At 41.2% G+C, this 288,358-nt stretch overlaps 1 protein-coding gene across 4 annotated transcripts; it reads right to left on the minus strand.

The window, feature by feature from the left end:
- Window positions 1-62,876: 62,876 nt before the first annotated feature.
- SSBP2 (single stranded DNA binding protein 2) lies at window positions 62,877-228,185 on the minus strand. Of its 4 annotated transcripts, none has more exons than XM_054986654.1 (17): window positions 228,082-228,185; window positions 180,249-180,321; window positions 178,012-178,073; window positions 174,038-174,122; window positions 113,693-113,782; window positions 97,055-97,114; window positions 96,384-96,450; window positions 95,411-95,481; window positions 84,839-84,906; window positions 79,911-79,959; window positions 79,437-79,472; window positions 76,588-76,642; window positions 74,784-74,854; window positions 74,079-74,157; window positions 73,294-73,322; window positions 71,503-71,601; window positions 62,877-63,918 (listed from the first exon to the last, which is right to left on the minus strand). In XM_054986654.1, the coding sequence occupies exons 1-17, from the start codon at window positions 228,138-228,140 to the stop codon at window positions 63,889-63,891; spliced, it is 1,083 nt and encodes a 360-aa protein (XP_054842629.1). In that variant the 5' UTR covers window positions 228,141-228,185; the 3' UTR covers window positions 62,877-63,888. The 4 variants fall into 4 exon arrangements, with proteins under 4 accessions (XP_054842629.1, XP_054842628.1, XP_054842631.1 ...); XM_054986653.1 differs by having other exon boundaries at window positions 84,839-84,930; XM_054986656.1 differs by lacking the exon at window positions 113,693-113,782.
- Window positions 228,186-288,358: the final 60,173 nt, after the last annotated feature.

Genomic DNA, 288,358 nt, shown 5'->3' on the forward strand with positions numbered 1-288,358 from the left:
AGTCCCAGAGCCCTTCTGGCCCACCCAGGGCCTGTCATTCCACTCAGGGGCCTGTCATTCCAGTCCCTGAGCCCTTCTGTCACACCCAGGGGCCGTCATTCCAGCATGGGGCCTGTCATTCCAGTCCCAGAGCCCTTCTAGCCCACCCAGGGCCCGTCATTCCAGTCAGGGACCTGTCATTCCAGTGCCAGAGCCCTTCTGGCACACCCAGGGGTCGTCATTCCAGCATGGGGCCTGTCATTCCTGTCCCAGAGCCCTTCTGGCAAAGCCAGGGCCCGTCATTCCAGTCAGGGGCCCGTCATTCCAGTCCCAGAGCCGTTCTGGCACACCCAGGGTCCGTCATTCCAGTCAGGGGCCCGTCATTCCAGTCCCCGAGCCCTTCTGGCACACCCAGGGACCGTCATTCCAGTCAGGGGCCTGTCATTCCAGTCCCAGAGCCCTTCTGGCACACCCAGGGGCCGTTATTCCAGTCAGGGGCCTGTCATTTCAGTCCCCGAGCCCTTTTGGCACACCCAGGGCCCATCATTCCTGTCAGGGGCCTGCCATTCCAGTCCCTGAGTCCTTCTGTCACTCCCAGGGGCCGTCATTCCAGCATAGAGCCTGTCATTCCAGTCCCAGAGCCCTTCTGGCACACCCAGGGATCGTCATTCCAGCATGGGGCCTGTCATTCCAGTCCCAGAGCCCTTCTGGCACACCCAGGGGCCGTCATTCCAGTCAGGGGCCTGTCATTCCAGGCGCAGCTGCGACCCCCGGGGGCCCCCGGCCCGCCAGAGGCGGGGCGGGGGGCGTCGGGGGGAGCGGTGCAGCCGCAACCCCCGGGGGCCCCCGGCTGTCTTCGTCTTCGTCTTCGTCTTCGTCTTCGTCTTCGTCTTCGTCTTCGTCTTCGTCTTCGTCTTCGTCTTCGTCTTCGTCTTCGTCTTCGTCTTCGTCTTCGTCTTCGTCTTCGTCTTCGTCTTCGTCTTCGTCTGCCTGGGCCTGGGCCTGGGCCTGGGCCTGGGCCTGGGCCTGGGCCTGGGCCTGGGGAATTTTATTTTTGGCAACCTCTTGTACATGCAAAACTTTTTTGGTACAAAGTTGTAATGTTATAAAATGGTAAAAATTTCATCAAATTGTAATTTTACTAACAATCCAACTCAAATAAGTTTATAGACAATTCAAACAGTATTGCTTTTATAATCATATTAGGCATAAATATTAAACATAACTTGTAAACATTAAGTAAAAAATATTAAACACTCAGTAGAGATGGGTTGAAGGTTTTATCTTAAATCCTGAGCAGCTTGAAACCTTCAAGTGAGAACTGAAAACATGTTTCTCTGTTTTAGAGAAACTGCTTTTCAGTACAAAATAAACGGGATGTATGTTTTTGTTGCACTCTCCCAACCAGGAGACAGACTCCTCCTAAGAGTTTAATGGCTTCTTTCATTAACAAACGCTAGTCGTTTTCATTACGTGAGGTATCAAAATATAAATGTTTATTTAAATAAAACATAGAAAAATAGAACAGATGAACGCAACAAGAATTAAGTTTCCTAACATTTCTTAATGAAATCTAACTCAGTCAGATTAACGATGAAATGCATTCAAGTTACCGTAGCACATATTACAAGGGTAAATTTCCTGCCTAGATATTCATGAGATTTCTTTTGGCCAAAACCCTGATCTGCTATTTGGATTACCATTTTTATATATTATCTTATGCAGAAATCTAAGATCTTTTCATATGATAACAAAGATAAATATCAAACCAATCATAATTTAATTCTTTTTTACTATTTCCAATCTTGTGACATTTTACCTAGCCAAAAGTACCACTATGCCCAGCTGTAAGATAAGAGATATGGATAGTAAAAGTGACAAGAAAAGTTACATGACCAGATCATCCTTGGTCTCTGCTAACAATTACAGAACATGTATCTGATACTGTTCACTATTTTTAATTGGCTGTCAAAGATAAAGAAGCACCAGTTATACACCATACTAGAAAAAGAAGTACAGTGATGTTCATACAGTGTTATTTAGAATGCATACGTTTCACTAAGTATGTGTTCTAAACCATAATCAGCAGTCTACTGGTTTGAATCCCACTACTGACATGAGTTCAGTAGGTGGCCTCTCAGCCCCAGCTCCATTGTGGCGATAAGAATAACACTAACTTGTTCACTGCTCTGGGTGAGGCACTAATATGTGTAGAAGAGCGGTATATAAGCACGGTTATTATTATTATTTATATTTCCATGACACCATCCCTTGACCTGTGAAATTAAGTATTTTGATAAATATGAAAGTGATACCAAATATAAATGCATTGCATAATGTGTGAGTGTACATATACAAACTTTAAAAATTGTATTGGATAATACCGCAAAGCATGATTACTGAGAAAGCTGCTTTCACTGCTTTCAGTGTGGAGAGCTGCTTGTAGATCAAACCAACCTGACGAGCTGTCTTCATGCAGAGTGCGCTTGATTCTCTTGGCTTTCAATTCTGCTTTCGTTCAACATGGGTAAATCGATGTGTCAGCAGTAAACATTTGTATCACTCCTCTCTGAATGACCTTTTAAATTTTACTGCCTATCGTGTCAAAGCGATTAAAATTAACAATACAGTTACTAAGCTGCTAAGATCAATTAATGGCTCTTAGGCTTTATCTATTGATCTAGTGACATCTTCAAAACCCACTGGTAACAGACTATACATACTTCTCTTCTATCCACAATATATACACAAGGATTGATTACATATTCTTATCTTCTAAATTACATATTTAAATGACATATTCTTATCTCCTAAATTAATTAGTCAAACTCTTACATCAAGGATTGGTGACAAGTTGTGGACAGACTATGCTTCGACAGAACGTACACTGAGAATAAATGACATCAAACAAATTGGAAACTAAATAAATCACTTTTATTTAACAAATAAATTTCTTCTGAAGTCTCTTTAGAAATTAAACAATAGAAACAAACTATGTGGCATTCCTCAAATCCACCTGTAGGATGCTATGGAAGTGGTACTTAGAGGGAAATTAATCTCCGTTGCCTCCTGTCATGAAGAGCAAAAAGAAAACATTAGAAATGAAATTATATCTAGAATAAAAAAACTAGAAGATGAACACAAAAAAAGCCACCCAATCTATAAACTTGCTTGCATGAAAATTAGAGGAAAAAAACTCCTCACATTCTATACAAGCTATTAAAGGCACCCAGGAAAAACTCAAACTAATTCTGTAAAATTAGCCGATGTATTTGCTGAATACTACCAAACCATTTGTACATCAGACAATCCTGACACTAATCATATTTTAAATTATTTATCATCACAGGAAATTTGGAAAAAAACCTCACAAGAACATAAACAATATCTGGACCAACCAGTCACAACAGAAGATGTTACAGTCACTATCAAATCCTTGAAAAAAATAACAAAGCTTCAGACAGGGATGGATTCCCTGTCAAATTTTTACAAAAAAATACATTCACCTACTTTCTACTCCACTAACTGCCACGTGCAACTCTGTTATGTTAGGAGGTAGCATCCCTCTATCTTGGTCAGAGGCTGAAATAGTAGTTACTCCAAAAAAGGACAACCATATTACAAATACTAAATCTTCTCAACCAATACCCTTCCTGAATGAAGACCAAAAGATCTTTACAAGCATATTTGCCAAAACATTGTCTAAATTTAAATAACCAACTACATTCACCTTGACCAGACAATACACGTAACACTTTAACTATAATTAATTTCTGTGAAGCATACAAAACCCCTGCATTACTTCTGGCCTTTGATATAGAGAAGGCATTTGGTTAAGTAGAAATACCATATCTAAAACTTTTACTTCAAAAAATGGGTTTTGGCGACCAATTCTAAAATGCCATTAATGCTCTTTATCTTTCTCCAAAAGCTGCAGTTAGGACTAACAATGTACATTCAATAGATATCCATATAGCAAGGGGAACTAGACAAGGCTGTCCCCTTTCCCCATTTCTGTTTGCCATAACTATAGCAACTATATAACTAACTATATATAACTATATATAACTATAACTAACTATATATAGACAGGGCCGGTGCTACCATTAGACCAACTAGGCAGCCGCCTTGGGCACAGACCTCAAGAGGGGCATAGTTTTATACAGATTACTTTCTTGAAAAAAATGCAACTGAGAAAACCTATTGAGCCAGATGGATGTCCTTTGGGCCAGGGACCACCAGGAGTTGCTTGTATGCAGAGCTCAACACCCTGCAGGGGACGTAATGGAAGAGGCGGTCCGGCAGGTATGGAGGTCCCAGTCCATGAAGGGCTTTAAATACCAAGGTTAACACCTTGAACCGGATCTGGAACTCCACTGGAAGCCAGTGCAGCTGGCACAGCACATGATGAACGTGCGCTTGGATGGGCGTTCCGGTAAGGATGCGTGCCGCTGCATTCTGGATCAGCTGTAACTTCCGGGTCAGACCCAAGGGCAGTCCAGGATAGAGTGAGTTGCAATAGTCTAGCCTGGAGGTGACCGTTGCATGGATTACTGTGGCCAGGTCCTAAGGTGAAAGATAGGGCGCCAGTTGCCTGCCCTGTCGAAGATGAAAAAAGGCAGACCTGGCAACAGTCATGACCTGGGCCTCCATTGAAAGTGTAGCATCCAAGGTCACACCCAGACTCCTCACCATCAGGGAAGGTTTCAATTGTACCCCATCAACAGCTGGGAGCCGGTTCCCAGCTCGATTGCCCCATGATCCAGACACAGAACCTCTGTCTTCAGGGGATTCAATTTCAGGTGACTCTGATGTAACCATACCGTCACAGCCTCAAGACCCTTGACCAAGGAATCCAAAGCAAGATCAGACTGGCCATCTGTAATGATTCCAAGTAAATGTGTGCATGTATCTTTAAATGCTTGGTGAGATAGGTGAAGAGTGGGGGGTGAAGGAGATGGATGAGTGAGTGATATGAGTCAGGCTATGGCATTCCATACTTGATAGTCTGTTTCACTCCCTTCTGCAAGAAGACGAGGTCTTTTGATTTCAAAAGGTTTATTGTGAAAGACAGCATTCAAGCCCAGACGTGCATATTCCAGGATTAGAGATCCTGGCCGAGCAAAGCATTGCTAGGAATGAATCATAGAGCAAAGGTTGTTACATTTCACACTCCCGGAGCCCAGCCTCCCCCCCCCCCAAGTTCATACAGCAAAACTTCTCAGAGGTGCGCTGAGCTGGCCAAGGTTGAAACAGCAGATAAGACAGGATCCTTTCCCATGGAATCGGCTCCTTGCTGGTGTTGCCTGGAGGGAAAGAAGTCTAAACACTACACGATTAAATATGGCGTTACTTAGGTTAAAACAGTTTCTGACAATATGATTGGTTGAGGACTGAGAGGGTGGGTGGAGTGAATGCAGTTTGAGACGGAGAGTAGAGAGAAAATTTTTAGTCAGAAGAAAGCAGGCTAGCTGTGTGCTGCCTGAATATGTTGAAGTGTTTATCAGAGAAATATAACCTGTGTGGAACCTGAACTGAGCATGTTTGTGAAAGGACACTCAGTCAGGGAAAGAGAGGCCAGCTGTGTGAATGAGAGTAAATGAAGTAACTTTAAGAACCGAGAACTACGTTTATGAAACCAATACGCTTCTCGAATAAATAAAAGCTTATTTTTGTTTTGCTATATCCCAGTATAGCTGTCATTGCTATATCCCATTCTTATCTTCAGGGCCACATAGAACCACGAAGGAGCCTGACGCTTAGAAACGTTACCAAAGGGAAAATTTAAATAAAATATCTTGGAATAAAATATTCCGGGTGGCAGCAGACTACCCAGAGGGTTAAGGGATAGATTAAAAGAAAAATATACCCTAAAGAAAGTAAAGGTAATAACACCATCCATCAGCAGATAGAGCTGAGTGTCATCCGCATACCAGTGACAACCTAGCCCAAAGCTGCGGGCTAACAGGGCAAGGGGGCACATATAGATGTTAAATAGCATCGGGGAAAGAATCGCCCCCTGAGGGATGCCACATACCAAAGAATGGTAAGCAGACATCTGTTCCCTGAGTGCCACTCTCTGTCCTAGATTGTGAAGGAAGGAGTTCAGCCACTGCAGGGCTGTTCCACGAATCCCCACATTGGCAAGGCAATGGGTCAGAAGATTATGATTGACCATGTCAAATGCTGCTGTAAGATCTAAAAGTATCAGCAGTGCCGACCCACTCCGGTCCAGGTGTTGCCGCAGATCATCTGTGAGGGCAACCAGAGCCGTCTCTGTACCATGGCCAGGCCTGAAGCTGAACTGGAATGGATCCAGGATAGAGGCATCACCCAGGTATACCTGCAGCTGTTCCGCTACTGCCCTCTCAATTACCTTACCCAGGAACAGAATATTCGAAACTGGGCGATAATTGGCTGGATCAGCAGGATCCAGTGATGGTTTCTTTAAGAAGGACCGCACCACTGCCTCTTTCAGTGAGTCTGTAAAAAACCCAGAACTCAGAGAAAGATTAATGATGTCAGCTAACGGTGCCCAAATCCCATCACCACCACTTTTCACCAGTCATGATGGGCATGGGTCCAGTGAGCTCGTGGTAGGTTTCACAGCATGAAGGACCCTGCCCACCTCCTCCTGGGAGAGTGGCCTGAATTGATCTAATATCAACCCTGAGGACGACCAAGGGGCCTCCAGTACACATACTGCATCAACTGTGGTGGACAGATCCCAGCGGAGTGACAAGATATTATTCGCAAAATAGTCTCCAAAAGCCTCACAGCTTATTACCGAATTTACATTTTTATTTGTCCCATGTGTGAGGGACGTTAAAGACCAAATCACTCTGGAAAGTTGTGCTGGGCAAGAACTAGTGGACGCAGTGGAAGCTGCATAGTAGTCTCTCTTTGCAGCTTTCAGTGCCATCTCATAGGCCTTCATAAACGTCCTATAAGATGTTCTTGTCATTTCATCATGGAGTCACCGCCACACTCGCTCTAGCCGTCTCAGCTCCCATTTGATTTGTCGTAGCTCATCAGTATACCAAGGAGCTACTCTAGTTCGGGGGCGGAGAGAGCGATGGGGAGCGATCTCATCAATAGCTTCAGAGAAATGGACATTCCAGTCCTCTATCAGCTCATCCAATGAGCCACCAGGGGGCATCAGATCCTGCAGAGCGTTCTGCAATTCAATTGGATCCATTTGACTCCACGGGTGAGCATAAATCAGCTCATCGCCCAAGCAGGAGGGGGTCATGGTGCCCAGACAAGCCCTCAGGATGAGGTGGTCTGACCATGGCACTGCTATAGCTTCATCCAGATCCACCTGTATCCTGAACCCAAAGATCAAATCCTGTGTGTGTCCTGCTCGATGTGTGGGCATTGATACAAACTGGGAGAGTCCTAATGCTGCCATGGAGGCTATCATGTCCATGGCCTGTGAGGAGGTAGCATCATCAGCATGGACACTGATGTCCCCTAAGACCAGAAGCCTGGGATACTCCAAGGCCCAGCCAGCCACCGCCTCTAACAGGCCAGGCACAGCATCTGCTGGTGCGCTGGGCAATTGGTACACCAGACAGATGGCTATACTCTCCTCGGCACCCCACACCAGGCCCACACAATCAATGCCAGCAATCTTTGGCAAAGGGAGCAGCCTGATGGAGAAAGACTCGAATGAGCACCACTACCTCAACAAGACATTTCCCAATATGTAAAACAAATATGAGAAACCTGTACCATAAATGTGTTGGAATATATGTGTGTTGCAAGGTCTGAGATTCACTCATTATGGGGTTATTGTGTTTACCTACCATGCTATTGTTTAGATTGACCTGGAAGGGGAACCTGGCTCAAAGCCAATAATCTGCAAGCCCAGAAAACTTGAGCGTTTGTAAACTGTTATTGGTCAACAGGTCAGGTGATTTTCTTTCAGGGTCAAGAAGACAGAGGGAGAAGAAGATTCTCCATTCAGTTATCCCAGCTCTTTGTTTGTAACCAGTAGTGAGAATGTAGCTCCAGGCATTTGTTATTTTGTAGGCAATCCTGTTAACCTTTTTTCCTTTAGAAGTAAATGATTTTAAAAGCTAAACTCGTGTGCTGACTCTCTATTGATTCAAGATCCATTGCACCTCTGAAGAAAAGCTATTTTTTAACCTTTTTCCCCAACAAAGTGGACCAGTTGAAGTAATTATTAAGGTGAAAAAGACGCTAGCAATTCGTGTATATTGTTCTTTGAATAACAGCAGTATGGTATGGCTTTGGATAGGCAATATGAAATCATTAACTCTCAAAAAAGGCAAACCTTATGAGTTATATCATCCTGCTTTCAGATAACACTGCCAGTCATTGCTGCATCTCAAAATAGTCTAGGAGACTCAAAATTATCTCAGAAGTCTCAGTCAACTTGAGAGGAACAATCCTTACTGAAACTACTCCTTTTTAGCTCTTCAGAGAGCCAGCTAAAAAGAAGAAAGCAAACAAACTAAGTAACTGCAGACAAAAGTATCTCCTTTTCAAGTACAACATAATTCTCTCTCTCATTGTCTCACAGCAAACATGAGAAGGGGGTGGGAGTAGAAGACAGTCTGTTGTGCCAGCCAGGAAAAAGGTGGGGAAATAGCTTCCAATGTAGCTGAAGGAAATACCAATTGTTTAATTACTAATAGATTGCAAATGCTGAGTGCCATTAATACTGAATGATTATAATGAAAAATAAACTTTGTTCTCACATTTTACAGTAGCCTGCATTCAAAGTGAAAGAGGAAGCTATGTAGACATGCTTATCTAAAATAGCCTGCATTCAAAGTAAAAGCGGAAGCAATGTAGACATGTTTATCTAAAATGTCAGTTCAAGTGCCTCGCTGTTAGATGGGAAAACAGATACATTCTAGCTAAAATGAGCTTAGCTTACCTGACACCAACACCATGTGATGTGTCTATATGCTGTATGTATAAAATGAGGAACTGTGAATGAATCGGGAGCTCAGTTCTTTGTGGCACTAGTCATGCTGAGCTCTGCCGGCAATAAACATCATTCCTTCCTGAAGATTCTGTCTAGTCTCAATTCTTGGGAACACTGAACCCTGCTACATTTTTGGGGGCTCGTTCTTCCGGGATTGAGGGGACCCTTGGGGTACCCCCTTGACCCCCAGTCCGTGGCTGCTGGTTCTAGACTGGTAGTGGACCTGTGGGCGCCCCCTGAGTTTTTCAGGAGCAGGCCCTGCCTTCCTCGGGTGTCAGCGGTGCGCCACTGGGGCGTCAACGACCCGGTGATGGAATCAGGAACGAGTGATCCAGGAAAGTCCCGGGACATGTGAGCATGGAGTAATTGGGGTTACCGTTCCACTTTGGAGCGAAGAGGGGCTTGATCACCCCCTAGCACAGCCCAAGTAAGTGAGTCAGAGGGACTCAACTGAACCCGCTGGTGCTTGTAGGAACTGGGATGGAAACTTGTCATGTGAATGACATGAATGGAACGCCTAGGGCGATTGGTGTGTGAATCTCCAAGATGCATTTCCTGGCTGGGCGATTTCGTCAGGTCGTCAAAGACGAGAAGCGAGTGCGTAGGGCCTCGTGAGAAGCAGACCCCTTACTGCTTTCTCACTGTTATTAATCCCTAGACTGTCTTGTCTTGTCTGGGCTCTGTGTTGATAATGGGTGGTTCATGCTCATCCCCAGAAACAACCCCCTTGAAATTGATGTTGAAACATTTCCAGGAGGTGTATGGAGGATGGGTCCAGTCAGGGGAGAATCCAACCCCTGAGCTGTTGGAAATTTTCTGGCCTACATTTGATTTAGGCTGGCCAAAGGAAGGGACTTTTGATGAAACAACTGCCCTAAATGTTTATCACTTTACTCTTAAGTAACATGATGATCAGATTATATATGCACAGTCATGGTTTGATACTTGTTTGAATCCCCCTCCCTGGGTTAAGAACTGGCCGGGGTACCGGGCTAGGAAGAAGGAGGTGCAGTTTATGGCCCTAGGGAAAGGAAGGAGGATGAATCCATAGTCAAGAAGGCGACCACCAAAGGGAGGCATCTACCCGGTGGTGCCAGTAAAGCGAGATACTGCCTGCCCCACTGCCCCTCTAGAAGCTAGGCTCCAGCCGAAGTCTAAGCCTGTTCAACAAACCCAAGAGGTGCCCCCACCACCATATGCTCCCTCACTGCCTAGAGGAGGAGAGAGAGTGGAAGGGCCTGTAGAAGAGAAAGTAAGGGGAGCTGGGGGTGGACCAAGAAACCCCTCCAATGCTACCCCTGCCAAAACCAGATCTTAGACACGGAAAGAAAATGCAGAGGCAGAAGATGAGTATAAAGATATCCCAGAGCTAGAAAAAAGAAGGGGAAGAGAGCAATGTCTATCCCTTGAAGAAAACTAAAGCCTGTCCCTTAAGAGAGACAGTGGACCCTCGCTCAGGGACCTCGCATTTAATATATATACCCTTTCCAACTACTGATCTGTACAATTGGAAGACTCACACACCTCCATTCTCAGATCAGCCAGAACCGGTGACTACTTTGTTTCAGTCCATAATTAATAGCCATAAACCAACTTGGCAGGACTGTAACCAGCTCCTAATCACGTTCTTCAAAACAGAGGAACACAAACGTATTATACAAGGAGCTAGGAAATACCTAGCAAAGCTAGTGAAAGAAGGGGAGAATGCAGAAACAAAAGGTGAAAGAGGCATTTCCTATGGCAGATCCGAACTGGGATGCCAATGAAGAGGGAGGCATGGCTAAACTAACCGGGTACCAGCAGGCCCTGATGCAAGGGATAAAGGCTGCAGGAAAAAGGGCAACCGATATGAGAAAAATACAAGAGTGTCAACAAGGACCAAATGAGCCTCCTGGTGCTTTCCTAGAAAGGGTCTACCAGACCTACCGTCAATACACTCCCTATGACCCAGAAGCAGAAGAAAATAGGAGAATGGTTTTGAACACTTTTGTCACCCAAGCAGCAGGGGACATTAGAAGGAAAATACAGAAGCAAGAAGGGTTCCTGGGAATGAATATAGAGCAGCTGCTTGAAATTGCCCATAAAGTTTTTTCTAATCATGAACAGGAAGCACAAAGAGAGACAGATAGAAAAATGAAAAAGAAGGCAGAATTGCTGGCTGTAGCACTGGCTCAGCAGCCCCAACAGGGACAGTACCCCCCTGGAAGGGGACGTATGGGGGGCACCCTGAGAGAGAGGAGGCAGGCAGCCCCTAGATTTTGAAACATGTGCGTGGTGTTTTAAAAGAGGGCATTAGAAAGATGAGTGCTAAAAAAAGGCTACAGAGTATCAGGGGATGTGGAAGAGGACGAGATGATAGAAGAAGGAAAAGATGGGACCCCCAGAGCCGAGGGGAAGTCCGAGATGGAATGTATAAAAGATGAGGACCAGCCATGGAAGCAGCATTGAGAGAGGACAAATATGGATGGCAAATAGACTCTGAATGGGACAAAGAATGGGAGGCATAAGCCAGACTGAGCACCTTCAATCTTGGCCCCCAGGAGCCCATGGTTGAAATTTGCATGAGGAGCCAAAATATTTCTTTCTTAGTGGACACTAGAGCTGAACGTTCAGTAGTAACTCAGCCAGTAGTCCCCGTGACAGATAAAACAATCATTGTAAGGGGATTTGTTATGAGGCTACCCAGAAGTTGCTAAAGGTGCTATACAAAGCTGGCTACAAAGTGTCACAGAAGAAAGCACAGTTCTGTCAGCCCCAAGTAAAATATTTGGGATTTGATATATCAGAAGGAATCAGGTCCCTGGGCCATGAATGTAAAGAAGCAGTCTGCTCCATTCCAGAGCCCTCCTCCAGGAGGCGAGTGCGAGAATTTCTGGGGTCTGCAGGGTATTGCCAAATTTGGATTCCCAACTTTGCATAAACAGCAAAGCCCCTTTATGAAGTTACAAAGGAGGGAGAACGGCATCCTTTTTCTGTGGGGAAAAGAGCAGAAGCAAGCATTCCAGACTCTTAAAGGACAGTTGCTGGAAGCCCCTGCCCTGGGTCTGCCAGACCTTATGAAGCCTTTTTGCTCTTCTGTGCATAAGAGGAATGGCACAGCAGCTGGAGTATTAACCCAGCATCTGGGAAATTAGGAAAGGCCAGTAGCATACCTGTCTAAGCAGTTGGATGCTGTAGCAAAAGGCTGGCCAGCCTGTCTCCGTGCTGTAGCAGCCACAGCAGAGCTAGTCAAAGATTCGCATAAGCTGACTTTGGGACAGAAGGTCTATGTTAAAGTCCCACATTCTGTGCTCGCCCTGATGGACTACAGGGAAGAGATTCGTTCACAAATGTATGCATGACCACGTATCAGGGATTGCTGAAAACCCACAAGTGAAGCTAACTGTAATTAGTGCTCTCAACTCAGCATCCTTACTGCCAGTAGATGAGGAGAGCCCAACCCTTGATTGTCTCCAAACCATCGATGAAGTTTACTCTAGCCGAAAGGACCTGACTGATGTCCCCATGCCAAACCCAGACATTATTTTACTGACGGCAGCAGCTTTGTCGAAAATGGGGTTAGAAACGCAAGGTATGCAGTAGTAACTTGGACAAAGAATATAAAAGCTAAACCCTTGTCACCCAATACCACTGCTCAGAAAGCTGAACTTACTGCTTTAGCCAGAGCTCTTCAGTTAGCAGAAGGATTAAAAGGTTAACAGTTGGACAGATTCTAAATATGCATTTCTTACTCTGCATGCTCATGGAGTTTTATACAAAGAGAAAGGTCTCATCACTGCTTCATGAAAACGAATTAGAAATGGACCTGAGATTTTGCAATTGCTCCAAGGCTTTAAAAAGTAACTGTCATGCATTGCAGTGGCCAGAGAAGAATTTTTGCAGCCATCCCATTTTCAATGTCCTTTTCCAAGTCCAGATATCTGATTGGACTCCAAAGTATTCCCATGAGGAGGAGGACTAGGCTAGTCCTCAGAATACCCAGAGATGTGATGGCTGGCTTCAGTTTCCAGATAGAAGACTCTTTGGGCCAGAATCAATTGCTCATGCAGTAGTAAAAGCTGCCCATGAAGCCACTCATTATGGAAAGTCAGCACTAGCAGAGTTACTAAACAAGGACTTGTACATTGCTAAACTACATGGACTGTGTGCAGCTGTTTCCAGAAGCTGTGTCATGTGTGCCAGAAACAACCCCCGTCAAGGACCAGGTCCACCTCCTGGGTTCCAACCCCCGGGGTCTCTGCCATTTCAGTCACTAGTTGTAGATTTTACTGAATTGCCACGGTACCAAGTATTCCGATACTTGTTAGTGTTTGTTAACTCATATTCTGGGTGAGTAGAAGCGTTTCCTTGTAAAACTGAAAAGGCCAGAGAGGTAGTTCGATGTCTCTTAAAGGAAATTGTAGGACGGTGGGGTCTGCCAGCAGTTATTTTAAGTGAAAATGTCCCCATTTGAGTTAATGTTTGGTAGGCCACCTCCTATTTTACAAGGTGTTACAGGAAACCCTTGTCAGTTGGGAGATCTGAGACTCAGGGAACAAGTTGTGGCCCTGGGCAAGACTTTGCAGAAAATTCAAAAGTATGTAGGAGAACAATAGCCTTTGCCAGTGTTTAATCTAGTCCATAAGTTTCAGCCAGGAGCTGAGATTTGGGTAAAGGACTGGCAAGTAATTCTGCTAGGACCTAAATAGAAGGGCCCATACACTGTCCTGTTAGGAACTCCTACTGCTGTGAAGGTAAAAGGCATTGCAGTTTGGGTTCATTGGACTAATATTAAACCTGCTGCCACGCCTTGAGTTTCAGAGATCTGTCCAGACGATCCCCTCTGTTTCTGACTGAAGAAGCTACCCTCTGGATCTCAGCCTACCGGAAAAGGCTAAGATTCACAGGCAACAGTTCCAGGGCCTGGTACCTGAGCACTCCAGGAGGCTGTTCAGGTTCAAGGCTGAAGACGCTCTGGTCTAGCCACTCCTGGGCTGGCTAGTCTACCCACAGCTGAAGCTTCGATCATCGGTGGACTACAGTAACAGTTGATGTTTTTTTGCGTTTTCTCCTATACCTTTACCGGCTGTGCATTTTTCCTGTTTTGTTCTCCTTATCTGTTGTTTTTATAAGATCAGGACAGGCATCCAAGAGGTAGTTTGTCCTAACTGTGGTCAACAACATTGTAGTAATGTACCCTGCCCCCAGTGTTTCTTAGATACTCCTCCTACTCTCCCACTCCAGGGAGTGGTGCTACTCACCCACCGCTCTGATATTATATCTAGATTAAGCTTTGCTTGACTATATTATAAGTGCTTTGCTAAAAAGCCTGGTCCAGGGAAAATGTGCTAGACTCAGGCTGCAATTTAAAGTTAAGTTTTAAGAAGAGCTTCATGTCATACTCTGCCTTCATTATTATATCGGGGTGTGTGTTTGGGGTCTGGCTAACCCTTCTTTTCAGCTGCCTACTCAGGTGTATTTTGGGCAGACGACCATAAATAGAGACTTGTCCAGTCTGTAAGTGCCAACACTATGCTATTACGATGTGCCCCAATTGTAGGCTGTCTTCTCCTCCTCCTTATACTCCTTCCAACACAGATGACACTCCCACAGAGAGGATGGAGGTGTAACCATTGTTTTGGCTTGAAAGGGTATATCCGAACTTTTCATGCCGTAACCACCCCTGTTAGTACAAAGTGTTATCACAGACATCTTGCAAAAGTTTGTTATCATGAAGGGAAAATGTATGCAATGGTCCAAAATATAGGGTGGTCCTGGTCTGGTACGGTGCAAGGTTGCCCACCCATACCATGGTTATGCATCCCAGCTGCGTGGGGGAAGGATCGTGTGGCCTACGCCCCCAGAGCAACTCAGCCACCAGAAACTGAGGCCACAACTAAGGCCCCGATTGTGGTATACTCCTCCTTGTATCAGGAGGTTGCCTCAGATGTTCCAGTCCCCGCCCCTGGTAGAAATCTCTTTTTGACTCTTGCTGAACAAATAGCCGCCTCTTTAAATGTCTCAGATTGTTGGGTGTGTGGGAGACCCCTTATGAGTGAGCAATGGCCCTGGGTGGCAATGGAAGTGACCCCTGAAATATTAACCCAGTGAAACCATACAGTTCAGGCCCCCCAGCATATAATAGAGTATTATGGCCCAGCCACCTGGGCACAGGATGGGTCTTGGGGCTGCCACACCCTATTTACATACTGAACTGCCTAATCCGTCTTCAGGCTGTCCTTGAGATTATTACTAATCAAACAGCTGCAGCTCTTGAACTCTTGGCCCGGCAGCAGACCCAAATGAGAGCACCTATCTACCAAAATAGATTGGCTCTAGACTACCTGCTAGCTGAGGAAGGAGGAGTATGTAGAAAGTTTAATCTCTCGGACTGTTGTTTATCAATTGATGACAGTGGGCAAGCAGTTACAAACATAGCTTCCAATATACGCAAGCTAGCCCATGTCCCTGTGCAGACGTAGAAATCTGCTTGGGACATTACCTGGTGGGACTCCTTCTTAGGAGGAGGTTGGTGGAAGAAAGCTTTGCTTCTGATGGGGTGTGCTCTAGCCGGTATTATATTCCTCCCTTGTTGTATTCCCTGTGTTATTCACCTCATACAATCTACAGTTTCAGGCATGACAATGATGGCCACACCGGTGGCGCCTCCACCCAGGGGAGCCCCACCCCTGACTCAGCTATATACTGTTACCTCTGTATCTCCTGAACGGGATTATTCAATTAAGATGCGGGCTCTGAGGTTCCCGTCAGAGGATGAAAAGAAGGAGGGGGAGTATGTAGGGCTAAAGGCATAAATTGTACAGACAAAGTTTTGGGTCAGCCTCTTTGCTGCGCTAATCAGAGGCTGAAAGGGGGGAAATATAGCTGAAGGAAATACCAATTGTTTAATTACTAATAGATTGCAAATGCTGAGTGTCATTAATACTGAATGATTATAAAGAAAACTAAACTTTGTTCTCACATTTTACAGTAGCTTGCATTCAAAGTGAAAGAGGAAGCTATGTAGACATGTTTATCTAAAATGTCAGTTGAAGTGCCTCGCTGTTACATGGGAAAACAGATACATTCTAGCTAAAATGAGCTTAGCTTACCTGACACCAACACCATGTGATGTGTCTATATGCTGTATGTATAAAATGAGGAACTGTGAATGAATCGGGAGCTCAGTTCTTTGTGGCACTAGTCACGCTGAGCTCTGCCGGCAATAAACATCATTCCTTCCTGAAGATTCTGTCTAGTCTCAATTCTTGGGAACACTGAACCCTGCTACACCAATGCTACAAAAAGAAACTTTTCAGCAACTTGAGGAAGCCAAGCAAGAAGTGAGAAGGAAAACAAAAGGGAAAAGGTGGGAAACTGCCTCCAGAGCTAAGAAAAAACCCACTTCATAGAGCAAACTGTATCCCAGCAACACCAAGAGAAGAGGCAGAGTGGAAAACACTAAAATCTTCACAGCTATTCTGCTGTGTCTGGAAAGAAATGGGCAGAAAGTCAGCTTCATGGCTGCAATAAAAGGGAGGAAAGTAGGGAAATTCTGCTGTAGCAACGCGCAGAGCATACTTGCTGCAGAGGAACAAGTGCAGGGAAAAATACCTCTGCACTAGAACCTACAACTATATAGTCAAGTTTTTAAGGTTTCCTCAAAATCTGAAAATCCTTTAAAGAGTTATGATGACCTCATCCAATCCTTAAGGCCACTTTTGGTAGGTGCTCGAGAGGGAAAACTGGTCAAGACCAATTTGTCATCTAAACCTGGGTTTGATCAGAGCTGTATTTGTGCTAAAAATGCTTTAATCTATGCCTATAAGTTAGCACTGAGAGCTGATGAAAAGACCAGACAAGATGCATATCGTTCTCTTTCATTTTTTAAAAAGAAATATAAATCACTGGTTGCCCGCTGTAAGAAAGAACATACCAGAAAACTGTGGGCCAATATAATTGAAGCAGCTACGAGCAAAAACTCAGTGGTGTTCTGGAAACTAGTGTCAAACCGCGCCTCCACAGCCGCCTCCCCCTTGGCTTCCTCTATCCCCCCCAGATAAATGGACTTCTTTTTTCCAAAAAATGTATGATGATCCTATTCAACCCCCTCCTGCCCTAACAATAGAAAATCTGGCCAAATGCCCCCCAGTTCATGCCGAAGAGGTAAAAGCTTATATTAGCCAGTTAAAGAATGCAAAAGCCCCTGGGCTTGATGGAATATCTCCAGAATTACGAAAAACAAATAAGGACTGGTGGGAAACTTTCCTAGCCTCCCTATTTACTTATATTGATGAAACCGGCTACATCCCCAATGATTGGGGAATGGCTATAGTAGTCCCCTTCCATAAGAAGGGAAAGAAGGAGGATCCATCCAGTTATAGACCAATCAGCTTACTAAGCATTGTGAGCAAGTTGTCTACAAAACATCTGCTGAAGAAATCTTTAGACTGGCTAGAACAGGAGGAAATAATTGCTGATGAGCAAGCTGGGTTTAGAGCTGGCAGGTCAACAATAGATCACTGCCTAGTAATGCAACACCTTGTAGAGAAATACGCTACAGAAAACCAAGCATCACTTTACCAGGCATTTGTTGATTTAAAAGCAGCTTTTGACACAGTCTCTAGAAATAGACTTTGGAGGAAACTGCAGGCCTCCTCTATTGATAGGCGACTGCTGTCCCTTTTGGGGGCTATGCACAAGCAAACTGCCTTGAGTAAGGTGCAGCCAAATTGGGCATTTGACTGACCCCATTCAAACTTACAGGCAGGTGTGCCTTCTAGCCCCCTTTCTGTTTATCTTCTACATCAACAATTTGGTAAACCTTTTGAATGCCCCTGGATTGCATCCTCCCAAATTAGCAAATAGGCACATTCACGTACTGCTCTATGCAGACGATGCTGTATTACTTTCTAGGACCCCCATAGTGCTGAAACGAGCCCTAAAAAAATTCTCCCAATTCTGTGATACTGAACACCTTCTAACTAATTACCAAAAAACTAAGATCCTGGCTTTTGGTAAAAATCCAAAGACCAGACGATGGGAGCTTCAGCGGCATCAGTTAGAACAACTTACCAGCTTCAAATATTTGGGTGTAGTTTTGCAAGCCTCAGGTACCAAAACAACACATAGCAGCTTCATTGCTGATGTGGGAGAAAAAACAGCACACGGTATACTGAAATTCTATCAACCACAAGGGGGGCAGTATGTACCGGCTGCGCTCAGATTGTTTAAAGCCAAACCATTGGCCCAATTAGTATACGGATCATTCTTGGGGCTGCCATCCTCCTCTTTCTCTCAACTTGAGAGAGTGCACTCCAAATTCATTAGAGCTCTATTACAAGTGCCCAAATGCATGCCTAACTCATGGGTTAGACTGGAAACAGGAATGTTTAGGGTAGAGGCCAGAATCACCATCCTTTCAATTTTCAAATGGCTGTCAGGGTGTCTAAACCCGCAACGTCTGCTCCCTCTGTTATTCCAAGACAAATTTCAATCTAATTGGCAAAAGGCGACTCTGAAATCCCTGGGAAAATTGGGTCTTTCCCCTCAAAGTTTGCTAGTCATGGGGTTAGACTGAGAAAAATCACTCATTAAGCAGAGAGTGACAGACATTGAAAGACAAACATTTTCTTAGAGCACCGGGTTTTATTTCTTCAGATACTACTAAATATATTGCCGCTCCTGCAGCCTATTTTTACTTTCTTGAATCCAGTAACTCCAGAAGGGCATTTGCTTTAGCTAGAAGTTCAACTCTCCCCTCTGCCGTTCTGGAAGGAAAGTTTAAAGCTGTCCATTACTCTCTTAGGCTTTGCTCCTATCCCCTAAGAGAAACTGACTCAATGGAGCACATCTTCTTCAACTGCCCAAGTCATAGTAAAATTAGAGCGGAAACCATTAGTCTATTAGTAGAAAGATTCCCTGGAAGTTCAAATAAAATCAAACTTGATTATCTTTTGTCTGATCAGAATCACCAGACACCATGTCAAGTAGCAAGATTCTGTGCCCAGGTCTACAAGCAACGTAAATCACATAAGGCAGCTTAAACAACTAATTTATGATGATCTTATTTTTTTACTCTTATATTTATTCATCATTCTTCCCCAGTATCCAGTCTCAACTGTTTTTAAACTGATTTGCAAATGGTTTTATATGTACTGGTTGCAGACTGTAATAATAAACTTGACTTGACTACCTCTGCACTAAGAACAGCAGAAATACCTGAACCTACTTCATGGGGTGAAATATCCTAGCTACCACCAGAAGAAGCTGAGAAATGGAGAAAAGCGGAGGGTGTGGTGTCGGTGTTGAAGAGAATGATAACACATTGAAAGAGCTCCATCTCTCCCATGCCTGAAATTTAAAATTTATGATGAAAGGGTAAAGTAAAAGTATTTACCCTTCCAACGTAAAAATACGCTAAGAGATCCGAAAGGCAGATTCATATTTATTAAAGGCACTATAGAAAACCAAACTTACACATTTGGCTCAATTTATGCCCCAAAACAAGACAGCCTAATGAAATTCTAAAACAAAGTTCATTAGAATACACATGTATCACTTAGTATAATTTGCTCTAAACCATATTTTCATGACAAACCCACAGAAACAGCAGCAACATAGGATTAAAAATATCGTGCTCACTAGGTTGGAGGCAAGTTCTGACGACAACAGGGCCAACAACAAAGATTCTCAGGTCAAACTCCATGGTCAAGTAACAGATTCCAAAATCAAAGACTGTGACCCACCAAGGCTCAGGCAGCCAGAGCCTAAGAGCTCACCAACAGCCAAGTCGAGAATGCCACAATTCTGACTAGCTAATCCCATGCTAGCTGCAGCCTTATAAAGGGAGTTTCTCCTACAGGTGAGGCTGGGTTCATTAAGCTTCTTTCTCCAAGCTGGCTCATCTCTGCTACTCAGGAGGAGTAGATCAGATCCTGAACTGGCTCTCCTGACATTTCCTCAGCAGGGGGAAGGCCGTGGGCTGCCAGGCATGCGCTCCTGTGCTTGGCCCATGACTCTGCCCTTACCCTCAGCCTTCGCTGCTCCTGGGGTTCTTTGGGAGACAGTGGCAGTTCTGGCAGCAGGCAGGTCCATGCTAAGGCTGCCTGGCTTGATGACTCTGTGGTTGTCAACCCTCCTGGAGATCCCCACAAATTACAACTGATCTCCAAATGCCACTGTCTCCCGAAGAACCCCAGGAGCAGCGAAGGCTGAGGGTAAGGGCTGTTTTTTCTCCCACATCAGCAATGAAGCTGCTATGTGTCGTTTTGGTACCTGAGGCTTGCAGAACTACACCCAAATATTTGAAGCTGCCCCTGAAGCTCCCATCGTCTGATCTTTGGATTTTTACCGAAAGCCAGGATCTTAGTTTTTTGGTAATTAGTTAGAAGGTGTTCAGTATCACAGAATTGGGAGAATTTTTTTAGGGCTCGTTTCAGCCCTATGGGGGTCCTAGAAAGTAATACAGCATCATCTGCATTTGGGAGGGTGCAATCCAGGGGCATTCAAAAGGTTTACCAAATTGTTGATGTAGAAGATAAACAGAAAGGGGGCTAGAAGGCACACCTGCCTGTAAGTTTGAATGGGGTCAGTCAAATGCCCAATTTGGCTGCACCTTACTCAGGGCAGTTTGCTTGTGCATAGCCCCCAAAAGGGACAACAGTCGCCTATCAATAGAGGAGGCCTGCAGTTTCCTCCAAAGTCTATTTCTAGAGACTGTGTCAAAAGCTGCTTTTAAATCAAACCAAAAGTGGCCTTAAGGATTGGACGAGGTCATCATAACTCTTTAAAGGATTTTCAGATTTTGAGGAAACCTTAAAAGCTTGGCTATATAGTTGTAGGTTCTAGTGCAGAGGTATTTTTCCCTGCACTTGTTCCTCTGCAGCAAGTATGCTATGCTCATTGCTACAGCAGAATTTCCCTACTTTCCTCCCTTTTATTGCAGCCATGAAGCTGACTTTCTGCCCTTTTCTTTCCAGACACAGCAGAATAGCTGTGAAGATTTTAGTGTTTTCCACTCTGCCTCTTCTCTTGGTGTTGCTGCGATACAGTTTGCTCTAAGAAGTGGGTTTTTTCCTTAGCTCTGGAGGCAGTTTCCCACCTTTTCCCTTTTGTTTTCCTTCTCACTTCTTGCTTGGCTTCCTCAAGTTGCTGAAAAGTTTCTTTTTGTAGCATTGGAAGCTATTTCCCCACCTTTTTCCTGGCTGGCACAACAGAGTGTCTTCTACTCCCACCCCCTTCTCATGTTTGCTGTGAGACAATGAGAGAGAGAATTGTGTTGTACTTGAAAAGGAGATACTTTTGTCTGCAGATACTTAATTTGTTTGCTTTCTTCTTTTTAGCTGGCTCTCTGGAGAGCTAAAAAGGAGTACTTTCACTAAGGATTGTTCCTCTCAAGTTGACTGAGACTTCTGAGATAACTTTGAGTAATTGAGAGGGCGGTAGCAGAACAGCTGCAGGTATACCTGGGTGATGCCTCTATCCTGGATCCATTCCAGTCCAGCTTCAGGCCTGGCCATGGTACAGAGACGGCTCTGGTTGCCCTCACAGATGATCTGCGGCGACACCTGGACCGGAGTGGGTCGGCACTGCTGATACTTTTAGATCTTACAGCAGCATTTGACATGGTCAATCATAATCTTCTGACCCATTGCCTTGCCGATGTGGGGATTCGTGGAACAGCCCTGCAATGGCTGAACTCCTTCCTTCACAATCTAGGACAGAGGGTGGCACTCAGGGAACAGATGTCTGCTTACCATTCTTTGGTATGTGGCATCCCTCAGGGGGCGATTCTTTCCCCGATGCTATTTAACGTCTATATGTGCCCCCTTGCCCCGTTAGCCCACAGCTTTGGGCTAGGTTGTCACTGGTATGCGGATGACACTCAGCTCTATCTGCTGATGAATGGTGTTATGACCTTTACTTTCTTTAGCGTAGATTTTTCTTTTAATCTATCCCTTAACCCTCTGGGTAGTCTGCTGCCACCCGGAATATTTTATTCCAAGATATTTTATTTAAATTTTCCCTTTGGTAACGTTCCTAAGCGTCAGGCTCCTTCGTGGTTCTATGTGGCCCTGAAGATAGGAATGGGATATAGCAATGACAGCTACACTGGGATATAGCAAAACAAAAATAAGCTTTTATTTATTCGAGAAGCGTATTGGTTTCATAAACGTAGTTCTCGGTTCTTAAAGTTACTTCATTTACTCTCATTCACACAGCTGGCCTCTCTTTCCCTGACTGAGTGTCCTTTCACAAACATGCTCAGTTCAGGTTCCACACAGGTTATATTTCTCTGATAAACACTTCAACATATTCAGGCAGCACACAGCTAGCCTGCTTTCTTCTGACTAAAAATTTTCTCTCTACTCTCCGTCTCAAACTGCATTCACTCCACCCACCCTCTCAGTCCTCAACCAATCATATTGTCAGAAACTGTTTTAACCTAAGTAACGCCATATTTAATCGTGTAGTGTTTAGACTTCTTTCCCTCCAGGCAACACCAGCAAGGAGCCGATTCCATGGGAAAGGATCCTGTCTTATCTGCTGTTTCGACCTTGGCCAGCTCAGCGCACCTCTGAGAAGTTTTGCTGTATGAACTTGGGGGGGGGGGAGGCTGGGCTCCGGGAGTGTGAAATGTAACAACCTTTGCTCTATGATTCATTCCTAGCAATGCTTTGCTCGGCCAGGATCTCTAATCCTGGAATATGCACATCTGGGCTTGAATGCTGTCTTTCACAATAAACCTTTTGAAATCAAAAGACCTCGTCTTCTTGCAGAAGGGAGTGAAACAGACTATCAAGTATGGAATGCCATAGCCTGACTCATATCACTCACTCATCCATCTCCTTCACCCCCCACTCTTCACCTATCTCACCAAGCATTTAAAGATACATGCACACATTTACTTGGAATCATTACAGATGGCCAGTCTGATCTTGCTTTGGATTCCTTGGTCAAGGGTCTTAAGGCTGTGACGGTATGGTTATATCAGAGTCGCCTGAAATTGAATCCCCTGAAGACAGAGGTTCTGTGTCTGGATCATGGGGCAATCGAGCTGGGAACCGGCTCCCAGCTGTTGATGGGGTACAATTGAAACCTTCCCTGATGGTGAGGAGTCTGGGTGTGACCTTGGATGCTACACTTTCAATGGAGGCCCAGGTCATGACTGTTGCCAGGTCTGCCTTTTTTCATCTTCGACAGGGCAGGCAACTGGCGCCCTATCTTTCACCTTAGGACCTGGCCACAGTAATCCATGCAACGGTCACCTCCAGGCTAGACTACTGCAACTCACTCTATCCTGGACTGCCCTTGGGTCTGACCCGGAAGTTACAGCTGATCCAGAATGCAGCGGCACGCATCCTTACCGGAACGCCCATCCAAGCGCACATTCATCATGTGCTGTGCCAGCTGCACTGGCTTCCAGTGGAGTTCCAGATCTGGTTCAAGGTGTTAACCTTGGTATTTAAAGCCCTTCATGGACTGGGACCTCCATACCTGCCGGACCGCCTCTTCCATTACATCCCCTGCAGGGTGTTGCGCTCTGCAGACAAGCAACTCCTGGTGGTCCCTGGCCCAAAGGACATCCATCTGGCCTCAACCAGGGCGAGGGCTTTTTCTGCCCTGGCCCTGGCCTGGTGGAATGCTCTCCCGATGGAGATCTGGGCCCTGTGGGACCTGTTACAGTTTTGCAGGGCTTGTAAAACGGAGATGTTCTGCTGGGCCTTTGGCTGAGTGCCAGCGAGTGTCCTTCTTCTTCCATCTAAGACAACCATTTCTTCCGGAGCTGCCCTCAGCCATCTGCCATGCCTGTATACGGACTCCCAATATTTGTTTAAATAGCCTGCTCCTGGACCATTTTAATTATTTTGTATAAAAAATTATTGATTTTATGTTTCTGTGATTTTAATGTATTTTTTAATGTTATTAGCCACCCTTAGCCCATCTGTGGGGAGGGCAGGGTATACATCAAATAAATAAATAAAAAAAAAGTTACGGTGAGCTTTTGAGCTGCTTGATGTCTGTGGACAGGACCATTTAGGGGGTGCTCAATAGGTTTTCTCAGTTGCATTTTTTCAAGAAAGTAATCTGTTTAAAACTATGCCCCTCTTGAGGTCTGTGCCCAAGGCGGCTGCCTAGTTGGTCTAATGGTAGCATTGGCCCTGTCTATAGTTATGGCAAACAGAAATGGGGAAAGGGGACAGCCTTGTCTAGTTCCCCTTGCTATATGGATATCTATTGAATGTACATTGTTAGTCCTAACTGTAGCTTTTGGAGAAAGATAAAGAGCATTAATGGCATTTTAGAATTGGTCGCCAAAACCCATTTTTTGAAGTAAAAGTTTTAGATATGGTATTTCCACTTAATCAAATGCCTTCTCTATATCAAAGGCCAGAAGTAATGCAGGGGCTTTGTATGCTTCACAGAAATTAATTATAGTTAAAGTGTTACGTGTATTGTCTGGTCAAGGTGAATGTAGTTGGTTATTTAAATTTAGACAATGTTTTGGCAAATATGCTTGTAAAGATCTTTTGGTCTTCATTCAGGAAGGGTATTGGTTGAGAAGATTTAGTATTTGTAATATGGTTGTCCTTTTTTGGAGTAACTACTATTTCAGCCTCTGACCAAGATAGAGGGATGCTACCTCCTAACATAACAGAGTTGCACGTGGCAGTTAGTGGAGTTGAAAGTAGGTGAATGTATTTTTTTGTAAAAATTTGGCAGGGAATCCATCCCTGTCTGAAGCTTTGTTATTTTTTTCAAGGATTTGATAGTGACTGTAACATCTTCTGTTGTGACTGGTTGGTCCAGATATTGTTTATGTTCTTGTGAGGTTTTTTTCCAAATTTCCTGTGATGATAAATAATTTAAAATATGATTAGTGTCAGGATTGTCTGATGTACAAATGGTTTGGTAGTATTCAGCAAATACATCGGCTAATTTTACAGAATTAGTTTGAGTTTTTCCTGGGTGCCTTTAATAGCTTGTATAGAATGTGAGGAGTTTTTTTCCTCTAATTTTCATGCAAGCAAGTTTATAGATTGGGTGGCCTTTTTTGTGTATATATTGTGGATAGAAGAGAAGTATGTATAGTCTGTTACCAGTGGGTTTTGAAGATGTCACTAGATCAATAGATAAAACCTAAGAGCCATTAATTGATCTTAGCAGCTTAGTAACTGTATTGTCAATTTTAATTGCTTTGACACGATAGGCAGTAAAATTTAAAAGGTCATTCAGAGAGGAGTGATACAAATGTTTACTGCTGACACATCGATTTACCCATGTTGAACGAAAGCAGAATTGAAAGCCAAGAGAATCAAGCGCACTCTGCATGAAGACAGCTCATCAGGTTGTTTTGATCTACAAGCAGCTCTCCACACTGAAAGCAGTGAAAGCAGCTTTCTCAGTAATCATGCTTTGCGGTATTATCCAATACAATTTTTAAAGTTTGTATATATACACTCACACGTTATGCAATGCATTTATATTTGGTATCACTTTCATATTTATCAAAATACTTAATTTCACAGGTCAAGGGATGGTGTCATGGAAATATAAATAATAATAATAACCGTGCTTATATACCGCTCTTCTACACATATTAGTGCCTCACCCAGAGCAGTGAACAAGTTAGTGTTATTCTTATCCCCACAATGGAGCTGGGGCTGAGAGGAGTGGCTGACCCAAGGCCACCTACTGAACTCATGTCAGTAGTGGGATTCAAACCAGTAGACTGCTGATTATGGTTTACAACACGTACTTAGTGAAACGTATGCATTCTAAATAACACTGTATGAACATCACTGTACTTCTTTTTCTAGTATGGTGTATAACTGGTGCTTCTTTATCTTTGACAGCCAATTAAAAATAGTGAACAGTATCAGATACATGTTCTGTAATTGTTAGCAGAGACCAAGGATGATCTGGTCATGTAACTTTTCTTGTCACTTTTACTATCCATATCTCTTATCTTACAGCTGGGCATAGTGGTACTTTTGGCTAGGTAAAATGTCACATGATTGGAAATAGTAAAAAAGAATTAAATTATGATTGGTTTGATATTTATCTTTGTTATCATATGAAAAGATCTTAGATTTCTGCATAAGATAATATATAAAAATGGTAATCCAAATAGCAGATCAGGGTTTTGGCCAAAAGAAATCTCATGAAGATCTAGGCAGGAAACTTACCCTTGTAATATGTGCTACGGTAACTTGAATGCATTTCATCGTTAATCTGACTGAGTTAGATTTCATTAAGAAATGTTAGGAAACTTAATTCTTGTTGCGTTCATCTGTTCTATTTTTCTATGTTTTATTTAAATAAACATTTATATTTTGATACCTCACGTAATGAAAACGACTAGCGTTTGTTAATGAAAGAAGCCATTAAACTCTTAGGAGGAGTCTGTCTCCTGGTTGGGAGAGTGCAACAAAAACATACATCCCGTTTATTTTGTACTGAAAAGCAGTTTCTCTAAAACAGAGAAACATGTTTTTAGTTCTCACTTGAAGGTTTCAAGCTGCTCAGGATTTAAGATAAAACCTTCAACCCATCTCTACCGAGTGTTTAATACTTTTTACTTAATGTTTACAAGTTATGTTTAATATTTATGCCTAATATGATTATAAAAGCAATACTGTTTGAATTGTCTATAAACTTATTTGAGTTGGATTGTTAGTAAAATTACAATTTTATGAAATTTTTACCATTTTATAACATTACAACTTTGTACCAAAAAAGTTTTGCATGTAGAAGAGGTTGCCAAAAATAAAATTGCCCATGCCCATGCCCATGCCCATGCCCATGCCCATGCCCAGGACGAGGACGAGGACGAGGACAGCCGGGCCCCCGGGGGTCTCGGCTGCACCGCTCCCCCTGACGCCCCCCGCCCCACCTCCGCCATCAGTTATCAAACTCAGTTCAAAGTCTTGACTGTGAGATGGCCTTGGCCTGGCATATCGGTAGGACAACCTCTTCCTCTATGTTCCACCACAGCAGCTTTGCTCACCTGATCAGGGCTGTCTTCAGATACCGTCGAGGAGGGAGGGAGAAAGCTGCCATTTGTCTACTGAATGTAAAGCCTTTGTCCTTCACATATGTGAGAAGCTGTTCTCTTCCACATATGTGACAGGGGGAGGTAAACCCCCCCCCCACCAATTCTTGCCTTTTGAGTGCTGACATCTACAATGGATGCCCTGGCTCCATTTTTTGGGGTTCACCAACCCACACTTTACAAACCAGTGGGTGAAGAAGACATCATTTGTGCATGTTATCTACCTACCTCTTTGTGGCTGCATGGCAAACAGATGTTTGGGATATAAACTTCCCTGTGTCCCAAATACCTGGTTCCAAGTCACAGCGTTAGCAAATATGAATGCTGTGCTGTCACAGGATGGCATTGTCAACGATATCAAAAGGCACTAAGAAGTACAGGAAAACAAACAAGGATGCAGTTTCCAAATAAGAGGATCAGTGTAGGGCATTCATCAGGGCAACAAATGATCTTAGTCTGCCATGATGAGGGCAACAATCAGACTGAAATGGATCATCTTTATCACGTGGCAACGGGGGTGGACAGGGTTGCCAAAGAAGCCATGGAAAATGGTTCTTCACCATTGGTCCCATCCCTCTTCCATCAACACTGCCTCATCTGGAGGAGATCCAACAGATAATGGGCTAATATGCAAGTACAAGCCAGCAGCAGGAGGCAGCACCACAGTGAAGCCAAGGACTATTGCTGCCTGTCTCCCTCGGCTCGTCTTTGCCTCACTTGCCTCATCATTGGTCATCTGTGGCTGGTGTCTCTGATCAAGAAGGATCACTGATGGGGCAACTGAGGCAAAGGCAAGCCAAGTGAGGAGGATAGGCAGCATCTGCAGCACCAGGCTTTTCTGCACCACTAGACCACTGGCTGATTCTTGCCTAGCCAGCCTTATTGGCCCTCCTGGCTGCCTGGGCACTGACGTGTGTGTGTGTTGTGTGCAGAAAAGTGGTACCCCAGACCACCATCCCATAGGAAATTTTCTCCTAGAGGCCATAATGGCAAAGCTGATCTTGCTTAGAAGCCCTTTATCTGTTACATTCTAGAGTATGATATTTGCTGCTTCACCATCCTCAGCCTCCCCAGTCTTACAGTTGCTGACTCCTGCTTGTGCCAGAAGATTTAGGGGTAATATCAGAGGATGGTGTGGTTTAGGAAGGAAAGGAACCTCAGTGGCATATAATGTCATAGAGTCCTCCCTCCAAAGCAGCTATTCCAGGGGAGTTGATCGCTCTTATCTGGAGATCAGCTGTAATTCCAGGAGAACTCCAGGCTTTATCTGGAGGTTGCAACCTTACCCAGTCTCCTTCTCTTCAAATCAGCTCTGCTGTTCCCTCCTGTATGCTTGAACCGTCTCTCCAAGCACCTGCTGACACTTTAGTCAAAACCCTCTTCAGATACCAATACTTCATGGAGCTTTCCAACCAAGCTGTCACGAATTTTTGCATCACTGATTTTGTTCACATTAATCCACTGTTCACTGTACAAACACACACACCCTTCGCATCATTTTTGCACTCACCTTCATTTTGACCCTCTAACTGAATTGGTCTATGGGAAGCAATCCTTAAAGTGGATTCCTTTTTTTGGTTTATTATATATATTAATCGGACATCTCTTAATTTTTTTTTCAAATAAATAAACAAATAAATAACTGAAAAAATAGGACATATTTTTTGATTGTTACTTGGAGCATCCAGCCAGGTATCTCCTCTTTGCCTGAGGCTAAGTCCCAGGCTACCAACAGATAATTGTTGGGGTGGAGGGAAGCGAAAAACATGGTCTGGGTGTGCTTTCAGTCCCAAGTCTGCAGAAAACTGCAGTCTATTTTGTGCTGTTCCGTGAGCATATTGGCATAGAAAGGGTTAATTGAAGGGTGCCAGTCCAGAGTTTTCATTTCTAAAATATTGTTCTGGAGTGTCTCTAACACATCCCACTGTTTTTTGTAGCACTGGGTTTCTTTAGTGCCCGTTCCGGCCTGTTTTGTGCTGTTCCGGGAGCTTTTTGGCACGGAAAGGGTTAATTGAAGGGTGCCAGTCCAGAGTTTCATTTCTAAAATATTGCTCTGGAGTGTCTCTAACACATCCCACTGTTTTTTGTGGCACTGGCAATTCTTTAGTGCCCGTTCCGGGCTGTTTTGTGCTGTTCCGGGAGCTTTTTGGCATGGAATGGGTTAATTAAAGGGTGCCAGTCCAGAGTTTTCATTTCTAAAATATTGTTCTGGAGTGTCTCTAACACATCCCCCTCTTTTTTGTGGCACTGGCCTTTCTTTAGTGCCCGTTCCGGGCTGTTTTGTGCTATTCCGGGACCTTTTTGGCATGGAACAGGTTAATAAAACCGGGCAGTCCAGAGTTTTCATTTCTAAAATATTGTTCTGGAGTGTCTCTAACACATCCCACTGTTTTTTGTGGCACTGGCATTTCGTTAGTGCCCATTCCGGGCTGTTTTGTGCTGTTCCAGGAGCTTTTTGGCATGGAAAGGGTTTATTGAAGGGTGCCAGTCCAGAGTTTTCATTTCTAAAATATTGTTCTGGAGTGTCTCTAACACATCCCACTGTTTTTTGTGGCACTGGCATTTCTTTAGTGCCCGTTCCGGGCTGTTTTGTGCTGTTCCGGGAGCTTTTTGGCATGGAACGGGTTAATAAAAGCGGGGCAGTCCAGAGTTTTCATTTCTAAAATATTGTTCTGGAGTGTCTCTAACACATCCCCCTCTTTTTTGTGGCACTGGCATTTCTTTACTGCCCGTTCCGGGCTGTTTTGTGCTGTTCCGGGAGCTTTTTGGCATGGAAAGGGTTAATAATAGCGGGGCAGTCCGGAGTTTTCATTTCTAAAATATTGTTCTGGAGTGTCTCTAACACATCCCACTGTTTTTTTGTGGCACTGGTGTTTCTTTAGTGCCCGTTCCGTGCTGTTTTGTGCTGTTCCGGGAGCTTTTTGGCATGGAACGGGTTAATAAAAGCGGGGCAGTCCAGAGTTTTAATTTCTCATAGAATCATAGAATCATAGAATCATAGAGTTGGAAGGGGCCATACAGACCATCTAGTCCAACCCCCTGCCCAGTGCAGGATCAGCCTAAAGCATCTCTGAAAAGTATTCATCCAGCCTCTTCTTGAAAACTACCAGTGAGGGGGAGCTCACCACCTCCCTAGGCAGCTGATTCCACTTTTGAACTACTCTGACGGTGAAAAAGTTTTCCTAATATCCAGTCGGTAACTTTGTAGTTTTAGCCCATTGCTTCGCGTCCTACCCTCTGCTGCCAACTGGAACAGCTCCCTGCCCTCCTCCAAATGACAGCCTTTCAAATATTTAAAGAGAGCAATCATGTCCCCCCTCAACCTCCTTTTCTCCAAACTAAACATTCCCAAGGCCCTCAGCCTTTCCTCGTAGGGCTCAGTCTCCAGACCCCTGATCATCCTCGTCGCTCTCCTCTGCACCCCCTCGATTTTGTCCACATCTTTTTTGAAGTGAGGCCTCCAGAACTGCACACAGTACTCCAGGTGCGGCCTGACCAAGGCAGTATAGAGAGGGGCTATGACCTCCTGCGATTTCGATGCTATGGCCCCTTTGATACAACCCAGGATTGAATTAGCCTTTTTTGCCACCGCACCACACTGACTGCTCATATTCAGTTTACAGTCCACTCTTACCCCAAGATCCCTTTCACATATACTATTGCCCAGAAGTGTATCCCCCATCCAGTATTTGTGCTTCTCATTTTTGTGGCCCAGATGTAATACTGTGCACTTGTCTTTGTTGAATTGCATCCTATTCACAGCTGCCCACTTCTCCAGAGTATTCAGGTCTTGTTGAATTTTAATTCTTCTTGGGTGTTTGCTACCACTCCCACTTTGGTGTCATCAGCAAATTTAATGAGCAGCCCTTCCACTCCTTCATCCAGATCATTGATAAAAATATTGAAAAGTACTGGGTCCAAAACCGAGCCCTGCGGCACCCCACTGGACACCTCCCTCCAATCTGATGAAACGCCGTTGACCACCGCTCTTTGAGTGCGGTCCTCCAACCAGTTCCCTATCCACCGAACTGTCCTATAGTCTACTCCACAGTCGTCCAGTTTGCCCATCAGAATGTCATGGGGGACCTTATCAAAAGCTTTACTGAAATCCAGATAAATCACGTCAACAGAGTTCCCCCAATCCAGCAAGCTGGTCACTCGATCAAAGAAGGAAACCAGGTTGGTCTGGCAGGATCTGTTAGGAACAAAACCATGCTGACTTCCCCGGATCACTGAGCGGTCCTTCAGATGCTTACAGATTGATCCCTTTAAAATCTGTTCTAATATCTTCCCAGCAACAGAAGTCAGACTGACTGGCCTGTAGTTTCCTGGGTCATCCTTCCTCACTTTCTTAAAGATTGGGATAACATTCGCTCTTCTCCAATCTTGTGGCACATCCCCAGTCCTCCAGGACGCCTTGAAGATGATGGACAGGCCTTGAAGATGATGTTCTGGAGTGTCTCTAACACATCCCACTGTTTTTTGTAGCACTGACGTTTCTTTAGTGCCCGTTCCGGCCTGTTTTGTGCTGTTCCGGGAGCTTTTTGGCACGGAAAGGGTTAATTGAAGGGTGCCAGTCCAGAGTTTTCATTTCTAAAATATTGCTCTGGAGTGTCTCTAACACATCCCACTGTTTTTTGTGGCACTGGCAATTCTTTAGTGCCCGTTCCGGGCTGTTTTGTGCTGTTCCGGGAGCTTTTTGGCATGGAATGGGTTAATTAAAGGGTGCCAGTCCAGAGTTTTCATTTCTAAAATATTGTTCTGGAGTGTCTCTAACACATCCCCCTCTTTTTTGTGGCACTGGCCTTTCTTTAGTGCCCGTTCCGGGCTGTTTTGTGCTGTTCCGGGAACTTTTTGGCATGGAACGGGTTAATAAAACCGGGCAGTCCAGAGTTTTCATTTCTAAAATATTGTTCTGGAGTGTCTCTAACACATCCCACTGTTTTTTGTGGCACTGGCATTTCGTTAGTGCCCATTCCGGGCTGTTTTGTGCTGTTCCAGGAGCTTTTTGGCATGGAAAGGGTTTATTGAAGGGTGCCAGTCCAGAGTTTTCATTTCTAAAATATTGTTCTGGAGTGTCTCTAACACATCCCACTGTTTTTTGTGGCACTGGCCTTTCTTTAGTGCCCATTCCGGGCTGTTTTGTGCTGTTCCGGGAGCTTTTTGGCATGGAAAGGGTTAATAAAAGCGGGGCAGTCCGGAGTTTTCATTTCTAAAATATTGTTCTGGAGTGTCTCTAACACATCCCACTGTTTTTTGTGGCACTGGCATTTCTTTAGTGCCCGTTCCGGGCTGTTTTGTGCTGTTCCGGGAGCTTTTTGGCATGGAATGGGTTAATTAAAGGGTGCCAGTCCAGAGTTTTCATTTCTAAAATATTGCTCTGGAGTGTCTCTAACACATCCCCCTCTTTTTTGTGGCACTGGCATTTCTTTTGTGCCCGTTCCGGCCTGTTCCGTTTCGTTCCGGCTTTTACCCTGTCCCGCCCACTTCGAAGCTCTTGCTGCCTGCGCTGCCCCAGGCCAAGAACGCACGTCGCTCCAAATTTACGCGCAGATTCTCCCCGTGTTGAACTCCGAGCGGGCACTGCGTGACTGCGAAGGGGGCGCAGCACAGGGCGGAAGAGGAAATGCCTGCCCCGCCTGCCCTGCCCTTTCTAGAGCCTGTTGGTTTTTTCCCCCCACAACGGGCTTTGTTGCTAGTCCTACTTTCTAATTCCCTTAGCGGGTTTCCGATGCACCAGTAAGTGCACCAGGCAGGCCGCTTCTGGAAGGTGCCGCTGGATGCCGCAGGTTTCGCAGCCCGTTCGGAGGGCGGTGGCACTCTTAGCCCTTCCCGCGGTGGCACAGGAAGGGCAGCAAGGGCGGCATGTCAGAAAGCCTCAGGGGAGCCGTGGCAGGAGAGAAGCCTGCTGCCCTCTGACCCCTGCCAGAACCGCGCCGCGCTGCTTTCGGCAGGGACAGGACGAGGGCAAAGCACCCGCTGCCATGTCAGCCCTGCCGGAGCCGGGCACGCCACTCTGCAAAGACCCGGGGCCTTGCATGGCAGCGGTGCTCCTCTTGCGGCGTCTTGACCCGGGTTCGAGGAGTGCAGTGCACACGGTTCCTGGGGCCTCGCAGGGCAGCAGTTCTCCACTCTCCTTGGGCCCGGGGAAAGGCGGCGTGAGCGGAGTGCCACCGCCCTGCAAGGCCTCTGGAGCCACGGCACTCCGCTCTCCGATCCAAACCCCCATTGCCTCCCTCCCTGCCTTTCCTTTCCACACCCCACCTGCCTCTGACCCCTCCCGAATACCCCATTGCCTCCCTACCTGCCTTTCCCCTCCACACCTCACCTGGCTCTCAGCCCTCCCCAAAACCCCATTGCCTCCCTACGTGCCTTTCCCCTCCACACCTCACCTGGCTCTCAGCCCTCCCCAAAACCCCATTGCCTCCCTAACTGCCATTACTCTCCCCACCCCCACCTGCCTCTGACCCCTTCCCAAACACCCATTGCCTCCCTACCTGCCTTTCCTCTCCACACCCCAACTGACTCTCAGACCTCCCCAAAACCTCCTTGCCTCCAAACCTGTCATTCCTCTCCACACCCCTCCTGCCTCTCAGCCCTCCCAAAACCTCCATTGCCTCCGTACCTGCCATCCCTCCCCAGACCCCTCCTGCTTCTCACCTCTCCCCAGACCCACCTTGCCCCCCACCTGCCAGCCCTTTCTAACCACAACTTCCCACCAGCCCTCCGTAGCCCCAGCTTTCTAGAGCCCATTGTATTTATTTGCACAACGGGCTCTGTTTCTAGTATAAAATAACAAAACTTCACCCCCTACCCACCACCCATTGAAAAGGCAATATAATGTTGATAACAAAAACTATTGAACTCAAATTAATAAGAAAGCAATTTTCATACCAAATGCTAAATCAAAAAACATGATATATGTACAGCCTCTGAGAGACCCTGTGGAAAGTGAACTCATTTGGGCCTGTTGAACAAAAGTGCAAAATCAAGGGCCTGTCTTTATTGGGAGCAAGAGAAAATGTCCCCCCCCCCAAACCTCAATACTGCTGGGTAGCACAAACTGCTAGTGACATATTAAACTGGGGTTTTTTTTAAGTTTGGATTGTTTCCCCCCCTTCCCCACTTATACGGCTTGCAAGGAAATGGGGAAAAAAACAATTTCTTGACTCTGGAATGCTTTCCATTTTGTTGCCCAGTTGTTTCTTACTGGAATTAGTTCCTTTATGAGGAGTAGGGGCTGAATGAGTTAACTTTTTTGTGCAGATTTTGATAGGTCAGTGGAGGTAATGTTGAGTTTATACAGTAAAGCTTGTCCTGATACGATAGAGTACCATACGGCAAATATTTTCAAGTTTAAAGAAATAGCATTAGCAAGGAGCCAAGACATAATTTATCACACCCACGGGCTGTTATTCCAGTCAGGGGCCTGTTATTCCAGTCCCAGAGCCCTTCTGGCACTCCCACGGTCCGTCATTCCAGCATAGAGCCTGTCATTCCAGTCCCAGAGCCCTTCTGTCACACCCAGGGCCCTTCATTCCAGTCAGGGACCTGTCATTCCAGTCCCAGAGCCCTTCTGGCCCACCCAGGGGCCGTCATTCCAATCAGGGGCCTGTCATTCCAGTCCCTGAGCCCTTCTGGCACACCCAGGGGCCTGTCATTCCAGTCCCCGAGCCCTTCTGGCACACCCAGGGGCCGTCATTCCAGCATGGGGCCTGTCAATCCACTCCCCGAGCCCTTCTGGCACACCCAGGGGCCGTCATTCCAGCATGGGGCCTGTCAATCCACTCCCCGAGCCCTTCTGGCACACCCAGGCGCCGTCATTCCAGTCAGGGGCCTGTCATTCCAGTCCCTGAGCCCTTCTGGCACACCGAGGGCGCGTCATTCCAGTCAGGGGCCTGTCATTCCAGTCCCAGAGCCCTTCTGGCACACCCAGGGCCCTTCATTCCAGTCAGGGGCCTGTCATTCCAGTCCCAGAGCCCTTCTCTCACACCCAGGGCCCTTCATTCCAGTCAGGGGCCTCTCATTCCAGTCCCAGAGCCCTTCTGGCACACCCAGGGCCCTTCATTCCAGTCAGGGGCCTGTCATTCAAGTCCCAGAGCCCTTCTGGCACACCCAGGGGCCATCATTCCAGCATGGGGCCTGTCAATCCAGTCCCCAAGCCCTTCTGTCACACCCAGGTGTCGTCATTCCAGTCTGGGGCCTGTCATTCTAGTCCCAGAGCCCTTCTGGCACACCGAGGGCCCGTCATTCCAGTCAGGGGCCTGTCATTCCAGTCCCCGAGCCCTTCTGGCACACCCAGGGCCCGTCATTCCAGTCAGGGGCCTGTCAATCCAGTCCCCGAGCCCTTCTGGCACACCCAGGGGCCGTCATTCCAGTCAGGGGCCTGTCATTCCAGTCCCCGAGCCCTTCTGTCACACCCAGGGGCCGTCATTCCAGTCAGGGGCCTGTCAATCCAGTCTCACCGCCCTTCTGGCACACCCAGGGCCCGTCATTCCAGTCAGGGGCCTGTCATTCCAGTCCCCGAGCCCTTCTGTCACACCCAGGGCCCGTCATTCCAGTCAGGGGCCTGTCATTCCAGTCTCAGCGCCCTTCTCACACACCCACGGGCCTTTATTCCAGCCAGGGGCCTGTCATTCCAGTCCCCGAGCCCTTCTGGCACTCCCAGGGCCTGTCATTCCAGTCAGGGGCCTGTCATTCCAGTCCCCGAGCCTTTCTGTCACACCCAGGGCCCGTCATTCCAGTCAGGGGCCTGTCATTCTAGTCTCAGCACCCTTCTCACACACCCAGGGGCCTTTATTCCAGTCAGGGGCCTGTCATTCCCGTCCCTGAGCCCTTCTGGCATACCCAGGGCCTGTCATTCCAGTCAGGAGCCTGTCATTCCAGTCTCAGCGCCCTTCTGGCACACCCAGGGGCCTTTATTCCAGTCAGGGGCCTGTCATTCCAGTCCCAGAGCCCTTCTGGCACACCCAGGGGTCGTCATTCCAGCATGGGGCCTGTCAATCCAGTCCCCAAGCCCTTCTGTCACACCCAGGGACCATCATTCCAGTCAGGGGCCTGTCATTCCAGTCCCAGAGCCCTTCTAGCACCCCCAGAGGCCGTCATTCCAGCATGGGGCCTGTCATTCCAGTCCCCGAGCCCTTCTGTCACACCCAGGAGCCGTCATTCCAGTCAGGGGCCTGTCATTCCAGTCCCAGATCCCTTCTGGCACCCCCAGGGTCCGTCATTCCAGCATAGAGCCTGTCATTCCAGTCCCAGAGCCCATCTGTCACACCCAGGGGTCGTCATTCCAGTCAGGGGCCTGTCATTCCAGTCCCAGAGCCCTTCTGGCCCACCCAGGGGCCGTCATTCCAGTCAGGGGCCTGTCATTTCAGTCCCCGAGCCCTTCTGGCACACCCAGGGCCCGTCATTCCTGTCAGGGGCCTGTCATTCCAGTCCCTGAGCCCTTCTGTCACACCCAGGGGCCGTCATTCCAGCACAGAGCCTGTCGTTCCAGTCCCAGAGCCCTTCTGGCACACCCAGGGGTCGTCATTCCAGCATGGGGCCTGTCATTCCAGTCCCAGAGCCCTTCTGGCACACCCAGGGCCCGTCATTCCAGTCAGGGGCCTGTCATTCCAGTCCCCGAGCCCTTCTGGCACACCCAGGGGCCGTCATTCCAGTTTGGGGCCTGTCATTCCAGTCCCAGAGCCCTTCTGGCACACCCAGGGGCCGTTATTCCAGTCAGGGGCCTGTCATTCCAGTCCCAGAGCCCTTCTGGCACACCCAGGGGCCGTCATTCCAGCATGGGGCCTGTCAATCCAATCCCAGAACAGGTTATCTGAGCCCAGACACTTTCCGTCAAAATTCCATTCCACGTTTTCTTTGCACCTCTTTTTTTTGCTCTAATGTGTTTCAATGGAGCCCATGCAAGTCAATGGGCATTCCAGTTTCCCATTATTTCCTATGGGCATTCAAGCCTCTCCCATTATTTCCAATGGGCAATCCTGTCATTCATTTTAGTACAACCCCTCTGGACTGCCCCACTTTTATTAACCCATTCCATGCCAAAAAGCTCCCGGAACAGCACAAAACAGCCCGGAACGGGCACTAAAGAAACGCCAGTGCCACAAAAAACAGTGGGATGTGTTAGAGACACTCCAGAACAATATTTTAGAAATGAAAACTCTGGACTGCCCCGCTTTTATTAACCCGTTCCATGCCAAAAAGCTCCCGGAACAGCACAAAACAGCCCGGAATGGGCACTAAAGAAAGGCCAGTGCCACAAAAAACAGTGGGATGTGTTAGAGACACTCCAGAACAATATTTTAGAAATGAAAACTCTGGACTGCCCCGCTTTTATTAACCCGTTCCATGCCAAAAAGCTCCCGGAACAGCACAAAACAGCCCGGAACGGGCACTAAAGAAACACCAGTGCCACAAAAAACAGTGGGATGTGTTAGAGACACTCCAGAACAATATTTTAGAAATGAAAACTCTGGACTTGCACCCTTTAATTAACCTATTCCATGCCAAAAAGCTCCCGGAACAGCACAAAACAGCCCAGAACGGGCACTAAAGAAATGCCAGTGCCACAAAAAACAATGGGATGTGTTAGAGACACTCGAGAACAATATTTTAGAAATGAAAACTCTGTACTGGCAGCCTTCAATTAACCCTTTCTATGCCAATATGCTCACGGAACAGCACAAAACAGACTGCAGTTTTCTGCAGACTCGGGACTGAAAGCACACCCAGACCATGTTTTTCGCTTCCCTCCACCCCAACAATTATCTGTTGGTAGCCTGGGACTTAGCCTCAGGCGAAGAGGAGTTACCTGGCTGGATGCTCCAAGTAACAATCAAAAAATATGTCCTATTTTTTCAGTTATTTATTTGTTTATTTATTTGAAAAAAAATTAAGAGATGTCCGATTAATATATATAGTAAACCAAAAAAAGGAATCCACTTTAAGGATTGCTTCCCATAGACCAATTCAGTTAGAGGGTCAAAATGAAGGTGAGTGCAAAAATGATGCGAAGGGTGTGTGTGTTTGTACAGTGAACATTGAATTAATGTGAACAAAATCAGTGATGCAAAACTTCGTGACAGCTTGGTTGGAAAGCTGCATGAAGTATTGGTATCTGAAGAGGGTTTTGACTAAAGTTTCAGCAGGTGTTTGGAGAGACGGTTCAAGCATACAGGAGGGAACAGCAGAGCTGATTTGAAGAGAAGGAGACTGGGTAAGGTTGCAACCTCCAGATAAAGCCTGGAGTTCTCCTGGAATTACAGCTGATCTCCAGATAAGAGAGATCAACTCCCCTGGAATAGCTGCTTTGGAGGGAGGACTCTATGACATTATATGCCACCGAGGTTCCTTTCCTTCCTAAACCACACCATCCTCTGATATTATCCCTAAATCTTCTGGCACAAGCAGGAGTCAGCAACTGTAAGACTCGGGAGGCTGAGGATGGTGAAGCAGCAAATATCATACTCTAGAATGTAACAGATAAAGGGCTTCTAAGCAAGATCAGGTTTGCCATTATGGGCTCTAGGAGAAAATTTCCTATGGGATGGTGGTCTGGGGTACCACTTGTCTGCACACAACACACACACACGTCAGTGCCCAGGCAGCCAGGAGGGCCAATAAGGCTGGCTAGGCAAGAATCAGCCAGTGGTCTAGTGGTGCAGACTGCTGCCTATCCTCCTCACTTGGCTTGCCTTTGCCTCAGTTGCCCCATCAGTGATCCCTCTTGATCAGAGACACCAGCCACAGATGACCAATGATGAGGCGGGGCGGGGGGCGTCGGGGGGAGCGGCGCAGCCGCGACCCGCGGGGGCCCGGCTGTCTTTGTCTTTGTCTTTGTCTTTGTCTTTGTCTTTGAGGAGGGCAGGGTATACATCAAATAAATAAATAAATAAATAAATAAAAAAGTTACGGTGAGCTTTTGAGCTGCTAGATGTCTGTGGACAGGACCATTTAGGGGGTGCTCAATAGGTTTTCTCAGTTGCATTTTTTTCAAGAAAGTAATCTGTTTAAAACTATGCCCCTCTTGAGGTCTGTGCCCAAGGCGGCTGCCTAGTTGGTCTAATGGTAGCATTGGCCCTGTCTATAGTTATGGCAAACAGAAATGGGGAAAGGGGACAGCCTTGTCTAGTTCCCCTTGCTATATGGATATCTATTTAATGTACATTGTTAGTCCTAACTGTAGCTTTCGGAGAAAGATAAAGAGCATTAATGGCATTTTAGAATTGGTCGCCAAAACCCATTTTTTGAATTAAAAGTTTTAGATATGGTATTTCCACTTAATCAAATGCCTTCTCTATATCAAAGGCCAGAAGTAATGCAGGGGTTTTGTATGCTTCACAGAAATTAATTATAGTTAAAGTGTTACGTGTATTGTCTGGTCAAGGTGAATGTAGTTGGTTATTTAAATTTAGACAATGTTTTGGCAAATATGCTTGTAAAGATCTTTTGGTCTTGATTCAATAAGGGTATTGGTTGAGAAGATTTAGTATTTGTAATATGGTTGTCCTTTTTTGGAGTAACTACTATTTCAGCCTCTGACCAAGATAGAGGGATGCTACCTCCTAACATAACAGAGTTGCATGTGGCAGTTAGTGGAGTTGAAAGTAGGTGAATGTATTTTTTTGTAAAAATTTGGCAGGGAATCCATCCCTGTCTGAAGCTTTGTTATTTTTTTCAAGGATTTGATAGTGACTGTAACATCTTCTGTTGTGACTGGTTGGTCCAGATATTGTTTATGTTCTTGTGAGTTTTTTTTTCCAAATTTCCTGTGATGATAAATAATTTAAAATATGATTAGTGTCAGGATTGTCTGATGTACAAATGGTTTGGTAGTATTCAGCAAATACATCGGCTAATTTTACAGAATTAGTTTGAGTTTTTCCTGGGTGCCTTTAATAGCTTGTATAGAATGTGAGGAGGTTTTTTCCTCTAATTTTCATGCAAGCAAGTTTATAGATTGGGTGGCCTTTTTTGTGTTCATCTTCTAGTTTTTTTATTCTAGATATAATTTCATTTCTAATGTTTTCTTTTTGCTCTTCATGACAGGAGGCAACGGAGATTAATTTCCCTCTAAGTACCACTTCCATAGCATCCTACAGGTGGATTTGAGGAATGCCACATAGTTTGTTTCTATTGTTTAATTTCTAAAGAGACTTCAGAAGAAATTTATTTGTTAAATAAAAGTGATTTATTTAGTTTCCAATTTGTTTGATGTCATTTATTCTCAGTGTACATTCTGTCGAAGCATAGTCTGTCCACAACTTGTCACCAATCCTTGATGTAAGAGTTTGACTAATTAATTTAGGAGATAAGAATATGTCATTTAAATATGTAATTTAGAAGATAAGAATATGTAATCAATCCTTGTGTATATATTGTGGATAGAAGAGAAGTATGTATAGTCTGTTACCAGTGGGTTTTGAAGATGTCACTAGATCAATAGATAAAGCCTAAGAGCCATTAATTGATCTTAGCAGCTTAGTAACTGTATTGCTAATTTTAATTGCTTTGACACGATAGGCAGTAAAATTTAAAAGGTCATTCAGAGAGGAGTGATACAAATGTTTACTGCTGACACATTGATTTACCCATGCTGAACGAAAGCAGAATTGAAAGCCAAGAGAATCAAGTGTACTCTGCATGAAGACAGCTCGTCAGGTTGTTTTGATCTACAAGCAGCTCTCCACACTGAAAGCAGTGAAAGCAGCTTTCTCAGTAATCATGCTTTGCGGTATTATCCAATACAATTTTTAAAGTTTGTATATGTACACTCACACATTATGCAATGCATTTATATTTTGTATCACTTTCATATTTATCAAAATACTTAATTTCACAGGTCAAGGGATGGTGTCATGGAAATATAAATAATAATAATAACTGTGCTTATATACCGCTCTTCTACACATATTAGTGCCTCACCCAGAGCAGTGAACAAGTTAGTGTTATTCTTATCCCCACAATGGAACTGGGGCTGAGAGGAGTGGCTGACCCAAGGCCACCTACTGAGCTCATGTCAGTAGTGGGATTCAAACCAGTAGACTGCTGATTATGGTTTAGAACACATACTTCGTGAAACATATGCATTCTAAATAACGCTGTATGAACATCACTGTAGTTCTTTTTCTAGTATGGTGTATAACTGGTGCTTTATCTTTGACAGCCAATTAAAAATAGTGAACAGTATCAGATACATGTTCTGTAATTGTTAGCAGAGACCAAGGATGATCTGGTCATGTAACTTTTCTTGTCATTTTTACTATCCATATCTCTTATCTTGCAGCTGGGCATAGTGGTACTTTTGGCTAGGTAGAATGTCACATGATTGGAAATAGTAAAAAAGAATTAAATTATGATTGGTTTGATATTCATCTTTGTTATCATATGAAAAGATCTTAGATTTCTGCATAAGATAATATATAAAAATGGTAATCCAAATAGCAGATCAGGGTTTTGGCCAAAAGAAATCTCATGAAGATCTAGGCAGGAAACTTACCCTTGTAATATGTGCTACGGTAACTTGAATGCATTTCATCGTTAATCTGACTGAGTTAGATCTCATTAAGAAATGTTAGGAAACTTAATTCTTGTTGCGTTCATCTGTTCTATTTTTCTATGTTTTATTTAAATAAACATTTATATTTTGATACCTCATGTAATGAAAACGACTAGTGTTTGATAATGAAAGAAGCCATTAAACTCTTAGGAGGAGTCTGTCTCCTGGTTGGGAGAGTGCAACAAAAACATACATCCCGTTTATTTTGTACTGAAAAGCAGTTTCTCTAAAACAGAGAAACGTGTTTTCAGTTCTCACTTGAAGGTTTCAAGCTGCTCAGGATTTAAGATAAAACCTTCAACCCATCTCTACCGAGTATTTAATACTTTTTACTTAATGTTTACAAGTTATGTTTAATATTTATGCCTATTATGATTATAGAAGCAATACTGTTTGAATTATCTATAAACATATTTGAGTTGGATTGTTAGTAAAATTACAATTTTATGAAATTTTACCATTTTATAACATTACAACTTTGTACCAAAAAAGTTTTGCATGTAGAAGAGGTTGCCAAAAATAAAATCCCCCACCCCACCCCACCCCACCCCCACCGGCGAAGGCGAAGGCGAAGACGAAGACGAAGACGAAGACAAAGACGAAGACGAAGACGAAGACGAAGACAGCCGGGCCCCCGGGGGTTGTGGCTGCGCCGCTCCCCCCGACGCCCCCCGCCCCGCCATTTTTCAAGCATGTGTGTGTCTCCTCTTTAGACTTTCCTCTTACATTATAGCTTTCAGATTCTGTCTGCTCTGCCTCCTTACTTTTATCCTCCTTATCTCTTGAGACATCATCTTAACCAGCTTTCCATTCTTCAGTCTTTCTGCTTACCCAAAGAGCTTTTCCTGTCTTGACAAGCAATAAGCATCGGTGCCAGACACTTTTCCCTTTAAAGCATGTTACACAAAGTTCATTTACTAGATAATCCAGTAGCTTGCTACACATATCCTAGAGGAGAAAATATCTACCAATAATTATGCTGAATTCAACTCTGAGCTTATTTCTAGTCTCAGTTGCGTTAACAGTGAATATTTTCTCTGATTTATCATTGTGGGCTGATTCTTTGGTGACATGGTAGCACAGTAACCAGTCCCTAGAAGGTTGTCTCATACAGCTTTAGTAACAACTGTATAATGATGTGTGTGTCTAAACTGCACATTGGGTATATTTTCCCCTAGCCTTACTTTTTGAGTTGCAATATTCGTAGAATAGGAGTGTCAAACTAAATAGGGTACTTGATATTTTAGGAGTTAAATATGTTCAAATTCTTCTGTAATCACTAAATTAGTATCCAAATTAACAGAGTCAAACTTAAATTTCATTGAGAATGTTCTTCTTATAATTCTTCCTTTATGGTAAAGGTTCACCTAAGCTGAGTTTGACCCAGCTGACCAGAGTTTCTGCCCATTGCATATCTGTTGTTTACTTTAAGATTAGGAGCTGCAAAGCTTTTGGCATCTCAGAGAAATGTAAAGTCTAAATCTGCTCACGTATAAGCCTTGTTGAATTCCCTGGAGCAGTATGTGCTCAGCTTCAATAATGAGATCTCTTTTAGGCAGCAATAGAGGGATTTTGGAATTAAAAAGAAACAGAAAAAACACAGCCCATCTAGTTACTATTGCAGAGGGGGAAGGCTGCTATTTTAAGGACTCACCTTCTCTGCAGTGACTAGTTTCTAGGAAGGAGGATGTGTAGTTGCATTGTGTAGGAAATACAGGTTCTATTTCAAGGTTGCAGGGATGGCTTGAAAATCTAAGCCTTATCCTTTTTATATAGTTATACACAGTATAGAATATGAGGGGGCAATGGAGACAACAAGAATGAGTTAAAATGTTTAGATACATATGTGTCATAATGAACCATTGCTATGAAGATCTGTGTTTGGATAACCTTGAAGTTATACATGTGTAATACACACAGCTTCCTCCTTTGCAGATTTGCATGTTCAGTTCTAGAGTACAGAGCTACAATGAAAACCATTTGCCAATGGCTAGACAATTGGGTCCAGATCTTCTGGACCTTCAAAACATGAGAGCCAGTATACAAGGTTTGGTTCCTAGGTTTGTTTCTCTGTAAGGTAGGTTAAGTGGTTGCCTGTAAGCAATGAAACATGTCCACTGAAGTCCTGTGTAAGAACTGCCATTATCCAGGATGGGTTACAGGTCACTGATGATGCAATGGACTGGTCTGAGCTGGGAATTGTGGGCAACAACCAGTAATAGTAAGTAATTTCTGGGTACCAGCCTGGCTCACTTCACAGTGCTGGTTAATTCTTTTGAGATCGTTTGAAATATACCCTTAAACATTTCACAGATAAAATAGGACCATACTTGTCATACTCCTGTTTTCTTAACAGGGGTCACTGCTGAAGGCCCAGACCCACCTGCCGTATGTTGTATCTGTTTCCTGTGCTATAGGGAGGAAGATCGAAAGCATCTCAGACAGATGTAAATTATAGAAGGTGGGCTTTGGGTTTTCTGGCCCTGTTACAGATATAGCTTGGTCAGAGGAGCAACGTTGAGGCACGAGTCAAAGGGCTCTTGGCCTTTAATTCTCAGCCTATGATGTGGCCTGTGAGGTGTCCTAGTGGATGTACTTTGCTATATTTTTTTGTTTAAATTTATTTGTTTAAATTGTACTTTTTTTAGTGTTGTATACCTCTTTGAGTCCTCTTTGGAGAGAAAAGCAGGATAGAAATATATCTAAACATTTGAAAATAGAATGTCCTGCACTGACTTAATAGCTAAAAGAATATTTGTTCTCCTGATTAAAAATGTGTTCGAAAATTGTCGTGTAAGGCCACCTTGAGTAGGTCTCTGAAGAGACAGCATATAAATAAATAAATAAATAAATAAATAAATAAATAAATAAATAAATAAATAAATTATACTCACATCAGTTCAAAATATACCTCAACAATTGCAGTGCAATGGCAGGCCATGCGTTGTATGGTGACTTACATTTCATGCACATGCATTTTATAAGCATGAAGTCTAGAGACAACATTCCAAGAATTAATTCCTAGTGAACAATATTAATCATGGGTAGGTTATCTCCCCTCCCCATTACACATGCTGAAAACTGGTACATGAGACCATTTTACATGGAACACAGGGCTGGTTTTCTCTCTAAGGTGCTGAGAGGTTGGCAGTTCTCCTGGAGTTCAGCTTCTGTCCAGCTCAAAGCAAAACCCTGTCTAATTATCTAATGGACCGGGCAGGGAAGAGGAGCTTCTCAAAACACTCATCAAGTTTAGGGTTTTAAAGCACAAACTGAGTACTGAGACCTAACTAGAATTACTACAGAATTGGTAACCGTTATCTTTTGATGCTGGTTGTCTCCCACAAATAGGCAACCTGCCTCTATTCTTTGGCACTATATAATCTGAGTGCCAGCACTGAATGGCATTGGGTGGCACAAAGGATAAGTCACAGTCAGTAGTCGCACCATTACTGAATTCCTTTCCTAGAAGAAAGAATTATTGTAATTTTTAGGTGGCCAGTTAAGACAATATTGATCTAAGTGATTATTTGGGGGTAAAGGTAAGTTTTATTCCAAACTTAAGTGATGTTTTACAGAATCTGCTGCTGTTATGGGTTTGTAATTATGATTTATTTTTATTCATTGTATGGAATTGGTTGGATTTAACGGTGATTTCTGTCCATTTGCCCTGCAGACATCGCGTGCTATCCTGATCATCAGAAGCAGATTGGGTTGGAGTAGTGGTGGAACAGAAGGCTGCAGGTGTAGAGACATGGGAAAGATCCACTCGATGAGCAGGACTTTGCTTACTACTTTATGAAACACTATTAATGTTTCCAGAAATGTTTTCAGTGTTGGATGAGGTTTAAGTTCCAATCTCCATGTTTCAGTAACCAAGCCAACAACTGGTTCCTTACTAGTTTCCTCAATATTGATTTGAAGCTCAGTGTTCAGAACATTTGCAGAAAGAAAGGCTCATGGAAGGGAAAGTTCAAATATACTTGTCAGGTCACTAACAGTGCAATCCTAAACAGAGTTAGAAACTCATCATCAAGAAGTATCATAAATGTGGCTTTCATGTCACTTCTCATTGAAGAATTCTTATGAAAGCAATCTGTGTTCACATCTTGACTACCTTGTAGATAACCTTCAGTAAAATATGATTGTATATATTCACTAAATCTTAAGTAAGACTGATGAGAGAAAAGTGCATCTGCTAGAAGTTTTGTGCCTAGTCAGCATGTACCCTTCCTTTTTTTTAAAAAAAATTTATTAGGTGAGAATATTAATACATACAACTTTCAAATAACATCTCAATATCATTTTCCCCCACCCTTTCCCTCCCCCCTTTTTCAGGACTTCCAACAGCTTTCCAACCCTATATCTAAATCTATTCCTAATCAATCCCCTTTTTCTATAACTCATTATATCATGTTTACATTCTGACTTGTTAAGCTAAGCTCTATCTGTTAGCTTCAGATCTATTATTATTAACTTAAAATCTGTTATCTATTACTATCTGTTAACTTCAGATATATTTAAATTTAAGCTAACAATTAAATAAAATATCTACTTTATTAATTTTACCAATATCTATTAACTCCAAATCCACTTAAATTTAAGCTAACAATTAGCTAATACTTCGCTCCATATGGTAAAGATTCCATCTCTTCCAATAAAAAAAAACCCCATTCTAATAATTTTCGAATTGCCATAATTCCCCTTTCACGTCCCACTTCTTTTCTAAATATGTTTTCAGTCTTCCCCAATCAGTAAAGAATTCTGCCAGATTCCGATCTCTCAGCTTTCTTGTCATTTTGTCCATTTCTGCCATGTACAGCAATTTATATATCCAGTCTTCAATAGATGGTATTTCTTGCACCTTCCATTTCTGCGCATATAAAAGTCTTGCTGCCGTCGTCATGTAGAATAGTAATGCTCTGTATTGCACAGGAACATCTTCCATAGTTAAATTCAGTAGCAATAACTCTGGGTTCTTCTTTATTTGGGTCTGCAAAATCTCATTTATTACTTCTAAAATATCTCCCCAGTACTGTCTAGCTACTTCACACGTCCACCACATATGATACAATGATCCTTCATGCTGTTTACATTTCCAGCATTTATCTGACATATTTGCACTTCCAAGCGCAATTTTCTTAGGCGTTAAATACCATCTATAAATCATCTTATAGACATTCTCTTTAATACTGGTACAAGTTGAAATCTTCAATGTAGTTTTCCATAAATGTTCCCATGACTCCATTGTTATTTCTTTGTGACAGTTAATTGCCCACTTTACCATCTGTACTTTGACTGTCTCATCCTCTGTATACCACTTCAAAAGTATTTTATAAATTTTAGATATCTTCTTTTTACTTTCTTGTAGTATAATCTCTTCCAACTCTGAGTTTTTCCATTTGATTCCTCCTTTTGAACAATCCGAGTTGTAAAAGTCTCTAATCTGTCTATATTGGAACCATCCATAACAGGAGGATAACTCTTCCTCCGTTTTGATTCTTATCATTTTTTGTTCCATAATCAATATCTCTTTATATGGTAAACATTGTTCTTCATTATAGATAGCTCTCGGATCGATCACTTCAAACGGTACCACCCAAGAGGGGATACCTTCACCCAGATATTTTTTATATTTTTTCCAGACCGTGAAGAGGCTCCTTCTAATATAATGGTGCAAAAACATAGAGTCAGCTTTTATTTTATCCTGCCAAAAATAGGCATGCCATCCAAACAACTTCTTATAACCTTCCAATGTTAAGTGTTTGCGGTCTTTCAGTGACATCCACTCTTTTAGCCAAACCAAACATATTGCTTCATGATATAATCTAATATTCGGCAACTGCAGTCCACCTCTTTCTTTAGCGTCACACAGAACTTTCATTTTTACTCGAGGTTTCTTGCCTGCCCACACAAAGTCAGAGATCTTCCTCTGCCATTTTTCAAATTGTTTGGTATCTCTAATAATTGGAATTGTTTGTAATAGGAACATAATCCGTGGTAACACATTCATCTTAACTGCCGCTATTCTTCCCAGCCATGACAGATTTAATTAATTCCATTTAATCAAGTCTCTATCAATCTGTTGTCATAGCTTTTCATAGTTGTTCTTAAATAAATCAATATTTTTCGCAGTTAGCTCAATTCCAAGATATTTAACTTTATGTGTTACTTCACAATCAATAAGTTCCATTAACTCTTGTTACTTTTGTTTAGTCATATTCTTGCATAGTATCTTTGATTTCTTCTTATTAACATAAAACCCAGCATGTACCCTTCCTAACCTTCTTTCACCCTTTCTCACAAAGAAGCTTGCCTGTATCCTATGAGCATCAGTCTGTGCCCATCTTCCACACCTGCTTTCATACTTGTCTGTTAGCCACTTCCTAAATCCTCAGTAATCTGAACTCTTAATTAGGGTTGTTAACTCCAAGTCGAGAAATTCCTGGAGATTTGGGGATGGAGCTTAGACAGAGCAGGTTTTGGGGAAGGCCCTTGGTATGATATAATGCCATAGAATCTATACTCCAAGCCCCCTGCAGCTGGAGCCAGGCAGCCGAAGCTGATGCTGTTGGGGTGATTCTGTTATTTGAACCCAGGGTGGGAAACAGAGAACAGGCGGTGTTTGATCCTGCTGTAATCTCTCTCGAGTCTGGGAGCCTGCCTGACCTTGAGAAATCCATGAATCACACGGCCTGTTTTCCTGCTTGCAGAGTTAGAGGATTGTTAAGAGAAGGGGAGGGAACGGAGTAGCCTTGGGGAACCTATTTCTGCTTGGTACTTGTCTGTAGTCGCCAGTCCTAGCAAGGATGACGTAAGTGTATGATACTGGCATCTTATCAATAAAGAACTTTTACTCATGAAATGAAGTCTCTTGAGAGGTGCCTGGCATCCTTACAGATTGACCAGCCATTTTCTCCAGGGGGATCTGATCTCTGTAGTCTGGAGATCAGTTGTAATTCTGAGTGATTTCCAGGCCCCACTGAGAAGTTGGCAACCCTCCTTAATTCCACTGCAGTACTCTATCTTTCCAGCTCTGAGGTCCTATGTGAGTGCTATCTATCTCAAACCTACTTCCCCTTCCAACTGTATTGATATTAAATGTTACATGACCTCATTCCTGCAGCAGCTCTTGAATATTCTGTGATTATGTCAATAATTCAGACATGGCCAAGGGTGTGGGGAGGCAAGAAGAATCTTTCTTGACAATAGCCAGATAAAAGCTTCGGATGCAAAAGTTTATCCAAGAAATATACTATCTTCCAACTGGTGAATGTTAGGATTCCCCAACTAATAGAAAACATGTGTTTTGAGACACATGCAAAAATAGTTTTAGAATTTTAGCTTGTAATACATAGCTATAGTTGAAGAAATCTCAAAAGATTTGCTGTGATGTAAGTAAGTATCATTTGTCAGTGACTATTCACACATAGACCCAATGCTATTGTAGGTCAGTATAATTCTTGCTGCTATCAAGGTTTCTCTCATGTAGAAGCCATTTTTTTAAAAAAAATTCTGAACAAATATTTACCTTGTTTTGTTCAAAATTCTTAATTATTCTAGGACATTGACCAAAATCTCGTGTAATATTGCACTCTGCTCTGGGTATTTGTTTTTCCTTCCACACACCAAATACAGATGTATAGCAGGTTAAAAATCCATCTGAATTAAATCAAGTGGTAACCTTTTATTATGCCATCCTACCCATTTTTTTTTCAAATGGTGCAAACTACAGCATTTTTTTTCAAATGGTGCAAATTACAGCAAAAATGTTGTGTTTCTCTGATGGTCATTCTAGCTATAACATTGCAAAACCTTTTCCTTTCAGTTTACAAATTAGTATTGAAAATGCATGTGTCTGCTGCTCAAAGGAAAAAGGTTTAACATCTCACTGAAGTTGTCCAAGTCCTTGCATGAAGCTTTTTGGGTTCTAGACATGGTATAGTAAAAATAGTGAAAAAATTCAGTGACAAATGAATGGGGTTATCCAGAATAGCTTCTTGGCTGTGATAAGGACATAGCTTTGAAAAGTACAACTTATTTTTGTAAAATGAAACTTTATTCTAAAATGTATCCAAAATTGCAAGACACAACACCATTAAAACAGATAAATACATATTTATGTACAGAGAGCATCAAAACACAAAACAATTGTTAATATAATTTTATACCATTTTAATGAGTTTCCATCAACAAAATCTTACAATTTAAAGAAGACTTTTCAGTTTCAAAACAGTTTTAAAATCATATGTATAAATTATGTCTACTACAACTCCAATACAGGTAAAGGAAAATACAAAAATAACCAATACTGAAATTCAAATACAAAACCCCAAATAATGTTGCACAGGTATATATGTACACTTGATGAATTCATGCAGTTACACAGTGCAACAAATTAACTGCTTATTTTAAACCTGTCACAAAATGGAACAATCATATCTGCAAGCAGAAGAAAATATATTTTTGTAATAAATCATAGTGCATTTCGAAGTTAAACTTTATAAAATGATTGCTGAGTGATTTATTTCTAAACTTCCCCAGTTTGTTCTGACATTCCACTTAATCCCAAATTATACGTTCACTAAATAAAAATTTAGAGACAATTTGAAAAGATTTGATGCCAAAACATTTCTGCTTATTTAACTACACAGTGTTGAGTTTTGATATCAAATCTATTTGCAAGGTATTTTATCACTTTCTTGTTTTCAAAGAAAATGCTTTATGCTATATTCAATAAAAAAAAGTCTTTAGGGGACAGTAGGCGGAATTTAAAGAGATACCTCGCTTCAAAAACGACCCCAGACGTTACGGTTGTTATGTGCATGTGTGAGCTCAAGCACCATATACACAGGCTGTACATGGAGAACCATTTTTACACCTAGAGCTACCAACCCAACTGCCTTGATTGCACAAACACAAGTTATCTCAAAGAAATTTATGGCTTGAATGACATTTTTAGACAACTAGGCGGACAGGTGCAAAGTAAGTTATTTGCTTGTTTGGTTGCTTTGCACAAAGTACATATCACTTGGTAGAAAGTTAATAATCAAGGAACTGTGCAGTGAAAATATTAAACATACTCTAAATGGCCAACCAATCTTTCATTTAAAAAGTAATATTTATTATGATTTTTCCACCTGCTGTCATCTTTCAATGTTGCTGCTCTCTGGTTAACCACAATCCACATGTGATTCTATCCAAGTAGGTTCCACTGGGATTCATGCGTCATCAAATGCAAGATGAAACTTTGATAAGATACATTTACACAGTCTGACATTTCTATTTGGAAATCTGTTGAAGTACCAAGCACAGTTGGTGTTTTCATTTAATGTCAATGAAACATTACACGCATTTTCAGCAATGAAAGACAAGTACTTAAAAGTATGGCAAGGAAGTATGCAAAATAGTTTATCACTGGTGAAATAGAGAAACAGAAACGTGAAAAAACATTTATCTCTGAACAGCATTTCATATTCTGTACATGAGGTCAGTTGAACAAAGAGTACTGGAAAACAAGTAGGCCAAATTTTGTTGGGAATTCATAATCTTATGGCACTTTTGAGACAAAAATGGTATCCATGATGGGTGCAGAATGAGATTTCAGGTATATCCACATGAAAGAAATAATTTCAGATAAATAAGGGGCCAGGAAACTGATTTAAAAATGAACTTTGGACTGCTAACAAATACATTAAGAATTATAGGGAAATGAGTTCAATACATATCATAAATTAAATTGTAAATTATTCTGGTTATGCTTATACTTTGTGTCCCAATCTGCCTTATACCAGACATGAAAAACATATTGGTATGGCAATAATTAACTATTCAAATAAATGGATGACAAATAGGATATTTGTATACTTTTACACCACTTAGCACATTGCTATTTTTTTAGTGTTAAGTGAATCATTTGGTACATATTTAATTTATGTGTTTTTTCTAAGAGATGGTACCTTAAAACTCATCTACCAAAATATTAAGGTTCTGATGTTACTAAAAGAGATTTATCAGGATAGTAAGTATTCTACATTGCAATTCACCATTCCCAGAGAAAGCCCTAATATCTACAAATACCAAGAAGATCAAGGGAAGTTATATTTACTTATGGAAGTTATAAACTAAATTTAGTATAGTAGATTTAGTGATAAATCTAGTGTGTATATGTAAAGTGACTTCAAGTCATCACTGACTTATGGCAACCCCATAAGGTTTTCAAGGCATCAAGCAGAGGTGGTTTTTTATTGCCTGCCTCTGTGTAGTGACCCTGGACTTCCCTGGTGATCTTCCGTACAAGTACTAACCAGGGCCAACCCTACTTAGCTTCCAACATCTGATGAGATCAGGCTAGCCTGGGCCATCCAGATCAGGGCATACACACGAGTATAGGACTGAAAATATTCATTCATTTGCTTTTTCTTGGGAATAATGTTCCCAGTATGTCTGCAGTGCTGTTACATCAGTGCTGTACCTTTTGATTTTGCTGGGGTGATGCCAGAACCTCCTGACTCTTGTGAGAAAAGTTGCCACTGAATTTCTGCAGGTCTGGACTTCTAATATTACCCTGGTGTAGGGCAATTGTTCTGCATGTGAGTGCCAGTTCAAGTATATAGTTAAGAAGCTTTGCTGTTGCAGATTGAAGGTTAGGGATGGATTAGAATGGGATGGCTTGGGTAGCAACAACAGCCCAGCAGCAATAATCGCACATGATAATGGTGCAGTTCTTATGATATAACTAAAATGAAGATGGTAAGATGATCAGTGCAGCTCTGTTATCGCCCTTGCTTCATTTGCTGGTATTTTAGCATTTTTGTTCTCCAAAATTACTTTAAAGGTTATTGTTCAAAATTGCTCTTAATAGTATTATACTTCCTTTAAAAAAAAGCAACGCTCTCAAATAAGGGATATAAATCGTTTTATAGAACTCTACTGCATATAAATGTTTTCAGAGTATTGAACTATGATGCCAATGTAGAATCTAACTGGAAGTCCACTCAAGTCATAAGAGTAAATTCCAAGTTATATCAAGATGTAAATGCCACATAGTATGATGGGATAATTGTAGGTAATATTTAAGAAGTGGATCTGACTAGCAAGGATCTGAAACATATAATCAGTAAATAGACAACTATACTAGACTGTTGTTTGCTTATCATTACTAATATGTAAAATATTTAAATGTACAATAGTATTTTTTCAATAGGTCCACCCCATCAAAACCTCATTTTAATGAGGTCACATTGGTGGTACAACTTATTTAGGATCGCATACACTGAGAACGGCTGGATTAAATGATGACTATTGTGTTTGCACAGTTACCTGCGCAACTGTGCAAACACAATAGTCATCTAGTACATGGTAAGTGAACACAAAGGGTTCTGGTAGCGATGTTTGAGTATCACATCATAGGAATCCATTTGGGCTGGGGTACCAAAGGAGCATTGTGGCTTTCTCTCTTCAGCAAGCATGCCAAACTCTGTTGGATCAAGGATGCTGCTAAATTTGAAAGTGAATATGGAAGCACCATGATATACCTGCCCTTTAACTCCCTGAAACCTTACAAAGGCTGAATCCCACTTGAAGTGAAGAACAGCATCGGGCTGAGCATAAGCAGTCTTGTACAGCTGCTTTATTTTGGGTCTCAGCAGATTGCTTTGCTTCTGAAATTCCTCAAGAGGCTACTCTTAGTGATATTTATCAAGAATCTGGAGGAGAGGATGAGGTATGATTATATAGAACCCAGTTTTGGAGTGGTCTTGCACTAAACACAGGTGGATATTTAAGAGACTTACAGTGCAATCTTATGATGAAGTTACTCCAGTCTAAGTCCATTAAACTAACTTTCATTAAGTAACAAATGAGTAACTTTCCATAGGATTGCACTGTTAGTTTTGGATGTTTTGTATTCTGAATTGTGCTAGGGAGAAATGAAGTGTTCCCTTGTACCTTCTTCCAGTCCTATAAAACTAGGCTTTTGGGAAATGTACCATGTTTGTAATATTTTATAGAAACGTTTATGGTAATATTTTCTGCTACAACATTGATTTTTTTAATGTTTCATTTGAAATTATATTTAAATCACATACATAAGGCTGCAGAGAAGCCACAAGGAAAATTTGCTAGATTGATTTCCAAATTTCACCATACAAATCTATGAACAGGTGTTCCTCTCTTCTATATTTTAATTAACAGTTAATTTTCCTCTAGATGCATACATACCCAAAATAAAACAACTTAAAAGTATCTTAAAATGCATTTTGCCTGTTAAAATCTGCAAGCTCTTTCAGGATAAATGGTCTGGGTTGTTACATATATATTACACTGGAATCTGTTTGTTGCTAATGATTGTGTATCAGTTATATGAAATAACTGTAAGAAACACTAGGCGTGCTTAACAAGTGTTTAACCATACAGAAACAGTAACTGATGATGACCAAACAAGTACTACAAATATAATACATATGGCTATACAATCAAAAACAAGTCTTGTTTTGAATCAAGAATTGACAGTAGTAAGATGTGGCAAAGGTTTCTCACACCTACAATAATTTACAGCATATCCATAGTTATGGATGTTTATGATGTCAGGAACAAAAGAAACAAATACATTTTCTACATAAAATACCTTGTGCAAATGTTAACAGTTTGACAATAGTTTACTGATGCACTAGACAACTGAAAAGATATAAACCATCAGGTGCTAATCTCTCTCTTTTTCACAAAAGAAAAAAAAAATTCAAGGTAGAAAATAATAAACACTTTTGTCTTAATATTAGGCTCTCTAAAAAGCAGATGCCACAATTATTTTCAAGGGGATATATCATCATGAGAAATAAGCTAAGTACATTTTCATCATTCCATAAACGGTCCCTTTTTTTAAAAAGCTGGTAAAGAACCCCTCTTTTCTAAAATGAAGAGTTTATTGAATTAAAGCCTGGAATGAAATTTCATCCTTTGTGGTTTATATGATTTTTAAGGCCATATTCTGGTTCTGAGTCCTAATCTCTTTCTAAACATATTAGCATATAATAAAAATGGAAGTTAATTTTTATGACTAGTGTTTGGAAATATTTAATTTTAAATTTTAAAAATAAACTATATGAATGTTTGGATTTCTGCAAATATCTTAATTTTAATGCATTTTCATTATATCTTTCCTCCCCAGTCCATAGATGTGTACACCCACTGTTCCCCTGCTGATTGATAAAGGGCTCTACAAGCCCAGATCCTGGGTGACACCTACTCTACTAACTATGGGAGGATTCTGTATCATAACCTGTTGTGCTTATGACAGCTCTCACACAACTTATTTTTGGATGTGGATCACATCTGTGGCAGGATCAGGAACATACAAAAGATTTTCTAGTTTAAGCACACAATGTATAGCATTTACATAGAAAGACCTCTAAGACGTGGCACCTGTGTTCACTGGTTGCATGACTTTATATTAGCAACTTGTTGAGTTTTGTTTCATCTGAACTAGCTTTTCTATTGACAAGAGTTCACTTTTTACATAATTCCTAAGAACAGTTTAACTTCTAGATACTGTAATTTTCTATTACCCTCTTCGATGCTCCGAACAGCAGTTTCGGGCTAATGCTTACTTGAACAAATGTAGTTTGTAAGTTGGTAAGTACTCTAATCTTCCAACTGACCTTTGCACTGTGCAAGATGAAATCCCAGCAGGAGGGTGAATTATAACTACAGTTAGAACTTTATTCATAAATAGGAACAGTGGGTTAGAGTCAAAGTTTAGCTCCAGCAAAGCTTCTACTGATGGAAAGCATCTCTTCTGATGGAAGAATTCTCCACTGTTTGTGAAAATAACTTTAGAAAACAACTTAATAGCTTTATGAATTCTGTACCAACTGCCTACAGTCTTGATGTATACTTTTTCATGTATAATAAGGAGGATATAACTTCAGTGAGAGAAAAGAGGAAAATAGGGCTTAAACCGCTAAACCACACATTTATGAAACTAATATGTAAATTTTATATTGTGATATCAAACGAGGATTCTGTATACATGTATAAGCTTCATACCTTTTCCCAAGTGTGTCTTGCAGCAAACCTTGATGATATATATTCTCTCTTATATACTGATAAGACTAACATGAGAATTTAAAGATGCATGTATATTCCTTACAAGTAGCTGTGAGAAACAGCAGTCTAACAATAGAAATAGCAGATATTTGCCATGTGGAAGTGTAAAGCTATCTTTACTGTACCAGTTGAAAGGTGTTTTTTTTAAGCATCCAAATAGTGTTCCACAATGTTTTAGTTCCACTTAGCATGAGAAGGAGAACTTGCAATGGAAACAACATATTATTTGTTCCATTTCAGAAAGTTGGGCTGCTTATGCACTCCAGTGCAAGAGTTGGAGACATATACAGCTGCCAGAGAATTAAAAACAACAACCCTATAACACCACAGTTCACAAAATAGTACAGGAATTAGGAAGCAAGAAAAAAACTGCTTAGTAGTTGATCAACTCTCCCGTTATCTTCCTTTCACAACAGAAACTAATGTATTATCTAGGCTATGGGTCCCCAAACTTTTTGAGCATGTGGTCACCTTTCGAATTTTCAGTGGGAAAGGTGAGCATCATACTAAAATGGCTTCTGCAGGAGGTGGAACCAGGCCCCAAGTGGCTGACTCAGGAGGCAGAGGCAAACATAACTTCCTGCCTCACTTTTCAAAAGAAACTCACAAGGGGAATAAAATAAAATGAATGAAACCCTGGGGGAGGGGGAAGCAAGGGAGAAAGAAAAGGAAGAATAAAATGAAGTGTAAAGGGTTAATGTAATCATATTCCAGGGTACTTTCCAGTTCTCATTATCCTTCAGTGGCCCTTTCATTTGAATGAGAGCAGCCAATAACAAGCCCTGCCTTACAATGGCCCTGCCCACTTTCTGAAAAGCTCTGCAGGTACTACATTGGACAATCCTGGTAAGAATAACGTTTTCCGCAAGTATGAAATATTGTGCTTTGAATGCTGGGTATTGCTGCAATAAGGTAAGTTATGTAGAATTAAGTATATACTGCAAATGAGAGAACTGCACAACATTGAATGAGGTGTCTGGCTAAGAATATTAAAAAAGATAAAACTAATTCAAGCACAGAGTGATATTAGTGGGGTTTCGCCAGTTACAAGTTCAGCATGATAGCCAGGTTAATATTTTGGCAAACAAAAAGGAGTCTTGTGAATATGCGGGGGGCGGGGGGGCTGGCTGGCAGAGAAAGGCTGAAAAGAAGAGATGCTTGAAGGTCATGATGAACTAACAGGTGGAGAGAAGCAGATTAACTAGAAAGAAATAGAAGTATTAAGAAAGGTGTAGGGGGTCAAAGGAACAATATGCAGTATAATAGGAAAAGTTGAGACTATGGGAAAGTCTGAAGAGGCTGTGAACCACTCTCAGCCAACAGATGAAGGATTTTTCAACAAACACAGTATTAATGCTGTTGCAATATACAGTTAATGACCACTGCTACTGATGGCTTCAAAAAGAGATTAGAGACTTTCATGGAGGATCAAAATGAAATTTCCTTATTCAGAGGAAGTATGGCTCTGGATTCTTGTTGCTTGGAATGAAACAACAGGACTGGAATATTACTTCTAAAAGCCCTGTATGTTGGGCATGAAGAAACCCTTTGTCTGATTCAGCAGGTTTCTTGTTCTTAATGGAAAAGAATGTTTTGAAGAAAAATGCTCACAGGCTGTATTAGTAGGATATGTATGTGAGGAGAGGTGGTGGTAGGGTAAAATTTCTGGCGTAACTCACTGCTTCATTATCTCCTGGTGCCTATCACCATTAGAGAAAATGATACTGATATTTGATAGAAGCATAATTCAAAATAAAACTACTGTAATTCCCACACATTTGAAAATATGAGGGGTTAGCGCATTGACCCCTCTAGCTCAGTACTGTCTCGCATAGCTAGCAGTCAATCTCCAGAGTCTCAAGCAAGGAAAGGCCTTTTCCAGTAACTGCTATATGCTATTCTCTTTTATCTGGAGAAATCAGGTACTGAACCTGAGTTTTTGTAGAGCATTTTTTGCCATTAAGCCCTGTTAATAAGTTACAGTAAACACATTCTACACATCTGTGTAGTGTTTACTTGATTTTTCTTTATATGTGTGCCGACTTAGTAATTCTCATGTTACATTTAACTCATGTACAGCTCAATGTGTGATTGAAACTCCATTTTTGGGGGGGGGGCTTACATTTTTGCAGGCTCACTGGTATCCTGATAACTTTTTATATGAGCAATCAACAGTTATTTCAGTGTTATATAATGATTACTCTAATTAGATCATGCATTGATTTCCCTACAGTACTGTAACTATTTATCTATTTCAGTCATTTATACACTTTTCTCCGCATTGGGGACTCAATGGCTTTCATTGTTCTTGTCTCCTCCATTTTATCCTCACACTATGGTTTATTTGTGTAAAATAGTGATTAAAAATACTTCAATGTGTGATGTTAGAGTAGAAAATGCAGTGTTTTACCAAATAATAAAAGTATTTTTTGTTGAAATGATTAATAAAAATTAAAAATGCAGAATTACTGTTTTCCTCTACTGGTTAATTGTTACCAGTAGGAAAATGAAATGGCTATTCAGGTTGTTTGGTATATGGATATCTAGAGGGAACTTCCCTTGCAAATTATTATATAAATTAAGGGGCATTTCCCTCTGTATGAAACAGTTTGTGAAGGGGTCCCCAATGTGGTGCCCATAGGTACCATGGAACCCACTGACAACCTTCCTGGTGCCCAAGTGTTTTTAGAAAGTGGGCAGGGCCAGGTGGGGTTCTTGTCCAGTAGGGCACTGGAAAACTGATCAGCAATGCAGATTTTTTAAAAAGTTGCTTCAACATGAGCTGCCACCACAGCTCGAGTATCTTCACTGTGTGACAGAGAGCCAGCTGTTTGTATGCAAGAAAATATGTTTAAACAATGTTCCTTTTAAGAGGCTTCCTGTCTGAGCTTCTGCCTGAAATATTGAAGTTACTATTATAGTTATGCATGACTGACATTCTATTGGATTGGCTCTGCCTCTTGCGACAGCCAATTTGTTGTTGTGCTCACCACTCTGTCAGAATTCCAAAGGTGCCCACAGGCTCAGAAAACACTGGCTTAGTGTTACCCAGTAGATGTATGTATCATTATTAACCAGAGTCTGTGTGCCTACCATGATGGCTGCATCACTCCCCAGTGTATTTCATATGCAAAGGGACAGCTGGGGGAGGGACAAATGCTCAAGTGGTCCTTTGGATCCCACCTTAAATATATGTTACTAAATTAGGAAGATGTGCTTATAAGAAATTTCAATTTTTGTGACTATTAGATTTTAGGTCAAAATTTTTGAAAGGTATGGAGCAAAACTCATTTTTTTTTAAAAAAAACCCATGGAGGCGCTATTGATCTGATCTGTGAATTTTTCGCAAGAAAAACATTTTCTATATTTCTCTTCTTCAAAAAAAATGTGGGCAGGAAATAAATGGTTTCATGTTAGAAAACAAAATTTGCACTTTGGTAAAATGGTGTTATTAAATAAGATATACATCTTTATACATAGTTACGGCAAATTCTCCCATTTATATGAGGGAGGTTTCCTTGCATATTTTCCATGTAAATTATAAAAGAAATTTAGGTAAGTTGTGAAGATGTTAACTGGTTTTAGGATATATGATTACATACTTAAGGTATGTTAACAGATGTTTTAAGTAGTAGAACAGAAAAACAGTTTGGGACAGTATGAAGCAGAAAAAAGCCAAATGCTTTCCCAATAGTTAGTTATACATCAAAGCATACAAATGTTTCTGCATGGTTTAAAAAAACAAGTTGAAGACAAAGTATTAATAATATGCTACAAGCTCTTATATGACTTCACAACTATGACTGAGTTTCCCCAAGTGACGTAAGTAGAACTCATGCATTGACAACACAAGTAGCTCAAATTCTGAACATATTCTTAGAATGGATAATTAATTCTCCCAGCCATACTGTTCCAGTGAGCAAGGAAAGGCTCCAATAGCTACAAGGAGTTCCATGTCAGCCAGCCTTGCCAAAGTTCTTCAAGGTCAGGAAAAGTTCATGTGCAGCCAGCCTGATAGCATTCTCCCAAATTGAACAAAATGGGATAGCTTCTGCTTGCACAGACCTCCACATGTACATCAGAAAAGCAAGAGAACTTAGCATCATCACAGCAAACACTAAAATTGTTATTGTGAAACATTCATAACTTTGGAAACTGAATATATTTATGCTCAGAAAAGTTATTTGATATTAAGAAGAGCCCCTTTTCATTTAGATCTTCATTTTTGTCCCAAATTTGAGCATGTTCAAAGAAAATTCACATATTTATGTATACTCTAAATTCCAAACAGGCTAGATTAATAGATGCTGAAGTTGCATTACAACTTTACATGAATTCAGTCTTGATAACCTATCTTGGTTGTATTTAATTCTTAAACATTGCCTGCCAAAGCCTCCAAAATTACAACTGGGCGTTTCTTTTAAAACAGTAATCAGAAACAAGTTTATAATACTTCATATTAAAGGACAAAGGGGGAAAATCAGTGCAATGTTTATTAGCAAAAATTTGTGATGCCAAGGCAAAGGGAGAAAATGATATGTACAAGTTAATAACTGGTCCCTCGAATTTACCACCTAATTTCATAGCCTCACTAGATATTAGTACATTTTAATGGCTTTTGAATTTTTTGATGCACAGATCCTTGACTGTTGTTTATTGATATGAAACTAGTAGCGCCTAAAGGTTCAACTGATGATAACAGGATGAGTTAGGCCAAAATTTACAGGCTTCCAAATAAAGATTTGGCAACCATGAGAGAGACAATTTCTTGAAGGAACTAGCTTATGCTTTATCCTTATACAGAAGTCTCTGAAGCTTGTGATCGAGGCACAAAATTTGGCAAGTCCTAGCCGAAAGAAAGCTGTAAATTCTAAATACATTACATTTATGAACACAAAAATAATTTAAAAGTGAAATGAGAACACAGACCATCCTCACTCTAATTTATAAACTAAGTTTTAAAGTACTTTCCATCAGTTTATAAGGTACCCAACATAGAAACATTCACTCACTTCTGTTGTTCTGTCTGGATTGGCCATTAAGCTCGACTTGTTCTGCTAGCTTCACAAGGGACCACCAGATTAACCTGGCTCTGTGTGGTGCAGGAGTAACCCACCACCAGCCCCTTGCAAGCCAGGGAGCACCTGGTTGCAGAAGGTGGTACACGACTGCTCTTCCTCCCCCTCTGTTGGGGTGGGTCTTTTTCAGGGCTATTTTTGCCTCCTAATCTGGACCTTTGCTTCAGGCATTTAACTTTAAAACGCTGCATAAATTTACATTCCAGATTAGAAAATCAACCCATAAACACTGACCACTGCATCAAAGACTACGCTAGCTCAATACTATATATAATGATGTGCCAGAGATGTCCAGAGAGTTGCATGCATGAAACTATGCAACAGCAGAGTTGCTTATTTGCATGATTTCCCCTAGAAAGATTTCCAGAAGAAATGTACCATTATGATCCAGTATCTCGCTTTTAAAAATCCATGTGACTGATTGTTCTTGTGTTAATAGGTTTTCATATGTAGGCCTCTGCTGGAATCATTCCCTCAACATTCCAGTGAAAGGAAATCGTTACATCCTAATTTCTCTAGTATATACCCCTCTCTCTTTCTGAAGGAAAAAAAATCCTTGGCATTAAGGCTAGTACATGACTGTAAAATATTAGAGTTGCCGTCCTCCAGGTGGTGTCTGGAGATCTCCTGGAATTACAAGTGATTTCCAGGCCATAGAGATCAGTCTCCTGAAGAAAACAGCTACCTTAGAATATGAACTGTATGGCATTATAACTCTGCTGATGTCCCTTGCCTCCCCAAACCCTGCTGTCTCCAGGCTCCACTCCCAAAATCTCCAGGAATTTCCCAACCTGGAGATGGCAACCTTATAAAATATACAGTACACATGGTTGTGTAGAGCACTAGAAGGAAATCAGTGCTTGGAAATCCATCTCCTATTTTTATTTTTCCACTATTTCTGGCCTCTAAATTTCTTGCCTTTAAAAAAACCCCTTAAATATACAATTGATAGGTAGCAGTGTTTTTACATGTTATGCGCACAGTGTGTATACCTCTCTCTCTAAGTCTAGATTCTGTTATATTGGCAAAACATGGTTTGCAGCTATATCACCGAGCCCAGAGAATCCTTGGGCTCCTGTACTTCCTTCTCTTCCCCCTCCCCATGTCCAAGTAATTACATATTTCCTGTTTCACAGGAAACTTGTTTGCTATTACGTTCAAACTCAGCCTAATTGACTTATGAACAGAAACTGTGCATTTAATGACAGAAGAGGAAGAATTTTGTACAGAGATAGTTTCTCACATGCATAAATGTTATTTCTCGTTTCCGTTTTGACAGTCTGCAAAGTTGTACGCACACATGCCTATGCATCTCAACTTGTTTAACTCTTCTTTACAAGGCTAACTTGGTATAAAATAGTAATGCCTGCATTTAAATCTTTGCAGGAAAAGGTTTTTTCACTTCAACAATTTAGAGAGCTTCCTTTCTTTTCTAAAGTTAGTGTGGGGGAGGGGGAGGTGACCACCATCAAGCACTGCTTCTTTTACAACATTCTTTCTGCTGGAGGTGCACTGGATAGATTGCAAGTTTCCCAATGACCTCAAGGGTATACCAATCTTATAAGGCAACAATTCAAGGTATGTGCCAGAAGCAATGGATAAAAGAGGTACAGATAAAGGAAGTTAAAATTTCATGGACTGGGAAATACAAGAAAATAAAATTCTGTTTCCAGAACACAGTACAAAACTGGAAGGGGGGGGGGCACTACTTTCCACACATCATTATTTGTGAACAAAGCACTTTCACACTTTTCCCTCCTGTTTAGCATACTTAAATAATTCTATCATTTTGGGCTACAAGAAATGCAATACTGGAAGAAGTTTACCTCTAGTATCTCTTAAAAAATCACATAAACAATATAATTCCAATAATGTGTGAGGCTGTTGTAATGAATTCTGATGTACTTAATAATAACTGGAAGTAATGCAGGGAGGTGGGAATTGTGAGTGGATGAAGATGTTGCCAGTGAGTAGGGCTGGAGGAAAAGTACTTTCTATCCCTTCCTTCTCTTGGTACACTGAAGATGATGGGCCTTTAACTAGCTCAGATCATAGAGTTATCGGCATTAGGCCAGGGAGCGACACTGGCGCACTGTTACAAAAAAGTGCGCCTCAACAATAAAATAGCATTTTATTAATTACTACACCTATGGAAGATCATATTAAATAGTTTTTATTCCGCAAAGACAGAAAGATAAAACCTGCCACTTTTATTGCTGGATGCTAGAGCAATCAAACCAGAGTCCAACACAGTAATGCTATATTTGATCTGCATAGATCAAGAAGCTGAAATTTAACTCAGACTTCCCTTGAAAACAAATATTGAAGGATTTTCAGTCCAATCCTCAACATATTTAAGCTGGCAGTAAATTTGGTCAATGTGAACAAAGCTTACTGACATGAAGGTATGTTCAGGAACACAGTATCAGACTTCCAAGAGACCAGCATAAGAATCCCTCCAATGCCCTTGGTTTTTTAAAGAAGGCAAAGGGACAAGTTTTACTCGTTCAATAAAACTAATGCGTTTCTTCTTTTTTTCTTGAAATAGTGTGGTTTGCAATGCGCATAGCTACCAGTATCAAACACAAATTTATGAGAGCCCTCTTATAAGCAGTTTTATTCCTATCCATGATGAAAGACATTGACAAAAAAACAGAACTTATCTGAGATCTTAAAAAAATAACTTACAAAAGCAGTGATATACACAGCACAAAACAGTTCAGATGGGGAGAGGGAAACAGTTCTTTTAATAGTTAAAATGTAAACGTGAAAAAAGATGGAATAAAAGTCCCTATCTCTTATTTCTACTTAAGATGTCATGTGATAATATTTTACAACGTCCTGCAGGTCTATATATGTATGTGCGCATATCTATTTCTCTTTAACACACACATACATACATCTATCCCTACATATACATACACAGATAACTGTTTGCAGTTCAGTCTTGGGCAGCTCTGATATGCCACTTATTATAGTTGCTGAAACCAGATCGGGACCCACTTTCTTCACAAAACTGGAAAGATGATTAGGAAAAAAATGGCAGGTCCAACTGTGGCTGAGATCTTTTCTGTCAAACTGTACACAGGGATGAGTAATTTTTCTTCTTTAGTAGCTCTCTGGAGAGGGCCAACTCAGTGCAGCCTTCACGAAGAGACTTGGTAATGGATCACACACTCATTGTCATGCTGGGGGAGTACTGAAAAATAGGAATCCACATTTTAGCAGCAGCTCCTTCACTTCTTTTGATCCCAATCACAATTTCATGGGATATTTGTGTATCTCAGTCTTAAGGAATACACATTTCTCTTACCTACTATAATTTCATATGGCATGTAAACAGACGTTAATTATGCAACTGTGCTACTAAGAAATAGGAACAAAATGCAAACAAGCACTAACTGTCTGGGGGGATTCCTCCCTTAAATAGTGATCTACTTTTTGGTTAATGTGAGAAGATCCCTTTGCTGTGACTGAGGACTAAATGAGATGTTTCCAGTTTTCCTTCAAAGTAGTTGGAGTGGAGGAACTGTGGCCATTATGCTTCACTGCATTAGCCTTATTAGCCCTTCATGACATTTCCACTTCTAAAACTGCCCTTCTCTGAACATATTTTTTGTCCAATGGGGAAAGCACTTTAACAGAAACAACAGGAGATCTAATTATGAACCTCCCATCTCATTCAGGTTCATCAGGAGGGCAGCGATGGGAATTGATGCAATCTGCTAAGCATGAATTTGATTGAAAAACTTCGATTGAAAAACTTAGCTCTTCCTAACTTCCTTGTGTACATTGTTTTGTATGATTCCTTTATGGCACCAATCTAGAATATTTTAGGAATTTGGCTTTATCCCACAAAAAGTGCTTAAAGTTTAATTTTGTTACTTCACTGTAAAGGATAAATATAATTTGGGAACAGAATTATTTACTTTTACCAGTAAAGAATACCAGCCATAATTATGCTGCTAAATGAGTTAATAAGAATCATTAATTAATAAATGAAATACTATGTCAAACCCTGTCCTCAGTTTTAAACAGAACTTCTAGCTGAAATGACTATTCTAAATTAGCAGCATTGATTTCAGTACCTGATGCTACATTAAAAGAAACTGAGGATTCCCTCACTCAATTTGTAGCTAGCTATCAGACAACAAGAAAACCCCTAAAGTTGGCCAAATGAGAAACCAGTGAGCAGTAGTATCAGACACCTCATACAATTGAGAAGAACTTTTATTACATTTTTTATGAAGCATTCCACATTATGGTAAATTGTAAGTACGAGTTACACAGCACTAGACTTGTTTATCAGGCCACATGATCAATGGTTTTACAGAAGTTGAAAGAGTATCTTGTTCCAATAAATGTTGCTGTTTGGTTTGAATTAGAACGTTTCCGGATTCAAGCCAAACAGCAAAGTTTAATATCAGTGGGTCAAGTCTGTAGTATTACATAGAAATTTAGTAATACAGCATCAATTACCATCATATTTTGAAGCAGTATTTAAAAACTCTCCCCCCCCCGACCTTTCTTTGAGTATCATGTTTATTTGTAAAAGAACACTAGAGGGCATCTTTGCTTATCATGATCTATACCTTACGAGCAGGAAAAATATTCTAAGAAAGTGATTTTCATGTTTTCATTTCACTGAATAGTTTTCATCAGCCCCACTGATTTTGAATCATAAGCTTTTTGGTAAACTTTCTGCAGACTGTCAGGATACATTTAACAGACCTAATATCAATGTTTGCTCCATATCAGTTTAAGGCTGAGATTTTCACATTTCATTTCTTCATAAGAGTTGACTAAAACATTATTAGAAGACATGGAGCCAAATGTGTATGCAGGTGAAAAAATGTTTTTTTTTCAGATTTTTTTTAAAGGATAAAGGTGTTTAGGAAGCACTGTACAAGAATCAGTCATTTCTACTGGTGCAATGATTAGGAGGCAAAATGTTACCTATTTCCTCATTCTTTAACTATCCATACTAGTGCTCTCAGTTCCTTGCAGATGTCTACAATATAATGCCATCCAAAGGATATTGGTAGGATGTCAAATGCATGATTATTTAGAATAATTTGTTTTAAAAAGTGATGATGGCATATGCATTTTCTTTTCTTTTTTTTGGATTGAGGGAATGCTGTCAATGTAGTTTATCTGGATTTCAGTAAAGCTTCTGACAATATTCCTCATGATGTTCTGATGGGTAAACTCATGGACTGTGGGCTGGACTCTAGGATGGTTAGATGGATAGGAAACTGGCAGGATAACTGCACCCAACAAATATTTATCAATGGCATCATGTATGATTGGAAGTAGGTGCCCAGTGGAGTGCCACCGGGCTTGGTTCTGGGCCCAGTGCTTTTCAATGTTTTTATAAATGATCTGCATGAGGGTATGAAGGGATTACTCATTAAATTTGCAGATGAAACCAAACTGGGAGGAGTAGCACACATTCTTGAAGACAGGGATAGAATTCAACGAGATCTGAACACACTGGGAAAGTGGGCAGATTTGAATAAGATCCAATTTAACATGGGTAAGTGCTCGGTTCTCCACCTGGGTAACAAAAATGCAAGACATGCATACTGGATGAGGGATACACTTCTGGGTAGCAGTGTGTGTGAACAAGATCTTGGGATATGGGTGGATGGGAAACTAAATATGAACAATCAGTGTGATGCAGCAGCAAGGAAGGCAAATGCAATGTTGAGGTGTATCAACAAAGGCATAACATCCAAATCACAGGATGTTATTGTCCCACGATATATTGCATTGGTCAGACTCCACCTGGAGTACTTTGTGCAGTTCTGGAGGTGTCACTTCAAAAAGGATGTGGACAAATTGTGCAGATGACAGAAACCAGGATGATCAAGGGCCTGGAGACCAGGCCCTATGAGGAAAGACTGAGGGACCTGGGAATGATCAGTTTGGAGAAAAGGAGGCTGAGGGGAGACATGAGTGCTGTCAACTTAAGAGGAGGGAAGGGGGCTGTTCCTGTTGGCAACAGAAGATAGGACTCGAAACTATGGGTTTAAACTAGAGCAGGGAAGGTTCTGGCTGGACATTAGGAAAAACTTCTTCACATTAAGAGTAATTCAACAATGGAATCAGCTGCTTTGGCATGATGTTGTACATGAAATACAAACTTTACATCACAATTGTCATGGGCACTTTTTAGTTTAGTTGCTAAAACCTCATGTACAGGATGGCAGTGACAGATATTCTTGTCTACGGCATGTAAATCTTTATCATTTCATACAGTATATAAGGAGCCTTAAAAAAATTCTCAACCATCAAAAAACCAATTTCCAGTGAATTTGCTGCCTTCTGCCCCTTTCCAATCAATGAATTGTTTGGGTACAATCATATATTCTATGGAACCATGTCATTTATGCAAACAGCAGGAACAGCACTGTCAAATGAAGTCTTAACAGATGTTTTTAGACTTTGTAGTAAGTTTAGCTGTATTTAATAAACCAACTGTTGAAAGTCAATCATGTAGCTCTTTGTACTAAAGCCACACTGTCTAAGATGGTTATGCTGTTTTCTTGAAAATGATGAATAAATCTTTACTTTTAAAGTCAAGAAAGTTGACTTGATGGGATTTGCCAGAGTATATAACATTTTCAAGAGAGTCTGAAAACGTTCCCAGAAAGTAGATGACTCTCAAATAGGTCTCCTACTAGGGACTATTTGAAGTTTTTACAAAAAAGTTTTCTGGACACAGTGCAAAACAGTATGTTTGCAGAAAATAAAGCTTGTGTTTGGGTTTGATGCTGCCAATTTTGAGGTTATATAAGGAATGACGGTTTTCTGAGAAACAGAATGCAATTCAGTTATCCAAGAAACTGATTCTACAAGATTAGTGCAATTTAACTTCTCCATCCAGTAGGCAGTAAGTAACTTGTAACCTTATTTGATCATTCAGCCCCATGGGACTGTCCTGAGATTTAATTGGAAGGACCATTCATATTTTCAATAATAAATAAAATATGTATATTGACCTTTTCATCTTTTTATTTAGCGTATTCTGAAGGGATTTAATTTGCATGCATTTGAAGTTGGGCCCCCAGTGTCCCCTCTAACCTGTTGTAACAAGATCCACTGATTAATAGTACAAGTGTTATTCTAGTCAAGCTACATGTTATTTGTGTGTCTGTGTTGCAGATGTGTTCAATTGCTTCATCATGTGCTACTGAACAGATTTTATACCTTTAAGTTTTGACTGCCTACTGTTTCCAGTAACTGAGTTGTATATAGTAAATCTAAGTTTCATACTGGTGGGTTCATCATTTCGAAATCAGTATGATGGAAAGCAGGTTCTAGATTTACCAGTCTTAAGACAAGAACCATGGCATCATGAAATGGATAGTTGAAAGAGGCATACCACAGTCAGTTTTCATCTCAAAGGAAGAGCACTATAAAGTGTATGTGGTTTGATAGATTCTTATATTATGTTATCATTATCTGAATCCCAGACCAGGAAAGGGTTAAATTTTTATTATGATTTCAGATACTTGGTTTGCCCCTTTGTTGTAATTTTAGGAAACAATATTAGAAGCTGCATGACTATTCACTTCACTGATAACACGCAATTTAATCAAAGAATTATTTATTTATTTAAAACATTTCTATCTTGCCTTATCTCCTTGGACTCAATCATGAAATGTGTACTTCTAACCTAAGAAGACTTACACCCTTCGAAGTCTGTTGCCGTCAGTGGACTTAGAAGTATGTAACTCTTCTTAGGATAGCACTGTTAGCCACTCTGGATCTGTTTCCAAGCACAGCTAAAGGTGACATGCAGGTCAGAAATTAAAGATACAGTAACAAAAGGATAGTGAATACTTTTTGAGTCGAATTGTAGTGTTTTAGTGTGGGTTATTTGGTCAAAGAACGAGACCATTTTTGCTCAAGTTACATTTCTTCTTTCTCAGAGATTTTCGTCTAAATTCCCCGACTTCTGTGATGATGATGAAGCCTCAGTTACTGAAAGACATGGGTAGCAGTTTTTTAAAAATAGTTGCTCTGAAGACTAGTTTGAAAACATGTCCCATCCAGCACTGTGCAGAAGCTATCATTGGTACATTTTTACCAAAGTAGATGCAAGTTTAAAATTTGTTACATCCAGATCTCCCTCAATTTAATATCTCTGAAATTCAGAATAATACTGTTATGCCCTTTCAATTACAAGCAGTTGTTGGTGTATGATCCTACATCCATTTATCCGCTAGTTTTTATTTTGCTGGAAATTAAAATAAATATCCAGTGAGATATTAAGGCAGTGAAATCTTATGAAGAGTTGGGCTTAGACTGGAGTAACTCTGCATAGGACTCCACTACTGTACATACCCTTTTAAATGTATTAAGCTTGGGAATCCTGTTCCTTTGTAATAGTACCATTAATCCAAATGCTATTTTGCCATGGGAACATTTATCATTATTTTAAAATATCATTGCAAATACACATCCACTTAGTCCCCATCTATTATGTATAAAGTTCAAATGGGATGCACCAATATCTATAAGAAACTATCAGCACTAATAAGCAAAGAAAAAGGGAGCTGGTAATGCTTTGCTCCAGAAATATCTGACTAAACATATGACTGATTCTTGCAAAGTACTTGATAGCACACTGAGTGAAAAAAATAATTGGTTTATAATGTAGATTAAATGGGTCAAAACTCTAAGCTGCACAAACAATCCATAAGCAGAACCTGAAATGCAGTTTTCACATGCTATTCACATTTATTGCAAGATACTTTCACTAATTGTTTTATTATATTGTGCATATCTGACTGGCAGAGTGCAAATATCTGTTCCATTAAGAACATCATTACAAAAAACTTGCTGAAAAATTTGCAAAAGACTTACAGCACAAGGACAATAGGGCTACGGACTACCTAAATTTACTGAGAATATTATTTATTATTGTAGTGCATTTCTATGTTTCTTCTTCAAGGAACCTGCCTTAGGAGGCTTGCAAAATAAAACATAATAAAAATGTAAAACCCATAAAAGTTGTTAATTAAAACCAAGCGTTAAAAACCCAGCCAGAATGTAAAGACTCAAAACATTATGCATCTTAAAATGGATTTTAAATGATTTTCAGCCTGAAAAGCAGACTATTAAAGTGGTATTAAAAACCAGCCCCTAGGTTTGGTCACCTAGATGGTGGAACAAAACACAATACCCGGTGTTCACAATAATTAGTGTAAAAGTCAACAGTGGCGTGTTATTTTCACGTAAATAGCTGGCATTTTAAAGTGTCTTTGTAATCACTCTCTGGATTCTCTAGATTCAAATACATACTCATATTTTAAAGAGACTTCTATTTGTTGAAAGGAACACATGTAAACACAACATAACCTAGTTAAATATTAGCATACTGCTATGAATGAATGATTTATCATTTATTATCAAAGACCAGCACAAAAACAGATACAATGCCAGAATTTACCATACTAGCATGATGTGCATGGTTGGGCAAAAAGCAGGGTGGGCATGAGGCTGAGCCACAGGAAGAGTTCAGTATCATGTTTCCCTTTCCAGCACGTACTCCAACCCTGCTCACCCTCTTGGTGATTTTCTGTTTAAAAAGTAGCATCAGTGCCTTATGTTTAGTTTGACTGCGGCTCAGCCACAGACAAACAGGACAGGCTTTAACAAATGGCTAGCTCCCTTGATGTCAGCTGAGAATTACATTGATGGCAAACATGAAAATGTGATGATAGATATGAAAAAATACCATAAAGCATGTTCCAGTGCTATGTTAATATAACATTAATGTTTTGATTACTGCGATGCAACAGATTCCTGGTGCATCAGGAGTTAATCAGACAGCTCAGGAGGACACAGTCCCGCTAACACTGTGCACCTGGGCTAAAAGACACTCTTCCAGCTAATTAGTCAAGGCCACTCCAGCCAGAGTGTTACAGCCTGATTTTAGAGTTGGAGGGGGGGAATAAAGAGCACTAGTTCTGGAAGATTACCAGAGTCTGACCTCCTGATCAGCTGAAGCGAGGCTGAAGCCTATAACTGGCCTAAGATCTGGCAAAAAAAAAGGGAGCATGGGGCAACCGTAGACAAGCAGAGTGTTAAGGATTTATGAGCTACTGGTGCCTTGTGAGTACATTGCCTGGCTACTACTCAGACTGTTTGTGCAAGGAGCTAAAGAACAACACAGGCTCCAGGTAAATAGCTAAAATGTCTTGCTAAGTTAGTCTTTATTATTTTCTATGCTTCTAAACTGAGACTTGCACTGGATGTAATTTTAATTGCTTATTTAATTATATTACTTAATAAAGAGATTATTTTTTCCTATACTATACTAACTCTGGAACCCGGAAAAGGTAACTGGTGGTCTTGCCAGGTCGTATTGGGAGATCAGGAGTTCCTCTGACTTCCAGGCACGGGAAGTCAGAAGGAACAACATGAATGAGCCTCCCTTTTGCTGTCCCTTCGCAGAGCCTGGGCACTGTCGGGTGTGTGTGTGCGTGAAGGAATGCAGAGAGAGTGCCCAGCAGAGGAGCTCATGTGTCATCATAATTACTAACAATAGGAAATGCCATATAGCCTCTGCAAATACCATTTCATTTTATTACCAGTTGTGGCTCAAGCCCTAAACCTTTCAGCTATATGGGAATTAAATCTTGATTATGTACATGTTTCATTATATACATAGTTTCAGTTTTGCACTTGAAATTTTAAATCCTGAAACTGAGTATCAATCAAATTTAGCAAAGTTATTAAGTAACAACCAAAAATCAAACACAGTACTCACACTTTCACTCTGAAAAGGATTTAGGAAGTTTCCACCCATTTCACCATCATCACGAGGGGTCCCGGGCTGATTGCTCATGCTCATGTTACTGGGCGAGTTCTGTTTGAAAAACAAACAGAAAAGTCACGTCTATATGCTTAAATGCATTTACAAATGCTTTGGAACAGCTTTCAAGTATAAATTTAAAAATCTACAGATTCAGATATAAATCCCACCCATTACTGAACATCTCTTGTCCCAAATGGTGAGGGAAATCCTAATGCAGAAACAGCATTCCAAATATGGAATCTTTTCTGTTATCTCTCTCTTGCGCACAGGGAATGTAATTTATTGCGGGTGAGGGTGGCATCCTGCATATAACATGAACGAGTGTGTACAATTCATCTAATGCCTACTGACAGCTCCCCCCAGTTTGGACAATACTTGTTTATAGGTGAATGAGGACTGAACTCATATGCCCTTTACCAAGAGGTGAAGGAGTAAATAACAACAACAACAACAACAACAACAACATTCGATTTATATACTGCCCTTCAGGATGACTTAACACCCACTCAGAGCAGTTTACAAAGTATGTTATTATTATCCCCACAACAAAACACCCTGTGAGGTCGGTGGGGCTGAGAGAGCTCCTAGAAGCTGTGACTGACCCAAGGTCACCCAGCTGGCTTCAAGTGGAGGAGTGAGGAATCAAACCCGGTTCTCCAAATCAGAGTCCCGCGCTCGTAACTAAACTGACTCCCTCCAAAGAGGATGACCTAATATAAGTTTAACTAAGTATTAACATTGGCACTGAAAAGACACTAACTTCTTAACTAGGATTTGAAATTGATTTAAATTCCTTGTTAAAATCATGGTTAGCATCAGTCATGGATAGGTGAATAGGGGTAGAATGTGAAGAATTCACTCTTGACAGACAACAGGCTGGGAGAGTGAAGCAACATATTACCCTTATCATGAGGTTCATATTTGTGCAATGGAGGACTGTATCTTTATACCTACTAAGATATCCAGCACTTAAAGTACCTTGAAGGGGAGGGAAAAGCAGCATGTTGTAAATGTGTCATGGCACATGCACAATATGTAGGGTGACAACCTTTCTCCATCTGCCACTCCATCTGCAGTGACAGCAACAACTTGCATGAAGGGCTATCGAGCAGATAGTCACTACCCACTTGCCTTCCAGTTCACTACCCAAGCTTTACCTTCTTTGAAAGACTAGCCCTGGAAGCCATTCGCATTATCTCTCACCAACTCCAGGCTAGTGAAAGCAGTGAGGAACAGTTAATGGAAGCAATATAGCTTTACCATGCCCTGCGCACATAGAACTCTTTCTGAACTAAGCACTTCTGAACTCAGACTATTTCAAAAATATTTTCAGAGATGAGCACTGGTGGTGGTAGTGCAGACATTTAGTTTCAAAAGAACAAAACCCTTTTGGATATGACAAATCCTTGAACAATACCTAAACTAGCATGTGAACTGTGGCCTATGTTAGTCTCTTCAACATTATACTATGCTAGTTTAACTAACCATGCTATGATTCATAAATCTTCAACAAGACTGGAGATTGGACCATTTTTATTCAAGAAAATATGTAAAAAAATCCCTTCAGTAGATTTTCATGATTTAATTTTACCTCCCCAAAACGATAATTTTGCTTTAATAATAATTCTAAGTGCTGATAGTCCAACAACAACTATTTAGCTCTAAACTATGTTTCTGAAATATTTAACATCCATATTAAACTTGATTAAAAGAGACTGTGCTAAAAATTAAATGTGCACTTACTTTGGAGATACTGTCCATGTCTCCTGAGCCTTAAATTAAAACAACAAAAAAGTTCAGTTTTTATTTTCATTTGACGGAGCAGTAATTTTCAGATTTGTCTATGGTCGGTCTAGTTTTGATCCAAGAGTAAAGGGAAGTAGGAATTTAGCCTTTACACTGAGAAATACCAGATTCTGAAGTTCCTGACAATTATGGGGTTCCTTTTATTCAGATATCTCTCACCTTAAATACAGGCCTCTCTCCGGAAGTTCTGTTATAACTTCTAAAGCAAATGCAGTTTATTACAGAAGGCAAGAGGACAAAGTAGAGATGAAATATGTAGCTGTGTTTAGATATTCACAAACATTTTTATTTGTAAAGAAAATGCTCCTCAATAGAGCTGAGAATTAATAATTCCAGATTTGAAGAATATAGTTTGCTGTGATGGCCAGCTCCAGCATTTTAACACATTTTTGGTACCTTGCCTACAGACCGGGATTCTAAACCATAATTAACACGTGGCTTAGCATCTCTATTTGTAGACAAGGCAAAAACCAGCAATTTATGCCCAATGTTGATGTTAAAACAAAAACAGGAGGAGGGTAAGGGGGGCAAGTGAGCACCCAAGGATTTCCTGGCTCATTCCCATCAAAGGTTGTCCCACGAGCTCTTCCTAACAGTCTGAGAATTTCAATGTAGTTGCACAGAAAAATTCAAAAATATGAAGGAAAAAATTCCAGATGAGATCTTATGGACCAAACCAGTTCCCTACTTGAGGCTACAAATCTAAGATGTATTATCCTTACCAAGTGATCCATTCATATGATGTGAATCCATTCCACCCAGTCCACCCATTGGCCCGTCAGACCCTGGTCCCATTGGAAACTGAAGAGAAGAAAAATGTATCATTCTACAATATCCTAATCAGTAACTTGCACTGAGAGGGAAAACACAGTAATATAAATTGCACTGAAGGTTGATAAGAAATCAGAATAGAATTACAATCTGTGTATATTTACTTTTCAATATTACAACTAAGTAGTAAAAATTCAGAGAGCTAGGAAACCGCCTGAACTGCAGATTCTCACATTGGGAGCATTTTTGAGGAAATTAATGTCTAAGAGCATGAGCTTGTGCAGCTAGAGCAAACACATCTGTAGTAGGTAAAATTCAGTGTAACTAAATTAGCACGCACTCTCTACATAATTAATGTGTTACACATTAAGCAAGATGAGGAGTGCAAATAATAATAATATACTTTGTAAACTGCTCTGAATGGGCATTAAGTTGTCCTGAAGGGCAGTATATAAATCGAATATTATTATTAGGTTATTATATACGTTAAAAAAGGCTTTACATTTTTAACCTCTCTGAAGTCTCCCTTATTTACCTCTACTGTACTTTGGAATTTGAGTATTAGCTGTGTAATATGTATTATGCGCACACATGCACATGCACACACACTTACATAAACATATGTTCACTCACACAAATTCTAAACTAATATTTACATTAGGTCTGTTGGGTCCAGGTGGTACTGCATTCATTAGAGTGTACATGTTGTCTCCAGAGTTGGTTGAATCTAGAAAAAAAATTATTTTTGAAAAACCAAGCATTAAAAAAATTATCAGTGAGTACACTGAAGTGTTAACTCAAGACACACTCAGACAGTGCCAATAATGGGCTTGGATCCAAAGGAGCATTTCTGTAGAGAGAAGGATTTCCATTCACAGACTGGGGCACCCAGGAAAAGCATTTTAGGGTGCATTCTGTGCGATTAATCTTTTCATCTGCAGAAATGCACCACTGGATTGAACCCAAACAATGGAAGTACTCATTTCAGAAGTACTTTCAAACTGTACTGACACACGTAGTTAACATAAACTCCTCCCCCACAACTTTTAACATATTTTGCTTGTAAAGTAGTTCTTAAGTAGACTATGTGAGCCAGATAATTTGTTCAATGCAAGTTTCTTAAAAGGGGAAGAACAAAGTAGGCCCCAGTAAAAGCTTCCCTATTTTAAGAAGCATAATACTGTATTTGTCTGTCTGCACAACTATCTTGGAAGATTATTCATTATAATCAGTATGAGACATAGGATGAGTGGTTTGTCCAAGATAACCATGTTTTATATTTTTTTAACACAAGTGAATATATTATGGCTACTGTTGAACTTTGCTGTTAATAAACTATTACTAATTGTGGCTAAAACACTTTCTTCTAGATAACTGACCAACATAACAATGTGTTCCAACAACTCATAAGTAATTATGTGTTCTAGCAGCTCATAAGTAACATATACCAACAAGATTTTTTAAGAGTATAAGCTTTCACGAGTCAAAGCTCTTTTTTTTTAGAAAGCTTTAACTCTCGAAAGCTTATACCCTTGAAAAATCTTGTTGGTCACTAAGGAGCCACTGGACTCAAATCCCGCTGTTCTACATGGCTACCTACTTGAAAGTCATGAGACAGATCTAAAATATATATTTGAAATCTGCTCAACTGGAGGAACTACTCTAACAAGCACTAGTAGGCCCTGCATATCTGTGTGTGTGTGCGTGCATCAAGCTAGTAGATGTTAAGTAACATCTAGCTACAGTTTTTGTAAAACTTTTCCTTTAAATCAGAAGGTATTAAATAGGGGGTGCACCCAAAAAAGATTTGGTTAACCCAAAGTGGGAAAACAATTCGCGATAACTGGATTCGTGTGTTTAAAAGCTTTGGTAAGCTCCGTAAAGATTCAGGAATCTTTACAGAGCACATGAAGCTCAAAGTGACCCTTTTCATGCAGCTTTCAAGTGGTAAGAAAAGGGTTGCTTTAAACTTCCTACCTTGCCGCTTGCTTCCCCCGATGGAAGGGGAAGGAGGCTCCCCCTCCCATCGAGTGAAGCAAGTGGCGCAGCGTTTGAAAGCACCCCTTTTTGTGCTTCTGGCAAGCAGCACAAGGAGGGTGTCTTTCAAACTTCCCGCGCTGCCACTTCCCCCCCATGAAAAAAGCAGCAGGGTGGGAAGTTTGAAAGCAAGCAGCACTTTTCTTGCTATTTGCAATGGAAACAGCTAGAAAAGTGTTGTGGGAGGGCTGCTGCCGCTTTGCCAGAAACTTTCCGAAGTTATTCAAATCGCTTTGGAGAGCTTTGCTTCGGGATTCCCAAATTGGCTCGGCAATGCTGGGGCCAATTCGGGAATCTCAAATCTTTACAAATCGGGCCCAATTCAGGTTAAAAACCCGAATTGGAAACCCAAAGTGCACATCCCTAGTTTTAAATACTCAAGATATTTTAATAGTCTTCATATTTTCTGATTACATTAGATACCTGCTGGGCTAGGCATAATGGGTGTTCCTGGTGGTCCTCCGCCTCCTGGTGGGCCCTAAAAAGAATCAAAGCAATTAAAATAATAGAAATGAAAAATTAAGATAATCCAAGCAAAGTATATGGCTCTTCTTCCTGAAAGACAGGAGAGATTTCATTTTTATACAACGAAGAACAAGACGTGAAATTGCTTTAAAGTCTTAGCAGCCTTCTCTGAACTATTATTTTCCGAAGCCTAGAACGCCTGGAGGTTCCTACTGTAACAGATATTGGGAGAAATAAAAGAATGGTGGTAGAGCAGTGCATTGATCTTGATTACTCTGGATGCCTCTCACCACCTATCCTGTGCTTTGCTGTTTGTGAAGTCACTTCCTAGATTCTCTTCTGACAATGTACATTATTGGCTGTACTACTCAAGCCAGGGTTGCCAGGTCCCCCTAAGAGCAAACCAGGAGGCAGAGAGGAAGCATTTTCACTATGCTTTGGGCCTTTGTTTTGAGACTTTGTTTTGGCACAAACCATTGCATCTATGTCAGAAAATGGTGTCATTTTCCCGCAATTCCAGCAGCGTGGGAGCATGCTCACCCTTTTTGCCGTGTGCTTCCCAGGCGGACTGCACACATCAGGCTGGTCCCCCACACCTATTCCCCTCCAGCCAGGAGAGTGATGGCATGGGGAGGTGACTGAGGGATCCCCTGCCCCCAGCAGGAGGCTGATAACCCTAACTTAAGCATAAACCAAGGATTTACTGATTTGGATCTTAACTGACACATGAACATAGTCTTTCCTGAGACTGTGGCTCTGTTCAATTCCCAATTATTTTATTTTGCGCAGGCCATGCTTCTTATATTTGTATATTGCAAAACCTTTTTTTTTTGGTCCAGCAACTTGAGCCTTGGTATCTTTCAAGAGACCCCATACAAAAGACTTGAACTTTTGGGGGCTACAGCACACAGGAGATTCAGCTTTATGCTCTTCTTATCCATCACAAATTATGCTAAATAAAATAGTCAAGGGCATGTGAAATAATAGGCATCAGATTTGTTGTCATAACTCTAATTTATACAGAAATTATCAAGATGCCTACAATCTAGCCCCCAAGTATAAATCTGCCTACAAAATAGCAACAATACCCACTGGATTTATTTATTTTAAATATTTCTATGCTGCCTTCAATCCAAAAAGGCTCTCAAAGCAATTTACACTTTAAAACTCTAAAACAATTTCAAACAGATCTGAGATAGCAATAGCACAACATGTTCTCCTGTTTTTTAAATGAGAATGGAACATTGGACTCAAGTTTACTTCTATCTGAGGAAGAGGAAGACATCAGTTCCTTCATCCTCCTGTGTTCTTGGTTGGGGTTGAATGTTTATTTCTCCCCCTGTATTGCATCCTTGGTTTCTGATCCTCTCTTATTATGGTTCAGACATCACAGTTAAATATTATAAGTCTGAATACAGAGATATACAACTATACCTAATGCATTAAAGACTAGATTGATTTATAACTCATTTAATGTTAATAAAATTCATTAAAATTAAATGCATATTTTTCTTCTGTTTTTAAGCATCTTTTTGTATTGTTAATGTGTTAATCAAAACAGTATAAAATCTTTATTTAAAAAGCTATTGTTTTAAATTAATTTTTCTAATTATTTTAATTATGCTAGTCTCCACAACCTCATTACTCAGCAGTCAGCATAACTGTTTTCCTAACCATGTTTGCAGCTACAGTAAAATCTAGAAGTGACACATCAAAACCTGACAGATCATTGTTTTTATTTAAACATTAATTAAATAATTCAGGCAGCATTTAACGTTAAATAAGAACGAATACATGATAGCATCTAAAGTCGTGTCTAGTTTGGTAGAGGTAAGGAGAATTGTAGTTTTTTCTCCAATTTTATTTACTCGTGTCTCTTCTTGTTCTCTGCTCTTCCTATCTACTGATTTTAGCGCAGCAAGAAACAATACCAGGCCTGCTTTTCTAAAGGTGTCATATCTCCCAAACAAAATAATGTGATCCCAAGTGATTTAGCATTAGGGATGGTGGGAAAGGTTAGCCCCTCACCACTGCCTTCTTCCCAAGTACTAAACAGCCACAGACTGATTTGGATAAGGTATATTTTTGGAGCAGAATGCCAGATGCACATCCTGGATTGGACTGTCAACTGGCTGAGACCATGGTTTCTGGGACTGCCTTATCACAATGAAATAACTGGCTGTAAAGTTTTCACTTTCACAGGGTTTCAACAAAATATTTCCATTCCCTTAAACAATTCATCCTTTGATTGCCATGGGGATTCCATATGCAGAAGAGATCAGACTCTTTGAGGTTCATACAATTTAAGTGAGGAAAACAAGTTGTGTTTAAATAAAACAACACAAGGAGCAAAGTATGATGAACAGTTTTCAAGCAATTAAACAACACCAAAATAAAATATTCCCTTAAAATATATTTGTAGGGTTAGTTTTAGATGATTTGGGGGCCCTTCAAAATGCAAGTTTCCAAATTACTGCATCCCACTATTCTGTCCCTTGAAACAGCTGACTTTAATTCTTCATTATTGAAGCCTATCTATGCATTGTACCAGTTAGAGAACATACGCTAAAGTAAAACACAGCATTCAGGGCAATTTTGGCCAGACTGTTAACTGTTCTACTAATGAACCTCAACATATGTGCTACAGATAGATTGCAGACACAATGACACAAAACAGATCAGACATTCACTTCTCAAACAATACACATGTAACATCTGGACGTCCACTTCTTAATCTAAATAAAATGTAACATCTATACTAATGAATAAAAACACACTTGCACACACCCACAGATAAGTATACTCACTACATAACTTCCTGGTGATGCAGAAGAGTATGGTATCTAAAGGACAAAAGAAAACAATAAGCCAACAAAAAAAGATCCTATCAAAACTTGTTGCCATTGACTAAAATTCTAAAAAATCATTTAAAAAGGGGAAGTCATTTAACTGTATGCTTATTTCAACTAGCCGAATCTAATACAGTATTAACTATCTAATTAAAATTTTAATCATCAGTTTTTCTTAAACAACATTTGTCCATGTCAGCAATTATGGTTGCTAACAGACTATTTTATAATACTGAATTATGTATATGATAATCAACAAACAAGGGATGATCCTAGTCAAAGAGAACTTCTGTTCACAGAAGAAAAAAATCCCATGTATAGTCCTTTCCCATGCTGGTAAATTGTAATGTGAGCAAAGCACATGCTGTTATTTTTTTATTTACTTACTTTTTAAAGGGATATAACGATAACATAATTTCAATATTTACTCACAGAATTAGCATTTGTGGGGTTTGGCCAAGGTCTACCACCTCCTGGACCCCTAAAATATAAAAGATCACACGATAATTTAAGTTGAACTATCCTTGTATTTTGACTAAATATGCTATCTAAATAAACACATTAGTTTTTTGTGTTTCAAGTGGGTAGCCATGTTGGTCAGCAGTAGAAGAACAAGATTTGACCCTTCTAGAGTAATGAGATTTTCCACAGTGTAAACTTTCGAGAGTCAAGCTCCTTTTGTCGGGGCCTTGACTCTTCAAGGCCTAAACTGGAAAAAATCCTGCAAAATCTCATTGGTCTTTAAGGTGCTACTGGACTCAAATCTTAGTTTTATCTTCATACTTGTCCAGTCCACTGGGGGTTGCCAGTCCCCCACTGGGGGTGGGGGATGCCCCACTCCCACCTCCCCCCGCTTACCTGGCTGGTGGGGGGACACACCTCTCAGGGCATGCTTACATGTGGTGCAGTACGCTCCTGTGCACTGTAGCAGCCCAATTTGGGCCCAATTCAGCCTGACTTGGGCCAGATTTGGGCCAAATTGGGCCCAATTCAGACCAAATTGCGCCACTGCGGAATGCAGGAGCACTCCCACTCTCTGCAGCAACCTGATGTAGCCCCCCTGCGGAGCGCAGGAGCACTCCCAGGGCAGCATGTAGCCTGTGTGATGACGTCACACAGGAACGCGCAGGCCAGGAATGCACGCACATGCACAAGAAGTGAACACCTAAAGGTAGGTGCTGAGCCTCCCACCTTCTGCACGGGGGGTAGGGGAACCTGAGAACCCTATCTCAATCTATAGTTGCTATAAAAAAATAGTAAAAAAGTAAGATTATGAAACATTGGATTAGCAGAGTAGGAGACAGCATTAGACAGTTCAGCTCAATCTAGCTGGAAACATCTCAAGGTTTTGAGGCAGTAGTGTCTCTAAATTTCATGCCATGGTACTTTTGTTACAGTGTAATCATACACAGAATTTCTCTAGTCTAAACCCATGAAATAAAAGAGCTTAGACTGGAATAACTATAGACTACTTTGTACTTTTAAGACTTAAACATGCCACAAGATTATTTGATATATGTTTCCTATAATTCAAATATTTTCATTTTAGCTTAGCGGCTGATGAAGAGAAAGTGCAAAGTTAATAAGTTCTTCCAGCTGTATATTATGCATCAACTGCTGTCACATCTAACACATTCACATGGGATACCTGGCTCTATGATAAACTTTTCAAAAAAAGCATCAAGAACTGTGGAACTACCACCTTAGCTAAGGCTATGTAATAGCAAGGGGAAGGCCTGGCCTTTAAGCATCTATGAAAGTGACTCCCCCCTTTCCTTGATTTAAATAATGAGAGATTCAACAGTAGTAACAAGAAAAAGCAGTAGATAAAAGTCAGTTTGCTGCAGAAACAAGGACACTTCTACCACTTCTCTACCTGCTCTCACTCTAATGCTCTCTGGGACAAATAAGGCAGCTTCAGTTCTACTGGAGTGGGTAAAAAACATTCCTGGGAACATTAGACATTCCCGGATCTGATTGAGCTAAATAACTACTGCCTCATGGCCAAGACTCCATTTTGGCAAGGTCTTCAAGTAGACGGTGATATCTAGATACATTGAAATGACCTAACGACAGTGATCCATGCAACGGTCACCTCCAGATTAGATGACTGTAACTCGCTCTACGCAGGGCTTCCTTTGGGCCTGATGTGGAAACTGCAGCAGGTCCAAAATGCTGCTGCTCGTGTCCTGACAGGAATTTATTTCAGAGCATGTGTGACTCCAACTCTACAGCAGCAGCATTGGCACCCCGTGGAATTCTGGATCAGGTTCAAGGTTCTGGTTCTGACCTATAAAGCCCTAAACGGACTGGGACCAGCATACCTGAGGGACCGCCTCTCCCCATATGTACCTTGGAGAGCTCTTAGATCTGCAAGTAAACGCCTACTGGTGGTCCCTGGCCCCAGGGAAGCTTGGCTGGCCTCGACCAAGGCCAGGGCATTTTCTGTCCTGGCCCCAACCTGGTGGAACTTTCTGTCAGAAGACACTCGGGCCCGCCAAGATCTTGTATCTTTTTGGTGGGGCTGTAAGACAGAGATGTTCCGCCAGGCATATGGTTGAGGCCAGCACTGGATCCATCTAATGAGCCTCCCTGCCAGTCTCCTGCCAGTGGGGGGAGCATATGGTCGATCTGCCTCCCCATGCTTGAGGAGTTAGAGGTTCACCAACCCACATCTCCATCCTTTTCTTCCCTTGTGTATGGTGGGCAGGGAAAGGGGGAAGGGATGTTGAAATGTTGAAATCTATGTTGGTACTGAGTTGTATTTTACTGGTTTTATTTGTTGTAATGTATCAATAATTGTAACTCGCCCTGAGCTTGCTTGTGGCGAGGGCGGGCTAAAAATCCAATCAATCAAATCTGGATTCAGGCTTGGGTTAAAGACAGAACTGGCCTTAGTTGCCCTGACTGATGATCTTTGCTGCAAGTGAGGGGGGAAGTGTATCCCTATTGATTCTCTTGATAGGATCAATCATGGCATCCTTCTGAAGAAGATGGCTGGATTGGCAGTGGGGAGGGGGCATCATGTTCCAGTGGTTCTGCTCTTACCCAGCTGGCTGATTCCAGAAGGTGGTTCTGAGGGACTACTGCTCAGTCCTATGGTATTTATATTGTGGGATCTCACAGAAGTCCAACTTGTTCCCCCTTATTGTTTAACATCTTCTTGAAACTGCTGGGAGAAATCATTCAGGAATTTGCAGTGAGATGCAACCCAGCTCTACAAAGAAAACAGCTGCCTGACAGCTGAGGGTGGGCAGGTCTGTGAATACTTGGAGAAGGTAATAGGATGGATAAGGACCAATAAACTGAAGTCCAATCTAGACAAGATTAAGGTGCTGTTGGTCAAATGACAGAGCTCCTCAAGGATTGAGTCCAGTAGCACCTTTAAGACTAACCAACTTTATTGTAGCGTAAGCTTTCGAGAATCACAGTTCTCTTAGTCAGATGCATGACGAAGGACTCCTCAAGGATTGAGGAGTCAGTCTATCTGGGAGAGGGTTACACTCTCCTCGAAGGACCAGATTTGTTACTGGGGATACTGCTGGATCCTGACTTACCATTAGAAACTCAAGTCTCTTCTCTGGGATACAGCACATTTTAGCAGCTATGGCTGTTACCTATAAAACTGTGATCTTATCTAGGGTTGCCAGGTCCCCCAGGGTCCAAACCAGGGGACAGGGTGGGAGTCCAGAGGGCACACGGGAGGGTACTTTCTGTGTGCATGCAAAGCACGTACATGTTCCGGAATTTTCATTGTCATGCCTGGAAGGACATTCCTGGGCCCGTTCTCTGCACCGCCCCCCGCCAGCATGGTAAGAGGTGGGGGGCAGAGGCTGGGAGCGGGGGATCCCTGCCTCCCCTGGAAACTGGGAGCCCTAATCTGATCACAGTGATCAATGCTTTGATACCATCAAGGAGAGAGCACAGAATGTGTTTTATGTTGGAAATTTAAATTGGTCCAAAATGTGGTGGTAACCAAGCTACTGTTGGGGGCTGAATACAGGGTAGGGTGCTGAAAGATCTGCGTTGGCTGCCTGGTTGTTTCTGGTCATAATTAAAAAAATGGCTCTCGTCTTTAAGGCCCTAAATGTCATAGGGCTGGAAACTTGACTGCCCAGCCTGCTAGTTAAGATTCTCTTCCCAGGCTCTGTTCTTGGTGTCCCTGCTTGCATAGGTAAGGTGAGCGGCAACCAGACAGGCACCTTTCTTCAGTGGTGGCACTTCACTTTTAGAATGCCCTCTCCCTTTGTGGCTTGTCTATTCGTCTTTAGGCAGCAAGCCAAATAATTTCTCTTTACTCAGAAGTTTATTGAAGGGATTCATCTTTTAAAGCAATTTTTGTGGTTATCTTCTAGCCTGAGGGCTATTTATGGATATTGTTTTAGGCTGCTTGTGTTATGTTTTTATATCCATAGCATTTTAATACTAATAATATCACAGTGGCTGTTTTTATGATTTTATTGTATTGTTTTTACTTTGTGAAACACTCACACTCAGTTTTTTTACTTGCATAATTTATTTTGCATAATATTAGCCAGACCTGAAGGGCCACATTCATCTTGCTCAGGCTTGGTCAAATTGTTGATAGCAAATGAGAAAATAGTCATCAAAGAATCTGGACAATGACTTCTTCCATGGGAAGGATGCCTTACTGCATGGAGACTTGTGGGGACACAGAGGGAGACCTCTGCATACCCAGCACTTGTCATGGAAGATTGTATATTTCACAAGATTATCTTCTGTATCCCCATTACCCATGTCTAAGACATGACAGCTCTGGATATAACTTTTCATCATTTAGATACTACATATTCACATAAAGAGTATAAGGTTTGAATATCACATCTTGCAAAAGTCAAAAAGCAAGTGAGATACTATCCAGAAAGCTCCCAAACAAACAAAGCCTATGTAGTACTAGTATATTTTAAGGATATGGCTACTTTACTAATTATTAAAACTGTATTACACCACAATAACATCAAATGAGAAATAAAATTCAGACATTTAAAGATGTATTTTTAAGACAGAGTTATCTCTACTAGCAAAACAGTGAGCTTCCTTATATCTGCCGTATTAGGGTAGGAATGAGAATTAAATACATCACAACAGAAAAACTTTATTAAATTGAATTTCAATGCAATTTTCAAGCAAGAAATCTTGGTTTATATAATCAATAGGTTTTGGATCTTGGAATATAAAATCTGATGCCAAATGAAGAGCAAAATTGCTAATTGTCAAAACTGCAAATGTTAAGCAATTTATCAAATAACATTCTACATGCATCACTGCTATTAGCTTTAATCTAAAAACAGAAAGATAATCTTATTATAAGTGATATAGTAGTACATTATTTTGCTTACATGTTCATTCCAGGCATTCCAGGGCCACCTAAAGCATTCAGTGGGGGTCTCATTGCACCTCCATAGTTCTGCAATGATAACCAAGGGTCAGACTACCACAAAACAAAAAAACAAAACCAAAGAGGAGGGGGGAAAGAAAGGACAGCAGGTTAATGACTTCCCTACACATCTGCTGATTGGATAGGGCATTGCCATCCATTTTCAGAACTTGAGTTGCTTGACTTTTTGAAAACAATTGTTCTTCCACTGTCTCTGAAGAAAGAATCTATTTAGCATTTACTAACAGTCTTATTATCCTAATAATGGAACTACAGTGACCATATTTAATTCTTGAAAATTATTTAATAATCATTTCATAGGAGCACTATAGACTCTAAAAATATTTGATGGGATTCCATACTGGTATATTCTGATTAATCATTTTTAAAGTAGTCTGTCTTAATTAACTAATTACTAATTTCAGCTGTAAAGTGCTGTAGATATTTTCCATTTATAACAAATGATTCTGTGCTCTCTTAATATACAACAATGAGTACTAAAATTATTTAAAGAATATGAAATTGTACTGAAGTGCCTATAAATAGTCCAGTGTCATGTTTCATAAAAAGCCAAAATAGCTCTTAGGAAGTGTTCTTCAAAAGCACTCCCCACCAGTGGTGAGGATGTTTTTAATCTTGGCCTTTAAGGAAAAGGAATTTGCTCACTTCGCTTTTAAGAGCTTCACAAACTTGTGACTGATTTTTATGTATATTTTCAGTAGAGGCTTCTCTGTACATCAAAAGCAACTTCTCTTAATGCTGCAGCTGTTGAGGGGGAAGGGGAGGCTGTCTGCTTCCCTGCTAGTATCTCAAAAGGTTGGGGAAAGCACTGTACAGCTATAAAAACTCCTATCTCTGCTTTTATACATTCCTTTTAAAAACTGAAACATTTGTTTTCTTCTCAAAACCTTTTTCAGATTCAGTGATCAGGGAGCTTGAGCAGCATTCATTCCAATCAGAGGTATTTAAGCAGATTCCACTGATCCAATTGGGCTTACTCCCATTTAAATGTGCTTAGAATTGCAGTATTATACTAAGTCAGACCATTGATCCATCTAGCCAGTTTTGTCTAGGCTGACAGTGGAGTTCAGAGTTTTACCCACAGACTTGTGCCCTGCTACAAAAAGCATCCATTTACCTATAGCTATCAACATCTTGGAGAACTTCTACAAACAAAACACTAAGCTATCTTCTCCCATCTAAGATGAAAATGTTGGATGTACTCAGTGAACTCCTGGTATTGCAGAACGCTCTGTTCTTGGAAAATTCACTTTTGTAATAAATTCTTTGGGACAGGAATTTAAACAAAGTAGTGTGATCCTTTTAACAGCATATGCATACAAGCTCAAATACTAAACATCAAAACAAAGAAAGCCGCAATCCAAAAATATGATTCATTTTTATATTTTGAGAAAGAAATTTCCTTCGCTAGAAAATATGTTGCACAAGCTTTTTAGCTTGTAAACATATTTTTGTTGATAAAAAAAATTAAAATCAGCTATTTTCATGTGTACATTAATTGAAGATAGCAAGCACTGAATGTTGCAAATTTAAATGATTATTTTCCTTTTAGTAACCCAGTACAAGTCCTAATTGATCTAGGGATTGTCTTATTGTTACAGGTCATACTGTGGTGGCATTTGGATTTTAGTGTTGGCAGCTATTTATGAACACAGAAATCTGCCTTATAATGAATCAGCTCCTTGTAAAAATTAACATATGGCTACCAAACCCAGTTACAATTTGTGGACACCTATTCTTAGGCTCAAGCTATACATGTTATATCCATACCATTGCCAGAGACTTGAACCAGGATGCCAGCTTCGAGTTCCCCATAGAAATTCAATCTGGAAGTACTGCCAAAGGAGAAGGGTAATATTTGCCCCAAGGGCAGACACATGTGCAAGCATTCCATGCACATCCTGTCCCCATGGGGCAAATAACAATCTCCTGGGGCAGTTTTGAGTCAGGAAAATGGCACACGGGGAGGCAGGACCTCCCCCTGTGTACCTTCTTCTAAGGTACGTTCCCATCTGAGTCAAGTACCTGCAGTGCTCCAAAACTGAGTCTCCACAAGGAACTCATCACAGCTGTGAGTGCAACTCCCTGTGATAATCATGTGGCATATGGAATTAGTAATTTGGGCCTTAGGTTATAACATACAGCAACAGAAGATGGAAACTGGCAATCTGCTGAAACCAGGCCTTCTCCTTGTATGTCCTGCTCCTGCAAGGAAAGATTTGGATCCAGGCAAATATGACGGAGCTAAAAGGCTAAATTATATAACCCAGTTGTTTGTGGGTCTGTTGCTTAACCTAATATACTTAAGTATGGATTTGTTAGACTTATTTGAAGAACTTCAGTTTGAAGAACTTCAGTTTAAATACTTGTAAATTTGCTCTACAGCTAAAAAACACTTTGCTGTTTAGGCTTTCAAAACAAACTGTGTTGGGCACTTTCAAAGTACTCATTGATTTGTTAGCTTTATTGGAAAACACATTGGCATGTATTCTATGCAGACTTTCATAACCAAGAATACATGTTCTCTTAATTTAGGTCAACAATGAGAGTTATTATAGTTTTCAGCTAAATGATATGTTTATTACTGCAGCCCCTCTCACCACATACCACGCTTTTCCAGAGGGTCTCCCACCTCTCAGGAATGGCTTTTTGAGTGGCACAGAGAGCTGCAAGTTGAAGAATCAAAATAATGTTCTATGAACAGAATTCCACTTGGGTTCATTGAAGCCAAGCCATTTTACAGAATATAAACATGTTGTGACAATACAGGAAAATTAAACTGGCTTTAACATCAGTATGAAATTGTCTACAATAGTGACTAAATGTCCTCTGAAGCCTAATGGCGAAGTAAAAAGCTAAATTAGTTATGTATAAACTGGTTATGTTATGTATAAATTGGATATGTACAAACTCATACTTAAAAGAATAACTGTTAAATAGTTTAAGCAGCACTTTAAAGATGCTGTTCACTTAGCAATGGTGTTAAGTAACATCCATTCATCTCAGTGGGGTTTGTGCAAGCCCAGTGCATACAAACCCTTTTGTAATGGCAGGTGCTCATCACTGAGCAAGTCTTTACTAATCCCTTGTTCTTTCACACAACCACCTCATGATTTTTCATTACTGCCATTTTATAGGTATAATAACTTGATCTATGGGTATTTTACTAGTCTTGTCAGTCTCTCGGTGGGGGTGGGGAATCCCCTACCCCCAGCCTCCTCTCCCTACCACCTCTCACCTGGTCAGTGGGGAGGGGGCAGGTGCAGGAACATGGTGGTGGGGGTGAAGCGTGCTCCCACACACTCTGGAATGCCCCTGTGTCACACTAGGGGCTGACTGAGTAAAAATCGGTCTCCAATTTAGTGTTTGGGGTTGATTTTTAATCAATCAGCCCCTGGACCAACCCATTACTTCTGTGTCATGCTGGGAATGATGTAATTCCCTGCACAATGCAGAAGCACTTTCACCTCCAGGAAACCTGGCAACCCAAGTTTTTACACAGTTAATTCTGACACAGAAAACATACTGACATTACTTTTCCTGTATTTTTTCATGGCTAAGTACCTCACACAAGTCATTGCAGGTTCCCCACCATGCAACTGGGCCTGGCTCAGCGAGGAGTATGCAACTGGGACACAGAGGAGAGGCTGCCTGGGGTGGAAGGAGGAAAGATGAAGACAGGGAGGGCAGACAAATGTGGGTGGGAAGGAGACAAGGAAGCAGGGAAAGGGGGGAGAGGCTATAGGGGGCCAGAAGAGAAAGAGGACATGGTGGGGGAGGAGAAAAAACAAGATGCTCCCCACAAGTTCTTGTGAGTCCCTCATTTGTTCTATCTAATCCCTACTCTATTCCTAGTTGCTGTTTTATAAAAAAGCATAAAATACACCTGCTTCAACTATGTCCATCTGAAAGGGGAGAAAAGTTTAATTCTCACTCTGAAGGGGAGGGCCTCTTATAATGGATGATTCCCCAACAACCAGTTAGAGGCAAGTCAACTTAAACTTCTGGTCTCCAGCAGTGGTTTCACCCAGATCCTCAGTTCATTTCCTTGGATAAGAGCTAGGTTTTTCAGGTCCCTATACCATCCTGATGGGGGTGAGTGTGTGTGTGTGTGTGTTGGGGGGGGGGGGAGAACGACCTGGCACTTACCTCCTGCTTTGTGTTTTAGAAAATAAGTTAGGAGAGGCTCTACCTGATGTAGACAAAAGGTGTGAATGGGGCTTGATGACCCAGCAATTGCTGGATGGGGAGAGTCATCAAGTTCATCGAATAGCTCTAATTAGGGTAAGTTGGTTCAGGCAGAGAAACAGGGGGTTAATAGAATTAGTGAGAAGCTCTTGGGAGACCTCATTGTTCTTATGCCACTCTCCAGGGCATGGGGGGCATCAGTTAGCCCGCTGCCTGATTTCACTTCTGGTAGTTTTCCATGCTCTAGCCGGGCTAGCAACCACCATGGGCTAGAAAGTGCCATGTGATTATGGCATAAGAGATATTACATTCATAAACTACCCTTTTAGCATAACTGCTAACAGGGTGTCAGGGTCCAGCACCAAGGTGTCAGAGCCTGAGGGCGGGGCTTGTCCTCCAGATTGGCTGCTGGCTCAGGTGGGCCACTGGACAGGACTCAGAAATAGGAGGGGAGGGGGGTTTACAGTACCCCCGCACCTCTGATTCCCCGCCGCACTGCCATTCTCTCTCTCTCTCTGCCTCTCTTTCACCATACAGGAATCTTCCTCCCTGGCCTGCCTGTTGGGTCCACCTTTATAGGAGTTGCCTATGGAGACTCCCTGCCCCTCCCCAAACTGGCCTGGCTGCCATGCCAGAATCTCTTCCCGCGGGCCTGCCAGCAATGGCACCCCATCTGGGAAAGCCCTGCAGGTCAGGAAGTGTCTGCTGCTGCTGCTGGGGCTGCCAGGGCCAACTGCCATCACCAATAAGACTCCCTCACTGTACTGTCCTGGCTGCTGGGGCTTTGCCTGCTAGGTGGCCTTGCCTGCCTCCCCAGAGATGTGGTGGCTTCGGCGGTGGCCTGCCCTGCTTCTGGCCCCACTCACTGGTCATGATCTCCCTGCCCACACCTCAGCCCGCCCTGGGTTCTCCCTCTACTGTGGCAAAGGGAGCAGGTGGCAGGGGGAGCAGGTCCAGTGTCCCTGGACACAGGGCAATATTGGACTTCAGAATAGAAACCCTCTGGTTGATAGCAGTATTCCAACACAATAATAATATAATAATAATAACATTCAATTTATATACCACCCTTCAGGACAACTTAATGCCCACTCTGAGCGGTTTACAAAGTATGTCATTATTATCCCCACAACAAACACCCTGTGAGGTGGGTGAGGCTGAGAGAGCTCCAGAGAACTGTGACTAGCCCAAGGTCACCCAGCTGGCTTCGAGCGGAGGAGTGGGGAATCAAACCCAGCTCTCCAGATTAGAGTCCCGTGCTCTTAACCACCACACCAAACTGATTTCAACAGGTTTAACAGAGGTCTGTCTATATATTTCAATTATACCATCTCATCGGTAATATATCAGATTTGCCTATATGAACAGATATTTTCAATTCAAGACCCTTGCCTTCAGTTTAGTGTCAACTCCAAGGGTCTCTAATCTGGAAAACCGGCTTTGATTCCTCACTCTTCCACTTGAAGCCACCTGGGTGACCTTGGGTCAGTCACAGCTTCTAGGAGCTCTCTCAGCCCCGCCCACCTCACAAGGTGTTTTGTTGTGGGGATAATAACAACATACTTTGTAAACTGCTCTGAGTGGGTGTTAAGTCACCCTGAAGGGTGGTGTATAAATCGAATATTATTATTATATTATGATTTTCTTCCAAAGTGATGGTGGTATTGGTGGCTCTCCTGCATCAGCTTTGTATTCATATATACCCATATCTGGACAAGTTGCTGATTTGGTTTCCATTCAGAACATAAGCCCTCAAGGATCTATCAGACATGTTAAAGTGCTTGACGGCTCATGGATTCCTCATAAACAAGGAAAAGGCATGCTAACCCCTTCACAAAGGATGCGACCCCTCATGATTCTGATATACTGCACCAAGGACAGGTTCTTCTACCTCCAGGAAAATCCAAAAGTTCTCCATAACCAAACACATTATGATTGCAAAATCAGCAGATCTGGCTTTTCTAGATCACCTCTAGGGCCTCATGGTGACATGTATCACATTGGTTCCATGGGCAGAGTTCTCTGTGAGAATTCTTCAGTGGTTTCTTCTTCCACCCAGCTTGAAATCATGGGGAAGATAAGCTGCACACTTATCATTCCAGAATCTCTATTAGCATACAATGGTGGACAGAGAGCCTCAACCTTTGCAACAGCAAAGACTACCTGATGCAGAATCAAATACAGGTTACCACTGACATCCGTTTTTCTGGTGTCTGGGTCCCAATGCACAGGAAATTTGAAAAAAGATCCACATTAACAGCATTAACCTGCTAGAGATCTGGACAATCAGGTTAGCTCTCTCCTAAGGAACTGTCACATCCTCATCAACCTAAGTGCCTTATGACCAAACTGGGGTTGGGGGCAACTCAGCTCTGCACAAGAAAGCAGCCCTGATTTTACCATTGGAAGTGAAGAATCTGTCGTCTTGTCAGCAGAACACATTCAAGGGGTACTCGACATATAAGCAGACATTGAGTAGGCAACTTATATAGTGCAATGAGTGTGGGTACTGAACTAGAGAATATTCCATTAGATTACAGTCTGGGCAGCCCCTAGAAGACCTCTTTACCTCCAGCCTGAATAATCAGACAAAGAGGTTCTATTCCAGATATGAGATTCAGAAGGCAGAGGGGATAGATGTCCTCACTTCTCCTTGGCCCAAGGGCATACTTTATGCATTTTCATTTCTACCCCTACTTTCCAAGCTGATCAGGAAGAGAGAGTAACTCTGGTTTGTGTAGCACTTCACTGGCCGCACCACCTATGTCTTTCCAGTCTGGTGGAATTGTCCACAGTGAAGCCATGGAAGTTGCCAGTGTCTCCAGACATGGGCTGTCGTCACACGGGCTTTTATTTAGCGCTAAAATGGCGCTATTTCCCGGCAAACACCCACCTTATTCCAACACTGCAGCGATTTTCTCTCTTCTGCTTTGTGCTTGATAGTCACGCTATTTTGTGCCTCAGTGTGAATGCCTCACATCGATGTATTTCGCCTCGCAACGTCCTATGCCCTCCCTTCAATCCCAGAATCCATTTCTTCCTGCGACTCCCCTTTTTAAAATTTTATTATATCCTTATAACGCCATAACGACATAACACAATGCAAACTTTCTGCTGAAGTAAAAATGACTCAATCGCCATGGCAGAGTCTTCAGCGATGGGGATCACGCCAGACAGGGAGTTTTCTGCGGGCAAAGGGCTATTTATATAATTTCAAAGTTGGAAAAACAAAAGGGTCGTAATGTTTTGCTCTAACGGAATGTTTATATGCTGTTATTCTGTTATAGCGGAATTAAACGCCAGAATAATAAAAAAAGGGGGGGAGGAGCTGCTTCTGCACGGTTAGAGAGAACAGAACAGAGTGCTTTGGTGTGGACAGCTGGTGGCGCGAAGAGCCGTTAGGCGACCCAAAGAAACGTTACTGTGCTGATAACAGGTAGGACGCTATATGCTGTAAATTTAACGGAAGAGATGCCCGTGTGACGACGGCCATGATCTGTCAGGGTTCTATTCGACATCTGGATCCCAATTAGAAACTGAGTGGAAATCCTTCTGAGATCTAGACTACTCTAAACAAATTGCTCAATAGGAAGACATCTACTACCAGAATTTTTGACATAACCTGGAAGACCGATGTAAGTTGATGTCATAGAAAATCATCTGAGCTCCTTCCCTCATCCTTGTTGCAGGCGCTCAATTTCTTACAGTCCAGTTTTGACCAATGCCTTATGGCTAGCACACTATGTAGGCAGGTGGCAGCCTCCCACTCAATGATGGCATGCCTTGGTCTCAGCATCCTCACATAATCTGTTTCCTAAAAGGCAATAACCACTGAGCCTTGCCATAAGACAGCCAGTTTGGTGTCGTGGTTAAGAGCACAGGATTCTAATCTGGAGAACTGGGTTTGATTCCCCACTCCTCCACTTGAAGCCAGTTGGGTGACCTTGGGTCAGTCACGGCTTCTAGGAGCTCTCTCAGCCCCACCCACCTCACAGGGTAATTGTCATGAGGATAATAATAACATACTTTGTAAACCGCTCAGAGTGGGCATTAAGTTGTCCTGAAGGGTGGTATATAAATTGAATGTTATTATTATTATAATTCACTGCTTTTCCTTCTGATGCCTCCATGTTGTTTTAACGGTTCTGACTGAGTCTTTGAGCCCATCAGGAAAATTTCCATTGAAGTGCTGACTCTAAAGGATCTTTTCCTGATCTTTTAGATCATACCTGTTCATAGGGCATCAGAGTTAGGTGCCCTCTCTGTAAGAAAAGGCCTGAGTATATTTCAAAAGGACAAAGCTGTCCTCTGGACCGACCTTACATTTGTACCAAAGGTTAATTCATGATTTCATAGAGCACAGGAGATTTTTCTTCCCTCCTTTTTGTACCGAACCATCTCATCCTAAGAAAAAGCAGTGGCATACATTGGACCTGAGAAAGGCAGTGAGAATTTATATCCGGCAGAAACTCTTTTTTGCCTGTCAGACTGGTTTCTTACAGTCATCCATTTAAGACAAGGTGTCCAATATGACATTAAGCAGCTGGCTGAGACAGTGGCCGTTTCCAGATGGCTTACCTGAAGCCGCTCCATGCCGCAATGTTGTGGATTGTGCCGGGGAAAACGCGAAATATCGCGTTTTCTCGAGAGAGTTTTGCGCGATGTCGTGCAAAACTCGACCGAGAAAACACGATATTTCGCGTTTTCCCCAGCACAATCCACAACATTGCAGCATGGAGCGGCTTCAGGTAAGCCATCTGGAAACGGCCAGTGATTCACCTTAGCCTACCAGGTAAAGGACTTTCTGGTTTCCCAGGGAATTACAGCTCATTCTGTTCAGAGTTCAGCTACCAATGCAGCCTTTGATGATAGTGCTGCAGTAGAAGAGAATTTTAAAGGTGCTGCATGGGCCTTAAGTTCCATGATTGTTCATCATTATTAAATAGACATCCTTGCCTTCGCTGATGCAGATTTTGGGCACAGGGGACTGCAACAAGTGGTACCATTAGAGTAGTCATACCCACCCTACATGGGTCCTGCTTTTGTAAATCCTATCATAAGATGCCCTCCCCCTCAGAGGAAGGCTCCCATCCTTCATGGGTGTCTGCGTGCGTGTGTGTTTTCATTATGGCTAGATCTTTTGCCTTTTCTTTAATTGACTCCATGCTGCATTTTTTCTCATGTTTAGCCTCTATAGTTAGCTTTGTTATTTTGGCTGTTACTAAAGATTGTTTATTCAAGTGTGTCTAGTTAAGGCTCGAGGAGCTACAGAAATTAGGATCTGGGCAAACCTACTGCCAGAGACAGGGAAGTTTGAGTTGACCTGCATCTGGACTGGTTTGTGGGAATCACCCATGATAAAATGCCTTCCCTTCCTCAGAGTAGGAGGAACCTTCATGTTAAGTCCAATGTTTCTTTCTACATAATTCATTTTTCTTCTATTGGAAATCTAACAGTTCACATATTCTTCTATTTTCTTCTCCTGAAAATCAGTTTCTTGGTTGTTCTTGAAACAGAATTTTAATATTATCTATGCCTTTCAAAAAATTAAAGTAAATATTCAGATTTTTTTGAAAGAAATTGGTAAAATCCAAATGCTATATAAAACAAAATCTAAAAAACGCTAATTTGAGAAAGATCTGTACTAGAATGACATAAAATAAGAAGTATGGACAGATCCCATTTATAGGTCCTGAACATTTGTGAATGATAGAAACAGTTGAACTTTTTTTGTTTCCTTTCCCTTTTTTATTTATGTAGTATTCTTGCTATAAATAATAACATAATTGTGGTTTAATATTATGTCAAGAAAATATAGTACATATACAAGACTAGTTAGCTTGGGACAAAATAATTGCATTTTGACCAAATGTTTTGTTTTCAAAATGATCTACAAAAGTAGTATAGTAAATTAACATGGCAAGTAAAAGAACTTATGGATAGGATTCCCATCTCCAAGGCATCTCCAGTTACTCTCAGGCATATTGTCTTGCTGCTGATCAGTTATCACAGCATTTATAACTAAATGTAATATCTACGCTTAGAACAAAACATTTCTGAATTCCAGATACTGGTAGAAAGCAAAGATGAGAGATTGTGCTTTACTTCTGAGCTTCCAGAGGCAACTTACTGGCTGCTGTTTGAAACAAAGCACTAAACCGGATGGACCTTGAACTGATCAAACAATGATGGGTGATACAGAGATGATGTCACAGATACTGGCTGCAATTCTATATGAAACCACAGTATAGCTGTAGTAGAATTCCAGGAAGAAAAAAGGGAATCACAACATATTCTCAAGAACTGAAACTTGTAAGAAATATACCTGAGGTCCTAGCGGAACCATTCCTCTAGGGGGAGTCATTCTTTGCATTGGCCCACCCATATTTGGATGTCCTAAAAAAAGCGAGAATATATAATAGGATTAAACCATCTATGCAAAAGGCACCCACCTTAGAAATAGCATTTTTCTTCCCATGCCTGTTCTAAAATGGTGCTGCTACGAAACATACAAGCAACAAACAGTGACGAAAAAACATCCTCTATCCTCAGAACAGCAGCTTTATTAGGTTGGATCTTGCTTAAAGTCTTCACCAGTTCTCCCTCCAGCCTAAGATTTATCCTATCACTCTGTTCTGCTTCCAAAGTTTGAAGCTTTCTAACAGAAGACCCACTTCTGTTGGAGCATGTCTCCTTAAGCTGGAGGAAGGCTTTACATTTTGCTGAGTGGAACATTAGGATACCAGCTATAGGATCTAGTACAATGAGAATATGTCATGCTGCAAAATTAACACAGGAACACAAAATTATCCAAACTCAAAATTTAGACAGCGCAACTAAACCAAGTAGCAGCAAAGTAAACAGAATATTTCCATTTATCCTGTCCATGACACTCATCCACTTCTCATTGAAGATTAAGAAGAATATTCCAACCTAGTTTCCCTTAATAGTGCCCCCCTCACTCCAATTTGCTGACAAAGGTAATAAAATAATAATATTCAATTTATATACCGCCCTTCAGGACAACTTAATGCCTACTCAGAGCAGTTTACAAAGTATGTCATTATTATCCCTACAACAAAATACCCTGTGAGGTGGGTGGGGCTGAGAGAGCTAGAAGCTGTGACTGACCCAAGGTCACCCAGCTGGCTTCAAGCAGAGGAGGGGGGAATCAAACTCGGTTCTCCAGATTAGAGTCCTGCGCTCTTAACCACTACACGAAACTGGTTCTCACTGGTGACAAGGATGAGTATTATGAAAAAAACCCTCACCATCATATCTAATAATAATAGAATTACCTTGTTGCCGTGTTGGATCCATTCCACTAGGCAATAATGGCTGACTTCCTGGAACACCTGCAAGTGCCTATAAAGAAAAATATTGTTAGGAAACAAATTGTATCTTTTTGAATATGCAATTTTATTCACTTTTAATTTAATGCAGTGTATGATTAATGCAATAACTGTGTTTTAGATTAAGTAGTACTTTCTATCATATAACCTTATATTAGATTTAGTTTTTAAAAAACTATGCAATTCTCCTGAGAATTACTTTATGTTTTATGGCAAAACAAAATGAGGCAAGAAATATATTATTTGCATACAATAAATAAAGTTGGGGAGGGGGGAGTCTGTTTCTTAAAAACCTAGCTGGTTTTGGTGGCATTATTTAAAGTTTCAAAATTTAGTTGACTTCAGAATTGGTGAGGAAAACCCATATCACATCGGCCACTTTCTTAGGTGGTACATTGCTGTTTGTGATTGCTACAAACTGTTAAACAAGCTCATATCTTTTTTGACCTAGTGTATGTGGCAGTGTTTAAAATAAGCCACTTGAAGTAAATCTCCAATTCAATATATTAAATCTGACTGCATTACATCACATAGTTGAATAAAATCTGTTGAAGGTGAGCATACAGAATTTTTTTTTCTCATTCCCCCTTAAGCGTCTTTAGTAAAAGGACTGTTACCTGATTGGGTATCCTTAAAGGTGGCCTGGGGCCTCCTGGGTACCGGGGAGACATGAAAGGCTGAAAAATTAAATGACTGCATTAATAACAGAAATACACTCTATTTATATAGATCTAACATAAAAATCTATTTGCCCTTGACTTAAACCAGTGATTCCCAACCTTTTGGGGGTATAAAGGCTCTTTTTATGCATCAAACAATTTTGCAGACACCCCCCCTCCACATGATCTTAGCTGTACTATTAGCACCCAGTGATTGAGAAAAATATATAAAAACAAAAAGATCAAAAAGACAATGCTTAGTGTGCATACGGATTCATGGATCCCTTGCAAACTCCATAGCCCCTCAGTGGTCCGTGGCCTCCAGGTTAGGAAGTACTGACTTAAACTGTATCAAAAATATTCATCATATGTTATTGTTGTTCCTTCCTGGCTAACAGACAGGGATACATTGCCTAATGTTATAATCTGAAGATGGAGACATTCTATGGCCACTACTTTTCTCTTTGAAGTTACAATCCTATACTATATCTTTGGAGTGGAAATAGATAAAATTCAAATTGTTTGTGATCAATTCAGGGAAGGAAAATTTTTGAACCTAAACTAGAAAGAATAAATTTTAATTAACACTAAAGTTTAGGCAGAGTCTTTTTATCACCTGTAAAGCTTCCCATAAGTTTCCCCACAGCCTATGTTAATATAGAGCTAAAGCAGAAATTAAAGGAAGTAGAAAGGATTCTATCTAAACTTTAAATAAACCAGGTCACAAACTTTAATGACCCTGGTTAGATTAGCTCAGGGATTGCACTATTCATAATGTTCCACAACTCAGGCAAGCAGAAAAATAATTTCGATTTTCATGCAATTTGCCTAGATGCTCAGCAAAATGCTGTCCATGAAATGTGCAAATTTCAGTATGAAAATTAAACTCACAAAAAACTAGCACAACTCTGTTTTCAATCCTGATAGCAACTGTTTACATCCATGCAAGCCTTCCTGTATTTAAAAAATAGTGAATCTAATATGGTGGGTTGTGTCATGTCCCAGTTCCAGAATCCCGTATCATCATGGTATTATTTAGTACATTATTCTGCTGAACCTCAACACTCGTAGAAGTGTATGATGACTATGTACATCTATAGACCATCATATAGCCACAATTTAACAACTGTTACAAAGACTGTGCAAATAATGTATATCACAACAATATACATAACATCATCAAGGGTGAGTTTTCTAACCCATGTCCAAATTCACTTCCAGACAGATCACTGCAAGTCTTCCAAATTTTGTTAGCATTATTGACACAGCATAATTTACCTGTCTAGTTAAATACAGTATTTTCAAAACCTTCAGAATTCAAACTACTAAACACAGGTCTTAAATTGCTCACTAGGTGTATAGAAAAGGAACAACATTTTCAAAATCTGCCTAGAATTCCTCCTCAAGCAAGCTAAATTCAACCAAAGCCTTCTTTTTTACTCTATTAATATATCAAGATTAGCTACAGATAAAGTCTTATGGCAGCAGAGTACCTTCAGACTCAAATGGTTATCAGGAAGCAGTGGCCCAGCTGAAGAAGAGAGCAAAGGAAGGGCATCCAAAAGTAACTGAGAACGTGTCGCTTTCAAGGAGTGCGCTTAGTATTTCCCACATGGAACCCTGGGCAGCTGCCAACTTCAGATCCCACAAATCAAGCAAGAAGACGTGCAGTTTACATCAGCGTGGGAGCATTAAACAGGTTTTAATATATACTGTAATCTTACGGCAGAAAAAAATAATTGTATTACAGCACTAAGAAGTAGCATGGCACTTGTAATTCCAACAGTAGTTAGGGAACAAGGAATTCCAAATTGCTGAACTTGTGACAAAGCCAAATTTATGGATTGATACCCTACCATGTTTATCTCCAAAAGCACTGAACAAAGCGAATAAAGACGGTGTTTGGAAATAACCCTTCACTTTACTCACAGTAGCTCCAGAGCATAAACTTAACTTTTCTCCTTCAGAATCAGCAGTAACAAAAATTGATAACCAATATGCTCTCAAGAGCCATATACTAGGCCTACAGGAAGGTAAACGGTGCCACAAGGAATAATTTTCTAAAATGTATGGAGACGTTCTGAACAATTAGCATTATAGCATCAAATTTTTTTGGCAAGCTTAATAAACAATAAATAGAGGGACAGTGACTATTTCATTTCTACAAATGTAATCGTATTTTTGAAATAATGATTTTTAAAAAATCAATGAAACTTTGGTCCAAAACACATGAACTATACTGCATTCAGAAATGTGACAAAACCAGACAAGGAGTGCAAAACTCTATGGAACAAAGACATGAATGGGAAAACAGAAATGGCAAAATAGCTTGCCCATGCTATATGCCAAAATTGCCATTAACAAAGTACAAAGGTGTTGGAAATGTAATTAATCACAAAAACAGATAAATGAACAAATCACATCATTTATTAATTAGATAGTGAGACTATGGGGGAAATGTGATTGAATGTATTATTGGGGAAAAGTACTAAAGATGAATGCTACAGAGCATCTGGTCCAAAACATGAACCACTTTGGGTGGAGAAGGAAAGTTAAATGGTAAATTTGAAATGAAAAACTATTGTTTCAGATGGGTTCTTTTGTATACCTTCCTACCTGACCATGAGGTCCCATCGTGGGATTGCTGGGGTTGTGAGTGGGGGGCTGTGCATGGGGTGAAGGCTGTGAACCTGCAGGCCCCTATGGATTAATAAAATTGGGGGAAAGATTAGAAACATTTGTTCTAGGCTATTTTTCCTATTCATTCCAACCTGCCAACATTTTTGCGGATGGACCATTACCTGGAACTTGAGTGATCAGTTCCTTTGAGGATCAACACACTGCTCTCTTCAATTCTACATACCAGCATCAATTTGAGTATTTTACACAATTAATTTCAAATGTGATGTCCAGAACCCATTTCATAGACCCCATAGCCAATAGATAAGTGCGCATGTGGTTCCTGTACAAGCACGGTCCTAAGACCAGTGATTAGGATAGAGCATGCAACATTAAAGACAAGGCAAAACATACTGAAATATCTGACTGTAGAGCATTACAGTGATGCTGGGTACAAATATTTAGGATTTGGATGAAAGGGACAATGACTCTCAAGTCTACTTGTGTCTTGTATGTGTCAAAAGAAAAAAAGTTACAGTCATACATAACATGAAATATATTAGAATGTCAGTAAGAGGGGAATATTGTTGTAAGTCAGTATTTGCTTTGCTTGGTTCTTTGGAATTTACTCTCAGCCTTAACTAAAACAAATCTATGAACTGAATGAGAAAATTTGTATACATGAACAAAATGGAAATCAACATCATACTTCACCCAATAAATCAAAATCTACTCCTGTTTTAACTCTGTAATAATACATCTAAAGTATTGGCTTCAATTTGACTTTGTTATTCCAAATCCCCTCCACAAATTAAGCATAACCGTAACGGAACTGTGTAATTGTTTTGATGCTCTTATGCACTGTTTCCATTCCCACAAACACCAAATCAGATTCACTTTATCACAGTTTGCATTTTTGATCATGGGAAGAACCAAAATCTACACAGTGTATCATCATAAACATATTATACTAGCATTGTTTCTGGATACATCAGCAGCACAACTATTTGACAACAGGTTTTGCAGAAAATTTTAAGTAATTCTTCTAATGATTTTCTGGTTATGCTTTGGCACAAGCAGCACAGCAGTTTGGGTAGGCATGCCTGCAATTCTCAAGAACATTAACACACCTTTCACTTAGTAAAATAAATAAAAACAGCAGGGTTATAAATGCTATAAGACAAGCAAACAGCCTAAAGCAACAGGATTCTGGAAATTGTGAGCAGTGAAGTGGGGCAGAAGACACCAGACATAGTACCATAACAAATGAAAACTAATTTGTATCTTGTCTGTAATGGAATGGGCTAATGAAGTGGAATGACAACGGACAAGCATATCACACCATGAACTAATACGAAAAAGTAGGATAAGGATTCAAATCTAAAGATGCCAAGAGAGTTATATCAAGGATTAAAAAATATTCTGTTAATCCATATTTGTATTTTCCATTAGCCAGGGATTATAAATTTTTAATCTCTTGTTTCAACACCACATGATAGTAAGAGGTTGCCATGAAAATGCATTCCAAAATTTAATCGTAGAGGGTAGAAATATGCTACTTTTTCTTTAACAATAAACATTACAATGGGGGAGAGGGAGTCTTCATTGGTATTTATTTATTTACTTCATTTATATCCCACTTTTCTCTCCATGGGAACCCAAAGTGGTTTACATTGTTCTCCTCTATTCCATTTTATCCTCAAAACAACTCTGTGAGGATAGGTTAGACTGAGAGTGTGAGCTGGCCCAGGGTTATCCACCAAGATTCTATGGCAGACTGGGGGGTCTCCCAGATTCTAGTCCATCACTCTGACCTAGGGTTGCCAGTTCCTCTTAACTTCCCAGTGGGGGGACTGGCTCCCTGCACTTACCTCTTGGGGTAGTGGGTGCGCGCGCATACTCACGCAAGCATGATGACATCACTTCCGGGAAGTGACATCATCACGCAGCCTCCCAGGGAGCGCGCCCACGCTCCGCGGGGGCTCGGATTGGGGCCGTGGTGGAGCACGGGATCCCCCACTTACCTGACCCCCACTTACCTGACCAGCGGGGAGGGGGCATGCACCTTCCGTGCACACTCCCCTGTGGTGCTGTGCACTCCCATGGGCAGGAGCCACCAGGATTGAGCCTGTTTTGGCCTGGATTGGGGCCACTGCAGAGTGCAGGAGCACTCCTGCACTCTGCAGCGGCCCAAAACAGGCCCATTTCAGCCCAAATCAGGCTATTTTGGGCCCATTTTGGTGCAGATCAGGCCTATTTGGGTCGGGATCGGGGCTGCTGTGGAGTGCAGGAGCACTCCTGCACTCCTCAGCAGTCCCAAATGGGCCCGATCCACACCAAAATGGGCCCCAAATGAGCCCAATCTAGGAGTCAATCCAGGCCAAAACGGGCTTGATCCTGGCAGCTGCTACGCACAGGAGTGCACAGCACCACAGGGGAGCATGCACTGAAGGTGCGCCCCCCCGCTGGTCAGGTAAGTGGGGTCAGGGTATGGAGGTGGGGGATCCCCCACCCCCGTTGGGGGTCTGGCATCCCTACTCTGACCACTGTATCAAATAGCTGCTCAGTGGTTTATGTTTCTATGGTCTGTTTTTGTGATGTGGCTGGGTTTTTAATGTTGGATTTTAATTAATAATTTTTAATATTTTATTTTGTTGTGGCATAAAAATTCTCTAAATAAATAAATTCTGTCTGCTCTGATGATTTATGAGCCATTTTCCACACACATAGAACCAAACTAATGTCACAGCATCCATAGGTCCAAGCTGTGGTTGCTGACACCAATTTAGAAGAGATTTTAGCTGTTCAAAAACCAACATGAGGGCCTGTGGAGTGGTGGCACCATGAGATCTTGTTCCCTCCCAAGCATTTTCAAGTGCTGAAACAGTCATGGGGGTTGCTGTTTCAGCATGTGAAAAGGCATTGGGGGTGCAGCATTGTGTGGTGCTGCTGCATCGCAGACCCTCATGACAATTTTTAAACAGTTAGGTTCTCCTCTAACTGGTGTTGATGGCCACAGGTTGGACCTGTATCCTCTGTAACATCTAGTTTGGTCCCTACACATACCTATATACAGACTGGCCCTGTTTCAATTAGGAATGGAGGTCCTTCTTTATTAAAACCAGCCATAGACTCTAAATCAAAGTCATGCACATGAAGCTCTCATGCTAGTGGGCATTCTCACTTACTTCTACATGAGTGACAGATTCTGTACTAGGGGGTGAGTGGGGGTAGGGCAGGATTCCTTGATAACTTGGTTAAACAAAATCAAACAGATCTGTATTATATTCATTTATCAATTTAATTTAACAGTGGAAACAATCTTATTACAGGTTGATGACAGGTTGACTTTGTGAGGCATACAGGAGATAAATCATGTGTGTATGACCTGCTGTGCAAATGAGCAGGCAGAATTTGTTATTTGAGTTAATTTAGTTCCCATTAGGATTAAAATATGAATAAACATTTCTTAACACTTCAGTGGCTACTGGTGAAAGCAATCTCATGGACCTAGGGATATTGCAAAGTTTTACCAACACAAGGGCAATTTCAGGTTTGTAGTCGCATGTATCATATTCGTGCAAACAGTATTTTTATGACTACTGGACTAGGCTCATGAATGCAACAGCAAAACTGTCTTTTCAGTGGTTTATAGTACAAGGCAAAAAGTCAAAACCTACAACCAACTGCTCACGGAAATAAGTGCTCCCACAAGAAAATTCTTAAATATATTTTCACAGCACAAATATGCAGAGCTGCAATCACTTAAAATAATTACTACATATTTATAAAATGTTTTTCAAGACTTGCTCTTCATAATCAGCTGGGTTATTTTAAAATTTCATTGCTGCTTCAGCTATAGACTTAACCCCCACTATTCCCCTTTCTTAGAGCCAAGTGAAACACTTAGAAGTAGTTTAATTCTCCAAGTGCATTCACTATCTTGAGTAATCCTGTGCTAAAAGGCTGTGGAAAGTTAATATACTTTCCAGATCTTTATTCTAGTCCTCTTGTATTCATTTCCAAGTGAAGGGCAATTTTCACAGAGAGGCACTTTCAAATAAGAGAACCTCCACATGCATTCTGAAGCCCATGAGAGAAAAGTAACACATGGTCCTCTCACGCTATAAAATTGACAGAGACTGCTAAGACAAATACAGAATTTCTTCTGAGGACAGAGAGTAACCAACAAATCTGATCATAATGCATGTGTGCTAGTCTCAAGTCTTCAGACTATGTCATAGCAGCCCACATATAATACATACATGTTCGCAAAGCACCAGTCCTCCTGTGGGCTGATCAAAGATCCAGAATGAATAGCAATGGAATAACGATTAACCCCCAATGTGAGTAAGGAGGGTACACAGAAACCCACTCTCCTTGGACTGGCATATCCCAGACTACGTGGCAATCAAACATTTAGAAGCCACATTTAAAGAGTTTTTTTTAAGGTTCCTTACTGGTTTATGCACTCTTGATTACAATACAGGCAATCTTCTGCAATAGGTTAATCCCACATTAACCTTGTTTGTTTGTTTCATGTTCTCTGCCAGCATGTAGATATCCTTGTGTCTATTCATTTAATATCTGTAAAGCTGACTTCTAGTACTCAGAAGCTTTTGAAGTACACATCTATGGTCATGAAATGGAATAGTCATGCATTTATCAATAAGAGAACTACAAAAACAACCATATCTTTCTCTGAAGTTCTTCCTACACTTGAAATGAAATAAGTGGCTTTAGCTCCACCTGCCATACAAGTCTGTTTTACCTTGTAAGAACTTACTTTGTAAAATGGGGAAGCATAAATACGTCCTTTGAGTTTTGGCTCTTAACTACGTTATGCCTTCAGAAGTCAGCAGGATACTAAATTTACATGAATAAGTACAATTGGTAATCTTTTGAATCTGTTACACCTAGCAATTGCTTAGGTTTTGTTCTGTGAAAACAAAGCCTGAAGGAGACAGTAGCTTTAGCAAAGTGCTGAAGCATGGCTGACTCAAGAATTTAAAATCAGATGGCATTCTCTTTAGGCTGCCTTTGTTGAATAGGAGAAAAATCTGAAATGCTTTTTATACTGCTGCACTTTAAAATAATCCAGTTCTGTCACAATAATTCATTACATAGGGTTGGATCAAACCAGATTTCCCCCTCAACCTTGGACAATTCTCCTCCCCATCCCACATGGTTTTTGTCCATGCAGGTCCCATGACTCTTTGCATAGTCTTTCTGGTGGTCAAAATGGATCCCCCTCCTTTTTCCAGCAGTGGAAATGGTGGCTGGATCCAACCAATTTCTAGCAAGTAACTTTTTACAAGAGCCCTCATTCACAGGTACTTCTCTTCCCAAAATATCTTCCAACCTTTTCTTCTTCAGGTCTGTACGTACTCCTAACCCATACAAGGCTTAATAGAAAACCTGTGCTTGTTGCCTTTCTTTTCTTGAGCCTATCAGAATGAGAAAGAATAGTATATTCTGAAACATGGATGGATCAAAATAATTCCTTCCCCTTCACTATAAGGAAATGCATGAAACTTGGGTATTTATTTATTGCTTATCCCACCCTTTCCCCCAAGGAACTCGTAACTGTTTCCATAGCCCTTCCATGTATTTGATGCTCACAACAATCCTGTGGATGAGAAAGAATGACAGGCATAAGCCACCACACCTTCCCAGTACGGAACCATTCTGTTTCAATAAAGAGAAAAGGAATCAAGCTGAATCATCAAGGACTTCCTCTGAAGAACAACAGGAAACACAAGATGCTTTTGAAGAAGATGAAGAAAATTGTTTATTTGTGCTAGCTGTCCAACATCAGTGTATCAATATCCTTCCCTCATATAATTTGGACACCTGTTTGCAGGACAATCATTCTACAAATCATCACAACTACAGAAAACAAGAACAAAAACATTTGAAAACTGATAAATATTTATTAGTCATGGTGGTGTTTCATAATGTTAAGAAGATGCTATATGTTGTCAGCAAAATTAAGACTGGGAACCTTCTGACATGCTGATTACGCTCTCTGTATTTCGAAAAGCTGCCTTGGATAAGCCTGAATAGTGTGGGGATTAGGGGTCAATAAGAACGTTTGGAAGGGTGCAGTTGCAGGGAAACTAGGAACATAAACTTTGCTCAGTCTGAGAGGGTTATATAGCTATACAAATACACCTACACTGTAAACAAGTTGAATGGTAAATATTAAAATAAGATGCTTCTGGTGAATCTTTTGGGTTTTTTGTAGGCCAAAAGAAAACTTATTTTATAGAACATTACAAATAAACAACTCATATGTTTTAAATATATATGTTGAACATTATGATGGACCCCCCCCCCTTCACCAGATTTTCCTGCCAAAATCCAAGTTCGCTTGCTATGGCTGAGCAGCACCACGTAGCATGGTCTCTGTTTATGGTTCTAAGTTCTTTATATCCACACTGATAAGCAGTTTATTTTTGGCTTTTTAGCTCACCCCAGAAAATTGATAGGGGAAAAGCAGGAGTCCTCTTCTTCTTTGTATGAAATGGCATTCGAGGCTGAATAACTTTCAAAAGAAACAACAACTTTATTGAACAGACAGGGATGGAATATCAGCAGTCAGGGGATGAAATTGCTGGGGTAAAATTTGTTGGTAGAATAGAATACTTTAAAAGAAATAAGCAAAATAGTTTTCTGGCAGCTTACTTTCAATGTTTACAATCCTTACAAGTTAGCAGTGTTTTGTTTAATGCTTCGGTTAAAGCAACAATATTTCTTCACAGATTTCCCTTTTCAACTCATGTGTTCTGACGTTAGTTCAACACTGGTTTCCCTTTACTACAGACTCAGGTTCCTCCTTAGAGCTAAACCCCCTTCTAGACACTGGGCAGACATAATAACCCTATTCACTTAGCTTGAATGGGAGCCTCCACTTACTACCCATTCACTCTGCCCAAAACACACACTCAGTTCTATCTTGGCTGTATAAACGTGTTTCAACTTGTGCTGGCTTTTATAGTTGGAATCCTTAACTAAAAGGCTTCCTTAAAACAAGGTTGTTACAGTCAGGGCAAACATTTTCCTTTCCCTCACTTCAGAGGGGAACATGTCTGACCCTCCTCAGACTGTCTCACACATTCAACTGAACTAAAAAAACTCTCTGTCAGCACCAGCTGTCATCCTGAGGGCTGATTCTGACTAGCCAATCAGAGAGAGGAGGGAGCAGCCTATCAATCAAGCCCTCATTCTAGGTAGTTGTTAACTCTTTCCCTTCCATCTCTCTGCAGCACTAAGGAAACCTTCTTTAAAGTGAATTCTGTCACACTTATCTTTTAACCTTAACCATAAGCTTTCTGTTTAGTAATCACAGTGACCTGTATCAGTAATAATGATGTGAAATAATAACAGCAATACTGTAACCTAGCTTCCTGTACCTAGTATACTACCGAAAGAGTATATCAAAGATAATAGGACCATATGCTCCAACACAACATGACTGTGTTACTCTTAAGGGCAAATGCAGAAAACCCAACAGCCACTAGATGGCATGACAATCATATATAGTTATTTCATTAGCCTTTACATAAGAACAGCATATAATATACAATTTTCAAACTTGCTGTCAACACATTCTTTCTTATCGTTATCTGCCATTCTATGGATACTATTGGTTAGTACTAGCTGTGATGATCAAAAAAGAAGGCAGCTCATAAGAATACATCAAAAACTTACTCTAACAAACAGGTCTCACATTTCCTAGTTGCACATAAACAGATCAATCTTCTCTAGTCACCAGTATAAGCAGTGTTAATGGCTTTAAGTGTTAAATGTTCCCCTGCTTCCTTTGAGTAAAGCATGTTCTGTTCTCTACATGACTGCTTTAAGGAGGGAAAAAATGGACCAGATCCAGAAAATTGATGTTTAGCTTGTGCTAAACATGCCCCCAAAGTTGCCAAGGTTAGTGTGGGATTCCTTTGATGGCATCCCATAGAAGTCAATGGGCTGCAAGTGGAATTTCACATCATCCTCCATGCTTGCTGCTTACATACAAATATGGGTAAAGCAGAGAAGAAATGTTGGGTACTGGCCTATGTTTGTTTTATACAACATGAAGATGGGAAAAGGGTTTGAACGTCAGGTTCTACAGCAATCAAATTGAACTGCAAAGGAAGAGAGTAAAGATTCAATGACATTTGTCTATATATTCAATTGCTTGTAACCAATTGAGCCTAATGCCCTGGATTCAAATACTGTCCAGCAGAACAAGGATACCACTTCTTCCAGATCTATTTTAATCCAATTCTAATTCTTATTGGTGGCCAATTCCTTTTTAATATGGCTGAAATCTAACCCTGAAGTTTTAGAATGGATACACAACACTTAGGTATTATATTGAACTATTTTCCATCTGTTTTCATTTTGCCATCTTTCAGTTTTATTTAAATGTTAACTATTCCCATATTGCCAAATGCAATACAGAAAACAGCATTTTTGTGATGCTCTCCATCGCATCACAGTGTTTCAGGCTCCTGCAAGTGGGTTCTTTAAGAATGCTCTGCAGCTAATAAAAGTTCCTCACTGGAAGTATCATGACAGGCTTATACTTAGTGTAATTACATTTCCAACAGCAATAAATTAGAAAACATGCATGCATTATATAATTTGGTATGTCACCAAAGAATTTCACTGCCAGGTAACACATCAATTTCAAATTACCATAGATGACCATTTCAAGTTAGCGCTCTCAAACATAACACAGGGCACAATTTTTGAAATCTGATAGATAGAAAAATGGTTAAGTAGTTTTGGTTCACCCTTAATTTTACTTTTACATATTTTATCATACTCTCCATTTATTTTCTCTAACATAAATATAACATTTGAACCACAAAAGACCACAGTGAGCAGATTCTGCAAACCTGCCCTTTTCTGGATGAACTACATTTCCTCCCACTTTACACACACAACCAACACAAGATTCCACATAAAAGGAAAGTACTAACTGCAGGAACATGGGGGAAGACAGACACTATGGCAACAGCGTGATGAGATCACATATTGGACCGATTCATGTTACTTATCAACCCTAGTTGCCACTGAAAAGCCTATCTCTGTTTTGATCTTCCCTGATATGGAGACTATTGTTTATTCTATCTATTGACCAAACCAAACAGCATTTGAAATCAGCATTTGTTGTCCACAGGCCTTTGTGGAGCACTTGGTGGAGGCATTCGAAATTTATTCTTTCACTTCACTATGTATTACCTGTAGTTCCTGCTTTTAAAAAGATAGATAAATCCACCATAAGACTTTTGGCTAGGATGCAATCCATAAAACATTATATTGATAGTGATTCAGAGATCTAGGAGCCAGAAACATAGTACCAGTGTTCCGTAATACTAAAATTATTCTAACACTAAAATTCCATAATACTAAAATTACCCTAATACTAAAATCACATTTTAAAAACATCAATTCATGATTCTTACTGATCAATAAACTGAACATCCAGAACTACCAGATACACTTTTTGCAAAGCGAGCACTTCTGAAATTGATGGCTCTAGACGTATCAGTTCTCATGCGAATCACTCAAGTTTATCACTATTCCAGCTTTTCCTTCATTTGGTTTCCTGCCTGTTACAACTGCAACATCAGATGGTACTTCTAAACTGCAGTCTCAATTTATCATCTGAGTGGCAGGGATCTTGTCTCTGGCTTCACTGGACATCACATCAAGTCAGCAATAAGTTTGAATGTGCATAAACTAGGCTTTCAAACTTCTCTCCTCATTCCTTGTATCTCACAAACAGTGCAATGAAGGAATCTTGATTTAAAACTAACTCCAGTTATGTGATGTATAAATGGGAGTGCAGTTTAATTGACGTTAGCTAGCTTCCTTTCTCACAAACCAAGATTTTAATCATGCTTGAACTTGAGGTGGGGGATAGTTCTTGTTAAGCTGTGTACTTGCATTTGTATGTCATCAGAGATAATTTTAAATCAGGATTCCTCCACTATGCTCCATGAAAAATGGGAGGATAGGAAAAGGTGCTGTGCGAGTCTGTCATCAGCCTGTGCTTATATACATTCAGACTTCATCTTGGCTTGCTGTAACATCTTAATGATCCTCAGACTGGCAAGAAATAGCCTTGGAAAGCTGCGAAGGTGATCTTTTCTTTTGTAGGAAGGAGAAGATAGGTAGGTGTGGTTGCTGCTTTAAAACTAGCAACATGGCTGAGTGTGCGCCTGTTCACTTGCTGGCTCTACCTGTATATTTATAAACAAATTATAAAGACATCATGAGTCTCTTGTACCTTTTCTTCAGAACAAAAAGCTGCTCTGTATTTTCTTATATTACAGGAAAATAGCATGAAAAAAGATGGAGAATTTACAAAATCGCCCTCGGTCTACTTGACCATTGAAGATGACATATTACAGAGTAAGAAAATGACAATTAAAGATAGGCAATCTAAAAATATTTGGTAGGCACTGATTTAGCTGAGTTCTATGATCCCAAAGGTAAACTGTACAGTTCTGCATATGAATGTGCATGCTCTTACACAAATGATATAAAACAGTATTCCACAAGCAAAGCAGCTATTGGGATGCACCTCTCTTTAGCTAAGTGAGCAGATTTTCTACTGGAGCATAGCTACCCACCAGAGCAAAGCTTTGAATGGAAGAGAACTGTTGGATACAACCTCTTGTGTGTGGAACAATCAAGCTGCAACTGGAGAGTCTACATGGAACACTCCTGAATATTTGCTATGAAAACCTAGTGCAGATGTTTCTGTCACATCTGTCAAAAGTTTAAAAGTCTCATTACACAAGATACGAAATGTGAATTAGGTTGGAGGTTTCAGAACAGGACAAACAGCCCCTCCACACACCATTTTTTGCCATCAAAAGCAGTGCAGGATGGAAAGGGAGGTAAGACCGAAGTCCCTTAAACTATGCTCCACACATTATTACCCACCACGACATTTTGAAGATGAGTTCTGATCAGACATGAAACATGAGTCAGGTTGGTAGAATCTGACTTGCACTTCATGTCTCCTGTAATGGGAACCTAAGACACTCTTGGGCCCGCTGTTGACTCAGGCTAACTTAAAATGCTACGCAGAACACAATCAATTCTTTTCTGCAGCTGCACGCTTCAGATGGGACTAGTAACTGTGGGCTAGTCACCTTTCACAAAATTGTCTGCCATTACTAATTTTAATCTATGATCTTCTAAACAGCCCTATTATTCTCTGAACATACTTGGTATCACTGTTATTGTGTTAGATTGATAGGACAGGAATGCAAGAATTTCAGTTTTACAAATGATATCACTTTGTTTTGTGAAATCATTAAGTGATCTTCAAATAATTTTTCATGAACATTCTAGATAATCTTTAAATTAACAATAAAAAAGACCTCAGAAAATGCTTCTAGCAAAGGAGAACAACTTTTCTTCCTTTGGGCATCCAGAGCCTAGCTCTTGTTTACTTGACTACTCTGCTCATTGTTTCTCCTTTCAATGAAATTACTGACAGTTTCAGCCCATGTTATCATTATCCAGTGCCTACTACTTTTTGTTTAGAATGTGGTACTGTTTCCCCAAACAGAGTGAGTGCACAGCTTAATGTCCTACACCTGGAACAAAGATAAATATACTGAGGAAAATAGAAGACAACATATTTATATGATAAATCTGTGCATGTTGCAGGGTGTCAAGAGTCCCACTAGATTCAGTAGTTTTCAGGAACAATGAACATTACCTTTTTGGTAGGTAGACACTAGAAAGAATGTCAGACTTGATGTCAAGCAGTCTGAATTTTATAGTGGGTGGCAGGAGTGACAGAATTTGGTCTACTTGAATTCAGAAATAATGATGAATGAAATACTACTGATCCCAAGTATTCTTCTGTTCCAATTTTAATTAGCACTCTGAGGCCTTTTAACATGTCTATAACCTTAGAAGAACTCTACTACAAACAGCCCATCCAATGAGTAAACAGCAATATTCTGTATTAGCTAACCAGGCACAAGAACAAAACATGTTTAAATCTAAGTCCAGTTCAGACAAAGTAGCTGACTCTTTTGCTCCACAGACAGCAGGTGCACACCCCTTTAAAAGAACCATGCAAACCAGCCCCCTTTATATAGAAGCCTGTTAAGAACAGCATGAACTGGGCATCATTTGCATAAAGGATTATATAAGAAGTCTCATATTAGTTCAGGAGTGTAGAAAAATGGGATAAATGTTCCATACTGCAAAAAAGATGGATCAAACTGGGTTTGTGCCTGGACAAGGCTTAACAACCAAAAAGTAATAAAGCAATCCTACATAGCTGAGAAGATACACTTAAATATACTAGATTACAATGCAGGGAGGGCGGAATATAAATGTAATAAATTAAATTAAATTAAAAATTAAATTAATAGACATGTATCTAGATTCCTAACTCAGACTGCTATTCTTTCACAAAATAACCAGCTTTCTGTATCATGCTATACTTGATAATATAACTTGTTTATAACCTGCTTTATTTCACTGAAATGTTACCTTCACATTATCAATATATATTGTAGAACCACAGTTTACAATCCAAGCAATGAAAGTAAGAGAACAGGGAGAGACAGAAGCAAAGAAGAAGGTGTTTTCTTTGTCCACAAATTTAAGTCTTAGTGAACCAAATTGTCAATAACCATTTATTGAAATGCAGGTGAAAATAAATATTGCTCACCAACAAATTTATTTTTTGGTTAATAAACAATTTATATCACAATTTGGACACAGAATAACCAAGGTGAACCATTTGAACAATGATTTAAACCACCAAGAAAAAAACCCCACTCAAAACTCTAATATAATTAAAAAACCTCCACTGTGGAATACATTTACCTAACAACTGTGCATACTAATTGGTTACTATAGCAATTCAAATGTTTTTGTTTTTTAAAAATATTGACTATTTACTGATTTTATTAAAATATGAAAAAACAAGTTAAATTTTAAAAACCAAGTTTAAATTAAAAATCTACTATGGCTTTTAAGAAGTTATATCCACCCTAGAAACAGCACATTTCAAGTTCTGGATACTGCTATAACTTCTCTATCCATGTTAAAAAAAAAAAAACATGACAACAATATGCACGTGCCCTGTACCATACTAATTTTCCCCCCTATTATCCACACAGGACATTACTTAATGAAATGGCTCCCCCCTCTCCAGGTACAGATCTTGCTTTTAACTTTTCACATGCTCTTTCTGTCTTGTTCACACACACAAACTTCTCACTGTGCTCCATTCCTGAACCTTCATTCAGAAACAAGCAATGCACCCTACACACATTCCCATTTACTCGGCAAGGGGCAAGAAGCCCCCTCTCATGACCATTTGGATCATAATGTTTTTCTCATTTATTTTAACAGATTTAAATACAAAAGTTTTCTATTTCTGTTCACATAAGTGCAGGAAGTCATTCCTGTGCAACATAGGGTAAAGCAGGACTGTATTTGCACCAGTGACAGCAGGCCATCAGAACAATGGAGAAGGGACCTCTACCAGGACCATGGTTCTCTGGTTAAGAATATATATTGTCTGCTCAACCTTTTGGACTTCAGGTTGCTAGCCTCTCACAACAAACGCTGACACACACCCCTTCCCAAAGGCACCAAAATTATACAGTGTATGCTAAATGAAACTACAGAAACTACAAACTCACTAGTGATCTGAATACTATAGATATATCTAATATTTCATCACATTGGTTTACATTTGCTCTGCTTCACAATTTTCAACTCCTCCCCTAAACTAGCATATGCCTTACTCACCAGAGATACTCTATTCCAACTCCCTCCCTCCACCCCAGGTTTCATATTTAAATACTATGCATCTTATACATGGTATAATCTGAAACAGCACCCTGTTGCAGCAGCACCAAATAATACTAGGACCCATTTCTAAGTCCTGAAATTCCTACGATCATAATTTTTTCTGAATACCTGAAAAAAACCCGGCGGTACAGGACCTACTGGCATGCCATCTCCTGGGGGAATGTTTCCTAGCACTGGACTGGGAGCTGCTGCAGCGCTCTGAAAAGAACAAAGGAAAAATAAACCTGTGTCATTGCACAATAGGCATAAAACCAAGATACTGCCTACCCCACAGAGTTGCAAGGCAGAAAGTAATACTCTCTATATGACATTTTTCAAAATTTCCTTAATATTAAATCAATACTGCTCATTTTCAAAAATACACAAGTGAAATTGTTACTTTCAAGTTCAAATATAAGTTTCTTGAATGAATGGCCTTATAATTGCACATGAAAGGCAGTTAGCAATCAATAGTCACTCCCAAGTATTCATTTAGGTAATGGAGGAACAGTTTAGTCATGTGGCTGGGTACTAAAGCTCAGCCTAAAATTTAGTTGTCTAAACAGGAAAACTAATCATTTGCCAGGCAAAACATCCAAAACTCTAAAGGAGAATGGGATCAGAAATATTTGGGATATTGGCTTGGACTCAAAGGTGCCCTAACGTGATGGAAGGCACTTCTATTCATACAAAGAGGAAGAATGTCCCAGCTTTCATTAATTGCTTTTTCCTGCTGCAGTCTCCACATGCCACTTGCGACGTTTCTTCCAGCATAGCCCTTTAACCATAAGAAACAACTTCTCAGGTTGACAAGCACTGGGGATAGAACCCCTTCTGTCCTTTCCCCCAAAGAAACAACTTTAAATACTCCTGTTCCTTTTAGAATATTGCTGGCAACAATTCAACTGTGCAACAAATACTGGAAAAAAGGTTCTGAAGTTTCAAACTAGGAACACCTCCTATTCTATAGTTTGTCCCTTCTTGCCCTTTTTGCATGGAACTTCCTCTCAAAACTCCTGTGTGATATCACCTTTATCACTTCCTTCAAATCCCTTCTCCAAATCCACCTGTTCAGTGAAGCTTCTGCACAACCTGTTTGCCCCCTTCCCTACTGAAAATAAGCTTAAGTTATAACATGAATGAACACACATTTTTACAATTTAACCCCACTAGGGTTGCCTGCTCCAAGCTGGGAAATTCCTGGAGATCTGGGGGGTGAAACCTGGAGAAACCTGGAAAAAGTGGGGTTTGGGGGAGGGAAAAGACCTTGGCAGGGCATAATTCCATAGAGTCCAACCCCCAAAGTAGCCATTTTCTCCAGGTGAATTGACCTCTGTGGCCTGGAGACCAGTTGTAATTCCGGGCGATCTCCAGCCACTACCTGGAGGCTGGCAACCCTAAACTCCACCCCCTTCCCTTCCTTTAATGTTCTGCTTTAGGTCAAATTTTAGATTATAAGCTTCTTACAGATAGGGAACCTGTCTTATATTTTGTGATCTGCTATACCTGTTGACAGTAAAAACAAATAGCTAGTCTCATTCTTAATAGAAATTTGGAGGTGGAGAGTCTGCTTCAAATGGTACCTCCTCTATGAATTGCCTGGAGGATTCTGGACAAGACTCCATTTCTCTGCCTCTATTCTCCATCTAAAAGAGGGAGTAACAGTGGCCAACCTTCCAGTGGCTGCTGTGAATGTAAACACTTTTAAAGCATTTTCTTAAATTACAGAAATGCTAATATATAATTTAACTACATTTTTAAAATGAAATTACATCAGAAACATGGTTTATAATTTTGTCAGGTTTTTTCCTGGGAAATCTGCTGTGAATAGATCTAATCATGTTTTTTTTTAAAAAAATCCAAAACTTTAAAACAGGTTTTGCTTACAAATTAATGGACTGGGTTCATGACTGTTAATTTTGTGGAACAAAGAAATGTATTAGGTTAAGTGAAGTTAGCTACTACTACAAATAGGGATATAGCTTGAGAAATTACAAAGCAGAGAACTGCTGCAAAAAAGGAATTCCAACTTTGTATAAAAAAGCCAGTTATGTTTAATTTCTAAAAGTCTTTCTCTAAGCAGTGCATTTCGTAATGGCATAGGGCTGAATCACTGCAAAGCCTTCTAACACAACAAGCCTATGAGCACAGAATACAAGATTAACTTTCATTTTATTAATAAATTGCTAATATCTGCTCTACAGAATACTACTTATTCTAAGTTACTTAACTGGCCACTGGATGTCACTTTTGTACCCAGTAAATATAAATTCACCTGTAAATTTCCTCTTCAAGCTTTTGGCACAGTAACCAGCTTAAGGAAGTGTGCCATGTAATTCTGAGAACATCGGAAAACAAAATTTGATTAGGTCGGCACAAGGTGATGCTTTTATTTTCCCCTAAGCTAAACAAATAAAGGGCAAGGAGGGATACAGTAAGCTCAGGCTTTGCAATATTTCTCTATCAAACATTCAGCATGAAGAAAATTAGTAAACCATTAATTTATACATTGAATTATGCCAACTACATGTCTGCATACAATAGCCAGGACCAGCACATGCGGCCACTTGAGGTTCCTATGATGATGGGCCCCTGTGGCTACTCCATCCCTCTCTTGTTTGCTGTCAACCATCTTCCTATCCTCCACCTGTAATCAGAGTGTGACTCTATCATAATGCTATTCTACCTATTTGGATGGGGTTGAGCATTCTGCAGATAGCCCTGGATTACATTGGGGGAGGGAGCAGCCACCCTAACGATTTTTAAATGACCTTTTATCTCTTAGCCTGGATGCTTCAGACAGTGTTCTTGCCCCTTCCTCCTCCTTTCTCTTCTGGGTCTAATTGGAGACAGGTTCTACTATCTTTGCAAAGCACCAGCCCATTCTGATTGTTAGAAGAAAGTTGACACTTTCCAAAAGATACCCCAATTCCTCTCCATTTAAGGCTGGGGAGAGTGGAAAGAGGAAGAGACAGGATTTGCTAAAACCAGGCTAAATACTAAGATTTTTTAAGGTTTCCTATCTTTATCTGAACCCAAGTGAAAGCTGCTCTCTGTGAGGACACCTTAGGTAGCCTGTTTGGGCGGTTCCAGAATAGCTTGAAAGACTTATAGGAGCAACATGGGTTGCCAGGCCCCGTCAATCTCCTAGCGGGGGATCTGGGCCTGGCACTTACCTCCTTTTTGATGGGGGGTATGCGCGCGCGAACGCTCCTGCAAAGTGTGATGACATCACTTCCAGGAAGTGACGTTATCACACACCCCCAGCGCGCCCACACTCCATGGGGGCTCGCAGTGGGGGCTGCTGTGGAGCGCAGGAATGCTCCTGTGCTCCACAGCGGCCCAAACATGCCCGCGGATCGGGCCCATTTTGAGGTGCTGTGGAGCGCAGGAGCTCTCCTGAGCTCCACAATACCTCAAAACGGGCCCATTTTGGCCTGGATTGGGCCCATTTTGAGCAACTGTGGAGCATGGGAGCGCTCCTGTGCACCACAGCATCCCAAAACAGGCCCGATCCACACCAAAACAGGCATGATCCATAGACGTTTTGGTGTGGATCGGGCCCATTTTGGGGTGCTGTGGCATGCAGGAGCGCTCCCACGCTCCACAGTGGCTCAAAATGGGCCCAATCTGGGCCAAAATGGGCCCATTTTGAGGCACTCTGCAGCGCCTCAAAACAGGCCCGATCCACGGGCGTGCACAGCTCCGCAGGGGAGCACGCACAGAGGGTGCGCCCCCCCCCCACTGGCCAGGTAAGTGGGGGTGGGGTGTGGGGGGCGTGGACAGGGGATCCCCCGCCCCCACCGCGGGTCTGGCCCCCCCATGATGATATAAACAATAAGCAGAACTGGATGCTGGGATTTACATTAGGCACAATGCATTATAGTATATTCTACAAAAGACCCATATAGTAGATTCTACAAAAGAGCCAATGAATTGTACTAGTCAACAATTAATGTTATGTGAGAAAATGGAATCTATGTTCTCCATCATTTCTTTCTGGAGCTAGTATGGTTAAGATGCATAATTTTCTATGGTCTTCCGTCTTACAGTACAGAAATGCAACAAATGAAATTTGTTTTGATAGAACCTCAAGGAAACAGCTGACTGCCCCATTCACATTACCAGCTGAAAAAGGCAATATGCAAAATAAAGCTGAATAGTGTTGCTAGGCATACTTTTAAAAGGTTTATCTTACTGTAGAACACAGTATTTTGAAAGGTTACTTCATCACAGCTATGTCACAAAAGGCATCTGCCACACAATCTCATTAATTAGTCAGACATGAAAGAGTTCTTTTAAGGAAATATTGAGGATACTTGTGCAATGGTGAAGTAAAAGTAGTCACACAGAAGTCAACCAACCCACCAAGAAGTTTAAAAAACTTCTCTTCAGTGACAAAGCATATCCAGCATGTCCTGCAATTTATTTCACAAAAATAAGCAAACATAATTATGGCTACGTCATTACTACTACTGACAGGTTTCATAACATAATCTGAGCAAAATTATCAAAATCTGTACATTTATTAAAATTAAACTAATTGTATCCCCAACAGGACCTTGCTATTTTGCTTAAACATTTTATAAACGTGTCTTGGTTCTATAAACACACTCAAATCATCCTACTCTGTGGGTTCATAGCTCCATACCATGGATAGCATTTCCTGAACTTAAACCTCTATTTGAAATTAGTTTGTTTCAAAGAATATATTCATACAAAATCAATTGTGACTTTACTACACAATTATTGTTTTTCATACTGAAGACAGAACTTTGCTGAGCTCGTAACTATCCTTAGGGAAAGCCTCAGCTGTCATGCAAAGATCCCTAGAGAACAAGCTTTTTGAACTGCATCAAGAAAGAACATATCACCATTGCATTAAACTAAACACACCCTATGGTTGATAGATGAACATAAATTCAAACTCTGGGGTAGATGGCCTATGGTTTATTGTGGAAAGGAAGGTTGAGGAAGATTAACTATTTGTATCCATGCACATAGCTGTAATTGGACTGTCTGAGGGCCCATCCAGACACAACATTCTACAATCACAGTTCCCAAGGGTTTTATTGTGTGTGTGTGCGTGTGATTATCAGGCACAAGGGAGCCAGATTCTAATCAGGATTACTGAATGCACAGAAGTGGGGTTGAAGCCTCCCTGCTTGTGCTGTTTTCAAAGCCTGATGTTTCAAGTCAGGAAAATGGCACGGAGGAAGGAGATTAAACCTCAGTCTCCTTATGCTGCTGCCCAGATCAGAATCATGTCTGTTATTTATTTGTTTGTTTGTTTATTACAAAAAGCTGGAAGCTCAGATCAAACAACTTCCATCCAGCATTTTGTCTGGTTTGTTCCTTCTGTCAAAGAAGTACAGCAGAAGAATGCAGGGCAGGGTCCCTAACCGTATACTACATCTTGCTATCACAGTAGCCAAAAAGGAGGGAGACTAGGGGCAGAAAAGATTGCAGAGGGAATAATTCTCTGGGAGCCCATGGTGAGCCCTGCTCTTTAACTGCATTAGAAGCACTGATAGAAAAAGAATGACACAGTGCTGTTTCCAAAGGTTGGAAGAGCACTGAAATACAAATTAAACCAGAACAGCCTGCAAAACACCCACCCACTCCCTTCCAGACAGCTGGCTCTTGTTTATACAAATCTTTTGTTTTCATCAGCTACCACCACAGCTCACCTCATCTCTTAATACAGGTTCAAATTAGATAGAAAAGGGCACATGGCTCAAATCATACTGTGCTGAATTCCTACAAAGTATACCTCTTCTAGGGTTGTCAGGTCCCCCAACCCCACTCCCCCAGAAGGAGATCTGGGGCCCGGCTCCTATCTTCTCTTTTTCCTTTTCACACACTCCCGGCTTGCGCGATGATGTCACTTCTTGGAAGTGACACCATTGCACAGGTCACGGGTAGACAAACAGCAATACGGACAAAAGAAAGCCACGAACAGCCCCATCTGCTGTTCGAGAACAAGCTGTTCATGAGGCCCCATTCTAAACGAACAGGTGGTCATTGCAAGCCCCGTTTGTTGCTGTTCGTCAAGCCAGACAGTCTGGCACCTGCAATCAATTCCCTTGGCCACTTAGGCAGGGATTGTCTGAACTCTGTCTGAACTCCTGCTGTTGCCCTGGAAACCCCAATCTAAGCCCAATTTAGCTTGTAGGGCAGGTCTTCCTTTCAAGTGTGGAGCTCCAAATTTGTTACAAGGGAGCAAAGACGAGGGGGGAAGGAGGCTCCCAGCTCTGGCTTTGCAGACAGTGGAGAGGTAGAGACAGTTGCTGTTGGCATTGATAGAGAGAGTGCATTGGAGCTTGAATTTTCTTTGTGTGTGGTGTGGTAGGAATCTACCCCTTCAAGTTTCAGGGCTGTTGCCAGGTGCTGAGGCCAAGCTATTATTTATTATTGGTACCTTTCCTGGTGCCTCCTCAGGTCAGGTTTCTGGGAGTGGTGCAGTAGAGATTTTGACCAAACTTGGATGATGGCTGGAGGAGAGCCTGCTGGCCCCCAAGAACATCCAACCACGAACACGTTCGTGAACAGGTCATGCACGTAAGTGTTTGTGAGTCCCTGTTCGTGGATGGCAATGAACAACAAACATCATGTTCGTTTTTTTCCTTTTTTTTTAATTAATAAATTTTTATTGGATGGGTCAATATATAGTCAGATTAAAACACAAATACAATCCATTTCAATTCCCACAAGTATATTTCCCCACCCCTCCCCTCCCCCTTTTCGATGTTGACTTCCAACAGCACTCGAACCCCCCGCTATTAATATCACATTATTTCTATATTATAGTTGTTCTTATCTTATTATTAGTAAAGATCTTAACTATATCTTATCTTACTTAGTATCATTAAAACCCTTCAAAAGACCACAATTGTCCCTTAACATCCCATTTCTTTTCCATATATTTTTTCAGCTTTTTCCAATCTTCCAAAAATATTTTTGGTTCTTGATCCTTCAAGTTTCTTGTTAGTTTGTCCATTTCAGCCATGTACAACAATTTGTTTGTCCATTCTTCAGTTTTAGGTATTTCTTCTTTCTTCCGGTATTGAGCATATAATATTCTTGCTATGTTCGTTTTTTTCCCCTGTTCATGCCCATCTCTAGTCACGGGCTGCCATGGGAACACTCCTGCGTTCCCAGGGGGGCAAATTGCACCCACTTCAGGCCCGAATCAGGCCCAAATTGGGCTGCTGCAGAGTACAGTAGTGCTCCCATGTCCACAGTGGCCTGATTCAGGCTGGATTTGGCTCAGAATGGCCTGGATCAAGCCGCCGCAGAGCACAGCAGTGCTCCCGTGCTCCACAGCAGCCCTATTTGGGCCTGATTCAGGCCAAATACAGCCTGAATCAGGCCACTGTGGCATGCAGGAGTGAGTGCTGCCACCCAGGAACATGCCCCATGACCTACGGGTGTGCCTTGGGAGACGCGTTCCCCCCCTGCTAGCCAGGTAAGCAGGGGCTGGGGGTGGAGGGTGGAAGCAGAGATTCCCCACCCCTGCTGGGGGCCTGGCATCCCTAACCTTTTCCCTTGCTGCAGATTTAAACTGTAGCATGAGTAGATATGAGTGGGGACTTGACCTTTCTTCAACCTGCACTCCCTCTACCCAAAAACTACCCCGCCCCAAAAATCTACATTTTGCTATCCTTATCTCAGCAGGGTGACTTGGAATTAAATCCTGCTAGAAGAAAAAGGTATCTTAGGGTAGAAAAGACTGGTTGGGGTTTAGCTTATCCTCCCACTATGCCGTACTTTAAACATTTTCCTACCTTGTAGGAATTGGGAATGTCCCAGTTTTGATACACAGGAATATCACCATCACAATGATATTCAATAGTTTGGCCCTTACATAAAAATATAATTTAGAGATTAAAGCACTTGACAAAGAAATAAATACCAATAGTTAGCACTATGTAATTTACAATAAACAGAAAGAAGTTTAGCTATTTCCTATCCTTCAAAAAGAATATGCAGTGAAACTGTTTCAATATAAAAAACCTCTACACTCCTAAAGCAAGTTTTGGTCAACTAATTCTAGCAAATCTAAATTCTTCCTATGGCATAGTTATTTGAAAGTTGGAAGCATATTGCTACCTGCAGTAGGATTTTTTAAAAAATAATAATAGAATAGGTCTCTGTTCATAATTGCCATATACCCAGGACCATAAACAGGGTCAGCATACCCTATTTGAAAATCAACATTGTAAGTTATCTGCAATGCAACAGATTTCTAGTGTGGCATAGATGATAAAGCAGTGGAAACACTGGATTATTTTAGAAAGCTTCAGCATTGGGGACCCATAACACAGTCCCATCCTTAAGGTAAGGAAAACAGTTCAACAGAAGCCCAATAATGCAGAAGGAAAGGAGTGTTCAGATGTTTAGCCAGAACCATTACTTACTTTACGAGGGAGAAAGGCAACTAAAAGAGCAAGAAACATCAATATAAAAACCTATGTAGAAACCTGAAACGAGAATAAATCAAATCATACATAGTTCCAGATCTAGTGGCTTCAGGAAGTCTATCAGCTAGCAGAGAATCAATTATTTGCTTCGCGCTGTTTAATGCAAACTTAATTACTTTAATTAACAAATGTAATTAAGTTAATTAATGTTATTAAAGTTACTATAATCCATGATTTGATTATGGACGAAGAAGTGTTGATTTTAATCTACAAGACCCACAATGCCTAGGAACCTTACACCCTAAGGGACTCCCATTTCTGCCACAGTGACCACATCAGTTAAGTAGGGAGGTATTTACTACTTGACACAACAATTGATTAGCAAAGGTCTAACAGACTATTTTAATTCAAACCTGAAAAAGCTAAGTGTTTTTGCACTTATTAAAACTAACTACAGACTAGAAGTTTGGATAGAGGTTTGATTGTTGTTGTGATCGCTAGACTTTTGGCGCAATCTGTTTTAAGTGGCTACTGCAAATAAAACTTAAGAAGCCAATCTTTACCTATGTAAGTGCAGCATAATATTCCTTTTAGGTATGGAAAGTGCTACTGTTATGACTGATATAGTTCCTATTTGTATACATTTGTTTGTTGTTCAAAATAAAAGTATGTTGATTTGTTTTTATATACAATTCATCTTAAAACCAATAAGCTTTATTTAACTCTTGAATAAAATAATATAAGACTCTACATCAACAAAAAACCCTTTAACTGAATTAAATCCACACCATGGATTAAAGTTCTATGGGTGAAAATAGCAGTTGGTGAAACATATTAAATAGTATCAGTCATCAGCAGTACGTTAAAATATTAGTTAACCTTCAATGGACATGGACAATACCTCACTAAACATTTCTCCAACAGCGCAAACAATATTGGTAGAACTACCATGATATTCAAGAGAGACAAGCTAGGTATTCATAGATCATAGTAACAGGTATTTCACAATTACGAGCTTCAATTAAAAACAAATTTATACAAGTTGTGCGTGCGTGAGAATGTGTATGAGTGTATAAAGTGCTGTCAAGTTACAGATGATCTATGCAAGTTAAACTCCTGTATTTCCTCACAAAACCACACAGAGTTAATCTTTAGTTTGTACTGATTACCTTTTGTTATAGAAGTACAACTTTTAATCAAAACAAATGAATAGCACAGTGACCAATTACATTATACAAACATACTTTATTTTAGCTATGGTGTATTGCTCTCATTGTAGATTAATTAAACATGAGCTCTTCTATAGAACTAGTTATGTACTTTTAAGAGTTTCAGAAATTGTATTCATGCCTTTCTGCTGAAGAATAAAGCATAAAAAACAGCTTTGTTAATAACCACTGCAACACAGAATATAGGAAAGATTAGAGCTAATTCTCATGACCATCTTTTTTTTTAAAGACAGAACATGTCATGGGATAGTTACATAATAAAAGCATAAAACAGCCAAAACAGTATTCACTCAACTCAAACATAACAAAGGCCATTGTGGAGGACCTGGGGCCAAGTAGGGTCTGAGAATTTATCACCAGTTTCAAAGAGTGGTTAATGAAGAAGGGTGCCAGGGCTGAAAGGCCATGGTCCCTGTCTAGTGGAAGACACAACCAGCCTATTCCAGAGTCCCAGACTGGCCTTGTAGTAAAGTGTAAATACGTGTTTGATGGTCTGTGGATGCAAATCAAGTGCTGGTTCCAAAAAGTGAAGAATAATGGACATTTGATTCCTCTAGAATCAGGTATAATCCTCCATCTTTTTTAACACAATCAAGTACTAGAGAAGTAGAATCTTGTTCTATAATGGGAACGTGGTACTGTTCTATAACACTTCTTTGCAGGAAGAAGAGGATTTCATTCAAAGAATGCATATTAGCAGAGTCGTTTGTGTCATAGAGACATGATTTTAATCACATATATTCTAGTTATACACGTGTATTCTAGTGAACTTTGTATAACCTTTCACATAGTTTGTTGGCAAGTTGTAGAAAAACAACAAAAGACATTCTTTTATCTTTAACAACCAATTAAAAGTAGCTGGAAAAAACAATGATGTTTAATTGTTAAGAATAAGTATAATCTGATTATCTAGCTCTTCAACATTTTTTAAAGATTTGTAGGGTCTTATCTATGCAGGTACAAAATGGCTTTGGCAAAATATCACAATTGAAAATCTGAAAAATCAGCTAAATATTTTAATATTATTTTTATATTATTGTCACATGTAAAAGAGCTTAGAGCTATCATTATATATAGCAAATGTAATTTAATATAAAAGGATGTCACTGAGATTAAAAACGAGGGTTTTGAAGAAGGAAATCTCAAGCAGAAAATTTTAGGCGAGGAACATATATGTCTGTGTGTCTATGTGTGCCTTGATGGGAATTATACAAGAAGAACTCACATAAAGTATTCGTACTGAGGAGCAGGTTCTCAAAGGATAGATATCTGTTTCTATCTGTAGCTCTGAGCTTACCCAAAATTTGAGATATAAATCTCTGAACTGGACAGAGAACTGGACAGCTTATAAGTGGATGGGTGGGGTGGGTGGACAAGTGGCATACTACTACACTGGACAGCAATAACACACTTTTCCAGTCCCTACACTGCTTGGACTTTCCCTATATCAGTGGGGTGTCCAGATCTTGTGAGATCTGCAATCAGAAGTAGTACCGAAGGCTGCAGAACAAGCAACATTTCACATTTTCCAAGTTCTCTTTTTACCAGTGACAGTTTCCTATCCTTATCAAATTAGTTTCTCACATCAGAGCCTTGAGGATAGCTTATAAAAATAATGCAGGTTGCTAGAGTTGAGGGTTCAATGACCCCCTTTTCCAGGGTCTGTAGAACTTTAATCTTGAATGGGATGTGAAAGAATCTAGTGTAAATGCGTATAAATGAACACAGCCAGTCTTTGCACACACACTGAAGATCACATTGAACCTATTAAAATAAGGGATAACACCCTTCAAATACAAAAGGTATCCATAGTTTCATTTGCAAAATATAGGAACTGGGAAGTAAACAGTTCCTGCTGGCCCAGGCCATAGCAGCTAGATCCAAGAGGCATAGAAAGAAAGGACTGATAGTGCTTAAAGAAAGGAAGCAGTTTTTTATTGGGAGAATGTGAAAAATTCCAGAACAGCATCTTTAGAGATTTGGGGGGGGGGGACGTGGAGGAGATATCAGAGGATGTGCATTGGATTGATTCAAATAATTCTTCATGGACTGGACTCAAGTGATTGCTGTTGGAGATGAGTTATCATCAGTTTGGGACCTATCCTGTAGGATTCTACAGGGTGCAGTCCTATCTTCCATGCTTTTAAATATCTATGTAAAGCCCTTAGGACAAATCATTTGTAGTTTGGGGGGTGGCCATCATCAATATGCTGACAACGCTCACCTCTCTGTCTCCTTATCTAAATCTCCTAGGTGATGCAATAGAATTCCTGAATCTGCTGTGGCTAAGAGTGAACAAATTGAAATGAAATCCTGACAAGACAGAGATAATGCTGGTTGGGAAAGGTGGAGATTTTGAAGCACATTATGCTTCCCATTTTTGACAGGGTCCAGGTGACCCTTGCTGGATCCTAGGGGTTACACTGGATCCAACTTTACTGCTGGAGAAGCAAGTTAATGCAGCTGCAAAAAATACTTTCTTCCAACTCAGTTTAGGCTGGAAGATGATTCCCGCCCCTACCTTGACATGGCTGTCTGACCACCTGGATCCTGCCACAATAACACTAAGAGTAAACTACTGTAATAGGTCCAGTAGCACCTATAAGACTAACAAAATTTGTGGTAGGGTATGAGCTTTTGTGAACCACAGCTTACTTCTTGCTTATGCTTTGTTGCAGCTCCATTTCAGATTGCTGCAAACAAATCTTCTTACATTGTTTACTGGAGATCCCATCCTGTTGACAGTTTAATCCACCGTGACTCTTACTGAGAAAGGTGGACGACAGACAGACAGGATGTTTTCTCAGGAGTAATTAGACATTCTTGGTCAACTAGGTTTTTCAATTTATAATCAATATTGTTAATAACCATTCGAGTTAAATTTTCCTTGCCACTAAATTAGTGTCTTGTGATAATGTCTCACGTAAGAAGCATAATTTGAAGACAACTCTTTAAAAAAAGAGATAGTTTAGTTTCCAGAAAGACTGAAGTGATATCTTCATATAAATTTCTGATAGTGGTTTATACAGAAAAAGTTCTTATTTTTATTGGACATCATGGAACAGGACTGGAAAGGACCTCACTGAAGACTAGTGACTTGGAACTTAGGCAAATAGGATCCATATTCCCTTAATAGAATGGCCACGGTAATCGTAAACATTAGGATAATCTACTTCTCCTTGTACATTTTTGTACCGGCACTTATGTCCAACACAGTCATTTTGGTCTGCTAGATGCTTATTTAGAGCTTGCATACAAATATTAAAAAATACGCTGATGAATGAAACATCTTGATATATAACTTTAGTTACATGAAAGTTCAAAAAACATAAATAAAGAAAACCAACTACATGACTTAAATACAGCATAACTTGCCATTTCATGTACAGCAGTAATCTGACAAGTGTAATTTGTTCCTCAGGGACCAATACTAAACGATAAATACCATGGTGTTTAGAATTATTTCAAACAGCAATTCTTTTATGAAGAACTGCTTAAAGAAAAATGCCTTGTATAATCCTGGAACATAATTCACTAATAAAAACTCTTACCATGTAAACATTGCTGAGGTAAGTATATTTTCTAGCAAAATTGGACAATTTCCTTCAATGAAGATACTACCACAGTAAATTGAAGCTCCACATCAGTTGCTGTAAAGATTATTTATTTACTTTTTACTTACTTCATTTATACCCTGCCTTTCTGACACAACTCTTGAGATTCTGTGATGGTGTATCTTATCTCACTGTTAATAACTCAATGCTGGCCCAATTGTTAGTATGCTGGCAACAATTAAGGATGCTGTCACAGTACTATTTTCTATAGGCGTTTCCATACTGTTCCCCAGTAGCAATGGATTTCTCAAAACAAGACCTCTTCGCCCACTTCTCAGTACCAGACACAGCTTCAGTTAACAGAGTGGTAACTACAATTTCTGTTGTGGCAGCTAAAGTTGATGCATAGGATTCGTGTGGCATTAAGATGCTATTACTCTGTGCTATGTAATGAGCAGAAGTGGAGAATGCCACTTCTATTGAAATAGATCCCACAGGTATAATTCACACAGTCATATTTATCATTCTACTATAAACTACGTGCAATGGAACATTTCAAAAGTAAGTGAATGTAGGATTGCTGCTTGGGAGTATTAAAGTTGTCATGTTCGTGGTACTGAAACGTAGTAGCTAAGGACACTTAGTGTTATTGCTTAAAGATGAGCTGCAATGATACTTCAAAGAAATACATTCTTCTCTAAAGTAACACTTAACCTCTTCCTACCTTCAGGTTCTCAGGAGACTGAGATTGTTTCCATCTAAAGGCAACCACAACTATATACAGTAACAATGTTACTCCAAGCTGCATCTCATTGAGTGATTCCGCACACATTGGATAATGCACTTCCAATCCTCTTTATAGATCTTTTGGAATGGATTTTTTTGTATGCGGAACAAAAAATCCACCTCAAACGATTGATAAACTACATTGAAAGTGCATTATCCAACGTGTGGAGAATCAGCCTATGTTATAACGGTTAAATCACAAGGAAACTTTGCCACTGACATAAATAGGAGGTGGCTGTATGTTAACTGGGGCCCTTTCACATTTCTATTTTAACCTGGTTATCTGTTGCTGCCCTGACTTTATGAAAAGCAATATGGGGGCAACGGTTTCAAACATCTGTTTATAATATGGACCACAGTGAACCACTGTGGGATTACCACCCTCCCTTGGGCCACCAGAATTTTAAAAATTGTTTTTTTTAAAAAAAATGCTATAGTGTCATGGCTAGAGATGATTAATGATCCAGCTGATCATGGATCAGCACTGGCGCTGATCCCCAATTAATGATCCACACTGATCATCTCCCGTTTCCGATCCGTGGAGCGTGGAGGCAAAAGCGGAGGGGCGCTCCGCTGTTCCCAGTGATACAGGAATGGTGGCTGATGCCGGCGGCATCTGTGTTTGTGTTTGGCTGTCTGTGTTTGGCTGTCAGAGCTGCCTATCAGGGTTTACAGGGATGAGATTGGAGTGCCCATGGCTACAGAACACCCCCTTCCCCTCCCTCCCTTGGGTGTCTTCTCCCAGCTGGTGACTGCTTTGCTGCTCCGTGGTTGCAAGGAAGCCCTGCTGATCAAGGAAAGCTGGGCTTCCATTCGGGTTTCCAGGGCAACAGGAGGGCAAACACAGCTCAGGCATTCCCCTGGCTCCGTTGCCAGAGGAATAGATTGCTGGTGCCTGAGTGTCTGGCTTCCCAATCCGAGAACGATCTCCCCGATCCAGCCCCCCTCCCGACCGCTGGATCATTGGCCATGCCCGAGCATGATCCTCCGGGTCCCGATCGCGCGATCGCCATTATCGTGGGTTTTTTTCTATTGTAATGCGGATCGTGCCCATATCTAGTCATGGCATTATACTGATAGCGGTAGCATATTCTCTAAAATTTCAGCTTCCTTTTTTAAAAAAAGTAAGTTTCTAGCCCTTCCCTTGCAAGGATATAAGGAAAAAGGAATATCTCTGCAAGGGAAGGGGCTAGAGTCTTTTGTTAAAAAAAATGAAAGCTGGGAATTCAGAGTACCTGCTAAACGTATCATTACAACTCTATAGTGCTATAGCAATCGCTATCTGTTAAAAAAAAGGATGTGCTGGAAATCAGTGACATTTCCAGGCAACACTGGCGAAAGTGCCACTGACATTTTAAACAGTGAATTGGAGTGGGTCAGAAGTACACAGAAACTTGAAAATGGGGGGAAATGTTTTTTTAAAAAACTGGCTCAATCCCACATTGCAAATGGGACACAAGCGACTTTGTCCGAAAAGGAGAAAAAAAAATAGCAACCAGAAGCCAAACCAGTTGTTTCTGAAATCGCAATGAGCAGACAAAACGGTTTATGAGTTGTGTGAAAAGGGCCTAACATACAATCACTTCCTACTGAAGTCAGTGGCAAGGTTAAACAGAGCACAATGCCCCAGTGGCTAAACCTTATACAAAGGTCTTCAATTACAGTTCTTGCTTACAAACAGGTATCATCCAGACCTGGTGTCAACCTTCAGTTTTAGCCTTGCAAATTTATTCCCCATGAACATGAGCTTGAGGGACAAAGGATGGCAATCGTGGATAAAAGATCTCAGAGTGTGCAAAGTCAAATTGTGGTTTTGGAACAAAAACATGATCTGTATGTCTTACAAGCCAGGTTCCCAGATCCTCTGGTTGGGGTAGGGGATCTCCCACTTCAAGCCCCTGCTGCCTCTTGACTGGCTGGCGAGGGGGGGGGGAGTGCAGGGAATAGAAGAGCACGCTCTGGAGCCTTCGTTGTCACACCAGGAATAACATCATTCCCAACTCCTCCTCCCTGACCCCACTTACCTGGCCAGCAAGGGGGGGTGCCCCAGGGTGGTGCAGCACGTCCCTGTGCCCTGCTGTGGCGTGCCCCCACACCCCGCAATGGGCCCATCTCGGGCTGAATTTGGCCTGCAAGGGGGGGATTCAGCCTTTTGACGAGCACAGGAGTGTATACCGGGCTGCCCTTTGACCCACGTGATGATGTCACTTCCCAGAAGTGATGTCATCTCACACACCAGGAGTGCGCACGCAAGAAGGGATGCGAACGCCATGGAGGGTGAGTGCCAAGTTCCCAGTCTCCCGCCAAGGGAACTAAAGGGACCTGGCAACCCTACTCTGGAGCATGCACACATTTTGCGCATGCTCATGGCAAGGTTCCCCTGTGAGTTACCTCCCTGTGACCCCCTGGGTTCGGTGCTTGGAGGCCTGGCAACCCTAATAACAAGCCAAATTTTCAAACCCCATAAATAAATTTATGCCCCTTCTCTCTATACAAGAAAGACTTTAGTAATTTGCTGACTATACATTAAGAAGGTGTGTGTGTGTGTGTGTGTGTGTGTGTGTGTGTGTGCGCGCATGCTCCAGAGTTGAGAATATTTTAATCTAAAACTGAAATTCTTCAATACCAGTTAGGCCTCACATGTTGCAGAGGTGACAAGGTTGAAAAAACGCTAACAGAAAATCAAGAAATTCAGAAGCCGCAACATAATCTTTTATGACTTGGATATCATAATATACAGAAATTATTTGTATATAGGTAGTCCCCTTCTAGTAACTACTAGCTGTGTTCTTGGTTCCAAGTGATGGCACAGACTATTGTGGGAAGAGACACAGAGTATTTAAAACTAATTATTTAAACTAGAACACAAACAGTAATGGTTATTAAATCCTTGACACATGTATAAAAGAATAAAATTTTGCAAACAGACTAGATGGAACTGCACAAAGTTACCATATTTTATATAAATTTACTTGTGTTTCTACTCAGAAGTTATTTCCTCAATTCTTAATCGACCAGCCCAGTACAGAGTTTCATTGCACTGTCACACAGCTCTGAACCAATCAACCAGATTTCCTACTTTTCTTATTTTTTATTAATCAAATGTATTTTAATTAAAAGATTTATTTTTCTGTTTTCCCTGATGGTGCAAGGAGACTTACAATTCTCAATTAAATTCTAAATTAAAATAATCCCTAATACAATTACACCCCATTAACCACCCTCCGAGAAAACGCCCGTAGCTCAAACCCATTAAAACCTCTTGCAAATATGAAGGTCTTACTGCACCTCCTAAAACTTCTGAGGACAGTATCCTGCTCAGATAGCCTATTCCTCAGGGTTGGAGCCTCTATGGAAAAGGAATTGGTTTCAGTGGATGATAGGCAGGGAAGGCCATAAAAAGGCGATTACAACGAAACTGATTCTCTTGCTTCTACTAACAAGCTATTCAAGGCCAGCCATCATACTAACTTCTGAAGTTATAATGAGATCAAGTTCGTGCTTCTTAGTATTTTAGGCTCTTATTTTGGAAAAAAATACATTTAAGGCAAAAATATTAGATAAATAGATTCACATTTAAATAAACTAAAAATTAAATAATCGCATTATCTAAATTGCATAGACATCTGACCAGTGATCACATACACTGAGAAATGAAATGACCCATTTAAAGACCAAAAACCACATTTTAGTTCTCAAAAGACTGTTTCACACACAGAAAGCTAAGCTAGCACCATTGAATGCAAGACTGTATTGCACATTTTGACTGACATTTACTAATGACCAACTTTACTTATACTCTAAAGCACCTGAAAATGTCTTCATGAAATTTTCCTGTTAACAACTAGTGCTACATTGATCAATCTAATTCCAACATTTGATTTACCAGCAGCAAGCATGCATGCACACACAAAATTTTTTCACTGCTTTCAAGGCTCTATTTGGGTGGAAAGGCAGCATACAAACGTTTTAAAATAAATGGATAAATAAATAAATATACTGAATGGTGCACAGATACAGCACTATAAAGTAAAATGCTCTCATAGTATTAATAATTACACTCATGCCAACTCCTTATGGTATGGCATCAGGTGATCATATCATTTGAAATCTGATGGTCATCCAAAATTCTTTATAGCAGGCAAACAATAATATTTAATGTATTGTCGAAGGCTTTCACGACTGGAGAACCATGGTTGTTGTGGGGTTTCCGGGCTGTATTGCCGTGGTCTTGGCATTGTAGTTCCTGACGTTTCGCCAGCAGCTGTGGCTGGCATCTTCAGAGGTGTAGCACCAAAAGACGGAGATCTCTCAGTGTCACAGTGTGGAAAAGGTGTTGGCAGGTCATTTATATCTACTCAGGAGGGGTGGGGTTGAGCTGAGTCATCCTGTAAGAGTTTCCCAGGGTGTGGAATGCTAATGGCGGGAGGCTTCACTGTATCCTGAGGACGTTCTTTTGCATATGGATTGGTGCTTGATGTGCTAATCTTCTCCGCAGGGCTATTGTCGGGTGTAGAGTGTTTTGTTAGCCTGGTGTTTTTCAGAACTGGAAACCATGCTCTTAAGGTTTCTTCTTTCCTGTTGAAGTTTTGCTTATGCTTGTGAATTTCAATGGCTTCCCTGTGCAGTCTGACAAAGTAGTTGGAAGTGTTGTCCAGTATTTTGGTGTCCTGGAATAAGATACTGTGCCCTGTTTGTGTTAGGCTATGTTCAGCCACTGCTGATTTTTCAGGTTGCTATGATCAGCAAAAGACAGTAGAGACCCCCTCACCTCTGCAGGAGTATACCGTATACCCTGCAGCTGTGGACAAGTGTACATCGGGACCACAAAGCGTAGCATCCAGACAAGAATAAAAGAACATGAAAGACACTGCAGACTTGGCCATCCTGAAAAATCAGCAGTGGCTGAACATAGCCTAACACAAACAGGGCACAGTATCTTATTCCAGGACACCAAAATACTGGACAACACTTCCAACTACTTTGTCAGACTGCACAGGGAAGCCATTGAAATTCACAAGCATAAGCAAAACTTCAACAGGAAAGAAGAAACCTTAAGAATGAACAGAGCATGGTTTCCAGTTCTGAAAAAGGCTAACAAAACACTCTACACCCGACAATAGCCCTGCGGAGAAGATTAGCACATCAAGCACCAATCCATATGCAAAAGAACCTCCTCAGGATACAGTGAAGCCTCCCACCATTAGCATTCCACACCCTGGGAAACTCTTACAGGATGACTCAGCTCAACCCCACCCCTCCTGAGTAGATACAAATGACCTGCCAACACCTTTTCCACACTGTGACACTGAGAGATCTCCGTCTTTTGGTGCTACACCTCTGAAGATGCCAGCCACAGCTGCTGGCGAAACGTCAGGAACTACAATGCCAAGACCACGGCAATACAGCCTGGAAAACCCACAACAACCAATAATATTTAACTCGCTCTTGCAGGGGGGTTTTGTGAGAATTTTTGTCTTTACAGGCAAAAATATGACACGTGGGTGTGGGTCCAAAGATACCAGGGTAAGGGAAAGAAGAAATGAGTGGACTATTTTCTCTAAGTGCTCCCCCCTAAAATATCATGGAGAGGCAGAGGAAGGAAAAATCAACAGACACACAGATACGGGAAAGTGCTTATCTGCTCACAGCTGGATCTCATGACATTACATTGCCCTGCAGGTGATACCAAGAGTCTCTCATTTTAGCAACCTTTTGCTGATCTCTTGAATATATATTTTTGCACAGGATGCCATTAATGATTCTTTAATATTATTTAAAAACTTGTGTATAGATAAGACCACTTCTATTTCAGTCCTTCCAACTGAGAAATTTTGTAAAAAAGATCAAATTTATATGAAATAAACATCACGATTTTGATCAATAAATCTATTTGCTTAAGAGTTCTATTTTGGTCATGGGAAGAAGACTGAAAGAATGAAAAATTACTGGAGAAAAAAATTGTAATGAAAGTAACTGATAAAATATGGAAGACTATTTTTCTACACTTAAATTTCCTTAATACAAGTAATCTAAGACAAATAATTTTAAATATAAAAGATAATAATGACACACTCAGAGCAGTGAACAAAGTGAATGTTATTTTTATCCCTACAATATACCTGAGGAGGTGGGGCTGAGAAGAGTTGCTTACTAAAGGCCACCTGCAGAGTTCATGGCTGTAGTGGGAGTCAGATTGCTGATTCACATCCCAGCCACTTAACCACTATGCTACAGCAGATATCTCACTCTAGCAAATTAACTAAATGTAATAAAGCACTATATTATTATCCTAATGCTTGCAATTTCCATGTGGTAGAAAAAATGTGACAAGGTTTAGAAATTCTGCAAACTAGTATAGTATAACATTAAACGACTTCAGTTCAGTTGTCTGTGACCTGTCATGCCACTCTTATGATGACCACTAAAAAGAATATAAAAAAACTTCCTTACAAATACACAGAGAGATATCAGAGAAATTCAAGTTTACTTGCTTTAACTTTCAAGCAAACAAGCCATCTCCCCTAATTCTATTATCTACAGGGATTAATTCTCCTTAGAGGATTAATTATTACACAAGTTTTGTAACACTATGCGTGCTCCCGCAACTAGAACTTCTGGCTTTTAAGCAACAACATTTTTACATTTTTAAACAGTCACTGCAGACGAAAATTCAATGATTACATTTTATTTATTTATCTTACTATATAAAAGGGTGTGTTCTAGACAACTCACTTCCTACCCTGGTGCGCCACCAGAGAGCGCTGCGGTGGAGGGAAGCCCAGGCGAGGCAGCCTGACCCTCCAGAGAGCGCACCATGGCGGGAAGCCCAGGCCAGGATCAGGAGGGGAGCAGATGGAAATGCCCACCCCCACCTTCACCCAGCTGAGATCAGGAGGGAGCAGGTGGCAATGCTCGCCCCCTGTCTTCACCCAGTCGGGATGAGGCGAGGAGCAGGAGACAATTCCTGCTCTCCCCTTCACCCAGCTGAGATAAGAAGCAAAACAGGTGGCAATGCCCGCCCTCCCTTCAACCCACTGGAATCAAGCACGGAGCAGGTGGCAATGCAGCACCCCCTTCACCTGGCCAGGATCAGGTGCACAGCAGGTGGCAATGCCTGCCATCCCTTCACGTGGATGGGATCAAGTGTGGAGCAGGAGCAAATGCCTGCACCACCTTCATCCTACTGGGTTCAAGTGCAGAGCGGGTGGCAATGCCCGCCCCCTGCCTTCACCAAGCAGGGATCAGGAGCAGAGCAGGAGGCAATCCCTGCTTGGTGAAGGTTTCTGAAAACCAGGCGTAACCTTCACGTCTGTAAAACACACACACAATTTGAGGGCAATATGCCCCAAATCAGAATACTGATGTCTGTGTATGCACAAACATTAAAAGAAAAAAACCCCCTCAATCTTCCATTACAAAATAGCTACAGAAGTTGCCTGCATGGTGGGCTCTCTGGTAGTGCCTTGGGGCTGAAATTGCAGCGGATGTGTTGCTTTGTGCACTGAGGACAGAAACCACCATGCAAGTAATTGACAATGACCTGGTGTAGAAAGCCTTAACAAGCTTTCTGCCCCAAATCATTGCCAATCACCTGCACAGTAGGATTAAGGTAGTGGTTTGGGGCTGAAAGTATGTGGATGAAAATATATGGGACAAGCTTTGAGTCCTAAAATTTCATTGATTACCTGGCCAGCAAAGACAATATCTGCCAGGTGATTGACAGTAGCTTAGGAATGAATGAGTGCATGATGTGCTTTCAGCTCCAAGCAGCGCCACAGGGCACAGGATGAGGAAAAGGAGAATGGGATTTCCTTTCATGCACAAGTCCTTGCAGGTTTTCCACTTATAGTACCATATTATTCAAAGGCAAGTTGTTTTCACAATTTTTATTACCTGGAAAACAGTTTTTTACCCCAGATTAAAAACCACTGTATAGCTATGTAACTCAGAACTGATTTGAGGTTTCTTAAAATTTGGTAGGTGAAATCCACAGCAGCAGAAAATAAAATAGGTTACCAGCATGGTACTGTATATCATTTAAGCAATCAAATAGTTAATTTTACATACTGCTTCACAGTATGTGATACAATTTTTTTATTAAAATGTACGTTGATTAAAAGTGTACTTACTTAACAGCACGGTCTTTGCAGCTCAACCCTATGGTCCATTCTGCAAAGATGACAGCAGATATGGTTGAGCACACATATTGCTGCAATAATGCAATATACTGATGTTGTATTGCCTGCCTATGTAAAGAAACTCCAAACGAAGTAAGAATGGTTCAAGTACAGCTACACCATGCAAGGCCTTGTATGGGGCCAGGCTGTGTGCAGAAGGGTAAGATACTCTCTCATCTACAGACTGTAATGTCTCTGTGAAAATGCACTGCTCTACACTCAGCATGCAACAAAGAGATCACCCTGCACCATCCCCAAACCCAACACTAATATACAGTACCACAATGGTAAGAGAACAAGGGGAAGGAGGGAAAAGAACACAAATGGAAAGCATGCTGAATGCTCATAGAATAAACACTCGCATGTATATTTTATTTATCTATTTAACTTCATTTTTGCCCTGCCTTTCCCCCCAATGAGGCTGCAAAGAAGTGGTTCGCATCATTCTCCTCTCCTCCATTTTACCTATCAGGTAGGTTAGGCTGAAAGCAAGCTTCCATGGTGGAGATTTGAACCTGGTCTCCCAGATGCCATTCCAACACTCCACGCACTATGCCACACTGATGTCGTGGTTATAAAAGGTTATAAAAGGAATATCAGTAACCAGGCATCAGTACAAAAATGGTGACGCAGCACTCATCCATGCACTTGAGATGCAAGGCCTGCAGCACCAAAACATAAGGAATAAGGTAGGAGGTAAACACACTTCTACATAAAGTTACTAAACCTTAAAAAAGGACATTGTCCAAATACACCACAGCACAATCCCTGAGGAATGAGGATCTTTACTAATTTACATTTTTGTTTTAATGAATTAAATTTAATTAATGAAATCTTGATTGACACTTGCAAGTTGCGTATGTTGCAAAACTAAACCAGTCAACTGCTTTGGTTGGGTTCCCTTTCCATTAAACATACTTTAAACATCTACTATTTTCTAGCTGTTATGGACTTGAACTGTTTCTTCTTTAAAAAAAATAAGAAAATCTCAATGGATGACACCACATTTCCCTGATGAGGCATACTCTGTTTGAAGCAGAAAGTAGATGGTAGCATTGCAATAGTCAGGTAACATTTGCTAATCAAATTCTCCAGAAGGTATTTCTTTATATAAAGATTTGAACGGGTTTGTTAAGTGTAATCTGTTGCTTTAAATATGTACTCCTATATACTACCTGTGCTTCATGTTGTCTAATGTCAGTCCTAGAATTGATTATGTTCTGTTTCAACATTTCTTTAATTCTATATTGGATCCTTGCTAATCCTATGTCTTGTATTTATTTACTGTATGGCATTGCTTATGGAAATATCCTTGAGAATGTATGTATACTGATTGTACTAATCGCACACTATGCAATTCCCCTTGAGTCTCAGTTAGAAAGATAGACTATAAATGACATAAATAAATACATAATAAATAAAATAAATAATTGAAAACAAAGTTACACCCTTCTAAGTCCACTGAAGTCATCTAATTGCACTATTGCTTACCCTTTTAATTAACACAAAACTTGAATGTAAATGTACAACATTCAGAGCAACAGTGCATACGTGACATCATTAATGTGTTTTCGTAACATTTCAAACCTAAGAGCCTGCAAGAATTTGTTTACATTTCTGGCCAACAAGATTCTCCTTCAATGAATCTAAAAATGCCATGAATCTAATTTTAATTCTGAATAAGTATAAATATAATATAGATAAGCACATTTCAAAATATTACTTTACAGTCTGTATAGTCTTCAAGTATGTTTTCTACTATTAAGTAGAAACTAAGTTGTAAAGGTGTGTGTGTGCGCGCGCACACACACACAAATCCTGGAAATCTGAATCAGGGTTTCCAGAGATCTTTAAAAAAAAAAAAAAACTGGTAGTCTTGAAATCCAGGCAAGATTCTCTGACCCATTTAAGACAGATCAGAGAATCTCAGATTTATTTGGCCATTATTCCCTATAGGGAAATCTGGGGACTTGGGGGGCAGGGAGTTTTCAAGCACACTCTACCAAATTTGCAGGGCATCTACTCCTGACTATCCTCTAAAGATCCCCCAAGTTTCAGGGAATTGGATCCTGGGGTCCAATTCTATGTGTCTCTACTCTTAAACAGAAACACAGAGACAAGACTGTCACTGGTCAAAGGCACACACACTGCCAAATGCAACCTCAACCCGGAGAATGCTCAACGGAACCAAACTGAAGTCCCCTCCTCAACCCAAGTGCCTCCTAGACAAGCTGCCTAGCCACTCTCATAGAAACTATGAGGAAGGGACCCCAAGGGACCCCAAGGGCCATCTAATCCCAAGCCCTGCACAGTGTTGGAAATTCACAGCTGTCTCGCCTTCACTCCCTCCAGTGACCCCTGCTCTATGACCAGAGGAAGGTAAAAAACCTCCAGGATACTCCGCCAATCTGGTCTGGAGGAAAATTCCTTTCTTAACCCAAAGTGCTGACTGGCATTACCCAAGGCATGTAAAAAAGGGTCATGAGAGCCTAGCACTGGCTCATCCTTTCATGCCCTTCCTTTCCTAATCTGCACATGTTCATACTGAGTCACAGACTCATCACTGCTGTCAGGAGCCATCTAGCCTATTCTTAAATACCTCCAAGGAAGGAGAGCCCACCACCTCCTAAGGAAGCCTGTTTTACTTTCAAATGCAAGAGGAAGCTCAACAGAACCAAAATGAAGCAAAAGAATGGATGGAATCTCCCCAGAACCAAAGTGCACCAAGGGACCAACATCAAACCAGAGAATCATGTCAAAACAGCAAATTCCACCCCAACCAAACAGAAGCAAGGGACACTTTTGTAACTTAGCCCAACTGAACCAGTGTCATCCACAGAAGCCAGGCATACAATGAGAGTTCCTGTAAGGATTGGCCTCTCACTCCCCCCTCTCCCACTCTCCCCTCCCTCCTCCCTCTCTCTTCTTGGGAAAAAAAGCAAAAGTGGCCCAGGAAGGGGCCAGCCAGAGGTGGAAGCCGTATTTCCCAGATTTATCCAGGGATCTCAATCCAGATTCCAGGACTGGATCCTAGATTTTCTGATTTGATTTAGGAAAGCTGGATTTAGCCAGATTGGCAAAAATCTGGGTTTCCCTCTCCAAAATCCTGGATCCAGATTGCGCACCCCTACTAGGTTGTGAATTTAAAATATTTTCAGTTAATTGGATCGGATGTCTAAGACAATTACCTTCTCTAATTTTACCAATTAAATTGAAACATTTTCAATTACATAACAAACACAAAGAAGTCTGTTAATTATTTTTAAATTTTTAAATATTTATTTCGAACTGTACTCATCCAGACTTGTACACGTTGCAAAATGATTTACATTTACATGGCTCTCACTCCCTGCACCCTCTCCCCGCTCCCCACACCACTTATATCTCTTTGGCCAGTTTCTTCATACCCTCCATGCATCTGATGAAGAGAGCTGTGGCTCTTGAAAGCTTATGCTACAATAAAGTTCGTTAGTCTTAAAGGTGCTACTGGACTCTACTATTTTGCTACTACAGACTAACACGGCTAAATCCTTTGGATCTAACTGCTGTTAAGCTATATAAGACAGAAGCATTTTTGGAGGTAGCCAAAGGCCATTACAAACAGCTACATTAAGATTGAGAGTTTTGATCTTCCATGACTGCAACATGCAAGTGAATAATCTCCCTCTCTGGTTAGTGACAGATCTCCCTTGTTGCTCTAGGAACAACAGGGAATGTGGCATTAGTCTCCACTTCTCTTGGTCTGCAGCACTATCCGCTTACAAGCTGATATACAGAAGCAAAAGTTTTGCCCCTGTGCCCAGTAAGCACAGTGGAAACAGGCACAACGAGCAAAGAGCCACTGAGCGTACAAAGAATCAAACCAAACCCCACCCCCAAGCTATCAAGTGATGTTAACAACTCCTTAGAAAGACAGATGGATCAGTGGACTCCTCTTCAATAACAAGCAAGTTTCGTGTGTAATGCGGCTGATAATGAAATATCCCTGCCACTTACATATTTGCTGAATCACTACTCCACTACCTCCCTCTGACATTCCTGAACTCTAAACCAGATACACCAAAACAACAGTCAGATCTGAATGTCAGACGACTATCGAGTGTGGTTAATTTTCCAAATCTGATTAGTTATTATAACTGATTAGAAGATAGATGTGTATTCACCTCGCATTTGAATCAGTTAATATCTGACTGTGCATCCGTTCAACGCCATACAAATTCCAAATACAACATAAACCGCGACTGAAAACAGCTTTAAAATTTATTTTCTTCAGTTTGACAGATATACTGTCAAGTTACTATGATGAATTCAGTTCTCTGAAAAATGGTCAACATTAGTATCAGGAAGATAATCAATACCCCAAACCTGTAATCTTTTATTGCTTACCTAACAAAGTTGAATTTGAGAGTCCACAGATCTCAGAGAGAGTCCACAGATCTCTTAACATATTGACTGAAACTATTCTTTTGTCAGTCAAGGAAACCAAAGCTCCTTGGCCCAATGACTGGAATACTTTTTATCTTGGCTGACAGTCTAAAGTAGTCTGTTTCAGAGGTCAGCTAAAGAAAATACAAAATGCCAGCCTTGAATATATCTTGCTTATTGATGAAACTTAGGAAGACATAAATTAGATATACTGAATTGGCTATATTGTGAACAATTTCCCCCCCTAAAAATACATAAGCAAAAGTACATAAAACTGAAAGATGTGAGTATAGCATTATGCAGCATTTTTATTGGTCCATTATTACAATACATTTAATGTACTACATTTTTGACCAAACAAGAAATGTTTTGCACATGATAATGCTTTCAGTTCTCACTGTTAGTTTTGGCAAAGACCACAGTTAAAACAGGAAATAAAAATTACATTAGTCAGGAAGGAAGCTAATGAGTTTTCCCTCCCTCAAATGCCATTAGACACTTCCTGAATAAAGGGAAAGCACATTAGTATAATGAGGGGACATAAGGAATCAAAAAAGATACTGCTACTATTTGATTAAAATTATGAAAAATAGCTGCTAGTGATGGCACGTTAGGTCAGTTAATCTATTATAACATGCTCCGTGCAATCTTCTCAAGTACTCAGCAACTAAGGTGATATGTGTCTCAAGCTACACAGCTACTATCACATTCTAGGTACAGCACTGCAACAGTGACTGTCCTGTTAATCAGCAGCATAAAGTTGTACTACCACAATTTCCTTACATTAATGAAAAGAATGTGGACTTTTAAACATGGTCAAAGTGAAAACTCTTTTCTTACTGTTTGTACTTTAAACATGAAAATCCTGATTAGTTAATTGCACTATATATATATATATATATATATATATATATATATATATATATATATATATATATATATATATATATATATATATATATATATATATATATATATATATATATATATATATATATATATAAAGTTATTTCCTGTCACTGCATCTCTGCTCTCTAACTCCTCCCTAAATTCCTTCCCCCTTGTGACTTTCAAATAAAATTGCTCTCCAGCTGAAATTATGGTATGATCACCCAGGTAGCTTATTACAATAATTAACTCTTGAAAAAGGATGCTCACATAAAACATACTACTACTGACCCCCAGATTTTGAGTTCTTTGTATTTTGTACAGCAATTTCAAAAGCTTTTGAAAAAGGCATGCTTGTACGATTGTGCATAATATATATTTTTATTATCATTAATAAACTGTCAAAAGAACATAACCGAGCCCTGCTGGATCAGACCAGTGGGCCACATAGTCCAGCATCCTTTCACACAGTGGCCAGCCAGTTACTCTGGGAGGCTAATGTTGCCCTTCCCCTGATGTTGCCTCATAGCACTGGTATCCAGAGGTTCATTGCCTCGGAATGTGAAAGTTCCCTTTCATAACCACTGCTAGTAGTAGCCTCTGATAGACCTATCTTTCACAAATCTTGTCTAATACCCTATGCCTGTGGCCATCATTACATTCTCCGCTAGCCCATTCCACATTTTAATCACTCATTGTGTAAAGAAGTATTTCCCTTCTTCCATCCTGAATCTACTGCCCATCACATTCAATGGATGCCCTAAAATTAGAATATTTTGGAAGAGGGCGAAAAAGTTCTCTCTGTCCACTCTGACCCCTTTAAGCATAATTTTATAAACATCTATCATGTCCCCCCTTAACCATCTCTTTTCCAAACTTAAAAGTCTCAGATCATCAGCATTTTCTCATAGGAAAGGTGCTCCAAACCCCTAATCATCTCTTTACTTTTTCCAGCTCTGCAATGTCCTTTTTTGAGATACGGTGACCAGAACTGTACACAGTAGTCCAAATGAGGCCTCACCATAGATCTATACAGGGGCATTATAATATTGCCCGTTTTATTTTCAACCCCCTCCCTAACAATCCCCTGCATAGAGTTTGCTTTTTTTGCTGCTGTGGCCCACTAGGTTGACCCTTGAATTGAGCTATCCACCAAGGTCTCTTTCCCTCTCCGTCAGTTCAGATCTTATTAGCATATACTTGAAGTTGGGATTTTTTGTTCCAATATGCAATACTTTACACTTACATTGAACTTCACTTGCTACATTTTTGCCCACTCACCCAATTTGTAGAGATCTTCCTGGAGCCCTTCACAGTCGGCCTTGATTTTCACCATATTGAATAATTCTGTGTCATCTGCACACTTGGTCGCTACACTGTTCACCCTTAGATCCATATCATTTATGAACAAATGAAATATCACTGGCCCTAATACTGATTCTTGTGGGACCCCATCGTTTGCTTACTTCCATTGTGAGAATTGTCCTTTTCTTTGCTTTTTCTTTTTTTAATCCTTAAGAGGGCCTGTCCTCTTGCCTTCAGCAATTTTTTTCAACCCCCACAATTCCTTGAGCCCTGGGACCCATATGGACAAAATGTACCCTGTGCCATAAGGGTACAGGGCTGCAGCAAAAGAGCAACGAAGGAGTAATTTCCTCCAGGAAAAAAAGAGAGGAGAAGAGACAGGAGATTATGGAGAAAATAAAAGCCAAAGAAATACAGTTAAAGAAAAGACCAGGGAAAAAGAAAATATACCAGGACATCAAAATCCTTCAAGAGCAGTTGACAGCAATGAATAACAAAGAACTGGAATGGAATCTTAAGAGAATGAATCAAAAGTCGTTTGAAGGAGCAAATAAACCTGGGAAATATCTGGCGTGGCAATTGAAGAAAAGAAAGGAGAAGAAGACAATAAATAAAATATGTGAGGACAACAAAGTATACCTGGAACAGACGGCTATTAGCAGAGCCTTTTATAAATTTTATGCTAAACTGTACAACAAAAAAGAAGTGAACAAAGACTCAATAGCGACATACTTGGGGAAAATGAAGCTCCCAGTAATTTCGGAAGGATGGAGAGATAAATTGAATAGTGAAGTAACGGAGGAAGAGATAAGGACGGCAATACAGTCAACAAATTTGGGAAAGGCGCCAGGACCTGATGGACTTACAGCTAAATTTTACAAGGTAATGGTCAATGAACTGGTGCCACTCCTAAAAGAAGTGATCAATGGTGTTTTGAAGGATCAACGGATTCCAGATACTTGGAGTGAAGCCAATATAACATTGATCTCCAAAGAAGGACAGGATCTGACTAATGTTAAAAATTATAGACCTATTTCGTTGCTTAATAATGACTATAAAATCTTTGCGAAGATATTGGCGGAAAGAGTAAAGGGATGGCTTTCTGAAGTTATTGAGGAGGAACAAGCTGGTTTTTTACCAAACAGACAAATCAAAGACAATTTAAGGACAGTTATAAATGCTATTGAATACCATGATAAGCGTTGTGATAAGGAGGTTGGTTTCTTCTTTGTGGATGCTGAAAAAGCGTTTGAAAATTTGAACTGGGACTTTATGTTTGCCACCATGGAAAAGCTACAAATGGGAGAAAGATTCATAAGAGCAGTGAAAGAAATTTACAGAGACCAGAGTGCAGCAATTGTGGTGAATGATGAGGTGACCAAGAAATTGATTATAGGTAAAGGTACAAGACAAGGTTGCCCGTTGTCTCCACTGTTGTTTATTTTGGTCTTGGAAATATTGATGATACAGATTCGAGAAGATAATGCAATCTGTGGAATAAAAATAAAGGACTTTTCCTATAAGGTCAGAGCATTTGCAGATGACATAATGTTAATTGTGGAAGATCCAATTGAGAATATGCCAAAGGTAATAGAGAAAATTAAGGAATTTGGAGATTTGGCAGGGTTTTACGTAAACAAAAAGAAGTCAAAGATATTATGTAAAAATATGACTAAACAAAAACAACAGTTATTAACGGAAATAACAGACTGTGAAGTAACAAGTAAGGTGAAATATTTGGGAATTGAACTGACTGCAAAGAATATAGACCTATTCAAAAACAACTATGAGAAATTGTGGACTCAGATAGAGCAAGATTTGATTAAATGGAATAGATTGAATTTGTCATGGTTGGGAAGGATTGCAATAGTCAAGATGAACGTGTTGCCAAGAGTGATGTTTCTGTTACAGACAATACCAATTATCTGGGACTCTAAGCAGTTTGAAAAATGGCAGAGAAAAATATCAGATTTTGTTTGGGCAGGCAAGAAGCCTCGAGTGAAAATGAAAGTATTACAGGACGCAAAAGAAAGAGGCGGAATGCAACTGCCCAATCTAAGACTTTACTATGATGCAATTTGCTTGGTGTGGTTGAAAGATTGGATGACGCTGAAAAACCGCAAATTACTGGCCTTAGAGGGATATAAAAAAATATTTGGATGGCATGCATATTTGTGGTATGATAAAGTAAAAGCAGACTCTATGTTTTTACACCATTATATTCGGAGAAGCCTCTTCACAATTTGGAAGAAGTACAGAGATTACCTACAGGAAGGAATTCCCTCCTGGGTGGTTCCTTATGAAGTAATAGATCCGAGAACTGTCGATAATCAACAACAGCGTTTAACGTACAAGGAGATAACACGAATAGAATTTTCTAAACTAAGAATAAAGACGCAAGATGAGCTGTCTCCAAGTTACGATTGGTTTCAATATAGACAGATTAGAGATCTTTATAACTCGGACTGTGCGAAGGGAGGGATAAGAATGGAGAATTCGGAATTAGAGGAGGTAATCCTACAAGAGGATAAAAAGGAAATCTCTAAGGCTTATAAAGTGTTGTTAAAATGGTACACTGAAGATGAGACAGTTAAAGTGCAAATGGTGAAGTGGGCTATAAACTTTAATAAAGAAATAACAATGGATGCGTGGGAATACTTGTGGAAAAATACGTTGAAGATCACGACATGTACTAATATCAAAGAGAATGTCTATAAAATGATCTATCGTTGGTATCTGACACCAAAGAAAATTGCGCTAGGGAATTTGAATACGTCTAATAAATGCTGGAAATGTAAAAAGCATGAAGGATCTTTGTATCACATGTGGTGGACTTGTGAGGTAGCTAGGCAGTACTGGGGGGAAATAATAAGAGTGATAAGTGAGATTTTACAATTTCAAATAAATAAGAACCCAGAACTCCTGCTACTGAACTTGGGAATGGAGGGCATTCCAGCACAATACAGGACATTGTTATTTTACATGACAGCAGCGGCCAGACTTTTGTATGTGCAAAAGTGGAAAGTGCAAGAAGTGCCAACTATCGAGGACTGGATTTACAAATTGCTGTACATGGCGGAAATGGACAAAATGACAAGGAAACTGAGAGACCTTGATCCAGGACAGTTTAACACGGATTGGGAGAAGCTGAAACAATATTTGCTGAAAAAATGGGAAGTGGGAGGAGAACTGTGGCAGTTTGAAAATTACTGAAATACAATAAAAGAAGAGGGAGGTGACTTTACCGGGAACTGGAGAGCTAAATGAGAATTTCTAAGCAATTATTCTAGTTGACTATTATATTTAGTATTAAGTAATAGAGGTGATATTACAGGAATTATAAGGATGGAAACTAACTAATTTCATTTCTGACAGATAACTGTATAATGGAGAAATTATATAATTAAAATAGAATGAATATAAGTAAGGTGGAAAGAAATATATAGTAACATATAGAAGATAAGTTAAATTGATTGACTTATACTGAAGGTATATTGTGTTTACAGCAGTATTTAGAAATGTGCAGATTATGGGTCAAATTGATTGATCATTTTTGGTAGACAACTGTATAATGGAGAAACTATATAATTAAAATAGTATGAAGATAAGATATGCAGAAGGAAGTAAAGAGTAACATATAGAGTATAAGTCAAACTGATTGACTTATATTGAATGTATACAATGTTTATAGAAGTATTTGGAGCTAGGTAGAATGAGGGACAAATTGTTTGTCCCATAAGGAAGACGAGATTAGAAGGAGTAAGACAGAGTACAGAGTATTAAAATTAGACAAATGATTATTATTATTAAAGAATACATGCCAGAAATGTAATATTTAGTTGATATAGATAAGCTTAGAAGAGAGTGAAAGTATATGTATAATAGATAAAATAAGTTTGAAATGAGTAGGGGAAAAACGGACAAGGGATTGGAAAACTGTTGGAAGTCAACAAAAGGGGGGGGAAGGGAGGGGTTAGAACAGGAATACTGAAAGGAAATTGATTGTATTGATTATATTGATTTCTAATCCAATAAAAAAAAATTTTTTTTTAAAGGAGTAATTTCCTCCAAGGTAGTATGCCTAGGACTGCAGCCTGAATCATTTGAGACTATGCTTGCAAAAAAAAATGTCTCACGCTATATCAAATTATGTTGGAGTAAAGCAGCAATGGTTGATCATTTTGTGAAAATATACAAGTGAGCAATAATGTGGCCTTCGACAATACAATAATGTGGATCTGCCTGTAGTGTTAACCCAGTCATGAAAGTCTGCCTATTATTTATTGAGAGGACTCTGCTTTTAAAGGACTACTTTCAATAGATATACCTTTTAGCACCTTATATTGCCAACAGTTTTTTGAGGGGGAAAACCCTTATTACACAAGGAGCTTCACTGCTGGTCACCATAATTAAATTTATCATCAGCATGGGCAGCTGTATTCATGAACCCCTGAAGCAGAATGCTACAGAGCCCTCATGTATATAGCTATGTTTTCTGAAGTTTCCATTGTGAGAGAATCACTGGTTAATCTCTATATTTGATACCATAGACGGGTCCCATAGGAATACTTAAGTCTGTCCAGCTGGACCACTGCTTGGTGCCCTGAAAACTTGAAAGGACCCCTACGTTTGCAGGAAAAATCTTAGTTAAAGAACATTAATAATGGTGGGGTAAACAGAAACATCGATACACAAACACAAAACCCCCCCACCAGGGATGACAAAGTGGGAGCAGAGGCAGGCAAGAAGAGGTGCTGGCCAAGTAGAAGAAATGTGATTTCCCCTTCACTGTGAGCCTCCCCTTACCCTTTGTAAAAATATATTTAGTAGAATACAACAGACACTATGAAAGTTTGCAGAACTGGAAATCCCTTAAACTCTGGATTAATAATCTAGAAACAGTTTACACATTTATTTGATGTGCAATTATTACATGTGCATTCAAAGTAAAACAACACATATTCTGCATAGACAGACAGGAATGTAGAATATTTCCTGTTTTACTCGGTGTATGTGTATGTGTGTACGTGTACGTGTACGTGTGTGTGTAAGACTTAATTTTGTTCCATGTATATAACCTAATTACACGATTTGTAACGTGAAGTCTGCAGAGAGTAGGGGAAGTAGGGGAAGAAATTGAGAGGTTATCATTTTTCAAGGACATCTCTTTTACTGCATTTCAACTGCTTCATAAAGCATAAACCAGGCATTTATGTACCACTAAATCACTGTTTCATGTTCTAATGAATCAGCAAAAATAAAACACCTTTCAACTAAGACACAAAGGAAAACTGCAAAGCTTCAGCACTCAATCTATGTAGTTAAATGTTTCATGTTGCCAAAATGTCCTATGTTTTGTAAGCATTCACTGTGTCACCAATGCAAAAATATAAGCAAGTGACCTCCGCTTTTGTTTTAACATAGTATAATGTATAGATACTATTACAGTTCAGAGGCTCCATAGAACTACTTTCTTAAGAACTAGATTCTTGAAAATTTACCTCACATTAAGTACTATTAAGGCCACTACCAATTCAAAAGCAATGCTACCATCCCTTCTCCCCCATCCAAAGCAATAGTTATAAATTATTCATTTTCCATGATATTTTCCATATCTTACATGGATATTAAGATATTGAAAGTATTAAGATATTACCCATATCTTACATTATTCATTTCTCTGAGGCCAATGTTCATCACATCATCAGACAAAATTTTCTTTCATGCATTTATTTTGATACTTGAATGGAATCCATTCACATTCACAAGAGAGCTGAAACATCCAAATACTGAAAACCTGCAGATTTCATTGTATGGATGTGAGCACAGAAGAGACAACAAAAGCATAGAGGAAGCCTGAAAAAGTAAACAGGGAGTATATATGTTATCTTGACAAGTGTAATAACTGAACATACATGAGCCACAACTTGTAGACATTCAGCGACTGCAGCAAAGCCAAAAAAAATTGCAGTGGTACAGTGATATGCAAATGCTATTATACAATTATCAGTTTCAAACACTTGTGGTGCTTGATTCCCTACCCCACCCTACCCCGCCCCAGAGCAGGAGCACCTACACTCCTCCTCTCTTTATACATCAGGCTTCACAGTATGGTATGCACATCCAACAGGACTTTCCAAACTCTCAAGAGTTCAGGGAGCACTACTGGGCATGTGTGGCAATGCTACATGAAGCTGAACATCTGGAAAACTAGGAGAGAAAGAGCATTAGGTGCTCTGGCTACTGGACAAGTGTAGCAAGACAGTAGTGTTGGGAAGGCAATACTAAGGGGCGGAAGGCAAGGAGTATTGATCCGTGTGGATCAAGAAACAGTTGTGGCTTATATCTTAATAGTGGAAGAATTGGAGTAAAGTATGAAGAGACCTGTCCACTATGTTTTGGCTCTCCAGCCCTTACAGGGATGAATGCATAGGAAAAGGCAACAAAATCAAACATTTGAGTCATTATGAGCTTCCAATACCAGGAAGGGCTTTCAGTGATGAGAAATTAAGACCTTCTAGTTATCTTGGGTTCTTTTATACGTGTAAGAAAATTCTGATTGTTCCTCTGGTACAAAAGAGAAGAACAAGCAACTGACACATATGGAACTGTAAAGTGACCTGAGGTAGAAATACTGTCTCAGCATATTTAAGTTCACGAGACAAGAAACTGAGATAATTGCTTCCACCTCTGAAGCACTATACTAATTAGGTGATGAAAATGATTATTTCAGGGGCCACATGTATTACTTAAACAAAAAAAGAGCAGCGTTTCAAAGGTAGCTTCATTGAAGAAGAGATCATATTAAATTTCAACAAGAAGCAGCATGTTACTTTGTCGGCACAGAATGAAAAACTAGCACTGCAAAGAAATAAATGCTGACAAGGTACAATATGTTACAAAACCCAAGATACTTTTCCTTGAGGAAAAAGACAATGAATCTACACCTTTATGAGTAATGATTTCCAAAGCTTAAAAACCTTTAAATTCAACTAGTGTTTATTAGAGGTTTGATTATTATTTCATTTATATCCTGCCTTTCTTGCATAATGGAACTCAAGGTGGCATACATGGGGTTATGATGGAAGAAAAAGTTGCACTTACCTGTAACTGCAGTTCATTGAGGTCTTCTGCGCAGGCACACATTGGCACCTATGTCAATACCATAAGCAGAAGCGGCATCTTGATAGAACCAAGGGTTGTCAGTATGAGAGTAAGAGGAACAGGAATGACCTTGTTCACAGCTCAAGCAATCTGATGAAATTCTGGGCAATTCACCTTCCTCTTTGAATGAGTATCCCAATCATGACCTAGAGTGAATGGATTTTCTTGGGGTTTGGAAGAGCTGTGTTTCAGAATGCACAAAATTGTCAACAACGATGTGCTTGGTCTTCTGTACCTTTTTCTTGTGAGTATGAGACTTAGATTTAGCCTTTTTCTTTGGTGGTTAAGTGGGTTTGAGTTGGGAATCCATTCCGCTTGTCGGATTCAGGTGTGTACTTGTTGGTCGCTTCAATACGGTCCCTTGACTCTGAGTGATGTTTGCTCGGCTTCGTCCTGACCAGTTCCAAAAAGCTAGGCAAAGGAAAAGCTGGGTGTGGGTGTTGGCTCCGGGGCTGTTCTTGCAGACTCTGCGTTTCCAGTGTTGAGAGTCGGATCTGACTTGAAGCGGTTGGATCCGGAGGGTTTCCCGTTCCCAATGTCAACAGGGCTGTTGGAGCTGGGAGTTTCCAATTCCAATGTGGCGTCAGATCCGAGTACACACCGCCAAGGCTGATGGTTCTGGAAGGTTTGGATCTGACAAGGAGGAAGATTTTGCCACCTTATTGGCTGGGCTACTGGGGACTAAAAGCGCCCTTTCCCATAGTACGGCTTTAAGTCTCATCGCCCTCTCCATCCATGCCTTCACGGTAAACTTCTGGCAATGCTTACAAGCTGGGACATAATGGCCCTCTCCCAGACAAATGAGGCATAGATCATGTCCATTTTAGTGGAGTCATTTTAGTGGAGCACTTTGTGCACCATTTAAATAAAACCTTATCTTCCATTGTTGCAGGTGAAGATCCAGATTTCTCCGAAGAAAGAAGAATGCAACACAAGCTGATCAGAACCTCTTCATTCAGCAGCGAAAGAGGAACTGAGGGTGAGGGGGCGTCGTCTCTGCAGAAGACTGGCGCTTTCGACAGGAAGCGCCCATGCATGCGCTCTGGGAAATGGACACCACCTCTGTAGTTTTTAAAGCTGTAAAGACCTCACCATTCGGCAGGCCTGCACATGTGCAGTCCCATATGGGACTGTACTAGAAGATCAACAATGAACAGCAAGATATAAATGTAGTAATAATCAATAATAAAAGCTAATTGAATGTCAATGTTTTTAAGTTTTGGAAATCATTACTTATAAAAGTGTAGGTTTATTTCACACCCACACAAGTAGTATTTTGAGAAGACCGATACATGGTTAATTTCTGCACAACTGTTGCATTATATGCATTCATACTACATCCTGAACAGCATCATATATTCTAATGCCATTTTTTTAAAAAAAAAAACAACTAAAAAAAACTTGGTGGTCCAGAGGATGGAGGAGGTTGCTGCTGAGGGATTGGAGAGACCTACCCCATGGAAGCCCCACTGATGCTGCACATCATCTGTGGCTGCATCAGCAATGGGGAAGACATAAAATTTCACTCCTGTGAGGGATACATCATTATAAGCTACAAACAAGAGTTGGAACTGAAAATAGCTGAAATCGGTATTTGAATAGGATGTTCAAATACAGTGTATATGGGTTGCCCATTAAAACATCTTGCAAATTTGATTTTAAAGAAGTATAATTACCACTCTATAAGCTTTTAGAAAATCACTACCTGGAAGAGAAGAGATTCAAGCTTTTTCGAGGCTTGCTTGCAGTAAAAATATCTTACCACAAAAAGAGATAATTCCTAGAGCAACTGACCATGCCTCCTCAGTGGATACTCCTCACAGTGCTGAGTACATTTCTCATATGTGGATTTGATCCTGATTCACTGTGAAAGGCTGTGAAAGGCTTTGAACCATACAATTTGTCATCCACTGATGATGTGGCACATTCTTATTCTTTCTGACTTTTTTTTTGCTATCATCCCTTATAATTCTTCTTTTTTTAAATAATTAAAAATTAATTGATTAAATAATTGAATTAAAAAATTCTTTTTTGTGAAACATTTGCTTTGATAGGGGCTTTTTGTTTATCAAATGAAATGTGAAAAATATAATTTGTATTAAAATGTCTATAGCATATCATGGATATAGATGTATTTCTGTAACAACATTTTTTTATAAAACTGAGTCTGAGAACTGCATATAATTCCAGCTTAGTTGTCATTAGTGGTAACTTATTGAATTAAAGATAATAAATTTACTTTTTTATCTGCTCTGCATTACTGCAACATTAACTGTACACTTATTTGCTAACCTGCATTATTGAAATTGTTTTGTTATATACATAATGGTGAAATACAGCTAAACATTTACACTTGCAATATCACCTAAACAGAATCATAAAGAAATGATCACTATATTTAATTTTTAAGTGCTAGCCCAAGTGCAAATAGTACTTGGTTACTCAATAGTTATTCAACAGAGCCAGACAAGAAGTCAAGAAGGTTCTGTGTATCTGGGGGAGTTCCAGTATGCAGAAAAATGCAAGTTATCTGCTAATTTAGGGTGTCTCTTCTAGCTTCCTTTAGGCAGCACATGCTTCTAGGACACATCAGAAACCACCAACATTGCATAGACAAAAGAAATAGTGCCTGAATATTTTCCTGAGCCAATCATCAAGATCTTCATCCCCCACTGTGCTACAGGGCCTTCAGCCAATGACCAGATATCAAATGGGATACCCAATTCTTGGTCATTGTACTCTGCAAACAGGTCCTGCTGCCCAGCAGGAGTTACTTACCTCTACAGTAGGTTGCTATGGCAATCTAAAATGGCCTCTAAAGTCTTATGAAGTTATCTTGGAAGACATACATTGGGTGCTATCTTGAGTTACCATAGCAACCTGGACAGATACTTAGGTTTCCTTTTAACTCAAAACAAAGGACAATGGGAACAATTGTAATTAGGAGAGGAACAGCAGTAGAAAATATAATAGGAGGGGAGGGGAATGGGGAGAGAATCCCCCCTATTTTTCATCATTCTACTATTGCAAGTCTTGGGGGGTAGCTATGTTAGATTGTTAAAGCAATGCTAACCAGGAATCCAACAGCACTTTAAAAAGACTAAAACGTTTATTTTATCTTGAGCTTTTGAGAGTCAGAGCTCACTTCCTCAGATGCATAGAAATATACATCCATTAGGCATGTTTAAATACTCAGCAGGAAGTCTTTCTTTGGTGTATCTAAGAAAATGGGATCTGGCTCACAAGAGTGCGGGCTGAAATGAATTTTGTTTCTACTGGACTCCTGTGTAATTTTCTACTATTCATTTCTCAGCTCCATTTTTCTTTTGGGGTAAAGTTTTCTTATTCATTTTCTATTCTCTTTCTGGCCCTGTGCCTAGAATGAGAGATAGTTCTTCTGCTTTACTCTTTAATTAAAAATTATGAAGGCCAGATTATTTGCTCCTGGACTGAAGGAGGCTCTCACTATGACATGACAAGGTTTCAAAACCTCAGGCATAATGTGCAGCAGATCACTATGTGTAATTAAGGTAGGAGGAGGCTGGGTGGGGATGAGAAGTTACAGATAAGTATATAATTCATAGGACCGGAGGCATACAGAATTCCCATCTTCAGAAGACTCTGCTCCTATCTCTACCTGACTGGACCCCAGTGATTTAAAATAACAAAATATCTTTATAGACCATCTCATGACAACATATTACAATAATTAATACATAATAGTGAGTTTAAAACACAGATTTTTCATTTAAGATTAACATAATTTCAGACACTTGCTCATCCAAATGATCCTCAGTCTGATTTCATACTCATTCACTGCTAGTATCTCCCAAAAAACCAATTCTGAAAGTTGTTCATTGTTCAATGTGGCAGGGGGGAGGGGTTGCAGCAGGAAACAAAATTGGCTTAAACTGTTACTACACTTTTGCATGAGCCCCCGCTCTATTCACATAAAGGGCTGGGGGGATTTCCACCAATTCTGCCTTCCTATTGCAGCCCTTGGGCTACAGCATTGTTCCCAAGATTCCTCTCCCTCTATTTTTCAGAGACCACAAAGCACCGCAGAATAAAAGGAAAAAGTGGTAATGATACTTTCAGGGAATTCTGATCCATTTATGGATATTTGGATCCAATCTATAAAAAATAAAAATTTCAAAAAAGACAATGTGGATTTTCACACAGTAATTATCCACTCTCATATGAACCTCCCTATTTATAAAGATATTAAGGGTTCTACATCCGCTTGATGTCCCAGAAATATCTATACAATGAACCTTGGTGAATTAGGTCTATAAATGCACCCCTTCATAGATGATCAGCTGAACTTTGACAGTGCCAATCATTTATGGAGTGCATGGAAAGGAATGAATTCAGGTCCCCAGCCCTCTCTTCCCCAACAGGTGACTGGTACAGTACTACAACTTATTTTGAAAGCATGAATAACTTCATTATGTAGTTTCCATGGATTAGGGTAAAAAAATGTAAACCATTTTGTAAATTTTTACCATTAAGAGCCACCATATTTATTGAACAAAACTAGAACATCTTTAAAAAACAAGTTATAATCCCATCAGTACATTGAATGTGCTGTTAAAGCTGCAATTGTGTATGAAGCAAAAACGGGGTGGGCCTTGACCTAAAGCAGAATTCTTACCAATTATTGACTGCAAGTAGCTGCTCACAAAATCGAATCTTCCCCTATTTTAATAAAGTAATTTTTTACATAGAAAACTAGGCAATCTAAAGAATGTAACCAACCTAACTTTCTGACATATTCATTTCTATCTGCAGGAATGCCACAGGTTTGTGGAAAAGTTTGAAATCTAAAAAATAACGGGGGTGGTGGTGGTTAAACTCTCCCCAAATAACAGCAGCAACTTCTTTAAGAAATGAATACCCACTGAAGTCTTGCAAAACTACATTTTGAAATCTAGGTGGTCATTATTGGAGATTCCTAGGCAATTCTAACAATATTGTTGAGCAGTCCAATATTGTTGAGCTATTGGTCACTCAAATGGGGGAGAGGGAGGCTGAGGCCCACTTACACTTCACATTTAGCATATGATCACCACTAGGACTAGCAGACATATGGCAACTGTATATTCTCCATAGGAACTCAATTCTGAAGAGCTACAGGAGCCTGATTAGGACTGAGGCCACAGTGTGGGGGGAGCAGGGGATTCATCCCCCCATGCACGTTTATCAACCTGAAATGAACCCAGGACATTATTTGCCCCGAACATGAGCAAACAACATCCCATGGGACCATTTCATGTCAGGAAAAGTGCAGAGAGAGGAAGACTTCCACCATGCCAAGCAGTGCTGCCTATTCCCTCCTGACTTACTAGAGATGGGCATGAACAGGAAAAAACCCCGAACACGATGTTCGTTGTTCACTGTCATCCACAAAAAGGGATTTATGAACATTGACAGACACGACATGTTCACGAACATGTTCATAGTTGGAGGTTCGTGGGAGCCAGAATGGCCCCCTTGAGACTTAGCTGAACTTGAGCCGGGGAAAGGAGAGTCCATGGGTCTCCCCCTTTTATGTCATTTTCTTTTCACAGTGGCAAAAACTGAACTGTCTGCTGGAAGCTAATTGAGGAGTTACAAATTGACCTTCCCAATGTCCAATACCCACCAAGTTTGCAGGGGACATAGTCCTCACTGTCCTCTGAAGACCCACCAAGTTTCAGGGAGATTGGACCCTGGGAAAGCCATGATCCATGGGTCCCTCACTTTCCTGTCATTTTCTTTTCACAGTGGCAAAAACTGGACTGTCTGTTGAAAGCTACTTTGAGGGGTTACAAATCAGAAGGAAAGCCAGAAGGAGTTCAGACAGCGTTCAGACAGTCCATGCCTATGTTGCCAGGGGAACTGATTGAAAGGCGCCAGACTGTCTGGCTTTATGAACGGCTGACAAATGCCACAAAGAGGGCTTGGAACGAACACATGTTCGCTGGGAATGGGGCCTCACGAACAGCTTGCTCGCGAACAGCGGATTGGGCTGTTTGTGGCTTTTTTTGGTTCGTATTGCTGTTCGTGCCCATCTCTATGACTTACTGCTCACTCTCACTCTTCACCAATCACCTGCCTTTCTCTCATGTCTCCTTCTTCCACTGGGGAGGAAGAGATCAACAAAATTTCCAGGATACAAAGCTTTCAAGAGTCAAAGCTCCCTTTGTCATATACAAGTAGGAATGGAGATCCCTGAACCCTTATATCCCAGTCAGAAGATGGGAGGGGTGCTGCAAAGAAGGACATCGGAATGCAAAGAATTCTATGTCACTATTTCGTTTGGGGGGAGGTCATTGTTCTGAATCTAGACTGATCCAGCAGGGCTCTTCTTCTTCTTCTTCTTTTAAAAAAAGTCACACTATGTGCAAGAGCAGATTTTCATTAAGAACATGAATTTTCAATGAAGGATTTGCCTGAGCTCATTCGAACATTCATTCGTGTACACAACATGCCATCCAAACTTGCACTTTCTGATTCATTTGGAGTAATTACCAACCCTGTACCCACAAGGCAGAATAGCATTTATTCACAAGAATACATGTAGCAGGGGAAAAGCATGCCCTCCTTAAAGAACTTTCTTTAGAGAAGGCGCCAGAGAGATCTGCTTGTTCTAGTCTGATTTCATGTCAAACCATAATTAAGTTTCCATAACCATGGTTTGGCTTTATGTTTGAGGTAAAAAGTTTCTCACCATATAGTGACCTCACTTGTTAGATAAACACACTCTAAATGTGAATAATTCAACTGTAAAAGTATCAGGAGACAGCCTCATCTTCCCAAAAGCCAGTGAAGGTGGGCTTATTTTGAGTAGCGCTATTTAACTGAACTGTACCAAACCATCCAGAAAACAACAACAAAACAGCAGCTCATGTTTATTAAACCCAAAGGCTATGTTTGCAAAAGGCTATATGAAAGGAACATGTTCTTCACTGTTTGATATTGATATGGGAACTCTTTTTGATCCTTCAGGAAGATATCATAAAGGCAGTTGGGTGCAATGCAAAAAACTTCAGAACAATATTAAATGGAAAACCACTGAGCATCTAGAACAAAGAATATTGACAACACTGTTTTGGTCCCAAAAGAGTACATTTAGAAACCAAGTAACTGGAAATGAATGCTGAACTAATTCCACGGTTCACCAAACATATGCAATAATATGTTGATTCTAGTACAGTTACAGGCAATGAATCTGAATGCCTGGCAGGTCAAGATTAAAAATTAAAACAGAGGTCTTTCATTGTCAGAAGTGGAAGCTGTTTTCTGAACAGACGTTGCTGTCCCTCCTTCTGCACAATGCCATATTTTTGTCATTAACAACACCACAAGCAGTTACAGGCTATTTTTCTTAAGGAACCAATTGAATCACATATTCTACTATTTTTAAAAAGTTCACTCATGGCTAAAGAAAACTGAGGAAATAGTATTTTTTAAAAAAATTGAAACTCGCATTTGATAGCTGAAAATTAGTTGCCTACATGCAGTACGAGAGGCAGGCAATGGCAAACCACCTCTGTCAGTCTCTTGCCATGAAAACCCCTCCAGGGGTCACCATAAGTCAGCTGTGACTTGAGGGCACCCTGCACCATTCCACATGCAGTACTAGCTCAGACCCACAGAAAACATGAAACTTAATTCTGTCAACAAGTTATGTACACTCACTATCAGAAAGTTCTTGGGGCTGACCAATTTGATTCACATTGCCAAATATGCATTTTAGTTCATCATTTTGAATTTTACACTTTTCAGTTCCATTGGTTTTGAGATCCTGCGACAAGCAGAATACCACAATCATTATTATCCATAAGTAATGCTTCAGAAAGAAGGAATACTGTTTTTAAAAATCACATCAAATTCAAATTAACTCAGTTTTAGAACCAAGAAGATTCACTGTGTATGCTCCAATAGTCTTGATTCACCCTGGGACAGACACAATTTTCTGACTCACTGCTTTCTAATTGACCTGATTTCCTTTTTTCTTTCATGCATATATGCACATCTACCTGTACATGTAAAGACTATACAGGAGAAGACAACTAAGACTCAGCTACCTGTTCAGGTTCAAACTCAGCTGTCATTGCACTGGTGTGTTCTCTCTTGCACCATGATCTCTGCACTCGCCCATGCTTACAGCAATGATTACAGGTGCAGAAAGCAGTGAGCTAACCACACCATGCACCATCCACTCCATCCAATGTCACTGGGACCTGGCTTTCCCAAACACCATGAAAGCCCAGTTGAGTACACAAACTATGGAAACTAGCAAATTCAGGGAGGGAGAGGTCAGCTGGGAGGGATCCCAGAGAGAGGGGGGGGGAGAGAGAGAGAGAGAGGGGGAGAGGGGGAGGGAGAGGGGGAGAGAGTATTCCTAGTACACCTCCCCTCACTTATCTCCTTAAAGCTAATTAAGGAGACTCCTTAATTGGGTAACAGAATGGGCCTATGAAGTAATGAGTGACTGCCACAGGCCCAGGCAGCTTTAAAAGGGAAGTTGATAGATTCATGGAGAATGGGTCGATCAGCAGATAGTAACCATGGTGACTAAAGGGAAGCTTCACATTCAGAGGCAGTTAATCTCTGAACACCAGTGGCAATACCAGAGGCAACATCATGCGGCAAGGCGTCAGCCTCTATTTCCTGTCACTGGCCCTCCAGGATAACGAGTTGGCTACTGTGTGAGATAGGATGCTGGGTTAGATGGCTCAATGGCTGCTCCACCAGGGTTCATCTTATGATCTTAAGCAGTACGATTTTTTTTCTATGGGTATGAGCAGATTTTGGTTTAGAATAATGAATTTTCAACAAAGCATTTTCCTGAGATTATGTGAACACACATTCATGTATACAACATCCCACCCAACTTTGCACTCTGTGTTTGATTTGTGGTATAACCCTGCACTCCCAAGGCAGAGTATAAAGTCTGTCAAAACCCACACTTGGCACCTTATATAGAAGCAGAATAGGTTAAAGTATTATGTGATCAAAAAGTATTATGTGATCTTGAATTAAAAGTATTCTAAGTTGATAAAGTCTGAATATACACCATGGAATAGATATGTATACATAGGAACTTAACATTATATGGTATTTCTGCCTCTCAACTTCTTTAGGGTAGCCTTGCTCCTATTATCGCTATACTATTCCATTTCCCCCCTCAGTATTGCCACAAACAGGTTATGCCATCCCAAGTTATCCTGCAAGTGCTGTCACATTATATTATAGTTTCCTGGAAGAATGAGAGCAGATTGAGGAGGAGCTCAAAGGAGTGAAGAAAATTGCATATACGACTTGTTTGGGCACATGAGAAGTAGCTGAAAAAAGACCCAGCAAGAATGTGTACAATAAGTTTGTTTAAGGGCTATTTTTTAAAAAATAACATCTTGTGAAAGAGGAACCATTTTCATTTGTGATGGGTCAGTTTTTTTCTTTATTCATTTCTACTAGACAATAGTTATGTATATGGCTGGAGCAAATGGTATGCTTCACTAATTTACTGAAACAATAGAAGATTAATTCAAGCTGGGATGATTTTTTCAGGGAGAATTTTTGTGCATTGATCTTGTTTTATTGGTAGAGTTCAGAAAGATAACTTCCTCTGGACTAGAATGGCCAAAGCTTTTATACTCCTCCTTACTGACCCTTTCCAATGTCGACCAATCTAACTTCTTTCAAATTCTAATATTCTTCTCAGAGAGCAGAACAGACCTGAAAACCTAGCTTGGTTGGACAGTTTATGTCAAAAAATTCTTTCGTTCAGCACATCAACTGCCTTGAGCAATAATGTCTTAGGTTTGATGATGATGATGATGATGATGATGATTCGATTTATATACCGCCCTTCAGGACAACTTAATGCCCACTCAGAGCGGTTTACAAAGTATGTTATTATTATCCCCACAACAAACACCCTGTGAGGTGGGTGGGGAAGAGTAAAAGAAGACATAGTGATGAATGAGAAGAAATTATTATTTCAAGGCAATCAATGCTCTAGTCTGTGTTTCTGCTTTATGTGGATAGTATCTTTGGGGTATAGATTGCTTTGCCATTCCTACTGCTATAACTGACTACGCCACAATCTCAGGGTTTTGGATCTGCCCCACTTGAGTGAGAACACACAGGAGTGGAATCACTTTCATTTGTGAAATGTTAGGAGATTTGTCATGGCTTAGGTGTTTTTTTAAAGAAACTTGATTCAATGTCTACAAGTTAAATGTATGTGGCTGGGGCAAATAGTATGCTTCTTTTATAAAAGCATTAAAAGATTCATTCGAGCAAATTATAGGTTATTAACAGTGCAATCCTACACAAAGTGCCTGGACTCCTGTAAGGCTGCCTGCAACCAAGAATTTGGGAAAGGGTCTCATTGAAATAATTGGGACTTATTTCTGAATACATTTGTTTAGCAATGGGCTTCAAACAACATACAAGATGAGTGATAATAACACAAAGAAGGCAATAAGTGGTACTGATTGCTTGGAGCACATATGGGTTAAATCCTAAATCTTGTTAACCTTTTTTTTTAGTTGTATCAGCTATATACAATCATCAATTGTCTGTACCAAATTAACAACAGAAAAGAACAATGAATAACTATTTCAGTAGCAGACAGGCATGGGACTTAGTTCTAGACAAAATAAAATTATCAAAATGACAGCCACTGTCAAGAAAAGACTGTATGTCACATTGAGTTACAGAATACAGGGTTAGTAGCAAAGTATCTTTCAGGTAAATAATACTTTAGGGAAAACTGCAAGCTGATGCATCATATGCTACCTTAGCACATGCCCCTTAATTTTTGCTACCTGAAAAGTAGAAAAAATAGGAATTAAATAGAAAAAAATGTTTTGAGGTAAGTAACAGGCAGCCCAATCCTAAATGGGGTGGTGGTGGAAAATGCTCAGGGAGAGGACTAAAGCTTACGCGGGCATAACTCACACTTACATGGACATAAGCCCCCATTTGCCAGTGGCCGCCCAAGGTATGCTGCCGCTGCTGGGTCGCCACCAGCGGGCATGCTGGGTGGCCAGATGGAGGCGTATGTGTGGCGCAAGTTCCTGCACCGGCACCGAAGAAGGTGGGGGTGGGCTAAGAGTCAGCTTCCAAAGCTGCTCCAGGCCCGGGAACACCCCCTGCAGCGGAGGAAAGTTACACCACAAAAAAAGGAGACATAGCCCATAGGCACCCATTGAATGGGAAAACTTGGGCTCCCCCTCCTGGCACCCAGCACCACCCATGTGGCCCAACAAAGCATAGGATGTCAACTACCAAGGGGGCTAATCTACAAGTGCCCCCATGGTGGGCAAGCCCTCCTCCCCATGGCCAATCAGCTCCCCAGACACCCTACATAACCTCTGGCTGCGCTGCCCATTAACCCAAGTAAGTAAGAAGGCATCAGGAGGCTCTGCCCGGAAGCCCCCTGTCACGGGGACTTAGAGCCAAGGTGAGAGAGTAGGTGCTCACGGAGTCGGGCCACAGGAGCACTGGGGGGAATCAGTGGAAAATAAGGAGTGCTTTGCACTTGCTCAAGGGAAGAAGAGCCAAGTCTAGAAAGTCTGACTAACAACAACAACCCAGGTCCCCTACCAGGTTATCTGACTCCAGTCCTGGCCTGAGAAGGGGAGAGGGAGCACTGACAGGTAAGAAGGAGCTGAGGCAGGAGCAACCATGGTTCATTGATTTGTGCCAGCTGCCCCCCTCATTTGAACCCTCCTGAATGCCAGCCTCTGCAGGTGAGGCTTGACAGGGGGGCAGGGGCTACGGCAGTACCTGCCTGCCACAGAAGCAGCTGCCCAGAAACCTACTCTCAACTCAGCCAATTGGGAGGGCCCTAGTGACTCATTTGGGAACTCTGGTCAGACTCTCTCAGCTGGGGCCTCTCCCAGCAGAGGAGGAAGTACAGCTGCAGGTCAGGGTGACTGAGTATTCGCAACTCCCTGTTGATGGAGGGTGTTCATCCCTTTGACTGTCCTCCTCACAGGATAAGCCCATCCTAATGCAGAGCGCTGTCTCACCAGAGGATCGAGCATCATCTGTTTGCGAGCTGCACCTGAGACACTGGAGCTGCTATTGGCACTGCTGCTCCCAACCATGGACACCCTCCCAGGACGTTGCTGATTGGACATGGCCTCAGACCGGGCTCAGTAGCCACACAGGTGTCTGCTACTCTTGCAGGTAGGTCACAATTCATCATGAAGAACAAGGAGCCCGGTGATCCTCGAGTACCAATCAAGTCCAGCCCACAAAGCCGTTCCCCAGGGCAAACTGCATCTCAACCTCGCCCCTGTAAGAACAGGTCGAGGAATGGATTTTGTGGCTCGGACTGCTGCACAAACTGCCTATGCTTTCTTTCCAGCCAAGAAACATTGACAAGACACATGTCCAGACAACCTCATCACCTTTCCCTGTTCAATAAAATAGCTGGAGCATAACCAAAAACTGCCTGTCAGTTTGCTTGAGTGCCTGCTAATGACAGTGTTCCAACCCCTCCCTCCCCATGGTAATGTCTGTTCACACATCCAGCGATTAATCCCTGGGTCAGGGATGGGATGGATGGGGTGGGATCTGTGGGAGTGTTGCCTCACCCTGGATCCCCAATCAACAGGCCCTGCCCCTCTACCCCACACCGCATCCTACCAACAGGGGGTGGGCAGCCCATCCTGAAAACCAATGCCTGTGCCCTGCCCACGCCACTTCTCAATGGTTCCACATCACTGCTCTTATGCCGCCACTTGTGCAAATCGCTGTACAGGAGGTAGCCTAGTGGTGCCGTGGCCATGCCCTCACAAGCGACGCCTCTATGGCCCGGACCCATAGGATTGTACAGAAAATGAATTATTTGGTCAGAAAAAGGTCACATGCAATAAATATAATAACATATTTTGATATCAATAAAAAAGAGCAAGAGTCCAGTAGCATCTATAAGACTAACAAAATTTGTGGTAGGGTATGAGCTTTCATGAGCCACATCTCACTTCTTCAGATACCAGCTAACAGACAGACTAACATGGCTACCCATCTTGATCTATATTTCGTTATGTACTTAAACTTTATACCATTAAAGCATTGAACTATTCAGTACTGTCTTATCTTGTTACCCAGTACGTGGGTATGTGTGTCACAGTGCTTGGAAGAGGAGGAGGAGGTGAAAAGGTCAACCTGGCCAACCACAAGTGAAAAGTAAGGACAAAAGAAGGCATGAAACAGCTGAGAAGAAATTATAGCCCTGTATGCTCCACTCATAAAGATTAGTTATCCTTCTAGGTGCAGCTTGTATTTAAGAGCTGTGTGTGCTTAAAGCATGTCCACCTTGGCTTTAAAAGCATTTCACCTAATCTAAAAAAGAAATTATTTTGGAGTTGTTTTCAGTACTTTTCAAAACTATTAATTTTTCTATTGGGGGAAAAAAGGAGAAGGGCAGGGTTTTTTCCAGGCCTTCATATGTCTATTCAAAACAGAAAAAGAACAGCAAAGTGACAGATACTTTTATAAAGAGAGATACAAGTTGAGTCTGATGGAATTGTAAGGGTCTAACTAGAGGCGTGAGTGCTCAGGAAAAAAATGGAAAAAATTAGGCTGCTTCCAGTTTTTTCTAATGGACCAGCAAAATGAAATTCTTATGAAATATTTTGTATTTCAGAATGAGTAAAATGTTTCTCAAAACAAGGCTTTTCACATCCAAAATGTATAGCATGAACAAGACTGAGGACTTCCTCAATTTTTCCATGGAAAAATTGGGAAATTTGGGGGAGCACCCATGAAAAAAACTCATATTGTAAACATACAATATTTTAAGATTTTTTTTGCTTAAATGTAAATAATTTTGGCAACAATTAATATGCAATGTGTTTAATGATAATACATTCAGTATTTTCAATATCATAAAGTTTAGTTTAATATGCCAGCAATACTACCTATTGTGACTCTTTGAGCGAATTTCTGTCTGAACAATATACTTTCTTTTGTTTACTCCATGATTTGTTTGCTCCCTTCAACTTCTATTTTTACTACTTCTCATTCGGAAAAAACCTAAAGATTCATGTGCTACAGTAGCGTGAGTTACAGCAGTTTGCAACTCTTTTTTTAATATAAAATGAAGATATTTACACTTTTAAATTTGCTAAATATGCCAAATAAGAACTATTTTATATGTTGACTAAGTTATAAATAACACATTTCATGTTGCTGAATCAGTAAAGGAAGCTTAGGTTTGATAGAAAAATAAATATTGCATATATTTCAATTTCCCCCCAAATTTCCATGTCTTCCTCAAAAATGGCTTCAAAACTTCCAGTAATTTTACATCTCTCATTGTAAGACTGTATTTATGTTGTATTAATGATACATTAATGATGACTGTATTAATTGTATATTAGAGCGGGAAAATGTCTATTAGATTTAAGATTCTCCTAAATATGTACAAAGTTATTTTAGTAAGGTGATGCAAAGTCTTGAGCCAGTTTAGTGTAGTGGTTAAGAGTGGCAGGACTCTAATCTGGAGAACCGGGTTTGATTCCCCACTCATCCACTTGAAGCCAGCTGGGTGACCTTGGGTCATCACAGCTTTTCCAGAGCTCTCTCAGCCCCATCCATCTCACAGGGTTACTGTTGTGGGCTAATAATAGCCTACTTTGTAAACCGCTCTGAGTGGGTGTTAAGTTGTCTTGAAGGGCGGTATATAAATTGAATGTTGTTGTTATTATGCTGATTTCTTCAGAATTCCACTAACATGCAACTTTCCAGAACCAGCAAGAACTGCATTTCCAGTGAGTTTTGAACTCTTGCATTTTAAAACTAAGTTGCAAATAAGTAAATAATGATTATATGGAAAAACCCACACACAAAGAAAAGATATAGTACGCAGAAATGGTTCAGGTTTAATTCAAATTTTATAGTATAAAATATTAAAGGCAATTTTCAATCTACTGGTTTCAGCTTTCACCGAACATACGGATATTTCTTTAGATAACTTTATGTTAATTTTTGAGGAGATACAGCTTGTTGATTATTATGTAATAACTATGTAGTAGTAGATATCTATTCAGAGTACTCATGTTGACATTGTGCAAGGAAATTAAATGAAAACAAAATGCCGGGAAGCTTCAGGTGTACAGACAAATATGCTAGACAAAAGATATGAGCCCAGTGAATTGCAACTAAGCTAAAAAATGACAGCATTGTGAATGCATTGGGAAAATATTCATATATACTGATTTGTGAATACAACAGCCTAAAGCATTAATGGCATTGTCATTTTATCAATAGTCATATTTAATTGTCAACCTCGACCCCAATGCAGTTGAAAAAAACCCAATGCAGCTAGGTACAGAATGGAAGATTTGCATTTCACTTACCGTGAAACTTCCTTTCTTGGTGGTCCAGGAGTGGGGCAGTCCTTAGTCTCGGGGATCAGCTCCTCCTCTCCTAGGCAGAGCCATACGATTCAATCGATCCCTGAGAGGAGAGGCTTTTTGCTGGCACACCAGTTCATTTTGAAGCCCAAATTCTCTGCATGCACCATCATTATGAGACTTGTTTTCCTTTTTCCATTCTCATCGTCTTCTATGAAGTTTAACTGGAATACTAACACGTCAACTATACACATAAGGTCATTGCTCCTTCCCCCATTGCTGATTTATTTGTCTTATGCCTTTGTTACTTATATTACACCCTCTTCTCAATATCTCCTGGGTAGGTAGGACTGCCCCACTCCTGAACCACCGAGAAAGGAAGCTTCATGGTAAGTGAAATTCAAATCTTCCATTCTCCAGTGGACCAAAGGAGTGGGGCAGTCCTTACTCTCAGGAGATATATATATCAGTATCTCCCAGGGAGGGTGAACGTTTCTATGGCAAGATGGTGTGCTGTAGCATCCTCCTTCCAAAGGCTACCTCTGCCAAGGCTATTTTGTCTATTCTAGAACGTTTTGTGAAAGAGTGCACTGATTTCCAAGTTGCTGCTTTGCATATCATTTCCAAGGATGGGAATGTTCTGTATGCTGCCAATGTGGCCACTCCCCTAAGGGAATGAACTTTTATGCCCACTGTGTGGGGGGGGGTCCAATTTTTTTGTTTTGTACGCTATAATAATACATTCCCTTATCTATCTGCTTAAGGAAAAAGTGGATACCCTTTGTATTAGGGAGCATCTCCTGAATGACACAAATGTTCTCAGATTGATGTATCTGTATGGTTCTGTCCAAATAATAACTCAGTGCCCTTCTCACATCTAGACAGTGTCATTCCTTTTCTTTTTAATGTTTTTGATCCTTACAAAAAGATGCTAGTATTATGTCCTCTCCCCTATGGAAGGTAGAATTCACTTTAGGGCCGAAGGTCAGATCTGGTCTTCATACTACTTTATCATTGTGAAATATACAGTGTTCTTTATCCACTGATAAGGCCTGTATCTCTGAAACTCTTCTTGCCAAAGTGATTCCTATGAGAAATATAGTTTTAAGTGCCAGTTCCTTTAATGGGCAAGACATCAGAGGTTCAAAGGGTTCCTTTGTGAGTGCTGTTAAAACGACATTAAGGTTCCAAGTTGGGAATCTATGTATTTGTGGTTTATTTATCAGTGTTGTTTCTCTCAGGAACCTCTCAGGAACGGGTGTCATGTGAGTGATGTTCCCTTCCTTACTCCCTTTATGGCAGAGATCTGATACTTGGCATTTTAAAGTGCTAGTTCTGAGGCCTTTGTCTAGCCCTTCTTGAAGAAAAAGTAGGATCTCTTCTACTGAAGATGTCAAGGGATTGGTTCTCCTATTCCAAAACCAGTCTTGGAAGACCTGCCACATTTATTGTAGCTTTTATTTGTTGAACATCTTCTGGATGTCAACATGGTGAATATTACTTTCTCGGTATAGCCTAGTTCTTTCAGCGGCCTGCATTCAGTCTCCATAATAACAACATACTTTGTAAACTGCTCTGAGTGGATGTTTAAGTTGTCCTGAAGGTCAGTATATAAATCAAAGGTTGTTGTTGTTGTTGTTGTTATTTTCTTGTCCTGCAACATGTACTGCTTTTAGCGATCTCAGGTCTGTTTCTGCTCAAGTCATTATTGTGGACATTTCCTTATTCAGGGTTTTGAACCTGGTTCCTGCCTGTCTGTTTACATTTGCCTTCGCTGTCATATTGTCTGTTTGCACCATGACATGGTGTTCTGATAGGCTGTCCTAAAATTCCTGTAGGCCCTTCTTGATGGCCCTTAGTTCTAACAGGTTTATGCTGTTTGTCCTTTCTTCTTTTGACCACGTACCTTGGGCCATCCTGTTCTGTGTGTGTGCTCCCCAGACCTTCAGGCTTGCATCTGTAGTCATTATAACTCTCCTTGGTTCCATGAGGGCCATTTCTTCTTGAAATCTGTTTGGTTCCATCCACCAATTCATTTCTGTGCCTAGGGTTGCTGGTATCTGCACCCTCCTCTGGCATCTATGTACAAAGGCAGAAACCTTTGTAGTGGACATGTATGGAATCTTGACCATTGTAGAATGTTCTGGCAGGACACCATCATCCCTTAGAGTTTGGCTAGTTGCATCATGTCCACTTTCCTTCTTTCCTGTACCTCTTCTATCAGGGCAGTGATCTTCTGTTGCCTCTCCTGTGACATGAATACTTTGTCTTTTAATGTGTCTAGCATGACTCCCAAATGTATGATCCTCTGTACTAGTATCAGACTGCTCTTTTCTCTGTTGATTACACTGCCTCCAGGCTGGATTCTAGGGATGGTACCTTGATTAGGATATTGTACAGGTACGGGGACACGGATACCCCTTGTAGTCTAAGTAACACTATTACTGTTACCAGTATCTTTGTGAATACTCTTGAAGATGATTTGAGTCCAAATGGTAGAGCCCTGTATTGATAGTGATCTCTGCCATATGCAAAGCGCAGGTATTTCCTTTGCCTTTCCTTTATGGGTATATGCAGATAGGCCTCTGACAGATCTACGGAGGTTAGGTAGTCTCCTTTTTGGCTAGCTCCTGCAATGGATCTCATTGTTTCCATCTTGAACCTGTGTGACTTGATGTAATGGTACAGGTCCAGGATCACTCAGATATTGCCATTCTGTTTTGGTACAAAGAAGAACACTGAGTAGACACCTAGGTTTTATATCGTGCTGGTATTGGTTCTATCGCCTTTATTTCCAAAAGGTGTTGCATGGCTTTCTTTATTAGGTGGTGTTTTTATTCCAATAGGTTTCTCGGAAGCTGGATGAGGCACTTTGGTGGTACTGAGTCAAATTCTAGAGAGTACCCCATAGATACCATTTCTGGTACCTATTTGTCTGTGATCGTCTGCTGCCATGTTCTTGATAAGTGCTGTAATTGCCCCCCTTATTTGTATGACCTTCACATGTTGGTTATAGTCATGCTGTAGTTTATGCTTCATATCTGCGGGACCACCTCTCCCTATATACACCCCAGATCACACCAGATTAGCAGAAAAACAACTACTGGTGGTCTCTGACCCCAGGGAGGTCTGCCTAGCCTCAACCAGAGCCAGGGTCTTTTCAGTCCTTGCCCCGACCTGGTGGAACTCTCTGTCCTGGCCCCGACCTGGTGGAAATCTTTGTCCATCGAAACCAGAGCCCTGCAGGATTTGTTGTCCTTTCACTGGGCCTGTAAGACAGAGATGTTCTGCCAGGCATATGGCTGAATCTGGGCTAGGCCACCACTGGCCTCACAGAAGGAGGGAGGGAATTAATGATTTAACCCTCTCCATCAGATGTTCCACCACCACCCTGTTTTAACAGCTTAATTGCACCTGAAAATTACATTAGTTATTGCCTATGGGTTTTATCCAAGCGAAGCAAAACAAATAGCTATACAGTGCTTACTGCTATCTTGGTATTTATTTATTATCACTACAATTGACCAAAACTTTTGTAATGTTTTTTGTGAATTGTTATTAATTTTTATGGATAACTTGTATATTTATTGCTGTTTATTGTGGTTTTTAATGATGTAATCCATCCTGAGCCCACTTGCGGGGAGGACGAAATAGAAATCCAATAAAATAAACACATAAATGCTGAGTGTACTTTCTTTGGTCCTTTTGGTTGCTGTCTGGATTCCCGAAAGGTGAATGGTCAATTCTCACTTCTGGACCTTGGTTGCCAGTAGCCTTTGAATTGTCTGGCATTACTCAGTCATAGGGGGCGTTTGGAGTCCCAAAAAGAGTGTGGCCCTATTTTGGTCTTTGATTCCCTCCTTTTTGATGGTAGGACTTTTTTCTTTTCTCTGTCCTCCACTAAATACTTGTCCAGGGCTTCTCTGAACAGTTTGGCTGCTGTAAAGAATATAGCTGCTACTTTGGTACATGCAGATAGGTATACGTCCCAGTTTCTCAGTCATGTATTACGCCTCGCTGTGATGTTGAATCCCATGGGTCTTGAAGACATTTGGAACACATCCAGTGTGGCATCTGCTGCAAAGGCTGTAGACAGGGCTATCTTTTTGCCCCCGATGAGGCCACTTACTGGGGTTCAGGGGGCAGTGCATTGTTGAAGGTTTTTCTCACCTCCGCCGCTGCTGCCGTCTGGTCAGGCTGAGGTCCTGGTGGCTAAATAGCCTCAGCATCGCTCATGCCTAGAATTGAGGACTCAACCACTCCTCTGTGTGAATGGGGTTAAAATTCCTCTAGCCTGAAGGCTGGAGGAGCCCTGCGGGAGCCCTCACAGTGCTGGGCCCTAGGAAAACCTAGGGCCATCAGCTCCACCACTCACTTTGTGTTCCTTTGTGAATTGGGTGGTGGTGGCGGCAAGACCTTCCTATTCCCCTGTGAGCTTTCCTTGTCTCTGCTTTCTTTCTCTGACATTTGGGATCATTGCTCTCAGGAGCAAAAAGTTTGACGTCCTGCTCTGTGCAGGGATGGAAAACACTGGCGTGCCAGGGAAGATCCCCTCCCCTTGGTGATCAATTGAATTGACCGGCCCTACCTAGGATTGGAGGAGCTGCTCCCCGAGAGTAAGGATTGCCCCACTTCTTAGGATCACTGGAGAATGAGAATTTTTTCTATAGATATGAAGAAACCCCTAAGTTTGTATTAAAAAATCCAAATATTTTAAGAAGTCAGGGAGAATTTAAAATTCCCTCAAACAGAGGAGTGTTATCTGCCCTTGTGCAGCCAATCTCAAGGGAAAGAGACCTCATGTTCCTTTCTTCCCAGGCTGTACCATCATCCCCGGAAAGAAGGCAGTGATACGGGCACTCAGGTGGAGGCAGTAGAGCTGCAAACAAACAGGCTTGCAAGCCTGGCAGGGAACAAAGGAAACAAGAACAAAGGAAACAACACGGGTAAGGGTAAGAGAGGTACTGCCTCTGGATCAGCCCAGGAAAAGGCAGTGACACAGAGTGGGTGTTCAGTTTTAGTACTAATAATTATAGTACTAATTATTATTAGTACTAATAATAATAATGATTCTGACTTATGGGAAAACAAACACTACCAAGAAAATATCCAGAGGGGGGAAAAAGTAATATTTTTCCTTATCATTCATTAACTAGGCACAGTTTGGCCAACATTATATACTTTCAATCCAAAATGGTATCAATAGGAAAAAGTTAAGCACATCCTTAATTCTTCCACAGTGAAAATCAATTGGGCTTAAATACTTAGCCATGGCGGGATAGCATCCTTATTAACTTGTATTTCACTGATAACATTTAATAGTTTCCCCAATAGCAACTTAATCCATTTTCTCTTTCATGTAAATTCATTGATAAATATCATCAATAAATGTTTAATTCAAGTTAGAGTTTTAACACTTACATTTTGTTGTTGCCCAAATTTGATTTTTTTAAAAAAAATATGTAAAATTACTAAATCTTTACCAGAAATGCAAGTATGAGAAAAGATTTTCATCAGTTAAGAATACAAGGAAATAAACAATTATTGGTTCCATTCCTATGTATTATTTTAAGCTTGCTACAAATTTACCCACTGTTTCATCTTTTGCAGCAACAATACAGCTGATCTTTTTTTAAAGATGAAAACTTCTTTGTGTAAAAAAAATTCATGCATATTTGTGAGTTTGGGATTTTCATTTTTCTTTTTAGATCTTTTTCATTTTTTTAAATAATCACAGGCATTTTCCAAAATGTGTAGCGTTAAAACACATATTTAGGAATTATTTATACAAGTAGTTTATGTTAATTCCATATCAACATATCACATATGTTTGGATTATCTATATGCAATCACATGAATCACTTCTCCAATGGTACAGCTCAAATGACATTGGTACCTCTGCCTAGCTCCTACAATTATAAGGATAGTAACCACATTGTTTAGCTGAATCCCACAGGGAACTTTCCTTCATTCACCACACCACAATGGAATCCAATACAGCATGACAATAGATGCATCACATATCCTGGAGATGCTGGGGCATAAACAGGACTGAATAATATAAACATAATTAGGTTTCCAGCCTATACTTATCACTAGGGATACAGTTTACACAACCAGCAGTTTTTTTGTCTATGGCCTGCAAACTCACAGTATCATTACAGCCATGTTATCTCAAGCAAGTTGGACAGATGCCCTCGCTTCACAATTTTTATATAATCACCTAGGTTAATGGATAACAAAGTTCTTCAGAATGTATAAAGAAATCATGTCTTTCTGCATGGGACTGAGAATGATGTCCCCAATCTAGAAGGATAGGGACAGAGCTTTAAGAGGAGCAAGTTGGATTTAGCTATGAAGGCTTACTAGGTGAAGTTTGCAGGGATTGAGGGCCAAACTTGACAAGATGTTGGGATACTGGGTTAATTGATATCTCAAGTGTCTGTAAATAGCTGCTGGGGAATTAGTGGAACAGCATAGGAAAGGGCTTAATTTGTGCATTAGCATCAACAGGCAAATAGCAAGTCCAATGAAACTAGGCAAATCCAGTTGGGTTGGTACCATCATGGTACCAATCTGAAATGGGGCCCACTAAGCTGCTATTTACCAATTAAAGCACTCAGAATATTCAGTCCCAGATCTCCCAGCACCTTGTCTATTTAGCCCCAATCTGATACTGGTGTAGAACTGAATGTTCATCCCATTAATACCATCTCAACCTGCATAAGTGTAAACAGATTCAAACATTGTAGGTCTTCAGACTTTTCTTCTAAAGAAAGGTCACTCCATAAAGGTATCCCATTACCTAGGGAAAGTTGGAAACAAATTTGGGATCACCCATTTAGCCACTATAAGCCAAGAGGAAAGGCAGAGTATAAATATTTTAATACATGCTTAAGTTGCCAAAGCCACATAGTTCTAAGATTTGGGATGGGGCTATGACACAATGGTATAACATCTGCTTTGCATGCAGAATGTCCAACTCACCAGCACCAGCACCTCTAATTTAAAAGGATCAGGTGATAGGTGATGTGAGGGACCTCTGCCCGAGACCCTGGAAAGTTAAAAGCCAGAACAAACAACTGATAGACCAATTGTTTGACTCAGGAGCCCTGTGCAGACAACCCTTACATGTGCTGACAACCCTTACATGTGTGGGGAGGAAAAGTGAGTACGTGTGTGCTGGCCCTGCCTCCTCGTCTTTATGCAATCACAGAGTTGTCTGTACAAGGTGAATGTGCTGAGGAAGTACCCACACATGCCCCCTTCCCATGATCAGCAAAGTTCAGAATGTACCACTGCTGATCATGGGGAAAGCACTTGAAAGCACCTCCTCTCCATGTTCACACCATGGACATGTCTGGACCTGGAGAGGGTTAAATGGCTGCTTTTTCCCTTCCTCCTTTGGTGGTATGGACACATTCAATCTTTTTTTCCCAAAGCCAGGAATGAGTTGTATGTTGCTGTGTTGTAAAGTTACTGCTCATTTGTCCAGGCTTTAAAAGCCAGGAAAGGGTTAAATGGCTGCTTTCCCCTTCTTCCCAGTGTTTTCTGCTAGTGCCAACTCCCCCAAGAGTTTTATACAGCCCTTTGGAAACAAAGCGGCAGGGAAGCTGCCAGGAGAGGATGAAGCAGCAGCATTTTAACCCTTTCTTGGCTTGGCTTAAAAAAAAAGAGAGTAGAACAAGCACAAAAAGTACGTTTCCCCCCAGATATCCGCCACCAATTGTCTCTCCAGTGGGCCCAGGACAGCCCAATCAGCAAATGGGAGGGGGGCAATGGGTTCCAACATTGCAACATTACTACACTTGCTCAAAGTTTTTTAAAAATGTGCGACGTGAATTGCAAACCCCCGAAAGCTCAAAACTGCACCGAAGCTTCAAAGCCCGTCTAAAATGAAAAGCAAGACGCCAAACTGAAACTGCCTTGTACAGTGTGGAACGTGGAGGTGCCATGCGGAAGCCACTGCAATCACGGCAAATGTTCATAAATAGCGGTTTAAACCGTACGTGCGAAAAGGGCCCTGATTAAATTCCTTTCAGCAGAAGCAGGGGATGGTAAGAAGGCAGCGGATGCATGGTATGGGAAAACGTAGTTGTGTGATGGCCCTTAAGTTGTACATTAATGATTATATGCTTTGTTCAAATAGCATAAACTAACATTACAACTATGCTAAATCTATGTATTTTTATAAATTCTGCTAAAATAATAGGAAACCATGACTGTGCTGCCAATTTAGATTTCAAAGATGAAACCAGGTCCCAAATCTACTTGCTTTCAACCATAATTATCAAAGCACAGTAGCTGTCTTCTCCCAACAACCTTGTGCTACTACCAGAGGAAAACATAATTCATGAACAATTTCTTGTAGAAAAATCTTGATGAAGCTAATGGAAACTGCACACATGTGGTCATGCCAGCTTCCACCTGTTACAAAATAGTTTGCATTCAAAAGCTCCTAACTAGCTATATCAAATCAATTTCACAACACTTACCTAAGTAGACTATGGGCACATTTGCAAGTGCTATCCCTTAGATTTCTTAATGTTGGTTTTGTTTTCCCCAAAACATATTTTTCCTGTTAGATAAACTAGACAGTACTGGTCGATCATTTATAGACTTTGGCCAAATCGACACTTACCGGCACAGCGCTAAGCAGGTGGAGTGAGAGTGTCTTTCTGGCCCGATTTATGACGTCATCGCACCATGATGCCGCTCTCGTGGTGCAATGACATCATAAAACGCACCAGAAAGACGCTCTCACTCCGCCTGCTTAGCGCTGTGCCGGTTAAGTGTGGATTCGGCCTTATACAATCCTGCTCTTCCCTAGGTTATAATTTTTGCCTACATATCCTCCTTCCTACACTTCTTTACCATTGCCATATATATTCAATTTATGACAGTATAACAAGTTTGACCTTATCAAACCTTATCTTTCTTTTAAGGATGCACCCTTGCCAGTCCACAAAATGTAAATTCTTTCACTACTTATAAGGTTAATGTTAGTTTCCCTTCTCCTGTTAACTACAGAAAGTAGCCACGTGGCAGGAAGAGCCATCCTTGAACACTTGAAAATCATCAAGTGCAGAGTAAGCAGTAATTGTGAACCAAGCCTACAGGCAAAATGCAACAAATAAGTACCAAAGACTTACATAGTCATGAAAGGCTTTAGCTTCACTTGAGTGTTCACACGTTTCACGTCTTTCCGGAGCTGCACAGTAGAGATCCCAAAAAACACTAAAAACAAAAAAAAGGACATCGTACTTTACATGTAGTTCAAGTACAAGAACCTCAAAGTACCCAAACAAACACATTATATCCTATGGTCATCACCACAGCATTCATCTCCTCATCCTTTAAACAGTATTTTGTTCAGCATCAGGATTTATGCAATATACAGCCAGCACTGTACAAATATTGGAGCAGTGGAAGCTAAACTAATTTCTGCACATACTAAAGGCCACATGCAGGTCTGTATGAAGAATAGCCACGCTTTCTTCTCTCTAGTTCAACACTAGAGGTGGGCACGAATTGCAATACGAAGCAAAAAAATGCACAAACCAGGCCAATTGGTGGTTCATGAAAACACGGTTCGTGGGGCCATGTTTTCCACAAACTCCACGGCTTTTGGGGCCTGGTTCATCCGTTTCATAAGCGGTTTGTGAAGCCAGACAGGCGGGCACCACTGTCCACATGGGGTGTGTGAAACTGACAGCCCCGTTTCCTGCTGCCCACAAGTGGCAGGAGAATGGGGCTGTCTGTTTCAAATGCCCCGCACCGGGTTCAGCCAATCTGCTGAAGCCGGGCGGGGCATGTGAAACTGACAGCCCTGTTCTCCTACCGCCCGTTAGTGGCAGGAAAAGGGGAATGTCAGTTTCACTCACCCCGTGGGTGTTTTGAAACTGACAGCCTTCCCCTGCCGGTTGCAAGCAACAGGGGAAGGCTGCGATTTTCAAATGCCCCATGCTGGCTTCATACGATCAGATGAGGCCAGAGCGGAGTGTTTTGAAACTGACAGCCTTCCCCTGCTGCTTGCAAGCGATAGGGGAAGGCTGTGACTTTCAAACACCCCGCACCGGCTTCATCTGATTGGTTGAAGCCAGCATGGGATGTTTTGAAACTGACAGCCTTCTCCTGTCGCTTCCAGGCAACAGGAGAAGGGGGCTGTCAGTTTCAAACACCCCATGCTGGCTTCAGCAGCCGGCGCAGGGTGTTTGAAATTCCACAAACCATGAACCGATTTGTGAACTAGGAAAAGGTTGTGGAAGTTTGTGGTTAGTGGTTCATGGAACTTGACAAACCACGAATCACGTGGTTTGTTTTTTTCGGTTCGTGCCCATGTCTATTCAACACTACAAGCAACCCAAAAGCTGCTTAAGTATATCAGACTGAAAAAGAAATCAAACTTCTATGATCCATCTTAGAAACCTTCAAACCTATTAGAAACAAACACCAATATACAGCGGTGAACATAGGTTGGAGAGACAGCATGTATGAACAGGTCCAGAAAATGTCTGAAATATTTTACAAATCTGAAGGACAGCCAAGGCTTGAACCTCCAAGCTGTGGCATCTGTTCTCCCCTGCAAGTCTTCCATAGGGGAATGAACAGGAGAAGCAAAGAGGAAGGAACTGGTGGAACAGGATAAATATCCATTAATATTAAAATGATTAAAGTAAACCAATTAAAATTTTGAATTAAAGTCTCTTTTTTAACACACAGAGGACTATGTAAATTAAGCTAACATAGAGATATACGTATTTAATAGATTTTATTTTTCATTTACCGGGGGATAATTTCTCTCAATGTCTGAAAATCTTACTATTGTTTGTAATTTTGTTATGGTTAAGCAGTATAGATATGGCACAATAGACAATTAACTACATATTTATTTCTAAATGGCTCACACTGATAACCATGGAATGGAAAACGAACTCTGGGGTTCAGCTCCTATCCTAGTCGTATATTTCCAGCAAGTCTTATAATCTTCATAATTTTAAGTTGACAGATCCATTAGGATTTCTGCATGCTCTCAAATAATCATAAACAGGATTCTGCATATCTGACTAGAGAACTCTCATTCATTTGAACAGCAGTAACAACCTCAAGCAGGGATGGGTAAACAATGGCCATTTCCACACACGTTGAATAATGCACTTTCAATGCACTTTCGTAATCCTTTAGAAGTGGATTTTTTGTTCCACACATGGAAAATCAGTTTCAAATCTTCACTAAAGTGTATTGAAAGTGGATTATCCAACGTGTGTGGAAGCAGCCAATATCTGCCCCTCCAATGGCATGAGCATAGACATTACTGTGCATACATGCACCCTCTGTGGGTTAAAAAACATTGAGGACTTAAAGAACTCTTAAGATAGGCTACCTGGTTTATTTGTTGTTTCATGTGAAACAACAATATTATTAATAAGTGATTGGATATTGCTGAGTAAACTAAAACAATCCATACAAAATGGAAGCACTATGGGTTGGAAACTGGGCTTATGGACAAACAGGTGCCTGGCCTGTTCTAGGTGAAGCTATACTCCCTTGAAGTGTGCATAATATGGAAGTGCTCTCTAGGGACAGTCAGGCAAATTGTAGAAGTTGTTAGGAATGTCTTTTTTCAACTTCTCCAACTGCAGCCATTCCTGCAGAAAGCCGATCTAACTATCGTCATGCATGCCTTGGTAACATGGGAATTAGATTACTGCAACACTGTACATGGAACTACCCTGGAAGATTTTTTAGAAGCTTCAGCTAGGGCCCATTTATAGCAGTAGTCTATTGCAGTGGACCATACTAAAAATTTCTTGCCAGCAGCTTATCTTACTGCCCTAGAGATTTCTAAGCACCAGAGAACTTCCACTCTGGTATGCTTTAATGCCTTACCCTCAGCCCTTTTGAAAGGTAGGTATCTTCGCATCCCTCCTTCCCAACGGGTTTGCCCTTGCCAAATGGGAAAGGTAGAGACAGTTGACCATGTATTATTACAATGTCCTTATTATAACAACATATGCAATAATATATTACACTGATCTTAATAAACTTCCCAGAAAGATTGGAGCAATTTTACACTTTTGTCCTCCTTTCAGACTCCTGTAAAGAAACAACTCACAATGTAGCAAAGTTCTGTGAAATGGCATGTGTAATACAAAGGCAGCTGGTTAAGTCATCAAATAACTTACAGCGATATGTGTGTTGAAATTTAGGAATATTTGAATATGCTACCCCTTTTATTGTAAGGAGCAGCTATATAGCTTTTAATTTTTTAAGCTGATCTTGTATTGAAATAAATTGATCCTCTCTCACTCTAGTAGTTTCCAGCTAGCACCAAATATAGCAGCTATGGTCCTTACTGGACCCTATCAAAATTAACATACAGTGCAAGTTCTTCCACAGCTACATTGGCTTCCCTTTTGCATCTGGTCTCAATCCAAGGCGCTGCTGGCATTGATCTTTAACTTCCTAAACAAGCTTAGTACCTGTATCAGCCAATGCAGGCACTGAGATCAATGGATGAAGCCTTCCTGCCAGAGTCTGCATTACCAGAGGCAAGACTGATCCATTAGAGTGCCTTTTCAGACCCACCCTCTGCTGGGCACTCCCACCCCCACAGTTCATTGCTGCAGTTCCTTTAGGAAAAAAGCTCAAGGACATTTCTGCTCTGCAAGATGATTTGACTATTAAATGGTGTCTTGTTCCTTCTCTCTCTATATATGGGTTGAAAGGCAGCATATGAATTATCTAAATAAATATCAAACCTGATAATATATTGGTAGTCCTTTCCATAGAACCTGTTGTAAACTAGCTGCCAAATGAAGCTATATTTTGTATCTATCTTTTTAATTGTCTTAGGATACTCCTACAATCCAGAAGGGAAAATACACCTTATTTTGAAGACCTTTTTTTTCTTAAAGAGAGACCAACTGAGATTGATTGAAAAACAAATAACTATACCATATGTTTGTCTCTATCAGACAACTGGCTGTTTTGTTCTCCTTTAAATGCTGTCTACATCTAAATTTTTTCCTCAGGAGACATCACATATATTTGTTATTTTCGTACAAAGTTAATCTGATGTTTGTCAGGCTTAATTCTTTAATGCAAACAGAAAGCAAGTACTTACCACCACCAAGAATGTAAGAATCCCGGGGGTTCGCCCAATGTGATGTTCTTTTCCCATCTTATCTAAAACCATAAACAGTGATTACACTTTTTTTCATTTAGCTCAAGTCCATAAATAAATAAGCACACTCCTGCCCACCTCTCCATACTATCAATTGATTTTTTCCCCAGTCTCCTTGCAGCTATTGCTATTAGGATTGTAAACTTCAGTCATAAGGATGTAAGAGGAGCTCCACTGCATCAGTCCATCCAGTCCATTATCAACAAACCATTATCAACAGTGACCTGCCACAAGCCTCTGGGACTCTTCTGAGCAGATCCTGTAGGCAGTAGCCTCAACAGCTGACATAAAAGGGGCATACTGGAACTAAGAAGTTCCACATAGCTTAGATATCTGCTAGCTATTAACCAACTTACTCTCCAGTAATCTATCATAACTCTTTTAAACACCATATAAGCTAACAGCCATTACTATGCTTTTAATAGTAAATTTCAGAAGGTAACTGTTTTTTGTATGAAATAGCGCTTCCATTTCTTGTTTTACAGCTGAGCAATTTCACTGGACAACACCGAGTTCTAGTATTAGGAAATGAATCCCAAAATCTCCCTCTCTATTGTCCCCATGCCAGAATATTAATCAACTTAATCTTGAACTGAAGATTAAATCCCACCTTCCACTATCCAAATTAATCATGTAGGCCAAAAGTGAAGATTACACTACCCTTCTAGCCACACAGAATCTTTCCTTTTCACTGAACCAACAGTTAACAAAACTTAGAGCTGGCTTTCCCTTCTGTTACTATTTGCATATCATCACAAAAGTGTGGACAGCAAATTGACAGTCCTACCCCACGAAATTTACTAACTAAAATTAGGCATAAGGGACACAATGAAGGTAAGGGAAGAGAGTGAGGGAAGGACTAAGCATGGGAAGAATATGCTTCATTTCTACTAGCATGTACTTAGGCTTAGTTTGGGCAGGGAAGAGGACTAAAAGAATCTGCCAAAAGCTCCACACAAAAGCCAGCATTTGAAGATTTGAAGGATGAGAAAAAAGTTTCATTACACATGCATTCTGGGATGCAAGTGAAGAAATAAATGGGAAACATGGAAGAAAGGACAGAGTAGGAGACTCTTGGATGTCCAAGAGTGGTACAGCTGGAGGATTAAGGATCGCACGCAGGGACGGGAGAGCAGAGAAATAGGGAGATTTCTGAAGCCAAGGATGAGGAATTACTGCTGAATAAAAGGGAGGACAGGAAGCCAGCACAGGGATTTCAGGAGAGGTACCACATGATTACATCGATCACAGAAGACAATTCTTTTGGAGGCAGAATTCTGGACAGAGGCATCAAGTTAACAAAAACAGAAGAGGAGGGTTCAGTACTCAAGACAACAGATGACTGGAGTACAAACCATAGGTTTTGTCAAGTGGAAAGAATTGTGCAATGTTGTAAAAGGGAGGATATGGCGTTGGACGGGCAGGCAAAGATAAAACCAAGCCTTCATGCCCTTCTATAGGCTGGATGGTGACACTGTCAACAGAAACAGAGAGTGTATGGAAAGTCTTCGGAGCAAAGATGGTAAGTTCAATGCTTCTGGCAGTAAATTCCAAAGTCAAGTGAAGATGACAGTGCTGATAATCTGTCACTTCCACAATGCTGATATTTGGAAATGTTAACCTTCATTTTCTAGTATGTTGCAAGGATGTTAATGCTAGGAATTAGGTTTGCTAATGATACAATGATGCTGAAAAACCAGAGAATGCTAAACAACAGGATTGTCACATTTTTGGCCTAGCTACTTGTTATCAATCCTGCAAAAGCCATGTTACTTTGTTCTGCTTGATCTAATATTCTATCAATTTTCTTCAATCAGGCTTGTAAATAAACTCTTAGCTAGTCACCTGCAATGAGGAAATGTTGCTTCCAGGTGATCAAACTTGGCCCCAGTACAAAGCAGGACCACACAGACAAGCAACTGCACAGATGCTTATTCCCCATCTGCAGAAATGCTGCATCATGACTCCTGCAGCATCACATACTGTTTCTCCACTCTAGCAAAAACATAAGACCTGACAGGTGAAGAAATGCACATTCAAGGTGGGACATAAACTCATGTAAATTTTACTGATAATTGCTGAATTATAGATTACAACGCTGGTTTAAATCTTTCCCATCAAATGTGGTGCTTTTCTATATAAACTTGTTGAAGAGATAAAGGTAGTAGGAAACATACCTCCGATAAGAATGTCTGCGCGGATTTCTGTGCTCCTACATGGAGCAGATATTCATATACATATAGTGCTAACCTGGAAACAGAAAAGAAGAGAAAATTTGACTTGCAAAGTTCAAGTCCAAAATTCATAGACTGATGTATGTATTATCAAAGAAAGGAAATGTACTATAAGAGCAGAATTGGTATCATCTACTTTACCAACATATTCCAGTTATATATGTGAGGGGAAATCATAGGCAAAGCTAAGATTGCTATTATGCAAAAATCTCTCTGTCAATATTTTATTATCTTGGGCACAGGCCCAGTTAGCTCGTAACTGTTTAGCTTCTATTATTCTATATTTATCTACATAAAGCTATGCTTACAGTAAACAATACAACACAGCTATAATTATAGAAGTACTGAGCATTTCTCAACAAAGTTACTAAACAAGAAACCTTCTGAATCTTTCACTATCTTAGCTCCATATTTCTGCTCATCACAGGAGCTAGCCAAAGTCATTCAGAACAGCTAAACCCTGCACTAATTGTGATGAGACACTTCTAGCCAAAATTTGTCTTATTGCTAGAACAATGGTTACACTAAAATAAAAAGGATTGCACTAGAATAAAAAGGGCGGACATAACAAACAGAATACTAGTAATAATAAAAAAGAAAGCCCCAAACAGCAATCTTTGCTCTGATCCTGTACATGCTTGTTAAAAAATAGGATTCCACTGATTTCAGAAGAATTTACATCCAAGTATGCAACTCAGGTACATAGCCTTCATTAAAATTCTATTTTGAGACTTGGTTTATTACTGCTAAAGTGAATGAATACTGGGAAAATGTAATTTTGTCTGAACACTAGTGAGAAACTTTCCTGATCTGTCTTGCAGACTTGGGCATATGAACGACTGTAATGTATTTTTCCCCTACAGACTTCCCTGCATCTTTAACAGCAGCAGGATAAGCAGAAATTCAACAAGTTTTTCCGGCATAGAGATGAAATAAGTCATTGCAGCAGTTTAAAGGAGCCCGGTCTTAAAAACACACACACCCCTTCTCTATTTCTAACAAAATGAAGTTCTGAATCCACAAGTTGAAAGAAGAGTTTCATTTTGTGGTAAAACAAAAATGAGTCTGGGGTCATCTGCACCACCAGATTCCTTTTTGGCTTTTCCGCAAGAAACCAACATGGCTTTCCCACCTGTATTCTGAGTAGACGCTGATCATGTAGAACCAAGACACAACAAAAACAGCAGCTCTCAATGTGAAAAGGTATTCATTCTAGTTTTCACACATGCACTGGGAAATACTAAATGGTCAACTAACAATGCAATCCTATGCAGAGTTACTCCAGTCTAAGCCCATTGAAGTCAATGGCCTTAGACTGGAGTAACTCTCCATAGGATTGCACTGTAAGATAAGTAAGTCAAAATACGTAGTCAACATGTAAAGACTAGGTTAGCATTGTGTTTCAATGTCTCAAATATTTAGATAACAAGAAGTAATGTGGGTTTTCCAGAAAGATTATGTGATGAACATAAGTACAAAGTGACCTGATTTAGCATGTTTAACTTTTATTTAGTAAACAAATTTTAAAAGTGAGTTTTTAAAAAGAAATTAAGCAGCGTATATGGATGACCACTGACATCTTGTAATACACTAGAGAGCAAAGCACATCAGGATCTTTTAAGCATTTCTGCAGTGAGTTCTTTGCACAAATTAGCATTTTCTTAAGTCAAGTGTGATAGGCATGTTCCTTCAACCATTCCACCTTTCAACGCTTTCCAGTCAATTAATTTTATTTATGAAACTGCAGACTTTCTATCTAATGGGAAGAGAGCAGCTGGTTGATACAATTGTTCAAAGTAAAGAACTAGTTTTTCTGGCTACGCAACTATTGGAATCTTGCTAAGTTTGTGAATCTCTACATTGCAACGGTAGAAACAAATAAGGAATCCATCAAATTCTTTTGACATGGTAAAGTCATCACTAGAAAAATGGATATTGTGTATCCAAAGATAGGTTCAAGGAACTCTGTTCATTATAAAGTAGATTTCAAATTATGAATCCTGTAGAAATAAGCTGATTAATTAATGGAGGTGCTATGGGAATTATCCAGTTATTGGTTGTTGTGGGTTTTCCAGGCTGTATAGCCGTGGTCTTGGCACTGTAGTTCCTGACGTTTCGCCACCAGCTGTGGCTGGCATCTTCAGAGGTGTAGCACCAAAAGACAGAGATCTCTCAGTGTCACTACACTGCTACACCTCTGAAGATGCCAGCCACAGCTGCTGGCGAAACGTCAGGAACTACAATGCCAAGACCATGACTATACAGCCCGGAAAATCCACAACAACCATCGTTCTCCGGCCGTGAAAGCCTTCGACAATATATCCAGTTATTGGCTACTGAATGGATTTGCATTATTTAACTGTAAGATTCCTGTAAAAGCCTGATCACCACTTGTCAAGAACTACAATCGCCATTGCTAAACTGAAGCCACATCTCTTGGTCCGTTTTTGATTTATTCCTACAGTTAATGAATATCAGAATTGTCATTGCAGTTTTTTAAAATTATTGCACACATTTTCACTTGTTTCAACAGCTTTGCTTTCATTGCCCATCAAAGCAGTTCTTTTGCAAGATTAAGCCCTCATCTGCAAACACTTCCCAAGCATGGATTCCAGGATACTTTGTATAGTAGAGGACAGCAAAAGGCGTGTCCTCCAAGCTTTAAGAAATCACTCAACATTTTGGAAGGGTATACAAAAGTGAAAAGACCTTCCTCCTCTGCTGATGTGCTTCTACCTCTCCCTATCTGCCTCCCTCCTAGGCCCCGAGGCATTCCAAGACAGGGGAGAGTATCTTGTCATGCCCATGCAACGTTAATGGGAAGGAGAGATAACACACACAATCAATGTGATGTAAAAAAAAAAAGAAGACGACTGCTATTTGCCTGGCAGGACTCCATGGAATGAATAGCACAAGAATGACCTACATTAATTCAGAATCAGTAGTTACTATTAGCTAAAACATAGAAGTTCTCTCTTCTTTTCTAAATATCACGATGAACACCCTACTCTTTAACAACTGAAAGTTTTTATGATTTTAAACCATTTTACTTAAACTGAACTAGCAGCATGAGATCCAGCTGAAAGCAGTGGTTAGAGTGTTGGAAGAAGACCTAGGAGGTCCAGGTTTGAATCCCCACTCTCTGGGTGACCTTGGGCCAGGCCCACCCTTTCAGCCTAACCTATCTTACAGGGTTGTTGTGAGGATAAAATGGAGGAGAGCAAACCAATGTGAGCTGCTGTGGGTCCCCACAGGGAAGAAATGTGGGCTATAAATTAAATAAATCATTTATTCATTTTGGGAATGCCTTGTCAACATATGGAGTCCTTCCTAGACTGTAACATCAAAAATCATGCACAACTGGGAACAGCACTATCTTTCAATAAACAATTTATTCTGTTTAAACAAATGTATGTAGTTGTAGCATATTTATTTTCACTGAACATTGCAGTAGGCAGTTATCAGTCTACAGTCTCTTGCTTCCAGTTGCTATTTATTGTCCTAAAACTGCTTCGAAAATTTCAATGAAGAAAGAGGTATAAGGGTGCTAAATGTGTTACGACCCCCTCTGACCCCATGACTCTGACTCAGTGTTCAGAGGAAGATCCCAAGGAGTCAAAGCCAGGGAACCCAGAGAACCAGGAAGGGCCTGATGCTGAGGCACCCGCTGATCATGTTCCAGCAGCACCTGAGGTCACTCTGCCAGCGCCTGCAAGGGAGATCTTGCAACCGGGCTCTGATAGCCACCAGGCCTCTGCTGGACAGACTGTGAACCTGGATCCATAGCCCCTGAGGACCCACTCCCATTCCTTAAGAGTAGTGGCAGCAGAGAACCCGGGCCGAAGTAGCACAAAGGACATGCAGTGTCAGACTGGCTGCGTGCAATCCCATCCTGGATTCAGAACAATGCTCTGAGATGAAAACCTCTTGGCAGGATCCTGACCAAAACACAGTGCACTCTCAAGAGCAGCTGAGCCTGATTAACTCTCAACCTATTTAGGCTGGGACTTGGGAAGGCTGCCTTGCTGGATCAACTGGTCTCCCAGGTATAGGCCCTGTGCCTCAGTTTCTTTCCTCCAGCAGAGACTCCAGATTTTCCTAGCTAAGCCTGAGGGTTACTCCAGGAGAGATCCAATGCAGGACTAAAGGAGAAAGAATATTGCTGCTCTCTACCCCCCTCCCACACTTCAACTGCCTGTACCCCTTGAGAAACTGCTTGGAAAGAGAAGCTGTGGATGAAGGAAGAGTAGCAAAGGCTATTTCTACACAGGTTATTTGATCATGGTCAATGCTGTTGGGAAGCAAGTTGTTCTCCTGCTTCCCCACAACATTGTGGCACATTCATGCACCTCTGGGGTTTCCCTGACTTTTGGCTGATCTTTCTCAAAATTGCTTCGCTCGAAAATTTTGGAAAAGGTTGCAGTAAAGCCTAGAAAGCTGCTGAGTAAGTGGGAAAATTCAGATTTGAAGTGGAAACTTCCAAGCAGACTTATTTGCTCTGAGTTTGCATTAGAAATTATTTGAGCAAGAAAGACAAGATTTAGAATTCTTTTCTCGTTCTTCAAATTTAATTAGTTGAACATCAGAACCAACCAAGACTTGTTCATATAACATTAGTAAAATGGGGGGGGGGGTTACTTCAAGTTCAAGAACACATGAAAGAGCTGCAAAATCTTATATGAATAGCTATAATCATTTGTTTTCATCATGTATACCACAAATATCTAGAAGTGTTTTCATCTTTTTAACAGATGGCAGAGGCAGAAGGTTATCACTGCACGAAACTGAAAAGTACTAAGGAGGAAGACAAGGCTTTGGTAACTGTATGGTAATAAATTTTTCACCTGCTGTTACTGTTCTTTGTTGTTTAAGGCAACTGCTGAATTATGAGACAAAAACATATAAGCAGTTTACATTATTGCTTATTAATTTTACATGAATTGCTTGATGGGCAAGCCTTGAACTTTGCATAAAACCATATACACAAATTTATCCCCTTGTACATGCCTTTGCAGCATTTGCAACCAAATGTTGTGGGTTGTCAGGGTGACATAAGGGGTGAGGGAGCCCCACTGGATCTTGCAAAACCAGCAGTCCAGGCGCGAGTTGTTGTTGTTGGTGATGACATTGGATTGGAACAGGACAGTTCCAGGGAGGAGTAAACCTTTCTTGTTCCTCCTTGCCCTGTTCCTCCCCCTCTTCCCAAAGAGCCTTCCATGTTTCCCTCCCTCCTAAAACATCCTCATCAGTTTCTTCCCTTCCCTTCCCAAGGATTCTTCCTTCCCCCCCCCCGCCCACCTTTCCAAGGATCCTTCCCTTTTTCTCCCCCTCCCCCAGGCAAATACCCTTACCTCCTCCTGGCTCCTTCCCAAACACCTGTACCATGCTCCCCCCCTCTTGGCAATTAGCCTTACCCTCTTTTCCAGGCAAATAATCTTACTCTGTCCCAGCTCCCTTCCAAACACCCTAACCCATCCCCCCTCAAACACCAGCTTTCCTCCCTACCTCCAAAACACCCTTCCCCCTTTTCCTCCCAATCCAGGGCTGCTGGGCTCAGTGGTGGCTACTCGTATACAAGATGAAACAGATTTGACATTCATAGACGAATACAAACTACTACAGAAGACCATCTAACAACATGGATAATGTGGGAAGGTTTACTTGCTTCTTTAAAAGTGTTTTAATGGACACTGGCAGTTTCAGATTATTCCATACCTGCTACTGCTTCTGCTTCACCCTAATTATGGACTTGTTCTATTGCTATAGAATAGAAAAATTATTTCTATCCATATTCCTTCTGCAATTTTTTTTTTACTTCCTGGTTGTCTATTTACCAGTTGAATAATTTAAATTATCTATACATTCTCTACAAGTCTCTTTAAAACTGGTAAAATTTGCACAAGTTTCTGGTTTTTTAAAAAAATTCTGTTTGTTTTCAAAATCACCAACAATACAAATAACTTTTATAAGAATAGGTATCTATAAACAATTACTACATTCAGTATATGTTTTCTAAATTATTATACATTCCTTACAATCATAAATAACATATTTACAATTCATATACAATCATATAGTATAGCAATGATTATATCTTACTGTATTGAATATCCATCCTGTTATGTGCTATTGTATCTGAGCCTGTGGAAGTGGATGTGTATAACTAGTAGTGGCACAAGTTTCTGTTTAATAGTTTCTCCATCATACAATACACAAACATCACTTCAGAAACATCAGAGTAGCCGATTCATCTGTCCCCCTCTATCGCTGGGTTCCACTAGTGGATGAAGACTTATTGTTTCATTTGGCATTGGCATACCACAAATTGGCCCTCCTCCCTTTTTTGGTGTTGTATTTGTATTGTGTGTTTACTGATGTTTTAAATTTAAAATGTTCTTAATTGTTTAATGTTCACTGCTTTGGGGACACTATTAGAGTGGAAAGGTGACACACAAATGTTTTAAATAAAATAAATTAGGAAGGCAGTTCTTGTGTTCTTTGATACATGAACAGAAGCATTATACTCCTTTTTAATTCAGTTTTTACTTTTGACCATGAACTGATCTTTTTTCCATGAAGAAACCAGTAAATGTAACCCCATATTTTCTTACGTTTTGTATTTTAATGTTCTTATACTAGTTTTCAAACCCTCAAAACAAAGTAGTTGTCTTTCATGGAAAATATGCCCATTTTGTTTTAAATGAAGTTTTCCCACTAGAATCCTAGAATTTATTCATAAGAAAATTTGGGCAAATTTAACAGATGAAGCAACCAAAGCATCTTTAACTGAACAACAGCCCTCCCTTCTAATACATATGGAAAGAATCTGCAGATCCTGGCTAAGAAGCTGCTATTACAACCCTTGGACCAAATAAACTCTGGGGGCTGCTTTCACACACTTCGGATAATGCAATTTCAATGCACTTTAGCAATCATTTGCAACTGGATTTCCTTGTATGGAACAGAAAAATCCACTTGTAAATTATTGCTAAAGTGCATTGCAAGTGCATTATCTAACATGCACGAAGGGCATCATGTTCTCTGCAACTCACTGCCACTAGAAAGGCTGCTAGGTAGGGCCAGTGTACTCTCACTGTCCCTCTGCATGCATTGTCATTGTACGTAAGTATATTATTTGTACAGGGCTTTGGTTTTGTGTGCTTAAGTTGCTTGTCTCTGTGTCTGTCAATCTGAATTGCAGTGGTCAAGGAATGTCTTTTGTTGAGAAAGCTGAATCTCCCTGATAGATATATATCTAGAATATTCTGCATCAGCTGACATTCTACAGCAGCCAAAGCTCATAAGCAGACAAAAACAGTTTATATAAAGTACTTTGCAGTAGCACTTTGCAGTAGCACTAAGAACACTGACTGCTAAGCATACACTTTGTCAGGGAACTAGCACTGGCCCTGCCTCCAAGCATATGCTGCGCATGGGCATAATATATACATGGAACAAGTAGCATGAATAAAGGTCCTCTTCCCCATGATCAAAAGCATGAAAATGTAGTATCCCCAATTACAAGGATGGATCCTATGCACATGCAGCTTTGGGCATGTAGGTATCTTGCCCACACGCTGCAAATATGAATAGGTGGGGTTATCACATTGGGTTATAAGCAAGCAAGAGAGCAGCTTGCTTAGAACCCCAAATTTCCAAGTTTTTCTTATTAAGAAAAGTCCTCAACAAACACCCTTCCATAACCCTTCCCCCCCCCAAACCTTCACATCTCTAGAGCACACAAAAGGCCAAGAATAAGTCTGGCTGCTGAAATGAAATCAGGTAATAAAATGTATTTTATACAACTAGATACTCTAGAAATTGGTATTTCTTTTTCTTTGTTTAGGTTTGGTTCTATGGCTTTTGTTTTACTTTTGAATACAGTATTACAAGTTTTTTTCCCAACCTGTTCTTTCTTACCATCACATTACTTCTTAAGAGCCTATTTATTTTATGCTTTAAAGTTTTTTATGTGAAAGTCTTGCTTTTTCAGTTGGATTGAACATTATTTTAATGATGGTTGTTGGAAATGTTGGTGAAAACATTACTTCATCAATGAAGTAGTACTGCATGCCTAAGAGAGAATCAAATACACTCATTTTCAAACAGTTTCCTAGGACCACCAAGTTGTTTTTGTTTCTTAACAGAGATGCCTCGTTTAAAATATCAAAAAGGTAGTAACATTTCCATAAAATACACTATAGTTGTTGCTTTGCAGTGCACAGGAAAATATTGGATGTGTCTTAGGAGACACTGAGTTCACAATGGACAATAGTGTAGAACATTTAAAAAGCACTCTGATGTATTGTTGTGTCATCAGCTATCAAATATTTTTGGATGAAATACATACAAATATTATTTGGAGAATATCTGGCAACAAAATTCATCACAGGAAAGCCTGATGATAAAGTTTTCAAAGCAAATTCAGTTCAGCTCTAGTTCTTCCAATTTTTCCCTGCAACGTTAAGGGTTTTTAAAACTCTGAAATAAGCCACAGACTGTACAAAGTTGTCTCAGGGACACATGAGTTCTAGATTCAAACTTATAAGCACTATTTAGCAGAAACGGTGTTCTCTTACTTTGCACATACACCAGGCTTGCCATTCCCCCAATTAGGGTGGGGGATTGCCCACCATTGGGCACTTCCCACCCCTGCTTAGCCAGCCAGCAGGGGGGAAATGGCAGGAAATGGGGAAGGACATCAGCAACATCCCACTGTGCTAATATCACTCCCCTTGCACCTGGAAATGATGCCAGTGTGTTTCAGGGAGACACTCTGGATGCTCTAGTTAAAGCATATTGTTCTGCACAAATACCAGAACATCCCCAGTGTCCCCTGGTGATGCACTGATGTCACAATATGGTGGTGGTGATCTCCACCCCCCACTGCGATTTTCAAGGCAAGAAACTAATAGGTGGTTTGCCATTACCTGCCTCTGCACAGTGACCCTTCATCTTCCTTGGAGGTCACCCCTCCCAATTACTAACCAACGTCAACCTTGCTTAGCATCTGAAACCTGATGAGATTGGGCTTGCCTGTGCTATCCAGGTCAAGAAGATACTGCCGTATAAATATAAATAAATACCACATGCACCAGGTACTATCTGCTTTTTTAAGCAGCTATTTACGAGTTCAAAATGAAGCAAAAAAATCATTGGTAACTACTTCAACAGAAAAAATGAAAGTAAATGGTATTAGATCAATGCTTGGAAGCTTCTGGGAGTACAAAAGTGTGGTTATGCCCATCACAGGAAAAAAAATCTATGCAAACTAGGCCAAGCTGTGTTTACTACTTTGTAAGCAGTTTGCAATCTGAAATTCACGGGTAGAAAAGATGAAGGGGGGAAAGTGGGAGAAGAAGAAACAAGAATAACAAGTAATTAATGTGAGTTAATACAGTTACACACACTTAGGTTTGGTTTCAGGGCCAAAACATACAACAATGGGAAAACTGTGGTCAGATCTTCCCAGTATTTTCCTAAGGCTTAAAAGCTGCTCAATGGGGCCCCAACACAGACTGAGACCACAGCATTGTTTCAGTAGCTGAAATTGGACAATAACCACCCCAAGCCATTTTTAGCCACAGAAAGGGGAAAAAATGGGCAGAGAAGTTGCCTTTTTCCCTTTCCATGACTAAAAGAGCAGGGTGCAGTTTTGATCTGAGAAAACATACAAGTGCTAACATTCTTCTATTTTGATTCTTATCTACAGATAAACAGACTGGACTCTTTGGCAGAACTGCTCCATCAAACCCAGCATCTTATGTTCTAGCCTTTTTGTTCTGTTTTCTCCCAGTACTGAGATCTTTGGATCATGTTGAGTATATTGTAGCTCAACACAGTAACTGGCATCATATAGGATCAACAGAAAAGCCCCCCCCCCCCAATTTAGTCTTTGAATACCTCTTCAAATGCCTTTAGCCTTTGGATATTCAGCTGTGCTATTTCTGTTCATATAAACCAAGTAAATGCTATATCCAAGTTAGAATAATTTTACTGCTACTATTTACAGCTTCAGCAACAATAGGAAAAAGTGCCTACCTACCTTTTATTCTGTTCTTTGTTTATTGTTCTAACTGACCTAATTTAGTTGAAAGACATTAAATCCAACAGACTCTTCAGACAAAGCTTAGCTCTTGTATTTGAACGGGGGAACTTGAAAAAATCTCTTAAGATGAAAAGCTTCATCTTAAATGTCTTAAGATGAAAAGCTGGATGAAAAGATGGAGAGCAGAGAAGTGGTGGGACAACAGATCACGATCAACCATGTTGAACACTGCTGAGAGGTCTAGTAATATCAGCAACGCCGATCCACCTTGATCCAAGTGCCTGTGGAGATCATCTGTGAGGGTGACCAATACTGTCTCCATCTCATGATCAGGGCAGAAGCTGGACTGGAATGGGTCTAGGACAGAGAAGTCATTCAGGAAAACCTGAAGTTGCTCTGGCTCCACCTGTTCAATTACCTTACCCAGAAATGGGAGGTGCAAAACTGGGTGGTAACTGGATGGGTCGGTGGGGTCCAAAGATGTTTTTTTCCAGGAGAGGCTGAGCCACTGCTTCCTTCAACACTCCAGGAAATACCACGAAGTCTAAGGAGAGACTAACAATGGCCTCCAAGGAATCCCGAAGCCCATCAGCGCAGGCCTTCACCAGTTATGATGGGAAAGGATCCAAGGGACAGGTGGTGGGCCTCGCCACTTGCAGGATCCTGTCAAACTCATTCTGAAACAGCAGACTGAAGTCATCGGATACAGATCCAGAAGATGGCTGAGAGGCCTCCAGTTCTCTTACTGTCTCAACCGTGGCCAGCTGGTTGTGGTGGAGAGACAAGATTTTTCCTGCAAAATAGCTCCCCAAAGCCTCATGGCTAATATTCAAATTATTAATTTGATGGTCTTCTTGTGGGAAGGAGATCAAAGACTGAACAATTCTAAACAATTGTGCTGGGTATGAGACACAATGAAAGCAGAATAGAATTCCTTTTTCATCGCCTTCACTACCATAATAGTAGTAACAACAACAACATTGAATTTATATACCACCCTTCGGGACAAGTTAACACCCACTCAGAGTGGTTTACAAAGTATGTTATTATCCCTACAACAATCACCTGTGTGGTGAGTGGGGCTGAGAGAGCTCCGGAGAGCTGTGACTTACTCAAGGTCACCCAGCGGGCTTCAAGCTGAGTGGGGAATCAAACCTGGTTCTCCAGATTAGAGTCCTGCCACTCTTAACCACTACACCAAACTGGCTCTCATAGGCTTTCATAAGCGTCCTATAAGATGATCTTCCTTCCTTGTTGTGATTCTGTCTCCACACTCACTCAAGCCATCATAGCTCCTGCTTCATTCGACATAGCTCCAGAGTATACCAGGGGGCCAGCCAAGTGCGAGAGCAAAACGGGCAATAGGGGGCGATTTCATCGACGGCTTCAGGGAGACTGACATGCCATCAGTCTCTGCAGGCCAGCATAAATCTGCCCACTGTCTATGCAGAGTGGGGGGCTGATACACTCAGACGAGCCTTCAGGATAAAGTGGTCCGAAAATGGAACCGCTTCAATCACATCCAGGTCTACATGAATCCCCATCCCAAAGATTAAATCTAGCATGTGGCCCGCTTGATGCATGGGGGCTGATCCAAATTGAGAGAGTCCCAGCATTGCCAGGGAGGACACCAGGTCCACAACCTGTGAGGAAGTGGCATCATTGGCATGAATGTCGAAATCCTCCCAGACTAAAATTTTGGTGTACTCCAAGGCCCAGCCATCTACCACTTCCAACAGACTCAGCAGGGAAGCTACTGGTGTGCTAGGCAATTGGTACACCAGACAGATTGCCAAATCTTCTTCAGCATCCCATGTCAGGCCAGGAATCTTTGGGGTGGGGAGCATCCCATGTCAATGCCAGGAATCTTTGGGGTGGGGAGTGGCCTGAAGGAGAAAGACTCTAAAATGAGCATTGGAACTGCACTCCCTGGCCACTCATCCGGGACTAATGAAGGACAGAAAAACGGGGGGGGGGGGTGTCAGTTCTTTCAAGGCGACTGTCTCATCCTCTCTTACCCAGGTCTCAGTCACATATACCACGTCCTTATCCTTCACTGTGAAATAATCCAGCAGCATTCTGGTCTTATTTTTAATGGACCTGGCATTACACAACATCAGTGCTGGAGAAGAGCTAATTCTCCTAGCTCCACAGCCAACATACCTCAGGACGGGGCATAGGTTGGAAGGGCACTGAGCCATACCATATCTCTGTGCCCTTCTCTTCCAAGACCTTGCTCCACTGCCATACCTCCCATCCTCAGATTACTAGGATTCCTGACTCCATGTTGGCCTCCTCGCCAGTAACCACAGATGCCACATCAAATCCCCAGGACAGACTCATAACAGTTTAGCCAAGTCCCACCATTACTTAAAATAACAATAATCTACCTACCCCACAATCATGTTCAGCCTACATATACTCTACCACCACCCGCAATGGGCTGGACAACCTAGACCGTGGCACTCACATTAATATTCAGTAACAACTGGCTGAACAGTTAAAATAATTCTAACCTAGACAAACAACAACACCCTCATCCAATCATTAAACATTCATCTTACATAAACAGTAAAAACTCATGTGCAGCAGAGAATAACAACATGCAACATGCAACAACTTTCTAACTCCCATAGACAGAAGGGGAAAACCAGAGCTCATTGGCAGGGCTCTCCTCCACAATGGCCTGACAGAGACAGGGGGAGGGAATCCAGCGTCCACCTTGTACAGTACCCAAGTCCCTTTGAACTGGAGCACCTGTAGGGGTTGGTCGCATATCTTGCTAGTCTCTACAACATTCCCCAACGTGTATGTGACTGTGACTATATATGTATGTTTCTGTGACTATGCTCCAAATCACTGGTTCCCAATCTTTTTGTTATGGTGAGCCACAAGTCCAAATGTACTTGATTTATTGTCACAAGACTTTTGGATTGTAGGGGTTCGGTGGCCATCACTTTCATGCATCTTAACTGAAAGTTTGCTTTTTTATATCTATTGCTTGTATTTACTCTTTAAAGTAACAGTTGTCAAAAGGGAAACACATCTTTGTGCATGCTCAGAATCATTTTTCTCTTAAATCCTAAAAAAAACGTTCTTTGCATGCAGAAAGGCACTTTGCATGTAATCAGAGTAGACCCAACCACTGATTTTTAAGTTGCTTCCTATTAGAAATGAAAGGTACACAAAAATATTTTGCCCCCCTGCAACAAACTGCATGGAAAGGTTGGCTTGCGCTTATTATTAATTTATAATCCACCTTTCTCACTGAGATCCAAGGTGGATTACACAGTGCAAGTGAAATACTATATGATCAACAGCTAGGACATTCACTGAGCAAAGTACAATAATGAACAAAAGTTAAGACATTCAGTGAACAGATGCAGGGTCAGTAGCAGAAAATTTGAAAATAAGCATAAAATAGAGCATAGAGATGAAATCTTTCTGAAACAATGTATAACAAATTTACATGGCATGTTTAGCAACATGGAAACTCCCTTGTAGGCGCATATCTGCATCAGCGGACAGTACTCAACAGCATAGCACATAGTCCCTGTCTCAACTGAAGCATATCTCTGAGCAATTTCTTATGACATAGGCCTATAATCTGGGTAGAAAACCCTCCTGAATAATTCAGTTTTGCACAGATTGTGGAAAGCCAGGAGAGTGGAAAATAATAATAAGAGCAAGAAGATGATGAAGATAACACATTGTACCTTCAGATAAACAGAGTTGCACTTACCTGTAACGGTTGTTCATTGAGGACTTCTGTGCAGGCATTCATGGGACTGTGCATGCACAGGCCTGCTGATTTTGGAGGTTTCATAGCTAAAAACACCACCAGGGGGCATTCCTGCCGGTCACTACGCCTGCGCAGCTGTCTTCCCACCGAAACGGCCTCTAGGGAGGAAGGGCGCCCCCGCTACCCTCAGTCATCTTTTGCTGCTGAATTGTCCAGGAAACAGAAGAGCCTTAGTGGGGAAGGAGAAAGGGTATGTGTGCCTGCACAGAAGACCTCAATGAACAACAGTTACAAGTAAGTGCAAATCTGTTTTTCATCTTCGGTCTTCTGTACAGTCCCATATGGGAGATTACCAAGCTACTTACCTGGGTGGTGGAGCTTTCTTTTCTTCACAGGAAGATTGACTGGAGCACGGAAGTAGCCGTGCTTGATGAATGTGTCAGCTGACGACCACGTCGCTGCCCTGCAGATGTCTTGGATCAGTACACCTCTGAGCAGAGCTGCTGAGGACGCCTGTGATCTGGTGGAATGTGTGTGCACTTCTAAAGGGCAAAGTAAGTTAGCCAGTTCCTAACAGAGTCTTATGGCCTGGAGGGCCTGTACCGCCCTCCTTGCTACAGTCTGAGCGCTCACCTTTTCCCCTTTATTAGGTCCAGTAAAACAAACAAAAAAGTGGGCATCCACCCTGAATTACTTGGTACAATCCAAATAAAACAGTATGGCCCCTCTGACATCTACTGTGAGCAAGGCCTTTTCTGCTTTGTTAGATTGGTCATGGAAAAAAAACAGGTAGATTTATCTCCTGTGACATAGGAAATTTAGAAGCAATTTTTGGTTAAAAATCCAATTTAATCCTCAACACCATCTTTTCTTGTTGAATCTTTAGGAAGAGGGGTTCAATATTTAACTTTAGGACGGGGGGGGGGGGGTTCAATGCTGATGTAATGGCCATCAGCAAAGCAACTGATGTAATAATAGCCATCTGCAAAGATCCTGAGAGGGCAGGTTGCCAAGGGTTCAAATGACTTCGAGATTAATTTGGTAAGTACCAATTGTAAGGACCACTGAAAGACCACCCACTTAGCATATGGGAACATGTTCTTTAAACCTCTCAGGAATAACTTAGAAGTAACTTGGGAGAAAACTGTCTTAATGTCTACTGGTGAATGAAAGGCTGATCTAGCTGCCAAATACACCTTAACTGATGAGTTCGACAGACCTCTCTTTTTTTGTTCTAGCAGGAATCCAAAACCTGAGTCAATGCACAGTCCATGGCACTTAGGCCTTTCCCTTCAGCCCATGACCTGAATTTCTCCCATTTTAGACCATAAGTTTGTCTGGTGGACAACCATCTGGCATTTAAGATAACCTGGACTACTCCCTTCAGTAGTATTAGCCATACAGGCAGTTTGAGTCTTCCTATGTCGTAGTGAAGGATTCCTTGTCACGACAGGAGGTCCGGTTCCTTGGGGAAGTGGTAAGTTTAGCTTGCTAGCCTCATCAGTCCATGGAACCAGGGATGCCTGGGCCAAAACAGGGCTATTAGTGATCACCCTTGTGCCCTCTGTTTGCAGCTTGCTTATCACCCTCATTAGTAAAGGAATGGGCGGTAACGGATAATGGAATCGACCTGACCACAATAGTTGGAGTGCATCTCCCAGGGAACTGAACCCTTGACCTCCTCTGGAACAGAAGAGATTTGCTTTCCAGTTTTCCCTTGTGGCAAATAAATCGATGGCTGATTCTGCACACATTGGATAATGCACTTTCAATGCACATTATCAATCGTTTGAGGTGGATTTTTTGTTCCGCACACCAAAAAATCCGTTCCAAATGATCTATAAAGAAGACTGGAAGTGCATTATCCAACGTGTGCGGAATCACTGGATGTCTGGAAAACCCACTGATGGAAAATAGCGTCTATATAAACGTCCTTCATAGACCACTCATGGGGGTCTGCTGAAGCGATCTGCTGTGATGTTCTCTACCCCTGGCAGAGTGATTCTAGATCACTATGGACTCCCTGCACAAGCTCCTGGACGTGATTCCGCCCTGCTTGTTGAAATATGCATCTTTGAGGTCCACTACCATGAACCAACAGTTGGGTGCTATCAATGACATAACAGTATGCAAGGTGGTCGTATGGAACCTGCAAGTGATAATGACTTTTTTTAGATTTCTTAAATCCAGGATAGGCGTCTGCCCCCCGTCTTTTTTCTCCACTAAGAAAAATCTGGAGTAAAATCCCAATTCAGATTCCCCTTCAGGTAGCTCCTGTACTGTACCTTTGTCTAGTAATGTTTTAAGTTCTACTCCTAATTCAGTACACTTTTGAAAGTCTGAAAATTAGGAAGAGCCAAGCGTGGGGAACTTTTGAACTCAATTTTAAAACCACTGTAAACAATTTTTAACACCTAAACATCAGACATGATAATATGCCAAACTGAAAAATATTCATGCAGTCTTTCCCCAAAGACTGGGGTCCAGCACCTGCTCTAGTCAGAACTGCTTTGTTGGTTGCGTCTGCTCTTTAGAATGGTGGGTTTGAGACCCCTGTCTCTGTCTCTGGTTCTGTTTCCTCCTAGCAAAGGTGCCTTGGGTACTCTGGAACTGGAGTTGGGTAGGATACAAGTACCCTTGGTAAGGTTGGTAATGATACGATTGACTCTTATATGGAGTCTGCTGTCGATATTGGTTCCCACCCCCTTGTTGGGTAGAAGGAAGAACCCCATAGAAACAAGCCATCAATCGGTCTTTACAATTTTGCGAGAGATATTCGTCAGTTTTTTTGGAAAAAAGTGTTTTCCCTTCGAAGCGTAGGTCTTCCACCTTGTTCCTTGTTTCTGTTGGCAATGCTGTCGCTTGTATCCATGTGTGCCTTCTCAATACTATAGCAGATGTCATCATTTTTGCAGATGTGTCGACTGCATTTCTGCCTGTGTCTGGCTAGACGTATTGCCTCCTCTTGTTGGACTTTAAGAGGGAACTTTGATCCTCAGGAAGTTTGTCAAAGAAGGCTGCCACCTTGTTCCAAAGGCACAGTCGGTAGCACCGTTGGTAGGCCCCCATCATTGCTGCATAATTAGCAATTTTAATGTTCAATGCTGCAGACAACTAGACCTTCCATCCCAAAGCGTCCAACTTCTTGCCCTCCTTGTCAGAAGGGATTAAACAGGAACCTTGGCACTACTTGGATTGCAGTTCCTCTGTGAACAAAGAGGAGGATGAGTCGGCAAGTATGGGCATGACTCATCCTTTATTTTGTAAAGGCTCTCCACAGTCATCATATCTACAAAACCTTTGATTACTGAAAATGCCACACTGGAGGTGGAGCCAGAATATAAATGCTGTAAGATTTTATCTTTAGGCTTGGGTTCTGCAGAAGAAATATCTATTTCATGCATCCTAGCCATCCTAATCAACTGTTCAGTATATGAGAAAAGTCATCAGTGGGTGACACTTTCCTGGATTCTCCTACAGCTTCATCTTTCATGGGCTCTGAAGGTGGAGTACGGCTCCGTCTCTCCTGGTATTGCTCAGTCTCATGTTCCGATAACTGAGAAGCCATCCATGAACTGGAGAAAGAATGGCATTTCATCAAGGGTGCGGGTGATGGATCTCTGGACAAAATGTCCATATAGTAAGATCTTCCTAGGTTGACTTCATAATATGGTCGCTCTTCAAGGTACCATTCCTCTCCTTCACGGTGATAGACATGTTCGCTTTGCGGGGATTATTGAGATGGTTGCTTCTGATGAGGAAGTTCACCCTCATCTTCCAAGGAAAGTACAGACTTTGACTTGGAGTGAACTAAAGGGGACCTTGAACAAAACGAAGTTGTAGGGCGTTCAAGGACTATCATCTTGAGCTTTTCTAAAAGCTCAAGAACTGACAGACTATTGATTTTTTCATAGTTTCTAGCTATGGATATCAAGCTGATGGGTTGGTATTTATCTGGATCCTCCTTTTTCTCCTTCTTGAAGAGGGGAACAACATTTATCCATTGCCAATCTTCTGCCATCTCACTTGTTCTCCAAGAATTTTCAAAGATGATAGATAGAGGCTCCACATTTATATCAACAAGTTCCTTTAATACCCTATGATGCAATTCATCTGGCCCTGAGAACTGGATTTCATGTGAAGGTAGGTAGTTACATACTGCCCCGTGCCAATCCTAGGCTGAAACTGTGAAACCAGTTTCCCCATAATTGGGGTTCCTCTTAAGGAATCTTGGGGGTGGGTGCATAGTAGGGACATGCCCAGCTTGTGGGATGTTTATGCATTCTCACTCCCAGATGGCAGAGGATCCATGCAGAGATGGAGTCCCACTTACTGTCATCTCGCAATTCTCCCACCTCAGAGTCATCAGCTGTGTCACACGAGTCAGCCAATGCTTGGAATCGCACCCTATACAGTGAAAAGGCTACAGAAACTGTAAACCAATAAAGTTATGGCCTTTTAAATTTGAACATGTATTTAGTTTATCATCATGTTTAGCAATGTTCAATAGGCTTCACTACCACCATAAAATCAATTTAAAATAATATAAATAAAAAAAACCCTCTTGCCATTTGTTTCAGTTTCATTTTTTATTATTCAAGTATCCCACTGGTCATAAATTACTGTTCCCTTTAGCTATACCTAACAAATGTGTATATTTAATCAATTCTTTACTCCAACGTAAGAAATCTTATAATATTATATCTAAACTGTTCCTTATTTGCAGATATGTCTGCTTGTTAAATATTTTTTGCTTGACTAATTATCTGGGTTGCAATCAATTAAATCTGGATTTTATCAAAACTAAAGTAAAGGTGCTTTCCCCAAGATTCTGATGAATATACAGTTTAAGTTTTTAAAATTGCAGTTAAAGATTACTTTCTCTGTACTATCTCTTATATCAGCAACACAGTAGAAACAAAAATAGCCTAAAAAATGAAACAAATATATACTTTCATCTCAAGATTCATCTTTGTCCCCATGAACCAACCAATACTTAATCTGACTAACAGTGCAATTATAAACTGAATTTACACCTTTGTGATCCCACTGACTTAAATGGATTTAGAAGGGTCTATTTAGGATTGCACTGTAAGGCTATAATCCTACACATGGGAGTAGGCATCGTTGAATACAAAGGCTTATTTCTGAAAGGCTGTATTGATAGGGGACACATTCATATAAGGAACCTGGTCGTCTCCTTTTCCTGCCCTCCAAAACTATATGGGAAACAAGCCACTTTCATGGCCCATTTCAGAAATCCAGAGTTCTAACTTTAAATCTTGTCTTACAAATTAAACTGTCATATTCTACAACATAAACATGTGAAATTGAATTTATACATATTCTTCCCCTCATCCCCTTGCCTCTGCTATTTCCCCCTCCCAGTCTTCTTCTGTTTCCCCTACCATGGAAATTCAAATTCTATTCTCCTTGAGGGAGTGACCTGACTTTTTATTCCCATTACACTGTAAATCATTGAACATATTTAGTTTCACAAATTATTGTTAAAGCATAATCAAGTATAAGAAAGTACATACTTCTGCCCATTTATATTAGTTGCTTTTGATCATTTTCTGTTCAAAGATAGATGCTAAGAATTTCATTTCATAATACAGTACATTAGAAGGCCATTTTAAATTGAACTACATACTAATTGTCATATGTAGCTGTTTTTTTGGTGGCATACTGATAACAGTTCAGCTGTGCTATATAGTACGAAGGTTAAATTTCATTGCTGCTCCAGTTATTTCTCTCCCTAGGGTTTCCAGGAATACAACAAATATAGTCACAAGGGCTGATCTTGTCACTTCTCATAAGCAAAGCAGAAGTTGCCCTCGTCAATACCTACACAGAAGGATTCTAAAGAAAATTCAGAACAATTGAGGGTATACAACATACACAAACTAAATAATGATTTCCCTGCCCATCCACCCCCCTCATCTTTTTTATTACAGCTGCTTTTATGAATACACCTCAGTTCCACAAAGAACTTCTGCGACCCAACACTTTAAGGCCAGTTCACATATTACACACCCCACATGGTAGGCAAACACTAATCTGGGCAGTACTTTTTCCTGATGCACACAGAGCACCTCCTTGGTTAAAATGTATTGACAAAGGAATTTGTAATCTAAGCATTTGTACAGTAAAGTGCAACTGGATTCATAGCACAGCATTTTCTTATACTAATACTGAGACAGTGTTTTCCTTTATTCCAGCACCTAAGTCTAACAATCAAATGTCAAATAAATCTTTGACTTCAGAAATGGCTTACAATTTACGTTGTTTCCAGGAAAACTAATCAATAATAAGGCTGTTCCATCACTGTCAATCATAAGGTCTTCAACTGTGAGCTAAGCATGTTATGCAATGTAACCTTGTGGTCAACATGACCAGAAACAGGACTCCATCTTTTCAAAATGGATCTGAGTATGCTAAAGATTAAGTGGATGGACTGAGAGCAAAATATTAATAAAACAGCAATAGCCATTTAGCATTAGAAGTCACCTAATGCTAAAAAAAAGATTATTACCAAATTTTGAAATTCTCCTTTCAGTTCTTTATAGCACCATTCTGGGGTACTACAGTAAGTATTAAATATTTTAAATCAGCCTGGAAAAAGTAAGATGACACTGAAAGAATGCTTACATCAAGCATTTCTTACTTCAGGATGAAACGATGAAGGGATGAAGAGCGGGTGAAGATGACAACCATGTTGTCAACTAGACTCAAATGTACCTAAAAGTCCAACTCCAAAAACTATCAGTAAGTTAATGTTTAATAGACAGACTGAGGGCACAATGGATCGTAGGAGTTTGTCATCTAAAAATGAGATATTAGTAATATTTTTCAAGCCATGTTCAAAATTTTTCTATCAGTTCTAAAATAAAAACTATATCCATTTGGTGGTCCACAAAGAACCTCCACGACCCAACACTAGACATGGGCACGAATGGGGGGAAAAAACAAACACATTGTACGTTGTTCGTTGCCAACGACGAACACAAACAGACGAACATTAACGAACATGTCCTGTTAACGAACATGTTCAGTGTTTGTTGTTCGTGGGGGCCAGAACAACCCTGTTGGACTTAGAAAGCCCATATTCACAGGGAGTGTTCAGCAGACTCTCCTCCAGCCATCACCCAAGTTTGGTCAAGATTGCAATACGGATCTTGGAGTTATACATTCCCAAATCCAACGCCCCCAGGAAACTCCCATTCGACACAACTGGAGCCACCAGTTGACTTTGGCCCCATGTACAAACAGTGGACTCAAAGGCGGGCCACATCCCCTCTAGGGGGTGGTGGGCTTGGCAGCTCACCAGTGGCACCCCCCATGTGCCTGCCCGCCAGGCCTCCCAGACGCTACTTTCCGCCAGGGTATAATGGTTGGTGATGTCGGCAGCTGCTGGGCCTGGTGGGTTGGGGGAAGCGGTGGGGGCGGGAGGATTGGCTGCTTGCTGGTGGCACCCCCATCTGCCCGCCCTGCCAGGCCTCCCAGAGGTTATTTTCTCCCAAGGTCTAATGGTAGGTGTTGTCGGCGGCCGCCAGGCCTGGCAGGCTGGGGGAGGTGATGGCGGGCCACCTCCCCTCTAGGGGGCAGGGGTGTGGCTGCTCATTGGTGGCACCCCCCATGTGCCCGCCCGCCAAGCATCCCAGAGGTGGTGCAGAGGCTGTTGCAGGCCAAACACACCGGCTGGACATGGAGCATTGGACGTTTAGGTACATGGGACAGACAGGTTTCTCAATAGACAGGAACATAGCTGTATGGGATAGGTGTATAGGTTAGAAGGATGCATGGATACACTGAATACCTGCATTGGATTGACGAGACAGATACCATGTACGGGCATATGGGGGAGACATGTGGATTGCATAAATATCTGCTTTATCCCATCATTAGAAAGGAAAGAACCAAAGGTGGGAGGTGGGGCCCGCCCCTAACATGCAGAAGCAGAGGCTCACGTGCTGGTTGTGGAGGTGGTGGAGGATGCCTTCCCACCCCTCGTGGGGGAAGCATCAGTTCCCCTAGGAAAGGGGATTGTGGGCAGACAGGTAGGTGCCCACGTGGGGAGCTGTGGGCTGCTCCCCACATCACCACCAGCCTGCCGTCACGAATGTGACAGCCTATTCAGTGCACATTACAGAAGACGGCTGTTCCACAGAATCTGCACCACTCAGAGACAGCTTACCTGTGCAGGCAGTACAGGCAGGCTGCCGCCAGCATCACTCACCTTCCTACCTTCATGGAAAGGACGGGTGTTGTGGCCAGAACCCACTGCCCCCTGCTCAGAGGGGGCAGCAGGTGCCTATGGATAGGGGGCCCCGTGCTGTACAACCATATGTGCAACGGCAGCTGAGTTGTCCCTCGTGCCCAAAAGCAGCAGCAGCAGACAGCACCCACCTTCCTACCCTCACGGAAAGGGTGGGAGTTGTGGGACCCATTCCCCCTGCTCAGAGGGGGCAGCAGGTGCCATGGATAGGGGGCACCGTGCTGTGCAACCAGATGTGCAACAGTTCCTGAACTGCTCCTCATGCCCAAAAGCAGCAGCAGCAGACAGCACCCACCTTCCTGCCTTCACAGAAAGTATGGGAGGGACACATCCCTCCTGTTCAGAGGGGACAGCAGGTGCCATGGAAAGGGGGGCACCGTGCGGCACAACCGTATCAGCAACAACTTTTGAGCTGCCCATCAGCAACAGCTTTTGAGCTGCCGATCATGCCCAAAAGCGGCGACAGCTGACATAACCCACCTGCCTGCCTTTGCGGAAAGGACGGGATGGGCGGGACAGGAGAAGCCGTTGGGAAGAGTCATATTGGTTCCATCCACAGAGGGAGAGTATGAAAGAGGGACTGTCCAGGAACTTGTCAGGGAGAGGACGCGATGGGCAGGACAAATCATGAGGAAGGGTCGTTTGGGCACCATCCAGAGAGGCAAAGGTTGAAAGAGGGACCGGGACCTTGTCAGGGAGAGGGGGACAAAGGGTTGCTGGCTGCATTGGGACCAGGAAGACCCCTTCATCGGCAAGCCATGAGCTGAGAAACCCAATGAGTCGCGGGGCAGTGGCGGCAGACGACATGAACCACCTTCCTGCCTTCGCGGAAAGGACGTGAATAGCACCGTGTGACCCATTCCCCCCTGCTCAGCATGGACAGAAGGTGCCATGGATAGGGGGCACCGTGTGGTACCGTACAACCACCTGCACAACAGCAGCAGAGCTGTCCCTCATGGTCAAAAGCAGCGGCAGCTGACATGACCCATCTTCTTGCATTCGTGGAAAGAACGGGATGGGCAGGACAGGAGAGGTCGTTTGGGAAGAGTCGTATTGGTTCCATCCAGAGGGGGAGAGGTTGAAAGAGGGAACGTACAGGACCTTGTCGGGGAGAGGAGGAAAAAGGGTTGTTTGTCACAGCCACATTGCAGAGTGGGAAGGCCCAAAAGCAGCGGCAGTGCCGTGGTAGTCCCTCGTACCCAAAGGCGGCGGCTGACATGACCCACCTTCCTGCCTTCGCGGAAAGGACAGGATGGGCAGGACAGGAGAGGTTGTTGGGAAGGGTCGTATTGGTTCCATCCAGAGGGGGCAAGGTTGAAAGAGGGACCGGGAACTTGTTAGAGAGAGGAGAGGACGTGATGGGCAGGACAAGTTGTGGGGAAGGGGCGTGCTGGTGACATCCACACAGAGAGGGCAAGGATGAAAGAGGGACTGTCCGGGAACTTGTCAGGGAGAGAACACGATGGGCAGGATAAGTTGTGTGGAGGGGTCATATTGATGCCATTCAGACAGGGAGAGGCTGAAAGAGGGAACAGGAACTTGTCTGGGAGAGGAGGACAAAGGGTTATCAACCGTGGAAGCAGCCCTGAGAACTGAGGGGGGCTAGAGCCTGCTGCAGAGGAGCTCGGCCTAGAACCACAGTAGACTTGGGGTGACTCAGAGCCCAGGTAGGTTGAGGTCCACCGAGGAATACCCAAGTAGGTTGAGGTTGACCTTGACGAAGATCAACATGTCCACCAGCTCCGGGTTCAGACATTTGCGGCGGGGACGGAGGAGGTCTCCCAGGTGGGAGAACATTCACTCACTCTCCATGCTGGTAGGAGGGCAGGACAGGACGTTGCTTGCCACGATGGACAGGTCCGGCCATATAGCAGATTTACTCGCCCAATACTCCAAAGGATTGGAATGTAGGAGCTCAGTGGGCTCTGCAAGGTACGCTCGCGCCATAGCCCCCGCCAAGTCCTCCACTGTGAGAGACACATCCACTGTGCTGTGGCCAACCACACAGCCCACCAACGATGCCCAGAGATCAAGTGGGGCTGTTTGGGTGGGTCTCTCCTGCCGTGGCTCTCTTCCCACCTCCTCCTCCTCTTCCTCCTTCTCTGCTGCCTGCCCCTCGCCCCTGCCCGGTTTCCTCCATCCTGCCTTCTCTTTCTGGTAATGGAGCACTGCTGTGCGGAGCTCCTTTTTCCAGAGCTGCATCTGACCCATCAGCATGGCAATGCTGCCCTTGATCCAGGGGTCAGAGAGGGAGGCCATTTGGTATGACACCTTGTGGTGCAGAGGACACAAGCGCTCAGCCATGCATGCCTGAATCCTCCTCACAAAGTCCCGGACCCTGGGGAGCAGCTCTTGCTCATGCTCGAGCTCCTTGGCCAGAAACTGGTCGAGCCCATGGATCAGGGGGATGACCTGACCCAGGTTGGCCTCATACGAGCACAAGAGCTCGATGGCCTCCTTAAAAGGTTTCAGCATTCAGGACATCTGGGCAAGGACTCTCCATTCCATGGAGCTGAGGCTCAGTTCCGCTCCCCTCCTCAGAACATCCGTAGATGACAGGATGTCCTGCAATGGGCCCTTCTGCTACACCAGATGACATATGTTGTAGGTGGAATTCCAGCAGGTGGGCAGGTCCTGAAAGAGTTGGTGCTGGGGTTCCCCCCTCCATCTGCCTCTGGAACAGCTCACAGGAAGAGCTGATGCTGCTGGAGAAGTGGGAAGCAATGCGCCGACAGCTGTCCAGCAGGTTGCACGTCCACAAGGTTCCCGCATCCCAGTTGTCCCTTGGCTTGCTCCCCAGCCCGAGCACATCCCTCATCACCAGGTGCAGCTTGTGCGCCATGCACACCAGGCCCGGGAGGGATGCCTCTTTCAGGGCTGCCAACATGTTTCTTCCTGCATCCGTCACCATGAAGCCACGGACAAACCCTTCCCCCCAGCCGTCCTCTCCCTCAGAGCCGCCTTTACAGTGGTGGTGATGTTCTTCCCAGTATGGACCTCGTCCATCCCCCGGGCCTGTAGAAGAACTACCGTGTGGCACGGTGTCAAGCATGGCACTTTTTTCTGGGTGCCAGTTCTTGGCCTGGGGTGGTAGAGGTCCTCTGGTTGCCACCAGTGGGCGGTGATGGCAAGGTAGCCATGATGGCAGCCGCTCCAGAGGTCGGTGTCACGTATGTCTCTACCCATTCATCCATGCCAAGTTAAATTCTGATTCTGAAGCTTAGTCTAGTTATTGTAAATATAATCTTAAGGTGACTTGATTTCCTGCTGTTAGTGCTCTAACTGTTTCTTAGGCTTTCACAGGTGGTTATCTGCTGGACTCCAATGTTTATGACCTTGCATTTTCTCTCAGACTATGATGTGTCTTTCGTCCTAGCAACGAATTGTGATAGCACAAATATGTAGAACGTTCTCACCAGGAAAGAGCTGCAAAAGATTATTTGGAATTGGGAGGGGGAAGAAAACCAGGGTAGAAAAAGAATGTATTTTTCCCATGTTGTCATTCCTCTCAAGCTTCTACTCAAGCTGCTTAGATGCTTGCCTCGGTTCTTAGTAGACCTAAGGACCTGATTATGGAAAAGATCTGATTTCTGAATAAAAGTCATTTAACCAAGGACCTGTGTGTTGCTATAATGAACGAGAGATCTGTCTGCCATATCCTGTCATCCAGAGCATGACAGTCGGCCATGAAGTGTATTGTACAGCTTTTGGCGGCCAACAGCTCCCTGAGCACGTCTCGCACAGACTGGTAGAGGGCAGGCAGGACTCAATGCCCAACAGTGCGCCGTGACAGCATAGAGAACCATGGGGCAAAGTGCTGAAGCAGCCTTGGGAAGGCCACGCCCAACACGACGGACAGGGGGAATTCTTGCAGGGCAATCGTCTCTGCCACGACATGAATGCCCGCCTCCTGAGGCTTTGACCTCACCCTTTTCAACAGCACTATCCCTAACCCCGATGGAACAACCTCCCCAAGGGTGGCCTGCCTGAACGTTCTGCTCCCAGCAGAAACACCCTCGTGGCAAGGCTTCTTGCTTTGGGTGGATTCTGGTGACCCTCCCACTGATCCTGGCTCAGAGGAGCTTGTAGCCCTCTGTCTCCCCCCGCCAGATGTTTTTCTGGCCAAGGACAGAGACCACAGGCTCGGGTGGCGTGTCTTCAGGTACCTGGTCAGGACTGTCAATGATAGGTGCTTTGGGTCATTGCCCCTGTGCACCAGGCCATCACAGACACAGCACCACATGGGAGTCATTCGGAAGGGCCCAAAAGTGCCTCCATACCAAGAGTTTGAACCGTGGCCCACTTACTGTTCCAGGGAAAGGAGAACGAAGGGTTACTGGTTGCGCCATGGAGCTGGCAACGGAAAATGAAGTGAGGGGTGGACTGCAGACAGGGACAGCACTGGGAGTTCGGGATGGGGATGTGATGGATGTTTCATTGAACCCAAACCATTCCTCCATGGATCCCTCGCCCTCCTCCTCCTCTAACAGTTTAAAGAGTTCCTCTTTCCCTGGTGGCAAGAGCTCTTCAGCCTCCTCCACAGCCCCCACAGGTGATTTTTGGGGAGTGGGAGTCTCTGCTACCCCAGAGCCCTGTTCGGTACTGCTTCCCGTGGGGCAACCAGGACAATCTTTGCACTTCCCTCCATGACGACCCTTGGCCCCTGCCCGAAGCCTCATTATGCCAGCAAACAAGGATTAAGGAGGAACGAAAAGGAGAGAACACCGTGAGGCCTCAGCCAAGGTGCCCACTGAGCAGCAGCCCTGGAACCAGAGGGAGGGAATAGCGACCTAGCCCAGCACTCCCAGAAACCTGACCAGATCAGGCACTAATAATAATGTGAGCCCTCAGCCAAGGTGCCCACTGAGCTTGGCCCCAGGGCCTGGCAGCAGCCCTGGAACCAGAGGGAGGGGATAGAGACCTAGCTCAGCACTCCCAGAAACCTGACCAGATCAGGCACCAATAATAATGTGAGCCCTCAGCCAAGGTGCCCACTGAACTTGGCCCCAGGGCCTGGCAGCAGCCCTGGAACCAGAGGGAGGGGATAGAGACCTAGTCCAGCACTCCCAGAAACCTGACCAGATCAGGCACTGATAATAATGTGAGCCCTCAGCCGAGGTGCCCACTGAGCTTGGCCCCAGGGCCTGGCAGCAGCCCTGGAACCAGAGGGAGGGGGTAGAGCCCTAACCCAGCACTCCCAGACACCTGACCAGATCAGGCAGTGGTAGTAATAATAATCAGTGTGAGTCCTCAGCCGAGGTGCCCACTGAGCTTGGCCGCAGGGCCTGGCAACAGCCCTGGAACTAGAGGGGATAGGGATCTATCCCACCCACCACACATAGAAAAAATCCCAGCTCCAATGCACTCTCCCTGTCTCTCTCCCAACAGGCTAGCAACAGCTCTCTCCCACTCCACTGCCTGCTTAAACTGAAAGCCAGAACTAGGAGCACAGTGCCCTTTTCTAACCAGAGATCTCATAGAGAAAAGCAGGAGGTCTGTGGTTGGCAGTCAGAACAGCCTAACAGGGTTTGCAGGGATGAGATTGCAGGGCTCTGGGGTAGCAGAACACCACCACTGCTCCCCCCTGGTCTCTGGTCCCATGTAACCAATTTGGAGCTCCACACTTGGAAGGAAGACCTGCCCATCAAGCTAAGTTGGGCTTAGATTGGGGTTTCCAGGGTGACAGGAGGAGTGCAGACAGAGTTCAGGCAATCCCTGCCTCCGTTGCCAGGGGAATTGATTGAAGGTGCCTGACTGTCTGGCTTCATGAACAACAGACGAACGCAACGAACGAGCCTTGCAATGACCACTTGTTCATCTGGAATGGGGTCTCACGAACAGCTTGTTCACGAACAGATGAACGGGCTGTTTGTGGCTTTTTTGTGTTCGTAATGCTGTTCGTGCCCATGTCTACCCAACATTTTCCACGACATCTGCAAGGAACACATAGTTGGTGATATGCAAGACTGCTAGCTGAGTCCCTGGAGAGCCACTGCCAATCATAGCAAACAGTACTTAACTTGACAGACGAGTACTTGAATTTAGAGATATGGTGTACCGGCATGTACATTTAGTTACAGAGGCATTGCATGAAGCATCATGATTATATGTCCAAGTTTGCTGAAGAAACCGGCATTATAATATGAATCTCTCTCTCTCTTAGAACTGTGCTATTAGGCACATGAATGAGTATTTCCAGTCTAACTAAAAAGTTTAAAAAATAATAGAAATAATCACACAAGCATTACTCATGATTCAAAGTCAATGCACAGAAGGTATGAATACATAGGATTTCTTCACTGTGTACCCAGTACAGGTTTGGCAGTGCTAATGAGTGCGTCTGCCAGATTTAGCATTGTGACACATTACCGTATCTCTCAGTAACCTCTCTCTCAGAGCAGTTGCTTTGTAGCCATTGGTGGGGGTGCGGGGGAGATGACAGAGCAACCTGATAAATATTAGTTGATTCTATACTGTAACAACTGAAATCATGTCATCAGTTCACTGCAAATCTTTTATCTTAAGGCTTTCACTGATGCAAGATGACCTTTCCCTCAGCTACTCTTCTGGCTCCAGAAGCAGGTGCAACTCATCTCAAGGTTGCCAGATCCCCTTACTCTTCCAGTGGGAAGAGGGGATCCAGCAGTCACCTTCCTCGGGCATGTTTGATGTCATCGCACAGGGCCTGGAAGAACTCCCACACTTCGCAGTAGGCTGATCCAGGCCCTGTGTGATTAGGTCACTTCCCAGAAGTGATACCATCGCACTGCCCTGGGATTGTACCCAGGAGCCCTGTTCCGCCCTCCCCCAGCCAGGTGAGTGATGGCAGAGGATGGGAGCGGGGGATCCCCCGCCCCAACAAGGGATCTGGCAGTGCTATCTCAGTTACTTGCAATACATTCCACGGGTTCAATTTAAAATTATGCTTTCATCTAATCAGGTTATAAAGCCTGTCTGTAATGACTTAATATTCACACTCTCTAGAAAGAACACTTATGGAAAATGTGCACATATTACAAATAACCCAAAAAGTTTAAAATGATTAACTTTACCACATAAAGATGTAAACATAACTTGTGAACATCCAGCATCCTCCTTATTTAAACTGTGAAGACCAAAGGGACCACCCATAAAGAATGTCTTTTTTAAAGGCTTTCATCATGCCTCTTCCTGCCTCTCAGTCACACTTAGCCACATTTTAATCAATATTAAATCCTTCCTTTGCGGCAACTGATGTCTGAAGCATATGTGTCTCTCTTTCCTCACATACATACATGAAACCTATGATTGGTGCCAGGTCCTGCTACTAGGATACATATAGCTAAGTGTACAAATACTCAAAACAGGTATTAGCAGACAAGCATACCACGTGGCCCGTTATCATGCCTACATGACTGGAGAACGAACAAGCTAAGGGTGAGGAGTATGATGGTGGGAACGGCCAACATCTGAGGGACCTTTAAACTCTTAGAAGTCTGCACAATGCTCTCAGAGTTTATTTGAAGCAATTGGAGGAGAGTACACAATCTATGAATATGTCCTTCTTTCACTTTAAAGTTATTACATCAACAGATTTTAGTGAGGGTCTGTGGTAGCCTACTTCTGCTCTGCCACCCAATACCACAAACATTGCCCCCCACCCCCACTTGTTTCATTTTGTTAGCTTAACTATTATTATTTTTATTGGCTACTTCATCATGAACACTGACATACTGTAGATTTTAAGGTATATATTTACAAAGCTACCAATCTTTAGAAAAGTTGGCTAAAAAATAGGACACACTAGTAAAACTAAATGAATAGTTCATTGTGGTTTTTTTCTTTTGCTCTGTTTTTTTTTTTTGGAAAATGTTAAAATGCACATATTGTACTTTTTAATACCTCTAAGTGTTTTTTTTATTTCCACTAAGCACTTGGAATTCAGTGTATTAAAAGTTGAACCAATATTAGCACTTTGCTGAAAGATCTTCACATTTAATAGGGTGGCTAGCAACCATTCTTTTCCTTGAGTTTCACATAATCAAGGTTGTGTCAAAGGGTACACTCTATATTAGTCTCTCAACTGGTACAGTATATGTGACTGGTGAGAACAACTATAACGGCAACAGGTAAGAAAGATTGCCATGAGACTGCGGCTTCTAGTAGTCAAAGCAGCAAGTACTGCATAACCTCTGGACCAAATGTTTATCAAAGGATTTCCAAGTCCAAGAGAAGCAGAAGATTATTAGTGCGGCACCTAACAACACTGCTGCAAGATTAAGCCCAAATTGGACTTACTTTCTCACTTCCATAAAAAGAAAAGCTTTCTGAGTTACACAGTAGTTCCCATGTAAAACTAAAGGCTAAAGCCTGAAAGCTCAAAATGTATTTTTAAAAACTTTTAAATAATTAATTACAGATTATGAGCCTCTTTAGGGAATATTTTGCAAAGTTTGAAAAATAAGATGTACTATCACTACCAATACAACTGGAAGTAGGCACATCCTGCTATTTACTCTGTGTTTTAATCAGTTTTAGCAATCCATTTGAGATGTCGTTCTGCTTCCTAATTATGCAGTTCTTTTTTCTAACCTTACTGTCACTTAATTTCATGTATTTGAAGGTCTAGAAAGAAAGCTAGTCTAAAAAAATAAGTATTAGCTTTTTTAAAAATGCAATTCTAAGAGTTATAATTGAGGCGACAAACAGCAACATTCCAAGACACTAGATTTTGAGTTAAGAATAAACCTTGTTTTAAGTGTACCACCACAGAACAATTCTATTTCTAGTAGGTGTGTTCTTCAGCCCAAAATTGTATTCTGAATCCAGATTCAGAAGTATGAACCTTCAGATTCAGAATATTAAAAATTTAGAATTTCAAGATACCAGGAATGCCATGAAAGTCAAGAATAAACTTCCATCTTCTACCAAAAAGACAACAAGCTCCTTTTCAAAACATTTCCATCAATCCTGATCCTTCCCCAGTACCTGCATTATCCCCAAACATCTGAGCAGATATGACAAGATACAGCCCAGCCATAGCCACAAATTGCACTGGGCAATGACTGAAATCTGGGCTTCAGAACCTTAAAGTAGCAGCCTTGCTGTCAACCTTTTTAGCAGACACACACCACTTTTTCGACTGACAGCTGCTCTGTCATATTGCTAACAATGTAAAAGTGGAGTAGATTTGCCATTTTCTTCTCATTAATGTAGTATCAGCTGCTCCAATGTATGCATGTGATTTTCCTGCAACCATTCACCAACCTTCTTCTCTATGACACCAACAGGCTTCGAAAGGAACTCAAAAAGAACTGTTCCAATATACAGAGCTCTATCAACAGCAATATGAAAGCATTTGTCTAAGAGCCAAATTACATGAGATGAATTACACGGTTTCCCGTTGCTTTCCTGTTCACTCGCACACTGTGGCCACACTGCACTCGATCTGCACTCAGTCTCATGCTTGGACTCACACGTGTTTCTTCCCCATTCCTGCCATCAGATGAGAGATGGTATCCCATGATGCACCTTCTCTTCATGCATGCTCAAACCTCTCTGCAGCTTTTCTGAGAGGGAGACTTGCTTACTCAATTGGACGTATCAGGGGGAAAAACCCGCCTGGTTTCCTGGGAGGGAGGTGCTAAAAGTGGGGGTTCCACACCTCTGCTGAGATCTGGTAGCTTGGTCCACAAGGAAGGGGGTCATCTATACAAAGAGGAGTGGGCAATCCCCACTTCAGGAGCTGTGGCAGCATTTCTTGCTGTCAGTTAGAATTGACACTTTCCTGCCTGTTTGTCCCAAGCCTGATCTCCATTATTAACTATGGGGGCTGGGGGGGGGCATTTTGCAAAATAAATCTACAAAATTTTCTTGGGACCTACTGCTAACTGTCCTCTAAAGACTCCCCAAGTTTCAGGGAGATTGGACCTTGGGGAGCCATTTAATGCCTGCCAAAGAAGGTGCCCTCAGCCACCCCATTTTTTCCTGTTGTGGAGAAAAACTGACAGCAACTGCAGAAATCCATGCCTTCCCCAGGGTCCAATCTCCCTGAAACTTGGGGGAGGGGTCTTTAGAGGGCAGTTAGGAGTAGGTCTCATGCAAATTCTGTGGATTTTGCTTGCAAAATGCCATCCCCCTAGATAGCTCCCCTAGTTTTCCCTATAGGGAATAATGGAGATTACTGAACGAACCTTCTTTGGGAGCCCATAAAATGGCCCCCCTGAAGGCCAACCCTCATGAAAGGGGTCTTTAGACAACAGCTAGGAGTAGGTCCCCAGAAAATTTGGTAAATTTCAGTACTAAAATGCCCCCCAGACCCCCGGAAAGCCCTAAATTGCATTTCCTATTGGAAACAATGGCCAATTTTTACCCAATTTGCTCTGTATTGCTGAACCAAATTGAAAAATAAGTACCCCCCCCCCCACTCCATCCTTTTCAGGTTCATGTATCAGGCATGTTTCTGAACTCTTGCTCAGATGTTTAATTGTGTTGCCACAATCTTTCTTCCAATCTCCTCCTTATCCCAACTGAAGATGCTGCATGGAGAGGAAGAGGAGGAAATAAATGGGAGAGGATGGTGCAGGAAGGAGTAGGGAGGCAGTGGCACCAACTAGAAAATGGGAGAATTTAAAACATGCCAGACTAAAAGCAAAATACTTTAGGTGTAAGCCAGATCTAAGGGCAAAAAGAGGGGAGAGGGAAGCAGAAGCTGCTCAAAACTGACTCTCTGCAATGGCGACTTGCTGATAATGACCGTGGACACTTGCAACCACGACTACACCTGTTACCCAACACATGCACAGACTAGGGCTACAGGACACATGTACACCCAGGGTAAAACAGACACGGGCCGATAGGAACAGACATGATTCTAGACACTTGCATAGCCTCGTGTAATTCATCTTGTCTAGTTCAGCTCTAAGATAGCAAGTATCTTCCTATAAATATTTTTGGAGGCTGTCCAGAAGTAAGTGGAAATTGTCCATATATTCCCACAAACTGAAATACACACAAGGCATGTTAATAAAGGAGGAAGGATAACTCCTGTAGCAATGAACTTTGGGGGCGGGATTGGGTAGTTCCATACCCTGAGTTACAACACGCATATAATGCAATAGATTTTAAGAAAAAGTATACACCATATGCCTATTACATGTAGACAGGATACAACATTATCAGCAAACATGTTACTAGCAGTTCTATCCCCCAAAGTCTACAATGTGATTTGAGAAGGCTGTACACAAAGCCGCATGATTTCTTTTCATATCTCATATTATAAAATTAAGCCAAAGATGCCAAACAGAATGTTTTCCATGAGATTTACAACCATTATATTTATATTGCTTAATATTTTATTAGCATTGTTCTAACATAAAGGAAAATAAATTTGGGGGGATGTCAATTTTTCTCATATACCATTGCTATTTTGGTGGGAGTCACTGGAGAATTAAATCAATACATGTCGCTGAATCGCAATTCAGCAAATATACAGTAATAGAAGATGCAGGAAAGTTAAGTCACTTGCTCAAAATCCTCATTTCACACCTTTTATTTCAAAGCCTATACAATATGCAATATTGTTTAAATAAGCAACAACAAAAGCAGACAACTGAAAAAAGGTTTTTCTGAGTATGTAATGAAATTGAGAGCCTTTCACATCTACCCAAAAGATGTACTTACATTGACAATTTACCAGTAGTTTACTGCTGGATATGCTCCTACCCCTATCAGGTTCACACTCCAACAGCACTAGTTTCGTATTCAATTACTGTTGAAAGATCCGGCATTGTTTACTGTTATTTCTATCAGATTTCTTGAAAGAAAATTTGTGAACAAACCAACATTTTTATTTATATAAAGAGGCCTATATTAGTCCAGTGAAATTATTTTAAAAAATCTGCTTTGGATGATACCCTAATATAATACAAGCTGTTACTGTCAGTTTCAAGAAGTTTGACACACAGCTTGAGAGGGGAGCAGTGCTGGGGCAATTAAGAAACACAGGCCTACATTCATATATCATTTATTTATATCATGCTTTTCTCCTCAGTTGGGAATTCAAAGAAGCTTAAGACGTTGTTCTCTCATTCACCATTTCCCCATAATTACCACCCTGTGAGGCAGGCCATATCAAGAGTTTGTGACAGGCCCAAGGTCATCCTGCAAGTTTCCATGGCAGAAATGAAGATTCAAACCCAGATCTCCTAGGATCCTACTCCGCTACTCTAACAACTACACCACACCTGCTCTCCTGCATGGGCTCACAGTTACTAAGCCAAGCATACTCTTGTTTTATATTTCCTGGAAAGAAGTAGATGTGCCAGAGGAGGCAGGGGAGGATGCTGGACTAGATAAACCCTCCGTTTGATCTAGCAGGGCTTTAAAATTATTTATGAAAAGTACTAATTTTTAAGTTTCTGTATCAAGAAAAAAATGCACCTTAATTGTATGTATCAGGGTTGCCTAACATGGTGCCCATGGTGCTCACTAATACTTCCCTGTGTGCCTGATGAACTTTTCAGAAAGTGAGTAGGGCCATTGTAAGGCCTTGTAATTGGCTGTCCTCTTTCAACTGAAATAGCTTTCCACGGGAGAATCAGGAAGAGTGATAAGCACCTGAGTGTTCCTTAGTCTGTGTTTAGTTCCTTTTCAGGCTTTCCTTCTTCCCAAAAGGTGTGAGGAAGGAGGAATTCCATTTTGCTCTGCCACCCATGGCAGCTATTTTGAAGTGGCACTCATTACCCCCTCTCAAAATTCTAAAGGTGCCCACAGGCTCAAAGAAATTGAAAACATCTAGTACATACTGATAATAATCTGTTCTTTATTCTAGTGAAATGATGTTACACTTCAATCTCATTTGCCTACTTTTGGGATACTTGTAGCTATTAACATAAAAAAACAGGGATTCAGAAGGTCAAACAGGATACGTGTGTGTTCTGTGTAATATGATAGATGTGGTTTATTAATACATTGATTCACTGCTAGAAAACTAATGGGGACTTTACTAAGAGCCAAAAATACCACCCCTCCAAGTACAGCGAATACATTAAAAGTAAATGCAAACCCCTGAGTATTGTATATTCAGAACTTTTACTACAATTAATTTGTTTTATTTCACTTAAATTAATTTCTCATTTAGATCAGTTTTTCAGAGTCAGAAAATAGGAAAGAAACTTTGTGCCAGAGCCTGGAATCAGAATGGCAAGCACTCCAGCTTCAACATACACACAACCCTCCATAGGTGCTCAAAGTACATATCCCCATCATAAAACCTAAACAAATGTTTCTAAACAGATTCCTCCTGCATAAGTGAAAAGTGGCTTCTGAATCATTAGTGTTGCAACACATTTGTATTGAATATTCTGAGGCAGCAGAAAACCTAGTCAATAAAGTAAACTCTTTTGAACTTTACGTACAGTAGTATCTTTTAAATCATGAGAGAACTTTCTATTAAGATGCAATGAGCAACAGGAAACTTAAGTTCATTTGTAACTTTCTCCCTCCCCATCTACTGGCCAGAATACCATATGCCAACACAACTCCTGAAAGTATTGTGATACACTGTATTGTGATACAATAAGTGGCTAACTGCCACATTACACCAAACACTGGCATTTCTAAGTTATGTAGTTATCTCCCACAAGCTTTTAATTTTCCTACTGACCCTTCCATGGGCCATTAAAACACAAAGACAATGACATCCCCCCCATATCTACACCCTAATAAAAACACAGGAGTGAGCACTTAGCCCTACCATTCTGTCTGCCCTCATCCTCATCACACTGATCTCAACCCATTAGATTCAACACCACATTATGGAGAAAGGAACGTACATGGTTTCCTCAAAACAAGACTTTGGAAAGTATCAGCTGCAAAAGATTGCATGTTCACACTAGGACCAACCAATGAACAAGGAAGTCTCCATATTTCCCTTCTTTTAATGCTACTTTAAGGGTGTATTTGTTCTACATTCATGCCTCAGCATGCATAGTGACTATTACATGAAAAATATTTGACAGTGAGCTTTAACTCACAAAAGCTTATACCTGGAAAATTTTGTTGGTCTTTAAATAGCTACTGGACTCATATTTTGTTCTAATACTGCAAACTAACATGACTACTCACATGAAAAATGAATTCTCTAAGGAGAATTAATTCCATGTAATGTGTTCAGAATTGGGGTGCAAGTGACAGTTCTCTACATGCTTCAAAAGAAGGACACTGCAATAAAGCCTAAATCTATAAGGAAGATCATCTAATGGGATGCTACCTTAGAAATGATTCTAATCCCTTTCAAAATGTTTTATCAAAGAATTAGTCATACACATCAGACAAATCTAGATATGAGGGAGGGGAGTTAATTTTAAAATGGACAACCAGTTTAAAGCACACATTTGCACTAAACAGAACCAAAGTCTAGTACTAGTCTAGAGACTAGCAGTCAGGAAGCAAGAACGAAACAAATGACAAAGTAGGTGAAAACTACTTTTTAACTTGAAAGGAACCTGAATAACTGTTGAAGAGAAAGCTTCCAGGTATTCTTAACCCACAGCCATCAGACTTACTGATTCCAGTTTACTTTGGTCCAGATTACAGCATGTAACCCCTGGTAGCGTATCTGCCTTACACTATTGTTATGGCTCAGATCTTTGCAGCTTGTAAAGACTGCTGTGCATGTGTATTTTATCATTGCTACAGCTTTTAATTCCTTTTGTTCATATGAACTATTTTTTCCATTCAGGTATACAAGTATGTGCAACAGCAAGCCTGCACATTAACAAATCATACACATTTTATGTGTTCCACTGCCCACAGCATAGAGTAAAAAAGATCCCATCTGTTTTCATGCTACAAGGTATCTAGTGTTCCCCACGCATTTGAAAGTACAGAAACTATTCCCTCCCTCTTCTTTAAAACACACATGCCCAGAAAGACAAACATCATTCCCTCCTAATTTTTAAGACCATTCTGGTAACAGAGAGAAATTTCTTAATTGTGTATGATTCCCCAAACAATTGACTAATTTGTTAAAATGGAGCACTAGATGAACCCTAGATTGTTAATTCTTATTTTATCAGACATAGAGCCAGCATCAGCACATGATGAGGAGGGGCTGCTGCCAGGTCCTGTGGCTTCTGGTAGGGGCCACTGCTGCTGACTCCCTACTCACGCATCTCCTCTGATGCCTGCCCACGCATCCTTCCACTGCCTGTGAGTGCTTGGTCACCTCTGCTCCCAGCTGCATTTACTGCCTAATGCACGTGGATGGCGCACAAAGTACCAACATTCCTGATGGCCACTGAAGTGGCCTTCCTAGCTGCACCCACCACCATTGGGGAAAGGGCATGAAGGCAGTGTGGGCAGCTCTGAGAGTAGGTGGTGGGAAAGCTTGTGAGTAGAAGGATGCAGAGGCAGTTGGGAAAAGAAATAGCTAAGTAGTGGAAGAAATAGCCTAGCATTCTCTGCCCAGGGCCCTTCAAAACCTGGAACCCTATGTTTTAAATTTACAAGACTACTATTGCTCATGGATTATATAAACAGAAAACCAATTCAAGTAAAACAGGCAAACAAAACGTGCTAAACAAAGTATGCACCATTTCAGAAAAGGTACAGAAACAGTCCACATAAAAGGAAACAACATGCAAAAAGACTATCACAGAGCCAACCAATGAAAGAATTATGGAAGAGAATTGGGGAAATCGACACACCACCCCTCCACCATGATGAAGGGGTGATTCAGAAGTTACTGTTTTGGAATAAAGGTTCTTCCTAAGAAAACCAAGCTGGAGGTACATACAACCGCCAATGGTCAAGAAGAGTCCCTACAGGACAAGGACAGACACTACAATGCTGCTGCTCCAAGAAGGGGCAGGTTACTTCAATAAAGCTACCAGTAAAGAGAAATATTATATGGTGGTTGTTCCACTGGGATGGGGCCTGGGAGAACTCCCCCACTTATAGTGACAGCTGGAAACTGTCAGCATATTGATGACAGCCAACCCATCTGAATTGGCCCAACAATTCCTCATCTGAGTATAAAGACACCATGGTTGTGGATCCCATGAAGAGCAAACCCATGACAGACCCTGAGGTACCTGGGTCCTCTAACCCCTAGGCACTGCCAGGGAACTTTCAGCCAGCTGCTGTCTAACAGCACTGCTCCTAGTTTTCAGGTAATTAACTAGTGTCACTCTCCCTCTCCAGTAGTGGCAGACCTTCTTCCACTTGTTGGGTTCAATGGCCAGGCCCTCACCCTGGAGGCAACAGGCCAAAAGCCTTTGTGCTCAAGACTCCAGTACAGGACTCTTTTTAAATGTGCAGCAGCTCTACACCTCTTAAAACCATGAGGAGACACCCAGTAGGAGTGGCTTTCAGCATCCTTTCCCCAGACATGGTTATATTTTTCTATGTGAATTAAAACCAAACTGGTTGGTTGAGATTAGTAAGCTTTTAGTAAGTTAGTAAGTGAACTTTTCTGGCCTGAGCTGAACAGGAAACAACGCAGAAAGTGTAATGGTCTGCCTCCCTGCTGGCATGATAAATGTGAACATTAGAGAAGAAAAGATTAAAGTGGTAAGTTTCAGAGAAGAGGAGGGCTGCCATCACTAGGATAGAAAATACCACAAATGCTATGAAGGAAAGAAGACAGACAAAAAAAGAGCAGAGCAAACAACTTAAGCTGGTGTGTTTGCACTTGAACTGGTTTAAGTGACTCATGGATCTCAGCTTAAATCTGATAACACCAGCAGGAACAAATCTACAACCTGTAGTTCATGCTGCAAGACACAGTAATTTCATTATAGTGAGCCAATTCACCGTTTAAAGGATTTTTATGCAGAATTGGTTTTATGGGTAGCACAGCTGTGAAAATGGGGGGTGGCTTCAAAGAGGAGAGACAAAAACTAGAGAAAAACCTGTTTTCCTTTCACTTTGCACAGAAAACAAGTATTAGTGACATTTACAGTAAGCAAAACTGCTCCCATCCAGAGGAATAAAAGACACGTATTTTAAGAAAACAAAAACATATCCAGATTTTTCCAATTATCAATCAGAGGAACAGCTAATGACATTTTTATCTGTTAACAAACTGGATTTTGTCATTTCTTCTGGATATAGTATAGCACTATAGATGCTATTACTTCAACGGGGTTTTGACTTCTAAGTGACTTGAAATATCAACTTCTTATTGTGGTGTTAGGAAATACGAAATCCAGTTCCTTCAGACAGACTTTCACACAACACCTTGAAGTACTTTTGATCCATTTTTGTACAAAGTGAAAATTCTTGATAGGAGATAAAATGTTGAAGAAAGCCAAACTGAATGTAGGTTCTAACTACTACAAGCTTCATACTCAAATTACAGTGCCATCATGGGAAATGGAAACAAAATCATTTGTGAGAACAATTCAATATTAAAACTTAAGGAGATAAGTTACTGGCCATGTGTTGTGTGACATCTTTACAAAAGGTCAAGATGTATAAGCCATCAGTACAAGAACCAAAATTTGTCAATGAGAAAATAAAAACAGAACTTCATTAAACTTTGACTTGCTTATCTCTTACAGCCAAAAATGCTGTTCATTTTACCTAAGCATTGCAGGTTATTTGATATCATAATTAGGATTCTCTTTACAGTCAAATTGTAAACATATATACAATTGTTTTCCTTAGTGTTAACAGTATTAAGGAAAATATTAGCATACAGTAATATTTCAAAGCCAGGAAGATATTCCTTTGGCTCCCTTCTTTCAATACATTAGAATTCAAATAATAATAATAATAATAATAAATCACTCTAGTTCTCAAGACTATGCCTGCGTACACAGCTATCCTAATCCAGGCACTCTTGTATGCCAAAGTGACTCAGCTATATACACAGCACTCCCCTTATGTAGAGGTCATCCCATTTTCTACGATATCATACTCAGAACATTCTGAATCCAACCCCAGGAAGAGGAGTAATTGGGTAGCTTCCGAATGCAAGATTCTGTGTGTTGATTGGAACCCCACAGAATTTGGCAGCACTGCTCATCCATATATAACCTATCCTATGATATTATATAACCAATATCTGAGAAAGATGGACAAAGTGGGATAGTACATAGTATACATATGTGCAAGTTGCATTAGTGCTTCTGTACAGGAAGGAAAACAAACCATAATATGGTTTTTATAAACAAAGAAATAGTAATTTAAGCTTTTATCTTAAGCTTACCAAAAAAAAAAAAAAGACAAGCCAGCAACAGTGGAGTTGACCATCCAGGTACAAGTATTTGGTTATGTTAAAACTTCCAGTACTGTTGCTATACCAACTGCTGTAACTATGATTAAATAACAGAAATGAAGCTTCTCTGCTAAGAATTTAGTCATGTGGTACTGGTCACAAGCACGATTTCCCGGCACGATCCCGTTTAATGGCTCTTTTTCTGATGTCATTGGGCCATTAAAGGGGATCGTGCTAGGAAGACGCTTCATGCTGTGAGTTTGCGCAGTCTCCCATGGCACGTGGGAAAACAGCCATAATCAAACCCTAGTGGAACTGTATAACAAGTTGTCTAGTACATGTTGACCCATGTGGAACAGAAAAGTTACTTGGAACAAATGTCCACTGGATCCTTTAAAACAGAATTAACCTGTCACTCTTCTTCTCACTTTTGATGTTAATATTGCTTTTTGCTAGCCATTAGCCTTTAAAGTATCAGAAGTCATCACTACGTTGGCTCTGATGGGTGCATTCAAAATATTCTGAATTATGTCCTAGAAAGTGAGCTAAGGGATAAATACACAAAAGCAAGTCTTCTAAGACTAAGAGTTAGCAAAGTATGTGCATTCACTTTTCCTTTGGTTCCTCAATCCACCACCTCCAAAAAAAAAAGCAACTTAATTCAACTAATATATAACAGCATAATAGCTTTCCTTCCACCCCTACCTGTAGTGGTTCAGGAAGCTGAGTCTGTTTATCCAAGCTGCACAGCTTGTGATCACATGATACATACCACAGCACCATTGTCTTATTCATGGTAGAGAGGTTTTATAACTGCTTCAGATAATTTCCAGGCTATGCAGTATCCAACTGGGGATTTGTCAGTATTAGCCTACGCTGGTGGTGGCAATTGGAGTACATCTGCACAGAGGGCACTTCTGTGCATAGTGACCATAGTATATGAATGAGCCTGTCTGATGGGGAGGGCTGTCTAGAAGCGTAATACAATAAAACAACAACAACAACAACAACAATAATAATGAATCCTTGATCTTATTAAAGTGATTTTCTAGCTAACAGACTGGAAACTTCTTCCTGAGATGCTGATTTAAATGAGCAGTGAACCTGACTTTACTTCTATATTACTTACTTTGAACCCTTTTCTCACTTATATAAAATGTCGTGTTCTTGTGTTTGTTGAGGAAAATATTCAGAGCCAAACTATACAATCTAAAAGAGATTCAAACTTAAAAAGACCCTCCACTCACAGCTTCTGTCCAGATTTGACTCTCTGGTCAAGGACTACATAATTTTGTGCTGACACCAAAATGTTTAGTGGCAACAGCAAGAAATATAATAATATTTTTATCACTGTTAAAATTCTCCTCTTTCTCTGAAGCTAAGTTTTTAAGGATTCAGGCAAGTTTGTCTCTCTTACCATACTAGAAGAAGACAACAGGAACTTCCAAAAAAATGGCTTATCTGTGTACTATAGCAGTTTATTATCAGAAACATTATGGGATCCTGCTTATGATCTGATCTCACATAGGAGTCTATCACACAGGAACTGACTTGCATTGTTTCCCTGGTGCTAGTACAGTTGCCATGAAGGGCTTTGAATAGGATAGTCATGATCCTGAATTGAGCCCAGTAACTGATGGGAAGCCAATGGAGTGACTGCAGAAAGGGACATGCATGCTCCGTCTATAGCTCATGAGAATAAATGAGCTGCAGTGTGGAGTCTCCAAGTCAACTTGGAGGAGAGGAGGGAGGTCTATGCAGAGAAAATTACAGTAGTCTAGCATCAATGTTACTGTGCCTTGGACCCAAGTGGCCAGAGCGGCTGTTGGTAGAACTGGAGTTGGTCAACTATTGCTCTCATGACTATCACATTCAAAGCTGTTCATGGCCTTGGCCCCTCATATCTGTGTGACGGCCTCTCCCCCTATGCTCTGCCATGGCAGCTTTGCTCATTTGGACCGGCTCTTCTGCAGATACTGGCCTGCAATTGGGCAAAATCAACAACTGCCCATACATGTGCTTTCTCTGTGGTAGCCCCCACGTTATGGAATGACCTGCCTGAGGTGGTCAAGAAAGCTCCTACTCTTCTGATTTTCCACAAACTATGCAAAACTACATCATTCAAGAGGTCTTTCTATCCAGATATTGGACTGGGTCGTAAGGAGTAGCTTGGAGGGATGCATTAGTGGGGATAGGGACTATATGCTTGCTACTGTTTTGGATACAGTCTGCTGATATATACATACACCTACTAGGGAGCCTTCTATACTGCTAAACGTACCATGTAAATTAGTTCGCTTTGTTTCAGGAAGATTTCATCTCTGTGCTTGGCTTTATGCTTGTTTTTTACAAATTTCTGTGACCATACCATATTATTGCTGGTCTCTGACCGTGGAAAATAAACTACCACTACTACCTACCATACCATATTGTATTTCTTGCCATTGAATGTCCTAACTGTTGTTCATTATTGTACTTGGCTCAGTGAATTTCCTAGCTGTTGATTATGGTGTATTTTCACCTGCATTATGTAATCTGCCCTGGATCTCAGTAAGAAAGGCAGACTATAAATTCATTTTAAAAAGTGGAAATGGGGCTCCACAGGGTGGGTCCCCTCTCATTTTCTCTGCCATGGCCCCCAAGCAGCAGCCAGACTGACACCTTGTCAGGGGTCTTTTCAGGGTTTTTTTTTTAATCAGCAACTGAATACTGTTATAGCATTACAACATTCTAACAATCTATCAGGTTCTCTGAAGCTTTTTATTTTTAAAAAGTCTTTAGATCATTTCATTGCAGAGATGTAAGGAAAAGGAATATCTCTACAATGAAAGGGGCTATAGACATACTCTTTTTAAAAAAGAAACTAAGAATTCAGAGAACATAGTAAACATCATAATGCTGTAACATCATTCGATTGCTGGTGTTTATTTAAAAAGCCATCTGGTAGAGGTGGGGAGGCTGCTGTGGGGAACTGGGGCAGGGGAAATGATAGTGATGTGAGTGACACTGGGAAGATCCAGACTTTCCCATCTGTCAGGATGCCATCCCAGCTTTACTACAATTTTTCCCAAAAGGTCACAGCAAAGCAGGTTTGGGAAAGACTACAGGAAAGACAGGGAAAAGATGAGAGGTGCACAGAAGCACCATATGTTTCTCAAATCAGGGTAAACAACCTATGTCTAAATGACCATAATAATGCCTCTAGGTAACAGAAAATGATTTACACGCTCAAGAATAGTGATTATTGGACACCACTCTCTTAGAGAGAATTATTATGAAGATTTGTTTTAGCATTTTATCATCTATAAATTGTTTATTTGACTAGTAATTATTTACCCAGCTGCCTGAACAGTCTGAGCCTATTAGAGCTTGGAAACTAAGCAGGATCAGCCATAGTTAGTACCTGTATGGGGGACAACCAAGGAAGACCAGGGTTGCTACGAAGAGGAAAGCAATGGCAAACCACCTCTCCTTTTCTCTTGCTTTGAAAACCCGTGAGAGATCACCATAAGTCAGTTGCAACGTGATGCCACTTTATTATTAATATATATATATATGTGCTGCCAAAGAAATCCAACAGCAATTTCTTCAAATATACAAAAAATCCCTGAAGCTGATTCATAAGTATTCATCAACAATTGTAACAAATGTTGATTACAGGGTTCATTAAAATTAAATTCACTTTAAAGCTAGACAGGACACAAGAGTTATAGAAGTAATTACTAAAGCAGTAGGAAAACTAAAACTGAATTCAGAACCATGACTTTACAACAGCAGCTCTGCTCATTAAGTGCAATCTTTAGCATATCCACACACTTGCTTCTTCTCACAATAGAGATTCTCTCAGTGGACAAGCAGATACTGTATCCTTGGAACTAAGTGCCCACAAACTCTTTGCAAGTATGTTTCCCCCTGCTACTAGCAGTAACTTGCATCAGAAGGATACAAAAGTTTATCTGTTCTGAAAAACAAGTTGTAAGAGCTCAAAAATTATACATTTATAATTTAAAACACAATGACACAAACTTAAGAGAGTTTAATATACTTATTTTCCAAAACAGACTATGGCAGCATAGCAAAAAGAAAGTTAACTCCATTATTGTTTCCACTTTCAAACCACAACAAAGAATGTTAGCTTCTCTGCATATATACACAAGCTTCATCTACAGACTTCTTGTATCAAAATTCAGTCCAATTTAGGTCACAGAATGAAAGGTGCAACTTTATATTAGCATAATTGTTATATTAAAACACTTCAGAGGATACTTTCAATCATAAATTCATTTTCTTCTTGATCTGATTAAGTAAACACACTGCATTCTACAAAGATCATTAAAAAACAGTCTCTGTAAACCTGGAGCCAAGTGAGCAAACTTATATTCCCCATTAAAGAAAATGGACAAAGCATACATGACTCTATCCCATATGAGCCTCAGAAGATGCTATATTACACATATTTATCACTACAAGTAGTTTATTCCTTGTGCACACATTTTTCCTGTCAAAACAAGCATTATATTTTTATTTCAAAACATTATTTCAGATGTAAACAATTTTTCAATTCCATTTATGCTTGCAGAAGTTTGGTTCATCAGAAAAGCTCAGAAGGATGTTTCCCTGCACTCTCTCTAACTCTACTCATTTTGATATGACGACAACTGCTCTCAATAGAACCATATCCCCAGGGTAGGAACTGTACTGTGGCCGAAAAGTACCATAAGAAAACAAACGTACATAACTCTTAATTCCACTGAAGAAAAGGCACATGAGGCCTTGATCAGCTGGGAAGTCACCTGAAAAGATTATATGCACAACATATATTGTGTTATCTGCATAACATATAGCAGAATCAAGAAGTCAATATTTTTTCCTTTTCCCTAATTTCTAAATAGTGCTCCTTACCTGACACAAAGGCAAGAGTGCCCAGATTTCACCCAACGTTTTAAGTTATTTTTATTTAACAATATTATATTGGGCTACAGAAACTCTACAATAGGGTTGTATTGTATGCATTCCTTGTTGCAAGCTGTAATAAATGGGAAAGTGAATGTATTCATATCAAATAGCACCATCTAGCAGTTTCCCTAACTTCACTTCAGAGGGTAACTATTACTTGGTATCAGTATAGCTGGGTTGTCTTCTGTTTATTTGTCTCACATAAAAACTTACTACAGATTTTTAATAGTCAGAAGCAGAAGCTGGGGGAAAGAAAAACTATAGCAACGAACACAAACATGCATTCTAAAAACAAACTTAAACACTCAAACCCTCCATGTTTCTACAGAAAGATTCAATAGAGGCCCTTATTTTATATATTTAGTGCCACTCATTCTATCCAGCAATAGACTTCACACTTAAATCTATGAACTGACAACAGCTAAACACAGAAACAATCACAATTCCAAAACCAGCTCATAACTTTAGTTAAAAATACGTAAGATTCAATTATGTACATACAAAAGTGAAAAGTTTCTTTAAAATTCTTTGTTTGAATGGTTCGCTGGTTTAAAAACTGTAAACTTCTCACTAATTTCTGTTCTTTCAGGCGCACTATTAGCTTTTCCGTCTCCTCCTTTGAACTCTTCCCTAGCATAAGGTTAGGCATACAATGATCAAACAACTGACAACTGATTTAAGGTTCTGGCCTATTTCTTTGTCTTTGGAATCAGGAAGTAATGCTCTCCAAAATGCTGCAGCAAGGAAACCCTTTAGGTGAAGGTTCACAGCAAACTGCCTCAAGGGAAATATATCAACATGGCTAACATATTCATTCTCATGTTGAGTGAAGTTCTAAGTGTTAAGCACAACATCGTAGAAGAAACTTTGTGGTTGGCAGTCCATGTCCCCAGACACCTTGCCTCACACACCTTGTGAGGCAAGTGCAATGATGAAGTCTTGAGACAGAAAACATTTACTATTTATTTATTTCACCTTTTCCAGGAGCATTCATTCTATCACAAACATTTTTCTTCCTCACAACCACTTCTTCCTTGAGTTCTACTATGTCAGGAGCTGCATTTTAGTTCAAAGTGAAAGAAACTTCAGAAATCCAAGTTCAGCAATGCCTCAGGATTTCAAACAAGTAACAACTTAAAAAAAAACAATCATTCTGCATTTTTGTGTACTTGTAATTGTTGATACTGTTTTCTAATCACTTGGTCCATTTCTGTAGTTAAAAAAATACGAATGCAAACAAACTGGACAGAACAAGAGCTCTTTCAATTAAGAGCCTAGCTTGGTTTGCTGTTTTGTGTACTAGGTAAACATGGAATGAGCTTTATTTTACAACAACTTCTTTGCACTTTTGAAATAACTTCCAAAACTGGCGAATCAAAGCACTGCAAGAGAGCTAATATATTCTTCCATGGGGCAGGATCTCGCTTCATTCAACAAAATTGTTCTTTAAGTGTTCCTTAAGTAATTGTTCTGTTGCTTAAGTACAGAAACACCCATTTTCCATTGCCCTGACCTCCCCCAACCAACGATAATCTGCTATTCCTCTTCTAACTCAGCCCCAAACTTTCACTCTGCCCCCCTCCTAGGGACAACACGATTTCACTTCTCTCAAAACACATCCTCTCTCAACAGCCCCCATCCGTATTCAGACTGCATTTAAATGTGGGGGGGGGAGGACACCAGTGAACTACAGGAAACTTCTACCCCCAACTGAGGCCAGGATATACCAGAAGAAGGTGTTAAAGGCAGAGGAAAGAAAAAGGGGGTGGGGAGGAGGAGGAAGAGACCAGGTTCTGGTTTTTTAAGAAAAGTTGAGTGCCGCAAAGTTCACAGGCGACGCGAGGAGGCTTCTGTTTCTCCCTCTCCCCCCAGCGGAAGCCTCGGCACAGCCCAGGCTCTTTTGTTACCAAAGTTGTTCCAACACCATCTCCTTCCCGCCCGCCCCCCTCCTCACGACACCATGACCCTTGGTGGGAAAGGGGTGTGTGGGGAGAAAACCCCCGCCAGGCCAAGCGTCTCTGGCGCCGAAGCAGCGCGAATCCTGCCCTCCAGCCTCCCCGAGGCGTGAGACACCACAGTCCGCGCCAACCACTTTCTCCTCACCGACGGGGCTCTAGCCTTCCGCCGCCCTGCCGGGGTTCGCGAGGGGCTCGGGAGCCTCCGTCCCGTCCCCGGCCGAGGCGGAGAGAGCGCCAGGCACCCCGGCCCCACCCCCCTCGAAGGGGACTCGGCCACCCCCGGCTGCTGCCTGTGCAGGAGAGTCTCGCGCACTTCACTTTTACCACACGCACAAGCACGCGCGCGCGCGGACAGACACACATACACACACAGAGACACATGCACCCCTCCTCCTTCCTTCCTACACCTCGACTTGTGGCTTTGGTGTCCCCCCCGCTCCGTTCCTCCCTCCCGCGCCAGGGCTACGCTCCCCGAGCGCGTGCGTGGCCCCCTCTGCCACAAGCGGGAAAGTTACTTTGTGCGGGGCGTATGCGCCCCCCCCCTCCGCCCAGCCCAGTCAGGCTGTGCGGTCCGGCGGGCTGTACTCACTTCTCCCTGGCCTGGCTGTCGGACGGGACGCTGCTGTTGCTCTTGCCTTTGCCGTACATGCCTGCAGAGAGCTCCGACTGTCACGCACCTGTCAACCCATCACAGCCTCCCCAGGAACAGCCCAGTCACCATGGAGACGCCGCCACACACACACGCCATTGGCCCGCCGAGCTCTCGAGCACGCCTCCCGCGCCATGATTGACAGGCCGAGGCCAGGACGGGCTGCTCTCTCCTCCTCTCCGCCGGCTCCCTCCCCCCACCAGCCTCCGGCTCCTCCTCCCCCTCCCGCTCTCCCTTCTCCGGCGCAAGGGGGAATTAGAAACGGTTCTAGAAGGATTTTAAACAACTGGCTGTTCCCTGCATTGGCCGCACCGCCCGCCGCCACTGCCGGAGACAGAGACTGCTGAGGAGAGAGGGAAACTGCGGACTGGACTCCAAAGCCAGCCAGCCAGCCAGCCAGAGCAACGCTGGGCGGCTGAAGCGCTTTCGAGAGACGCTGTGCAGCACGCCCGCCTTGCTCTCTTCCCCGGGCGCCCCCTCCAGCCGTCGAGCCCGCAAGATTCCGCTTTCCCTCTTTATTCAGACCAGAAACGCCGCCAGTCTGTCCCCCACCCCCCAGGCGTAAATGCTTGCCTCAGCCTCGCTCCTTATCAACATGATCATCCCACGTGTGACCCGAACACGCCATTGTCACATTCTCACGCGCGCACACAGACAGCTGGCCACCAGCAGCACGCGACGCTCCTGTTTCCAGTTTCCACCACCCCAAATGGGAACAGCATAGGCATCGTGATCCACGATCCAGTCAATAGCAGAGGTGCCACATCTCCAAGCATAGAGACTGAGAGGTGTTGTTTCAAAACCCAGTTTCCTCACAGACGGCAGAACAAGCCTTCCATAATCAGCCTTCTTCAGTTATGCTTTACCATGCTTATGGTGCATTGTATAGCACGTTCTCCCCATGCCCATTGTATAACGTAACAATTGAAATGGGCTGGAAAAATTAGAGCTGTAGTACAAGTATGGAGGCTTAAAGTACATGCATCACCCCTTTCAGGTAAAAGGTGATCAGGCAACGTAGAATTTTCTCGATACTCGCGGAAATACATAATAACTGAAAAGAAGTATAGTCCTAGGCACATGTTCCCTCATCCCTAGTCCTACTGAACTGTCGGCAGCAGGAACACTCACAGACTCAACTGGTGGTATGGCTTTTCTATGCAGATCTGCACAAAAAAACTCTTGATTTAGACCACACAACAACTTTTCATATCCAGGAACTCTATTATGTCACACAAATTATAGACTTGAGCCCCTACATAATGCAGATTCAGAACTACTGATCCTAGTTTGGATGGTCCGCCTAAAAACTGCCCACTTTCGCTCCTCTTTCAATGCATCCTACATCCGTACATCTTGGTATCATAGTAATGGCAAAATAGACCTCACAACACTGATTCTCTGGGACTCATGAGCAAGATGAGAATCCAGTAGCACCTGTTAGCAGGAGCGAGCAGGAGCATGAACATCACTCCCATCCTACAGTCACTGCATTGGCTACCTATCAGTTACTGTGCTCAGTTCAAGGTATTGGTTATTACATACAAAGCTCTTCACGGCCTTGGCCCGATATACCTATGGGACTGCCTCCCTCCCTATGTCCCTCTACAGCAGCTTCGCTCATCCAAACAGGGTCACTTGCAGGTGCCAGCCTGCACATGGGCGAAATCAACAGCAGCCCGTACATGGGCTTTCTCTGTGGTGGCCAGGGCTTTTTTTCAGGGGGAACGCGGGGGAACGGAGTTCCGGCACCTCGTGAAAATACTCGGCAACAGTGCTTGAAAATAATATGATTTCAAAGAATCCCGTGTGTTTCTTCCTCATTTCCCTCTTGAGAGTTCTGCCACCTCTTTTCCCAGAAAAAAAAACCCTGGTGGTGGCCTCTACCCTGTGGAACGGCCTGCCTGAGGAGGTCAGGAGAGCTCCCATGCTCTTGGCTTTCCACAAACAATGCAAAAACGAATTTTTCAAAAAGGCTTTTTACTCAGATGGCAGTATTGTAGGGAGGGGATCTCAGATGTTTTGCTAATGAGTTAGAAACCATAGACTTCACCATAATGTTGCCTTACATATTATCTGTTGCTTTTAAATATGTACTCCTATATAGTACTTGTGCTTCATGTTGTCTAATGTCAGTCCTAGAATTGATTATGTTCTGTTTCAGTAATTCTTCAGCCTCATGTTGGATCTTTGCTAATGCTATGTCTTTGTAAATATTGTTTATGGAAATGTCCTTGATGCTGTATGGAAATGCCTGCCCTTGTCCTTGCTACTGATTGTACTAATCTCACACTATGTAATCCACCTTGAGTCTCAGTGAGAAAGGCGGACTATAAATGACAAAATAAAATAAAGACCAACAAGATTTCATGGCAGGGTTGGCAGCTCCAGGTTGAGAAATTCCTGGAGATTTTGGAGATGAAGCCTGGAGAGGGTAGGGTTCAGGGAGGAGAGGAAGCTCAGCAGGGTATAATGCCACAGCAGTCCTCCAAAGCAGTCATTTTCTTCAGTTGTACTGATCTCTGTGGCCTGGAGGTCAGTTGTAATTCCAGGAGATCTCCAGCCATTGCTAGTACCTGGAGGTTTGCAATCCTATTTTCAGGGTAAAGCTTTTAAGAGTCAAAGTTCTCTTCATCCGATACTAGGCAGTTCTGATTCTTACCAAGGGAGCTTTGACTCTCGAAAGCTTGTACCTAGAAATCTTGGTGGTATTTAAGGTGTTGTGTGTGTTAAGTGTTGTCAAGTCATTTCTTACTCATGGTGACTCTGTGAATTAACAACCTCCAAAATGTCCTATCATTAACGGCCTTGCTCAGATCTTGCAAACTGAAGGCTGTGGCTTCCTTTATTGCGTCAAGCCATCTCATTTGGGATTGTCCTCTTTTTCTACTGCCTTCCACCTTTCCTAGCATTAATGTCTTTTCCATTGAGTCATGTTTTCTCATGGTGCAACCAAAGTGCAACAGCCACAGTTTCATTATTTTAGCATCTAGGGATAATTCAGGCTTGATTTGATCTAGAGCCCATTTATTTTGTCTTTTTGGCAATCTGTGGTATCCATAAAACTCTCGTCCCACACCACATTTCAAATTAATCCATTTTCTTCTGTCAGCTTTCTTCATTGTTCAACTTTCACATCCATCCATATATATTAATGGGGAATACCGTAGCATGATTTATCTTGATCTTGGTCCCCTTGATTTCTTTGTTGCAATCTCCCTTTCGGATGATGATTGAACCAAGGGGTAGAAAATGTTTAAGAATTTCAATTTCTTCGCTGTCAACCTTAAAATTATGTTCTTTAAATTAAAATTGTGAGGTGCTACTGGACTTGAATCTTGTTCTTTGACTACAGACCAACACAGCTACTCACTTGAAACTATTGGGGATCCATGTAATTTTAATACGATGATTCCATATATCCATCCCCATATATACACAATTTTCATAACCATCATTGCTGAATGAATCAGTAAAATCAAAGACCCAGAGCAGTCCTGATGCTGTATAAGACTCCAATCCAGCTCAAAGATCCTTATAGTGTTTTACATGCAGACTCTGCAAGATCACTACTCAAATATACGTCACATCTGTCTCTGCTACCAATAACTTAAAAAAAAAAAGCTTGGTTTTCCTAACACAAGTGTGATACAGAACCACCATGCACAGCACAAAACTTTCTGGAGCCACATTATGACATTTAGACTGTAACCAGAGTGGTTTCATTTGAAGGTGTGCTTAAAATAATAGTAGAAAGTAGACCATGGTCCATTGCTGAACCACTGACCAATTTTAGAGGAACCACCCAGTATCTTCCAATTGCTGGGACACTCACAAAGAACACTGGACTAGGTGGATCTTTATATGATCCAGCAAGGCACTTCTAATATTCTCAAGCAAGAATAAATGGCCAGGATCCCATAACAGATTAGTTATGCCTAGAGATTTTTAACTGTACACTGTTGCTTTAGTAAATTTAAAACACAGAGCACAGCATACAAAAGTGAGGTCAGATCACCACCAATTTAGAGAGAGGGCTTGGGAAATCAAGACATTAAAAATTATTACGACTGAAGAACATCTGTGCAAGGCATTTGAGCTTATGTACCAATGTGGCATCAAGACCTGCTAAATACATATATTTTATTACGTAGCCAGTATGAACAGATGCACTGAGGTTACATGATAAATGTGTCACATCAGGTATAAAAATCATAAGGATCTAGTATCAGGTTTTGAGATACACTGAACACCTTGGAAGAGCAACAGAATTACAGCTTTCAGAAAACAAAATAAAGGGTGTGTTCTTAGAGACACATAAACATAATTGGGCGAGGGAGAAAATTACAGTCTTGTCAATCTAACTTCTGCCTCAGGAAACAGAGTGCAAATCATATTGGGGCAAAAATGCAATCATAGAGGGCTAATCTATGTAAGGATTATTCCCTAATGCCTGGTTTACTCATGTTCATGCCCACCTGTTTTTTCCTGCTTACCTTGTCTTGGTCCCAGATTTCACTCATCACACTTTATTTAGTATATCTAAAACAATAGCAACGTGCTGAAAGCAGCATGGGCTGCTCTGGAGCGACTTTCTCCTTCATTCAGAAGGAGGGGGTTGGTACGGGTCATTCATGACCTCAGTTAGTTCACTTCCACCTTTCCATGGAATCTGACCCAACAATACATACACAAACATTCTTCAGCTTTTTACCACTGCATTTCAAAAAGTGGGTGTTATTCAGTTTTTTTCCTTTTTTAAATTGGAGTTTGCGGCTGTGCACCTCCAATTAAACACTTCCACCTGGAGAAGATTTCCTGCTGCTATTGACTGAACTTAAAGATACAGTCCCATCAGTGAAGACTGGAGTGCTTGTCTTTAAATTGACTAGCTTAGTATTCCCCCCAACTCCTTCTACTTCCTTTTGATCCAGAGACTTTTGTCCCAACCGGCATATGAACAGTGATGGAAAGAGAAATTGTGAGCATTCCAGGGGGTATTAAAAGAGGAAATGGTATTTATGAATCCAAGAAATGTAGATGGAGACTATGGCCAGCAGTAGGACTTATTAATGCAACATGGTCACCTCCCGATTCCTAAAAGGGAGAAGGGAAAGCTGTCTATGAAAAAAAGAGCAAGGGGTGAATGTTAGAGAGCAGCATTTCTGTATGATAAGTGAAGGTGAAGAAGTATGTTTATCTACAGATAACAACTAACCAAAATGCGTGCCTGCATTTGTGCATATGGGAATTCTGAGATGTCTCTGGGGATATAATGTGGTATTGCTCATGGTATGGATGTAGTATGGTAAATTAATTTTCACATGGAAGTAAAACAGCAAGCCTACAAAAGTTTGAAGAAGTCTTTGTATATATTCTCACACATGCTTAAGAGGACTACATTTTGTTGTGACTATCCAGCAAAGAGGTTGCAACAGACATGATCTCTGCAGTACTGCAACAATGACATGGGCCACTTCCACATGTCCTTAAAGGGAACAGCCCACTCACCCAAATCTGGCGGCTTTTCTCCTTCACTCCACGTGTCTGCGATTTCAAAGCAGCAGCAGGCTGCTTGGCTTCCATTTTTAGCACCTTTTATGAGAATGCAATTTCCAGCACTATCCTGAGTCCCTGAAAAGGTACCGGAAAAAAAAGGAAGCTCAACAGCCTGCTAGCGCTTTGAAACTGGAGATGTGTAGAGTGAAGGGAAAAAGCCGCCAGCATTCAGAGAGCGGGTTGTCCCTTTAAGGACATGTGGAAATGGCCCATAAGGAAAAAAACAGTTCAAGGACTGATTAGTAAAAGGACAGAAAAGAGACTATGCATCATAATATCATAACTCTATGATGCTGCTATATTAAGAATACTGTGTGCAGTTCTAATCACTGTCTAAAAGGCTATCATAGAGGCTGCAAAAAGGTTTTTAAAAAGAGCCACCAAAATCATCAGGCTGTTGCAGAAGCTTTTCCTACAAAGGAATGCTACAAAGTTGTTGTTCAACATGCATTCCCCCTCCCCATCGCTACCCACTCCTCTCCCCCTATCCCCAGCTTCCTATGGGAGTTTACTATTTTTCCTCCAAACTGCCTTGAAATTTCATTTGGCTTTCCAGTTTGAAAGTTACATTCCATCTGAGCAGGGAGACAAATGGGAGTGGGGGAGAAGAAAGGAGAAGAGAAAAGATGCCAAGCTGGAAGGGATGCAGCCCAAATAATCATACTGGAACACATTTGTGAGCTTAACCAGATGAAAATGAACCCCAGTGTGAAATCTCCCAGTCATGATATTTAGGGGTTCTGAGAAGCAAGAGGGATGGTCATTGTATGAGAATCACCATGATGAACATTCTCTAATTAGTAGTAGATAAATGCTCATGTATGAGATTTGTGATGATGGTGATTCTCTGATAGCTAATAAATGTACACGTTTGAGAATCGTCATTTGCTGCCTGCACAAAACAGGAAGCAATAGAAAGCTGCCAAAGACAGGTAGGGAGGGGGAAGGGCAGAAAGCATGAATGATGATAAGGAAAGACCCCAGCACTTCTGAATTAGCAGATGATCTAATTATATGTCTGCAAGTGTTCCCATCTAAATGCTCATCTAGTTTAGTTGAACCACTCCCCCCTAACAGTTGATTTGCCTCCACCCTCACAAGTGCCTTCTCTTAAGCATCTTTCTAATTTAGTTGACTCACCACCATCCCTAGATAATTGACTATCGAAAAATGAGAATGGGGTTCTGAAGGTACTTTCTTGGAACTTAGTGGGCTGGAAGGATCACATGTTGGAATTAGAGGTTGCAGATAAAGGGAATTTCAGGTGATCCTTCTGCAGGAAACTTGGGAGCAGCATCCTTTCTATTTTCTGGACAAGAGACAGAAAGACCAATCATCGAAAACTGAGTTGGAAGTGGGTGAGAGTACACAGAAGAAACAAATACAACAAAAATATTATACACAAGGAAAGAAACAACTCAAAATCAGCTTCTAAACATAATTGGGGTAAAAGTGGTCTCAAAAGGAGGAAAAGTGGTCTCAAAAGAAGTGGAACAAAAAACAGAAAACAAACAAACAAAAAACTGAAGTGGAAACTGAAGGCACAGAAATGCCTGGGGAAGTCAGGAGAAACACCAAAACAGCATGGGGCCAGAACAAAGAAAACTCCGTGTAGAAAATCCCACAGTAAGAGTAGACAATGCAGAGCTAGATGGATCAATGATCCGACTCAGTGTATGACAGCTTCATGTTTTTCCAAAGGCTTTATGATTAATAACACCTAAAGAAAAAGTGAAGCTTATTTCTTTACTATTCAGGTGTGTGGTAGCTCAACTGCACTTTGAATAATAAACATAGTTTGCCATTATCAAACGGAGTAATTTCTACTATTTACATGTTTCCATTTGTTGTCTCAATAGTAGTTTCCCTTACTGATTGCATTTCATCCATTGCTTAGAGGCCCAAGCAGTAATTTCATTTCCTCAAGGAGAAAGACAGAGAGAGGTACAAACAATTCAGAAGAAAACTCAGAAAGCCTTGTTAAGGTTCACATACCATTCCACTTCAATGAGCCTGAAATACTCTATGGTTCCATGATTGCAATTAAACTTTCTGAGTTTTTGTGTGTTGAGCTGCGGCCTGATCCTTTACATACTGAGCAGAGTCTCAAATAGGAAATGAACAACAGATATACCTACTAGAGAAGGGATGTTAAGATCTTTTCTTCCTGTGATTATTTGTTAAAGGAGGAGGTATCTAGTGAAGATCGATCCATATAAAGCACAGAAACATACACAAAAAAATCTTCCCTCTCAATGACCTGTTTTTCTGTGAAACTTAATGTAATTACTGAAACAAAATAGTTGCAAGATCCAGGAACTCTTCAGTATAATCATAAATAAGTTTACTCATAAGTAGAGGTGGGCATGGACTGGGAAAAACCCACAGGCATTTCATAGATCATGGACCATGAACCTTTCACTGTCCAGCCCCAGTTCGTGAACCGACCAGTTCGTCGATCTGGGATGCTGGGAGCGCGCTAACCCCCCTTGCTCCACCAGTCAGCTGGAGCAATGGGGGAATTTAAATGTTAAAAGCACTCCCAGCACCGCTTGCTAGTGACACCGGGAATGCTCTAACCCCCCCCTGCTCCAGCTGACTGGTGAGCCCGCCAGGCAGCTGGAGCAAGGGGGATTTAAATGTTCAAGTGCTCCCAGTGCTGCTCGTCAGCGGTACCGGGAGGCTTTAACAGACCACGGACCAATGGACCGGCAAAATGTTCATGGGTCCATGAAAAATGGGCAGACCTGCTGGTTCACAAACGCCAAACTGTCTCAGTCTGTGTAAAATTTGGGTCTGTTTTCTGGTCCGTGCCCACCTCTACTCATAAGTAAGTCTCATTTAGTTCAACGGGCTTCACAATGCTGCCCAATCCTATATTTGAAAAAAAAGCTTCTCTGAAGTCAATTGAATTTACACCCAACTATCTGTGTTCAAAATTGCAGCCTTGCAATGGAGTAAATGGAGTAAGCTCCATTTAATTATGAGACTTGCAGTTGAGTTAACATTCATACTATTGCACCTAACTCAAGTTTATATACAGCACAATATTTTTGTTTCTCAGAAATAAGAATAAACTATAATACAATATGAAACAGCTTTACAATGATTATTAAAGGCTTGAGACAGCCTATTTTAATGAAAGAATTTCTTGCATCTTGTTTGCTGCTAAACAAGGGTCAGTTGGGGTTTTCCAGTATATGTATGGATTCAGCCTAAAGGATAGGCACACACAAATTCCTATGAATCAACTTATTCCCTCAAATCAAAACTCTCAGCTCCAGAAAATCCAGTCTGAGTAATATGCAAAGAAATGGCTTAGTTGGCTGTATCATTGTGTGAAAATGAACCCACACACACACCAGGGAGACATTTTTTCCATGAGAAGACATTGATCATTAGCATCTAATTACTCAAGAAAATAAGAACTGCTATATTAGGTTTGGCCAATAATTTGGTAGCTGCTGGTTGCCTCAAAGGTAATGCACAAGAAACTGAGATGATCTTGTTCTGGTCTATGTCATTACAAGCAGCATCAATACAGAAGACATGTCTTTATAATGGCAACACATTCCCTGACCATCTTGTCTGGTAGACTTAAATTACCCTTGTATTTGGATAATAGCATTATAGACTTATAGGATAGGATCCCAAGAAATGGACTAATTTGGTACACTCAAGGGAGGGGGACTTGTATTTCTTAAACAAAGCAAATTGCTTTTTGAACTGAAGCTTCAAAAGGAGTTTATGATATGCCATGGGGGGAGGTCTATATTTCAAAGAATAAAAACACCATTGAGTATGTACAATTCCTGAATGCACCTAAAGTAGTGCTTTAGATCAGATCCTCCCCCAGGGAGCTTGTAGAAGCCACAATGACAAATAAGATGCAATTGCATTTGCTAAGTGTACAAGCCTTGATTGTGAAAGCATTATATAACTTGACTTTAAACACAGAAGTATCACCAGGTGTCCAACCACTAATTTTCAAAGTTAAATGCTTGCTGGTTGTTGTGGGTTTTCCGGGCTGTATTGCCGTGGTCTTGGCATTGTAGTTCCTGACGTTTCGCCAGCAGCTGTGGCTGGCATCTTCAGAGGTGTAGCACCAAAAGACAGAGATCTCTCAGTGTCACAGTGTGGAAAAGATGTTGGCAGGTCATTTATATCTACTCGGGGGGGGGGGGGTTGAGCTGAGTCATCCTGTAAGAGTTTCCCAGGGTGTGGAATGCTAATGGCGGGAGGCTTCACTGTATCCTGAGGAGGTTCTTTTGCATATGGATTGGTGCTTGATGTGCTAATCTTCTCTGCAGGGCTATTGTCTGGTATAGAGTGTTTTGTTAGCCTGGTGTTTTTCAGAACTAGAAACCATGCTCTGTTCATTCTTAAGGTTTCTTCTTTCCTGTTGAAGTTTTGCTTATGCTTGTGAATTTCAATGACTTCCCTGTGCAGTCTGACAAAGTAGTTGGAAGTGTTGTCCAGTATTTTGGTGTCCTGGAATAAGATACTGTGCCCTGTTTGAGTTAGGCTATGTTCAGCCACTGCTGATTTTTCAGGTTGTCCAAGTCTGCAGTGTCTTTCATGTTCTTTTATTCTTGTCTGGATGCTACGCTTTGTGGTCCCGATGTACACTTGTCCACAGCTGCAGGGTATATGGTATACTCCTGCAGAGGTGAGGGGGTCTCTACTGTCTTTTGCTGATCGTAGCATCTGTTGTATTTTTCGGGTGGGTCTGAATACTGCTTGAAGGTTATGCTTTTTCATAAGCTTTCCCATCTGATCAGTAATTCCTTTGATGTATGGCAAAAACACTTTTCCTGTAGGAGACTGTTTTTCCTTGTTTGTTTGATTCATCCTGGGTTTGATTGCTCTTCGGATTTCATTTCTGGAGTAGCCATTTGCCTGAAGTGCGTGGTTTAGATGATTAATTTCCTCATTGAGAAAGTGCGGCTCACATATCCGTCTTGCACGATCCACTAATGTTTCCATTATGCCTCTTTTCTGTCGGGGGTGGTGATTGGAGTTTTTGTGTAAGTACCGATCAGTGTGAGTTGGTTTCCTGTAGACCTTGTGACCTAACTGAAAGTTTGCTTTGCGGATGACCCAGGTATCCAGAAATGGGAGTTTTCCCTCGATTTCTTTCTCCATGGTGAATTGTATGTTCAGGTGGATGTTGTTGAGATGATTCAAAAACCCCATCAATTCTTCCTCCCCATGGCTCCAAATGATAAATGTATCATCCACAAACCGGAACCATACACTAGGTTTGTGGGGTGCTGATTCTAGAGCTGTTTTTTCAAAATGTTCCATGTAGAAGTTTGCTATAACTGTGCTGAGAGGGCTCCCCATGGCCGCCCCATCCATCTGTTCATAGAATTTGTTATCCCATTGGAAGTAACTGGTGGTCAGACAATGATGGAATAAGGCTGTTACATCCTCTGGGAAAATCTGATTAATAAGTGCAATAGTGTCTTTTACTGGAACCTTGGTAAACAGGGATACAACATCAAAACTGACAAGTATGTCTTGTGGATTGAGTTTCAGAGAACTGATTTTGTTGATGAAATCTGCTGAATCTTTGATGTAAGACGAGGTTTTCCCGATGTGGTCCTGCAGGAGATTGGCCAGATGTCTAGCTAATTAAATGCTTGCCTTATTATTTGCGCCACAGGCATATTTGATGCTATCACACATTTTCTTACCTGGCCATAAAAACAGAAGGGCCTCCAAATATCAACAATATCACACTGTAATATTTTATCTTATTATAAACATTGAAGTGGTATGTGTTGAGAACAGACACACTCAACTGATCTCCCCCCCCCCCCCAAAATTTGGTATTACTATTTCATTGTGTTGGTTTGTATGATTCCTTTATGCTATGACAGTTATCTTCTCCAGAGGAAAGAAAGACTCCTGAAGTAAGATTACTTCTTTCAGAGCATCATTTCTCACTTAGGAAAAAAGAAGTATAATCCAATACAGTATCTCCAGTCATGTTTATAGGCCCTACTTCAGGGGTCCTAGCCATGTGAGGCTAGATGGGTGGTGACCCCAAAAAGGGCCTTCTCAGTCGTGGCACCAAAACATTGGAATTTCCTCCCCAGAGAGATTCGTTCATCTCCCTCTAGCATTATCTTCTGTCAGTGGTTGATTTGTTTTGCTTGGCAGTCACTCACTAACTCTTATTAGTCCTCCTCCCTGTTTTTGTGTTATATATGTGTGTCTATGTGTTTTGTTTAATGGTTTTAAATACAAATACATTTGTATTTTAAATGCTCTTTGTAATGTTTGAAATGTTTTAACATTTCATGTTTTAACATTTGCTGCCTTGAGGGCACTGATTTGGGTCAAAAGCAGCATAGAAATTCTTAAAATATATACAGGGGGAAAGGCAGAGACTATCCAGTTTGGGCTCATACACAGGGTGTGTGGCTTTATATTTGGTGGACTGTTATAACAGGCTGGAAATTCTCATTTACTAAAGATTTCAGTACATGGATTTAATTGCTTTATAGAAACTTGTGATCCTCTGCCTATGCAGAAATCTAAATTGTACCTTTAAACCAACAGCTAACAAAAAAAATAAAATATAAACTTAATATAGCAGTATAGATGAATTAGCCATCTTTATACTTTGTGGCCCTCACCAGAACCTGGGGCGGAAAGTCAAGAATCCCAGAATACACAAAGCAGTTATAGTAATGCTTTTCTCATTTCAGGGTGTTCCTCTTCTTTTTTTAGCTCTACTCTTTTTTTTGCTCCTCTTCTTTTTTCATTTCATGGTGTTCCTCTTCTTTGATGGTATAAACAACCATCAGCACTTCTAATCGCAATAGTAGTGAGTTCCTTAGGTTAGCACCATGTGCAGACATTTTTTTCCTTTTGTTTTGTTTATTGCTTACCTTAGATTTCTTTAATACAAATTGTGTCATGCCAGCAGATCTTGCAGATTGTTAGCAAAAGAGCTTTGTACAGCTGCAAACATTTGCCCAACTACCGAAGACAGAATAGAACAATTGTTCAAGAGCATTTAATATCATGTATTAAAACAGTTTCTTGTATTACTAGATTATAATTTCTTGGTTACCTTTTATTTCCAGTTTTATAAAAAGCACTGTTTGTATAATGAAAAAAGGAGGGAAAAGAAGCCCCAAAGAATGAAATAAACATGGGTCTGCTTCTGATTTCTATCAGAAGAGAATGATTTTGATAACCTCCGAAGATTTCATGTAACGGGCAAGTGTTTTGTTAGTTTAGTCTCTGGGACAGGTCCAAATGTGTCTAGTTTTTAAATGAAGCTGCTTAATGTTGATTGTGAGGCCAAGGTAGTTCAGGTTTATCAGAATGCATAATTTGGATTGTACCCAGTAACATATCATTAATCTCTTCTGTGTGCCTATACTTAAAAAAAACTATTAATCTGTATTTACATAAATGATTCTGAAACAAATGGAAGCATTTAAAGTGGAAAAATAAATGGCTAAAACTACCACACAACTGTAGAAAACCTTTAAAACAAATGCTGGGTGTTTTTTGTCTTCTCCAGGTAGCATTTTTCTATTAAATATCCATACTCAACATTAGAAAGGAGCAAAAAAGCTATCATATTTATTTAGCACATTGGTGAATTAAAGAGTATCTCAGTGGTATGTTGCATCAGCAGGGAGGGCGGAATAGAAATCCAATAAAAATAAGTAAGTAAGTAAGTCATATTGTACCAACATAGTCAAACATACAGAAACTCTGTGCAATTTTTTGGTCTTGCTTGATGTGAGAAATTTTTTAATAACCTGTGAGTAATAGTATAAGATAATTTTGGTCCATGCTATACATTCAAAGGCTAATTTTATGATCCTGCTATCCTAGTGGTTGCTGTACCAGGGATATTACACTGGACATTACACCTCCACAACATAGTTACAACTCTCTGTACTACCAACAACAAAATACAAAAGAAAACAATACCAGTAGAAACAAAGTAGCAACATCATTAGCCATCCCCTATGTGTCCCTGGCAACTCTAATTGTGATACTAGAGACAACATTGCAAGAAGCAGTGGAGAGGCACTATGTGGTTGGATTTATCTGGGTGTCCCACACTCTTTGGGTTGCTTAGGAGTGTACTGAAGATGTTCTGGGGCAATACTGTGAGGCAGGTTCTCACCATTTACTTACCTGCTTTGTCCTTGCAGCCTATTCTTAGCAGTGGAGCTGACAGCCCCAATGATGCTGTATGTGGAATTCAGAGGCAGAGTTCTGAGACAAGAAAAGCGTTGTGCCTCCATCCTTCCTACTTTGTTGTCAGCCTTGGCTGATCATTGTTGTTTATCATTGTTTGCCTTTCCAGTTCATTGTTTGTGTGATTGCCCTTTCATCAAAGTTCCTCATTACTGTTCTACAGGGATGCTTCCCAATGCCACACATTTGATAGGTAGCATGGAAAGTAACTTACATTTGTTACTGGTTCTGTCTCTTCAGGGTCTTGAAGCAGAAGATGGGAGGTGCTACTTTCTTATGGGTTCTTGGTACTGACATGCTTTCACCCCTGTTGATAGGTGACCTGTGTATTCTTGCAAGGGCTTACATACTTCTAATGTTTTGCCATGATTTGCTACTGATCCAATCAAAATTTTGTCCTCAGATGTGGACACAGTGACTGTGGGGTGGCAACAGTAATCTGGAACTTCTCACTGACTCCAACTGGAGTGCTCCAACCTTAAATGAGCATATGAGCTGAGCTAAGCCATACACACTCTAGTTTTCTTATGCCACGATCATTCTGCTGGCACAGGGAATGAATTGATGGTGCGTACCATTGGTACAACAGTGAAATGGCAAAAATTGCTTGTATTAGCATAGCTTCACATTACACTGATGTAGATACTATCCTCTCCCAGGGCACAACCTAAAGTTGGACTGTTGCTAATTCTCTAAGGACCAGAGTTTGTGGGTTTGCAAACAGCAAAAGAAGGGGATTCTTTTCTTGAGCCAGCTTATGTTGGTAAAACACCAAGCATAAATATATAATTTAATCAATATGGAATCATTTATACTACAGAGCTAACACAAGAGCTGTCTACATTAAAATGTGCACTAAGTTCATTTTAAACGTTTTCCTTAAAAATGCCTTTCCAATGTCAAGAAAAAGTGTGGTGCTGAAATAATTTTGAGCCAATTTGGGAATCTATATCTTCTGTCTTTTAAAACTATTTACCTATTTATGCCTAGTCTATGTCATTATCATAACAATTTCTTTAATATGTACATTTGTATATGAAGAAAAGACTGTACAAGAATATTTGTATTTACTATTCACCTTTCAGACTTAAAACATTGATCTTTGCCTCTATATCTCTGTAACAAAAAGGGTAGAGATTTACCTGTTTTAAAAATAGTAAATAGTGGGCAGTCAGAGGAAGTAGTAGATGATACCAATCAATTGTTATATTGTTATTACACTAGGGAACATTATTAGTTACTGATTTTTTTAAAAAGTCTTGGAAGCCCACTGATGGTACAGCAAGGAAAATAGTGGCTCCAAGTGGCTGCTAGAAGGAAAATGGCACTGATATGGGTGAGACATTTGAAAATGTGCACCTTTCCACTAAAATGGCTTACTTTCTTGGACTGTGTTCTTTCCAGAAATATCAAACCAAACCAATTTTAGGAAACAATGCCCCAAGGATGGGAAAGCATGGAAAGTGGATGATTGGAGAATGACATTGTGTAGATGCTTCCCCCCAAAATCTGTTGCAGTTTGGAAGCAGAAGTGGAGAAAAATTATCATATGGCTACAGTCAAAGATACTCATACATTCTGCTGGGAACATCATAAATGTAATTTTCATCATCAAAACTGAGCATCATATCAGCAGACTATACTCTTGTGTGCTAAGTGATAAGCAATGGTAGTTTACTTGTAAAGTGTATGGATAGGAATAATGAAGATAAAATAACAATTTGTGATATACAATAACTTGGGTTGCTAAGTAATGCCTGTTACTGGCTTTTAAAGGGTCATAAAATCAAATCTTCTTGGGATCTTCTGTATTTTAATCTGTTATTTTATAGAAAAGATCACTTGTTAGGCTTCCTGTTGTGTTCTTACCTTTTGTTAAAAAAAGACTAATCCATCACAAGAGTCGAAATATAATTTCTCATTGTTAGTGGAAGTAGTGCCAATCTCTTGGTTTGATTATCCAAATATACTTTTTTCCCATGTACTGATCTTTAAAACTCTTCTGGATTTGATTCAGCATAATTGTGGTTAACCACTTCCAAGAGCTGCCCTTTTAAACTGCTAACTCTAAAGATTACAATAATATGAGTGGCAATGTTAGCTATGTCATAAAGGAAGAACTAATCCATTTTAAGAGATGTTTATCTAATTTATCCTTTTCAGGCATATTTTTTTTAAAAAAATGTGTATCCTTTTCAATTTTTTAAAATGGCTTTTATCTTTGAATGCTGTTGAAATTTTGAAAGCAGATACAATTTGTGCAGGACTGTAGTAACACGTGTTTCTGTGCCTAATGCTTTTCTGAAGGTTTGGGAAGCTATTCACTGGAAGTGAACAAGGATACCATGAAACAAATTGAATGGACAGTCTGATAATTTCAAAAGAGAACTGTATTTCCTACAGGGCAGGGACTCCATGGAAATCTCCATTTCCAAGAAATAATCCTAATATGTTCAGATTCTGTACTATAGACCCCCCCCACCACCACCACCACCATTGACAGATACCATAATTTCACCCCTGTGACTTAAAGGGCAACTTGTTCTACTCTTCTTACAAACAACTCAGTTTATTTTAATAGCATAACAACAACAACAAAACAACAATAACATTTGATTTATATACTGCCTTTCAGGACAACTTAACACCCACTCAGAGTGGTTTACAAAGTACTTATTATTATCCCCACAACACCCTGTGAGGTGGGTGGGGCTGAGGGAGCTCCTAGAAGGTCACCCAGTTGGCTTCAAGTGGAGGAGTGGGGAATCAAACCCAGTTATCCAGATTAGAGTCCCATGCTCTTAACCATTAAACCAAACTGGCTCACACACCAAACCAGTAGGGTTGTCACACCTCCTACTGTGGTGAGTGGCAACGGAAGGGAAAAAACACTGGCATCATGCACAGTGTGATGTCGCTTCCAGGGAAAATCTGGAAGAGGTATCACGTTGCTCTAAGAACCATTAGATTCCTAGTACTATGTGACGTCACTTACATTCCCCCACAGAAGTGGCACCAGAGTTCGCACAATACCTGTGCTACCCCATATACCTACCCCCAAAGCTCCCACCCGTTGCCAGACATGGCACTGAAGGCAATGTTTGACCACTTACTACAAATAATACATTTATTAGAGAGAGAGAGAGATTGAGTGTATTGGCTGAATATATATGTTACCCATCTTTCAGTGGGATCTCATGGCTTTATAAGTTACAAAGCTTTCTTCAAAGAATTTCTGAGCTAAGATGAGATTTACTTACAGGATGGAGCAGGAAATAAATGGCCTGTGAAGAACACTGGAGCTTGGAGAGACTTATTTTTTCCTAGAAATGCTGAGGAGCAATGAAGTATAGAAAAGTTGGATTTGGAAGAGGAGAAGAGGAAATGGAGGAAGGGTGTGCATGGAAGGGAGGGGTGGGGTTTATTTGAGCTCTTGATCCCTGGTGTTGATTGTTTATCAGTATGCAAACTTCCAGTTAGATAAAGAAGAGAGAGCTGAAACACTGCCATTTCATTGCTCCCATTATTTCTGAAAGACCCACACTGAAAAAACCTGTATATAGAGCTAAAACAGTTAAACATTAAAACAATAAATATAAAATACATTAAAATGACCTCAAAACACCAATATATATAGTTATGCACAACTAGAGAGAGATTCCCTTTTGCTCAGACTTAGAATGCCCCCAACGCTCTGTGGAATAATTGTTTTACAACCTCTTCAGAAAGCCAGGAGGGTAGAAGCCATTCTGACCTCTTCTGGGAAGCTGTTACACAAACATCTGAAAAAGCCACTGAAAAAAGCCTGAGCTCTGGCTGCTGCAGCAGATGCCTTAGACTATGGGGCACTGACAACAGATCTTGCTGGGAAGAACAAGGCTTCATGCAGGGAGAGGCGGTCCTTCAAGTATGCTGCAGCATAGGTGTTACAAACCGGGGGAATACTATTGGTAGGGTATAGTCCAGTGCACATTTGAGCATTTTTAGAAATGCTCTGTTTAACTGTGTGACATATCCAACTTTTCTAAACAATTTTAATTTACAAAATATTTGTAAGACAGATTTCACAAGCATGCCTCTGGTTTTCTTGAACTAAAGATAAGAATTAAATATAGGTTTCTGTTTTTGTGATGTTGGTAGTGTGGCGACCGCCTAGTAATTTAATGTGCTTTTCTTATAATAAAAGAATCTCTAGCATACTATTGGGCAATGAAGTACTTCAGTACTTGCCTGTAGGCCTATTCATTTTGAAGTCTAGTCACTCTTCTGCTCAGCTAACAACATTGTTTACCACAAAAGGTTCAGCAAAAACTACTGCTAAAATTACTCAGTGGTCAGTCATGTTTCGTGAAATTAATTTTCAGACTGAGTAAGCTACCTGCTGTGACCAGGTTTGCAGCAAAATGTAGCAGAAAGTCTGTCGTGCCTCATGTGTGATTATCAGGACCTTTTAATAAATAAGTGATACATTAACATATGTTTATATACCAGATAGTTTATAATGATGTTCTTACCTGCTTTCTCCCTAAAATTGGTTACAATATTTTAAAAACAATTTATCTAGTGGAATAATTATTATGCATCTAGAAAGAGAAAACAAACCTCCAAGTAGAGTAATGTAAAACGGGTCCGCTTTCCAGTAAGCAATGCAAACAATCCTTTGTTACTGAGGAACTGGCTACAAATTGCTGAGAATAAAGGCAGATTACAAGATATAAAAACAATGCAATAAACACAACATAAGATGTATAATAAACAATCCAATAAAATTGGATTAAAAAATTAGAAAACAATGCAATAAAAACAAGACAATACATACAATGAGCAATGCAATAAATGGCAATCCTATATCCTTTTAAAAAGCGGCCTCCTGAACAACTCCTTTTATTATAGCCATGTAGGGTTTTGCAGCACCTTATACACTAATAGATTTATTGTGGCTTTTGTGATCATCAGTGTTGCCCAGATTCAGAAATCCATGACATTCCTATGCAATCTCAGAAGTATGTGAGATAAGCACAGTGACCATTTACAACAGCTGCAGTTGATGATAACATGGTCTACATAGTAAAGTAATTTAACACCTGTGGAGGCTAAGAAAGATGTCATCTCTGTTTAAGCCTTGGTTAAAATGGGTAATAAATTCAAATTCAGAAATTTCCTGCTGTAGTCTCCTTTTGAAGTTCCTTAGTTGAAGAATGTTGCCTTTCATGTTAGCAATAATTTCTGTCCAGTTCCAATGCAAAAAACCTATATTAATCAGCATACCAGAGATCAACATACCAACACACTGGAGGTCTGAACTGATCTCAGAAAATTGTTGGCTATTTCCATATGGCCAGTCTGTCCTAGGCTCAATTTTGTTAGGAAGTGGGTGTTTTTCCTGCTTCCCCACAACATTGTGGTGCATTTGAGCACCTCTTGGGGTTTCCCCAGTTTTTTTCTGATCTGTCGCAAACCTGCTTTGCTGCAAAGTTTTAGGAAAGATCACAGCAGAACCTGGATGAAAAATTCTGATTTTCCAGTATACAGCCATTTCTCCTGGCCATTCTCCCCCATACACACACCAGGGGCTTTTAATAAAAAATAATTCAGCACTAGAATATTGTCATATCAATATAACATTATAACAATATGTGCAACATGCTCTCTGAATTCCCCGATTTCATTTAAAAATAAAAGTCTCTACTCCCTTCGCTTGCAGAGATATAAGGGGGAAGGCATATTTCCCACAACAAGTGGCTAGAGAATTACTTTTTAAAAATAAAAGCTTGGAATTCAGGGAATCTGTTATACATATGGTTATAACTCTACATTATATTGCTGAATAAGTTATCTGTTCTTTGGAATGGAGAATGTAGTATACAATTAAGCCAACTATGGACAATAGCATGCAAACATTGTGAAAATCACATATTGTGGAAATGTGTTCTGAAATGCAAATTCAGTGTATGGGAAGTCAGAAGTCTAGCAGCGGGGTAGGTTTTTACACAATCTTTGTGAATTGTTAATAGATTAATATTCACCTTAAAACAAATCAGTTAAAGTTAGTTCTCTTCCTCATTGTACTTGCAAAAGTGGTAAAGGGAGAACAGTAGGGGTTTAAATCTCTTTGTCAGATGCATCTGGCAAGGAGAGCTGTGGTTATCGAAGGCTCATACTGCATTGGAATTGGATGGTCTAGCTGTTTGGCTGCTACAAACTAACAGGGCAAACTCCTTTGAAGCCAATTGATCCACACACCAAAGGGAGATGTTTACATATACTAGCAAAGGAATGTTTTGGTTGCTCCCCCCCCCCCCACCAATTGCCTCTTCTCTCTCCTCCTCTTCTCCTCCTTCCTCTTCTATATTTGACCAGTCTCTGTATCATGCATCTGTCGAAGAGAACTTGATTCTCGAAAGCTTATGCTACAATAAAATTGGTTAGTCTTAAAGGTGCTACTGGACTCTTTTTGATTTTGCTACCACAGACTAACACGGCTAACTCCTCTAAATCTGTGGTAGTTATTGTGATAAGAGATTCAGCTGTCTAATTAATAGAGAGGAAAATAGCATGACGTTGTGTATCCATATAATGCTAACCTGATGAAAGAGAATGTGGCACAGAGGTAGCAGCAGTGGCTTACCTACTGGGCCAAAGTCAGCAGTTGCTCCAGGACAGAGTAGGGCACTGCTCAGGTAGGCAGTAGCAGCACAATAGCCCTAGCAGGAGAGTGTGTGTGAGGGGTGCTGCCTGCAGGAGAGTTTTTGCCCTCTCCTCCTGCAGCTGCTGAGTATAGCAGTGGAGGGGGGGGGGGAAAGGGGTTTCTGACTAGCCCTATGCAAACCTACCTGGGATGAGCCAAGATAAGGAAGGGATTAAGAGGTGAACAGGGCTCAGAGGAGGCAAGAGCAGTGCTGTGAGTGGTTGGCAGGGGTGGAGCTCCAGGGATAAAAAGGGAGAGTCAAGAGGAAGAGAACAGGAGAGGAGAGAAAAAGAAGCTAGCTAAGAAATGCTGAGAAGGCACAGAGAGGAGAGGAAGAAGAAACCAGAGGAGGCAATGGGGCAGAATTAGACAGCCAGACTAGGGCAAGCCTGGTGGAACCAGGGCTCATTTTGAGGGGGAACGCACAGGAACGCAGTTCTGGCAGTTCCCCAAAGAGGTCACATGTCAGGTGGCCCCACCCACCTGACTCTCGGCCATTTTGGGCCTGTTTTGGGGCCGAAACAGCCCGGATCGGGCCTCTGACAGGTGGTGGATCACTCTCCCACTCAGAAGCAGCCTGATCCTGACCATTTTGGGCCCCTTTTCGGCCATTTTCAGCCCCTTTTTGCCATTCTGGGCCCAATTTCGGCCCTGAATGGTCAGGACTGGGTCCAAAACTGCCAGGATAGGTGATATCAGGGGATGTGGCATATGCAAATCAGTTATGCTAATGACACACTTCCAGTGGTGGCAAGGGGTATGGCATATGCTAATGAGTCATGCTAATGAGTTCCTCCAGCTCTTTTTCTATGAAATGACCCCTGGGTGGAACTGATCAATGGCAGAAATGTACCTCAACCCCTTAAGTAATTCAAGGTGCAAAGTGGGTGGATGAAGGGAACTGTGCTTGTATGGCTACCTGTGGGGACTTGGTTTATTGAAAGAAAGGGAACTTTAAGGTGCATAACTGAGTCAGCAGGAAGTCACTAATTCATAGGGTTGCTATAAAATGGAAGTGACTGGATGGCACATAACATTCACACAAAACTCTTTTTACTCAATCAAGATGTATACTTGAGCACCTTAATTTCTTTGCTTGATTTCTCTGTGGACTTTCAACCACATAATTTTAATAAATAAATTATTATAAGGGATACTTCTACATTCAAAATCTACTTCCCCTATCCTTCAGTCTGATGAGAACTCTGTCTTAATGATCTCACATCCCTAGTATACCTACCTCATTTCCTGGGACGAAGCATTTGTTCTCTGCTTTATAGGGAAATCAGTAGGAAACTTTTAAGCATGAAGCAGTGAGGCGAAACATAATGACAGTTTATTTATTTACTTAGCTATTGATACTCTGCTTTCTTCCCCAATGAGGATCCAAATATCATTCTCCCCTCCTCCATTTTATCAACAACAATCCAGTAAGGTAGGTTGGTTTGAGAGAAAGTGATGGCCCAGAGTCACAGTAAATTTCCATGGCATTGTGGAGGGTGAAACTCAGGTCTCTGGGATCCTATCAGACAGTTTAACCCATTCCACAATGTCTCACAGTTCTGTTATAGGACAACCAATTTAATGAGGTAATTGGTTGGGTTGGTGTCTGCAATGCACATACCCAAACCCAAAACGTTGCTTGAATTGTATGCTGGTGAAGTTTGAGCCTGAAATTCAGCAAGTAGAAAATGATTCCTTGTTAATCAGGCAAAGGAAGAAATTCTTAGTGTTTATACAAGACCTGACCAACAGCAGAGGCTTAATATTACTGCCTGCCAATTGTAAGAGCCTCTGTTGCAGACATATCGTCCATTTTGTGTCTGAGGGATAGTCTTTAGGCATGAGCAGGCAGACTATAACCAGACATCTCACTTGCTTATGAAGAGAATGAACTTGATTTATTCTTGGGTTCATGCTCTCCCTTGTGACCTTGTCTACAAAGCCAAAATAAAGACTTCCTGGTTTAAGAAGTCTTCAGTCTTAGTACAGTTTGTTGTGCAGTTTGAATTTGCTGTAATAAATTCTAATTCTAAATCACAGGCCAATCCTGGTTTAGAATCATGGTTTGTGGGCAAGGATCAAACTGCATTTTGTTACAGCACCCAAATTCAGAAGTCATAACCAACTGTGGTTAGATCAAAGACTTCCTAAACTAGCAACACGGGGGGTATTTACTGAGTCCCCATCCTGTGCAGTATCCCTTAGGGCAGCATTTATCAGCCTGTGTCCCCCCAACTGAATGTGTGTTGCAAAGCCTTTGAAAGTGGGTCTTAGGCTTTTGCAGTTATACTTAATATTTTTGCTTTGTTATAAATGATTATAAAATAGACAAACCTAAAATGTATGAAACGAATGGCTGCCAAAAACCTAAGATCTAAAATTCACATAACAATAAATCAGTGGGTCATTTGGATGTATGGGTTATTGTACATAAAAGACTGGGAACCACTGCTGTTCTGCCAATGGCTGGCTGCCTGCGCTATGGACACCTTCAGGACTGGACTGTTTATGTAATTGATTAGTATATGCAAGGTCTTCAGTCTCAGCTTTGCATACAATGGGAGAAGGGTAGCAGGAGACAATAAACAAGATTTGTTAACTCTTTGAGACATTTGAATACACCCAAAGTCCATGGTAAATCACTAGGCAGTGTCCAGCCATAAATACCTGTTTTAATAATCTCTGAAACAAAAAAGTATCTTGAGGCATTTTCAGGATTAAGAGATTTATTGCAGCATAAGCCTTGGTGCCACAATATGGTATCACAAGACTCCTTTTTTTTGCTTTCGCAGCTGCCCCCCTGGAATCCAGAATCCTTGCGAAGAAGAATACATGCAGGCTATGATGCATGAATGTAAAGGCTTGTCCTCTTTAAGGAAGTTCCAGGACAAGCAGTGCAATACAGATGACGTTCCAGATACTCCTATATTTAGAGATACCCCAGGGGTTGCATGATGCAGGATGTTTTATGCAATCTGTCTGTACTTGTGGAGCTGTCTTACTGCTGAGGGTGTGAAGCATTGAGGAAGAAAGAGTTTCATCTGTAAACCAAATCCTGTTCCAAGAAATTCAGTGCTTAAATCCAGATCTTCCTAACAGAAGATCAGAATTTGCCCAAAATTTATAGAGCAGTTATATCATGGCTTCATTACCTATAATGGGCAAAAGAGGTGATCTCATTAAAGTACAGAGGCTCTCGATGGTTTTCTGTAAGGTGACTCTTTTTTGTTTTTGTAATATTCAACAGATTCATGCATTTTAGACTCTTTCAAGCTCAGGTTTTATTTCTATTCATTTCTATTATTTGTTATGTCACAGATTCATATAAAAACCCATGTTCTTCAGAGCTTTGGCCCAATTTTCTCCCAAGTGCTGAAAACTTAAACATAATATGCCATTTTATTTACAGATTCTTTATCTTCTGTCTAAGGCATTTGGAGTGTTTAGCAGCACAACAGTAAATTATGATACAATTAAAGCAAGCATACCCTAAAACTTAAAGCAAATAGGTCTGATCCAGCTAGGAACTGTATGAATATGGAAGCACCTATTGCATTATGTGCCCAGCTGTATGTGGAGCCACATGCACAAAGAGTAGCCCTGTGCATAAGAACATAAGAAAAGCCCTGCTGGAGTGGATCATCTAGTTTAGCAGCCTGACTCACACAGTGGCCAACCAGGGTATAAAGGCCACCCCCTGATATTGCCTCCTGGTATTCAGAAGTTCTGTAGACATTCTTCTACAGAGTTCTGTAGACATTCTCGTTAGTCACCATGGCTAGTGGGGATGGGGATCCCCCACCTTCCTGGCCCCACTCGCCTGGCTGGTGGGGGAGAAAGGAGGGGGAGGCTCCAGGAGCCACTGGTGGACATGGCAAAATGGTGCCCATGGTTTGAGTTCAGAGGCCCTGATGATACACTTCCAGTGGAAAACTGGAAGCCTTGGGGTCTCAGCAGGGCCAAATGTTATGCTTGGGGCCGATTCCTCAGAGCTTCTAGTTTTCAACAGGAAGTGACATCATCAGAGATTCCAGGAACCATAATCACACCTTCCTTGCAATCCCCATTCTCTGCTTCTGACGTAAGGGGGACTGGCAACCCTAGCTGTGGCTTGGATACATGGCCCACACTTTCTACAGTGAATATAGATGCAAATAATTCATTTAGCTTTTCTGCCATCTCTCCATCTTCCTTTCACAATCCTTTTATCCCTTGGTCATCCAAAAGCCCAGCTGCTTCTCTGACCAGTTTCCGGCTCTGAATATATTTAAAGAAATGTTTTCTGTTTGCTTGATGCTGTTAGCAATCTGCTCCTTGATTTCTCTTTTTGCAAACCTGATTACTAATACAGTTCTTTTGCCAGAACCGGTGGCCCCTTCTGTTCACTTCATTAGGGGTAGACCTTCCACTTTTTAAAAGAAAGCTTTTGCTTTTTATGGCTTCCTAGACTTGGGTTGTTACAGATGCAGGCTTTCTTTTAGACTAGATAGCCAGTAGTAACCTGGGTTTCAATTAATGTGGTTTTAGCTAGTTTCCAAGCATCTTCTTGAGATTTGACTCTCTTGTGTTTTCCTTTCAACTTGTTTTTGTAAAGTTTTGTAAATGTTACCATTTTGGAGTTTAGTGGTAACTTTCAATTGACAAGAATACTAAACTTAATAGCATTGTAATAACTGCAACAACATCTACACATCTCACCAGATAAGATTAAGTGAGGCTCCTCCCCCACTAGTTCTCGAAGCTAGCCCTCTGCTATCCTGCTGGCTGTCATTGGCAGGTGTTCTCAGGCCATCCAGGGAATGGAGTTGTACCACCTTGATCCTGACTGAGGAAGAGATCCAGAGGAGTTAACTGTGTTAGTCTGAAGTTGCAGAATAGTATTTTCATAAAGCTGGTTAGTCTTAAAGGTGCTACTGGACTCGTTAGAGCTGTCTCCCAACCACACTATCATCATCCCTCACAGGAACTCACTTATATAGGGGTTTCCTTGTCCTGCTCCTTCCAATCCTGCCCTGGCCTCCCTGAATGGCCATCTCCTCAGCTGGAAGGGCTTTGTCAGCCTTTTATCCCTCTTGGCTCCTCTCCTTCCAGCTCATCCCACCCAGGCCCACCTCTAGCTTGCTTGTCTCCTAGGGCCTGTTCCCCCCAGGTTCAAGCTGTTGGAGGCTTCCTGCCAGCCAGACTGTTCCTAGGCCATGGTTGCTGCGTTCCTCAGGAGGAAGGAGGAAGGAAGGGTCCCAAGACTGTTGCTGGAGGGTAGGACCTGCTTTCTCCAGGCCCAAGCTGCTGCAGGTGTGTGTGTGGGGGGGTGAGTGGTGGGGGGGTTGGCAAGGCTGATTGTTGCTGCTGCAAAGGTGGGATGGATGGTGCTGAGACTGTCAGTGCTGGACACCTACTCAGAACCAAGTTCAAGATCACTAGCCCTCTGGCTGGTTCTGTGATCAACTGTTCCAGTGCACAGTCATTTATGATGCCTAGGAATCTCATTTCCACAGCATGACTCAAGAATGGATGTTAGCAAGTGAGATTAAAAGGGATAAGTAAGGTAGCAGAGTTTGATAATAGCACATTGGAAATAAGTAGACAGACTTCTGTGGTTTTAGCTCTATAAAAATACTTTACTACATAATAAGGAAAAAGGGTACATTTGGTGAGAAAATAAGAGCTAAATAAAGAAGAACTACATCTTGATGGCTAGACTAGGACCTTAGAGAGAGAAATGTAGAGACTGAGACTGAGTAAAGACTTAGACTGACTGAAACAAAGAGCAATAAAACCTTACTATATGTTGTTAACTAATTGCCCCCTAATAAACTGGCTCATCCAATAAACAACCTAGATTCCTTCATTAAGACTAAAGACTCCGCTTTCCATGGAGGGAACTTTTACTGGAGGTCTAAGTGGTCCTATGCTAACTAGCTATCTTACTAAACAAACAGAATAACAATTTAACTCTTTCATGACTGAAAGTAGAACACTTACAAAAATCCCAACAATGGGTTTATCCAGTCAGTGTGAGAGTAGTTGAAGTTACCCAGTATTACAACCTTATGTCACCTCTAGAGATGAGCACGAAGTGGGAAAATGGTGGTTCATGGTGGTTCACGGTTCATCACAATGCATGAACCCCGAACCACAAACCGATACAAAATTGCCCAACTCGCGAACTGGTTTGTTCAGTGCGTGGTTTGTTACATCAGGAGGCTGTAGAATGGTCCCTTGGCAGTCAGAGATGCCAAATTCACAGGGAGTCTTCAGCAGGCTATCCTCTAGCCACCCTCCAAGTTTGGCAAAGATTGGATTTCGGATGTCCGAGTTATAGACCCCCAAATCGGGTGCCCCCAGGAAAGTTCCATTAGCTATAATGGGAGCCATCACTGCCAATTAATTCATGGCATTGGCTCCATTGAAATACATTGTAGCATAAAAAAGTTGCAATGAAAACGTGGGATGGAGTTAGAGTATCTTCCTCTGAGAATGGAATGACAGCCCCTGGGGTGAGGTCAGAACCCAGCTCTGGATGAAGGAGGTTAAAATTCCCCTTGTGGTGTGTGTGCGTGCATTCGCACCAGAAATCCAACAGCAGTTCCTCCTTGTCTAACTACCTGCTGTAAACTGAAACCACTTGCCTGAGAGCTGGGGGTGGGGTAATATTCCTTCTGCTCTCATAAAGCAGAACGGGAGCTCTCTGATTGGCAGCAAGAGCTGCCTATCAAGCTTTGGAGGGCTGACATTGGTGTTCCCTGGGCTGCAGAAGGTCTGCAGAAGTCCATTCGCCCCATTGTTTAGGGAATAGATTGATTGGTGCCAGGCTGTCTGCAGTGACAAACCACAAAACGAACCAGTTGAACTGCCCTAAAAAGCATAGCAGTTTGTCATGGTTCATCAGAATTGTGCTCTCATGAACCGCTTGTTTGTGAACCATAAAACAGTCTGGTTGGTGATGAACTTTGGTTCTTATTTCAGTTCGTGCTCATCCCTAGTCGCCGCCCTTTTTTTCTTCTCCCTTTGGTTTACTCCCTAATTACTAGGGATTGCCCTTGGCTGCCAGCTGTCATGTGAAATCAGATGGTGAGATTTCTAATGGCCTGGTTCTATGACTGCTGTGTTTGTGGGTGTAAGGCTCATGTATCAGCCCCTGAAAGCCAGTATGCTGATATTACAAACTGAACTGAGCATGTGTTGACTTTCATATCCAACTACAATTGCTCAAAAAGCTGTGTGTCAAAAGCCAACCCAGTGGTGCTGTGTTCAGTGTGTAATATAAACACAAACAGTTCACTAACACAATAAGTCAGTATTCCTTGACTTTTTCATCTCTAGACATCTCACCATCTCATTTCAAGTTATAAGTTCTTCATTCTTTTTTATGTTACCAGTTAGACTGAGTAGTTTTATAACTTGGCCTTAAATGATGCTTGCAGCTTTTCCAACTTGGGTCTTTGGAGGAAGAGTAAAATACTCATAATGTATTACTTATGACGGACTTAAACAAAGTTATGTGAAGCTAGTTCTATTCAGGCTATAATTTATGCTTTCTTTTACTGTCATTTAAATACAGGGAAACAATTCACTTAATGTGAATTTTCTTTGCTTTTCCAAACTTTAACCAAATCCAGACTTCTGTGGGGACTGAAAAACTTGGCTTACCTCTTAATGAATAGCTGAAGAATCTTATGCATGTCCTTTTGCTTGTGAAGCCCAATGTGGAAATGTTAAAATCTGGAATAGAAACCATTTCCTCCTGTCTTGTTCTATTAAAAAAATAAGTGACACAAATACTGTTTATTCTCACAAGAGCTCCAGTTGAGCATAAATATTTGGATAGGTTTGATCAGTCTTACACAGGACTGACCACGTTCTCCTGCCTCAGAATTATATACATTAATATAATTGGGTTTATAAAGAATAAACCTTGTTAGACAAACCTGATTGCCTTTTAAAATATATATATATATATAATTACAGCATGACTGAATAACGACAAATAGGACAAGTAACAAACTCTGAATTTCAGTAAAGCACCTGGTATGTCATCTTATACTGAAAAAGACTAACTCAGGTTGATTGGAAGAGGAATGCTGTCATATAAAATGACATTGTGCTCATTAAATTAAAAATTATAGTCTTTTATTTTAAAATCCTGGAGTTATCTTTAAGAGCATAAAAAGATTCTCTTGGACCCAAACCTGATCTTTCTGAATCCCATCTCTCTTTTTCTCAAGGAAGCCAATTGTTGTGTTTTAAAAGCTGCTTTGCAAGTTAATTCATTGTTAAAATTTGGAAGTGTATCCCATTATAGAGACCATAGTATGTTACTAGGCAGACTAGGCTCCCAATGCTAGAGCAGAGAGAAAGGAGAAAAGACAGATAGAGGAGAAAGTAAAGAAGAGCCTAGAACAGAAGAATAAAACCTGTTGTTAAGTAGCCTGTCTGATGTTGTCTCCTTGTTTGAATTAAGCCACAAAACTAATCTCATTGGAGGTCCAATGGAACTATCTTCCACTGAAAGACACAAAACTTAAGTAAAATGGTTAATATAACTTTGTCTATATAACCTTCTCTTTGTCCAAGTTTTATCCAGTTATGAATGGAGAATTGTTCTGCATTTTAAAAGCCTTTGCCAAAAGTATTTCCTAAGAAACCATTATTTTTGTGAGATTGTTTAAGAGGTAAATTTAGCCCTTTGCTCTGCAAACTCAAGCAATGCAAATCAGTACATTAGAATTTTGTTCATGTCTGAGTGTCTCTCTGTAGACTCCTTATCCCCTTATGATGTATTGTCCCAATCATCTACAGATGTCATTCTGTTCACTGTTATTTGAAATCAAGAGGTACTAAAGGATGCTAAAAACCACACAGTAATTGATGGGTGTAGGGGAGATTTCAACACCAGTTGGTTCAAATGCTCATTCAAGCAGCACTAAGTAATAGTTTATATTAACAATGGAATCTAAAGAGAGCTGGGGATCCATTCAAATCTGTGAGACTAACAGTGTCTTTTTAAGCAGGTCAACTCAGAATCCTACTTGGGACTGATGTGAACCGGTACCCCCGACACCTAATTCTGGGTGTTGACCCACAGCCACTCCAGACCTTAGGCAGAAGGAAGGCTTCTGTTCTTTTGTGAGACTTTTCAGTCTCTGGGTTCTCTCTGATGATGTTCCCACGTGCAACTCATGAATCCAGGCACAGGCTTAAATAAATCTTAAGTTTATTGGTTAACAGAGTGTTGCACGTGAATTCAGGCAAAGACACAAAACAAATAACTTGTCTGTCGCTAACTAAAATCTGCCTAACTAAAACTTATACAGCTTGCTACCTATGTAATTCTGAATAGCTCTTAGCTAGTTGTTTCTCACCAGTCTCAGATGTACCCTCTTCCCTGCCATGCAGCACGCTGAATGCTGAAGCACTGAGGAGTGTGCAGCCTGCAGCTTCTCTCTCACATGATGGTGAAGGAAAGATAGAGAAGGGAACTGGGTATTCTGGGAAGCCATCTTTTCAGAACTTCAGCGATCACCCTGCCAACCAACAGCCAATCAGGGCCCAGCTGTCTAATTAGCATTTCCAGCCATGTGAAAACAAGGAAGTGAAGACAGGAGCCCTGAGAGCTGGTCTCCCAAGGTCAGATCTCTAGGGAACAGAAACCGGCCAGCAGGTGAATCTCTTTGTCTGGCATACCTATGAGACCACCTTCGCTTATCTGAGCAGAGTCTCCAGCAGGTGCCACTCTGCACATGCGTGAATTCAACAGCAGCCCACACACGGGCATTCCCTGTGGTGGTCCCTATCTGCGGAACGGCCTGCCTGAGGAGGTCAGGAGAACCCCACTTTCCTGGCTTTCCACAAATAATGCAAAACCAAATTATTCAAAAAGGCTTTTTTACTCAGATAGGAGGGGTGTATTGTAGGGAGCGGGTCTCAGGTGCTTTGCTAATGAGTTAGGGACCATATACTTCACCACTATGTTGCCTTACATACTATCTGTTGCTTTAAGTATGTGCTCCTATGTGCTACCTGTGCTTCTGAACCTACTGGGTAGTTCTATGTTGTCTAATGTCAGCCCTAGAATTGTTTATGCTCTGTATCAGCATTTCTTCAACTCTAAATGGGATTGTTGCTAATGCTGTATTTGTAAACTTGTTTGTTTATGGAAATAGCCTCAACATTGGCTGTACTAATCTCGCACTGTGTAGTCCGCCATGAATCTCAGTGAGAAAGGTAGACTATAAATGACATAAATAAAACAAAACAAAACAAATAAATAGATCAGCAAAGGCCAGCACATTTTTTCAAAGCCTGGCCAGAGCCTGGGCCTGCAACCACTTAACACACTGAACCAAAGTCCAGCCATTCTTAGTAAACTTCTGGCTGTAACTCTGCACTTCTTTACGGTCTACTCAATGGAACTTTCTCCCAGAAAACTGCTCTTAGAATGCACTGTGTGTGCTTGTTTTGAGATTTTTCAAATGCGTACAGATTTTACTCACTGGCTGTTCTCATTCTACAGCTTTTACTCATAGGCTGTTATATCCAACTAAAAGCAACCTCAAATAAACTCTACAAAGTTCATTTTAAGATTAAACTAACAAAATATCTATAGTGGAAGGCAATAGATGACTACATTAGAAATATTCTGCCTCCAGAGAGAGTTTGGAATGAAAACCTGTATTAGTTGAAAACTGAAGGAATGGGATTGGGTTGAAGTAACTCCTTTAGTCTACAAAAGATTAGGAGAGTGTTTAACCCATCTTTCCAGTGTGCCGCATATGTGTGCATGCAGATAATTTTAATGATTATATTTCTATTATAATTTATTGGAACATATTTGGAACATGCCACATAATTTTTAAAAAATTTTTAAATTTAATACTAAATACAACAAAATCAACAGCTACAAATTTCGTACAAGGTATACCACCCACAAGCCAATACAAATACAAATAGACACTCTAAATACAATCAAAGTAATCAACCGTCTACAGAAAAAAAACCCTTAAAAAAGAGCATATCTTTGTAAATTGGATTATCCTGAATAAAATCCTGTTCAGCCAAAAATTGCACCAATAGGCCCCATATTGCAACAAAATTACTGTGGGCCTTCTCAGAGTATGGTTGTGTAGTACCAACAGTAATCTTTGCCATAACAAAGTAAGACCATATGCGACCCATCCAAGTAACAATATGGGGTGGCAAGGGATTTTTCTAATGAGCGGCAACAATATTTCCTGCTGTAGAAAGTAACATAGAAATTTGCTCATTATGTTGCTTATTTTCTATTAAGGGGTTTTGATATTGCAATAGAAAAACATGCCACACAAAAAGGCAATACCTCACTGACTCCTAGATTCTTGGATAAAATCGAAGTCAGTGAAGAAGCAAAAAATTCCAACTCTACCATTAGGTGGACTGTGAAAATCATAACAATAACAACAACAATAATGATGGGTTGGATCCTGCCAAAATTTTTGCAGATGCAGCAGGCAATTTTATAGGACAAGCCTATAAGCTTACATTCTAAAAGGATTACTATTAAGATAAAGCAAAGGATGCACAAGAAAGAGGAAGACTGGAAAGTTTAGAGACTACAACTGCATCTCTTGTCCTGTTTCTCCACCTTCCTTTGCCCATCATATTGTGTCCTCCATGCCTGCTGTAGTAATCAAAGCACTGTGAAGTTAACAGAAATATATACATACACTTACCACCAATGTTCCCTCTAAGCGGTGCAGTGTTGTGAGCCAGAAATCCAATTTGTGAGCAGCAACTTGCAAGTTGAGAGCGCGCCTTTTCGAAAACCAGAATCCATTTGATTAAAAGACTTTTGATTTAGGTTGTCTGAGGTATTGGTATTGGGTACCATCAATATGTTGATGACACCCACTTAGGCATGTGGTTCTCAAAAGCTTATGCCTCAATAAAGTTGGTTAGTCTTAAAGATGCTACTGGACTCTACTATTTTGCAACTACAGACTAACACGGCTAACTCCTCTGGATCTACGGAGAAGAAGAATTGTGCATCATCCAGGCCAGCAATGCACTCACTCTCTGGCTATTCCCTTCTATGTTTTATATAAAAAAGTGTTGTGAAGCATGCCTGAAAATGGCTCAGACTCTATTTCTTTCCATGTGTATCAGTGTATTGCCAGAGTTTTCTTTGCATTTTGGGCAACATCAGGCAGATGAGCTTCAGTAAGGGTTCCTCTTTGCCCACAAGCAAATCCTAAACAGAATGTGATGTGCAGTCATCCCTCCCTCTACCTCTGCTCTGTCGATTGGCATTTCCTATCTCTTCTGTGGCCAGGTCTGCAGAAAGAAGAAGGAAGCTGGCTGAAGTTGCAGGGGGAGCACCTATTTAGCTTCCAGCTGAGAACTGCTCATTGGAACAGCCACGCCTGCCATGCCTGCCACGCCTTTAGTAACCCTAGAGGCTTCATGGCTTTAAAACTCTCCTTTTCTCTTTGTGAGTTATGGTCATGGAATCTTTGAAATGAGATCAAGTCATAAAGCGTAAAGTCAGCATTGAAGTCCTGCCTTCTCCTTGCTTGCCATTCTGTTTTATTACACTGTATTGCATACACTGTATTGAATACACTGTATTCTCCCCTGAAGATATAAGCAGAATGCCATTGATGTACAAAAATACTGGTAAAACTGAGGCCGCAGCTCCCCACTCCCCATGGAGTAATTTAACTAGAGGACAGCCTGTCTTACCAGCACGTGTAAAATTTCCAGATTCAGACCCTAGCTCTGTCATGAATTTTCCTTGCCATGCAAGTCTTTGTGACTAGGAAGTCAATTTTTTGTGTGCATGTAAAATACATTACCTTACTCATGAATTTACACACACACAAAAAGAGTATTTCCCTACCTGGAGCTGGCAACCCTAGGAGTGTGAAACACCACCGCCATCTCCTCCTCCTCCTCCAGCACCCGCGCTGGGCCAGAGAGGCTGCTCGGTGGGCTGGTGAGAAATAGCACAGGTGCCTGCTGCTGCTGCCGCCACCTTCTCCTACAGCACTGGGCCAGAGAGGATGCTTGGCGGGCTGGCAAAAGGCCTTGGGGATGCCCAACGTGGCTCCTCTTCCACACCTGGCAACGGGCCTGGGTAAGGCTGCGCGGATGCCTGCCGCAGCTCTTTCCTCCGAGGGGCCGGGGAAAGGCCGTGTGGGTGGCTGCCACTGCACCTCCTCCAGAGCCCAATGAGGGGCCTGGGAAAGGCCATGCGGGCGCCTGCCACGGCTCTTCCCCCAGAGCCCCGCGAGGGGCTGGGGAAAGGCCGTGCGGGTGCCTGCCATGGCTCTTCTTCCAGAGCCTGGCAATGGGCCTGGGAAAGGCCGCATGGGCACCTGCCATGGCTCTTCCCCAGAGCCCAGTGAGGGGCAAGGGAAAGGCCACACGGGCGCCTGCCACGGCTCTTTCCCCTGAGCCTGGCGAGAGGCAGGGAAAGGCTGTCTGGGTGCCTGCCACGGCTCTTTCCCCCGAGCCTGGCGAGGGGCCGGGGAAAGGCCGTGCAGGCGGCTGCAGCAGTGCCTCCTCCAGAGCCCAGCGAGGGGCTGGGGAAAGGCCACACCAGCGCTTGCCGCAGCTCTTCCCACAGAGCCCAGTGATGGGCTGGGGAAAGGCTGCGTGGGTGCCTGCCACGGCTCTCTCCCCCACCCAAGACTGGTGAGGGGCCAGGGAAAGGCCGCGCGGGCGCCTGCTGCGGCTCTTTCCCCAAGCCTGGCAAGGTGCTAGGGAAAGGCAGCGCGGGCACCTGCTGCGGTGCCTCCTCCAGAGCCCGGTGAGGGGCCGGGGAAAGGCTGCACGGGCACCTGCCGCGGCTCTTTCCCCGAGCCTGGCGAGGGGCTAGGGAAAGGCAGTGTGGGCGCCTGCCACGGCTCCTCCTCCAGCGCCCAGCACCTTCCGTGTACTGGGGTTTCTCAGCTCTGCGCTGAGTAGTGACAATTCCTGCGCCGTAGCGCAGGAGCACACGTTCGCAGGAACCCTGCTTACCACTGGAGATAAAGTAGGGTCTTGCCTATGAAAGTTTATGTAACAATAATGAGTTAGTTTTCTGGAATTTGCCTTTGACGACTTGAGTGCATAGAAGAATCAGCCATAATCATTCAGTCAAACAACTGGTGGTCAAACATCAAGTCTGAGGGCAAGTGAGCATCTGTGACAACAGGCAGGCTGAAGGCCAGTAATCTGGAGGCACAGAGGGAGGTCACATGCAACAACTTGGCAAACAAAGGGAAAGTAAGGAGTCTGGGAATCTTTATATCAACCATTGGTTCTTTAGCGTCATCTGACTTCCTATGCCAGGAAGATTGTAGGCTACGGTATTGATGTTGCAGTTGGAACTACTTTTATTTCTGTTCTGTTATCAGAAAACATTTGGTGCAGGAAGCTAGTATGAGCCCCAGAGTGCCGATAACCAGTTTTTAAAAATGAGAGCATATATAAATTGGTCATACTTTTGAGGTGCCGTACTTGAAGGCAAGTATAAGAATATCCCCTTTGCCAAAAGGCTTTGTACTTGCCAGTCAAGGGAGGTGGAGACCAAGGAACACACATTTTTCTCATGCTCGCTTTATAAGGTGGCGTGCAGTGAGTTAATCACCCCGTTGGTTGGAAAAAATCTGGATTTCTCTGAAAAACTTAAACTTGAGTTTCTTTTAGCAGATAAAGATCCAAAGATTACTTATCAAGTAGCCAGTTTCTGTATGGCGATGCTCAGGTTAAGAAAATGTTATGTTACTTAGATGTTATTTCAATTTTAAAACTGCTTTTTATCTTTTTATCTAAATTGTGAAATTCCTTAAATATATTTCTCTTCTTGTATATCTGGTCTAAGGACTGCTAAATAAAATCAATCAATCAATCAATCAATCAATCAATCAATCAATCAATCAATCAATCAATCAATCAATCAATCATACTTTTGAGTGATGGAGCTGGTCGGGAAATACATTCTTGTTAGACAACTAATTTACTTTCTAGGAACAAGCTCAAAAAAAGTTAGTTTACAGCAGAAATCAGCTATGCACGGCACCAATTGGCTCACTTCTGTAGCATCAGAATACTACTTCCATCCAGCTATCAAAGCAATTTTTAACTTAAAAATATACATTTAACAGAATAAAAATACATGCAGAACTTAAAATATATAAGTAGACAGCTCACCTGAAACATGGGGAAAGACCAAGACTGAATCACCATTGTGAATACCTATCTTTTTCTCAGCACAGGTAGAAGTTGGCTATTACTAGCAGAGAGAAAAAATACCAAGTTCTGCTTTTAAGGTCTATATATAAGCACCCTTACTATTTATGCAAATACTTTAAGGAATCCCTTTTGACCAATTATTCTGTTACTTAAGTAGTATGAAAGCTGTTTTATATTCTGCATCTCCCTCAGACAACCCAAACTGCCAGAGTCTAAAATGATGTCATCCTTTTTGAATTAGTCTCTGCTTGCAGCACTCAGAAGTGCCAAGTGCTATTAAGAATATTGGGTTGACCAGTGTTTTTCTTGTTTAAATAATAAAGGTGCCAGTACACACAGATAAGGTTGATCAGATTTCCACCAATTCTCCTCTCAGGACTTGGGACAGCTCCCCCCGCCCAGATGCTGGTACTCACTACTGAGTACCATCACACAACCTTCACACATGTACAAACCACCAAAAAACCCTGAGGTTGACCCTCAGTTCTTGTGCTAGCAAGGTTGTCACTGGAAACAATAGGGATTAGGGGGAGGGGGAGAAATCTCTTCTTCATTTTAGAAAACATATAACTCCATGTTAGAACATAAACACACATGAAGCTGCCTTATACTGAATCAGACCCTTGGTCCACTAAGGTCTGTCTTATCTACTCAGACAGCCAGTCACTCTCCAGGATCTCCAGTAAAGGTCTTTCACATCATCTGCCACCTGATTCTTCTAAATGGAGTTACCAGGGATCGAATCTGGTACTCGGGGTGTGCACCAAATACAGTCCTGGAAATCCAGATACAGGTTTCAGGGGAGAAAAAAATCTGGGTTCCCTGGAATCCAGGTAAGATTCTCTAGTCCTGTTCAGCAAGATTAGAGAATTCATGATTTATTCAGCCATTATTTTCTATGGGGAAACCTATCCAGGGTCTATCCAGGGGGCTGGAAAGGGCCATTTTTCAATAAAACTCCACCAAATTTGCAGAGAGTCTACTCTTGACTGTTCTGTAAGGACCCCAGAAGATTGAGCCCTGGGATCCAATACTATGCACCCCTCAACAAGCCACTCACCATTGTTTCCTATGGGAAAAAAGTCAAAGCTGACTGTCACCACAGAAACACACTGGGGCAACACTGCTTTGGTGAAGGCACACTCCTAAATGCAAGCTCAACACACAGAAAGCCCAACAGAATTGAAACCCCCCAACTACCCAAGTGCCCCCTGAACAAGCTGCTCACATTCACTCTCAATTTTTTCTATGGCAGGGGAAAAAGTTAAAGCTGGCTCTCAGGCCAAAACACCCTGAGGCAAGGCTGCTATGGCCAATGGACATTCCCAAATGCAAGCTCAACACACAGAAAGCCCAACAGAACTAAGCCGAAGCAAGAGAATGTAATCCTCTCAGAACCAAATGCAGGGGACCAACATCAAACTATAGAATCATGTCAAAGTGGCAAATTCCACCCAAACCAAACTGAAGCAAGGGAATGGATGGAATTCCCCCCCCCCCCCAATCAAAGTGAAGCGAGGAAACCAACATCAAACCAGAGAATCATGTCAAAGTGGCAAATTTCATCCAAACCAAACTGAAACAAGGGAATGGATGGACCCCCCCCCTCCCAATCAAAGTGAAGCAAGGAGACCAACATCAAACCATAGAATTATGTTAGAACAGTGAATTCCAACCAAACCATACAGAAGCAAGGGACGCTGTTGCAACTTAGCCCAACTGAATCAGTGTCACTCACAGAAGCCAGCCAGACTGGAGACCTCCTGTACAGATTGGCCTCTCACTCCCCTTCCCTGTCTCACTCCCCCTTCCCCTCTTGGAAAAGAGTGTGAGAAACCCATGAAGGATTCAGCCTGAGGCTAAAACAACATTTCCTGGATTAACTCAGATTTATGCAGGGTCTGGATTTGGGATTCTCTGATTTGATTCAGACAAGCTGGATCAGCAAAAACCTGGATTTTTTCCTGAATCCCAGACCTAGATTTCAGACCCTGCCTGGGACCTTCTATAAGCAAAGCAGAAGCTTTCTCCCTGAGCTACAGCTCAAAGAATTTCAATCTGTTTAGAATTTCAATGTTAAATGGATTTAGAAGGATGTAATTCCACTGAGGGGGTTGACTCTTGAAAGCTCATACCCTGGAAATCTAGTTAGTCTTTAAGGTGCTAGTAGACCCAAATCTTGAATAGGAACAATTATTTATGTTAAGAATTTTACTCACTTATAACCAATGACAGGCAATCATTGTTCTGCACAAACTGCAATTTTATCACAAACCTTGAGCAGCACCCTTAAGCAACTGAGAAAACATTTGCACAAACACATTCTCAGGTTGCTCTCTCATGGCTGTACCACCTCCCCCACTTTCATGATTTGTTGTCCACCATCCAATAAAAAAATAAGTGACAAAGGAGGTATTTTCCCTGGTAGTCCTGGAGTATGAAGGAAAGTTGTGTGGCTTCTCTTTCTAATATTTCAGCCTTGTATATTTTGCCTAGTTGAGTCCCCAAACTGAGTTTGTTCATTGGGAGTTCTAAAGTGGATTTGCAAATACTTTGTACATTCATACACTGTTTCCTAGGAACTGTAGTTTGTTCTAGTATGCTCTGAGCATGCTGCATCATAATGAATACTGACATTTGCTTCAAGCCATGGACTGCACTGGTGCAAAACCAGCATATAAATACAATTTTTTAAAATGATGCATGATGGGCTCATCATGACCCTGGGACCAATGTTATCCCAACAATCCTGTCAATTGTGAGCAGGGGTCAACAGGAGCTACCAGACTGCTGCCACACTGAATGCTGCCTACCGCGCAGGTACAAAGTCACTCAAAATATTGCTCATTTTATAACACAACTAATTTCTAAATGAACATGCTTCAGAGAAAAAGGGCCTGTGCAGGTAGGACTTTTAAAAAATAATATCACAACATCACTGCATATAATGAATATTTTAATTAAATTATTTCCTTGGTTATATTGATCTTTTAGGCATCCTTCTGTCCTCATAATCATAGTAGGTAAAGAGAAATCAGATATTTCGCTATACTACACTATGACAGCTTCGCTCATCTGAACAGGGCCTTCTAGAGGTGGCTGCAAATGGGCAAGATCAATGGCTACCCATACACATGAATTCTCTGTGGTGGCCCACACCTAATGGAATGGCCTGCCTGAAGAGGTCAGGGTACCTAACACTCTCCTGGCTTTCTGTGAACCATGCAAAATTAAATGATTCAGGAGGGCTTTCTTACACAGATAATAGGGCTGTGCAGTAAGGAAATGGTTCCAAGAGATGCTTCCATAAAGGAATAGGAAATGTAGACTGTACTACTGAGCACTGTCTGCTATTGTGGTTTATTATGTCATGTTAAAACACTTATGTTTTGTTCCATCATTATTTCAGCTCTGTATCAGATTTCTGCTTGTTTTTCAGATTTCTGCCATCTACACCCTATTGTTTATTGGATGCCCTGAATGTTGATTGTATTGAATTACACTATGTACCTTGAATCTCAGTGAGAAAGGGGGGGGGGAAATAAATAAATAAATAAATAAATAAATAAATAAATAAATAAATAAATATTGGTAAAATGGTGATTACAATTTTGAGAAATCCACCAGTAGGAATCAGGTGGGCAGGGCTAGGTGGGTCAGATTAGTGGTGAGGTGGTGTTTGTAACATTTCTCTTCCACCCACCTTTTGGAGTCTACAACTTTGAATATGAATACTTAGGTGAAATTTTTATTCATCTGATAAAGTGAGTTTGGACTCAGGTAAGCTTATGATGGAATACCTTTTGTTAGTCTTTAAGGTGCCACTGGAATGCTGTTACAGATGAACATGTTCTGCTACCTATTTAAAATGGAGCAATGAGGCACAGCACATGTACAGTGTACAAGTTAGCTGTACATTTGATTGCAGAGACAACTTGCAGTTTTGCACTAACCCAGACACAGTATTCTCCCTGAGATTTTGTGCATATCTTGCACAATTGTACCAAATGCATGTCAAGTAGTTATATCAGTAGTAACAGCAGCATCAATAATAGCATTAGTATTATCAGTAGAAGTGGATGTAGTATAGCAATATGATTATGGAGGAGTTAGTCCTGTAAAGGCTGTTTCACATTACTTGTTTTTGTTTTTTTTCCAGGTTCAGGTTATTCAGGCATGCTCACATACCAGCTTGCTGTGCTCATAGTTTGGTACTACAGCACACAACTAAGGCATGGAAACTGTCTTCAGGGAAATCCCTCCTTTGGACCCTCCTGAATTGCTACAGTGAGAAAGGAGTATTGGCTGCCCTGGTCTTTCCTTATTAATCATGTAGATCAGTGCTAGCTGGAATATCAGAGGCAAATAAAGAGCCGGCTGGATATGCTCTTTTTTTTTTCATCCTCCCTCCCTCCTCTTCACATGATATAGGAGAGAAGAAGTGGAGAAATCATGGTCCTTGGGGACCTGGTAAAGGCAGTCTACAGGAGAGAAAAGGAGCAGCAGTTTGCTCAACGGTTTTGATAAGCAGGAAGCTGTGGATCAATATGTGGAGCTGTGAGAGGAGACAGGTTGCGACGGCTGTATTGTATGCCCATTTTGAGCTATCCATTCAGGAATATAATTCTCAACAACAGATGAATCTTTACAGTGGCTGCAAACAAAGATTCCCTGAACTGTTTGTTCAATCTTTTCCTTTCTCTTCACTGTTCATCTACTGCTGTGAGCCAGCAAACTATGACTGGCTCTAGCATCATTTCCAAGAGTCCCCCATTATAGATTTGCCAACATTCCATACTCAATGTATTGTCGAAGGCTTTCACGGCCGGAGAACGATGGCTGTTTTGGGTTTTCCGGGCTGTATTGCCGTGGTCTTGGCATTGTAGTTCCTGACGTTTCGCCAGCAGCTGTGGCTGGCATCTTCAGAGGTGTAGCACCAAAAGACAGAGATCTCTCAGTCTTTTGGTGCTACACCTCTGAAGATGCCAGCCACAGCTGCTGGCGAAACGTCAGGAACTACAATGCCAAGACCACGGCAATACAGCCCGGAAAACCCAAAACAGCCATTCCATACTCAGTTTATAAAAATAATGTATATAGGATGATATTCCTTAGTTTGTCAGAACTGACTATGTATGCTAGGAAGTGCTGTTCCCCATTGCTATTGTATCACAAGAGAAAGTTGGAAGATAGATATTTTTTTCCTTTTTGATTTGTGGTCAGAAAGTAAATTCAGTGAGTTTCCATTTCCATTCACAAAGGGAAATGCACATAGAAACCATTATGGTCTCTGCCTGTAAATAGCACTAATATTGAATAGTTAATCAGACATCAAATAAAGGTCAGTTTTTGTAGGGAAAGGTATGGTGGACGGCAAGGCCTATTTCAGAAGGACAGTATTGTCAATGCTACATAGAACCTCCCTACCACCACCAATGGGGACAAGCTTATTCCTTCCCTAAAGATTAGGATAAATCTTGGGAAAGATTTTCTGCTGAAGTTTTAATATTCCTAAACCAGAACATTGGATTGCTAATGTTCCTTTATGCTTTCTTCTCACCAGGGTGGTCTTAGCCAATGGGCAGCAGGGGTAGCTACTGCCCAAACCTCACACTTGGGGAAGCCCTAACTGCTCACAGCCCCACCACCCAAAGGAGGAGGGGAACAATAAGAATGGTGGCATAGCATGGGAGGCCGGGGGGGGGCGTGGACCTCCCCGCCCCTTCACCACAGCCGGCCACGCCAGCACCGCTGCCAGCTCAGTGCCCAGCAAGCCAGGCGCCCTGGTGGCGCAGCAGGAGGCACAGTAGGCAGCCCACCTCCCCGCTTGTCTCCTAACTGTCCCCGCTTTTGTGCTTGTATCCCCTGCCCCTTACCTCTTCACCGCAGCTGCCCACGCTGCTGCCGTCAGCTCAACGCCCAGCGGCAGTGCGGGCAGCTGTGGCAAAGAGGTAAGGGGCAGTGAGGTAAGCAGCCTGAACCATGGGAGTGCTCTGGGGGGGGGTTGCCCCTGCGGCCCACCTCCCCGCTCCTTCACTGCAGCCGCCCACGCCACTGCCGCCAGCTTGGCACCCAGTGGTGGTGTGGGCAGCTGCAGCGAAGAGGTAAGGGGTGGTAAAGTGACCAACCTGAACTGCGGGAGCACTCTGGGGGGCGGCAGGGCACAGAAGTGATGTCACCACGCAGGGCCTGGAGCGTGCGTGTGCTTTGCATGGAGGCAAGGGCACCACCTCCTGCCCTGGGAGCAGCTAACCCATGCTATGCTGCTGAATAAGAACAGTCTCCAGCCACTGCTTCCATGTGTATCATCTGGAGCTCAGGCAGCTAGCTGAGGTGGGGTGGCAGTGATTCAGAGGCCCATCCTGGACTTTTGCCCAGGGCCCTGGAATCTCTAAGAGTGCCCCTGCTACTCACTGTCTCTCCTTTGAATGGGTGCTCCCTCTATCAAGCCAACTCCTACTTCTTTGGTAAATACTTCCTTGAAACTACTACATATTATTATTTATCATTTGTTTTGCATATTAAATATTTGGAGCAGTTCACAGCTCTTTATTTTCATAATAGCTGGTCACTGCTGTTTTCATATTGAAGATAATAAAAGAAGCCAATAAATTGTCCAAGGTCAAAACAGGACAGAAATCTGTAGCTAAGCTTCCTGGATCAAAGTCCAAAACACTATTCAGTGGACTATTCCAGCTCATAAAATCATCTTTTTGGCTCTCTAGTGGCACAAATCAAGCTTCCCTTTCCTGCCTTTGCTGCTTTTTCATCCATCATGGACCTTTTATCCTGTGTGTGCTACTTAGATTGTATCCTTAGTGCTAAACAATGACTTACGGACTTGCAGATAGTAAAATGTTCAGCAAGTAACAGACAGAAATGCATATACCAGGCAAGAGAGTGATAAGGGTACCGTTTATAAGGAAAAACTCTTTCCTTATGTTCATGTCAAAAACAAAGGATACAATCCACAGAGACTTGCTTTTATGCCAGTGCTACTGAAATGAATGTGGCTGCAATAACAGCAGAGTTTGGCAGATGGCACTGAAATTTAAAGTGGAGCTTTTATGGGTATTTTTCACTGTAGGATTTTTTTCCTGTAAGCTGACTCAGATATCCAAATGCATTGTAATTTTGTGAATGGTTTGAGACTGTCTCAGTCTGTGGGCTGCTGCATGTTTGAAAATATGCAGAAACCAACACTTCTGCACATAGGTTGGTCTCTAAAACAAGCACACATTGAATCGTTCAGAACAGGATGCATAAAAAGACTTTCTATAGGACGAATGAAAAATTGTTGTGTCAAGGTAGAAAAGATAAAATTTGGTTATATGAACCTGTCATGATTAGATAAAAAAAATTTTTCCTTATTAAATTGATGGGAAAATATGTGTGCTATTTTGTTCTCTTTATACATGATATGGAGGGATATGGGCAGAAATTATTATTATTAATTAGAGATGGGCACGAACCGCTGATCCAAGCTGGCGGGGGTGAAATGTCCCATTCCGCGCAGTGACGCGGCAGGGAAAGGGGCATTTAAACCCCACGAACCACGAACCAGTTCATGGTTCATTTTTCCTCCGGTTCATGCCCACCTCTATTAATTAATTATAATCCACTTTGCAGACTGTTTGGTTCCCAAAATAGATTACAGTTCAAATCTACAATAATGTACGATCCAAACAATTGGCAACAATTAATGAAGCAACTTGCAGAAATCTCTCAGACTGAAGGGAATATCAGAGTTTTGCTTTTGGATAGAAGGGAACATTTGCCTATCCGGGAGAGATAGCATTCTTCAGTGGTTGATGAGAAACAATTTATTAAAGGGCAGCACTTTTGTCCTTGTTCTAAAGTCTGGAATGTTCAATTCCAGTCCTCTCCCTGAGCCTCCTGCTAGGCTGCTTCAACTATTTCTGCAGTGTTTTTATTCCCCACTAGATGTTAATAAATTAGTAACAATGGAGGGGCTGTGGTGCAGTGACAGAGCATCTGTTTGGCATGCAGAAGGTCTGAGATTCAATCCATTGCATTGGCAGATAAAAGGATTAGGTGGTAGATTATGTGAAAGACCTGAGATTCTGGAGAACCACTGCTAGTACTGACTATGATAGACCAATAGTGTGATAAGGCAGTTCCATGTGACTTCCTCAACTGGGCCAAGCTTTTGGCTATGTCTCTCTCTCTCTCTCTCTCTCTCAGCCCTGCATCCTTGATAGCAGCAAAGTGACTTACAGTGAAATCCTAAGCAGAGTCCTGGCTAGAGATGGGCATGAACAGGAAAAAAATGAACATAATGTTCGTTGTTCATTGCCATCCACGAAAAGGGACTCACGAACAACCACGGACATGGCCCTGTTCATGAACATATTCGTGGTTGGCTGTTTGTGGGGGCCATCAGGCTCTCCTCCAGCCATCATCCAAGTTTAGTCAAGATCCCTACTGCACCACTCCCTGAAACCTGACCTGAGCAGGCACCAGGAAAAGTACCAATAATAAATAATAGCTTGGCCCAGAGCCTGGCAGCAGCCCTGGAACTTGAAGGGGTAGATCCTTATCCCACCACACACAAAGAAAATTCAAGTTCCAATGCACTCTATCAAAATGCCAACAGCAACTGTCTCTCCCTCTCCACTGTCTGCAAAGTCAGAGCTGGCAGCTCCCCTCCCCCCTGGTCTTTGCTCCCTTGTAGTAACATATTTGGAGCTCCACACTTGAAAGGAAGACCTGCCTATCAAGCCAAATTGGGTTTAGATTGGAGTTTCCAGGGCAGCAGCAGGAGTTCAGACAGAGTTCAGACAATCCCTGCATAAGTTGCCAAGGGAATTGATTGCAGGTGCCAGACTGTCTGGCTTGAAGAACAGCAAGACAAACAAGCACCGGACTAGGCTTGCAACGACCACCTGTTCATTTAGAATGGGGCCTCACAAACAGCTTGTTTGCGAATGGCAGATTGGGCTGTTTGTGGCTTTTTTTTGTTCGTATTGCTGTTCATGCCCATCTCTAGTCCTGGGCCCTAGCAGCTGCTGCTTCTATAAACCTTCAAGCCAGCTGTCTGTGGGAAGAACTCTGTCACAGGAGCTGCCTAACCCACCCACTATCTATTGTCATCAGCCCTGCCCACAGATTCCTTCAAGGAGCAGGCACTTCAGGAGAGGGCTTACTCTTTGCCCCACTGCACTGCTGTTCTGGTGCATACCCAACCTTACATGGTATACTAGGATGAAGAACTTTATTTGTTCAAGCATGGAAGGGCTATATGAGAATACCTCACCCTTGATGAAACTGAAAAAAGGTTTGTTCAAACTTATTTTTAAGGCATCTTAAAGATTTAAGTGGTAGACTGGTGGGACTATAAACAAACAAAAAAACAAACAAACAAACAATATGGTGGTTGGTGTCCAGCTGTATAACATATATACAGAATATTTTTTAAAAGATAGCTCGATCAATTAACTCTGATTATGCTGGACAGTTTGAAGAGTTTAGCTGTCTCTGAAAGTACTATTTACAGAACATTGCTGGAAATTTTTGCTAGCAAAATTTCAGTAAGAAGTCTTAGTCCTTTGGCAGGTGCCGCCCCCCTACTCCGGGTTTGATATGTTACAGCCCAAGGTTTCTTGTTATGATGTGAATTGTTAGTTCAATACAGTTGCAAGAAGGACTGCTGTTAAAGAGAAGTCAAATGCCATCAAAGAAGAGCATCAAAACGACAGAAATGGGAGCTTTCTGCAGCATAACAATTTAGATATATGCACATCAATATGAATTTTAGGTCCAGGTTATGGTGAGGTTCATTCAGGAAGCCCACAGCATGTCCTTAATTTAATTAGCATCTATATTATCATATAGAGCTTGAACAGAATGGTCTTTCATTGTACAAAATAAATTACAACATTCCAGAAAATATTTGTTTTCTTTTTCATGGGGTTCTGTTTCCCCTGTAAGTATTGACAAAACATCTAGCTGCAATACAAAAAAAGGAAGTCTTCATTGTCTCATTTACATGGATGTACTTTTCAACTCAGCCCCCATTTAAAATTAAATTCTCAGGAGAATGTACTGCCTGATGTAACAGAAAATCATTTCTGGACAACAGTAGGGAATATAACCAAAGCTCTTCCAGACATTTCTAACATGAAGAATATATATTCAATTACACAAGAAATGTCTCTTGTGTTAGCCTTTCTTTTCTGTTGTATGGGGATAGGAAGCCTTCTGTTCCATAGGCAATGCATATAATTTGCCAGGGTTTTGAGTTCTGACCAGTTTGCAGTATGTTAGATTCAGACTGTAAGATCTCAACAGGAGAGCATAGAAAAGGAACAGACATAGAGGATCAGAAGCAGTCAGGGAACATTAACTGCATACATGCATAATTATTACTACAGTGACCTGATGGATATTCTGCAAGGATTTTAAAAATACTTATAACCTTAACTCTAGCTGTGTGACTACTCAGCTGTAATATGAGGGACATCAAGAATAAAATCCTTTTTTTTCATGCTTGTGTACACTTTTAAATCAAGCATGCTTAATGCCTAATATGAAAATTAAATAAAATTAAATACAAACAAATTGTTTCTACAGGATTTTCTCACAAATCTTGATAAACAGGAATAATATATCCAATTCAACAGAATATTTTTACATTGGCTCAGGGACTGAAGGTGCTTCTATTTCACAGGATGGAATATTAAAATGCTCTGATTATAATACTCACTGCCATGTTTATTTTTTCCTAATATCAAAGTATTTGTCAGGATGAAATAACAGAGGATTTGTGCATATATTATTCTATGCACAGTAATGTTTCTTGGCATAATTCAAATATTACACAACAATTTAGTGTTACTCAAAGATCAGTTTAAAGTATTACATCTGTAGAGTTTCTATATATATTCTAATATTAATAAAGCACAATCCACTTGTCCATAGTTTTATACTAGCCTGCTTTCCTATAAGGTCAGACTAAAAAGTTTCTGACAAGTGCTGTCTGCTTCTGCTGCTGAATTTAGAAGTTTTGCTAAAGAAGTTTAATATAAGCAATGCAGTTCTCCAGAAACAAAATGTAAAATCTACTAACTTTGTTTAAAAATAAAACTTAGTGTAACTGAAGTGTCTTTAAGTTGTGCAATAATCCTTCCAGTACTTTTGCATCCCAAAAGGCTACAGATGTGACCAGCCACTGCAAAATGGAAGTTGTTTATCAGCAGTCTACATTCCAAACCGACACCTGTAATTTCCCTCTATCTTTGCATCAGCAGAATTAAGAAATCTAGAAAAACCCTCCAAGACACTTTTCTGCATATTAATGTATAAATATGCATAGTAAAATGACCTGCCCCTCACCTTGAAGGCAAGATATATTGAATTGGATTTCTTCTATGAAGCTCTAACTATTTTCTGTGGGATGTAAGGGTTCTCTGCATTGTATCAACAGAGAAAATGAAATATAACTGCGATTTGACGAGACTTTTTTTTTTGCACAGTGGGGGTGTATAGGCATTTGTTATCTTTTGCGCAGGGTTCATTGCCAGAATACCTGAGAAATAACTCTAGTGTTTCCTACTATTATCAATAACCTTCGCTCATAGAATTGTTCTCACTTAAATGCTATGACTAAGACTTACATAAATGTAATTAGCTTCTCCATGCTGTGCATTTTCAAAAGTTAATTGCTTTTTGAATATTGATATGGCTACCCATTTCCTTTAGGAATTATACTTGCATGCTTGGTGATGATGCTACCATCACAGACCAAGTGACAAATTAGTAGATTCCAGTGCATTCATGTCTCAGCTAATATTATTTATTTACTTTATTTATAGTCTCTCTTTCTTACTAAGAGTCAAGGCAGATCACATGTTATAAAACAATGCAATCAAATAGCTTTAGAAATCTAATAAACAATGCAATAGAACTAGGACTACAAAAATCAGAAACAGTGCAAAAAAGTATCATGCTTGATATGTCAAGGGATGCAAAAAAAAAAGTAGGATAAATGCATACTAAACACAGTGGCATAGACTACAATTCAGTTCCTTTTATAAAAACACCTATTTGGAAATGTTAATTGAAATGACTCCATTTAGAATTAGGGGGCCAGGCTGAAATTCTAAACACGGAAATATAGGCCCACAGACATATAAGGCTATTGCAGTCTTCTAAATGATAAATTGGGTTTTAATCTGGGAGGATCTTTGTTGAAATCCCATATACAGACTTACAGAGCAATCATAAGCATAGTTGCACTGTTCTACACATTCTAGGATCAGGAGGACCCAGGTTTGAACACCCATTCTGCCACAGAAGTTTGCTGGGTGACCTTTGGACTGTCACTTTCTCCAGACTAAGCTGTGTGTGTATATGTGCTGTCAAGTCACAATCAACTTATGGCAACCCCACCAAGGCGCTGTCAAGGCAAGTGAGAAATAAAGGGGATTTACCATTGTTTTCCTCTGCGGTCATCCGTCCACGGACTGACACTGCTTAGCTTCTGAGATCTGATGAGATCGGGCTATACCAAACTACGAACTAACTTACTGTGTAAGATAAAATGGAGGAGAGGAGAAAGATGTAAACTGCTTTGGGTCCTCACTGGAAGAAAAGTGGGGTATAAATGTCTAAATAAAATAAAATAAGCTCACTGACTTCAATGGACTCTGTTTAGGATTGCACTTTAGGTAGGGTTGCCAGCCTCCAGGTAGTGGCTGGAGATCTCCAGGAATCATAACTGGTCTCCAGGCCACAGAGATCAGTTCTCCTTGAGAAAATGGCTACTCGGGGGTGGGGGTGGGGGGTTGACTCTATGGAATTATGCCATGACAAGGTCCTTTCCCTCCCCAAACCCCACTTTCTCCAGGTTTCACCCCCAGATCTCCAGGAATTTCCCAACTTGGAGCTGGCAACCCTAACTTTAGGTCATGTTAGACATTTCTCTCTCTCTGGATCTCTGTTGTTCTCTGTTAGAGGAGTCTTGTAATGGGCCTTTGAGGGGTTTAAGGAGATGCAAAACAGTATGAATGATCCTTACAGATTTGCTGGTTTGGCCTTTTATTAAATGGCTAAAGCATGGATGTGTAATAGGCTGAACCAGAAACATCTTTTTATTCTCATTTCTTAAAACAAATAACTGAGTAGATCTGAAGTAGTGACTTGATTCTGTCACCAGAAAGATATGTGGGTGAGTAAGAATTTATGTGTATCTTGTAAAAATAGTCCCATTGCACTTGTACATGCATGTGTACAACTGTAACTCATTTTATGAGATACTTGGGAATGTGCATCTGCTTATCTGAGAGGGGAAAGTGAGCTAAAAAAAATCTATCTATCCTCTGGTTTCAGTTTTGCCTGCCAAGTTTTTGGCTGGTTCCCCCCGCCTTCTCCCAGCTTTTTCTGAAGTGTACGCTAAGTCTCATCTCTTTTAAAAAGGCTATAAGCACTAGAACATACTTCTAAATAAATGTGTAGAACAGCAGGTGATCAGAATATATTTCTTCATTTGAACTGAATGCGCAGGAAAGAAATCTATTGCAGTACTTCAGATTCAAAAAGCCCTTCTAATGACCTTTATAGCGTAATTAACAGGTCTAAAATTAAGCTGAATTTGACCAAATAGACCAAAAACTTACTTAATCCAAGTTATCTATCGAATTTGTGTCCTACACTCCCTTCCATGAGGGGGATCCCCTGCCCCTTGTGGGGGTCTGGCATCCCTAGCCTCTTCCTTTCATCTTGGCTGCCACTTGCTTCTATATCACTTGCATCCAGCCTTGCCTGTCCCTAGCTGGGTCAAGCAGAAGCACTCCTCCTCCCCTGCTTGTTCCACCAACCCTGTTTAAATCCCCTGCTGCCCAGCCCTCACCCTGCTGCATTGTCAGCATTCCAACACCCCTTCCAACCTACCTATGTTGACTTCCAGGTGAGCTGTTGGGAGCCGGGGAGTGTGTGTGGCACTCTGTGGCTGCCACAAACAACTACAATAAAAATAGCAGCGGTGTTACAGTGATCAAAGCCAAATTACAAAGAACAATAACTTACTTAATAGTGAGGAAATTTTTATAGATAGCATAGGATTTGTATATTTATCTAATTGAGGGTGATTAGTGTCTTGGACTAGGATACGAGAGACCCAGGTTCGAATTACCATTCTAATGTGGAAGCATGCTAGGTGATCTTGGGTCAGTGACACATTCTCAGCTTAACTTACCTCACAAGGTAAATGGACGAGAGGAGAATGATTTAAGCTGCATAGGGTCCCCCTAGGGAAGAAATGTATATACAATTTTAATACTCTATGAGGCAAAACTTTTATAAAGATCTATTATTAAAACTGTTTATTCAAAAATACAGTATGCGTATATATTTATTATTATTTTGTGATAAGGAATATGAGTTGGAACCAGCCACCATTTTAGTTCAGGCTCACTCAATTCTCCCTACCACAACTTCTGACACACGTGCCTTTGCCCACGCAGGACCCATAATACCCAGCATAGACTTTTGTGTGGTCAGAGGGCACCCACTTGTTCATTTTTCACCAGCAAAAATACTGGTTGGTTGACCCTATGCATGTAAGTAACAGTCTTAATTTTTGTGGAAAACAAACTTGGTGCTTTTCATGCAACTGCCTTTTTATCAATAGACATGTACTTAGCAGTATGTTATTCATAAACAAAACCTTCCATCTCACCTATTGAACAGTTCAACATTAAATTTCAAATTTTAAATTTCAAAGTCAGATTTTTGTATTGCCCATCAAAACTTGATTCCAGCAAAGTTATTCACTGATTAAAATGGTGTTCCTCTGGAGCATCATCCAGCTGTGTAATCATCTCAGGATGGCTTGTGACATTAATCCCCCCACTATTTTAAAAACAAAGAATGTTCAAAAAGTTTTTAAAAAAAAGATAAAATATGCATAACCACTTGATCAAGTGGAGCGCAAGTGAACAGGGAGGAATACACTTGAGTCTGTTCACTTGCCAGGCAAGTGTCATTCGTCACTTGTAGCTTGGCCCTTATACTATCAGAGAGATCAGACATGAGAAGGACAGTGTTTTATACAGCACTGAGGATGTTTTCGGGTTTATATCTCACAATCACATCTGACCTGTCCAGCTGTGCAAAGATGCTAGATGTCATCAGGATTGTTTCTTTATGTGCGTTTTAAAATCACAACTCAAGAAATATAATGGAAATGTACAGGCAAATAGTTTCACTAACAAAGCTCTTTCAGTCACAGTGCTGTGGTGGTAGGCAAAGCTTCAGACTGAATTTTTCCTTTGCAATGTAGCTGTTAGAGATACTGGAGCTCTCTATAAAATCAGCTGGACCCAAGCTGATCCAAGTAATAGATAGATATTGGGAAACGGCTGTCAACAACTCTGGCTGCCATTTTGTGTGGTTGATACATTACGTTACCAAGGAGACACATACTATTTTCTGACACTATTTTTGTCTTTCTTAGCTTCCTTTTAAACATCTAAAAACACTTAATTCAGACAGATAATAGTTGCCAAAACATAATAGAGGTCTTAAAAATGAATTTTAAAAGATGTTTTTTCTGAGGTTGTTTGGAAGCCACTGATTTACCATGAGTTTTGCCTAAGCTGACCACATGCACTTCTATACACTTTAATTTTTGTTCTTAAAAAGGCATTTAGTCTTTACTTATAAATTTTAAAAAATCAGGCACTAAAACAGTAGTTTTTTATTAGAAAATATTAAAACCCAAAGTAATGTTATCATCTATAAACTGTAATATTATCCTACAAGAGCTAAATGATTTGCGATAATGAGTCCAAGCATCAAGTAAAGGAACATTTTGTATTCTAAACAATATTAATACTGAGATGATGCAAGTAGTGAGATTGTCTAATTTAATTTTGCTGACAGAAGATGTATAATGAAAATCTATGGAATATGGAATATAAACCTATTGTCTTGTAAGCAAAGCTAATGTCTTAGAACTGCACAGCAGCAAACTCATGATTTAATTGTAAACCTCTTTCTTCCATAGGCAGCATTAATCTCACATACCACTGACGTTAATTCTGTTTCCCTTATAAAGACCCAAATATAATTTTTTTTCTTTTTAAAAACGTGGACAGATATACTTTACAAAAGAAAAAAGGCACATTTTAACTCTTCATGTTAGTATCAGAAACTACATGTTTTGCTAATTCAATAATTAGTGAGGGCTAGAACAAAGTTCTTCTCTGCTTAGGCCCTATGTTTTCTCTGGTCCTGCAGTTACTCTTTCTCGTACCTGACTCCCTCTGTATACCCTACATCCCACTTGGAAGGCCCTCCTGTTTTCTTAACCTTTTCTACTGTTGAATAATGTTTTTGATATCTGTTCCTGCTTGCTGCTGACCCACACAACAATCTGACCTATCCTTGACTGTGATTGATTCTTTCTCTCTGTTCTCTTCCAGAAATGTTCAACCTTTATTCAGTTAAAGCTCTAGAGTTGAGTTTTACTCCTGGATCAGTTCTACCTTCTGATCACATAACTCTGTTTGTGTCCTCCTGATAATCAAAAGAATTCCTGTTATATTCTAGTATTTATGCTGGAAGTATGAGTAAGTGCCATCCTGCATCAGGGAGGATCCATACTGAATCTAAAGCAAGTAATCAATAGCAAAGCCTGCAAGCTGTTTTGAAGATATGGCGGGGTCATAAGCTACAAAAGTTGGCCTCATGATCCAGTAGGTTGGCTTGTACAAACAGAGACCAATAATGGCTGTTAAAGAAGGTCAAATAATTAGGTGCAGAGAAGTACCTTGCCTTGTAAACTGTGTATGTGTATGTTTGTGCCTGTGTGTACCTAGTTTTGAGGCTACAAATGAATTTCACCCTGGATCAAAGTAGTTAAAAAACACCTAATCCTCAGCCACCACATGAAGCCACTGCATGGATGCCCACTGGCATATGAGGGGGCACACCAAATCAGCAGGCAGGACAGGTGCCCTCTCCTCCTTATCCTGTCCATCAGTGGGATCATCGAAACCAGCTTTCATGTCATTTGGCTGGGCTATCTTACCTGACTCCCCACTCTGCAAACACTTTTCTGATCTGCTCTCTTTTTACAAATTGCATGTGGGAGACTAATGTGAGAGCGCTGTCCAATCTCTGTGTAGAGGAGAAGGGTTAATTTAAATATTTTGCTAATGTTTTGTAATCCATCATTCTACAAGGCACTCACCGTAACTTAAGAAATTATCATAAAACATATCAATAAAGTAATATTAATATAAACAATATTGAAACAGCAAGAACCTACTTAAATAAGCATCTTTCCAGTTTCTGAGACTCCTCCCTCACTTTTAATTTCTTTATCGCCTGTGCAGCTTCCTCTCCAGCCTTCTCCAAGCAAAAGCACAAACAGTTATTGCACTGCCAAAGTTAACTGAGAACACAAAGCAACATAAAGCCAGTATCACTGTCACAATGCAGCAGACAGAAGAAGCACATGAGAGGAAGGGAACAGAGTTAGTCCCAGGGAAAGGAAGGAGAGTCATGCCTGCCTTCTCCAGAGAAAAAGGATTTCAAGGGGATACCCCAGCATGAAACTGCTAAATTAGAATTCATCAGGAAGTCTGATGTCCTCTCCCAAGGATTATCAAGGATTATAAGCGTTGCCCATTTTAGCAAATTATTGCTGCTATTGTGAACGGTCTCTGTGTTTTTCTTGGTTACATCTGAATTTGACATAATTTTGTATCACTGTATTTCCAGACTATTTAATGGTCCTTTGATCTGTTTACAGGTATGCCTAGTGATGACCCACTACATTTACTTGATGAGTGGGCTCTAGTCTGTCAAAAGTCCTAGAAATAAACCCTTGTTGATCTTTAAAATGCCGCTAAACTTCTATCTTTTTGTAGTCCCTATCCAACAAAGACCAGGGTCTCAGAGGCAGGCAATGGCAAACCACCTCTGTTAGTCTCTTGCCATGAAAACCCCACCAGGGATCACCATAAATAAGCTATGACTTGAGGGCACTATTCACCATCACCCTCTGGGACTGTAGCACTCTGGGTTTAAGAAACAGGAGTGGGTGGAGAAAAAAGCCTACAATCCTCGGGGGTGGGGCTGCTTTTGTTTGTCAAAAGTCTGAATGGATCTCAGGATGAGAATCTATCTGATAGAAAAAGTGAAAAACTGCTAGAAATTTTAATTTGGTTTTGATTTTTTAGTCAACAGAGAGCAAACGTATGGATGTATACTCTCACAGTCTTGCTGAAGGCTATTCAATGCTCTATTCTTTCTAATGGGGACCCACAGCAACTTACATTTCATACTCCCATCCTCTACCTTATCCTCCAAACAATAACCTTACAGCTATGTCAGACTGAAAGACCGATTTTTTTTTAAATGAAGAATTAAACCAGCAAATTTGAGCCTTCATTGACATCAAATGCTGAATTTGGGGAGAACAAGCCATTTACACTACTCAATGGTGCAATGGCATCTGGAAAACTCTTATAAATCTCTCTTGACCTGACCTGATGATGGAAATACTCAATAAGGAGCCATTGGCTTTGGCAAACCTATTCAAGAAGCAAAAAGCAGAAAAGAAAATGGAAGAAGAATGAAGAAGATTGCTGAAAAAGAAAATCGATCTAACTTCATGACTACAAGCTGGTATATATAAGAAGTTATTTAATCTTAAGCCTCAAGCTACAGAATACTGTCTAAAATAATAAGTCAAGAACATAACTGGTCAAACAGGCCACTTATGCTTGTTTGATACTTGTTACCCATTTGGGAAACTATATATTCATATTTTTTGTAAGCAAGTATTTTATTGGAAGCATAAAGATTAAACTTATTGGGGTTGAAGGTTGGGGTGGTCAGGAAAGGTACAAAACCAACATAAAACACTTTAGTGCTAGACAGATGCCTTGAGTTCCAGAATTTTGCCTGTATTCTGCATGCCACCCTCTCAATTGCTCGGCATTGTTTTCATTTGAATGAACTGGGAGTGGGGAATTCATAAATTCTACAACTCTCCACCTACCTAATTGACTGCTTTCAGATGTTACAAACAAACTACAAAATACTGAGACTTACACACTTCATCTCCTTGCCAATTTAGGAAGTCTTTGATCTAATCCCAATAGGTTGTAATATTCTGGTTAGGGCACTTTAACAAATTGGGGTTTCTGTTTTGCCCACAAAACCATGATTCTAAATCATAGTTTAATCCTGGTTTCAAATCCCACTTTGTGGGCAAGTCCTAATTTGTGAAAATGCTTGAATGTGGATGTCACAACAAATTGTGGTTAGAGGAAAAGTTTCATAAACTAGGCTGCCTTCAGTCTCAATGCAGCAAACAAGGAGATGTTGGTGGCGGAGAACATGCAAGCCCAGTGGTTTCAAGATTGTTCATGTTATAAATAGAGATGGGCACGAACAGGAAAAAACAAACAAACACGATGTTCGTTGTTCGTTGCCATCCATGAACAGGGATTCACGAACATCGACAAACATGACCTGTTCACAAACATGTTCGTAGTTGGAGGTTTGTGGGAGCCAGAATGGCCCCCTTGGAACTTAGCTGAACTTGAGCTGGGAAAAGCATGATCCATGGGTCTCCTCCCTTAATGTCATTTTCTCTTAACAGTGGCAAAAACTGGACTGTCTGCTGGAAGCTACTTTGAGGGGTTACAAACTGACCTTTCCGATGTCCAATACCCACCAAAGTTGCAGGGGACATAGTCCTCACTGTCCTTTGAAGACCCCCCCCCCCAAGTTTCAGAGAGATTGCACCCCAGGAAAGACATGATCCATGGGTCTCCCCCTTTAATGTCACTTTCTCTTCACAGTGACAAAAACTGGACTGTCTGGTGAAAGCTACTTTGAGGGGTTACAAGCCAGAAGGAAAGCCAGAAGGAGTTCAGACAGAGTTCAGACAGTCCATGCCTATGTTGCCAGGGGAATTGATTGAAAGGTGCCAGACTGTCTGGCTTTACGAACGGCTGACAAACGCCATGAAGAGGGCTTGGAACGAACACATGTTCGCTGGGAACAGAGCCTCATGAACAGCTTGCTCGCGAACAGTGGATTGGGCTATTTGTGGCTTTTTTTGGTTCATATTGCTGTCCATGCCCATCTATAGTTATAAACAAATTGTTATTGGTTTGTGACATACTAATGCACCCCATTGCTTCTTCTGTGTTTTCTAGATGAGATAATATTTTGAAGGCATAGAATGTGGTTCTATTGTTCAAGCTAACCAGGTATGGTCCCAAAGATGCCTGTAGAGACTGCCTGGGAATGAAATATAAGCTGCTTTGAGAACTCAGGGGTCAAGCAGCATATAAGCAAAGTAAATAAATAAATAAATTTCTACCCCTTTCTTCTGCCTGTTCATAACTTGTTCTCTTGCTTAAAGTATAAATACATCTTATGTCTGATTTTATTATGCTGCCCTGTAGTTTAATGGTCATTTGCTGTGTGAGCCTATCCTACTGAAAAATATTAATCTCGCTCTTTAATTCATCTTCATTTTCTGTAGTTTAGTTCTATCATGTGTCCTCTTCCCTCCAATGCAGGAAAGAAGAGAAATATGATCTCACTTTTCATGCTCTCTCAGCAGAGATTTTCCATTGCCTGCTCATCAGGTCTTTCACCAAGATGCTCAAAGGCTTTTCACACTTCATATGATTGTTTAAAGGGGCACATTTAGATGGAACATTAAAGTCATCTTGTTTCTGGAAGATCATATTTTGGGAAGGAAGTAAAAAAACCCCATACATTTCTGCATGAAATCAGAAACATGTGGGAATAAAAAGGGAAGATGAAATGTGCATACATATGAACAGATCTGGTAACACCATGTAGAGCAGAGAAACAAATTCTTGAAATATGGCTAAATGTTCTGTGGAGGGATCAAATAAAAGATCCTGTATGGATCAAAGCAGTATATGACTCAGGCTAATCTATAGCTAACACTCACCTCAGTTTAACAAACTGCCCGTGATGTGGTACAGGCTTATCTGAACTATGAGGCCTGCCCATTGTAAGAAGATAAGGAACGTAGTTTACAAAACATCAACATATTCTCTAGCATTTCACTGATGTAAATAGGGACAATTCAATAACCCTTTCCTCCCCCATTCCATTGCATAGTGTTGAATGTTCAGCTTTGCCTACAATATTATATTCATTTGCTCTCTTGTAAGATAGCCTTTAGAAACCAAGAAGGTGTTAGTCTTTCTGTTTAAAGATATGTTAGGAAAAAAGTTGCCTACCATTTGTTATCAATAGTTCAAAATATGCTTCAAAAGCTGCAGTGTGTGACATGGCAGGGTGTGCATTACATGGTACTTCGGGGTTTATTTGCATGAACATGCATGCATGTGCACTAGGCCAAAATTACAAGATGAGAAATTTAACTGCTAGGGACTGGGGGAATATGTTGAACTATAAAAAATAACGCTTGCAGCATCCTCCAAAAAGGAAAAATTAGAGGGGAAGGTGGGAACAGCAATTTACTAGGGACATGTACAAGGACAAAAGGGTCAGCTGAAATACATGTGTCAACTTTTGGTTCCCTAAACCACAAAACTGTTTTGGAAATGCTTGAAGCTTTATAACAAAACCTGTTCTATGCATGATATACATGCTGAGTGCTTGGAACAAAACTCGATGAAAATGTTTACCTCAAGCATGTGATGCCCTTTCTCTCTCTACCCTATCCTTGGAACCCACATAGACTATTTCTTCTAGAAAGAAGATAGCAACAGTTACGATGCAATTGTATTTAAAAAATGGGTGATATTGAGCAGGCATAGGGTTTTATGACATGCAATAATGAACACAGAAACCTGTAGGACTTGCAAAGTAAACCAGGAATACAGAGGTTCTGTGCAGAAGTCACAACATATGGCCAAATAGAAGACAGCACTGGTAAACTTATGCTGCCTGACAGCAGAGGGTAGCTGTAGGGTGCCTTGAAACCAAGTGAAGGCATCAGCAAGCAACCTCCTCAGAATCAGTCCAGAAGATTTGAAACTAATGGTCTTAAATGTTATCAATATGTTCTTGCCTCTCCTTCTTATGATACAGTGTATAAGGGAGAACAATGAACTAGTGAGGGCATTAATCTCATGGCTGAAGAGAAGCTAAAGGTTTATATAAAGTTGAACCAATTGATCTAATACTTAATATTAGATCACAACTACAATGTATAGAAGCAAATAATTAACATAGACTATAACAGTAAAGGACATTACATTTGGTAGCTGTGGCTATGTATTTATGACACTTGTAGGGCAGACCTGAGACAGTAGCAGTAATAAATAAGAATCTGAGAAGTAGCAGAAAGGGCTAGAATGTGGTTGGTAAGGAGACCTGACAAGGCTATTATTACACATCTGGAGTCATAGGAAATAACAGGTGACGGTATTTTGTAGCCAAAGATCTGATAATGGATACATGTCAAAGAAGATAATATTAGTTGGTTGGTGTATTTATTTAAAGCATATTTGTCCCATGTTTTCTATATTCAAGGAAGCACATGATAACAAAAAAAATTAAGAATGACATAGCACAATATCAATCAGATTTATTTACAGTTAATAACCTGTACAGACTTGTAAAAAACATAAGCGAGTATCATACACAAAATACACCACTTTGTAAAAATAATTATATAAATATATAATTATATAAAAACTTGGCAATATAAATACAAAAGTGTGGGCTTTCAGGGTTAGAAATAAAAGCAGATGTTACTCCTTTGCACATTCCCTGTGGATTCTACAAGCCGCGGCTAAAAATCTGGCACTAGCCAACGTGATCTGGGGATCAGCACCTAACAGGAGCTTATTAGTTAGCTCTGTGTCAGGGAGGCGCGAAAGCTTCTTCAATGCAGGTTGGATATGTTTTATACGTATTTCGTAGTAGAACTTACACACAAGCATAATGTGCTCAATTGTTTCTACTTTCCCTGCCTTGCATGGACAAACTCGCTCAGCCATTGGGACCTTCTTATAATGGCCTTCAAGTACTGCAGATGGAAATGTATTACATCGGGCTAATGAGAAAGCCCTACGATGGGATGGGATGGGATCTCCAGGCTTGATAGATAGGAGGCTGGAGAAACCACATACCTTGTTTGCGGGGGGGGGGGGGGGGGCTAGGAAATTGGAGACCCTAGCAAGATCCCTCTGTCTTTCGACATCCAATATACGCTGTTTTGAGGAAGAAAAGTACCTGTTTTTAAGAATTAGGGAAGTAATATCTGATGGACAATGGCTGAGCTTAAGCCAAATATTGATTGAAGCCAGAGTTACCCTGGCCTCTATTCTTAGCAGTCCGGTTTCCAAACGTAGTTGCGTTTGGGATGCTACATGGAAATCCAAATATAGCTCTTAAGAACTTAGATTGAGGTTTCTCCAAAAGAGCTTGACTTGAGGGTACCGGGCCTAGTAATGTTCCATATATGAGTTGTGGCACTGTCTTCGAGAGATATAATTTAAGAACCACTGAAATGTACTGCCCTGCTTTGGTATGGAAGAACCTAAAGATTCCTTGAGCAGACTTGCGACCAGAATTTGCAGCATATTCACAATGGGCCTTTTTTGCTCCAGTAGATTGAATCATAACCCGTAAATGCTTGTAAGTTGACACTTGTTGTAACTTATAGCCTTTTATGCTCCACTCCCTTGGCTTAGGTTTGGGGCCAAAAGCCATTACTTTTGTTTTTTGGTAGTTGATCTCTAGGTAGTTTAGATCACAATAAGTACCAAACTGCTTTAGTGCCCTTCTCAAACCTACTGGTGTCCTAGAAAGCAGAACCGTGTCATCTGCAAAAAGTAAAGCCACTATGTGGCGATCCGCCAAGGAAGGAGGATGAGTGTCAACTAAGCAAAGGTTGTTAACCAAATCATTGATATAAATAGCAAAAAGTGTAGGAGCCAGGACACAGCCTTGCTTTACTCCTTTTGTTGTTGGGATAGAGTTAGTCAGGAGTCCTTGTTTGTTACATCTTACCCTGACAGCAGTGTTGGTATATAAGGCCTGTACAAGGAGTAGGAGTCTTCTGTCAATTGTAGTGGCACTTAGCTTCTTCCAGAGAATATCTCTGGAAATGGAGTCAAAGGCAGATTTTAAATCAATAAAGGTTGCATATAATGATACTGTATTATTGGTCTCATATTTGTCCACCAAGTGGGACAATATCAAATTGTGTCCAATGGTAGATCGCCCCTCCCTAAAACCAGCCTGCTCATCAATTAATAGATTTTCCTGCACAAGCCAACTTCATAATTTCTCCAAGAGATGGCTTGCATATAATTTACCCAAGATACTCAGGAGGCTTATTGGTCTGTAGTTGGCTGGATCATCTCTTCGACCTGCTTTAAATATAGGTATAATAATGGCTTCTCCCCAGATCTCCGGGATAGCCCCAGCTGAATCGATGTAAGTGAATAATGAGGCCAGAAGGGGAGCCCACCAATCTACATTGTCCTGTAGTAGCTCCGGAGGTATCAT

This window comes from Eublepharis macularius, chromosome 8 (genome assembly GCF_028583425.1).
Source record: "Eublepharis macularius isolate TG4126 chromosome 8, MPM_Emac_v1.0, whole genome shotgun sequence".
Classification (NCBI taxonomy): domain Eukaryota; kingdom Metazoa; phylum Chordata; class Lepidosauria; order Squamata; family Eublepharidae; genus Eublepharis; species Eublepharis macularius.

Bases quoted from the DNA above. Each gene is read 5' to 3' on its own strand.
- SSBP2 (XM_054986653.1), bottom strand. From the start codon at position 228,140: ATGTACGGCAAAGGCAAGAGCAACAGCAGCGTCCCGTCCGACAGCCAG. The intron at 97,115-113,692 runs GTATTCAGAAAA...TTAATTTTTCAG, and splicing joins TACCGCCGGGTTTTTTTCAG to CCTTTCATGTCTCCCCGGTA. The intron at 74,158-74,783 runs GTAAATATTAGT...TCTTCTCTTCAG, and splicing joins CTGGACCCAACAGACCTAAT to TTTCCAATGGGACCAGGGTC.